The following is a 288,358-nucleotide window of genomic DNA, read 5'->3' on the forward strand; positions in this document are numbered from 1 at the left end:
AGATGTTGGTTCTCGAAACTATCTGATGGCCTAGAGCAGTTAAAGTGCTGCTCCGAATTTGCATCTTCTGCAGTAAAGCAGCCCTGGCAAAGAAGAAAAGATACACAAACATTGAGGCCAATACTGATCTTTATAATCCTACCCTGAAAAAGAGCTTGAAACAGTGCTAAAAGACCCCTCAAAAAAGTCATGGTATTAAGAGACAAATTAGTTGCCACATTCCTTAAATTTGTACACCTAAAGGTATACCGAGCTGGTGGGAAGTGTTTCCAACTGAGTGATTTCCTCTACTTCGCTATGCTCCATAGCCATCTGTGTTATAAATATGTACAATAAAGGTGCCTCCTGAATGCACAATATAGGAATAATGTAATGTATGCTACACCGTATGTGTCAATGTTCCTTGGTTTTAACCACAACATTAAAAGTCCATCAGAATGGCTACAACATTAAAATATGTATATCTAGTATGCAGAAGCAGAGGACTACAAGGATTGTCGACAAGCAGTGCTTCAGGTATAGTAAGTACATTTTGATTTTTAAATCTTTGGAATTAAACTTTTTTTATTCTTTCTTCCTCCTTCAGATTCTTAGGAACACCTATAATCTTCTTAAGTTTTGGTCTCCGGTCATATTAGACATCTTACCCCTTTATGTAAATTAATAAAATAATAAAAACTTCTAAGCATTTGGGAGTGAAAGGATTTTTTAGGCAGGGTCCACATCTCATTTTCAAGAGAAGTTTAAATATTTTTTAGAAACCAGAGGGGTTAATCAACGGAAATTCTTGAACCACTGGCATCTTTAAATATAAGCCTCAAGTGCCAAAGATAGTCTTTCATTTATTATTCTATTCCTTTTGGTGTTAAGATTCAAATTTTTAAGATTTTTTTATAATTTTTTTTTTATTATTTTTGTGATATATTTTGCTTTTGACTTTTTTTCCTTTTTTATTTTTATTTTTTTGCTTTTTATTTAATTTTTTTTTGCTTAACAGTCAAGGAGTCAAAACAAGTTAAAAAGATGCCCACCGGTTGGGGTAATAGAGCTGCGTTTATGTGGACAAATTGAGACTGAATGTGCAATTTCACTAGCTGCTTAAAGGTGGTCCCAGAATATACAAAATATACAACCTGTTCCCCACCACACCTACTTGAATTGACCACTTGGTATGGTCTGATTGGCAGTCTTTGGAGCAAAGACCAGTGACAACTGACTTGAGTAGTATGTACATAGAAATTCGGCTGACTATGCACTCATGAGATAAGTTTAGGCTTCTTTTGGATTTACCAACAAACGGCCATAAAAGACCTGTACTCTGTAACATTTGATATAACCCTGTGGATAAATTACCAATAACCTGGCTAAATGCTGTCAATGTTTACCCTTCTTGACACACTAAATTATGATTGAGTGTCCAGTCAGTGACCTCCGTAAACAAGAATGTGTCTGCATTATAAGTCAGTAGGGCAAAATCAACTCGCTTAAAGTGTCCTTCATTACCCAATGTTGTATGATATAATATATTTGGCTTTTTGTTGTTGACACTCAAAAGGTAAGATTAAGTACAAAAATGCAGCTGCTCTGGAAATAACATCAAGTTTCTAACTAGTTATATTGTTAGGAGAAGTCAATGATCAAGCACAAAGTTTGGAAAGTTCAGTAGGAGAAGGCTTGCCGCTCATTAGATGATAGGAGCCAAGTCTAGGTCGCTGGTCCAATTCAAGCAAAAACTGTCCAGATGGAGATTCAATAGTTCACCAAGATACTTGTCCATGTAGCGCACATAGTAAAAGCTTATGAAGAAGCTTCTCAAACAAAAACAAAGAGGAAAATGCAACAACAAAAAACAGTAATGGAAAGGTTTTTTAACCTTTGGAAGTGCGCTCACTGGTGGAAGGGTGATCTAATGCAACAGATAAGCTCCATTTCTTAGTCAACATCAGTGGCTTATGTAAGTTTCTAGTGCATAAGATGTGCTACAGCCAACAGAAGTAAAAAATAAATAAGGTGGGGATTCTATGAATGCTCCTCCATCCATATGTCCTTCTGAAAAATAGATCTAAGAATCACATTAATGGTTGAGTTGTTTTACCCCACCAGTCCAATGTCAGTAAGGCCTATGGCATTGAGCTAAAATGATTTTAAAAGCTCTATAACGAGGCCAAACCAGTGGAGAACACTTGATAGGATCCAAGTAGATCTAGAACTCTTACTTATCAGGAGTCTTCAGATATGAACCAACAGGCTCAAATTTGGTTTCCTAGATTGAAATCCATTTTTCATTTCCTATTAAATAACATATTATAAGAAAAAATATTAGTGCTACAACAATGGAATTCAAAGGTGGCTTCTTAGCAGCTTCTGAGTTTCAATAAGGTGAGTTCATCAGAGCCCCTTAAGATGACTGCTCTCCTGTTCTTCATTTCCATAGCAAGGCTTCAAAACGCCCGGTATGCAGTTGTTTTTTTTCCAAATCATCCAACTCTCCACCACTGTGCACCTTTTTCAATCAGGCTGGAGGGTAAGGCATAACAGACAGACAAATATATTGGAGCATGTGACTGTGTATGAAGATTTGTTATGGATTTTTTTGTGTACAGGGTATTACATGTAAAAATGTTCTCTATGTTCTGCAAATGTCATGGACAAAATGACAAGTGTCCATTGCAACCCTTGGTCCTCCCAAGGCATAAGAGCCATTGCTGCCTCAAAATGTCCTTAGATATGCCTCTTCATATGCAGGGCAAGGTGATCAGACCTGGAAAAGCACCTACAAAAAAGCAGAAAATTAAGATATTTATTAAGGACATATCAAACAACCATATCTCACAGCAGTATTGCTGTATACATTCCAAAAGAAACAAATTACAGATTGACATTTTCAGAGATAATACTGTAAAAATGTTTTCTGACATCAATAGCAAGTGCCATAAAGCCATAAACAGTCAATATAATAAAGTTTCAAATACGCTGTGATAGTTCTGTAAAAAGATATTTGTAATAATCAAAAGAATAATAAAATCTATTAAATCTATGAATATACTTTATACATAGTTCCAGTGGATCATTTGTTGATTAGTCTTCTAGGTTGGAAATGTGTTAGGTGCCACCTACTTAATTCAGGCGACATGTGGTGAAGCAGCCTTCACTTGCCGGTCACCCTCCTGGTGCAGCCTAATTGCAGGGATGGGGTGAAAGGACTTACAGAAGGCCTGGAGCTTGTACCATATGTGCTTTTTAGCATGTGGTGAGCTGCATTGTGCCCACTCTAGGGAACGTTATAGACGTTTATGGAAAATAAATAATATTGTAACAAAATGTAAAGGATGTTTTCTGACGACATTAATAATATTGATATTTTACTGTTTATTTTTTACTCCTCTAAAGGTACAGACAGCAAAAAGGGCCGTGTATGAATGTGGCAAGTATCGAGTGATGCAAAAAGCATGTAATACATATATAGCATGCACCTAATGTCAGCAGTTCTCAAGAGGAGCCAAGCTAAAAATAAAATTCATTGGTAAGACACATTAATATTGGCATTAAAAATCTATGCAGGGAACTCTTCTGTACGGCTGTTACTTGTAGGAGTTTCTGACATGGCAATAAATAAATGTAGTCCCCAAGTAGAGATCTCTAGAAGTGAGGCTACAGGAACTTCACAGATGTCTGCTAGTAACTACCAAAAATATGTTATATCAAGACTAAAAGAGAGACATCATTGGAGTAGAAGAACGAAGCTTGAAAGATACAAGAGGCCTTCATCCTGCTCTATAAAAGCTCCATGAATGTTTCATTGTGCAGCTACCTTTCCTCTCCCCCCACCGCTGCGCTGAGCCTTCTGCTCCTTCAGAACCATCTGTTGAGGATCCATTAGTCTCAGTCTGAAAGCTTCCATATCCTTAATGTCCGTCTAGATAGACTGAGTTCCTCAGGCATTGCTTTAAGGTCTCTGGATTTTCTCTTTCCTCTCCCAACTAATGCAGTTTATTTCATTAGGACAACAATTAACAGGGTGTCGACTTTTATGTCAGCTGGACAATGCGGACAATACGAGTATGTGCTTAGACTTTGAATTCCCCTCAGTACTGTTCTTAGCTGCAGCAAACACATACAAACTTGCCACTTTTTACCATCGATGGATGCGGTCGAATATCATAAACATTTAAAATATTAATTGAAAACTAATATCAATATAAATGATAAAATATACATTAAATGGGTGATCTGGCCTTTTATGACCTATGGCTTGTACTTAGAATAAGCTATCAATATTGGATTGTTAGGAACAAGTAAGGGTACCCCATGCGGTCAGCTGTTAGAAAAGGGTGCAACGTATTTTTTTACTGGCTGTAGATAAAATATTGACAAGTTTGTGGCTTGACCACACATCTGCTATATACCACATGAGTCAGGCGGGCCAAATGCCGAACGTCACCACTCCGACCCACCCAGTGTCTCCTTAGGATGCAGATACAGTTGCATACAATGGTGCAATAAGGAGTCATCGCCTCCCTGCTCCACCATTCAGAGTATGCCTCAGAGTCACTAGATTACACGGAGCCTAAGCACAAAGCGAAGAAGCACATTGGGGGAATGAGGCTAGGTGAGTAGCTTTTTGTGGGGTGCTGTTGGCCATCATTCTCTCTGTGGGGGGCCATCATATTGTGTGGGAGAGCTATGGGGACATCATAATGTTTAGGCGGGACCTGTGGGGGTATCATGCTGTGAGGTGGGGCTATGGTGGATCATACTCTGTTGTGAAGTTGTGGGGGTAATAAACTATGTTGGAATGAGGGAATTATACTGTGTGTGGGGACTTTAGGAGCATCATACTGTGGAGGGAAGATTGGGGGAATTATACTGTGGTGGCATTGGGGTGGAGTGACTGTGTGACCTCTTAATGTGTGTAGGGCACTGTGGGACATACTGTATGGGAGCATTGTAGGGTCTTCATTCTGTGCAGCGTGATGTGGCGACAATGTTCTGTGGGAAGCACATTATACTCTGTTTAGGGTACTAGAGGGGCATCATACTCTGCAAGGGACACTGAGGGGTTATCACAATAAGAGTAAATTGTGTGGAGGAATTTACAGTATCATGGTGCCTGTGGGAGGCATTTTTTAGAGCCATTATATTCTATGAATACTACAGGGCTTCAGTAGAGGCACAAATACTGTGTACATGCAGGATTACATCGTTACATGTTTCTCTTTGTCTTTAAATATTGGGACATACCCCTTCTGTGACCGTGCCTATGTACCATGACCAATTCCGCACAACATATACAGTACAGACCAAAAGTTTGGACACACCTTCTTATTTAAAGATTTTTCTGTATGTTCATGACTATGAAAATTGTAAATTCACACTGAAAGCATCAAAACTATGAATTAACACATGTGGAATTATATACTTAACAAAAAAGTGTGAAACAACTGAAAATATGTGTTATAATCTAGGTTCTTCAAAGTAGCCACCTTTTGCTTTGATGACTGCTTTGCACACTCTTGGCATTCTCTTGATGAGCTTCAAGAGGTAGTCACCGGAAATAGTTTTCACTTCACAGGTGTGCCCTGTCAGGTTTAATAAGTGGGATTTCTTGCCTTATAAATGGGGTTGGGACCATCAGTTGTGTTGAGCAGAAGTCTGGTGGATATACAGCTGATAGTCCTACTGAATAGACTGTTAGAATTTGTATTATGGCAAGAAAAAAGCAGCTAAGTAAAGAAAAACAAGTGGCCATCATTACTTTAAGAAATGAAGGTCAGTCAGTCTGAAAAATTGGGAAAACTTTGAAAGTGTCCCCAAAGGAAGACCAAGAGTCACCTCTGCTTCTGAGGATAAGTTTATCCAAGTCACCAGCCTCAGAAATCTTGGGTTAACAGCAGCTTAGATTAGAGACCAGGTCAATGCCACACAGAGTTCTAGCAGCAGACACATCTCTACAACAACTGTTAAGAGGAGACTTTGTACAGCATGCCATGATGGTAAAATAGCTGCTAGGAAACCACTGCTAAGGACAGGCAACAAGCAGAAGAGACTTGTTTGGGCTAAAGAGCACAAGGAATGGACAATAGACCAGTGGAAATTTGTGCTTTGGTCTGATGAGTCCAAATTTGAGATCTTTGGTTCCAACCACCGTGTCTTTGTGCGACGCAGAAAAGGTGAACGGATGGACTCTACATGCCTGGTTCCCACCGTGAAGCATGGAGGAGGAGGTGTGATGGTGTAGGGGTGCTTTGCTAGTGACACTGTTGGGGATTTATTCAAAACTGAAGGCATACTGAACCAGCATGGCTACCACAGCATCTTGCAGCGGCATGCTATTCCACCCGGTTTGCGTTTAGTTGGACCATCATTTATTTTTCAACAGGACAATGACCCCAAACACACCTCCAGGCTGTGTAAGAGCTTTGACCAAGAAGGAGAGTGATGGGGTGCTATGCCAGATGACCTGGCCTCCACAGCCACTAGAGCTGAACCCAATCGAGATGGTTTGGGGTGAGCTGGACCGCATAGTGAAGGCAAAAGGGCCAACAAGCGCTAAGCATCTCTGGGAACTCCTTCAAGATTGTTGGAAGACCATTCACGGTGACTACCTCTTGAAACTCATCAAGAGAATACCAAGCAGTCATCAAAGCAAAAGGTGGCTACTAGAATATAACACATATTTTCAGTTGTTTCACACTTTTTGTTAAGTATATAATGCCACATGTGTTAATTCATAGTTTTGATGCCTTCAGTGTGAATTTACAATTTTCATAGTCATGAAAATACAGAAAAATCTTTAAATGAGAAGGTGTGTCCAAACTTTTGGTCTGTACTGTATATACATATTATATACTGTATATATACAACTTTGGCCATGATTTCTCTGTATGCCTAAGGCTGCGGAACGTGCATGACTAAGAAAAAGCCATGAATTTAATAAGGCTGTATAACGCTTTTTAATTCCTCCATATTATTAGTACAGCAGCGATGGTACAGTATCACATTCTTTTGTTAGCGTCTGAGGAACATAAAGCAAAGTGAGTTACTTGGCATCTTTCTGTGTATGCAGAATGACATTTTCTAGGAAATAATAGGTCTTGCAAGGGAGAAAACTTTTCTCTTTTTGATAAAGCTGTTGTATAACTGCTGTTGCTAGCATTGTCGTCAATTTGCTCTACTTCATTTTATGAAAATGCATCTTTTCACAGCTGTAAAACATCGCAATCACAGCAAGTAAAGCATGAAGTTGATTCTACGATGTGTTTGACCCCCATTAGCCATGTTCACACAGTGAGGAAAATTTCCACAGGGGATTTGGCTACAAAAACACAATAAAATCAGTATTTGAGGGTGAGGTTGCGGAATGGGGGGGGGGGGGGGTCCTATATCCCACAAGTTCCCTTAAAGCTTATTCAGAAATAAAAAGAGAATCAGGAGTGGACACATCATTGGTGCAACCTGTGCAGTCGCACAGGGGCCCTAGACATAAGGGGGCCCATTTCTACCCCCAAAGCAGGTGCAATTTTACATTTTTAGGAATTCTTGGGCTGCAAAGGGCCCATATATTGTTCTTGCACGGGGCCCTTTTCTGTCTGTGTCCATCAGTGAAGGGAATATTCTTTTAACTGTGGAACTGGCTGCGACTAAAATGAATAGTTTGACCACTAAAAAAGGGCACCCTGTTTGTTTTAGCTGCTGCAAATGATAATAATAATCTTTACTTTTATATAGCGCTAACATATTCCGCAGCGCTTTACAGGTTGCACACATTATCATCGCTGTCCCCGATGGGGCTCACAATCTAAATTCCCTATCAGTATGTCTTTGGAATGTGGGAGGAAACCGGAGTGCCCGGAGGAAACCCACGCAAACACAGAGAGAACATACAAACTCCTTGCAGATGTTGTCCAAGGTGGGATTGGAACCCAGGACCCCAGCGCTGCAAGGCTGCAGTGCTATCCACTGCGCTACCATGCTGCCCAATACAGGCTTAAAAAAACCATTGGAAAGAACAATTAAAATATTTCTTGCGTGAGTCATCACATTTACAATATATTTAACAGGAAGATCCTTATCCTCTCATCACTGTCTGAAGAGAAAAAATGTGAAATGGTTAAAAAAAATCCAATTCAAAGATGAGGGTGGGCATTATGCACTGCAGTATCCCTAGACTACATACTACTGCCGCTGATCAGCCCCCTTCTATTAGTATCCAACTTCACCCATCTGCACTGACCCTTCTTCAGGCTGCACCTTCCATCAGTATACACCCTATGATAACGCTAGGGGATGAGACGTATTATTATCAGCACTGTAAAAACAAATAAGTGGCGTATGTCATGTCAAGGTACAAAACTGCTTAATTATGGAAAGGTTGATAAGTGGCTAATAATAATAATCTTTATTTTTATATAGCGCTAACATATTCCGCAGCACTTTACAGGTTGCACACATTATCATCACTGTCCCCGATGGGGCTCACAATCTAAATTCCCTATCAGTATGTCTTTGGAATGTGGGAGGAAACCGGAGTGCCCGGAGGAAACCCACACAAACACGGGGAGAACATACAAACTCCTTGCAGATGGTGTCCAAGGTGGGATTAGAACCCAGGACTCCTTGTACAATGTCTAAGGACTCCACTGATATTTAGGAGATGGCAGAAGCTGAATATTCAGCTAGGGTGTTTTTTGAACCAGCTTTGTTGCAGAAATGGTATTACAACTGTAATAGATGGTAACGTAAGGTAAGCTGATATACATCAGCCAAGATACATGTAAGCCAGGATACATTTGTAAAGATATACAGACATTATTATAGCTTGTTGTCAAAATGCTTTAGTATTGCCTCTAACCGCTTTGGGATTTGATCAAGACAAAGCTATTATCAACATTGAGCCAATGTAAGAAGTGTCTGTAGCCTTTATATGCACTCTTTTATGCATTTTTGGTTGGATTTTCATAAGATTTTTTATGTATTACTTTGCAGTTTTTTTCTCTTGTTGTTCTGCTTTGTCTCTTTGTGCTCAATAGAAATAAATGCTGTGAAAATTCTGTGTGAGTAATGCACGGAGGTGACAGAACATGTCAGAAGCACTGCAAGTGAACAAGGCCCATAGCAAGTGTTATGAGAAGATAACACTGTGCCATTGCTCCGGTGTTTGATATTGGCTGCAGCACTAATATCACGTCATCAGCACGGCAGCCAATCACTGACCTCGGTGCCTCCGCTCATGTAGACAAAATGCCCCGCTTAGATCCTCTGAGCTCCCTGATTGGCTGCCGTACTGTCGACATGACTATAGCACTGCAGCTAATATCAGACACCACGAGCAGTGGTGGAGACACAACAATGGACCCGGGGAGGGTGAATAAAGAACGGCTTGTTTTTTCATAACAAAATTGCCCAGAGACTGAGATCTTGTGAAAGGGGATAACCTCGTTATGAGTATATTTTATAATAATGCTGAACTTGGCATATTTGTGAATAAAGATTTTAAATGTGGGATGGCAATGAAGGATTTGGAGCCCTTAAGGTTAGGAGAGTTGGGCAGAATAACAATCACATTAGAGACTTATATTAAAATACTTTTTATCCTATAATAAAGCAGGGTAACAGGGACCTTCACAGTTTGTCTTCTTATCGCCTTCACTCCAATACAGAGACTCCAGTGAGGCCACATCTCTGAGCCACAGACAACAATGAAGACTCATCATGCATGGAATGCAAGACGTCGAACATAAGCCTAATTGACAGCCATGGTCTCCATAGTGGAAGAAATGAGCGCTAATTGTGAACGCTGGGGTGGGCAGTCTGTTTATTTTGTGAAAGGTGAAGAGTGGAGAGTGCAGGGAGGGAGATCATCTTTTACTCAAAATTTGAACGAGCACTTTGGACTGATAATATGGGCCTGATTCATCAAGGAAGTCTTGACAGAATTCTGAAACATTTTACGCCACATTATAGGAAAGTGGGCAGATCTGGGGCAGTACGAGGTGCGACTAAGCACAGCAGACTAATTCATGATAATTTATGATACTAAATTATGACAGAAATGTACTCAAGTCCCTGACCGAACTAACATTTCTGAGGTAGTACAGGCAATTGAGAGATGTGCCAAATTCTTTAAGAGGCGCATCTCACTGCAGCGGGCAGTTCATCAAAGCAAGACTGGAATAGAATCAGGCCCTAGCACTTGGTCTGTTGGTGGAATCTGGCCTTATGAAAAGCCAAGTCATTGTTTTTTTATGTAAAGAAAGATCACTAACCAAAATGTTCCAAAATTTTATTGCAAAATAACACAAAACTATATACTTGTTCCAACTGTTTTGATGTCTAGCATATTTACAAATCCAACAGTAACAAGTCATGGGAATAAAAGAAGGAAAGAGGATATACTAACCCATGGAATCTGCTTTCTGCTTAATGCTAGCGCTGTGATGGTCTCTCCTGGACCAAAAGCAAAGATATCCCGGCCACCAGCCATCTTATCCTGCAGGCAGTCAGTGGCCGCATTGGACAGTACTGGTAGTCGTGTCATCATCGCTAGCATTCCCCGGCGGAGACAGTCGGAACGCCAGCCCTGAAGCGGTACTGTGAGGAACTGGCCACAGACTTAAGACCATTGGACCAATGCCTGTAGAGTGGAGTCCACTACAGGATGCAGACTTATCCTGCATGGAGCATCGATATTGTTGTATTTTATTAGATATTTGCTTGCTGTGTTTTATTAATGATTTGAATGTTTCCATTCAGTAATAGTAAGCAGAGGAAGACATGCAGGCTAGATCGTATGCATAAATACTGCCTAACCTAAAGGCCCCTTCACATTAAGCGACGCTGCAGCGATACCGACAACGATCCGGATCGCTGCAGCGTCGCTGTTTGGTCGCTGGAGAGCTGTCACACAGACCGCTCTCCAGCGACCAACGATGCCGGTAACCAGGGTAAACATCGGGTAACTAAGCGCAGGGCCGCGCTTAGTAACCCGATGTTTACCCTGGTTACCATGCTAAAAGTAAAAAAAAACAAACACTAGATACTTACCTACCGCTGTCTGTCCTCCAGCGCTGCGCTCTGCTTCTCTGCTCTCCTCCTGTACTGTCTGTGAGCCGGAAAGCAGAGCGGTGACGTCACCGCTCTGCTTTCCGGCTCACAGACAGTACAGGAGGAGTGCAGAGCACAGCGCTGGAGGACAGACAGCGTTAGGTAAGTATCTAGTGTTTGTTTTTTTTTACTTTTAGCATGGTAACCAGGGTAAACATCGGGTTACTAAGCGCGGCCCTGCGCTTAGTTACCCGATGTTTACCCTGGTTACCAGTGAAGACATCGCTGGATCGGTGTCACACACGCCGATCCAGCGATGTCTCCAGGGAGTCCAGCGACGAAATAAAGTTCTGGACTTTATTCAGCGACCAACGATCTCCCAGCAGGGGCCTGATTGTTGGTCGCTGTCACACATAACGATTTCATTAACGATATCGTTGCTACGTCACAAATAGCAACGATATCGTTAACAATATCGTTATGTGTGAAGGTACCTTAAGAGTAGTAATCAAGGAACCCTATCATTCCATTGGTCTTATAGTCATTAGTCCCATTGTGTGGATGGGGATTGTAGACCCAGGGGAGTTGTCACTACAGGGGGTCTCACATGCAATCCCAGGTGATGGGCTGCTGGAATATTCTTCATTCTTTCAGCTAAAAGTGAATGTTTAAGGGGGGTGGTGTGTACACTTCTGTCATTCAGGGGGCTGATCCCGCTGAGCCACATGTTTAGTTATGGAATGGGGAGAGTCACTTTGGGGGGAGAGGATCCACGCTGTAGTGGATGGATGGCCCATGAAGTTTTGGAGATCTGCTGTCGGCTGTGCTAGATAACCCACAACCTCACATCTTCACATATACCTTATTTTCTTCTTTGATCCCTGTGGCTTGCAGCTGTCAATTTTTTAAACAAACTGGAAAACCCCTTTAACCAGTATTATTGGGGGAGATAGAGTAACTACACAGCAGTAACAAACAGTATTAGGGTAAGTTCAAACAGGGCGTTTTAGCTGCGTTTTTTTAATACACATTTTCAGCTGCTTTTTACAGTACCAGCAAAGCCTATGAGATTTCAGAAAATCTCATGCACACACATTGTTTTTTTGTGTGAACAGTATTTTGTGCTTTGATGCGTTTTTTGGACATAGGGCATGTCACTTCTTTCAGCGATTTTGCTGCGTTTTTCACCCACTGACTTGAATGGATGTTGAAAAAACGCAGCAAACACGCAGGTATCATTATTTATAAAATAGTGAACACACCAGCGCTTACTGGACCAGAGTGGAACCCTTTGCAGCTGGACTCAAACCGGGTAGAAGCCACCCCTGATATAAACAATGGGTAAGGAAAAAATAGAGACCGCGCATAAAGGGAAAACACTAGGAAGAAAGAAGGGAATGTATCAAATCCCAACATACAGAGTCACACAGTGGACCCAAACAAACCCCTGGATCGATGTAAACCCACTAAACAGGAGGACAGCGACCCAACAAGCACCCAGGTAAAATAACTGATGTAATGGTGCAAACACATAGACAGCAATGCGCCGGACTCAAATAAAACCAGCAAGGTCCCCGATCCTATATAGAAACAGTACCTGTAACTTTAAGGATATGCCGAGCAGCGTGGCTGTATGATGGATCGGAGTGAGGCACTGCTGTGCCCAATGCGGAGCTGAGACTGGCGCTGCAGGGATAGCTGTCCCAACGTGAGGTACGGAGATGCGGTGGGGATCTGCACATGGCGGTGGCAGTGAGGCTGCACGCAGCGGTAGCAGGGAGGCTGCGTAGAGCTAGGGAAAGCCCCGGCCGGTGGCGTCCCTGGATACGAGCACAGGAAAGATGGCCGACGGAGACCTAAGCGTGTGACGTCACAGCTGAAGAGCTACGGAGCGGCACTGAGGACAAGGTAGAAACCAACGCGTTTCAAAGGAACAGCGTCCTTCTTCGTCAGGCATCTCCGTACCTCACGTCGGACAGCTATCCCTGCAGCGCCAGGCTTAGCTCCGCATTGGGCACAGCGGCGCCTCACTCCGATCCATCATACAGCCACACTGCTTGGCATATCCTTAAAGTTACAGGTACAGGTATCATTATTTGCTGCGCTTTTGCTGCTGAAAATTCAAGGACATTAGCATGGACAAGGAGAAAAAAAACCGCACCAAATACGCAACAAAAACGCACCAAAAGTGCACCTTACCCCCTTAATCCCATATGACGTACTATCTCGTCGAGGTGACCAGGGACTTAATTCCCAGTGACGGGATAGTACGTCATATGCGATCGGCCGCGCTCACGGGGGGAGCGGGGCCTATCGCGGCTGGGTGTCAGCTGACTATCGCAGCTGACATCCGGCACTATGTGCCAGGAGCGGTCATGGACCGCCTCTGGCAGATTAACCCCCGCAACACTGCGATCAAACATGATCGCAGCGTTCCAGCGGTACAGGGAAGCATCGCGCAGGGAGGGGGCTCCCTGCGTGCTTCCCTGATACCCTCGATACAAGGCGATGTGCTCACCTTGAACCGAGCGTCTCCTCCCTGCAGGCCCCGGATCCGAAATGGCCGTGGGGCTTCATCCGGGTTCTGCAGGGAGGTGGCTTACCAGTGCCTGCTCAGAGCAAGCACTGGTAAGCCTGCTGCCCTGCATGACAGATCGCTGATCTGACACAGTGCTCTGCAAAGTAAAGTGTCAGATCAGCGATCTCACCCTATAACATGATGCCCCTTCCCCTGGGGCAATGTTATAAAGTAAAAAAATATATATGTTCACGTGTGAAAAAAAAAATACTAAATAACTAAAAAAAAATACATATTGTTCCCATAAATACATTTTTTTATCTAAATAATAATAAAAAAACAATAAAAGTACACAAATTTAGTATTGCCGCATCCGTAACGACCCCACCTATAAAACTGTATTGCTAGTTAACCCCTTCAGTGAACGCGGTGTAAAAAAAAAAAAAACGAGGCAAAAAACGCTTTATTATCATACCGCCGAACAAAAAGTGGAATAACACGCGATCAAAAAGACGGATATAAATAACCATGGTATCGCTGAAAACGTCCCGCAAAAAACGAGCCATGATACAGCATCATCAGCAAAAAAAAAAAAAGTTAGAGTCCTCAGAATAAAGTGATGCAAAAACAATTATTTTTTCTATAAATTAGTTTTTATCGTATAAAAGCGCCAAAACATAAAAAAAATATAAATGAGGTATCGCTGTAATCATACTGACCCGAAGAATAAAACTGCTTTATGAATTTTACTAAACGTGGAACAGTATAAACGCCTCCCCCAAAAGAAATTAATGAATAGCTGGTTTTTAATCATTCTGCCTCACAAAAATCGGAATAAATAGCGATCAAAAAATGTCACGTGCCCGAAAATGCTACCAATAAAAACGTCAACTCGTCCCTCAAAAAACAAGACCTCATATGACTCTGTTGACCAAAAAATGGATAAATTATAGCTCTCAAAATGTGGAGATGCAAAAACTATTTTTTGCAATAAAAAGCGTCTTTTAGTATGTGACGGCTGCCAATCATAAAAATCCGCTAAAAAAATGCCATGAATAGGAAATCAAACCCCCCTTCATCACCCCCTTAAATAGGGAAAAATAATAAAAATAAAAAATGTATTTATTTCCATTTCCCCATTAGGGTTAGGGCTAGGGTTAGGATTAGGGTTAGGGTTGGGGCTAGGGTTAGAGTTTCAGTTAGAATTGGGGGTTTCCACTCTTTAGGCACATCAGGGGCTCTCCAAACGCGACATGGCGTCCGATTTCAATTCCAGCCAATTCTGCGTTGAAAAAGTAAAACAGTGCTCCTTCCCTTCCGAGCTCTCCCGTACGCCCAAACAGGGGTTTACCCCAACATATGGGGTATCAGCGTACTCAGGACAAATTGGACAACAACTTTTGGGGTCCAATGTCTCTTGTTACCCTTGGGAAAATAAAAATTTGAGGGCTAAAAAAAATTTTGGTGGGAAAAAAAGATTTTTTATTTTCACGGCTCTGCGTTATAAACTGTAGTGAAACACTTGGGGGTTAAAAGTTCTCACAACACATCTAGATAAGTTCCTTGGGGGGTCTAGTTTCCAAAATGAGGTCACTTGTGGGGGGTTTCTACTGTTTAGGTACATTAAGGGCTCTGCAAACGCATTGTGACGCCTGCAGACCATTCCATCTAAGTCTGTATTCCAAATGGCGCTCCTTCCCTTCCGAACTCTGCCATGCACCCAAACGGTGGTTCCCCCGCACATACGGGGTATCAGCGTACTCAGTACAAATTGGACAACAACTTTTGGGGTCCAATTTCTCCTGCTACCCTTGGGAAAATACAAAACTGGGGGCTAAAAAATAATTTTTGTCGGAAAAAAAATAATTTTTATTTTCTCGGCTCTGCGTTATAAACTGTAGTGAAAGACTTGAGGGGTTCAAAGCTCTTACAACACATCTAGATAAGTTCCTTAGGGGGTCTACTTTCCAAAATTGTGTCACTTTTGGGGGGTTTCAATGTTTAGGCACATCAGTGGCTCTCCAAACGGAACATGGCGTCCCATCTCAATTCCAGTCAATTTTGCATTGAAAAGTCAAACGGCGCTCCTTCCCTTCCGAGCTCTGCCATACGCCCAAACAGTGGTTTACCCCCGCATATGGGGTATCGGTGCACTCAGGACAACTGGAACAACTACTTTTGGGGTCCATTTTCTCCTGTTACGCTTGGTAAAATAATACAAATTGGAGCTGAAGTAAATTTTGTGTGAAAAAAAGTTTTTTATGTGTTTTGGATGTATCAGAAGCCAATCGACCGTCCAACATACCTAAAATGGGACAGTTTCCATCCAAAACACATAAAAAACTCTATTGTCTACAGCCAAGCCATCAGATACAATTGTATATGTTCCAACCCAATGGATAGGGATGAACACCTTGGTCGCCTCAGAAAGACCTTTTTGAATCAGGGCTACCATCCAAGAACAATTGAAAACCAGATTACAAGAGCCACCAGAATATCAAGGAATCACCTGCTACCTTACAAAGCTAAAGAAGAAAATATCCGGGTACCTCTAGTAGTTATCTACAATCCAAATCTGGAGGTGCTAAGGGGAGCTGCACGGAAATTACAACCTTTACTACATAAAGATGCCTGCTTAGAATCCATTTTTCCAGACCACCCACTACTGTGTTTTAGGCAGCCCCCAAATCTAAGAAGCATCATTGTCAAGAGCTCCCTGTCCTCTCCAACAGCTGCAGGTACCTTTCCTTGCAATCAGAAAAAATGTAAAACTTGTCCATTTATAATGACCACTGACAAGATAAAGATCCCCAATTCACATCAGGACTACAGGATACCAGGTACTTTCAGCTGCATCACATCTAATGTGGTGTACCTAATTATTTGTACTAAATGTCCAACAGGGGTCTGTATGTGGGGGAGACAGGGCAAAATCTTAGAACAAGAATTAATTCTCACCGCCACGCAATAAGAGAAAAAAGAATGGATCTACCTGTGGCAATACATTTTTTTCTCCCAAATCATAACATTATGGACATGATATTACTTGTGTTAAAAGGTAGCTTCAAATCTCAGAGAGACAGAAGAGTCTGGGAATATAAACTGATGACGACCTTTGACAGTCTTAATGCAGGAATGAATGTGTCGCACGCATTTATGTCTTTTTACACCAACTAAGGAACTTGCCCCTCAGACTATGAGGGGTCATCACAACAGAGACCCTAATCAGAGGACAATAAAACAATCCTTATCTAAGAACTGGCCCAATATTTATGGACATAACCATAACTGTTTATCATTCATGGTAATTCTGCTTCATGTCACCTGTCTTATCCATGGTTTTTCCTTTTTTTTTTTTCTGTGCTATGTTGTGCATAAATATTTGATTCTTCAGAATTTCTTTTAGTCTTTGCCTGATGAAGAGACCTGTGTCGTCTCGAAAGCTTGCAATTTGTTACCATCTTTTCAGTTAGCCATTAAAAGGTATCAACCACTGAGGACTCTCAATTCTAAACATTTTTATTTAAACATTCAAAAAATTCCTGTGAAACACCTGAAGGGTTAATAAACTTCTTGACTGTGGTTTTGAGCACCTTGAGGGGTGCAGTTTTTAGAATGGTGTCACACTTGGTTATTTTCTACCATATAGACCCCTCAAAATGACTTCAAATGAGATGTGGTCCCTAAAAAAAAAATGGTGTTGTAAAAATGAGAAATTGCTGGTCAACTTTTAACCCTTATAACTCACTAACAAAAAAAAATTTTGGTTCCAAAATTGTGTTGATGTAAAGTAGAAATGTGGGAAATGTTACTTATTAAGTATTTTGTGTGATGTATCTCTGTGATTTAAGGGCATAAAAATTAAAAGTTGGAAAATTGCAAAATTTTCAAAATTTTCGCCAAATTTCCATTTTTTTCACAAATAAACGCAAGTCTTATCGAATAAATTTTACCACTATCATGAAGTACAATATGTAACGAGAAAACAATGTCAGAATCACAGGGATCCGTTGAAGCGTTCCAGAGTTATAACCTCATAAATGGACAGTGGTCAGAATTGTAAAAATTGGCCCGGTCATTAACATGCAAACCACACTTGGGGCTTAAGGGGTTAACCTACGTTTTTGATGCAGCATCTTTCCTGCCAAGAAGATCAGGTTTTGCTGCAGAAAAAAAAAAGCAGCAAAAACGCCCTGTGTGAATTACCCTTAGTGGGAGAAATAGAATACGGTAATTACACAACTGTAACAGTGCACTATTTTTGGTACAAATTTCTGAACATGTTTGTAAGCCATGCTATGGTACAGCATGAACACACTTAGTAGCTGTAAAGTATAGAAAACTGTATAATTTAGAGCGACAGAAATTATAGGCAAAGCCTAAAATATACTGTGCATGTAGACAGTCGGTACAGTGTATGAGCACACAGGCTAGTATATTATTTGCAGGGTCCAGGATTTTCTGCATCATTTGATATATTTGAAGCATAATTACACGGCTGGTACAGCTTATCTTGGCACGCACACTGGTAAATGAGCATAGGCTAGGATAATACGTAGGCAAGAAATTAGAGCAGTTCAGCCGAAAGGCTGCTGGGGCATAGTGCTCTGTGAAATCACTGAATAAGATATTTTCACCAAATTCCGTGTGATATAAGTGAATATAAAACAGCTTAATAAAATCTCAGTCACACTCAAAAGAATAACACAAGAATCATTCTCATAATTCACAGAAATGGCAATTATGTCAAGATACGAATCACCGTATCCAGATACATGAAATCGAGGGACCGTTATCTATTCAGGATTGTGTTGCTTAACAATACGATGGCACAGGAGGGGGAGGCCAAGTCTTGGAAAGGCAGGATGTTCATGAAAACACATTTCCTTGCAATCAAAGGCAAAAACTGTCTTCCTGTTTCCTGACCTGTTATTTCGCCAGTAGCTAAATATATAATGGTGATTGCATTACAGACATTTTCCTGGCCTTTTCCTTTAATGTTACTCCTGAGTTCTTTGGCCTGATAACTCATCTTCCTCAGCCCTTTTCTAATGCGATTAAAAGCACATCTTTATTCAATAACGTTGACAATAGCCTGAGCGAGGCTTTGCCTGGCCTGCTAGGCCTCAACTATCCAGCTTTCATAAGATGATAATGTCAGGGCTGTCACTTGTAATTACTCTAGCACTCTGTTCCTTTCACCCTTCCACTTCCCATCCGCACACAAGAATGCTTCTACCGTCTGGGAGACTTCTTGCCATTCAGATACTTGATAATAAAGATGGCATTTTAACTAGGTGATTGTATTCAAAGTGTTAAATTAAAAATCTCTTTCGGTCATCTCATACAGTCTAACATATTATAAACCATGTTTGATGGCCAATTTAGAATTAAAATCTGTAGTATTCGTACAGATATATCTGCAAATACTCTTATTAAGGAGATTTTGCACATAGTGGTTTTTGGGGAAAAATGCCACTGCATTTTGGTACACTATTTTGTGAGGTAAATCAAGATTTGGATCCAGCAGTACAAGGACATTTAAAGCATTCATCTCGTAATCATAAATGGTTAAAATTGAAAATGTACTTGTTATTAAAAATCTTAAGAACAGAGAGCATTTTTACTTTTATGGTTTACTGCTCGTTCCCCAGGTTACTGGCCACCGCTGCAGTCTATTAGTCAGTCTGGCCAGTCTCCTAGACCAAGAGCGCAGTATTTACTAGCTCTTTCTAGTTCACTGAATTTCTGCAGTGTCACCTAGGCAAAGCCGCCCCTTAGCATTGGCAGCAATGGAGAGTGCACAGTCTGGGTGAGGGGCGCAACTATGGCACTGCCCTGAACTGTTGATCGATCAGGAGTGCACTGTCCCCTCGGCAGGGGAGCTGTGTGCTCCGGAAGATTGATGTTGAGAAAACCTTTTCTTTATATTTCCCATTACTTTTTAATATACTCTTGGCCTTAACTCAAAAATACTTCACCAAAATCTGCAACCAAAACGGTGTCTTAATAAAGGATGAGAAAAAATATTACATGCTAAAGGGCTTGTTTTTTGCAGAACGAGTTATACTTTTCAATGACACCATTGATTTTTACCACATAGTGTACTGGAAAACGGGAACAAAAATTCCAAGTGTGGTGAAATTGCAAAAATCAAAGTGCAATTCCACAATTTTGGTGCTTTTTGTTTACACTATGGTAAAACTGACCTGGCAATACGATTCCCTTGCTCTGTACAAGTATGCAAATAGCAAACATGTATTTTTATTTTTATTTAAGTGGCGAAAAAAAATTCTGAAATTTGTATGAAAACAAGTTTTTGCATTTGTCGCCATTTTCAATGACCCATAGAGTTTCCATTTTTCGTGATCTGGGGCTCGGTGATGTTTTTTTTTGCAGCTTAATCTGACATTTTTATTGAGACCATTTTGGGGTAGATATGATATTTTGATTGCCTTTTAATGCATCTTACTGCAATTTTGCGGCAACAAAAAAAAAAGTAATTCTGGCATTTTGATTTTTTAATCGTTACGCCGTTTATCAATTGGGTTAATTTACTTTATATTTTAATAGAATGCAGCAATACCAAATATGTGTAATTTTTTTTATTGCTTTATTATTATTTGTAACCAAAGTGGGTGGTTTGAACTTTTGTGTTTTTTTATTTTTTTCAATATTTTTTAAAACTTTTTTTTTTGTTTTACTTTTTTCTGTGTTCAATAGTTTCCTTAGGAGACTTGAAGGTGCGTTCGTCCAATCGCCTGTGCTGCACATAGCAGTGCTTCAGCCCTGCTATGTGGAGCATAAATCACGATCTGTGAACGCTGGTCACGGGAAGAATAGTCCACAAGATGCTTGCAATATTAGCACAAGGGACATTAAAACCTGTTATCCTCGGCCGTACACGTGACATGACCATCAAGTTAGGCATGCTTAAACCGCTTTTCCCCTCACCTATGTAGCGCTGTCAGCAATTTCATGGTGTCACAACTGCTCACAATCTCCTACTAAAGTATCCATGAAAATAGCTTGATCTAAAGTTAACAATTGGGCAACCTCTGCTTCAGATTGGTATATAAAGAAGTAAGATGTGCCTGTCTACACTATCCCTGGAAAATTAGAGCAGTCATCTCATATTACATAATTTACAATTAATGCAGTCGGACATTTCAACAAATTGAATGCTCAAAATAATATTAAAATGTCAAGATTTTCATTGCGATGTTGTGCCTTACCTGTCACAGTGGTTGCACTTAAATGGCTTTGCCCCTGTGTGTTTCCTGTAGTGCCTTGTAAGTTCATCACTCCGGGCAAAACGCCAATCGCAGCCTTCCCAGGAGCACTTATATGGCTTTTCCCCTAAAAGAGAGATCACAAAGATATATACATATGTTAGGAAGTTAAACTGAAAACTCGAACTTCCAAAATCACTTTGAACAAATAATGTCAAGATATTGGATATGGATTTAGATGTCTAGATGATATTTCTCAAGAAACACCGATGTCAAACAGGAAAGTAATTTCTCAGAAAGGTTCACACTCACTAAAAGTAGCTGTTGTCCTGGTATTGTAGAGAGCTACCCAGAGAACATCAGCCCCAATGCAGGTACACGATCAATCAATTCTGAGCATGAATCAGTGAATATTTTTCAATCCAGTCCCTGGGGCCAAGGAGATACTGAGAAGTGAATTATAAAGCACAAAGCCTTATGTAGGGTCACCTTTGTATAGTTAATAGCTTCAATGGTATATTCACAAACGGACATTAGACTTTTTTCAATTGTATTAACATGTAACTACGGTATGTAACATGACGACTATCCTGAGAGATGTGTATGGCATGACCTGTGGCTATTACTGAAGGTGCGGAGTTTTGGTATTCTGCACATTGTCCCCCTCAGTACCGCTTTACAGAAAAAGATGGAAATGGTGATTATTTTCTCAACTGTTAAAAGGACTCTGACGTGCTAGAAATCCATGTGTAACACTAGACATTTATTGGTGAGTAAGCACTAATAGGCAGTTAGTACGCCATTACTTTAACAAGCCCAATTCTTTGCCAATATTGGGAACACAAAATGAGGCAGTGAGATCTGATCTGTTCTGGATTTAGTATAGTCCGAGATCCCTTAATAAGATCAATTTTAATTGTTAGTATTTCCTGAAAACGAACTGGTTCTGTAATCATTTTCTGGTAATTACTTCTGTTAAAGAAAGGTTTTGCAGGTATCACCTCCCAGTTCCTAATAACACATAAAAAATCACATTTTTAAATCTAATTTTTACAGGCCTCTCGCTAGCTTCACACATTTGCACATGCTAAAGAAAAGAGAGTAAGGTTGAACGTAAAGTAACTTTGGATGATTTAGTCAGTTCAACACCAACATCTTCTCATTTGCAATTCTGGGCATTTTTTCAGGTTTAATTTAGTGCCCTAAAGTCTCAGAGGCCCCCTCACTCAACACATTCACCGTATATTAATTAGAGGGTATTTACTGCATGACATGGTATTTAATTAAGCTTCTGGTGAAACTGTCCAGCCTTCCGCATCAAATAATGGCCCCCAATAAGCAACAAAGATCTGAGATGACTTTTCTCCTTGATAAATCCAAATAGTAAATAGATTATGGAAAAAGGAGAGAAAAGAGGCGCTCCCAATGTGCTATCCTCAGCAATAGGCACGACGAGCAAAGAGCCGTATTCGCTCACTTGCCTATGCTGTGACTCGGCACAACTCCGTACTTGTGAAAATGGAAGAGACGTACATAAACCAAAAAGGAAAAGGAGAGAAAAGAGGCACTCCCAATGTGCTATCCTCAGCAATAGGCACGACGAGCAAAGAGCCGTATTCGCTCACTTGCCTATGCTGTGACTCGGCACAACTCCGTACTTGTGAAAATGGAAGAGACGTACATAAACCAAAAAGGAAAAGGAGAGAAAAGAGGCACTCCCAATGTGCTATCCTCAGCAATAGGCACGACGAGCAAAGAGCCGTATTCGCTCACTTGCCTATGCTGTGACTCGGCACAACTCCGTACTTGTGAAAATGGAAGAGACGTACATAAACCAAACAGGAAAAGGAGAGGTGGTCCCCGGGAAAATCCAAGAAGTACTGACAATGGATGTGCAGACCTGGGATCCTTATTCAGACAACGCGTTTCAGAGTTGGGTTCATTCCTTATTCAGCTTTTATATGCTATACCTGAAGGAGCCAACCCGACTCTGAAACGCATTGTATGAATAAAGATCCAATGGCCGCACATCCATTGTCAGTACTTGGCAGTGCCTGCTTGGCTTATGCAAATAGTAAATAGTAGAAGAGGACATGTCCGCTAAATTCCTAGCTGAAAACAGGGCCAACTAACTTTAATCCTCCCAGATGCTTTTGAAACTTGAGGACCAATCTTTAAGGATCTAAGTGTCAAATTTGTGAGACAAAATTCACAGTCTTTCATAGCAGGACATCTTGTCAGTGCTACCTATTACTGTATACAGAGCACTGGCTCAGCACTGCGTATCTAGCACTCGAGAAAGTAGAGGCGGTAACAAACCCTCTCTGCCATCTCTATGAGGGGTCTGGCTGTGTCTCACAGCCGGCACCCTCTTCTACAGCTGCACTACTATGCAGTGATATATTAAAATGCAGAGTATAATAGGGTCCGCCCGGATGTTTTATAGTCTATGGGCGGTCTGGAATTAGTTATACAAAGCAAATGTTTTTGGCCACCATTTACTTCTTGCTCTATAGCTACGTTGTATGTTTTCCTTCCTAATTTCCAACATTTTCCTAATATTCAGGACTGGTTCTTTTTGTTGCAATTACCTTTTCCTTGCATTTACCTAGTTTTGTTTTTTTAATATCCGATAATTTGAAGTGGTAAGTGTAATAAAACGTATTATTCCAGATGTGACACATCTGAAAGAGTTAAAAGGACAAGAACTGCATTTAGCTTGTGACCTGTAAAGTACACAATGTCTGACATTTGATGCAATATCTCTTGTACAAACTATACATCTCCCACACATATTGAAGTCAATGGTTCTCTCTTACTAAAAGAATAACTGCCTTGCCATGGTAAAGTCAACCTTAATATTCTTAGTAGAAAAAACCTTTCTAAGTTCAAATTTAGCCGATTTGTCATCATACAACAAAAATAGTAATTGCAAAAGAATGCTTATAAATTGCATGCTGTATCTCAGACTCCGTAAAAGGAATTATTTCTGCGAGGCTTTTGGGCAATCATCATCTAAGAGAATACTTGGGATCTGATAAATTCTTTTCATTCTCATCCACCATTTATAAGGCAGCATCTGTCTTCTGGTAGACAGTGAGTCATTGCCCAGCCTGGGGCCGGAGTAAAAAGGTTAGGCTCCAATCCTTCCAGTATTACTTAAAGCTAAATGTGGAGGTGACCTATTAAACCCAGCCAAATGGGATTTTTGACCCTCAGAAGATTAGAGGTTGTTTTTGTTAATCAAGGTAGCTCGCATGAACTTCTTTGGATTTTTTTTCCACACAGCACCACGCATTAAGGTAAAGCAGGGCGCTCAGTACAATGAAATTAAAGCAGTTTATCGAGTAACATTGCACAGTCTCCTATCATAGAGATCATTTTATTGGCCTTTTCAATACATTGAACTTGAATAAATGCTGCATTTATGCCTTGAATTGTACGTTTCCTCCCTGACCATGCTTATGATTTAGGGTAGGTGCACACAGCCAGTAAACACTGCGGGTTGGACACTGTGGTACTTGTGCAGCGTCGAGATGTTACAGCATAGTGGATGTGATTTCAAGAAATTCCAAGCCCCCTTTGTGTTCAGAAACGATAGCGGCTCACGTGGAGACGGACATGCGGTACGTCTCTCCAGACCGCAGCATGTCTGTTTTATCTTGTGGAGACGCAAAGTCTCAGCAAGATAAATCTCACCCATACAATGTATAGGACGCGGTGATTCCGCCAAAATTCAGTGATCACAGAGGATTCACCTGCGTTCAATAGACGGCAGCAGACATGTGCTCTGCCGATTACTGACTGTCTGCACATATCCTTCAAGGTATAGCCACCTTCTGGGCACTAGTTTACAGTTCTTTATAGATATTATATATTTCTAGGGTAACTATACTGTATGTATCTTGTACTGGTCCACAATAATGTTGTCTTAAAAAATAAGACAAATCAGCTTAGAGGCAGACAGTCCATACATATGAATTATTAACAGGTTACCAAATTATAATTAATCTCTATCCATACTGATATTTGTGCAAACTGGCAATAAATGTTTAATGACATTGGGGAAAGACTAGGACAGGGTGTAGATTAGGGACTACGAGAAAAAAAAAATTTTTTTTCATGCAATGAAGGTCTCTCTTCGGCAGGCGTGCACCTGGGTACAGAGATTTTGGCGCCAACGATGTCTGAGCGGTTTTATATGACGTCTATGGTGCTGATTAAGGATATGACTTTGGTTTTGCCAGATTGGCTCTAGTTTCTGAGATATTTAGTAGTTAATGAACTAATGACAGAAGAGTTCTGGCTTTAAAAAGTGGCTTGTATAGCATTGTAAGCCTACAAATTGAAATACAAAAGAATCATATGGGAAATGTAATTACCTTAAGCTCTGTTAAAAAGAGACACTGTTAAAAAGTCAAAAGACAAAAGCTGTTGCATTTGTTATCACACACAAGTCGCATTGGGGAATACATTATTTACATGGATGAATTATCTCAAAAATTAGAATCAATTCAGCAAAAGTAATGGGATTTTTCAATTCAACGCCCTCAAAATACCCTAAATTTATTCCAAAAACCTTGGTACCTGAAAAAAGCTTTTTTTTGTAGACCTGTGTAAGGCTACGTTCACACTAGCGTTCGGCTAGTGTGCGTCGCGCTAGCGTCGGGCGACGCAGCGGCGACGCACGCGTCATGCGCCCCTATGTTTAACATGGGGGACGCATGCGTTTTTGCTTGTTGCGTTTTCCGACACGTGCGTCTTTTTTGACGCTAGCGTCGGACCAAGAAAACGCAACAAGTTGCATTTTTCTTGCGTCCGATTTTCATCAAAAAACGACGCATGCGTCGAAAAACGCAGCGTTTTTGCGTGCGTTTGCACGCGTTTTTTGGTGCGTTGTGCGTCGCGTCGCCGACGCAGCGGCGCACAACGCTAGTGTGAACGCAGCCTAACTTGTCTATTTTGATCACCTTTACATTAATGTATATGGCCACGATAGGTAAAGACCTGTCTATCATCACTTATCTCGGGGAAAACAATAGGACCAGATGGGCTGCAATCTAACTTGTGCGAGTTTTATCTACAGCAATAGAAGAACAATGGAGGACTGTAAAAGAACAGTGGAGGACTTTTAGGTCATTCACATCTGTAAAAATGTGTGTGAAAAGACTATTTTTTGGCGGATCATAAAATCAGTATAATATCAATGAATCATATTAATGACTATTCTCTACTATTTAGCAACTTACTTCAACCACAGGTCTGCATAGTATACTACATGTATGTTCAGTAGATTTCAGTATGTTTATTTTAAGATGTTCCTGTCTGTTTAAAGAGAATCAGGTTTTCCATCTAATCAGAGAGCAGCATAATGTAGAGACAGAGACCCTGATTTCAGCGATGTGTCACTTGCTGTAGTTTTAATAAAATCAGATTTATCAATATGAGAATATCCCCTTGAGGACTTGTAAACCTGCTGCCATGTAGTCCTCCATATTCATGAGCTTTGTATAACCCCACCCCCAGCACTGATTGGCAACTTTCTGCCTATGCACAGTGTATGCAGAAAGCTACCAGTGGTGTCAGAGGGGTTATACAGAGCTCAGGAGTCAGAGAACTGTTAGATAAAAACTGAAGCAGATAAAGCAGTGATTCGATCTAAACCACTGCAAGCCTCCCATTAAGTGATAGATTGTTGGAGTCAGGTTCTCTGTCTCTACGCCATGCTATTCTCAGATAGGGTTGGAGAAAACTGGAGACAGATTCCCTTTCAATATATTCTATACTGTTCTACTATAGCCATCAGTCAAAAATGTTCATTCATTTTTTTCATTACTACTTTGAAATATAAACCCCTGGACCATGAGTCAGGCGACAAGTTTCCTTTTTTGGGCCTGGAAGTCCTAAGGATATGTGACAATAAGTACTATCAGCTGATCTTCAACATGGATGTCAGAAGAGTGGAGATCTGGATGGGCACCAACTTGTTGCAGGGTCTGCTGCCAAGTTTGACCCAAGTATATTTGTCCCTCTGCCTAACAGTGCCAATAAACATTACTATTCATTAAAGGCTTCTTTAACATGAATTCCCATTCAGGCTATGTGCGCACGTTAGAAATTTCTTCAAGGTTTCTGCATCTCTTGGCAGCAAAAAATCTGCAGCATTTTCTCCTGTGCATTCAATGGGTCAAAAACACAGGCAAAAACGCACAAAGAATTAACATGCTGCGGACTTAAACGCACATCAAAGGAAAAAAACACTTCAGGAGTCTCACTGACTTTGCTGACATAAGGATTCCATAGCGTATTTGGGTTAAAGGGAACCTGTCACCTGAATTTGGCGGGTCCTTTTTTGGGTCATATGGGCGGTGTTTTCGGGTCTTTTATTAACCCTTTTTTTCCCGCTGGCCGCACGCTGGTCGCAAAATTGACTTGCTGTTGATTCGCTTTCCTCCCTTGTTAACGCGTGCGCAAAGCAATCTTGCCTTGCGCACGCGCAGTATGCTTTGCCCAACTGCGGGCAAAGCCGAAAACCATTAGTGCGCATGCGCCGTCGCACTATGTCCCGGAAGTATTTTACTGTGTTCCGGGACATAGTGCACCGGCGCATGCGCACTAATGGTTTTTGGCTTTGTCCGCAGTAGGGCAAAGCATACTGCGCGTGCGCAAGGCAAGATTGCTTTGCGCACGCATTAACTAGGGAGGAAAGCGAATCAACAGCAAGTCAATTTCGCGACCAGAGGGAAAAAAGGGTTAATAATAGACCCGAAAACACTGCCCATATGACCCAAAAAAGGACCCGCCAAATTCAGGTGACAGGTTCCCTTTAATTCTGCGTGGCCACAAAAATGCACCATGTACACACAGCCTAAAAATGGACCTGGATGGTTTTTTTTTTGCCTGGATTAAGATTGACTTCACATCAGTAATATAAAATCAACATATTCTGTATTCTACAGAAATCATCAGGGGCCTTTATCTCTTTCTCTTTAACTTGAAAATAAATTGGCAAAGAATCTGCATAAATAAATCTATATCTCCTGTATTCTGGAAGAGCTGTACTGATACACTTTACGAATGTCCACATTTTATACATAGCTGAGGTGTGTGGCCTGTCAAATACCGGATATAATCGTGGTAACAGAATGTGTACTGGGAAAATCCTTCTTTTTCTTGTTCTTTTATGCATTTTGCCACCATACAAAAGGTCCTTGTGCTTTAAAAGCATACTTGACCCTGAGAAATCTAAAATGTTATTTTCTTTATTTTGTCCTTTATGCTTTAAAAGAGGTAACAGCTTTTTTAATAAGACAACTGATGGAGATGGACCTTGAATGTGATTAAGGTTTCAGGCTGTAAAGACAGAGATTCTATCGTTGTATAATCCCCATAGGCAGCAATATGACAACCACAAGAGGAGCTCCAAACAACGCGTATCATCATTTTTCATTTATAAGAAGCCTAACTAATACATAGTGCAGAGAAATAAGGGGAAGCAGAAGAAAAGGTATGAACATTATATGTTATAAGTGATAGCTCTAAATTCAACTAGAATATCCAGTATCAACTTTAAAATAAAAGATTGTTAGATATTAAAAAATTAAGGTCATGCATCTGAAAAGTATTGTGTGCCTCGTCATAAATCCTACTCCAGTCAGGGATTAAAGTAAGATTTCTGGCGTAAGAAATGAATCATCATGAATTAGACAAGCTGTATCATCAGGCCCCTGTTCCGCCCCAGTCCTTCATTTTAGCATTTTTGCTGAGCTGGCCTTTGATGAATTCTTTAAAATATTCTATTTGCAGTGAATTAACGTGCCATGAATCTCAATTACCGCAAAAAACAAAATGTTCAATAGCGTGAAAAGACATATTTAACAACCTGAAGTCTTTTAGGACTGTATCCAACCCCTTCTAAAGCTTCTTATTAAAGAGAATCTGTCGACCTCATCTGAGAGCAGCATGATATAGGCAAAGAGACCGTGAATATAAAACTGTCCTACTAGTTAACCCCTTTAGTAAACACCATAAAAAAGGCAAAAAGCTATGCTTTTTCATCACATCGGCAAACAAAAAGTGGAATAAAACGCAATCAAAAAATCGAACGTAAATAAAAATAGTAAAAATGGTAATGCAAAAAACAAGCTAAAATACAGCTATGTCAGCAGAATGAAAAAATATATAGCTCTTACAAAACAGCAATGCAAAAGCAATTATTTGGTGTTATAAATTTGTTTTTATTGTGTAAAATCGGCAAAACATCAAAAAATATATGAATGTGGTATCGCTGTAATTGTACTGACTTGAAGGAAAAAGCTGTCTTATCACTTTCACCACACAGGAAACGGCATAAAAAAACTCCCCCTTCCAAAAATCGGAATCAAAGCGATCAAAAAATGTCATGTGCCTGAAAATGAAACCAATAAAAACGTCAACACGTCCAGCAAAAAAAAAAATGACTCTGTAGGCCATAATATGGAAAAATTACAGCTCGCAAAATATGGTGCAATAAAAAGTGTTTTTTAGTGAGTGACAGCAGTCTAACATAAAAAACTATATAACTCTGGTATCACAGCGTAAAAAATAACTAAAACCAATGCTTCACCTGTTGATTTGTTCATTCTGCCTCCCGAATATCGCAGTATGGCTCGGTGCACATTTATCCTGCGCCTTGCACTGAGCGCTTACACAGCTGAGAGGTTAAACTCGTTTTTGCCACACAGGAAATGGCATAAAAAAACTCCCCCCCCAAAAAATATTATTGAATTGCTGGTATTTGTTCATTCTGCCTATCAAAAATTGGAATACAAAGCGATTAAAAAGATGTTATGTGCCCGAATATGAAACCAATAAAAACGTCAACACGTCCAGCAAAAAAATAAAATATATAAATCTGGTATTGCTGTAATCGCAACGAGCCGAAGAATAAAGTTGTCTAATTATTTGTACATGAGGAACAGCATAAAAAATAAATAATACCAGTTCTTGTCCTGCTGTTGAATTATTAATTCTACCTCCCAAAGATCGCAGCTCGCCTCACATTTATCCTGAACTCTATGCTGAGCACTCACATTGAGGTTTCTGAGTAAGTCTCTGAAATATGTGATTCAGATGGAACCCCCAGCAGAAGATTCCATATAATGAGGCAGATAGGGACACTTTGGACTCCGTCTGACCTTTAATATGGTGATGTTCATGTTTTTAAGTGTGCATAAAACAGTTTTGTGAACCGCTGCACAGAGGCCAGAAAAGAAAGGCACTGCTGCACAGAGGCCAGAAGAATTCCAGAGTAACTCTGCTGCCTCTGAGCCCCACAGTGTGCCTAAACAACATTAAGCGTCTACATATTTCGTATTTCTGTAGGGATGAGAGTCGGCTTAATTTATGGGGTACATGTCTCCAGAAGCATGAGCTGGCCAGAATGCACGGGTACTATAAAGTACTGTCACTACAATGTACTGTGCACTACAATGTAAAGACAATACAATGGAAGATTTGCATTTTTCAAACAGCAACATTCACTGTTGCTTGTTTCTGGCAAGCACCCAAGGAGTCAAAATTGTCACTACACCTATAGATACATTCCCAGAAATGTGTTATTTCCAAAATGGGGTCACGTCAGGGGGATTCTGCTTTTCTAGCACTTAGGGGCTCTGTAGCCAAATATGTGGTATTGCCACGTTCATCAGAAATTGTGCGACAAATTTTGTTGCCATTTTTACCCATTTACCTGTGTGAAAATCTAAAATCTGGAACTAAAACAATTTTTTATGGTAAAAATGTAATTATTTTTTCTTCACCACCCAAAGGTATAAAATTCTGTGACAAACCTGTGGTGTCAATATGATCACTGCACCCCTAGATCAATTCAATGAGAGGTTTAGTTTGTAAACTGAGTTCAGTTATGGGGGAGTTCTGCAACCTCAGGGGCTCTGCCAATGTGACATGGCACCCTCAAACCATTCCAGGAAATCTGCACTACAATATGGTGCTTCTTCCCTTCTGAGCTTTGCACTGTACCTAAAAAGTAGTTCATGACCACACATGGGATACTGACACACTCAGGAGAAATTTCATAAGAAATTGTACAGTTCATTTTCTCCTATTATTCTTTTTGAAAATTGAAAGCTGGGGACCAAAGCAACATTTTAGTGTAAAAAATTGAAATTTTCCATTAACTCAGCCCAATGTCATACAGTTCTGTCAATCGCCTGAGGGTTATACATGCCCATTACACCCCTAGATGAGTTCCTCAAGAGGTGTAGTTTCCAAAATGGAGTCACTTGTGGAGCTTTCTGCTGTTTTGGCATGTCAGGGGCTCTTCAAATGTGACATTACATCCACAATCTATTCCAGCCACAAATGCCCAGAATTCAGTTAACACCCCTTCCATTTTGTGCTCTTATGTGTGCCCAAACAGTAGTTTTCCACTGCATAAAGGGGATAGGTGTACTCATGACAAATTGCACAAAAAATTGTATGGTCCATTTTCTCCCGTAATTCTTGTGAAAATGAAAAATTTTATGCTGAAAGAACACTTTTGCAGGAAAAATTTATTTTTTTTATTTTCACGGCTCAACTTTATAAGGTTCTGTGAAGCAACTGTGGGTTCGGTGCTCACTACACCTCTAGATAAGTTCCTTGTGGGGTGTAGTTTCCAAAATGAGTTCATTTGTGGTGAGTTTCCACTGTTTGGGCACATCAGGGGCTCTGAAAATGTGACTTGGCGTCCACTATCTATTCCAGCCAATTTTGAGCTCCAAAAGTCAAATAGCGCTCCTTCCAATCCTTGACGTGCACCCAAACAGTAGTTTTCCACTATATATGGAGTATCGGCGTACTCAGGAGAAATTTCAAAACAAATTGTGTGGTCCACTATATTCGGTTACGCTTGTGAAAATGGAAAATTTGGAGCTAAAGCAACATTTTATAAGGAAAAATATATTTTTTTCATTTTCATGGCTCAACATTATAATATTCAGTGAAACACCTGTGAGTTGCTCACCACACATCTAAATAAAGTCCTTGATGGGTGTAGCTTCCCAAATTGGGTGAATTGCGGACTGTTTCCATTGTTTAGGGACATCAGGGGATCTGCAAACATAACATGGTGTCCGCTAGCTATTCCAGGCAATTTTGCGCTCCTAAAGTCAAATAGCGCTCCTTCCCCCAGTTGTAAAATGGGCTTTTGGTTTCTACCCAGACACCATCTATGCTTTCTATGATGAGGTAACTTCAAACTTTTCACGGCAATTAGATTCTTTCCAGTATTGTGAATCCTGATGAATCGATTTGCTGCAAACAGAATTTTTGGAAAAAATTTGTCAAACTTGGCAAATTCCAATTTTAAAAGATTTCATTGTTTTGACTAACTATTCATCTCATCTAATAAATGAACTAGAAGACACTGTTGTGAAAAATCTTCCTCAGCCTCAGGAGTTATGTGGCTGAGTGCAATAAGGGTCATAATGTAAAAGAATAATTGTTTCCGCGAAGGAGGAAGACTGTTCATAACACTGACTTAAACTGACAGGGTCTCTGTCAGTGGTAACCTCATCCTGCAGCAATGTCGGTTGTGTCATGTAGTCCGCTCCCTTCACATTAATACACTTGCCTGATGCAAAGGAGGACAGTTGTGACCTGCATTTGATAGTACTACTGCTTATGGATTCTACCAGTGGTGGTGGCGCCCACCTTTACAGCTGTAGTATTGCATTTTTTTCTTTTACATTACTCAATCCATTGCTATAGGCCCTTTTTCTTTTACCAAACATTTTTAGCAACACAATAACTAACTTTTTGTCAATCATTTCAACTGAAATGATTCCCCCTTTGCCAAAAAGAACATAAAAAATTCTATGTGGAGACATATCCAAGAAGCCAGCACATTGTAACAAGCTGTTGTATTGGTTTAGTGTCTATGGGTGTCAAATTTGACTGGTAAAACAAGTGTGCAATAACAAAGTCACAGATATATATCTGGATTTTTTATCTATTTTTTACCAAATTATCCACACTTTTCTAGAATGTATGTAACAAACAATACCAGGAAGGTGGCAATCCAAATGCGGCAACAGGCAGCAGTATTGGTGTGGCATGAACAGGTGGACTAGTAAAACAGGTGTGCAAAAAAAGACAGGCACAGTTAAACATCTGCATTTTTTACATGTTTTTGTGATTTCTCAAAATAATCCATCAGTTTCTTCCCAAAAGAGAAGCAATCAAAAATACTAGGTTGATGGAGACACATCCAGAAAGCCACATAGGGAACAGGTCTCTGTATAAGGCTGTGTGCACACGCTCTGGTTTTTTTTGCTTTTTTTGCGTTTTTTCGCTATAAAAACGTGATAAAACCGTGAAAAAAGCATCCTATTAATAGAATGCAATCCGCAATTTTTGTGCACATGTTGCGTTTTTTTTTTCAGTGAAAAAACGCATTGTGGTAAAAAATGCAGCATGTTCACTAATTTTGCGGATTTTTTGCGGACTTCCCGCTATTTAACCCCTTTACCCCCAAAGGTGGTTTGACCATTAATGACCGGGACACTACAATTCTGACCACTGTCCCTTTATTAGGTTATAACTCTGGAACACTTCAACGGATCCTGATGATTCTGACACTGTTTTCTTGTGACATGTTGTACTTCATGATAGTGGTAAAATTTCTTTGATATTACCTGCGTTTATTTGTGGAAAAAAAAAGGAAATTTGGCGAAAATTTTGCAATTTTCCAACTTTTAATTTTTATGCCCTTAAATCACAGAGATATGTCACACAAAATACTTAATAAGTAACATTTCCCACATGTCTACTTTACATCAGCACAATTTTGGAACCAACATTTTTTTTGTTAGGGAGTTATAAGGGTTAAAAGTTGACCAGCAATTTCTCATTTTTACAACACCATTTTTTTATGGGGACTGCATCACATTTGAAGTCACTTTGAGGGGTCTATGTGACAGAAAATACCCACGTGTGACACCATTCTAAAAACTGCACCCCTCAAGGTGCTCAAAACCACATTCAAGAAGTTTATTAACCCTTCAGGTGTTTCACAGGAATTTTTGGAATGTTTGAATAAAAATTTACATTTAACTTTTTTTCACACAAAATTTACTTTAGCTCCAATTTGTTTTATTTTACCAAGGGTAACAGGAGAAAATGGACACCAAACATTGTTGTACAATTTGTCCTGAGTACGGCGATACCCCATATGTGGGGGTAAACCACTGTTTGGGCACATGGCAGAGCTCGGAAGTGAAGGAGCGCTATTTGACTTTTCAATGCAAAATTTACTGGAATTGAGATGGGACGCCATGTTGCGTTTGGAGCGCTCCTAATGTGCCTAAACATTGAAACCCCCCACAAGTGACACCATTTTGGAAAGTAAACCTCCTAAGGAACTTATCTAGATGTGTGATGAGCACTTTGACCCGCCAAGTGCTTCACAGAAGTTTATAATGCAGAGACGTAAAAATAAAAAATCATATTTTTTCACAAAAATGATCTTTTCGCCCTCAATTTTTAATTTTTCCAAGGGTAAGAAAAGAAATTGGAGCACAAAAGTTGTTGTGCAATTTGTCCTGAGTACGCTGATACCCTATATGTAGGGGTAAACCACTGTTTGGGTGCATGGTAGAGCTTGGAAGGGAAGGATCGCCGTTTGACTTTTCCATGCAAAATTGACAGGAATTGAGATGGGACGCCATGTTGCATTTGGAGAGCCACTGATGTGCCTAAACATTGAAATCCCTCAAAAGTGACACAATTTTGGAAAGTAGACCCCCTAAGGAACTTATCTAGATGTGTTGTGAGAGCTTTGAACCCCCAAGTGATTCATTACATTTTATAACGCAGAGCCGTGAAAATAAAAATTATTTTTTTTCCCACAAAAATTAATTTTTAGCCCCCAGTTTTGTATTTCCCAAGGGTAGCAGGAGAAATTGGACCCCAAAAGTTGTTGTCCAATTTGTCCTGAGTACGCTGATACCCCATATGTGGGGGGGAACCACCGTTTCGGCGCATGGCAGAGCTCGGAAGGGAAGGAGCGCCATTTGGAATGCATACTTAGATGGATTGGTCTGCAGGCGTCACATTGCGTTTGCAGAGCCCCTAATGTAACTAAATAGTAGAAACTCCCCACAAGTGACCCTTTATTGGAACATAGACCCCCCCAAGGAACTTATCTAGATGTGTTGTGAGAACTTTGAACCCCCAAGTGTTTCACTACAGTTTATAACGCAGAGCCGTGAAAATAAAAAATCATTTTTTTCCCACAAAAATGTTTTTTTAGCCCACCAAATTTTTATTTTCCCAAGGGTAACAAGAGAAATTGTACCCCAAAAGTTGTTGTCCAATTTGTCCTGAAAACGCTGATTCCCCATATGTTGGGGTAAACCCCTGTTTGGGCGCACGGGAGAGCTCGGAAGGGAAGGAGCACTGTTTTACTTTTTCAATGCAGAATTGGCTGGAATTGAGATCGGACGCTATGTCGCGTTTGGAGAGCCCCTGATGTGCCTAAAGAGTGGAAACCCCCAATTCTAACTGAAACCCTAACCCTTGCCCGAACCCTAACCCCAACCCTAACCCAAACCCTAACCTCAACCCAAACCCTAGCCTAAACCCTAGCCATAACCCTAGCCATAACCCTAACCTTAATCCAACCCCTAGCCCTAACCCTAATCCTAGCCCTAACCCTAATGTTAGCCCTAACCCTAGCCCTAACCCTAGTGGATAAATGGAAATAATTACATTTTTTTAATTTTATTATTTTTCCCTAACTAAGGGGGTGCTGAAGGGGGTTTGATTTACTATTTATAGCATTTTTAGCGGATTTTTATGATTGACACCCGTCACAGACTAAAAGATGGTTTTTATTGCAAAAAATGGTTTTTGCGTCTCCACATTTTGAGAGCTATAATTTTTCTATATTTTCGTCCACAGAGTCATGTGAGGTCTTGTTTTTTGCGGGACGAGTTGAAGTTTTTATTGGTAACATTTTAGGGCACGTGACATTTTTTAATCGCTTTTTTTTTTTTCGATTTTTGTGAGGCAGAATGACCAAAAACCAGCAATTCATAAATTTCTTTTTGGGAGGGCGTTTATACCGTTCCACATTTGGTAAAATTGATAAAGCAGTTTTATTCTTCAGGTCAGTAGATTACAGCGATACTTCATTTATATCATTTTTTTATGTTTTGTTGCTTTTATACGATAAAAACTATTTTATAGAAAAAATAATTACTTTTGCTTTACTTTATTCTGAGGACTATAACTTTTTTATTTTTTCGCTGATGATGCTATATGGTGGATCGTTTTTTGCGGTACCATGGTTATTTATATCTGTCTCTTTGATCGCGTGATATTCCACTTTATGCTCGGCTGTATGATAATAAAGCGTTGTTTTTTTCCTCGTTTTTTTTTTCTCCTTTTTTACGGTGTTCACTGAAGGGGTTAACTAGCAGGACAGTTTTATAGGTGGGGTCATTACGGATGCGGCGATACTAAATATGTGTACTTTTATTGTTTCTTTATTATTTAGATAATTTGCACTTTGCAGAGTACTGTGTCAGATCAGCGATCTGACATGCAGAGCAGCAGGCTTACCAGTGCTTGCTCTGAGCAGGCGCTGGTAAGCCACCTCCCTGCAGGACCCGGATGCAGCCCCGTGGCCATTTTGAATCTGGGCCTGCAGGGAGGAGACGCTCGGTACAAGGTGAGGACATTACCTTGTACCGAGGGTCTCGGGGAAGCACGCAGGGAGCCCCCTCCCTGCACGATGCTTCCCTGTACCGCCGGAACGCTGCGATCATGTTTGATCGCAGTGTAGCGGGGGTTAATGTGCCAGGGGTGGTCCCTGACCGCTCCTGGCACATAGTGCCGGATATCAACTGCGATAGTCAGCTGACACCCGGCCGCGATCGGCCACGCTCCCCCCATGAGCGCGGCCAATCGCATATGACGTACTATCCCGTCGGTGGTCATACGGGCCCACCCCACCTCGACGTGATAGTACATCATATGTCAGAAAGGGGTTAATGCATTGGGAAGCTCAGGAAAAATAACGTGAAAAATCCGCACAAAAAAAAACGCATGAGGATTTCCTGCAGAAAAAGTCGTTCAGCAAACTTCTGCAAAGAATTCTGATGTGTGCACATAACCTTAATGTAACGTGAATGTCTGTCAAAGTGGACTAGTAAAAAAACAGGCGTGCAAAAACAGATATGCAGAGTTAAAGGTCTCAATGTTTTCAACATTCATTTTTGGGATTTTTCCTTAACTCCTTCCTGACTTGGCTATTTTCCGATTTTGCCTTTTCGGTATCTCCTTTTCTTATTCCAAGAGCCATAACTTTTTTATTTTTCTGCCGATATAGGACTATGAGGACTTATTGAACTTTTAAATGGTATCATTCATTTTATTGAGTGATGTAAAGGAAAGCGTTAAAAAAACTCCAAGTGTGGAGAAATTGTGAAAAAAGTGCAACTATACAATTGTTTTTTTTTTATTTACAGTGTTTGCTATATGGTAAAAATTACCTAGCAATATAATTCCCCAGGTCAGCATCAGTACGTTGATACCCAACATGCATTGGTTTTCGCTTAAGTGGTTGATACCAATTCTGAAAATTGTAAAGAAAAAAAAACTGGATTGTGTCACCATTTTCCGAGACCTGTAACATTTCAAATTTTTGGTTTATGGGGCTTTGTGTAGGCTTATTTTTGTGCTCTGAGCCATTGTTTTGAATGTAAAGGTACCGTCACACTAAATGACGCTGCAGCGATACCGACAACGATCCGGATCGCTGCAGCGTCGCTGTTTGGTCGCTGGAGAGCTGTCACACAGACCGCTCTCCAGCGACCAACGATGCCGGTAACCAGGGTAAACATCGGGTTACTAAGCGCAGGGCCGCGCTTAGTAACCCGATGTTTACCCTGGTTACCATCGTTAAAGTAAAAAAAACAACCACTACATACTTACCTACCGCTGTCTGTCCTCCAGCGCTGTGCTTCTCTGCCCTGTGTAAGCACAGCGGCCGGAAAGCAGAGCGGTGACGTCACCGTTCTGCTTTCCGGCTGCCCGGCGCTCACAGCCAGAGCAGAGAAGCAGAGCGCCGGGGACAGACAGCGGTAGGTAAGTATATAGTGGTTGTTTTTTTTACTTTAACGATGGTAACCAGGGTAAACATCGGGTTACTAAGCGCGGCCCTGCGCTTAGTAACCCGATGTTTACCCTGGTTACCAGCGAAGACATCGCTGAATCGGTGTCACACACGCCGATTCAGCTATGTCAGCGGGAGAGCCAGCGACGAAATAAAGTCCTGGCCTTTCTGCCCCGACCAGCGACATCACAGCAGGGGCCTGATCGCTGCTGCCTGTCACACTGGACGATATCGCTAGCCAGGACGCTGCAACGTCACGGATCACTAGCGATATCATTTAGTGTGACGGTACCTTAAGCCCACAAGGGCAGGGTCTTCTCCCCTCTGTATCAGTCTGTCATTGTTAGTTTTGTTTACTGTACGTGATATTTGTATTTTGATGTAACCCCTTCTCATGTACAACACCATGGAATTAATGGTGCTATAAAAATAAATAATTATAATTATAATAATAATAATACTGTGTTTGGGTAGATATGATGTTTTGATCGCCTCTCATGGCATTTTTTGTAGTGTTGTGGCAGCCTATAAAAACTTAATTTTGGCGTTTAGATTTTTTTTCCTTAGGCTGCAGCGGTGACGTCACATTGACAGCCAAATTAATGAGCTTGTCAGCTTTAAAGGGATGTAGAGTCTACACCGGTAGAGCCACTGCGCTCACAGATTGGCTGCTGCGCCATCAAGATAACATCAGCACTTATACCAATGCCTGACACCCGGAGTATTGCCAGAGACTTTCTGGTGGACCCAGGAAGGGTGAGTACAGCTCGATTTGTAGTTTTATAACAACCTGCAGACAGGTTAGAAATCTAATTTAAAGGAGTTACTGTAAAGTTTACCACACATATAACGGGGAGCAGTGTACTATAAAGGCCCTGGCCGAATGTAACTCAGATATTCAGATTGTGCTGAAATGTTTTCGTCTGAGTGAAAGTGAAGTAGCTGCTGCAATCAATGTCTGTGCACAGGGGGCTTTACACGGCCACCTCAGGAAATACAGTTAAGAACAAACCTGAAAGTTAAGCAAAAGGCTTAAAGTGCGGTTTGTGTGGTCCGTGCTGTTCACAGGGAAATGATTAATAAAAGAATTGAGCGGGAGCGATATATGCAGCCTTTGCGTGCCCGACAGAGCAAGAAATGCTGATTGCTGTATTAATCCTGCTAGTGTTAAGGGATTCACAAACGTTAAGACTGGAAGTGAATTAGGACGATCTTTCCTTCATCAGAAGGATTAATTTCATATCCCACAGATGCTCATTAAGTATGCTGATTAGTCTAAAGGGCAACTTATGAGAGGATGTAAAAATGGCCACTAGTTTTATGCTACGTACAGCAGTGACCCCTAAAATGTGTATTTAGAAAGATTGGTGTGGAGGTAATGCCGTTGTAGGCACTTATAGCATATCCATAGTATGTGCCATAAATGTATGGGGCCTGCATCTATCTCCAGAATGCGGCCCTGTCGACAATGAGTAGGTGGAGGAGAGGTGGCTGTACACTGCCTGCTTCTCTTATTCCATGAGTCCTGAAAACCTGCAGATGCAATGAAAAACGGAGAGAAGAATGCAGGGGAGGACATAGCATTGGTGAAACAGGGCCCAAAATGTAAGGGGTTCATTTCTACCAACTGTGCATTATGATGAACAATTGGGCCATTGTTGTAGCACAGGAGCCATCTTCGATCTGTATGATCTTCACATTTCATCACAATGTGATCGAGTCACAGACAGGAGTGTAGTACAGAGGGAGATTAGTTAATCATTTAATTAGTAGATTTTTTCCATATATAACCTAAATTTACAACCATTGAAAGCTGAAAGAGGATTGAAACAAAAGCATGTTATGGCTACTATGGCCTCTGTTACTAAACCAGGAGGCTGGGAGCAAGATATGGAGGAAAGCAGAAGTAAATTGTTAATCCATTTTGCATGATCGTATTATGTAATGCCGAGCACTGGAACTATCCATTTGGATGTGTCATCTATAATGTGCATTAGTCTTCTTTTTAGAAAATGGATTTTTTTTTGCAGTGTATAATAGGCTCAGTTTTCTCTTGGGTCATTTAAGATGTCAGATTTTGATAGGCTTCCTATAGGCTTTCAAAGTCTCAGAAGAAAGGAAACAATGTAAAATATATGTAGATGGCCTTCCATTTATAAAATATGGCATCTGCGATGATATTTCAGCAAATAGAAGGTCTTAGACTTAGAGGGACCATATAATAGTCAAAAAAATATTACAGGTTTTAAAAGTATAAAGTCCATACGGCTGAAAGGACAGCCATGCCAGTACACAAAGCAGTGCATGTGGCATTATAGGTCTGTGGTCTTTCTATTATATGAATATATAAGTCGTCTTCCTTTCATACCTAAGTGCTTTTGTTACAATTTGGAATAGAAGACATAATATACTAGAATTCATAGAGCCTATTTAGATTTAAAGGGACATCATGAATCAGAGCCTTGCACTGGCATTTCAGAGAGATTACACATTAGAGATGTAGTTGAGAAGTGCAAAGCCCCCGGCCGGCTTCTCCCAGCCCCTCTCTACGGGATTGGCAGGTCTCTCTCAGGTGTATACAGAGAGACCTGTCAATCACACGCAGCAGCGCTGGGAAGAGTCGGCCGGGAGTGGTGCCAAACTAGTTTCTGTTTATAAATTTATCTTTATTCGTCAGAATTTTCCAAGAATAATACAGTTGTAAGGTACAAATGTGTCACAGTAGAACAGTAGTAACAATAACCAACAGAGGAACACATCAATAAAGATAGATACACAGGGCACAAAGAACTGCTTAAACTTAAAAAAAAAAACATGAATCCATCCTTAACAGTAAAACCAAATATGACCCTATACAACTACGACAGTAATTTGTATCCGACATCATGGAAATGAGAACAAATGGATGTTTTGAGTGTTAGTGTAAAAATGCAGCTCCATTGATCCTTTCGTGGAATATGCCCATGTCACCCTCCCACTGGGTTTGAACAGAAATGACGGGTTAGTCAGGGGTTTCAATCAATAAATAATATGAAAATTATAAGGTATGTCTTAGGGGTACCGTGCCCGCACACGCTGTTTTGAAGATCGTTTTGTCGTCATTATAGAAATGTCTGGGGGAGTAATTGAAGAAAGTGAGAAAGTTGACAAACTCTCCAGATTCCCAAGGGGGATGGTGCAGTGATGCTGAGAATGTGTTTTTTGAGGGGCAGTTTTGTCTGGCTCAAAAATTAGATTTTCTGAAATAGCCTCAATTTATCCTGGTACGAAAGACGTTGTCATGTAATCCTGGGGGAAAAAGGAGATTGCTCAGAATGGAGTTCATAGGGGAGTATTGCGGTATAATATGCAAGCTGACCATAGGATGGGTGCAGCAGGTGAGTGTAGCTCCCACTGTGGGGTGTATCTTAAGTGATTTAATCCAACCAGGGAATAGCAATTAGAAGAATATTGGTAAAACTTTGTTCAATCCCGACCCAGGCTTTTTCCCTACCAATCCTACACCAGCCCAAGAGTCTAGAAAGGAGAGAGGCAATCTAGTAAGATCTGAAATCAGGCAGGGCTATACCCTGAGGACTTCGGGTGATGTAAAATGTATCTTCTAATCCATGGCGGTTTACTGACCATATAAACATTGTACTGCTGCATGACTACTGAAGTAGGATGAGGGAACCACAACCAGGAGGGCTTGTATTACATACAACATCAAAGGGAGAATGTTCATTTTAAAAATCAAGCTTCTACCAAATCATGTAAATGCATTCCTCATCCATCTTGAGAAGTTCTCTAGCACTGATTGAATAATTTAGTAAAGTTGACTGAATATGTCACATTTACATCTTTCGGAAGCAAGATTCCCAGGTACTTCAAGGCCAAATTAGCCCATTTGAAACCTACTCCGACTTTCAAGGCCGCTATAGTAGAGGAAGGAATGCTAACGTTCATGGCCTCTGATTCGGAGAAGTTGATTTTGAAATTTAGTAAGCCGTTGTAGTGGAATTCTGTCATTAAATTTGGTAGAGAGATAGCTGGCTTGGAAATGAAAAAAAATCTGCGTAAGGCCCTTTTCACACATCAGTTTTTTCCTATCAGTCGCAATCTGTCGAATTTTGATGACTGATGCTGCCAGATCCGTTTTCTTCTCATAGACTTGTATTAGCGACGGATTGTGATGGATGGCCTCATGTGTCATCCGTCGTTCACCGGATCCGCTGAAAACTGCTTGTTCGGCGGCCGGAGACAACAAAGTAACGTTTTTTGTCTCCGTCTGTCGTTTCCTAGAATGGAAGCCTATGGCGCCGGACCCGTCAAATGATGCAATCCGGCGACGGATTCCGTTTTTTTTAACTGAGCATGCTCCTCTTTTTTCGGATCCAATTAGGTCACCCTCCTAGTCGGATCCGTCGAAAAAACTGATCCATTGCATCAGTTTTTCACAATCAGTGATGGATCCTACGATCCGTCGAGCCAACGGATTGTGACTAACAGCAAAAAACTGATGTGTGAAAGGGGCCTAAACCGCGATCTTGTACGGAGAATTACAAATACAGGGGGCTGTAATGTTAGTGTTGGACCGGATCCTACTAAGAAAGAGCACCAGTGTGGGTATAAATATTAAAGGGGATAACGGGCTACCTTGTCGTGTATCACGAGTATAGTGAAGTCGTGAGATAGAAACCCATTAACCTTGACTCTAGCAATCGGTTTTGAGTATAAGGCCGAGATCCAAGGTAACATATTATGTTTTAGTCTCAGGCTACATAATTTCTTGGTCATGAAAGACCAGTTTACGCTGTCAAACTCCTTTTCTGCATCAGTCAATAAGAGCATGAGGAGCTGAGACTTCACTCTGGCTCTATGTATGAGATTTAATGCCCTGGTTGTATTATCTCTATCCTCTCTACCTCTCATAAATCCCGCCTGATCTAGGTGAATAATATCAGTTAATAGAGGGGACAATCTGGATGAAATCATTGTTGCAAATAATTTAATGTCTTCATTAAGGAGTGAGAAGGATCTGTAATTTGCACAATATGATGGATCTTTCCCCTCTTTATGGATAACGGATATATGAGCTCTCAAGGACTCTCCCAAAAATGAGGAACCTTGAGTTATTGCATTGAAATTAGAGAAAAGGTGGAAAGCAAGAGATACCAACATTTTTCATAATAGGGTAAGGACAACCCATCTGGGCCTGGAGCGTCCCGATATGGATTCTTTTACGGTCACCCGTAATTCTTTGGTGAAAAGCAATTCAAGGGATTCCGAGTTGGATTCTGCTAAGGTGGGTAGGCCTGACTCCCTTATGTACTATTGAATGAGGAATTTGATGTCAATACCTTAGGTAGTCGGGTTCTTCAGATCTAGTGAGTATAGGGAGGAATAGAAATAGTTAAACATTTTGGCAATATTGGGTAACAGGTGCTGGCGTCACTGCGAATGGTCCAGGATGTGAGGGACATAGGTGTTATTTCTCTGTACTCTCAAGGACCATGCTAGTGACTTGCCATTTTGGTTACCATGTTCATAATAATGATTACAGGATTTGGAAAAATCATTTTTTACTTTGTGTAGGAGTAAAGAGAGGAGGGTTTAATGAATACCCCCTTACCACGCACTCATGTGCCTCCCACACAATACACAGGTCTGTTTCCCCAATGGAATTGATGCAGAAATATGTGCAAACAGCTTTCTGTAGGTCCAACTTTACAAGGGGATCATCGAGAAGAGACGAGTTTAGGCATCAGTGTGCCAGACTAGTTTGATCTCCAGCTATGGTCCCCATCCGGATCTTCTAACGATATTTTATCTGACACACTGATTGCAACAAGGCTCTAATTCATGCTGCCTGCAGTTCTGGCAGCATGAATATGATGACAGATTTCCTTTAATGGGAATCTGTCAGCAGGTTATTGTATGTAGTCTGAGGACAGTATTAGGTAGAGGTTAAAACACAGATTTCAATGATCTGTCACATGTCCGGCTGTGAGCTGTAGTTTATTTATTATGGTTTTATAACCTGGTGATTATCATTGCTGGACTACAGCAGCTACAGCAGCAGGTGCATGCAAGTCTGACTCCGCTCTCTTCTGTGATAAGCAGCGCACTGTCTATAGACTGAGCACACAGAGAGCCTCGTGATGGCGGGTTGGCTTTTCTCAGCTCTGCTGCATTGCTAAACTTAAAAATGCTGACTGTGTCAGAACAGCTACACCCAGTAATACATCCAGTGATAGATCCAATCCAGTAATACACCCAGTGATACATCGCTGGATTCAGCTTCTCTTTGCCTACATCATACTGCTCTCAGATCAGGTAAAAAATGTCTGATTACAGATTCCCTTTAAAATGCAATCAGTTAGAGTTCCTAATTGTTATGTTTTTAGCTAGCATGTTTTTTTTAGCACTAGCTGAACCATACTTGGACCACTACCTAGCAACAGAATATGCAACCAAGTGATATTCTGGGTCACTAGAGGCAGCTAGAGCAGCTCCAAAGAACATCTCTATAAGGCCGGTTTCACACGTCAGTGGCTCTGGTACGTGAGGTGACAGTTTCCTCATGAACCGGAGCCACTGACACACGTAGACACATTCAAATCAATGCATCTGTGCAGATGTCATTGATTTTTTGCAGACCGTATCTCTGTGTGCCAAACACGGAGACATGTCAGTGTTCGTGGGAGCGCACGGATTACACGGACCCATTAAAGTCAATGGGTCCATGTAAAACACGTACCGCACACGGACGTTGTCCGTGTGCAGTCCGTGTGCCGTGCAGGAGACAGGGCTACAGTAAGCGCTGTCCCCCCCCCACTGGTGCTGAAGCCACCATTCATATCTTCTCTGCAGCAGCGTTTGCTGTAGAGAAGATATGAATAATCGTGTTTAAAATAAAGATCTATGTGCCCATCCCCCTCCCACTGGAATTATCCGTGTCCGTGTGCCCGTGCGTTTCTGTGGCACATCAGTGTGGCACACGTGCGGCACACGTGTGCCGCCCGTGTGCCCACTGGGTACCACACGCACCGTGCAGGAGACAGCGCTAAAGTGCGCCCGCCCGCTGTTCTTAATATACTCACCTGGCTCCCTCGCTGGCTGGCGCTGCTTCCTGTCCTGGCCGCACCTTCTACTGTATGAGCGGTCACGTGGGGCCGCCGATTACAGTCATGAATATGCGGCTCCACCTCCCATAGGGGTGGAGCCGCATATTCATTACTGTAAATGAGCGGCCCCACGTGACCGCTCATAAAGTAGAAGCTGCGGCCAGGACAGGAAGCAGAGCCAGCCAGCCAGGGAGCCGGGTGAGTATTTTAAGAACAGCGGGCGGGTGCACAGGGGGTGGGCACATAGATCTTTATTTTAAACACGATTATTCATATCTTCTCTACAGCAAACGCTGCTGCAGGGAAGATATCAATGCCAGGTTCAGCACCAGATGCAGGGGACAGCGCTAAACTCTAGCGCTGTCTCCTGCACGGTGCGTGTGGTACCCAGTGGGCACACGGGCGGCACACTGATGTGCCACAGAAACGCACGGGCACACCGACACGGATAATTCCGGTACCGATTTTTCCGGTACCGAAACAGCTCCCTGATTTTAACTAACCACATGCAATGCTCAATTTAACCGGCGGTCATTACGGCACATTACAGCTGATCACTGAACACTCTAAAAGTGTTACCATCTGTTGTCAGCCCATTTTCATGGGGTCTCTTATCATAAAAGGATTGGTGAATTTGAAAAGTAAAGATTCTGGATCACATTGTTTTTATATATTTTTTCTTATAAATGAGTTTTCTAGAAATGATTACTGTTTTTACCCCACAGAGTCTCACTGGTTAAAAATAACAAATACAACTTTAACCCCTCTGTGACCTTAGACGTACTATCCCGTCGAGGTGCCCTGGGCTTATCTGACCCTGGACGGGATAGTACGTCATAGCCGATCGGCCGCGCTCACGGGGGGAGCGCGGCCGATCGCGGCCGGGTGTCAGCTGCTTATCGCAGCTGACATCCGGCACTATGTGCCAGGAGCGGTCACGGACCGCCCCCGGCACATTAACCCCTGGCACACCGCGATCAAAGATGATCGCGATGTGCCGGCGGTGCAGGGAAGCACCGCGCAGGGAGGGGGCTCCCTGCGGGCTTCCCTGAGCCCCCCGCAGCAACGCGATGTGATCGCGTTGCTGCGAGGGTCTCCTCACCTCCCTCCCTGCTCGAGCCCCGGATCCAAGATGGCCGCGGATCCGGGTCCTGCAGGGAGGGAGGTGGCTTCACAGAGCCTGCTCAGAGCAGGCACTGTGAAGGCTGCAGCGCTGCATGTCAGATCAGTGATCTGACAGAGTGCTGTGCAAACTGTCAGATCACTGATCTGTGATGTCCCCCCCTGGGACAAAGTAAAAAAGTAAAAAAAAAATTTTCCAAATGTGTAAAAAAAATTAAAAAAAATATTCCAAAATAATGAAAAAAAAAAAAAAATATTATTCCCATAAATACATTTCTTCATCTAAATAAAAAAAAAAAAACCAATAAAAGTACACATATTTAGTATCGCCGCGTCCGTAACGACCCGACCTATAAAACTGTCCCACTAGTTAACCCCTTCAGTAAACACCGTAAGAAAAAAAAAAAAAAAACGAGGCAAAAAACAACGCTTTATTATCATACCGCCGAACAAAAAGTGGAATAACACGCGATCAAAAGGACAGATATAAATAACCATGGTACCGCTGAAAGCGTCATATTGTCCCGCAAAAAAAGAGCCGCCATACAGCATCATCAGCAAAAAAATAAAAAAGTTATAGTCCTGAGAATAAAGCGATGCAAAAATAATTATTTTTTCTGTAAAATAGTTTTTATCGTATAAAAGCACCAAACCATAAAAAAATGATATAAATGAGGTATCGCTGTAATCGTACTGACCCGAAGAATAAAACTGATTTATCAATTTTACCAAACGCGGAACGGTATAAACGCCTCCCCCAATAGAAATTCATGAATAGCTGGCTTTTGGTCATTCTTCCTCACAAAAATCGGAATAAAAAGCGATAAAAAAATGTCACGTGCCCAAAAATGTTTTCAATAAAAACGTCAACTCGTCCCGCAAAAAACAAGACCTCACATGACTCTGTGGACCAAAATATGGAAAAATTATAGCTCTCAAAATGTGGTATTGCAAAAAATATTTTTTGCAATAAAAAGGGTCTTTCAGTGTGTGACGGCTGCCAATCATAAAAATCCGCTAAAAAACTCGCTATAAAAGTAAATCAAACCCCCCTTCATCACCCCCTTAGTTAGGGAAAAATAAAAAAAAATGTATTTATTTCCATTTTCCCATTAGGGCTAGGGTTAGGGCTAGGGTTAGGGCTAGGGCTAGGGTTAGGGCTAGGGTTAGGGCTAGGGCTAGGGTTAGGGCTAGGGTTAGGGCTAGGGTTAGGGCTAGGGCTAGGGTTAGGGCTAGGGTTAGGGCTAGGGCTAGGGTTAGGGCTAGGGTTAGGGCTAGGGTTAGGGCTAGGGTTAGGGTTAGGGCTAGGGTTAGGGCTAGGGTTAGGGCTAGGGTTAGGGTTAGGGTTGGGGCTACAGTTAGGGTTGGGGCTAAAGTTAGGGTTAGGGTTTAGATTACATTTACAGTTGGGAATAGGGTTGGGATTAGGGTTAGGGGTGTGTCAGGGTTAGAGGTGTGGTTAGGGTTACCGTTGGAATTAGGGTTAGGGGTGTGTTTAGATTAGGGTTTCAGTTATAATTGGGGGGTTTCCACTGTTTCGGCACATCAGGGGCTCTCCAAACACGACATGGCGTCCGATCTCAATTCCAGCCAATTCTGCGTTGAAAAAGTAAAACAGTGCTCCTTCCCTTCCGAGCTCTCCTGTGTGCCCAAACAGGGGTTTACCCCAACATATGGGGTATCAGCGTACTCAGGACAAATTGGACAACAACTTTTGTGGACCAATTTCTCCTGTTACCCTTGGGAAAATACAAAACTGGGGGCTAAAAAATAATTTTTGTGGGAAAACAAAAAGATTTTTTATTTTCACGGCTCTGCGTTATAAACTGTAGTGAAACACTTGGGGGTTCAAAGTTCTCACAACACATCTAGATAAGTTCATTGAGGGGTCTAGTTTCCAATATGGGGTCACTTGTGGGGGGTTTCTACTGTTTAGGTACATTAGAGGCTCTGCAAACGCAATGTGACGCCTGCAGACCAATCCATCTAAGTCTGCATTCCAAATGATGCTCCTTCCCTTCCGAGCCCTCCCATGCGCCCAAACGGTGGTTCCCCCCCACATATCGGGTATCAGCGTACTCAGGACAAATTGGACAACAACATTTAGGGTCCAATTTCTCCTGCTAACCTTGGAAAAATACAAAACTGGGGGCTAAAATATAATTTTTGTGGAAAAAAAAATATTTTTTATTTGCATGGCTCTGCGTTATAAACTGTAGTGAAATACTTGGGGGTTCAAAGCTCTCACAACACATCAAGATGAGTTCCTTAGGGGGTCTACTTTCCAAAATGGTGTCACTTGTGGGGGGTTTCTACTGTTTAGGTACATTAGGGGCTCTGCAAACGCAATGTGACGCCTGCAGACCATTCCATCTAAGTCTGCATTCCAAATGGCGCTCCTTCCCTTCCGAACCCTCCCATGCGCCCAAACGGTGGTTCCCCCCCACATATGGGGTATCAGCGTACTCAGGACAAATTGGACAACAACTTTTGGGGTCCAATTTCTCCTGTTACCCTAGGGAAAATACAAAACTGGGGGCTAAAAAATAATTTTTGTGGGAAAAAAATTTTGTTTTATTTTTATGGCTCTGCATTATAAACTTCTGTGAAGCCCTTGGTGGGTCAAAGTGCTCACCACACATCCAGATAAGTTCCTTAGGGGGTCTACTTTCCAAAATGGTGTCACTTGTGGGGGGTTTCAATGTTTAGGCACATCAGTGGCTCTCCAAACGCAACATGGCGTCCCATCTCAATTCCTGTCAATTTTGCATTGAAAAGTCAAACGGCGCTCCTTCCCTTCCGAGCTCTCCCATGCGCCCAAACAGTGGTTTACTGCCACATATGGGGTATCAGCGTACTCGGGACAAATTGGACAACAACTTTTGAGGTCCAATTTCTTCTCTTACCCTTGGAAAAATAAAAAATTGGGGGCAAAAATATAATTTTTGTGAAAAAATATGATTTTTTATTTTTACGGTTCTGCATTATAAACTTCTGTGAAGCACTTGGTGGGTCAAAGTGCTCACCACACATCCAGATAAGTTCCTTAGGGGGTCTACTTTCCAAAATGGTGTCACTTGTGGGGGGTTTCAATGTTTAGGCACATCAGTGGCTCTCCAAACGCAACATGGCGTCCCATCTCAATTTCTGTCAATTTTGCATTGAAAAGTCAAACTGCGCTCCTTCCCTTCCGAGCTCTCCCATGCGCCCAAACAGTGGTTTACTGCCACATATGAGGTATCAGCGTACTCAGGACAAATTGGACAACAACTTTTGAGCTCCAATTTCTTCTCTTACCCTTGGAAAAATAAAAAATTGGGGGCAAAAATATAATTTTTGTGAAAAAATATGATTTTTTATTTTTACGGTTCTGCATTATAAACTTCTGTGAAGCACTTGGTGGGTCAAAGTGCTCACCACACATCCAGATAAGTTCCTTAGGGGGTCTACTTTCCAAAATGGTGTCACTTGTGGGGGGTTTCAATGTTTAGGCACATCAGTGGCTCTCCAAACGCAACATGGCGTCCCATCTCAATTCCTGTCAATTTTGCATTGAAAAGTCAAATAGCGCTCCTTCCCTTCCGAGCTCTCCCATGCGCCCAAACAGTGGTTTACTGCCACATATGGGGTATCAGCGTACTCAGGACAAATTGGACAACAACTTTTTGGGTCCAATTTCTCCTGTTACCCTTGGTAAAATAAAACAAATTGGAGCTGAAGTAAATTTTTTGTGTAAAAAAGTTAAATGTTCATTTTTATTTAAACATTCCAAAAATTCCTATTAAACACCTGAAGGGTTAATAAACTTCTTGAATGTGGTTTTGAGCACCTTGAGGGGTGCAGTTTTTAGAATGGTGTCACACTTGGGCATTTTCTATCATATAGACCCCTCAAAATGACTTCAAATGAGACGTGGTCCCTAAAAAAAAATGGTGTTGTAAAAATGAGAAATTGCTGGTCAACTTTTAACCCTTATAACTCCCTAACAAAAAAAAAAATTGGTTCCAAAATTATGCTGATGTAAAGGAGACATGTGGGAAATGTTACTTATTAAGTATTTTGTGTGACATATCTCTGTGATTTAATTGCATAAAAATTCAAAGTTTGAAAATTGCGAAATTTTCAAAATTTTCGCCAAATTTCCGTTTTTTTCACAAATAAACGCAGGTACTATCAAAGAAATTTTACCACTATCATGAAGTACAATATGTCACGAGAAAACAATGTCAGAATCACCAGGATCCGTTGAAGCGTTTCGGAGTTATAACCTCATAAAGGGACAGTGGTCAGAATTGTAAAAATTGGCCTGGTCATTAACGTGCAAACCACTCTTGGGGGTAAAGGGGTTAATCACTCTCCCGTGCCCCATGGGGGGTCCTACAGACATTTATGGCTCTGCATGCGCAGCTCAACTTTAATGGGAGTTCTGGAAATAGCAGGGCTCACTTGCTTTGCTATTTATGAAACTTCCACAGATATCAATAGAGATCTGCACATGTACCTTTCCTCTGACAACATCCATGAGTCATGGATCATAAGGCCACTGTTCTCAAGATAGATGCCGAAGCCACCTCAGAGACCCAGACCTATCAGATATGTACTTTGTATTCTGTGGTTAGGCCATAAATATCTGATATAACAAAAGCTCTATAAAGGAACTAAAAAAACCCTCAACATGTCATGATGCCAAGAGCGTTGCTGTCTTTAGACCAGGTTAGCTAAGGGTGAGCTCTGAGTTTATATTGACCCAACTCCAAACGCTCAAGGAGAGTAATGCAGGAACATAAAATAATTTATTTACATGCATTGCTTCAAAATCCTTTTAGATTCTGATAGAATTTAGACAACAACTTTGGGCAGGGAGCACAACATGTGGACACAGTTGTATGGGACATATATTTATATATGAATGTTTGGACACCTGTTCATGCAGTGCTTTTCCTTTTTATTATTGAAATGTGTACATTATAGATTCAGACTGAAGGCAGCAAAACCACGAAGGAACACTTATGGAAACAAGGAGTAAAGAAATACATGTGATACAAAGCAGAGGGTGTTAAACTTTAGATTCCTTAAACTAGCCCCTGTTTACTCTGATGTCAGCGTTACACGCCCTTGGCATTCTCCCAAGCAGCTTTATCAGGTGGGCACCTGGAATGACTTCCAGTGCACAGGTAGACCTCATAAAGATTTCATTTGTGGAATCACAGTGTTTGCAGAGGCAGTGCTGGTGCACAGTTCTGTGCAGTGCTGAGCCCATGGGTATAAACGCACATTCTGGGTTGTTTCACGTGTTTCTTTCCTCCTTGTTTCCATATGTGTTACTTCGTTGTTTTGCTGCCTTCAGTCTAAGTCTGCAATGTGCACATTCCAATAAAGCAAGGAAAACCATTGTATGAACAGTTAGCTAAACTTTTGACCAATGTTGTATATTTATATATACATAGTTACTTTGCAATTCAAGACTTCATTGTAAAATATACTGATATGTCAAACCCCTTTCTAATTATTGGCTTTTCTTCATCCCTGCTGTGCACATTACTCAGATGAAATATGAGTTTCACTTTTTGGCGTTCCTGTTTATGTCACATGAGGTATTTCGGGATCTGTAAGAAATGTGAGAAGAGTATTCTCACCTCCTCTGCTCAAGCTCACTGCTTTCAGTTTCCCCTCACATAAGGTGCAATATTGCAAGATTCCTTTTACTTTTTTCTGGTGTTGAATTTACAGTTTTGTGTCCTTATTTGCCGTTGATATTTTTAACTAAACCTGTAACTTTTCTTAGTGTTTTCCCAACATCCTGAGACATCATTTATCAGCATTAAAGGTCTAAAACTCATGGGTCTGTATGCGAGTCAATAACTAAATGACTATGTACAAATATGCAATCGCCAACTGCAACTATGACATCTTGAGACTATAGAAAGGTACTGCACTGATTGATTCTGAGCATGCAATCTAATGGTAATCATTTCTGTTTAGTTTCTATTGGACAACAAGCCTCATTTTACAGACCACAAAGGGTTATTCAATAATGTGACTTTTGTTCATTCATTTTGTTTCCAATCTTAAAAGGTTATCCACAAATGAAATGTTCCACTATGTAGGGTCCACTTATTCAAAATTAATAATAAATACTAATAATAATAATTTTATTTTTATAGCACACACATATTCATCTGAACTTTCCAGTTAAGGAGGACATGTTCAGACAATAAAGACATAACATCACAGATAGTTCATCAGTTACAGTAGGAGTGAAGACCCTGCTCACAAGCTTACGATCTATAGGTAATAGGTAAAAAGTGCTTTTCATGTATGGTCCAGCCATCATTATAATAAATAGGGGTTTTCAAATAAGCTTCATGAACAGATCATCAGCCAGGATGTTAGTCTTTGTTCAGTTGCAGAACAGAGAGCACGGGCGGGATGATGGACAGAGATGAGGGATGAAATGTATGATAATGCTGAACTGTCTAGGGCTTTGTGGGTGAGAGAGATAAGTTTATATTGTACTCTGTAGTGGATGGGTAACCAGTGCAATGACTGGCACAAGGTGGAGGCATTGGTGTAGCAGCAGGAAAAAAATACAACCTTGGCTGCTGCATTCAGGAGAGCTTGGAGAATAGAAGGTTTGGTAAGAGGAAGACAGACCAGTAGAGAGTTCAAATAGTCCAGGCGATAATGAATAAGAGTGACTGCAAGTTTTTGCAGTTTCAAAGGGGAGAAAAGGCTGGATTCTTAAGATGTTTTTAAGGTGCAGATGGCATGAGCGAGTAAGTGATTCAATATAGGGAATAAAGGAAAATTCTCTGTCAAATATGAGTCCAATATAGAGGGAAAATGGTGTGCACTCAGGTCAAGGACAAGGATGTGCCGGTAAAACAGACCATGAGGTCCAAACAGTCATATATCAAAAAATCCTAGTTGGCCGTATAGAGCGGCGCTCCCGCGCCTAGCTGGAAGTGGCGTGACAACTAGGAGACTACAGGCCCACCACGCAAGCTGAGGCCATTCTACCGGACATACATCACCTAACAAGGAGTTCAATACCCCTGTTTCACGCTGCATTAAGGTCCACCACGCAAGCTGAGGTCATCCCTCCTAACAAACATTACTTATCGAGGACTTGCATACCCCTACCTCATACTGCATTAAGTTACTGCACGATAAGGGAACTTTCCTCCTGCCTATACTTCTGCCACCTTTATACTTGTAATCAGGAATCGAGTAACCCAATGAATAAGACCCAGGAGGGTTGAAATGTCGGGTTTCTATCTGCATGTAAATTCTTTTGGTGGCAACCATGCTGGTTAACATAATAAATTTATGAAATACTTTTTGCAGTCCAGGTAATTTTTTGATATATAAATATGAGTTCAAGACAGCAAGCGTGCTGCTTGGGAGTTATGGTTGAACCACTCAAGGAAATTGCAATATCGAGTATAGATAGGTTCTCCAAAATTCCGTTTTGGAGAGAATTACAAGCGGAGCTTTACTCACCCACTTCACTCAAACTCTTCACCACAGCCTTCAGGCTTGTTTACAGGCTGCAACAGTGTCGTCACGACTTCAGCCGCAACCAATTACTGGACTCACCGGTCTCGTACCAACTACCTCGTCGTCACCACTGTGCCCAGTGATTTTCTGTAGTAGTCACATTGACTGCATTAGTAAGATCACAAATGCAGCTTGTCAGCAAAGCCTAGAGGTAGTGGTAATAACTAGTCTACTGACAGTAGCAGCAGAGATAGGGAATAGGGGACCATGTTGTGGAGATAGATTGTGGGTCCCACAGGGGTGAGAATTACATTTTAAATAAAGACAGTTTCCAAGGCTGCTCCATTTTTATCTCAAGCTTTCTGTAGCAAGAACAAAAGGTTCCATACAAGCACATAGGGACGGATTCAGCAACGTGTGTTTGCCAGAATTCTGGAGTAAAACACCTTGATATGTTTGAAGACTTTTGGAAGCCAACTTTAAGAAAAAAGAATTGAGCAGAGCTGGTATAGGCCAGAGTGCACCCAAATAATGCAAAATAATTTGTGCCATTAAGGTGGTGTAGATTATGCCAGATATGTACTCCAATCCCTGACTGAAATAACATTTATGGCTGTGGCACACAGCAGTTGAAGCATGCGCCAACTTCATTAAGATGAGGACACTTCTCAACGAACTAGGCGCAAATTACTGCAGCCAACATTTCATTAAAGCGGTGGTCTGGTCTAAAACCAAAAGTCTCCAGTCACTCTATGTGGCCTCAGACTTGTGAATCCTCACATTGCACACACCGTGAACTGTGGGGACTCTCTGGTGCCGGTGTCAGGAGAGGGGGGGGCGTGACCACAAGTATGCGATTGGCATAGACGTAGTCATATGCCAACTAGACTGTAGTGCATTCAGCCAGGCTGGACACAGTCTAGTCGGAATGTGGTATGTAAATTGCATACTTGCGGTCATATGACCGCTCCCTGCTGGCACCAGACAATCCTCACAGCGTGAAGTGCCCGTGATGTGACAGAGTGATGACAGCAAAATTATAGTTTTAGACTAGAGAATTCCTTTAATGAAATGTGGGGTGCAGTACTTTGCTTCTAATTCACTGAGAGGAATTCTCCTCAACCAGACTGGACAACTCCTTCAAGACTGGTGTACAAATCCCAGTCTTCGTTAATCAGGCCCTTAGTGTTTAAACCCTTTAACTTCTGATTTTTATCCCTCCCCTTGCTTGAATTAAAGAGGATAAAAATACAGCCAGCAGAGCACATTTTACATGCTTTACATTGCAGTACAATAGCGCAGCGAGATCATTCAAACTAGAGAAAGACGATTCCTGTTTACGTTAAATAACACTGCAAAATACATCTTCTTATTACAAACAGACAATGTAATGCTTGCTTTGTAGAAGAACACATTGTTCAGAGCTAACAGGAAAACTGTAAAAATAAGAAGTTTTGTGGCCTTTCTATTTAGCATTAGATGGTTTATGTTACCAAAGCACTCTACTACATTGCAGGGAGTCAGGATCTGTATTGGGATATTCACACACTGCAGAGTTGTTGCCGAAATTAGGGTATGTGCACACGTATTCTGGTCCACTGCGGATTTTTCCGCAGCGAATTTGATAAATCCGCAGTGCAAAACCGCTGCGGATTTATCGCAGATTTACCGCGGTTTTTCTGCAGTTTTTACTGTGGTTTTACAACTGCGGTTTTCCATAGGGGCAGCTGTAAAACCGCTGCGGAATCCACAGAAAGAAGTGACATGCTATGGAATGTAAACCACTGCGTTTCCATGCGTTTTTTTTCCGCAGCATGTGCACAGCGTTTTTAGTTTCCCATAGTTTTACATTGAACTGTAAACTCATGGGAATCTGCTGCGGACCCGCAGCTGCGGAATCGTTACGGATCCGCAGCGTTTTCCGCATCGTGTGCACATACCCTTAAAGTTAACAATGCAGAGGCAACATGAAACAGCCCAACTAATACACAGAACGGCTACAGGTAAATGTACCCTGAAATATGCAAGTTGTGCCTGGTCTTTCAGGATCTGTTTTATCCCCTTTCCGACATCGGGCGTAATAGTACGCAGAGGTCAGACACCCTCCCTTTGATGTGGGCTCCGGTGCTGAACCCACATCTTTTTGAACAAAAAGATCAAGCTGTTTTGAACAAAAGATCAAAAGATCGTATCTGCACCTTAACGGTATAATTAAAAACATCAGCTCGGCGCGCAAAAATAAGCCCTCACCCAACCCGAGATCACGAAAAATGGAGACGTTACAGCTATCGGAAAATAGCTTTTTTTTTTTTATTACATTTTTTTTTTAACCACTTAGATAAAAAAGAACCTAGATATGTTTAGTGTCTATGAACTGAACTTGTAATGACCAGGAGAATCATAATGGTCAGGTCAGTTTTAGCATTTAGTGAACATAGTAAAAAATCAAAACAAAAAACAAGTGTGGAATTGCATTTTTTTGCAATTTCACGGAACTTTAGATTTTCTCGTTTTCCAGCACACGATATGTTAAAACCAATAGTGTCATTCAAATGTAAAACTCCTCCCACAAAAAACAAGCCCTCGCATGACCATTTTGACCCAAAAAATACAAAAGTTATAGCTCTCGGAAGAAGAGGAGCAAAAAACGAAAATGTAAAAACAAAAATACCTCTGGTTGTTAAGGGTATGTGCACACAATTTATTTTCAAATGGGTTCGCTCCAAAACCTGCCTGAAAAAACACATAAAAATATGCCAAAAAGAAAGAGCATATTCACAGGAAGTCATTTTGACACGGCTGTGCAGCAAGTCTAGCTATCATGGCACAGTAGCAAGACACTCCGGGGCTAGGAGCTCCTTTCCTATCCCTAAAGTTAGCGGTGCCCAAGTTATCCCTGCTCCCTAGATAACTTCTGATGTATACGCCGGGGCCCCATGCCTAACTGAGCTCCTGAATTAGCCCTTATCTGTCCCTTCCCCTACCCAGGGAAGTGGGGAGTTGTTGTGTATATGAATACACTTAACCAAGCTAACAAGAGAAAACGTACAGGGATAAATGAAAATGCTAATCATACAAACATGTAAAGCAGGTGGTGAGATCGCAACAGGGGAGACATCAGGCAGAACAACAATCTGCTTTATTTACTTAAAATGGTTACATACAGGAAAGATTATTATCACCGATAAATTGCACAAAAACAATATTCACAGTATAATTTTCAGGCAATTACATGCATAGAGATAAATTGGTTAGTATGTTACAAGAGATATTTCCTCAAGATCAGTTGAGGGTCTACAGTCCAACCATGGTGTAACCGGGAAGCGGACAAACACTGTATTTAGCGGGAACAGTTTCTAGGGCACCCTTGCAACTTTCCAAGCCCTGACAAAGTCTAATAACGCTTTCTGGGCCACTTTATCGTCAGCTAGACCCGGTCTCATCTGCAGACGCTACCCTGCCCACACACAGTACCATGATTCTTTGCTGAAAGCAACGGCCCATCCATATGTCTCTTCCTTGTCGTCCAGCCCAGGCTTGGTTCTCTGGCTGGATATTCTCAGGGCTTCTTCGGTACTTGACCGTCGACGAGTGTCTCCTTGGTCTGTATTGAGGTGGTCTACTCAGCTGCTGACCGACGTTGTCTGGGTTGGCAGCTTTCACCGGCATCGTTCAGGTCTTCGGTGCTTGACCCGGTATTGTCTAAGTCTGGGCCTTGCTGGTCCACACAGCTGCAGCCAAACTGTAACGGATTTACCTACAGAGGTAGTGATGATTTTGACACCATGGGTGTTTTCCAGACACAAGCAGCAGTGGATGTTGCCGAGTGTAAATAGTTGTAGTGACCAGTATGTTGCAGTCACCAGTACATTATGCCCAACTCATGCTTCTGGAGACACACACCTGTAAATTAGGCGGGCTCTCATTACTACAGGAATGCCAAACATGTGGGCGCTAAATGTGATTTAGGCACACTGGGGCTCAGAAGGGAGAGGGACATATGGATTTGGGAGAGGAGAATTTACTGTATTTCTCTTGGGGAGCGAGGAGCCATTTAGCTTTTCCAGAGGCTTTCTGCTAAAAGTAATGTGGAAGCCCCTTATATTTCCGTTAAGAGAAGACAGACCTGAGTAGGTACTTGCATTTTTGTGAACTGAGTTGAAGCTTTTATTGGGAACATTTTACATAACATTTGAGATCACATTTATCCAATGCTCTATGCTGAGCACTTACTCTGGGGTTTCCATCTCAATCTCTGAGTAACGTGACAGAGGAAACTCCCGAGGGATCCATTCACTATAATGAGGCAGCAGAGTTACTCTGGACTCTGTCCTTTTCAGAAGTGCATAAAACTGTGGCCGACGGCACTCTTATGCAATCCTATAAAAACGGACACCGCTGTGTCGCAGGTCCTATGGCGTCTACAGTGCCTTCATCTGCCTCATTATTGGGAATCTTCCTCCGGGGGTTCTGTCTAAATAACGTATTTTAGAGATTTACATGGAAACCCCGGTGTAAGCGATCAGTGCAGAGCACCGGATAAATGTGTGCCGATCCTTACTGCGATCTTTAGGAGGCAGAATGAAAAAATCAACAGCAGATGAAGAATTGGCTTTATTTATTTTTCACACCGTTCCTCGTGAGGAATGAGTGATTAGATCACTTTATTCTTTGAGTTGGTGCGATTACAGCGATAACAGATTTATATCGGGTTTTTATGCTTGGCTGCTGTCACAAACTAACAGACGCTTTTTATTGTGAAAACTAGTTTTGGCATCACCATATTTTGGGAGCTATAATTTTTCCATATTTCGGCCGACAAAGTCATGTTATGGCTTCGTTTTAGCAGGACGAGCTCACGTTTTTATTGGTACCATTTTCGGGCTCATGACAATTTTTGATTGCTTTTTATTCTGATTTTTGGGAGACAGAGTGAACAAAACCAGGAATTCAGGAATTGCTTTTTTTTTTTTTTTTTTTATACCGTTCTGCTTGTGGTAAAATTGGTAAGACCGCTTTATTCTTCGGGTCAGAACGATTATAGCGATACCCAATTTATATGTTTTTGTATGTTTTGGTTCTTTTACACAATAAAAACTATTTTATAGAAAAGAAATAATTATTTTTGCAATGCTTTATTCTTTTTTTATAACGTTTTTAGCGGTACTATTTTTATTTACATCACTGTTTTATTGCACTTTTTGTTCAGTGGTACAATGATAAAGCGTTGCTTTTTGCGTCGTTTTTTTTTTTTTTTTTACAGTGTTCACTGAAGGGGTTAACTAGTGGCACAGTTTTATAGAGCGAGTTGTTATGGAAGGGCGATACCAAATATATGTACTTTTATTGCTTATTTTTAGATTTACATAAATAAATGTATTTATTAGAAAAATATTTATTTCTTTTTTCTTTATTTAGGGATTTAAAAAAAAAATATTTTTACACTTTCTAATTTTTTTTTTTTTTAAACTTTTTTACAATGTCCCGTCCTTGGACATCGCTGTACAGTGTCAGATCGCAGATCTGAGACTCAGCAATGCTAATGCGCTACAAAGTATCACATCAGAATCAGACAGGCAGGGAAGGAGGCATGTCAGTGGCAGCTCTCAGCAGGCGCTCACAAGCCACCGTCCCTGCAGGATCCGGAAGGACCCCACGGCCATCTTGGGGCCGAGGGTCTCCATGGAAACCATCAGGACAACGTGATCGCATCGCGTTGTCCTGATGGAAGTGTGCAAGAAATGAGTTCTCTTCTATGCCGATGTCACTACTGACAGCAGCATCAAAGGGGTAAAATGTCCGCGATCAGTGCTAGCACCGCTGCAGGGTGTCAGCTGTCACACAGAGCTGACACCCGCATGCGATTGCCGCGCCATACATATACTGCTGTTTGCGAGAACGCAGCTACTGCAGAGCAGTATATGTACGGCGCATGATGGCAAAGGGTTAGCACATAAAGATTTCTAATTTCTATTCTGCTTTCTATTCTAGTATGTGTCACATAGAGGCCACATGGATGTCATCCATGTACTAAACGTATCTATGCAGATCCAATGACTTGTATTGGCTCTTGTCATTCATGCTGAAGGAAAAAAAAACATAACAAAAAACAATTACAATTAGTCTTGTACAAAACGAGTCACCGACTGGTACAAGAGAAGAGAGGACCCTTTCAGCGAGGGCTCACAATTTTCATATATATACAGTATATATATATATATATATATATATATATATATATACCGTATATGAATTGTGCATGCACATTTATAAACCACTGTAGTTAAATTGTATACCCGGGTCTTATTTACTAATCAGGCTGTATACCAACTTTGTTTTTCATCTATGTAGATATATCGTAGATATATTTATACCAGGCGTCCCCTATTCTTTCCTTACCTGTGCTGTCTCATCATTATTGTATGTTATTTCACCCATCCTCGCCCATCCCTTGTAAACTGTGAGCCCTCGTGGGCCGGGTCCTCTCTCCTCCTGTACCAGTCTGTGACTCGTTTTGTTCAAGATTATTGCACTTATTTTTGGTTATGTATACCCTTTTTACATGTAAAACACCATGGCTATAATAATAATAAATAATAATAATAATATTCTAATAAATATGACGCTTTAAATATATATTAGCTTGCATTTTTCAAAATTTGGGTTATTGCTGTTTATGATGCATATAAGCCTTATTACAAGGATTGTGGCCGTAGGTGTTCACAACATGTCTAATCAGAGCGTGCCCTTGGTCATACGTCTACGGAAATCTGTCAAAAGCATATGAAAAATGGAAGATGTATGATTTCAGCTTTCCAGCCATGTTTCATTCATTTTTAATTGATTTTTTGGCAACTACTAATTAAAAATGAGTTTTGACAGTCTGTCTTTTTTATCCATTTTTAAAAACTGTAGCAGGCAGATACAAAAAGGATATACCGTGAAAAACGGAAGCAAAACCGACGCCAGATGGGGGAAAATCTCTTGTCTTTGAAACTGAAGTGGATGTGTGAATTTCTGCCTTTTTTCAGCGCTTTTTGCTGCAAACTGCAGCATGAAAAGGGGCATGCATGTAAAAAATACCAGAACATTATGGGGGGGGGGGGGGGTTAAGTTAGCAAAAACTGGTTTAAAACATGATAATTTTTTTATGTACCCAACATCCAACAAATAAAAATGCTAAGTAAATTCCGAGGCCTCTGATACCCGGCTTTGATGACGGTTGTTTTGCTGCATTTGCATTTAACCCCTTTTTTGCTGTAGACTGTAAATAACCCTCGATTTATGTGCTTTTCCTAGAAATTACATAAAAAAAAGACCTACATCCATCTTTTAACAAAGTCACAAAGCTAATCCGGGAAAGACAGGCTTGTGATGTGCTCAGAGCCAGAAAGGATTTGTGTTTTTTTTTTTTGGCTGATTCAGGGGGGCCGCAGGTGGCAGACATTGTGTAGAATTTACACTTGTGCTCCATTAATTGCTGACATATCCTTCTCACTGGCTCTCCCCCTCCCCCGCCTGCCTCCAGGGATAACAGCCGAGATGCAGGCTCAGACTGGTACCCGGCAGAAACACCAAGCAGCCAGCAGCCAATTAGCTGTCAGGATGGAGTGCGAGCCGGAGAAGAGAAGCAGTAGTCTAGCAACAGAGGAAACAGCTGAGGAGAAAGCGAGGGCCGGCACCCAGCCTAAACAGGCCGGCCAATTAGCAGGCTGCATCTACTGCTGAAGGGGTTACTTAGCAACCTCATCACCATGGCGCCCCCTCCTCGCTCGGCGCCTTCTCCTTCTGTAGCACCTTGCTCTGGCGCTCTGCTCGGCCCTAATTACACTGTATTCACCTCCTCGGGTTATTACATAAGAGAGTGAAAGGAAACCTGTATGTATGATTCAGCACCATCAATCTCATGGAAAGTAATCATATGCGTCTGGTAAGAAAACAATGGTTGTAGGTGTATTGCATCAAGAGCGAGTCCTGATATGCACGCCACACGGATGGGCGGACGTAGCAGAGCTAGATTTGTCATCTCTCACACTATGCTGTCCATGTGATAGGACTGCAGACAAACCTATCCTGCTACCCAGCCATACACAAGGGGGGAGTCAGCAGAAGCCCACCATGTCTGCAGGACAGGCCAAGTGTCCAATGTGTGGGGCTCCTGATGTCAGGCACACTGAACACCGCCGGGTTCACACTGCGCTAGCAGCAGCCTATTCAGCACATACGCTAATAAGCTGCTGCTAGCGCAAGTGCCGGTGTTCAGATAGATTGTGGGCGTGCGCTAGCGATGCATCCGACATTGCAGTCAATGGCGGCCGTAACGGACTACGTTACACCACGTTTATGCTGCGGTGTAACGTAGTCCGTCTAACGGACTGCCTTGACGCAATGTGAACCTGGCATAGAGCTAGCAGATGCTCTATCTGCGCTAGCGCGATGCAAATGCCGGCACTTGCGTTACAGCAGCCCGTTAGCGTATGTGCTGAACGGGCTGCTGCTAACGCAGTGTGAACTTAGACCCCAAGACAGTTTGTTTTCATTTCTCAGTTTACCTTTCCTACCCCAGGGACAATCCTTTCCATATCAGGAGGTTGATGCTCAGTGTTTCTCACCCCATCTACTATATAATTGTCTAAGGGGTACTTCCGTCTGTCTGTCTGTCCCAGATATTCATTGGTCGCGGCCTCTGTCTGTCACGGAAATCCAACTCGCTGATTGGTCGCGGCAAAACAGCCACGACCAATCGGCCACAGTCCGGCGCCAAAATGGCCGCTCCTTCCTCCCCGCAGTCAGTGCCCGCTCCATTATCCCCTCCAGTCAGGGTTGATGGCAGCGCTAACGGATCGCATTATGCCGCGGTGTAACGCACTCCATTAACGCTGCTATTAACCCTGTGTGACCAAATTTTTACTATTGATGCTGCCTATGCAGCCTCAATAGTAAAAAGATCTAATGGTAAAAATAATAAAAAAAATAAAAAATCATTATATACTCACCTTCCGCTGTCTTTCCCGCTCCTTGCGACGCTCCGGTGACCGCTCCATACAAGCGGCAGGTTCCAGTAGCAAGGATGGTATGCGAGAAGGACCTGCCATGACGTCACGGTCATGTGACCGCGACGTCATCACAGGTCCTGCGAGAAGGACCTGCCATGGCGTCACGGTCATGTGACCGCAACGTCATCACAGGTCCTGCGCCCATACCAACCCTGGGACCGGAAGCTGCCGCGTGCATCGCACACAGGGCCAGGACTTCAACGGGCTTTCGGAGGGTGAGTATATGTTTATTTTTTATTTTAAGTCTGTATACTACGTGGCTCTGTGCTGTATACTCCGTCACTGTGTAATATACTACGTGGCTGGGCAATATACTACGTGGCTGGGCAATATACTACGAGGCAGGGCAATATACTATGTGGCTGGACAATATACTATGTGGCTGGGCAATATACTATGTGACTGGGCAATATACTACATGACTGGGCAATATACTATGTAGCTGGGCAATATACTACGTGACTGGGCAATATACTACGTGACTGGGCAATATACTATGTAGCTGGGCAATATACTACGTGGCTGGGCAATATATTCTACGTGACTGGGCAATATACTACGTGACTGGGCAATATACTACGTGACTGGGCAATATACTACGTGACTAAGCAATATACCACGTGACTGGGCAATATACTACGTGACTGGGCAATATACTACGTGACTGGGCAATATACTACGTAGCTGGGCAATATACTACGTGGCTGGGCAATATACTACGTAGCTGGGCAATATACTACGTGGCTGGGCAATATACTACGTGGCTGGGCAATATACTACGTGGCTGGGCAATATTCTACGTGGCTGGGCAATATACTACGTAGCTGGGCAATATGCTACGTGACTGGGCAATATACTACGTGGCTGGGCAATATACTACGTGGACATGCATATTCTAGAATACCCGATGCGTTAGAATCGGGCCACCATCTAGTATTTATATAAAGGAGGAAGGAGTGAGAAATGCTACCGTAAAGGCAAATAAATGAATGAAACATATCTGACAGGTGTAATTAAAGGCCTGAAAGGCCTGTCTAGCCACCAATACAGCCAGCACATGAACGTCACTAACATTCTTATCAAAAGAGAAAGAAACATGCAAATTGCAGGGATCAACATGCAAAAATTAACCAATGTATTATATAATCCATTAACCACACAGAATTAAAAAAAAAAAAAAAACATTTAAAAACACTAACACTCTTCTTCCCAGTGACCCCGTTGGTCCAAATCTCAGATCGAGTGACTGCATTATTCGGATCTTTCGCACATCCATGGATGTCACGTCTTGATTCCCCATGACAGCTGATATTGCTGGTGACATTGCATTTTAGCTATAGCAAAGGTAGAGAATCATAAAATAGAACTTTTAAGTACTAATCGTATAAAAAGCCTTCTGGCTATATAAAAAGACAAACACCTCTACATTAGTGCCCACTGGACGACGGGAAACATTCCACAATTAACTAAAGAGTTTGTGTCAAAACAATGACCTGCCAAGTGGTGTGAACAAAGCTACTCCATGAAAAATGGATGCTCTCACCAGTTACGCTGCACTCTGGGGTCCGGGGGAAGTTCCTTCTAGCTCCTCGTGTGTGTATTATCATCCACGAGGCACACATTACCTCACACACAGGAACTATGTCGCCACAGATGTTCCCAAATACTCCTGACACGTTCCCTTTATCTGATTCATCAGGGTTGTTCATACCAATGTGACGGCGCTCCCGATGTGGGTCGTCGGTGGACATTATTTCATTACTAAGGCGGCTATTACGAGGCATACCACCTTATATAGCCACGGCGTTCTCTTTTTACTGTTGAGATTGTCCCTTTCTTCATGGAGTAGCTTTGTTCTCATCACTTGGTTGTGCCCTTGTGGCAGGTTATTGTTTTGTCACAAACTCTTTAGTTACGGTAATTGTGGAATGTATCCTGTCATCCATCCAGTGGGCATTAATGTATATATGTTTGACTTTTTTATATAGCCAGAAGGCTTTCTATATGATCAGTAAATAAAAGTTATACTTTATGATTCTCCTCCTTTGCTATAGCTATTGCAGATAATTGGTGCATATATATCTATCTATAGCATTATATCTGTGATGTGGCATTTTGAGGCGACATAGACTCATGTGGCAACTGATCTTGGCATCAGAGGAAGTGAAGAGGGGGGGCTGGAGGAACGGAGTTAAGGAAAGCCCCCCATGACTGCGTTGCCAAGGGAATGCAGGGGAGCAATTTTTAAATATTAGTGCAGGGAGAAGGGATTGGTTCAGGGGATGGGGAGGAGTAGTGGGGTGGTCTGCTGGGGGGGGCGGGTCATGGGAAAAGTGCGGGAAAGGGGCCATTACTGCTGGAATAACTGACCTGAGAAGACGTGCAGGATGGCCTCCGTCAACTAAATCCTGGGGCAGCTGCGGGAGATGGCGAGGTCGCGGCGGGGAGGCTGGCTGGAGGACCAGCTTGCGTCTTTGCTGGGCAGTCCAGGAGCTCAGGGGACCAGAACCAGGAGGACCCGTCCTCCAGAGCGGCTGTCGCCAGAGATCGGAGGGCGTGGCAACCCCATCCGGCCCGTCCTCCGGCAGGAATCCACAGGCCGGCGTTGCGGTTGCTCGACGGAGGTCGGGAGCAGCGGCGTCACAGGCCCAGAGTGGAGCGCAGGCCGCACCGGAAGTGCCTGGAGGACTTCCGGTTCGCGGCTCCAATATGGCGGCGCCCAGCAGGAGCGGTACCCGGCGAGCAGCAGCGGTGTCTGCGGCGCCGGCAACGTCACCGGCGACGAGGAGCAGCACGCAGGGAGCGGTGGGACAAGCGAGCAGCAGCGGAGTGGCAGCGGGTACCTCGGGGTTTGGAACACCCCGGGTGCCTGGCAGAGGCGGCGCGGCAAGAGGCAGAGCGACGGGCAGGCGCACCTCAACCCCACAGCCTGGCCCAGCACGGCGGGGAAGAACAGTGGCAGCTGCTGGGGCTCGTGGGAGAGCCCAGCAAGAAGACAGGTCCGGAGTCGGGCTGGCGGCGGCCAGGTCCAGGTCACCCAGAAGGTCCAGGGAAAGTTCCAGTTCTCCTGCTCCGGTCCCCCCTGGTGACGTGGAGGCCAGGGGCGCGGGCCTGGAGCAACACAGCGGCGCCGAGGATTCCGGTTCCAGGAGCGACCCGCGGGAGTTCGGTGATCGCACGGCTGGCGGGGACACAGCACCCGCGCAGCTTTCTTGAGTACGAAAATGATTCTGTTGCGGGGTGGGATAGTGGTGCTCGGGTTGGGGATAGTTGGTATGGTGGGGTCGATTTGGCGGGGAGTGGGGGGCCCAGCACCGTGGGGGTCCCGGGGGTCAGAGAGCTTTTGGTGGGTATGTCCCAGATTTTGAGGAGATTGGATGGGGAGGGCCGGGATAGTGTGCGGTCATCTCCGTTAGGGGCTTGGTTGCCGGTTTCCGGTACGGGTTCGGGAGTGGGAGTCGGGTCCGGTAGGGTGAGTGGTGTTGAACAGGCGTCATCGGAGGGGGTGTCGGTGTCGGTGCAGACTGACAAGGAAAAAGGGGATAGAATCAAGTTGGATGATAGAGCTAAGGGCGAGGTTTATGTGTGTTTTGAGGGGCCGTTGGGGGCTCATTTAAAGAAAGAAGTTAAGGAAAAAATATGGAAGGACGAATATGTAGAAATTTTTTCTCTGTTGCCCCTGGAGAAGTTTAATCTGGATAAGTGTAAGAAAGAGGATAGTAAAAAGGAGGAGGAGGAGAAGAGGCGTTGACGATTGATACCGCAGACGTTTGCGAATTGGCAGCAGGCGTTTTTTATTTTGGCAGGAGTTATAGGTGAGAAGTTTCCGGAGAACTGTACAGGTTTGTTCTGCTATGTCGATGCGATAGGGGAAGCATACAGGGCGTATGGGGGCCAGGCGTGGTTACGCTATGACGAGCAGTTTCGGCAAAGGAAGGCGATTAGACCCGAGATAAAGTGGGAACAAAAAGACATAGGTTTGTGGTTGAAGGTGATGGCTCTGACGAGGTTTGGGCAGTCCTTTCATGGGGGTGGAGGGAGTAGCGGTCAGCAGTCAGGACAAGGAAGTGGAGGACAGGGGTCACAAGGGGCTAAGGACAAAACAGGGACGTGTTGGCAGTTCAATGATGGCCAATGCAAATATGGCAGCACATGCAAGTTCAAGCATGTCTGTTCCCACTGTGGAGGGGCCTCACATGGAGCGGCCAAGTGTTTTAAGAAAGCGAGGGGTAAACCAGGAGTGGGAGGCGGTCATGGGGGTGACACCGGTGAAGGTTCTAAGGATGGCCCCTTATCTAAGTAGGTATCCGGATAGGGAAAAGGCCAGCTTGTTGTGGGATGGTTTTTCTGAGGGTTTTAGAATTCCTCATCCGGCTCATGCTATCCCCTTTTCAAAAAAGAATCTGAGGTCGGCTAACCTGCAGCCGGATGTGGTTACGGCAAAATTGGCAAAGGAGGTGGAGCTGGGGCGCATGGCGGGGCAGTTTAGTGATTTACCTGTAGAAGGGGTGGTTGTTTCGCCGCTTGGGTTTGTCCCTAAAAAAGAGCCCAACAAGTTTCGCCTTATTCAGCATTTGTCTTATCCGAAGGGCCAGTCAGTGAATGACGGGATAGCGGATGATCTCTGCTCTGTGGTTTATACCTCTTTTGATGCTGTGGTGCAATGGGTGCGTAGGTATGGCACAGGTGCGCTAATGGCTAAGACAAATGTTGAATCGGCTTTTCGTCTGCTTCCGGTTCACCCCGATAGCATTCCGCTGTTAGGATGCTTTTGGAACGGGGGGTTCTATTTGGATAGGTGTTTGCCGATGGGTTGTTCGATTTCCTGCTCGTTGTTTGAAGCCTTTAGTACTTTTCTGGAGTGGGTCGTTCGGGATGTTTCTCAAGTTCCGTCGGTTATTCATTACTTAGACGATTTTTTGTTTGTTGGCCCCCCGGATTCTTTGTTGTGTGGTAATTTGTTGGCTACGATGGAGTGGGTAGCAGGTCAGTTTGGGGTCCCCTTAGCGCGTGATAAAACGGAGGGACCTGTCACAGTGTTGAGTTTTTTAGGAATTCTCATAGATTCAGAGAAGATGGAGTGTCGCTTGCCTGAGGAGAAGCTGTTGGCCCTACGGCAAGAGGTAATGAGATGCGAGAAGCTGCGCAAGGTTACGTTGAAAGAGCTTCAGTCACTGTTGGGGCGGTTGAACTTTGCGTGCCGTATTATGCCGATGGGCAGGATATTTTGTAGGAGGTTGTCGAGAGCTACGGCCGGTGTGCGGTCTGCGCATCATTTTGTACGCTTGAACAAAGAGCACAAGGAGGATTTGGCGGTTTGGACGCGTTTTTTGGACAACTACAATGGTAGGGCCCTGATCCAACAGGAGGATTTGAACGATTTTGATTGTGAAATTTTTACGGACGCGGCAGGTAGTGTCGGATACGGGGCTTATTGTGCTGGAAAGTGGAGCGTTGGGGGTTGGCCGGATTGGTGGTGCGAAGCGGGGTTTACAAAAAATTTGGCGTTGTTGGAGTTGTTTCCAATGGTGGTTTCGGTGTTCATTTGGGGCAGTACTTTTAAGGATAGGCGGATACGTTTCCATTGCGACAATTCGAGTGTGGTGTCGGTGATCAATAGTCTGTCTTCGTCATCTCCTCCGGTATCAAATTGGTTCGGGAGTTAGTTTTGCGGTGCTTAGAGTTGAATACATGGATTTCAGCTGTACATGTTCCCGGCGTGCAAAACTCTATAGCCGATGCTCTGTCTCGTTTGCAGTGGGAACGTTTTCGGGAGTTGGCTCCAGAAGCGGAAGATGCAGGAACGACATGCCCTTTTCATTTGTGGCAGATTGTTGCGGACGAGGAGGTCGGCTGATACAGTCGTCAGTGTCTGGAAGGACGTGGTCAGGTTATGAGGCGTCATGGCATTTGTGGGAAGGGTGGTTGGAACAGTTGGGTTCGGTCGAATCGGATGGTGACAGGGTGATGGCGTTGTTGCTTTTAATTGGATCGGCGGAGGAATGGGGTTGGTCCGTGTCGAAATTGAATAAATTTATAGCTGGCGTTGCTTTTGGTTTTAAGCTCCAGGGTTCCGTTGATGTTACTAAGGATTTCTTGATTCGGCAGGCATTAAAAGGTTTTAGAAGGGGTTTTTCAACTTGTGATACTCGGCGGCCCATATCTTTCGGGATGTTGGAGCGTTTGGGGGTAGCTTTGGGGGAAGTTTGTAGTTCTGATTATGAGGCTGTTCTGTTTTGACTGGCGTTTTCGCTAGCCTTTTTCAGGGCTTTGAGAATAGGGGAGCTGGTTTCCCCTAGCAGGTTCACAGCTGGGGGTTTGTTGGCGGAGGATATTGAATTTTGGTCAGGTGGGGTTGCGTTTTGGATTCGGCGGTCGAAGACTGATCAGTTGGGAAAAGGAAGGCGTGTGGTTTTAGGAAAAGTGGTTGAGGGGGCGATGTGCCCTCATAGGTGTTTGGAAGATTATTGGGGTTTGGACCCAGATAGGTCTGGCCCACTTTTGCGGCACCGTCAGGGTGAATTTTTATCGCGGTTCCAGTTCACGGCAGTATTGAGACAAGCGTTGACAATTTTAGGCCTGGATCCGTTGTCATTTGGGACGCATTCATTTCGAATTGGGGCAGCATCTGAGGCTGCTGGTTTGGGGCTGGGTCCGGAGGTGATTCGTCGTATTGGCAGGTGGTCGTCGAATCGTTATTTATCTTATGTGCGTAATTGATTTGTTACTTGATTAGTGGGGGTATTAATCATCATTGTATTTTGCAGGACGGACCCCACTTCTGGCGTGGATTTTCGGACATTCTTTCGTGCATTGGGGGGCGATTCGTGCCGATGTTAGACAAGATGGTAGGCAATTGGGATTTCAGAGGGAGGCGGTGGTGGTCCGTTGGTTGGGTTTTCGGGGCATGTCGTGGCGCGGGTTTTTGACCGAATTTTCCCGATCGGTTAGTTTGGATCGTTCCCCGGATATCGTTGTTGTACATTTGGGTGGTAATGATTTGGGGTCTAAGCCGGTGAGAGAATTAATTCGAGATATACGGTATGATCTTTTGCGATTGTGGGTATCCTTTCCAGGGATGGTTACGGTGTGGTCCGACATTGTGCCCAGAAAAACGTGGAGGGCAGCACGCTCTATGAAGGGTATCAATAGGGCCCGGGTTAAGTTAAATAGGGCTGTGGCGAGTTTTGTTTCTCGGAACAGGGGGATGGCGGTTCACCACTTTGAGTTGGAAGCCGGTGTTGGAAATTACTGGAGGAGCGATGGCGTTCATTTGAATGATATTGGTTTGGATTTGTGGATGTTGGCAATACAAGAAGGGGTGGAGAGGGCCATGGCGGTGGTGGGGCACTCGCGAGCCTGAGGTGTTCAGTGCTGCTCGTGGTTGGCGGGGGGCGGGGTTCTTGGAGTTGGTTTCAGGGGGCTGATCTGGCTTTGGTTTACTGGCTCTGGACGGGGATTTGACCTCGGGAGCTTTGGGGTTGGTTTGCCCGGTAAACGGGTTACATGGTGCCCTCGAGCTGGTGGTTACGGCTGAGGGTAAAGAAGGGGTTTTTTCCATGTTGGTTTTGGGCTTTGCCTATTAGGTGCCAGATTTATTAGCTCCAAGAACCCTCCCCTCAAGTTTTATACAAATGTATAATTGGTTGTTATGTTTGTTATTTAATAAAATGGCCGCTGTGGCCAAATTATCCAAAAGAAATTAATTGTTGTGTTTTTAATTTAAGGGGCATTAATTAGTCTGGGGGGTATAAGAATCAATGTGGTAAGAGAGGCCTGGTATCTCGGAGGTCCCATCTTGGAATACGCAGTCATGAGAAATCCAAATAGTGCAGTCACAGGACCTGTAATGTAGAGAAACAGGGCACTGGGGGGAAACAATATATTAGTAAAAACATGCTGGCTATATTGGTGCATAGAAGGGCCATTCATAGCACCCCTTTGATAAGACCACCATGAAGACTAGTACATGAGGTTCCAGGATGTCCCCACTTGTTATTTACAGAATGTGCACAAATTCCCTCATATGTGATCTGGCTCCGATAAACTAAATTATCCGTATCTTAGTTTACATTTGGGTAAATATCCTTGGCAGTATTGTTCCTTTGTGCCTGCAGAGCCCTTCTCAATCTCTGCCACAATCTCATTTGCACACAAGTGCTCAATCACCCGAAAATGTGTAAATGTAACACATAAGGTCTATTTTTGCTGCATTTTGCCATCTACAGCCCTATATTGGTCCAAGGGTACATGCATTTGAATAGAGCTGTCTGAAACTGAGGAATATAATCTTACAATGACATAAGATAAACAGCGCTATATTGATAGAAAACCGGGCAGAGGATTGTGTGGCATGCCCAGCCACAGAGCCAGACTGACAGGTAGAGCGGTGATGGAAGGTAGCGCCATCCTTTGCATCTACGGTGGATATCATTGTAATGGGGCATCACTTTTAATTACTATTAATGACAACTTTGTTTCATTTTTCTTTTCAGCATGCCTCAACATAAAGGCTATAGTAACACAATCCCTTAGAATAGCTATGTCTCTCTACTGGATATGAAGTGCTGTGGTTGGTACCTAAAAGTCAGCCAATTTCAGTGAATTGTGGATTATTTTAAATCAATTGAATTCTCCATAAAATAACAGATATACCACTTTTTTCTAAGGACATTGTGTTACTCTGGTATTCCTCCTGGAAATGTAGAAATAAATTTACATCTGAATTTTATAATTTGCCTTTTCAATAAGATAGGTCACCTGCTGCACTGATTAGACACTATCTATCAAACCATGTAGGGATGTTCCCTGTTGTGAAACTTGTTGCCAATTTGTTTCCATTAGTCTAGGTCCACAAGAGCTAGGGCTAGGGTCACATGAGCTAGGGCTAGGCTAGGGTCACAAGAACTAGAGATAGGGCTAGGCTATGGTCACACAAGCTAGAGTTAGGTTAGCGTCACACAAGCTACAGCTGGGTTAGAGTCACACGAGCTAGGGCTAGGCTAGGGTCACTCGAGCTAGGGCTAGGCTAGGGTCACCCGAGCGAGGGCCATGCTAGGGTCACATGAGCTAGGGCTAGACAAAGGTCACACAAGCTAGGGCTAGGCTAGAGTCACACGAGCTAGGGCTAGGCTAAGGTCACACGAGCTAGGGCTAGGCTAGGGTCACCCGAGCGAGGGCCAGGCTAGGGTCACATAAGCTAGGGCTAGACAAAGGTCACACAAGCTAGGGCTAGGCTAAGGTCACACGAGCTAGGGCTAGGCTATGGTCACACGAGCTAGGGCTAGGTTAGGGTCACATGAGCTAGGGCTAGACAAAGGTCACACAAGCTAGGGCTAAGCTAGAGTCACACGAGCTAGGGCTAGGCTAAGGTCACACGAGCTAGGGCTAGGCTAGGGTCACCCAAGCGAGGGCCAGGCTAGGGTCACATGAGCTAGGGCTAGACAAAGGTCACACAAGCTAGGGCTAGGCTAAGGTAACACGAGCTAGGGCTAGGCTATGGTCACACGAGCTAGGGCTAGGTTAGGGTCACACGAGCTAGGGCTAGGCTAGGGTCACATGAGCTATGGTTAGGCTAGGGTCACAAGAGCTATAGCTAGGCTAGGATCATATGAGCTAGAGCTAGGGTCACATGAGCTAGAGCTAGGGCTAGGCTAGGGTCACAAGAGCTATAGCTAGGTCTAAGCTAGGGTCACACAAGCTACGGCTAGGCTAGGGTCACACGAGCTAGTGCAAGGAAACTGTCACATGAGCTATGGTTAGGCTAGGGTCACACGAGCTAGTGTAAGAAAATGGTCACATGAGCTATGGTTAGGCTAGGGTCACAAGAGCTATAGCTAGGCTAGGGTCATATGAGCTAGAGCTAGGGTCACATGAGCTAGAGCTAGGGCTAGGCTAGGGTCACAAGAGCTATAGCTAGGTCTAAGCTAGGGTCACACAAGCTACGGCTAGGCTAGGGTCACACGAGCTAGTGTAAGGAAACGGTCACATGAGCTATGGTTAGACTAGGGTCACAAGAGCTAGGCTAGGGTCACATGAGCTAGAGCTAGGGTCACATGAGCTAGAGCTGGGGCTAGGCTAGGCTCACAAGAGCTAGAGCTAGGCCTAGGCTAGGGTCACACAAGCTGTGGCTAGGCTAGGGTCACGCGAGCTAGTGTAAGGAAACGGTCAATCGAGCTATGGTTAGGCTAGGGTCACAAGAGCTAGGCTAGGGTCACATGAGCTAGAGCTAGGGTCACATGAGCTAGAGCTAGGGCTAGGCTCACAAGAGCTAGAGCTAGGTTAGGGTCACGCGAGCTATGCCTAGACAAGTGTCACATGAGCTAGTGTAAGGAAATGGTCACATGAGCTATGGTTAGGATAGGGTCACACGAGATAGAGCTAGACTAGGGTCCCAAGAGCTAGAGCTAAGTCTAGTCTAGGGTCACATAAGCTAGAGCTAGGTCTAGGCTAGGGTCACAAGAGCTAGAGCTAGGTCTAGGCTAGGGTGACACAAGCTATGACTAGGCTAGGGTTACAGGTGCGGTCTGATTGTTTCCAAAGATTCATTGACTTGTAAGGCCCAGTGTGACCCGTATATCAGCTCAAACTCGGGCATGCTGTGATTTTATCCCCGGCCTGAAGAAATAATCGGACATGTGCACAGCCCCATAGATTAATGTTGGTGAGATCTGATGTGTGTTGAGTCACACTCATAAGGACAACATGGCTGTGTGCACCCTTATCAGGAGGAATTAGCGAGGAATGTAACCATGTGAAGTCTTAGAATAGTCATAGAATTCTTATTCTATGTAGAATAGAGGTCTTTAATGAAACAGGCATGACAGTATATTCGTAGATATACAAACTCTTAGATGAGACTGTGTACAGAATTCAGCAGATCCTCTCAGCAGCTCCTCTTTTCTTTCTCAGCCATCATACACTCTTGGCTTGTTGGCTTTGCAGATTTTCCAAAGGATATAATAACACTGCGTAAATTATCACTGATTGAGCAGAGCGTGAAAGTTTAGGAAGAGTGCATTGTGTTTACTGTAAATGCAGACCATTTTCTTTCCAGAAACCTCACCCTTCTGAACCATTAATGCAAATTGTATGTACTGTTAAATATATCTCGGGATGCTCTGAAGATTTTATGATTTCAGAAGATAATCCTTACTAATTGGCTTAAACTGTCTGCTGAAAAAACTGCAAGAGAATAGGAAAGAATCAATTTCTGGCTCATGTTCAATTTTTAAATTTATGTGATGTCTGATCTTTCCATTCCTGCCGCTCCCAATGTCTCTGCTACATTACTTGTACTTTGCTTCCCAATATGGTAACCCAGGTTATCTTGTGGGGTAAAGCAGAGTGTCCATAACAAGCAGGCATATACAACAGCTAGAAACCCAACAGTGAGATATTATCCCACAGATTCCTCGTAGTAAAGTGCCTTTGGTTCTCCTAAGCTCATGCCTACGACATAGGCATGTGTGCAGCCATACAGCCCCTCCGTGCTGCCCCACAGGCTCCGCCAGTTGCTTCAGAACACCTCCACACAAAAGACATGTGATGAAGCATGCCATGATCTAACAGTGTCCATAAAAAGCAGTATACCTCCGTATTGAAAAAACATTAATGTGTATTAAAAGTGAGGAATGTAAAAGTGGCATAACTTGAAGCTCGTGAGCCCCAGTGCAAAATCTCCTAGAGGTCTCCCAGCTATCGCAGGTTTTTAATAGAAATCGTCTTTCATATAGGCCAAAGGAATATTTTGGGCCCCATAAGCTCCAGGGCCCGAGCAGCCCCTGCACCTATCATAGTTACACCCCTGTATATAATTTAGTTGATTAGTTCACATTTGCCTGGTGCGCCAATCGTGGTCCACTCACACCGGTTTGGCAGCTTCACTTTGGGTCCTGTGCTGCATGCAGAAATGAGTTTCCTGCATAGACAGGTTTCCTGCTGGCTGACGGCCATTTCCCATAACATCATTCCCTTTCTCTGTCACAACTGATGCATAGATAGAAAAGCTCAGCTACTGAAATTAGCAGTTAGCCAGCCCCCTTCATAGACACTAGTATTGTGCCAAACCTGGGTACTCGCTGCTGTTATCAGCAAAAGAGAGAGGAGCTGCCTAAGCCGAAAATGGAGCCAACACCTAACGACTAGAGGACCTGGCATACTTCAACTACATTAGTAACTTACATAACTTATTCTTCAACTCTCATCTATGTCATTCTTTGGGCTGGACAACAGCTTTAGATTGGAGACATGGAGAGGTGCAGAAGAGACACCATGCACCTCTATGGCAGCTCCATTATGGATCCATACAAAACATAGACCTTAGCCAGGTACTTGAGTCCTGATGTTCTTTAAGGATGACTACTCAATAAAAGAGAGTAGCGAGAAGCCAGATGGTACTAGTTAGCGTGTTGTCGCCATGTGACGTGGTGGTCAGGAGACAGCCCACTCGCTTGGGGTCTACAGGGGAATCATGACAGTGTATGCATTATTGTCACGATTCTGCAGTTGCATAAAGTGACTGAAGAATTTTCATTTCAGACTGTAAAATCCCCTTAATCTTACACTAGATTTGCATCTGCATTATGCAGTGTTCTGATCTGTTATAGGAGGAGAAAATGATGGTGTGCCAGATGACTTACAGAGGTTCTCCACTACTAAGACAACCCTTTCTTGAACTAAATGTTTGGCCTCGATAAAATAAAAAGCCTATACTGATGTCCCATGCTGGCGCTGCTCCAGCAGTGTCAGGACTCGCGGCCCCTGAGCTCTGGTGCCTGATGTCCAATCATGGTGCCTGATGTCCAATCAGCGCTGGCGTCACTCTCTCCACCTTCGTATGGATCGAACATGAAGAGGACGACCGGGCTGCAGCTGATCCTTGACTTCCTCTTCATGCTCAATCCGTATGAAGGCGGGGACAGTGACGCCAGTGCTGATTGGGCGCCGGACATCACATGTCACAAGAACTGCACAAGAGCTCCTGGACCGTCAGTGCTGACACCGCTGGAACAGCGCCAGCACGGAGCGTATATGTTTTTTCATTTTTTGGGGGCCAAACATTTATTTCAAGAAGGGGCTGCCCTAGTAGCGGAGAACCCCTTTAAACTATTCTAGTTTACCAAAGATGTGAACACCCAACTGAGAAAACTTCTGCTTCTGTTACTATTATCCTGAAGCATTTTTCATCTATTTCTGATTATTGCCCTCCGGTCTGTGAGGTCACATGAATACGCAGATTTCCCTGTTTTTGTAACCCATAGATTAAAATTCTTATAACCCTCTTTGCAGACTGGAAACATCACTTTTCATTTTTACAGAGTGATGAAAATGATGGATCCATTTTGTAAGGGGTGCTTATTAATTCCTTTCAGTGAGTTTGATGTTTGTTTTCCTTAATAGACAGAATACTGCCATGGATTAGCACATCCTCATAAAAACAAGAATTCTGCTACATAACAACATCACGGCTCACAAATTCCCACTTCACAGTTACGTTAGTGAAGCGTTGAGATGGAAAGAAGGTTCCGTCACTCACCTGTATGCGTTCTCTGGTGGGCCTTCAAATGTGAGCTCTTTGTGTAGACTTTTCTGCAGCCATTAAACTGGCACCTATGAACTCTCTTCTTATTCTCCGGTGACGCCTCTCCTGCATTCCCGATCTGCTCACTGTCACTTAGGCCACACTTCGATGTTATGGCAGACTCTGTGGCCTTTCCAGAGCTGACAGAGGCTTTTTTTGCAACCAGTTTTAATGTTACCGTTCCATCCAAAGCAGACAGAGACTGTGGGGTCTTGACCAGATGCCGGCCAAGTTCCGGAGAAGATGGCGGCGTTAGTGAAGTCACTGCGTTGAGCTGTGCCTGATTTACAGAGGTATAACATTCTGTAGAGGAGCTGGCGGGCTGTAAGCTGACACATGTTTCTGAGAGCAGTTTGTCTTGTGAAAGTAGCAGGTCCATACTAGGACGCTTCTCATACGTACTGATGTCCAGAGGAATTAGAATTGGATCCAGCTTACGGGCACATCCATCGTGCGAAATAGAGCTGCTCAAGAAAGAATCTAAATCTTCTCCAAATGCCTCTGACATCATCTTTGGTTCGGTCTGCAAATACCGCTCCAACTCCAGACAGGTCTACGAAGTAACCGAAAAGAAATGTCATCAGTAAAGAATATTTGACAGAAAACGCTAAAAAACATTCAAGTAATCAAGTTACACTGATGAAATGGTAAAATTAATGCTGCTCACTAGACCAGCCACTACAACTATGGGTCTAACTTAAAGGGAATCTGTCAGTAAGATTTCACCCTACCAAACTAAATGCTCATGTAGCTTTACCTTTATCCAGTCCAATTCTCTGAATCAACTTTTGAATTGATATTGAAATGAAGCTGAAGAGCTATGGTAGATCTGAAGCCTCTGTCACTGCAGCTCTATTCCCTGCCCAGCACTGCCTTTTCCTGCCTGACTGGGAACGGCTATGCTGTGTGACTGAAGGCAAAGGAGTCGTCAATCAAGCAGGAGGAGGCGGTGCTGGGCAGAAGATAGAGCTGGTGTGACAGAGGATTCAGATCTATCATAGCTCTTTAGCTTCATTTTCAGGTCAATTTAAACACTGATTTCTCAGTAATGGAGGAACAGACTGGCGATGTAAAGGTATTGCCGGACTTGTCTTTATTACATGCACATATAAATAGTATGGGTTGTGAAATCATGTTATCAGATGTAGCAGGTTTACCTACAAGCCTATGTACAACCACCACACAGATCTGTGCAAATAGTGACCAGAGATAGATTCAAGCCGAAAACCTTCAAAGCAACAGTGCTAAACTGAGTCCTGGTGCTGCCAATGGACTGGTTTTATCTTCAACAACTCTCCGCTGAACTCTCTTCCAAAGCCAACAGTATTTGCTCTTTGCTCAAACTTTATCTCTGTGCTGCTGTGCGAGGTTTTAGCAGCAATACCGTACACCGCCAGTGCAGAAGAGTGGTGCTGTTTTTCTTACCTAATCTAATGCAACCTCTATAAAGTGAGCCTTCATTAAGGAACAGTGTAGCAATAATCCCCTTACACATATAAATCTATTAGAAGAATTGCTCCCTTTAGAAGCCAGTTATTCAATGAAGAGTGACAGCTTGCATCTGCTGTTCTATACAAAGACTACAGACTACCATAAACTACAGACTGGTTTATGAGTCTTAAAGGGCAGCCACAAGGGATTTGCCGTCCAGCAGTCCTACAAATTTACTGCAAAGGAGCCATTCCAATAATGAGTCTTTTATGGCATTGCCTAAGAAATGTATATATTCCATATTTATTAGCATTGCATAACATTTTACATTATACGATACAGTGTAAGAGAAATGACTGTAGAATCTACAACATTGCGGACGCAGATCATTAACCCATGTGTCCTCGCACTTGTTCCCATTTCCTTTGGAGTTTTGCACTGAAGCTTTACATTATATCGCCCTGTAATAGCAGAACCATTCCGTGGATATTGCCTGCTCTTCAGTAATGATCTTGGATCACGTTATAAGAAATGTGCTGCTGGCATTTTATATTAAAGGAGACTTGTCACATTCAACATGAGTCTGATCTGTCAAAAGAAGCCTATGGAGGAGGCGATGAACAGATATATAGGTTTGTTGGGAAAAGATTCAGTATACAGCTATGTTCACCTGGCTGTATAAAATACTGTCCAATTTTCATCCAGAAAAACAGAGGATTTTCATCTGTATTGTCCTCCGTGTATCATTCATTGTCATACGTCAGTAAGGAAAAATGTACAAGATTGAGAACAATTTACTATGTTAATAATAGGAATGTATCAACAAAATTCAGATGCTGCATGGTAGAGCTGTATGGGATCCATCATAGCCGTTAAAAGGCAAATCTCATCCAAAATACAGAAGAGACTAGAGCATGCTGCAATTATTTTCACAGGGATTTTTGGTTGATGTAAAATAAACAGGTATGTGAACAGCCCTATTGAATAATATTGGTCCGATTACTGAAATTTTTTTTGACAGAGGAGCATTCAGACCAAAATATGGCCGTCTGAACTAAGCCTCGCTTGTATTTTATTCATTGAATCCCAGTTCATTCTGGGCTTACGAGTCAAGGGGGTGGTCCTAATCAGTGATTGACAGCTATCTATGTATGCACATATACAAGAAAGGTGGTCAAACACTGCCTAATGCCACCCCAATGACTTCTAAACGCCAAATGAACAGGATTATCAATGAATAAAATAGAAATACAATGTTATGCTCATTATCATAAATGATTTACATTGCAAAAGTATTTGTCATAACAAGTACGGTATCTTGTCAATTAATTGTAATTTAAAATGATCTCTGTTCTCAAGAACGGAATGGTTTATAATTCTACGGATAACTGCCCATTGTCTACATTACAGGACACATTGCAGGCTATCAGCAGTGCTTACAAGCTCTGATGTTGGCTAGATTACCGGATATGGCCAGCTTTAGTGCCCCTGTACTCGTCTGATGGTGCAATGGCAAAGCTGCCTCTGCCTACAGCATCAGAGAGCACAAAGTTTGCTGCAACAAAGCTGCTGGGATGAACTGTCAATCAAACAAGAGAGTGCCACCCCATTGCAGGCTATCAGCAGTGCTTACAAGCTCTGATGTTGGCCAGATTACCGGATATGGCCAGCTTCAGTGCCCCTGTACTCGTCCGATGGTGCAATGGCAAAGCTGCCTCTGCTTACAGCATCACAGGCCACAAAGTTTGCTGCAACAAAGCTGATGGGATGAACTGTCAATCAAACAATATGGCGCCACCCCATTGCAGGCTATCAGTAGTGCTTACAAGCTCTGATGTTGGCCAGATTACCGGATATGGCCAGCTTCAGTGCCCCTGTACTCGTCCGATGGTGCAATGGCAAAGCTGCCTCTGCTTACAGCATCAGAGAGCACAAAGTTTGCTGCAACAAAGCTGCTGGGATGAACTGTCAATCAAACAATATGGCGCCACCCCATTGCAGGCTATCAGTAGTGCTTACAAGCTCTGATGTTGGCCAGATTACCGGATATGGCCAGCTTTAGTGCCCCTGTACTCGTCCGATGGTGCAATGGCAAAGCTGCCTCTGCTTACAGCATCACAGAGCACAAAGTTTTCTGCAACAAAGCTGATGGGATGAACTGTCAATCAAACAATATGGCGCCACCCCATTGCAGGCTATCAGTAGTGCTTACAAGCTCTGATGTTGGCCAGATTACCGGATATGGCCAGCTTCAGTGCCCCTGTACTCGTCCGATGGTGCAATGGCAAAGCTGCCTCTGCTTACAGCATCACAGAGCACAAAGTTTTCTGCAACAAAGCTGCTGGGATGAACTGTCAATCAAACAATATGGCGCCACCCCATTGCAGGCTATCAGCAGTGCTTATAAGCTCTGATGTTGGCTAGATTACCGGATATGGCCAGCTTTAGTGCCCCTGTACTCGTCCGAAGGTGCAATGGCAAAGCTGCCTCTGCTTACAGCATCAGAGAGCACAAAGTTTGCTGCAACAAAGCTGCTGGGATGAACTGTCAATCAAACAATATGGCGCCACCCCATTGCAGGCTATTAGCAGTGCTTATAAGCTCTGATGTTGGCTAGATTACCGGATATGGCCAGCTTTAGAGCCCCTGTACTCGTCCGATGGTGCAATGGCAAAGCTGCCCCTGCTTACAGCATCAGAGAGCACAAAGTTACTGGAGCAAACTATTAATCAAGCAGGAGCACGGCACGGAATCGGGAAGCCTGGAGACGTGCATTTCTGGTGAAGATATTGAGAAAACTGCTTTAATGTTAACTCTTTCCCACAACCAATATATCTATTTGCTGGATAATATGCCACCCATACATTGCACGGTTAGATTTTCAAGCTGACAGGTTCCCTTTAACAAAACTGTACTTCCATACGGTATAAAGCTAGGGATGCATAAAACGCAATGTGCGCCACTTCTAGGTTTATGAGAACTCCTGCCACATTGATAGCAAAAGTGATTTTGTCCTGGGTAAGAGAGCAAGAGGACTGGTGAATAAGTTTCCTAAGGTTTAGGACGCCGCTGTCATTCTGTCCTTAGCACCAAGATGTAAAGGGCTTACAGCATCTGTTTACTAGAGCACAATAAATGATAAAAAACCCTCTGCTTGGCATTCCAGGAATATCTGAAAGGCTGCGATAACATTCACTCTGCTTCCTTTTCTTTTTACTAGCCTGTAACAACTTCTCAGTGGAATTCAGGAAACAGCGCCATGAATACCAATTTATCTAAACCGCCTCCTAAATACACCATATAAAAGGGCTACTTTACGCTACTTCCATTGACAATCGGAGCTGGATTAGGAGTTATGCCGTGAGAAATTAACATGTTATTAACTTTAGGTAATGGTTAGCAGACTGACAATAACAGCTTTTATAAAACATAATGGATGCCTAGAGACAATGTGGAACATAGATAGATTTCCTCAGAGTTTAAGCGCTTTGGAAAATACGCTATTTTGTGGTTATTAAAATGGTTGCCCAGGGCCAGTCTAATATGATGGAGATTTAGAGGCTGACATCGTGAGAGAGTTGAAATTTTAATGAATTGCTATGAGAAATCTACTCCATAATATTTCATATAACTGAAATTCAGACTGAAGAAAGGTGTCAGGATAGATTACTATGACACACACACACCATTACAGAAAGCAAAGCAAACAGAAAAAAGCAGCCGCTACACAATAGCAAATCCAGTCATAAAGCACAGTCTGCCATTAGCTTTCTCCACAGCTGCTTTATTGATGTCTGAGCGCTGCATTATTATGAATAGTACTTATTTTAGGAGGAATACAGGAGGTTCGCTGCACAAATGGATTTTCTACAGCTATTGTTGCCGAGGTAGTGGAACACAAATATTGGCCATTTTCTTCAAAAGACAGGAGAGAAGGGGGAAATATGAAACGATGCCCCTCAACATATTGTAAAATGGTTTGTATTGATTTGAATGCAAGACACATTGCTATTTAAAGGGAATGTGCACCTTTAAACATTACATCTCTGGCTGCTATCATACAGAAAAGAGGAGGAAGATCGAAAATTCCACTGAAATATATTAGGTTTTTAGTGACATGTTTAAAGATGTACATACCAATTAAAATGACTGTCTAGCCAGACCAGAAAATATATACATATAGGAGCTTTAAGAGTAAGTCACGTGCTAATACAGTGCACAAATACTGAGGTAAAACACTGACCAGAAACTGAACGTGTGAATATGGCCTAAGAGTAAGTCACGTGCTAATACAGTGCACAAATACTGAGGTAAAACACTGATCAGAATCTGAACGTGTGAATATGGCCTAAGAGTAAGTCACGTGCTAATACAGTGCACAAATACTGAGGTAAAACACTGACCAGAAACTGAACATGTGAATATGGCCTAAGAGTAAGTCACGTGCTAATACAGTGCAATTATGCCAGCTGCACCATTTATCCAGTAGCCGCTCCAACCTGAATCCCTTCCAATAATGTGCCCAGGACAGTGCTTGCTACGTAGGCATGTGACCAGAACGGTGTGTAAAGAGGATCTGACTACTCACTTAGAGGGGTTGTCCACCTGTGGGCATTTGTTTTTCTTTCTTAAACACTGTACATGCTATTAGAACTAAAATAATTTTTGCAATTAGGTGTCCTAATAATTTTTTAATTGTTTCTCTCTGATTTCCTTTGTACTATACCATTTGGGGCTTCAGAATGAGATAAAGGGGTTAGCCTTTTTATGTTGATTTTATCAGATGAGATCTGGGCATTTATTGTATAAATATTACAGGTCCTCCTCCTGCTCGTTGGTCTCGCCTCCTCACAGACTGCACAGCTCGCCAGTCCATACAATGGCGGCTGATGGAGGAGCGTGACCAGACCTGTCCATCAGCCTCCTCCAATAGAGGCATATTTCCCATGTGAGGTTTTCATTCGGACACTCATACTCTTACTGACTGCTGATCACACTGGCTTGCTGTATGTCAATAAAGAACCTTTTTTTACATTGCAGACCAGCATGTGCCGTGAATTCACTTCTGAGCCTGGCATCCTCAGATTGTCATCCTGGGCGCCTCCGGCATCCACTTGCCCCCGCGAGATCATGAAATCAGCGCAATGCATGTCATGACATTGCATGAGACGCAGTGAGTAGGCCTCACACAATGTCATGATATCATGGGGCCTACTAGTATGTTCCACAGATGTCCAGGACACTGGGCCAAGGTTACAGAAGTGAAGAGTGGTGGGTATGTAAGCACTGGACTGGATGTCAGACATGGCCAAAGCAAACTCAACTGCTAATTTCTAGTCGTGAGAAAAGAGATGGAGCCCTGGATGGGGCAGTACCTGACAATCGGGGCGTTAGGTTTAAGTAAACTACATTAGCAAGTTATATAACTTGGAAACCCCATTAAGAAAAGTGCAGAAAATAACGCTGATTCCAATAAGTTAGAAGAAGTCATCTGTGAGCCACTGGAGACGTGTATCCATCAGCTACACAGTGATGCCTTTGTCATGTTCAGTTCCAACACTATTTTTAAGTAAATAGGGCACCTAACATTTGTTGTGATTTCTGAGTTACTTGTTCTCAAACAGGAGCCAACATTTTTTTTAGTGTGAAACAACAGGTGGCCACTTTTATCATGGACTGTTTTCATAGAATCATAGAAAGTTAGAGTTGGAAGGGACCTCCAGGGTCATCGTGTCCAACCCCCTGCTCAATGCCGGATTCACTAAACCATCCCAGACAGATGTCTGTCCAACCTCTGAAGACTTTAAAGGATTATTCTGAAGGAGATATCCTCCCTTTGCAGGATAGGGAATACCTTGCTAATCACTAGGCTCTGAATGTTGATACCTTTTCGAATTGTGAGACCAGGACTTAGGAACACAGAGGCCAAGACTCTGCAGCCCTATCTTGAATGGAGCAGAGGTGTGCATGCTCCACTTCTCCTCCATTCACTGGGACTGCTGAAGAAAGCAGAGCACTGTACTCAACTTTTTCTGGAGTCCCAGCAGTCCTTGAAGTCAGAGCCCCAGTGATCAGCAAGTTATTCTGTGTCCTACGGTAGTTCTTGGCCTTCACTAGTCTGGTGCCTCACGCCTCTTGATACAGCGTCTATCTCTTGGGGCGTGAAGCCTCCACTCTGCTACTATTTGTGCCTAAAATTAATCTAAGGTACATATGGCACTAATACAACAATGTATTTTATAACAACATTCTTATATATCAATCCTCAAAAGTTTAAAATAAGAAATTATTTTGAAGAAAATGGCACATTTATGTATCACACTGTGAAGATCACCATATCTTTAATTATAACGGTTGCAGATGCACTTAACGAGCGAGTCATGTAGAATAATGTGAATTACCTTCAATTCTAGGATTAATTTAGCTGTTACTGCAAAAAGTGAAAGTAGGGAACATCATGCAATAATCCCAATGTAAAAGAAGTATTGTCGTCAACAGCAAAAAGACAAACTTCCAGGTGATGCTGTGTCCTGCCCATTTGTCAACCATTTGTCCCCTCTGTACCAGTCTGTCATCGTAAACCTGTGTACTGTAAATGACATCTATAAAACTGTATGTAACCCCCTTTCTCATGTACAGCACCATGGAATTAATGGTGCTATATAAATAATAATAATAACCTATGAATGATATTACATGGCTCAGCTTTAAACATGGCATTGTAAAGAATGACTGGAAGTTCCATACGTTGCACCTCCTCCGCTGTAATTACTAGCAGAACAATGCGCTGTCCAAGGTAGGAAATCAAAGCGCACAACACAGCCTAGTGTGAAGACAGCAGATATGGTGCGGCACAATCATTAGACATGAGGACACTGCACATCAGGCCGGAAAATGCACAAGTAGTCAGTAAGGACAGCCATGAAATAAGAACGAACCTAAAGGCTAAGGAAACAGGTGCTCCGCACACTTTATCCCACCCTTACTAATACCTAACAGACAGTGCAAACAGAGTGCAGGGGTCTGAAGATGCCCCATATTACCCACAGATACACTATGGCGCATGCGGCTAGGAGATACACAGCTTTCCTTACTTATGTCAACATTCATTTGACTCCCTTTGAATAAATGTGATTGGCCAAATCCATGCCCCTTCTTCTACACTCTTCTCAATAAATGTCTACTGAAGAACACACATCTGTTCTTTTTTGCTTAAAGGGAGCATGTCACCAAGTTTTGCCACCTTATTTGAGAACAGCATAATGTAGACACAGATGAGGATTCCAGCGATGTGTGACTTACTGGGCTAAATGCTAAAAATTTCATATGATCACTGTTTTCTCAGCAGGAGATTATCACTAGAGGACTAGCAAACCTGCTGCCAGATAGTCCACCACTGATTGGCAGCTTTCTGCCTATGCACAGTATGTACAGAAAACTCCCAATCAGTGGTTTAGGTGGGGTTATAAAGAGCTCAGCATTCAGAGAACTGGTAGATCTACAGCCGATAAATCTGTAGTTTTATCAACATTTCTATAAGCAGCCTAGTAAGTCATACATCACTTGAATCAGGGTCTTTATCTACATCTCAGATGGAGTAACAAAAATCTGGTGACATATTTCTTTTAAAGAGGACCTATCAACGAATCAAAAGTAGCCATTTTTGCTCTTATATTATTCTTGCTGCACTCCTGAGAGTTTCTTTGTTTTTTTTAAATCCTTCGGTTCCAGCGATCCAGGCCTTTCATGTAGTGCAAATCTTTATGGTCTTTACCAAGGAGACATTGCTCACAGGATTCTCTTGGGAAAGTGTCTTTACGCGGCTCTACATTATTAGCCTGCGAGTAATGCTGCCTTAGAAAAGACCATGAAAGTTACCACTATATAAAAAGGTCCATATCTCTGGGACCACACAACGGGTTAAAAAAACAAAAAAACAAAAACCGATGACTCAGGCGAGCAGCAGGAATAAAATAAGAGCAAACACCGGTCACCTCTGTAAATGAATAATACATTTAAATTGATTTATGATGTGGCCACTGTTTGTTCATGTCTGTCGGAGCCACTATTGGAATTAGCATTGCACACTAGCAAACCTACAATAAGAATGCCACATTTGTAACTTTACCCTCCAAAGTCGCTTTATAACTAGTGTACATTAAAGGGGTGTCCACTACTCAGATAATCCATTGTCAATCACTATGTTCCCCCTCATAAAATAACAGCTGTACTCAGCTCCAGGGCAGGCGAACATCAGCAACATCGGCACTGGTCTCCTGGGGCTCACATGACATTATGTCACTCTAGCCCTGCTGCCCACCAGTGAATGCTTCACTCTCCCCTCCTTCAGATAAACCAGACATCAGGAGAAAGAGAGAGCAGCCAAAGCCCTCGTCTCCTCCAGATGTCTGATTTGTCAGTAGGGAGGAGAGTGAAGTGGCCACTTAATGGCAGCAGGGCTAGAGTGACATAATGTCATGTGAGCCCCAGGACACCAGTGCCGATACTGCTGCAATGGCGCCTGCATCGAAGATGAGTATAGCTGTGATTACTTTGGGGAACAGAGTGATTGAGAATGGGTTGTCCAAGTAGTGAATGACTTCTTTAATACACAGGAAACAGCTCATTCCGCTTGAAAGTATAGGAAATAGAGGTGTATAATTGGGTCAATGTCTATATAGTTGCTCACAATTAGTAGTAAAGAGTCCATGTAGTGTAGATATATAGTAACATAGTAACATAGTTAGTAAGGCCGAAAAAAGACATTTGTCCATCCAGTTCAGCCTATATTCCATCATAATAAATCCCCAGATCTACGTCCTTCTACAGAACCTAATAATTGTATGATACAATATTGTTCTGCTCCAGGAAGACATCCAGGCCTCTCTTGAACCCCTCGACTGAGTTTGCCATCACCACCTCCTCAGGCAAGCAATTCCAGATTCTCACTGCCCTAACAGTAAAGAATCCTCTTCTATGCTGACTGAAACAACTGATTTTGCCAATTATGGGAGATCAACTAATGTGTGTCCCTCAACTGAAGATGTTGGAGAAAGAAAGGTTGTTGATTTCAACATGTCTGATCCTTTTGTCCTCACAAGATGCCATCAGAGGTTCCTAACATCAGCTTATTCGTCTCTTCCCATTGGGAACATGTACTCTCGACTGACTTGAGCATGCACATGTATGGTGGGGGGAGGTAAAGAGGAATTGCCAATGCTTATAAGTTTAAGGTTATGGAAAATATCCTGGAATCCTCTGTTGAAAGTGCAAAGGGTCAGTACAGAGATGAAGGGTTATTTGCATTTAGAAAACAAATGTTTTACTCCAGAAGCAGCACAGCTCTTCTCAACCTCCGAGCCGTGCCTCATACTGCAGCCCAGTCCCATTGAAGCTGATGCTGGAATGGTAGACAGAGTCCATAGACTAGAATGGGGCACAGAGAGTCAGTGCACAGAACGCTGGACAGCAGCAGGAAACAACAACGGCTCCTGTATTCTAGATCCATTTACCTTTACCGTTATATGTAGTACATAGCTGCCATAGTGAATGGCCAAGTTTTTGTTCTGTATTACTTGGAAAAATCAGGAAAAAAAATGTACACCCCAAAAAAGCCTCACCCTGGCATATACAATAAGCAAATATCATTTTGTACTAGTAGCAAGTATACACAAGGATAACATGAAAAACCATTAGATCAGCACTGGTGAGTGCGTAAATACAACCTGTAGTATATGATAGAGCCACAAACATATCCAGCCAGTCCAACTACACAAATATTAGAGACTGCCCCATACCCCTACACATAATCACCCCTACACATAATCACCCCTGCACATAATCACCCCTACACATAACCACCTCTACACATGATCACCCCTACACATAATCACCCCTACACATAATCACCCCTACACATGATCACCCCTACACATGATCACCCCTACACATAATCACCACTACACATGATCACCCCTACACATAATCACCCCTACACATAATCACCCCTACACATAATCACCCCTGCACATAATCACCCCTACACATGATCACCCCTACACATGATCACCCCTACACATAATCACCACTACACATAATCACCCCTACACATAATCACCCCTACACATAATCACCACTACACATGATCACCCCTACACATGATCACCCGTACACATAATCACCCCTACACATAATCACCCCTACACATAATCACCCCTGCACATAATCACCCCTGCACATAATCACCCCTACACATAACCACCTCTACACATGATCACCCCTACACATAATCACCCCTACACATAATCACCCCTACACATAATCACCCCTACACATAATCACCCCTGCACATAATCACCCCTACACATAACCACCTCTACACATGATCACCCCTACACATAATCACCCCTACACATAATCACCCCTACACATAATCACCCCTACACATGATCACCCCTACACATGATCACCCCTACACATGATCACCCCTACACATGATCACCCGTACACATAATCACCCCTACACATAATCACCCCTACACATAATCACCCCTACACATAATCACCCCTGCACATAATCACCCCTACACATAACCACCTCTACACATGATCACCCCTACACATAATCACCCCTACACATAATCACCCCTGCACATAATCACCCCTACACATAACCACCTCTACACATGATCACCCCTACACATAATCACCCCTACACATGATCACCCCTACACATAACCACCTCTACACATGATCACCCCTACACATAATCACCCCTACACATAATCACCCCTACACATAATCACCCCTGCACATAATCACCCCTACACATAATCACCACTACACATAATCACCCCTACACATGATCACCCCTACACATGATCACCCCTACACATGATCACCCCTACACATGATCACCCGTACACATAATCACCCCTACACATAATCACCCCTACACATAATCACCCCTACACATAATCACCCCTGCACATAATCACCCCTACACATAACCACCTCTACACATGATCACCCCTACACATAATCACCCCTGCACATAATCACCCCTACACATAACCACCTCTACACATGATCACCCCTACACATAATCACCCCTACACATGATCACCCCTACACATAACCACCTCTACACATGATCACCCCTACACATAATCACCCCTACACATAATCACCCTACACATAATCACCCCTGCACATAATCACCCCTACACATAATCACCCCTACACATAATCACCCCTACACATGATCACCCCTACACATGATCACCCCTACACATGATCACCCCTACACATAATCACCACTACACATGATCACCCCTACACATAATCACCCCTACACATAATCACCCCTACACATAATCACCCCTACACATAATCACCACTACACATAATCACCCCTACACATGATCACCCCTACACATGATCACCCCTACACATGATCACCCGTACACATGATCACCCCTACACATAATCACCCCTACACATAATCACCCCTGCACATAATCACCCCTGCACATAATCACCCCTACACATAACCACCTCTACACATGATCACCCCTACACATAATCACCCCTACACATAATCACCCCTGCACATAATCACCCCTACACATAACCACCTCTACACATGATCACCCCTACACATAATCACCCCTACACATGATCACCCCTACACATGACCACCTCTACACATGATCACCCCTACACATGATCACCCCTACACATAATCACCCCTACACATAATCACCCCTGCACATAATCACCCCTGCACATAATCACCCCTACACATAATCACCACTACACATAATCACCCCTACACATAATCACCCCTACACATGATCACCCCTACACATGATCACCCCTACACATGATCACCCCTACACATGATCACCCCTACACATAATCACCACTACACATGATCACCCCTACACATAATCACCCCTACACATAATCACCCCTACACATAATCACCACTACACATAATCACCCCTACACATGATCACCCCTACACATGATCACCCCTACACATAATCACCACTACACATGATCACACCTACACATGATCACCCCTACACATGATCACCCCTACACATGATCACCCCTACACATGATCACCCCTACACATGATCACCCCTACACATGATCACCACTACACATGATCACCCCTACACATGATCACCCCTACACATGATCACCCCTACACATAATCACCCCTACACATAATCACCACTACACATGATCACCCCTACACATGATCACCCCTACACATAATCACCCCTACACATAATCACCCCTACACATAATCACCCCTACACATGATCACCCCTACACATAATCACCCCTACACATGATCACCCCTACACATGATCACCCCTACACATAATCACCACTACACATGATCACCCCTGTTGTGAATTCTGTGGCAGAGCTCCCTCCTGTGGTCACAAGTGGTACTTCGGCTGATTCTCTCTGTGAGCTTCTGTTGGTGGAGGGAAGTGGTACTGAGGCATTTGAGTTTCCTCCCTCAGGTGATCTGGTGAGGTTGTTAGGTGCTTCTCTACTTAACTCCACCTAATGCTTTGATCCTGGCTTCCTGTCAATGTTCCAGTGTTGGACTTGCTTTTCCCTGGATCATTCCTGTGGCCTGCTGCTCTGTATAGCTAAGTTCTTCTTTGCTATTTGTTTGCTATTTTTTCTGTCCAGCTTGTCTAATTTGTTGCTGGAAGCTCTGGGACGCAAAGGGTGTACCTCCGTGCCGTTAGTTCGGTACGGAGGGTCTTTTTGCCCCCTTTGCGTGGTTTTCTTTAGGGTTTTGTGTAGACCGCAAAGTTACCTTTTCTATCCTCGATCTGTTAAGAAAGTCGGGCCTCACTTTGCTGAATCTATTTCATCTCTACGTTTGTCTTTTCATCTAACTCACAGTCATTATATGTGGGGGCTGCCTTTTCCTTTGGGGTATTTCTCTGAGGCAAGGTAGGCTTATTTTCTATCTTCAGGCTAGTTAGTTTCTCAGGCTGTGCCGAGTTGCATAGGCAGAGTTAGGCGCAATCCACGGCTGCCTCTAGTGTTGTTTGGAGAGGATTAGGGATTGCGGTCTGCAGAGTTCCCACGTCTCAGAGCTCGTTCTATGATTTTGGGTTATTGTCAGATCACTGTATGTGCTCTGACCGCTATGTCCATTGTAGTACTGAATTGCCTTTCATAACAGTACAGGAAGCCAAAAAGTACTAATGATTCTCAATAGAGGGAAAAAAGAAGTTCTGAGACCATTTTTTTTTCTTTGCATTGTGTTTTGCCTTTTTTTTCCCCTAGACATTTGGGTGGTTCAGTACACAGGTGTAGCGATGGACATTAGAAGTCTGTCTTCATTTGTGGATCAGCTCTCGGCAAGAGTACAAAAGATTCAAGACACTATTGATCAGAAAGCTATGTTGGAACCAAGAATTCTAATTCCTGATTTGTTTTTTGGAGATAGAACTAAGTTTCTGAGTTTCAAAAATAATTGTAAATTATTTCTGGCCTTGAAACCTCGCTCCTCTGGTGATCCAGTTCAACAGGTTTTGATTGTTATTTCTTTTTTGCGCGGCGACCCTCAGGACTGGGCATTTTCTCTTGCGCCAGGAGATCCTGCATTGAGTAATATCGATGCGTTTTTCCTGGCGCTCGGATTGCTGTACGATGAACCTAATTCAGTGGATCAGGCAGAGAAAAATTTGCTGGCTCTTTGTCAGGGTCAGGATGAGATAGAGGTATATTGTCAGAAATTTAGAAAGTGCTCCGTGCTCACTCAATGGAATGAATCTGCGCTGGCAGCTATGTTCAGAAAGGGTCTCTCTGAAGCCCTTAAGGATGTCATGGTGGGATTTCCTATGCCTGCTGGTTTGAATGAGTCAATGTCTTTGGCCATTCAGATCGGTCGACGCTTGCGTGAGCGTAAATCTGTGCACCATTTGGCGGTATTACCTGAGCTTAAACCTGAGCCTATGCAGTGCGATAGGACTTTGACCAGAGTTAAACGGCAAGAACACAGATGTCTGAATGGGCTGTGTTTCTACTGTGGTGATTCCACTCATGCTATCTCTGATTGTCCTAAGCGCACTAAGCGGTTCGCTAGGTCTGCCACCATTGGTACGGTACAGTCAAAATTTCTTCTGTCCGTTACCTTGATCTGCTCTTTGTCATCGTTTTCTGTCATGGCATTTGTGGATTCAGGCACTACCCTGAATTTGATGGACTTGGAGTATGCTAAGCGTTGTGGGTTTCTCTTAGAGCCCTTGCAGTGTCCTAATCCATTGAGAGGAATTGATGCCACGCCTTTGGCCAAGAATAAGCCTCAATACTGGACCCAGCTGACCATGTGCATGGCTCCTGCACATCAGGAGGTTATTCGCTTTCTGGTGTTGCATAATCTGCATGATGTGGTCGTGTTGGGGTTGCCATGGCTACAAGCCCATAATCCAGTATTAGATTGGAAATCCATGTCGGTGTCCAGCTGGGGTTGTCAGGGGGTACATGGTGATGTTCCATTTCTGTCAATTTCGTCATCCACCCCTTCTGAGGTTCCAGAGTTCTTGTCTGATTACTGGGATGTATTTGATGAGCCCAAGTCCGATGCCCTACCTCCGCATAGGGATTGTGATTGTGCTATCAATTTGATTCCTGGTAGTAAATTCCCAAAAGGTCGACTGTTTAATTTATCCGTGCCTGAGCACGCCACTATGCGGAGTTATGTGAAGGAATCCCTGGAGAAGGGGCATATTCGCCCGTCATCGTCACCATTAGGAGCAGGGTTCTTTTTTGTAGCCAAGAAGGATGGTTCGCTGAGACCTTGTATAGATTATCGCCTTCTAAATAAGATCACGGTTAAATTTCAGTACCCCTTGCCATTGTTATCTGATTTGTTTGCTCGGATTAAGGGGGCTAGTTGGTTCACCAAGATAGATCTTCGTGGTGCGTATAATCTGGTGCGAATCAGGCGAGGAGATGAATGGAAAACTGCATTTAATATGCCCGAGGGTCATTTTGAGTATCTAGTGATGCCATTCGGACTTGCCAATGCTCCATCAGTGTTTCAGTCCTTTATGCATGACATCTTCAGAGAGTACCTGGATAAATTCCTGATTGTGTACTTGGATGACATTTTGATCTTCTCGGATGATTGGGAGTCTCATGTGAAGCAGGTCAGAACAGTTTTTCAGGTCCTGCGTGCTAATTCTTTGTTTGTGAAGGGATCAAAGTGTCTCTTTGGTGTGCAGAAGGTTTCATTTTTGGGGTTCATCTTTTCCCCTTCTACTATCGAGATGGATCCTGTTAAGGTCCAAGCCATCCATGATTGGACTCAGCCGACATCTCTGAAAAGTCTGCAAAAGTTCCTGGGCTTTGCTAATTTTTATCGTCGCTTCATCTGCAATTTTTCTAGTATTGCCAAACCATTGACCGATTTGACCAAGAAGGGTGCTGATTTGGTCAATTGGTCTTCTGCTGCTGTGGAAGCTTTTCAAGACTTGAAGCGTCGCTTTTCTTCTGCCCCTGTGTTGTGTCAACCAGATGTTTCTCTTCCGTTCCAGGTCGAGGTTGATGCTTCTGAGATTGGAGCAAGGGCTGTTTTGTCGCAGAGAGGTTCTGATTGCTCAGTGATGAAACCATGCGCTTTTTTTTCCAGGAAGTTTTCGCCTGCTGAGCGAAATTATGATGTGGGCAATCGAGAGTTGCTGGCCATGAAGTGGGCATTCGAGGAGTGGCGTCATTGGCTTGAAGGAGCTAAGCATCGCGTGGTGGTATTGACTGATCATAAGAAATAAGAACTTGACTTATCTTGAGTCTGCTAAGCGGTTGAATCCTAGACAGGCTCGTTGGTCGCTGTTTTTTGCCCGTTTTGACTTTGTGATTTCGTACCTTCCGGGCTCTAAAAATGTGAAGGCGGATGCTCTGTCTAGGAGTTTTGTGCCCGACTCTCCGGGTTTGTCTGAGCCGGCGGGTATCCTCAAGGAAGGAGTAATTGTGTCTGCCATCTCCCCTGATTTGCGGCGGGTGCTGCAAAAATTTCAGGCTAATAAACCTGATCGTTGTCCAGCGGAGAGACTGTTTGTCCCTGATAGGTGGACCAATAAAGTTATCTCTGAGGTTCATTGTTCGGTGTTGGCTGGTCATCCTGGAATCTTTGGTACCAGAGAGTTGGTGGCTAGATCCTTTTGGTGGCCGTCTCTGTCGCGGGATGTGCGTGTTTTTGTGCAGTCCTGTGGGATTTGTGCTCGGGCTAAGCCCTGCTGTTCTCGTGCCAGTGAGTTGCTTTTGCCCTTGCCGGTCCCGAAGAGGCCTTGGACACATATCTCTATGGATTTTATTTCTGATCTTCCCGTTTCTAAAAAGATGTCAGTCATTTGGGTGGTCTGTGATCGCTTTTCTAAGATGGTCCATCTGGTACCCTTGTCTAAATTGCCTTCCTCCTCTGATTTGGTGCCATTGTTCTTCCAGCATGTGGTTCGTTTACATGGCATTCCAGAGAATATCGTTTCTGACAGAGGTTCCCAGTTTGTTTCAAGGTTTTGGCGAGCCTTTTGTGGTAGGATGGGCATTGACTTGTCTTTTTCCTCGGCTTTCCATCCTCAGACTAATGGCCAGACCGAACGAACCAATCAGACCTTGGAAACATATCTGAGATGCTTTGTTTCTGCCGATCAGGATGACTGGGTGTCCTTTTTGCCTTTGGCTGAGTTCGCCCTTAATAATCGGGCCAGCTCGGCTACCTTGGTTTCGCCATTTTTCTGCAATTCTGGGTTCCATCCTCGTTTCTCTTCAGGACAGGTTGAGTCTTCGGACTGTCCTGGTGTGGATACTGTGGTGGACAGGTTGCAGCAGATGTGGACTCATGTAGTGGACAATTTGACTTTGTCCCAGGAGAAGGCTCAACGTTTCGCTAATCGCAGACGCCGTGCGGGTCCCCGACTTCGTGTTGGGGATCTGGTTTGGTTATCTTCTCGTCATATTCCTATGAAGGTTTCCTCTCCTAAGTTTAAACCTCGTTTCATTGGTCCGTATAGGATTTCTGAGGTTCTTAATCCTGTGTCTTTTCGTCTGACCCTTCCAGATTCTTTTTCCATACATAACGTATTCCATAGGTCATTGTTGCCGAGATACATGGCACCTATGGTTCCATCTGTTGATCCTCCTGCCCCGGTTTTGGTGGAGGGGGAATTGGAGTATATTGTGGAGAAGATTTTGGATTCTCGTGTTTCTAGACGGAAACTCCAGTATCTGGTTAAATGGAAGGGTTATGCTCAGGAAGATAATTCCTGGGTTTTTGCCTCTGATGTCCATGCTCCCGATCTTGTTCGTGCCTTTCATGTGGCTCATCCTGGTCGGCCTGGGGGCTCTGGTGAGGGTTCGGTGACCCCTCCTCAAGAGGGGGGTACTGTTGTGAATTCTGTGGCAGAGCTCCCTCCTGTGGTCACAAGTGGTACTTCGGCTGATTCTCTCTGTGAGCTTCTGTTGGTGGAGGGAAGTGGTACTGCGGCTTCTGAGTTTCCTCCCTCAGGTGATCTGGTGAGGTCGTTAGGTGCTTCTCTACTTAACTCCACCTAATGCTTTGATCCTGGCTTCCTGTCAATGTTCCAGTGTTGGACTTGCTTTTCCCTGGATCATTCCTGTGGCCTGCTGCTCTGTATAGCTAAGTTCTTCTTTGCTATTTGTTTGCTATTTTTTCTGTCCAGCTTGTCTAATTTGTTGCTGGAAGCTCTGGGACGCAAAGGGTGTACCTCCGTGCCGTTAGTTCGGTACGGAGGGTCTTTTTGCCCCCTTTGCGTGGTTTTCTTTAGGGTTTTGTGTAGACCGCAAAGTTACCTTTTCTATCCTCGATCTGTTAAGAAAGTCGGGCCTCACTTTGCTGAATCTATTTCATCTCTACGTTTGTCTTTTCATCTAACTCACAGTCATTATATGTGGGGGCTGCCTTTTCCTTTGGGGTATTTCTCTGAGGCAAGGTAGGCTTATTTTCTATCTTCAGGCTAGTTAGTTTCTCAGGCTGTGCCGAGTTGCATAGGCAGAGTTAGGCGCAATCCACGGCTGCCTCTAGTGTTGTTTGGAGAGGATTAGGGATTGCGGTCTGCAGAGTTCCCACGTCTCAGAGCTAGTTCTATGATTTTGGGTTATTGTCAGATCACTGTATGTGCTCTGACCGCTATGTCCATTGTAGTACTGAATTGCCTTTCATAACACACCCCTACACATAATCACCCCTACACATAATCACCCCTACACATAATCACCCCTACACATGATCACCCCTACACATGATCACCCCTACACATGATCACCCCTACACATAATCACCCCTACACATAATCACCCCTACACATAATCACCCCTACACATAATCACCCCTACACATAATCAAGGATCCCTGAGGTAAAACAATGGTGGCATCCAGAGTAAAATAACAAAAAAATTACATGAGAAACCCAAATGCAGGATTATATCTCAAAGGGCCAAACGGGCAGAAATGTTTAGTGCCTGGGACGACAAGATGACACTGAAAGTAAGTGACATATTTCGGTGCGTTCCATCAGGACCAGCGCTCCCCCCGGCTCCGCCATGGTATGATGTCCCTTAAATGAACTTAGATACTTTTCGGTGCCCTGGCGAAGTGAAGCAAAGGAAATAATGATAAAGCAGCAGCTCGCACACGTGTCCTGCTGCATTGCATAGAAGTGCAGCGGGCTGGCTTCCTTAATTCTTCTTTTTCGCTCTAATCCATTATGAATGGCCACTATTATGCTCATGGTGAACGTTTGCAGCAGATCAACAGTAACCTAAGTGCAATTAGACTGTGAATGGATGCTACTTGAGGATAACAGCAGGCCGCTAAGCTCCTGGGTTTAATGGTGTTTCCTGTAAGTGCTATTCATGTGATGATGCGACTGCCTGCGAATATCAGCGACAATTAATAACATAAGACGGCTCAGATATGGGATCCTGTCAATCAGGTCAGTGTCCACACGCGGAACGAATACAAAGTGTTAATTATGACCTTTGCACAAGCCCCAGACGGATGGCATTCACCAGGCATTGATCTGAAGATTGGGGCTGTGCAGGGCATCAGAAATAGAGCTGCAGATTACTGGAAGAAGCTCTCAGGAGACATTACATTAAAAATGCTTGTAATATAAAGCTATAAAATGCAGGTCGTGGTCAAGCTCTGTAAATCGCATAGGAAATGAGACATCAACACAGCTATATTTACAGCCATGTGCTCTGGAAGTGACTGCACCACCAATTAGCCCCATACTGCCCTTCTATGCACCATCTCCTACCCCATTAATTTTACTGCAAAACCAAAGGTTATTTCTGAAGATGAAGAAATAAACACAAGGAAAATCTGTAGATTCAGCCCATGATGGAGTGCTGTCTGATTACTGCACCGCGGCAAACGTCTGCACTGTTGTTAGAAGTCTCTGCATCAATTCATCAGTTTTCAAGATCTCGGCTTAAAGACAACCTTTCACCAAAGTTTTCATGTTGAACTAGATACACAAAGCAATGGGAAATGCAGAGCTCTTTGTTACATGTTGACTTTTCTTTGCCAAGATATTAGCAGTCAAAATATTTAGAACTTAAACAGTTTGTTTTTTAAAAAAAAGAAATTATTTGCTTCTCTGACAATCCCTTCTCAATCACTATGATTTCCCCTTGTAAAATAACTTATACTCGCGTCCGGTATCAGTACCGTTCCATGAGTATCGGCAATGGCTCTCACAGGGATTGTGTAACATTATTATGTCATGCGATCCCTGCTGCCAATCAGTGCTGGCTTCACTCTTCCTCTGGGTATATGTGATTTGTCCAAAGGAGAGAAGTCAGAGCTGATGCTTTCTCAATTCCATATCCTCCAGATGTATGTGATACATCAAAAGAAGATGAGAGTGAAGCCAGCACTGATTGGCCACAGGGATCACATGACATGACAATGTTATGCATTCCACAGGAGAGCCAGTGCCGACACCACTGGAACAGGGCCAGCACCGGAGTGGAGTATACAGTGAGGACAATAAGTATTTGATACACCGTCGATTTTGCAAGTTTTCCCACCTGCAAAGAATGGAGAGGTCTGTAATTGTTATCGTAGATACACTTCAACTGTGAGATACAGAATCAAAAAATTAAAAAAAAACTGAAAATCACATTGTATGATTTATAAATGATTAAATTGCATTTTATTGCATGAAATAAGTATTTGATCACCTACAAACCAGCAAAAATTCTGGCTCTCACAGACCTGATAGTTTTTCTTTAATCCCTTTAGGGTGGTTTGCACGTTAATGACCCGGCCAATTTTTACAATTCTGACCACTGTCCCTTTATGAGGTTATAACTCTGGAACGCTTCAACGGATCCCGGTGATTCTGACATTGTTTTCGCGTGACATATTAGGCTTCATGAAAAATCGGTCAGCGACGCATCCTGCGCTGCCTGTCATTGGCTACTATAGTAGCCTATGGGCGCAGGATGCGTCGCTGCCTGTGAAAAGCAGGAATCCAGCGACGGGTCCCGTCTTTTCAAAGAGAGCATGCGTGGAAGAATTTCCTGTCAGGGAAATTCTTTCTCGCTCGCTCTCTTTCTACTATTGATGCTGCCTATGCAGCATCAATAGTAACAAGATAGAATGTGAAAAATAATTTAAAAAAAATAAGAAATCGCAATATTCTCACCTACCGGAGTCCCGTGCAGCGATGCTCCCGGCAGCTAGCGTCCCTAGTAATACATTGCGACTTCTCGCGAGATTTCGCAATGTAGTACTAGGAACGCTAGCTGCCGGGAGCGTCGCTGCGCGGGAACGCCGGTAGGAGAGAATCCTGCGATTTTTTATTTTTTTTAACCTGGTTTGTGTTGTGTATGCGTTTTCGCAGCGGAAAACCACTGCGAAAACACATACACAACAGGTGCACATAGCCTCGACGGGTCCATCAGAAAGTCGGGCCCAGTGCACACGTCATTTCAACGTCTTGACGGGTCCTGTGCAGATTTGGAAGACGGAAGTGTGAAAGAAGCCTTAGAAAGAGGAAGAAGTACAGGCTCCTAGTAAAATCTCTCTGGTAATGCCCCAAAATAAATAACTGTTTACGTGTCAAATTATTTGATTGCTATTATTTCTGCAATGCAGCTGCAGAATAAAAAAAACCCCAAAAAACAACATTTTATTCTGCCCTACATCCACTATTACATTTTGTGTCCAGTTGGAATACAAAAAAATGGTTAAGGGTCCCATTTAAAGGGAACCTGGCACTAGGTTTGGGGTCACTAAATCACCAGGTCTGCCATGCAAACACATCTTTGTCAATACCGCCTCTTTCAGCATTGGGTACCAAAATAAGTTCAGTAGAAGAGTCAAGCAGCAGTAGGTGCCTGTGCACGGCCAAGATAAAGTCCGGGACACGGCAGCTCAATTCCATGCAGATGCTCCATAAAGCAATGAGTACCATTCTCTGCTTCATCTGACACCTGCTGCTGCTGATGATGCACAAAGGCCTTAGATCATTTTGGCATAGTTGGAAGGCTAAACCTCAGCTACATAAAGACACGCTGGTCATTTAATAGCCTCATTGGTTTAGTGATAGTAGAATCTCTGGCTCACACTTCTCCCGATTGTATACCAAAGATGTCATTACAGGACTCTTCAGAGGAGTTATATGGCGCCTGCAACTTTAGTATGGATGTTTTCATCTATGTGCTATATAAAACTCAGAGATTTTATACAGTTTTTACTTATTTGGGTTGGATTGGGTCAATAAAAATGGCTATATGTGGCCAATGCTCTGCAAATGTACCACACAACAGTAAAAATGATATCACATATTTCTGCATTATGATAACTGGTTATCTGTATATCTAGAGTATTTTCTATAAGGGTATGAGTGGTAATAGGGGCCAGATGTCTCCCTCACACCACTGATCAATGAGACATCTGTCAGTGCTCAACCCTTTCTCTCTGTAAGGATAGTGAAGCGTTGGTCATCGTCCAATATCAGAAAATCTCTGCTCCTTCTGATTATTGGAAGCACACAATATGTTTGTCTGTCGCCCATTATCAGTAGAATATTTGTTTTCTTGTTTTACTCATATGATATCGAGACCTAACGTACCAGAAGACAGATTTTCTGCGTCCTATTCCATTAAGAAGTCCATCTCCCTAAGTCCCTTCCAGACTGGTCTGGCGCACCAGCAACCAGTAATTATCCTCACTTTCCCCAGACTCTTCCCACTGTCTTTGCACCTGTGTCAGTGTGAGGAGGCAGCTGGCACAGTGTCCGTCCTCAGCACTGCTGTCTGTACAGTGTCTGGTAGAATGCCCCGTGGTGGCAGCAGGGTGCACACATTAGACAGTGTGACGACTTAACAATATGTCCCAGAAATAGAGCGGCTGCAGAACACCGGATCTTTAAAAAAAGACTAGAAAGCACACAAAATACACTTGGATAGATAGTCTCATTACATTACTGAACATAAGCTATCAATAAAGGTAATAAAAAGGTAATCCTAATCAATTATGCAACAGAATTACTTCAGCAGCAATCTAAGAAATCCCTAGTTGTTGTCAATTGACAGAAAAAAATGCAATATGACAGCCACAATTATAGAGTCCATTCATAGGAATTAGCAGCCAATACTCCGCCACAATGGAGAAGAATTTGAGATTTCATATTCCTTGTATGAGTATTATTGCAGCGCCTACTATTTTGAGAGTAAGAAGAATAACAGCATAACGAGGATTTTCCACTTATCCAACCATATACAGTATATATCTATAGATATCTATGTATATAAATTTATAGATAGATATCTATATATATATATATATATATATACAGTTAGGGCCAGAAATATTTGGACAGTGACACAATTTTCGCGAGTTGGGCTCTGCATGCCACCACATTGGATTTGAAATGAAACCTCTACAACAGAATTCAAGTGCAGATCGTAACGTTTAATTTGAAGGGTTGAACAAAAATATCTGATAGAAAATGTAGGAATTGTACACATTTCTTTACAAACACTCCACATTTTAGGAGGTCAAAAGTAATTGGACAAATAAACATAACCCAAACAAAATATTTTTATTTTCAATATTTTGTTGCAAATCCTTTGGAGGCAATCACTGCCTTAAGTCTGGAACCCATGGACATCACCAAACGCTGGGTTTCCTCCTTCTTAATGCTTTGCCAGGCCTTTACAGCCGCAGCCTTCAGGTCTTGCTTGTTTGTGGGTCTTTCCGTCTTAAGTCTGGATTTGAGCAAGTGAAATGCATGCTCAATTGGGTTTAGATCTGGAGATTGACTTGGCCATTGCAGAATGTTCCACTTTTTGGCACTCATGAACTCCTGGGTAGCTTTGGCTGTATGCTTGGGGTCATTGTCCATCTGTACTATGAAGCGCCGTCCAATCAACTTTGCAGCATTTGGCTGAATCTGGGCTGAAAGTATATCCCGGTATACTTCAGAATTCATCCGGCTACTCTTGTCTGCTCTTATGTCATCAATAAACACAAGTGACCCAGTGCCATTGAAAGCCATGCATGCCCATGCCATCACGTTGCCTCCACCATGTTTTACAGAGGATGTGGTGTGCCTTGGATCATGTGCCGTTCCCTTTCTTCTCCAAACTTTTTTCTTCCCATCATTCTGGTACAGGTTGATCTTTGTCTCATCTGTCCATAGAATACTTTTCCAGAACTGAGCTGGCTTCTTGAGGTGTTTTTCTGCAAATTTAACTCTGGCCTGTCTATTTTTGTTATTGATGAATGGTTTGCATCTAGATGTGAACCCTTTGTATTTACTGTCATGGAGTTTTCTCTTTACTGTTGACTTAGAGACAGATACACCTACTTCACTGAGAGTGTTCTGGACTTCAGTTGATGTTGTGAACGGGTTCTTCTTCACCAAATTAAGTATGCGGCGATCATCCACCACTGTTGTCATCCGTGGACGCCCAGGCCTTTTTGAGTTCCCAAGCTCACCAGTCAATTCCTTTTTTCTCAGAATGTACCCAACTGTTGATTTTGCTACTCCAAGCATGTCTGCTATCTCTCTGATGGATTTTTTCTTTTTTTTCAGCCTCAGGATGTTCTGCTTCACCTCAATTGAGAGTTCCTTTGACCGCATGTTGTCTGCTCACAGCAACAGCTTCCAAATGCAAAACCACACACCTGGAATCCACCCCTGACCTTTTAACTACTTCATTGATTACAGGTTAACGAGGGAGACGCCTTCAGAGTTAATTGCAGCCCTTAGAGTCCATTGTCCAATTACTTTTGGTCCCTTGAAAAAGAGGACGCTATGCATTACAGAGCTATGATTCCTAAACCCTTTCTCCGATTTGGATGTGGAAACTATCATATTGCAGCTGGGAGTGTGCACTTTCAGCCCATATTATATATATAATTGTATTTCTGAACATGTTTTTGTAAACAGCTAAAATAACAAAACTTGTGTCACTATCCAAATATTTCTGGCCCTAACTGTATATCTGTAGATGGATATATAGGCAGATACTGTGCATCGATTGATAGTGATGCTTGAAGATTGTGTTTTTCCATATTTCTGAAATGTCCATATTTCTGCATAAATTTGACCTAAAACTACATCAGATTTTCACACAAGTGTTAAAAGTAGATAAAGAGAACCAAGCCAAACAAACCGGTGAAAAATATTAGATTTTGTAATTCTATAAAAGATGAAAATGATCCAATATCCCATGTCCATGAGGGGCCAAAGTCTGTAAACCTTTGCATTCAGTACTTGGCGTGACCCCTTATGCAGCAACAACTGCATCTATATGTTTCTGGCTGGTGATTGGGCCTATATATTAGCGAGGAGGCATTTTAGTCCAGTCCTCCCTACAAAACAAGGTCAACTGTTAAGTTGGTGGGTTTTCTCACATGAACGGCTTGCTTCCACAATGTTTCTATAGGACTAATATCAGGACTTTGACTTGACCATTCCATCTTTTTTAGCCATTCGATCATAGTACAAGTTTTGTGCTTTAAGTCATTTACTTGCTACATGACCAACGCCCTCTTCAGATTCAGATTTTGGACAGATATCCTGTCATTTTTCTTCATAATTTGCTGGTATAATTCAGAATTCATTGCTCCACCAATGATGACAAGCTGTCCTAGCTGAGATGTAGTAAAATAGACCCAAAGCATGATACCACCACCTCTGTTTTACAGATGTATGAGGTTTTTGTGAAGTAATGCAATGTTTTTTCGTTCTAACATAATTTTTTCATTTAAAGCACTAAGTTCTGTTTTGGTCTCATCCATCCACAAGAAATTGTTCTAATAGCCCTGTAATTTGTCCAGGTGATTCTTAGTAAACTGCAGCCAGGCAGCAATGTTCTTTTTGGAGAGCATCAGCTTTCTCCTTGCCATGTACGCCATTGTTGTTATTCAGTGTCTTCCTGATGTTGAACTTATGAACAATAACATTAGCTAATATGAGAGAGGTCTTTAATTTCTTAGTGGTTATTAAACCTTCCAGACTATAATACGTTTTGCTCTTGAAGTGATCGTTGTTGGACGATCATTCCTGGGGTTGGCAATAATGGTTTTGAATTTTCTCAATTTGTACAGTCTTTCTGAGTGGGTTGATGAAGTCCAAACTCATTACAGATTTTTTTTTTTACCTTTTACAGTCAGAAGGGTAATGGTATCTACAACTCTTCTTCTAAGGTCCTCACAAATCCTCTTTGCATGTGCCATGAAATGCTTCAAAAAATGTTTTAGTATAGATTAGACATTAATAGATCCCTGTTCTTTGAATAAAACAGGTTACTGATATCGGACTATTGAAAACACAAAAATCTAATTTCACGTTCAAATTATCTGCTAATCCTAAAGGTTCACATACTTTTGCCACTCGCAGACATGTGAAATTGGATGATTTTCCCCAATAAAAAAATAACAAATCCTATTGTTTTTGACTCGTTTGATATGGTTCTCTTTATCTACTTTTAGAACTTGAATGAAAATTTAATGTAGTTTTTGCTAAAATTTATGAAAAAATATGGAAAATTCGCAATCTTTACATACCACAATAGATAGATAGATAGATAGATATGATGTAGATAGATATATAGATAGATAATAGATACATAAATATGTGATAGATAGTTAAATATGAGATAGATAGATAGATATGAGATAGATAGATAGATATGATGTAGATAGATATATAGATAATAGATACATAAATATGAGATAGATAAATATGAGATAGATAGATAGATAAGATATATATAGAAACAAAAAAAGGAACAGCACAGTATAAGGCTAAGTGCACACGGTGCGGATTCCATTGTGGAATTTTCTGCAGCGGATTTGCTTGAGAAAGGCTCATTTGTAGCCGAAACGTCGCCCAGACATGTAGGTTGATTAAAATCCTGCACATTTTTCCACTGAAAAAATGGAGTGCTGCCTCTTTTTTGGAATTCTAGATAGATAGATAGATAGATAGATAGATAGATAGATACATATGAGATAGATAGATATAAATTTTAAGAAAAGCAGTACATCTAAAATGAAGTCTCAAAAGAAGACCAGAGTCACACTACCATAGAATATGGACGAGTGCTATGCGAGAAAACATTGCACAGCACTTGGACCACTGTTCATCTATGGGGCAGCTCCCATCACTGTATTTTTTCTCAGGCGTATTTGACGTACGTGTAAAATTGAGGCATGCTGCGATTGTACGCGTATATCGCCCGAGTCTCGCCAATGCAAGCCTACGGGTGCTAGAAAAACTCGGACACCACCCAGACCATCCGTGTAGCTTGTGACAAATACGCACATATTTTCCTCATTTCAGCCCATTGAGCCATTAAATTCAATAGGGAAAAGCAGTGAGAAATGTAAAGCCATATGCAAGTCATACAGATGTCATACGGATACATAGGTGCGAGAAAATCGCATCATCGCATTGCAAACGTATTACACATGGATGACCATACGGAGAAGACTCGTGACTCTTGGCAGGGAGACTTGGACTGATTTTTCATACGTTAAATGTGACTGCAGCTGAAGACTGAAAATTCACTTTTGATGAAAACACTTCACACAAACCAATTCATCTAATTAAAAACTAAGCCATGATAAATTGGGATATTATTTGCTTGAAAAACTTGTAAAGCGTAAAAAGCGTATATCAGTATATTTCAGCAGGGTCCATTACAAGTGCAAGTTTATACTGAGAGTAACGAGCCAGGACATAAAAGGAGAAGAGTATGAAAATGTTGATTACAAACTGATTGTAACATGAACTCAATTCATTTCCAGTTTACGATAAAAATTGGCAAGGAGAAGTATGGCTCATGGTTGATGTCAGAACTCGAGCCTTTGAAAGGCTACATCAACAGAGTATGATTCTTGGAGTCTGTTCAAGGTTGTCATATCTGTGGCATGACTATGGAGAAAGGTTTAATGTCCCTGTAGGATTTTCTTTCAACCACTACAAGTGATCTTAGCCTTGTTTGTTTGGTCCTCAGGGCATTTCCATCAAATAATCTTTCCGAAGAAACGTACTGCAATGAAGTTTCAGATCTGCAGTAAGAAATGTGTGAAATCCAGAGATTGTGGGCACTGGAGGCATATCATGGAGCATGTGTAACTGATACTTTCAAGCTGATGAAGCACTTCAATACATGGTAAGTTTCAAGTTGTCTAGCATGGCCTTCAAAAATCGCTATGTCCTGGTACAACATATGCCTGTATATACGTGAATAATCTAATCAAGAGAAATCAGGTCAACCATTCACACAGTAATGCATTGAGATATTTTTAAGGGGTCCAGCCGTGGCTAATCTGCTTGCATGGACTTGGTGAGCCCGTATCACACCGAGAAGGCTTCTCCTGGGACGCTCTTCCCTTCTTAATTAGAATCAGCTAAGCCAGCCTACTTCTCGGAAATGCACTACCAAGGTAACGCGTCTAACACATCAAGCTACAGCTGGTCTACAGAGACATTCTTCTAAGCCTTCTGTACCACTTCTGTTTATTTGTTCATCACTGATAGATCTGGAATCCCATGAAAATTAAAAAGATGTTTAATTCCTGTTAAAAGAGAAAGCTGTTGTCTAAATAAAATGCTTCACTTCGGTTCTGGGACACCAAAGAAATCTCCATACATAGTAAATGCTAATTTATATAAAACAGAACTTCTTAGTTTAAGTGACTATTTCACACTTAGACTTTCTTCTTATATTCATAAGACAGAAAACGAGCTGTAAATAATAGACTATATGGACAAAAGTATTGAGACCCCTCTTAAAGGGAGTCAGACATCCCCAAAACTCCAATTAAACAGGGGGACATATTGATTGACAGTGCTCCCTTTCAAGCGCTACTTGAATTGAGTCACCCGCCCTCCACTGACAATTTAGGAGCCGAGGGCACACACACTGTTTGCTCGCTGCACATGGGATCACACATTAGTGATGCTGACATGAGAGGAGGATGAGAGTGTGTTAGCAGTGACACCATGTGCTTTCTCGGCTTCTGTAGTGTCAGTGAGTGCAGGCTAAGATTCGATTTAAGAAGTGCTCCAATGTAAGCACTGCCAATTAACATAGGGGGAGATGTAGAGGATGTCAATCGAGGGGGGCAAAATGGTGGACTGAGCCTTTAGCCACGTCAACATTGCACCGAGGATCTGTCAGTAGGATCACACTCCTAAGCCATTTATATGGACAGGAAGCTGAATAAAATGATGCCTTGATATCTGTGATCTGATGTCTTATTCCACATTTTTCTTATATGTACATGGATTGCGAAACTATTCCTTCCCCTCCCGATCTTGGCATTTTTTGTGTTTTGTTACTTCACAACTTGGAATTTCACTGTTTCTTGGAGGGTTTGCATTAGTTCATGTAAAGAAAATGCCTACAACTGTGAACATTTGGTTTTCTTTTTTTTGTGAAGCAAACAACAAATATGACAACACTACTGTAAACTTGTGTGCATAACTATTGACCCCCCCTTAAGTCAGTACTTTGTATAGCCTCCTTTTGTGGCAATTACAGCTGCAATTCACTTTAGACAGGTTTCCACATTTTGCAACTGGGATTTTTGCTCATTCCTCAAGGCAAAACTGCTCCGTTAAGTTAGATGATTTCCTCTGGTGAACAGCAATCTTCAAGTCTGACCACAGATTCTCAATTGGATTAAGGTCTGATCTTTGAAAAGGCCACTCCAAAACATTTACGTTTCCTCTTAAACCACTTGAGTGATGCATTAGCAGTATGCTTTGTGTCATTGTCTTCTGGGTAGGTAAACTTCTGTCCCAGTTTCAAATCACTGACTGACTGAAACAGGTTTTGCTGAAGAATATCCCTGTATTTCACACCATCCATCTTTCTCTCGACTTGGACCATTTTCCCTGTCCCTGCTGCATAAAAATATCTCCACAGAATAATGTTGCTACCACGTTTCACTGTGGGGATGGTGTTCTTGGGGTGATGAGCTGTGTTGGCTTGGCGCCAGACATAGCGTTTACATTGGTGACCAAAAAGTTCAATTTTGGACTCATCTGACCACAGCACCTTCCTCATTACATTTGAGGAGTCTCCCACATGTATTTTGGCAAACTCAAAATAAGCCATACAATTTTTGTGTATAAGTAAAGGTTTTTTGTGCCCACTCTTCCATAAAGGTCACCTCGATACAGTGTAAGGCTTATTGTGACAGTAAAGTCAGATACTCCAGTCTCTGCTTGGGAACTCTGCAGCTCTTCAGGGTTACCATTGGTCTCTGTCCTGCATCTCTGATTCCTGCTCTTCTGCCTGGGCTGAGTGTTTTGATGGGCAGCCCTCTCTTAGCAGGTTTGTTGTGATACCATGCTCTTTCCATGTGATGATAATGGATTTGATGGTGCTCTGAGGGATCATCAGAGATTGGGATATTTTTTTATAACCCAACCCTGACTTGTACTTCTTTACAATTTTCTCCCTGACTTGTTTGGAGATCTCCTTGGTCTTCATGGTGTTGTTAGTGGTGCCTCTTGCTTAATGGTGTTGCAGCCTCTGTGGCCTTCTAGAAAATGTGTGTATAAACTAGCAGACCATGTGACACGGACGTGTATGGCACACAGGTGGACTTCCTTTCACTAAGCATGTGAAATATGAAGGTCGTTGCTTGCACCAGAAATGTTTAGGGCCTTCAAAGCAAAAGGGGTGAATATAGATGCACATTCCAATTTTTAATTATTCGATCACATAAATTTTATGTATACATACATTTTTCTCACTTCACCAATTTACTGTAGACTATTTAGTGCTAATGCATCACACACAAAATTGATTGTAAATATTTGATTGATTGAAAATATTTAACACAGGTTGTAATTTAACAAAATATGTAAAAAAAACCAAGGGGCTGAATACTTTCACAAGCCACTGTAAATGACTTGTTCCAATCTACATAAATTACCTCTTCTAGGCTATATAGAGGACACTGCCTGGAGATAACTCTGCCTCCAGAGATTATTTTACATGAATGGGGAGTTACCAGTGAGACAAGTAACTAACACAGAACAGGACAAATGAAATTTGCCTACTTGCAAATACATTATTTGCAGCTCTCTGGGCTCTGCTGTATTGTAACAATATTACACCCTGGCTGCCTGTGAGCTGGAAGCTGGGAGGAACCTGCAGATGTGTCAGGTATAATCACACACAGCTCTGCAGTGAGATCAGCAGAGCAGAGAGCGGTCATTACACCTCACACTGGTAACTATTACACAACACACTGGTAATTATTACACCTCACACTGGTAACTCCTCCTTCATGTAAAATAATCTCTGGAGGCAGAGTTATCTACAGGCAGCGTCCTCCCGAGAGACGGGAAGAGGTCATTTACATAAAGTGATAAAAGATGATTTCTCAACAACAGGTCTGATGTGTGGCAAACAGGTATCACTCTCCACAGCAGTGTATAACCAGTATGCCCATATTGATGGTTTTTATAGGTCAGATGTGGTGACAGAATCCCTTTAAACATTTGTGATATAATGGCTTTTTCTAAAGAACTCACTAAATTCAAGTAAGCTACCGTGATAGGATGCCAGTTCGTGAAATTTCTTCCCTCCTAAATAATTAATGATCAACTGTGAATGGTACATAGAAATGTGGAAGCATTTAGGAGGCAACTCAAACACAAAGTGGTAGACTATGTTAAATCTACGAGGTCGCTAAGTGCTGAGGCACATAGTGCAAAAAAAAACACCAATTCTCTGCTGACTCAGTAACTGTAGAACCCAAACCTTCTCTGGGATTTAACATAAATATGAAAACTGTGTACTGGGAGCATCATGGCATGGGTTTCCTCTGAGCGTCATCGCATGGAGTGTTGTAGAGCACATTGTCACTGGAGCAGTACAAATGTGTTGTTTGGGGAGAAGAATCAAATGTGTTTATCTCTTCACAGCTTTTCCGATGAACAGGGCCATTCCTGGTCATTATGCAGTGTTGTTCCATTCAAATGAGGAGGGCTGGAAGCTGGATAATCAAAAGAACCAAAGAATCTTTACATGCCTCCATATCCTAGTGTTATGCCATAAATTACAAAGAGGAATGCCCCTTTAACTCTATTAATTAAACTGGATCAGTCGCCACAGCTCATCTAGGTCCCTAGAGTTTTCACACTAATCATTAAAAGATTGACATATTATGTCAATTGTGTAAGGAGGTCTTCATCCCCCCCGAAAAAGACTTTCCTCTCAGGAGCAATAATAGTGGTTGCAACTAGCACTCTTTTGTCATGGTTGAAGATATAATAAAAAAATAAATCACAATGAAAAATTGTATATGGTTCCCAATACAGAACCTGTTTAAGCAAAAAAAGGTATGATGAATATGTTCAGAACAGATTGAGAGGGTGGATAGCAACGTTGCCCAATGTCTCAAAAAATGATGGTCATCAAGAACATTTTACTGTTTTAAGGAAACCTGCTGGTGAAACATTATTCTGTCTACCCAATACCCATACATACAGTAATAGGTAGCGTAACAGGTCAGCAACAATAACCCTACACTGGCCAAGCAATGAAGCTGAGGAACTTCCGCTAACCAGAGGAATAGAAGTCTATTGCAACCTGCATCAAGTTCAATGAGTTTGGATTGTGGTTCCTGATCTGTCATGAAGAAAAACCCTGAATTATCGCTGTCACTCAAACACACTAGAAATAACCCAATTTGCCATCATTAAATCCCCAATCACACATGAGGCAAAGGTCCACTAAAAGCAAGGTGTCTGGCCTTACTGACCTCAACAAATCCGCATAGAATGAAAGCGAGAGTCTGCCAAGAAAATGTTACACAAGCTTTCAACAAAATATGCTTTAAGATTTCCCCGAGCGTTGAAGCGTTCAGTTTTTCTATTGTGGATGATTTGTTCGCGTAATAAACTTTTCTTAGTGCTGTCGAAAGCCAGCGTTGGTTTCTGAAAAGGCTCTTTCATGGTATGAAAAGGTAGTGAATTGTGCCCTAGGGTCGTAACCAGAGCTGTGTAAACAGATGAAAGCGACAAATCGTATATATTACAAACATTTCGCTTAGAACAGCCATAAGTAGTGGAGCACAAACCATTGCACGCTAAGATAGGAAATCAGCGTCAGAAGGCATTACATGTAGAAATGTACTTATTCTATCACAGATGTAAATTACAGCATTTCTTCATATTTAAAGCTTGATTGAAATGTTGTCTACCTATTACCATTGCAATGGAAAAATGCCTTGGGGTTCATATCACCTTTTGGTCTTCAGTAAGTGGAAAACCTCCCAACATAGACGCCAACCAGCTCCATAGGGATCTATTAGTCTGATGGATGCAATTTATTCTTAGCTTGATTTCTGCTTGATATAGGCCACATACAACCACAATGTTGCAGGAATGGAAAAAAAACTTAGGCTCTGATTCATCAAATATTTCATTCCCAAACAGAGGTTTAAATGATGGAAAAATTTGGTGCAACTTGGAAATGTGACCAACTTTTGCGAGTTTTGGTGTTCTAACACCTAGCTATGATGAAATGGGCAGATCTCGGGTGGGACGGAGGTGGGATGTAGGCGTGATGCCATAGCTTATTTAATTCATGACAAGCTGTTATGTTCCTCATGCCAGAAATGTCACTCCAGTCCCTGGCTGTAGTAAAATACTGGCGTGGTGCATGGAGCCACATGCCACTCAGCAGACACTCCAGATTCATGAAGAGGCATCTCTTGTAGTATCAGGAGCGTCTGACTGCACCATCATCCAGAGAGAAAATCACTTATCTTCATCAATGGGAGACACAGTATTTTCAACCAAAATGACTCAGATTTTTGGACTTTTACATATATAATTTGCTGGAAGGAAAGCCTAACCAAAAAAGCATGGATGCTGACTATTAGTGTATGGGACCTGCTAAATCCTATCAGCCTTATGTACATGTGCTATTTTGGCCCCTGTGGGCTCTGCATACTCGCCATACATATAGTATATTACACTATTTCATTCATCAGTATCCAGTAAAAAAAACTTGTACTTATGTCTTTTACAGTGTAATTTAAATCAAAGTAAAAACCCCAAACTTGCTCAGAGAGAATGTCTTGGTTTTTACTTGTCTGAAAAGGTCATGTATTGGTGTAGTGAAAATGTCTCTAAATGAAATAGCTTTACAAGAATGCCAAGATCATCAAATAATTAGTATTCCAGCCCAAGAGCCATATCAAGTGGTGTATCCAATCCTTTTTTCTGTATTCATGAATTCCAGTTATATATGCATATAACCTAGCAAAGACATTCTGCATGTATTGCCATGGTCTCGTAGTCAACACGAATTACAGCGCCAAAAGCAGCTATCAGAACCAGCCGATGCAAGAGCAGTTTAGCTTTTTATGCAAAAGTCGAAGGCCAAGAAAAGTATCTTCTTATTGTAGTTCTTATTGTTACAGTGATTTTCTCTCAACCTAATTTTTATTTCCTGGGACCCCATGATGCTAAGATTTTACGGATTCCTGTTGACCTGCACAGAGTGATGTCAGGATCCTCTCTTCCACTTGTATAAATACTTCTTGTGGCAGAAGAACAATATTGTAAGCAGACGTGACAATATTGGCCCATTTGTGCACCAACAAGCAACAGGTTATTCAGTGCGAATTTACAGTGAACAATGATGGGGACAGAACGGTCACTAACACGATCACTCTGTCCCCGTATACAGTAGTATCGGGTTATCTGTAGCATTGTTACCCAGATGTCTTTATCTAGCAGGGCTTTACGATCTTCCCCTATTGCCACTGCCCTCTGCTGTTCCCCATGTCAGGTTTTACGAGTGGTGTGCTTCCATGACATCATCTGCCTAGGTCTGTTTAAGACCCAGAAAGACCCACACTTGAGCCTTGGTATTACTCCTAGTCCTGCTTGTTTGCTGGGCTCCTCCATCAGATCCGGGTCTGAATCTCCCTGCTGACCCTGTATACCTGCTACCTCAGTTGCTTCAGACTGTCCTGTTTGCTCTTTCTCTGCATTTGTCCTCCTGTGGTCTCCAGTGTTCCTAGTCCTCGCTCCTCACATGCCTTCCTGTCTGCTACACCAACGCCCGAGGTCATTGGGCCTAACCGGATCTGAGGCTTAGTGGATCCATCTCACTAGCCTATACCATGTTTTTCTCAATCAAAGGGTGACTACTGGCATGTATACAACAACAGATAATCAGGAATAAGCATACCACGATCAATGATTATCTACTCATATGTAGGCACCGTTAAACCAGTAAGATCTGAGGTGTAACTTGGATACTTTTAGATTCCAATAGAAAAATCATAACATGACTATCTACTATTCTATGACCTTATGTCTCAATGCCTCGGTGCAACTTTAACCTCTGCACCCCCATGGCTGTATATATTTTGTTGTAAAAAATGCTATGACAGAGCTTTAATTCAATTCTTGTCTATTATTTCTGGAAAACAGTAATAATGGAATTGTGCCTTGTAATGGAAACTTTTTTTTGCCATTCAGATTTTTTTTAATTAAACATACCATTTAGATTCTTGAGTATGCCTGCAATAGTCATTACTCATGTGAAACACTCACTCCTTGAAACTCACTTCCGTGAGAATGGGCCCACTGGGATACTCATTGAAGATACAATAAACTCAATGCGGATACACACGTGCATGGAGGAAGAGGATAGGCTTCCTGCTTACATATGACGGCTTTCAAAACCTCGCATGTTACTTCAATTTATGCCAAAGAACAAGTGAAAATCTAGGACATTTCTTGGAACGATTATAAGTACATATCAATAGGCACTCACATTATAATAAATAGTATTAACCTTCATTTACACATTGCCAACATAGTCATTACTGGGGACAGGAAACTAAGAGAAGGGTACTTTATTCCAGTGAAATTCCGACAATGCTGGTAAATAATTTTGGGGAGATTTGAATTAGACCCCTGACATTAATTATTGAACTTCGGTGTTCTTCAAAGAGCTCTAAGGGGATAGTGATCATTCTTAAAAGAAATGTCCAAGAACTTGTTGTTGGAATCAGAGCACGGAACAAAGGAAATGACAAGAAAGCCGAATATCCGTCACCTAATCTAATGTCCTTCTAGTCCGTCCTCAATCAATGAATTACGGTAGTTAATGGCCATAGGAAACTGTGAGTGTACATAGGAAAATGCCAGAGGAACTGCTGAGATGAAGCATGAAAGCCTGTAAAAGAGTATCTAAGGTTTATTGAATGAGGGGCATCATATCCTCACATTAGTAATATAGCATATAGTGAATTATCCGGGGGAGCTCTGATCTCAGGATCATGGCTACAATATAGGCCTTGCTCACATTACATATACCCTGGTATGGTGATGGACCTGGACATGGCGTATATAAACATTCACTGCAGTTCCTGTGACCTTGACTCCTGAAAAAAGAGCTTGGTGAGCACATCCTCTGCGCTCTTTAACCCCCTAAGGAACATGTTTTTCCTACATAATTTATGAAACTTAAATTTAATTGCTTAAATCATACATTCAATATTCCTGTATTGCTTGTCAAACAAAGCACTGACAGGTAGACTGCTAGGCACTACATTAGGCACGGCACTACGGAGCACTGTAGGCATCTGGCCGCCATGGAAGCCCTCAGCACTGGGAGACAATGAGGATACAGAAGTCTATGTCTTCTGTAAAGTAGCGGCTGTGGCATCAAAGGGTTGAAATGGCCAAATGATTATTTCCGATGCCAGCAGGGTGGCAGCTTTATTTTACAGCTGGCATCCACTGTAGATGAGGCAGCCACAGCTCCGGAGTCCATACTAATAACTACGGTACCTCCTCACGCTGTACAATTAAAGTGCTGGGGAAAATGGTAAATGGAAATATGTCACAGGCTTGTATTAGTTTATTACATCCTTAGCATTAAAGGGGTTTTCTGGACAAAGAAGAAAAGTCTGCGGTCACTCTGTGGTGTGTTGGCTGTTACGATTCCCCAATATTCCCCTAAATGACACATGTGAGCTGGCAGTCACGTAGCCACAAGTACGTATGTGTACAACACACGGCCATCATTCGGAGATCTGAGTCACATAGAATGACCCGCCTGGAAAACCCCACAATGTGTGCACATAATTCACACGCTCAGGGAAATACAGACAATCCAGTATACATTTCCCCATATTATACAATGCACCTCCACCAATGTCTGTTTATCTTCAAAGGCTGACTGAACCCGTGTGTATGAGCTCTTAGATGTGACCATGTAACATGCAGCAGATTTCCGATAGGCAGCAGATCACAATGAACAAAGCTAACATCAAAAAGGACGCAACCACTTTATACATTGTTATTACAATACCAACAGGGCTGCTAATCCCGTGTTTGAAGATCTTAGACTACTATGACGGGTTGCTTAAATTTACAGAGAAAATAGTCTGAGAAAGTCAAATAAAATGCACTGCCGGACATCTATCCATATGCACTTGGCTTATACAAGGTCAACTTGGCTTACACACGGGAAAAATAAAATAGCTGGTATTTTCATTAGTTGCACATATTCTCTTATCATATAACCACTTAGGGATTCTTGAGTTAATAAATGTAATTAATGGCTGTTCAAGAGAAAAATCCTCATTGTGAGCTCTATGCCCTGGAAGCCAGCCTCACCTTTAGGCTATGTGCACACGTTGCAGGTTTGACTGTGGCATTTTCTGTGCAGATTCTGCATTTCTTGGCAGAAAACGCAGGTCAGAATCTGCATCTTTTTTTGGTCTGTGCACACGTTGCAGATTTTTGTGCAGATTTCTTCCTTTTCTTTACCCCTGCAGATTTCTATTATGGAATGGGTGCAGAAACGCAGCAGTTCTGCACAAAGAATGAACACGCTCCTTTTTTGAATCTGCTGCGTTTTCCGTGCAGATTTTTCCGCACCATTAGCATATTTTTTTTGCCATTGATTTACATTGTACTGTAAATCACTTGCAGATCTGCAGCGTTTCTGCGTGGAAAAAAAAGCTGCAGACCTGCAGGAAATGTGCAACGTGTGCACATACCCTACACATTACCATTTCCCTGGTGTTTATCTCCTGCTTGAGTATCATGTATTTTACGTAGTTATGTTTATTTTCTATGTTTTACAATGTCTGTTTAGCAATATAATGGTTATGCATGTATTCTCAGCCTGAAGAAGAGCTTTTCAATGCCTGAGATGTTGCATTATGTTATTCCAATTAATCCTAATTGCATGCAATCTCTCTTTACTGTGGTCATGACTTTTCATTTACTGCTTGAGAAGACCTGTGCTGGAATGCAGATAAGGGAACCTGCACCTAAAATAACAGGTTGTCACCTATTGTCTTGTGTGACATTAGGAAACCCCCACCAATTAGCAAACTATCACCTATCCTATAGACATGCTATCAATTCTAAAGATGGGAACAACCATTTAGCACGTAGCTATCAACTCTTAAATTCTGCTTTTCGGTTCTACCCTTCTTTCTGTTTCAGTAAGGGTCCCGTTTCACATGCTGGGAAGCAGATCATGCATATCCAGGCACTAACTGGATAGCAGAGTAAGCAGAGTGATTACAGCACTATTACAGCCAGGTCTTTAGGGTCTCTTTAAGGGCGACTTATTCCACTCTACTGGGTGGTATATACACACCGACTTACCACCTTTTCGAATTACTTCACAATCTCTGGGTTAAATAGTCTTGCCATGTATTAAAGACGATTGCCCAACTATGGGTTCTCCATTACAAGGTGTCCAAGAAGTATCGTTTCTCCTTGTAGAGAGTGACATGATAAGCATGTCGAGGTGAGGAGACTTAGGCTATATTCACACTTTGCGGATTTTGCTGCGGATCCGCAGCGGATTTGACCGCTGCGGATCCGCAGCAGTTTCCCATGAGTTTACATTACAATGTAAACCTATGGGAAACAAAAAACGCTGTGCACATGCTGCAGAAAAATCCGCGCGGAAACGCTGCGGATTACATTCCGCAGCATGTCACTTCTTTTCTGCGGATTTTCACCTGCTCCAATAGAAAACTGCAGTTGAAAATCCGCAGAAGAAAACGCAGTAAAAACCGCGATAAATCCGCAGTAAAAACCGCGATGGGTTTTCACTGCGGATTTTGCAATTCCACTGCGGAAAAATCCGCAGTGGAATCTGCAAAGTGTGAACATAGCCTTAAAGCCACAATGCTCCTCTGGGAAATATGCAAATTATCTCTTCAGAGAGGAAGAGGACTAGAACTCTAGTGCCACCTATTGGAAGTAGCAATCCTAACAGTCAATGTCGACCCTTTAACGAGCCTTGTCACATGACTTAGGATTGAGATTCTGGTTTGGCTATTATCCTAAGTCATGTGACAAGGCTCGTTAAAGGGTCGACATTGACTTCTAGGATTGCTACTTCCAATAGGTGGCACTAGAGATCTAGTCCTCTTCCTCTCTGAAGAGATAATTTGCCCATTACAAGGTGCAATCACTTTGTCTACTCTGCTATTCCATTGGTCACTGGATGATCTGCATTATCTGATACCCAGCATGTGAAACATGATCACAACTGAGACAGAAAGAAGGGGTGGAGCCAGGAATTTAAGAAAATGTAACTATGTGCTAAATGGTTATTCCCATCTTTAGAAGTTATAATCTATCTGTAGGACAGGAGATAACTTCCTGATCGGTGGGGGTTCAGAATGTCACACACACAGGATATACGGAATACATGACAACCTTTACCTTTGATGCAGGTTCGTTGTATGCTTTCCACCACAGGTCTTTTTAAACAGTAATCAAAATGTAATGACCGCGATCAGGAGAGATTACATGATGCAATTAGGACTTTATGGAATCACCTCTCAAACAAGGTTCCCTTTTAAATTTAACCAAATTTTACAGCACTTCAGCATTCATTTTTGTTTCGGAGTGATGGATTATTTATTTTTCATATTTTTATGTGCTTATCCCAACCAAGCAACCTTTGGAATTGAGCATATACAAGTGATCTGCAATCTGAATGTTCCCTGACCATAGACACAGTAGATTATATCAGAAATGATATAAAACTAACCTTGCCCAGTGATTTAGGACATCCTCCTTGCCTCACACACGTCTGTAGCTTTATCTTATTGAACTATAACTAACATCACTCTGTGAGCGCTGTCGCGATTTTATAATGTTCCATGTAGTACACGGGCATGTAGACGGATGTACATAGAGGCAGTGCTTGTGAGAGAGGAGGGAAGTCATGGGAGCCATCAATTTCACATTGGTAATTCTAGCAACATCATCCAAACAAGGTATGGTACAGGGCTAGGTAAAACGGAAAAATACGTTATTTTTTCAGATTATTAGGCGCATGTTTTTTCCCAAAAATCATGGAGGAAAAAGGGAGTGCGTCCTATAATCTGAAGCTATCTTACCTGAGGGTGGCAGCAGTAGAGCGGAGTCAAAGGAGCCAAGGTCGCTGATTCAGGCGGTCGGAGGCAGGATGACTGAGTCAATGCTGGGGCCCTGTCTTCTCAGAAGACGTTGGCCACAGTGAATGGAGGTCCCCTCTCCTGTACATATCCATGCGGTGGTCTTCGGTAAAATGGCCCCCGGAGATAGCACATGCGCAGATTGAGACTTGGCTCCCGAGTTCTCAATCTTAGAATGTGCCACCTCCAGCGGACATTTTCCTGAGGCCCATAGCAGGGATATGTTTGGGAGAGGGGACCTCCGTTCATCGGCGCTGATATCTTTTTAGAGGAAGAGGCCTGCAGCATTGCCCCACTCCTCCTGCTGTCGACCTCCTGAATCAGTGACCTTTCTGAGAGGACAGGGTCTGCAGCATTGCACAATTCCTGCTGCCGCTGACCTCCTGAATCAGTGACCCTGGCTCCTGTGACCACCGCTGCCGCCCCCAAGTAAGGCACACCACCATTTTATTTAAAAAACGTATTTTTCCTATTTTCCACATAATCTGGAGCATTTTATAATCCGCTAAATACGGTAACTGCTTTTGATCCATTGTAACATCAGTTGGTTAGCATACAGAAACGTAGAAGTACGGTACTTATATACTTTTTATAAGCTCAGAAAACCCCATTAATTATATTATCTGAGTGAGAACTGTAGACATTGCTTTCCTGGCTGTTGCATACTCCCACAAGCAGCTTTGCACTGTAACCCGTCACAATATCAGCTTTTGGATCTAAATATACAGTAATAATACACATAGTAGCTAAAGCTCTATTCACATCTGAAATGGAGGCCCTGCTGCAAATCTAGCCAAAACCGCCAAACAAAATAGAGCAGCATGCACTGCTACAGCGCCAGGTAACCAGGCCATGACGAAAACCCAGTATAGGTCATTATAGTCAATAGGATCAATGAGGTCACTTGTGTCTGGCATGTTGGGGTCCAGCACTGCTATAAATGTTATTGTGTTCTGCTTATAAAACAGCAGAACAATGGAATTAGAAAACACCAATGTGCACAGAGCCTTAATATGATGGTTCAGAATCTCCTAATATATAAATATACATAGCAGAAACTAACCACAATACAGCCTCCGAGGAGGAAATGGTTTTCATCACTAAAGGATCTCACCTAAAAGATACGACAATTCCAATGGGTGAATTTCTGTACATATTCTGGTTGTAATTCTTTGATTTTTCTTGTTTTTGGCACCGAATTACACAGATTTGGAGATTAAGCATCATTCAAGTCTTATGTTATGTGTAATTGACTGACATCAGCAGTGTCAGCACAGATTCACACGGATCAGAGTACATGGAATCACGTCCTTATAAAATGAAAAGGCATAAAGTCTAAAGTCAGCCAGGAAGTGTCTGGTATAGAGACTCCAGGAAAGAAAGTTCACCAATAAAGATGAGGGGAACACTTATCACAACCCCTCTCCCGGCTCAGTGCTCTCTGGCCATGGACAGGAGCTCTACGAATTTCCTTACCATTTGGGATCCCATGCTCAACTTAAGGTTAGCCTGTCTGATAAGACGTCACGTGTGCCCACGCCCAACAGACGAAGTCACACCAGGACGGGCGAATCAAACGCCACGCCGAGAACTCAGAAGGGTAGGGAATTCGAACTGCTCCTGTCCACAGCCAGAGAGCACTGAGCTGGCAGTAGACCGAGGTTGTGTGAAGCAACTCACTTATCTCTATTCACAAACTGTATCTTAAGAATGCAACCGTGCTTTGGACGTCCTAAGTACTGTGGTACCAATAAACTAAGAATAATAATGTACTGTATGTATATGACTATAACGCATTCACTGGTCGTCTCTTCTTCCTGTTCCCTTCTCCACACACTGGAAATGGCTGCCATAGCCTGTGATTGGCTGAATGGATATTTCCTGCCATTCCCAATGTGTTGTGGCAAGACCAGCTAGGACTGGATGAAAGCTCGTGTCTGAACATATATGACAATGAGATTGAGCATTACTTGTTTATTTTTTTTACACCAGTCTGAGCCCTTTCAAAAATAATTTTTAGTCACCGGATGACCTTTTTAAGAGGGAAATAACAAATCGGAGAATTTTTTGTTTAATTAATGACTGCATAATCAATCTTTTTCTGTTCAATTATATTACCTTTATACTATTTAAATGGCAATCATATTTAGATATGTTCACACATGTACATATTACACATAACTGTAGGTACAAAAACACAATATATCACTTGTCAATATACTTTTCTCAAATTTGTTAGCACTATGTATACAGCAATCAGGAAGGCAAATATGGTAATAACTTGCAAAAATGAGGAATGCAGCAGCACTCTGTGGAGACCAATATATATGCGAACACAAAGTCTATCATAATTGCTGAGTAAACTGTAATAAAAAATAATAAAAAAATTACTTACGGTACTTAAAAGTGAAGGTTCTAAGCGCATAAATTGGCCAATTCATGTGAGCCCATCAACGGCGACAAGGTGACACTTCTCTGATGGGTCCTATCATCTAATAAAAGCCTCTCTTGTGCTATAAGTCTACAGTGTGAATGGGCAAATGCCTCTCCTGGGTTACAAACTTGCACATTAAAGTAAGCTGTTAGAAACCAGAGCTGATTATAAACACCCTTGGGCTGATAGGTGGAGTCAGAAAGGAGGAGGTAAGTAATTTAAAAAAAATAAATATATTTTTTATTACAGTTTACTCAGCAATTATGATAGATTTTGTGTTCACATATATATTAGTCTTTACAGAGTGCTGCTGCGTTCCTCCTTTTAGCAAGTCATGTATTCATTGCAGTAGGCACCTGTTCATACTATATGGAGGTGCTGGTCAGGGTTTTGTTCTATGCACATACGGTAATAAACTGTCTCTGCCCTCTCTCTGGGGAGTCTGGCTGTGTCTGTATACAATCACATTCAGCTGCTCTAGCATTCAGTGATGTGGAACGAGGACCACCCATTATTACATGGGGACTACAAATCTATATATATAATTGCCTAAGGGTTTTTCCGTCTGTCTGTCTGTCTGTCTGTCTGTCCTGGAAATCCCGGCTCTCTGATTGGTCGAGGCCGCCAGGCCTCGACCAATCAGAGACCGGCACAGCATCGACGTCGAAATCCCGCGTCTCTGATTGGTCGAGGCCGCCAGGCCTCGACCAATCAGCAACGGGCACAGCGACGATGATGTCATAAAGGACGTAGAAATCCCGCGTCTGATTGGTCGAGGCCACCAGGCCTCGACCAATCAGCAACGGGCACAGCGACGATGATGTCATAAAGGACGTAGACATCTCACGTTTCTGATTCAGCGACGGGCACAGTATCGACGTAGATGTCATAATGGTTGCCATGGCGACGATGATGTCATAAATGTTGCCTCGACCAATCAGCGACGGGCACAGTGTGCCGCGAATTCTGGAATCATCATTGTCCATATACTACGGGGACATGCATATTCTAGAATACCCGATGCGTTAGAATCGGGCCACAATCTAGTATAATAATAATCTTTATTTTTTATATAGCGCTAACATATTCCGCAGCCCTTTACAGGTTGCACACATTATCATCACTGTCCCCGGTGGGGCTCACAATCTAGATTCCCTATCAGTATGTTTTCGGAATGTGGGAGGAAACTGGAGAACCCGGAGGATATCACGGGGAGAACATACAGACTCCTTGCAGATGTTGTCCGTGGTGGGATCTACATGCACACACTGGCATTTCCCTTCTATGCATTATCTGCCTTATCTTTCTTCTACATCGGACCGTACAGTTGCAGCTGCCGATGACTTTTTCTTGGCCTCAGACGTGGTCTTCAGCCCGCTGGCCCTGACCACAACATCCCTGAATTAGCAGTTATGAATGGTTTAAAATGCTGAAGGGGCAACACAGATGGAAGTGGGAACTTGGTAAATGAGTAATGTGCATTTCAACACATCTCACCGATGTCATGTGGGATTAGTCTGATTTATCTGACATCTTTTTATGGCACTACCTGCTGTAGACATATGGTAAATACATGCCTGTTATTGATTAAAGGAAACATTATACTCCTAGACAAACAACAGCTATAACAAGTCCTGCGCTGCCAGGAAGCGTGTAAAGTGATTACACTAAACAGAGAACTAGAGGTCGTGTTAATTTAGAAAGGTTTCTTAGGGTATGTGCACACGATGCGGATTTTGCTGCGGATCCGCAGCGTTTCCGCAGCACTTTCCCATAAGATTACAGTTCAATGTAAACCAAAAACGCTGTGCACATGCTGGGGAAAAAAAGCGCGGAAACGCAGCGGTTTACATTCCGCAGCATGTCACTTCTTTCTGCGGATTCCGCATCGGTTTTACAGCTGCCCCTATGGAAAACCGCAGTTGGAAAACCGCAGTGAAAACCACAGAAAAACCATGGTAAATCCGCAATAAATCTGCATAAAAAATGCAGCGTTTTCGCCCTGCAGATTTATCAAATCTGCTGCTGAAAAATCCGCAGTGGCCAAGAATACGTGTGCACATAGCCATAATGTGGCTGCCTTATTAGGACTCCCCCGATCCATATGACCTAATTCGCCGAGATGCTGGATGACTATTTCACCATCTACGTGTGGTGAGTGCCTTCATTTAATGATTCCTCAACAGCCAGGCTCATGTCGGACTGGCTGCTTGCATTGGATAACGAGTTGTCCAGATGATTATGACATACGTAGAAATGATTAGCGCTATATCATAAATGGAAGATGGCAATATTTAGTTTTTCTCATTAGTTATATGACTAATAAGATTGTGTAGCCTAACTTTAATAACTCTAAGTAGAGAGTTCGAGATGAATTTCCTGAGCGCAGTCTGATGTTTTCCACAGACTCATTGACTTGAATGGTTGAATGTGATCTAATAAAAAAAATCCAACTCGGAAATTCTGCGATTTATTCCTTGGACCGGCTTGGCCCAGGAAAAAAAAATCGGACATGTCTATGGGCTCACAGACTAACATTGGTCCGAGTACAATCTGATGTTTTGTTGGATTGCAGGAGGACTGAAGAACGACAACGACTGTGCGCTATTTCTATGTTCTCCCCATATTTCCATGGGGTCTCCCCCACACTCCGAACTCACCTTACTCAGGCTCGGGTCACACCTGAGTTCCTTTTTATTAACCGAGAAACAGAATACAATATGGAATACAGATGTGTTACATAAATGATGGAAAAACCAGGAGAATTCATACTTCTTGCTGCATTAAACATTAATAATTAATAGTTTCCGTGTTCCTATAACGGGACAGAGAAACAAAGCCGATGTAAGTGATGGAAATCGCTGTACAGCGCTGTGGAATATGCTGGTGCCATATTAAAAAAAAGTACAGTACAAATGTAGATAACCAAGTCTTGTGTCCCATTTTTCTGAAGCCTTTTGGATAGGAAATGACTTCAGCAATCTGAAGGCGGTTATGGTCGCCTCGTCCACTTTTCTTTTGACCTACTATTCAGAAAACATTTTTCTCAATATCCCTCCAGAATGTCAGGTCTTCTGAAGGAATTTTCAGGCTTCTCAGAGACTTCAGGATGTCCAGTTTTGTAACACTATGAAATATGAAGCAACATTACAGCTTCTACATGACAGGGACAGGGACCCTCTATTCTGTATACTGTCATTTACGCCTGTCCATATAATCATCCAGAGAAGAGAATTAGGAATGTTCATTTTGTAGCTTTTGTGACTATGAATTTGATCGATTTCAATGTTTATCAGTAGACTAGTTAATCAGTATAACAGAATTGATGAGCACTTACTCCGCTGGTTCAGAAACTATACAGTTAGATTCGTGTGATTTTAATAAAGGGTTATAAAAACTAAATGTCAATATAAATTCAGTGTCACACTAACAAAATGTATCTGTTATCAACCTACATTATATGTGCTAGCAATAAGCTTAGAAAGTAACACTGGATGAGATCTACTCAGTGCGATGTGCTTATGTGGCAGCATGGTGGCTCAGTGGTTAGCACTGCTGAAGCGCTGGGGTCCAGGGTTGAAATCTTACCAAAGAAAGCATATGATAGTTTGTATAATCTCCCCGCCTTTGTGTTAGTTTGCTCCCACATTCCAAAGACATGTGAATCCCAGTGGGGACCGATGATCATGTCTGGAAAGCGATGTGGAAATCAAAGGGGCTGTCTAATCAAAACCGATACGTCTGCAGTCACTCTGTGTGACTGCAGACTTATTAATCCACCCAACGTACCCACTGTGCGCTGGGGGGATTCGCTGGTGTCAGACCCCCAGAACAGAGGGTATGTATGAGCTATACATACTCCCAGAGACCAGAGATGTGCTGGCCAAAGGGCGGCCACGCTACATACACCAGTGCATCTGCTGGGGGGATTCGCTGGTGTCAGACCCCGGAACAGAGGGTATGTATGAGCTACACATACTCCCAGAGACCAGAGATGTGTTAGCCAAAGGGCGGCCACGCTCCATACAACAGTGCATGTGCTGGGGGGATTCGCTGGTGTCAGACCCCAGAACAGAGGATATGTATGAGCTATACATACTCCCAGAGACGAGAGATGTGCTGACCAATAGGCGACCACGCTCCATACACCAGTGCATGCGCTGGGGGGATTCGCTGGTGTCAGACCCCAGAACAGAGGGTATGTATGAGCTACACATACTCCCAGAGACCAGAGGTGTGCTAGCCAAAGGCCAGCCACGCTCCATACATCAGTGCATGTGCTGGGGGGATTCGCTGGTGTCAGACCCCGGAACATAGGATATGTATGAGCTATACATACTCCCAGAGACCAGAGATGTCCTGGGCAAAGGCCGGCCACGCTCCATACATCAGTGCATGTGCTGGGGGGATTCGCTGGTGTCAGACCCCAGAAAAGAGGGTATGTATGAGCTATACATACTCCCAGAGACCAGAGGTGTGCTAGCCAAAGGGCGGCCACGCTCCATACACCAGTGCATCTGCTGGGGGGATTCGCTGGTGTCAGACCTCAGAACAGAGGGTATGTATGAGCTATACATACTCCCAGAGACCAGAGATGTGCTAGCCAAAGGGCGGCCACACTACATACACCAGTGCATCTGCTGGGGGGATTCGCTGGTGTCAGACCCCAGAACAGAGGGTATGTATGAGCTATACATAATTCCAAAGACCAGAGATGCGCTGACCTATAGGCGACCACACTCCATACACCAGTGCATGCGCTGGGGGGATTCGCTGGTGTCAGACCCCGGAACAGAGGGTATGTATGAGCTATACATACTCCCAGAGACCATAGATGTGCTAGCCAAAGGGCGGCCGGGCTCCATACACCAGTGCATGTGCTGGGGGGATTCGCTGGTGTCAGACCCCGGAACAGAGGGTATGTATGAGCTATACATATTCCCAGAGACCAGAGATATGCTAGCCAAAGGGCGGCCACACTACATACACCAGTGCATCTGCTGGGGGGATTCGCTGGTGTCAGACCCCGGAACAGAGGGTATGTATGAGCTATACATACTTCCAGAGACCAGAGATGTGCTAGCCAAAGGGCGGCCGCGCTCTATACACCAGTGCATCTGCTGGGGGGATTCGCTGGTGTCAGACCCCAGAACAGAGGGTATGTATGAGCTACACATACTCCCAGAGACCAGAGGTGTGCTAGCCAAAGGCCAGCCACGCTCCATACATCAGTGCATGTGCTGGGGGGATTCGCTGGTGTCAGACCCCGGAACATAGGATATGTATGAGCTATACATACTCCCAGAGACCAGAGATGTCCTGGGCAAAGGCCGGCCACGCTCCATACATCAGTGCATGTGCTGGGGGGATTCGCTGGTGTCAGACCTCAGAACAGAGGGTATGTATGAGCTATACATACTCCCAGAGACCAGAGATGTGCTAGCCAAAGGGCGGCCACACTACATACACCAGTGCATCTGCTGGGGGGATTCGCTGGTGTCAGACCCCAGAACAAAGGGTATGTATGAGCTATACATAATTCCAAAGACCAGAGATGCGCTGACCTATAGGCGACCACACTCCATACACCAGTGCATGCGCTGGGGGGATTCGCTGGTGTCAGACCCCGGAACAGAGGGTATGTATGAGCTATACATACTCCCAGAGACCATAGATGTGCTAGCCAAAGGGCGGCCGGGCTCCATACACCAGTGCATGTGCTGGGGGGATTCGCTGGTGTCAGACCCCGGAACAGAGGGTATGTATGAGCTATACATATTCCCAGAGACCAGAGATGTGCTAGCCAAAGGGCGGCCACACTACATACACCAGTGCATCTGCTGGGGGGATTCGCTGGTGTCAGACCCCGGAACAGAGGGTATGTATGAGCTATACATACTTCCAGAGACCAGAGATGTGCTAGCCAAAGGGCGGCCGCGCTCTATACACCAGTGCATCTGCTGGGGGGATTCGCTGGTGTCAGACCCCAGAACAGAGGGTATGTATGAGCTATACATACTCCCAGAGACCAGAGATGCGACGGCCAATGGGCGACCATGCTCCATACAACAGTGCATGCGCTGGGGGGATTCGCTGGTGTCAGACCCCAGACAGAGGGTATGTATGAGCTATACATAATCCCAGAGCCCGGAGATGTGCTAGCCAAAGGGCGGCCACGCTACATACACCAGTGCATCTGCTAGGGGGATTCTCTGGTGTCAGACCCCAGAACAGAGGGTATGTATGAGCTATACATACTTCCAGAGACCAGAGATGTGCTAGCCAAAGGGCGGCCGGGCTCCATACACCAGTGCATGTGCTGGGGGGATTCGCTGGTGTCAGACCCCAGAACAGAGGGTATGTATGAGCTATACATACTCCCAGAGACCAGAGATGTGTTAGCCAAAGGGCAGCCACGCTACATACACCAGTGCATGTGCTGGGGGGATTCGCCGGTGTCAGACCCCAGAACAGAGGGTATGTATGAGCTATACATACTTCCAGAGACCAGAGACTGGACTGGGTAGCGGTTAGCAGTGGGGTACCACAGGGGTCAGTATTGGACCCTCTTCTTTTTAACATATTTATTAATGACCTTGTAGGGGGCATTCAGAGTAGAATTTCAATATTTGCAGATGACACTAAACTCTGCAGGGTAATCAATACAGAGGAGGACAATTTTATATTACAGGATGATCTATGTAAACTAGAAGCTTGGGCTGATAAATGGCAAATGAGCTTTAATGGGGATAAATGTACATAAGGTCATGCACTTGGGCAGAAGTAATAAGATGTATAATTATGTGCTTAATTCTAAAACTCTGGGCAAAACCGTCAATGAAAAAGACCTGGGTATATGGGTGGATGACAAACTCATATTCAGTGGCCAGTGTCAGTCAGCTGCTACAATGGCAAATAAAATAATGGGATGCATTAAAAGAGGCATAGATGCTCATGAGGAGAACATAATTTTACCTCTATACAAGTCACTAGTTCGACCACACTTAGAATACTGTGCACAGTTCTGGTCTCCGGTGTATAAGAAAGACATAGCTGAACTAGAGCGGGTGCAGAGAAGAGCGACCAAGGTTATTAGAGGACTGGGGGGTCTGCAATACCAAGATAGGTTATTACACTTGGGGCTATTTAGTTTGGAAAAACGAAGACTAAGGGGTGATCTTATGTTAATGTATAAATATATGAGGGGACAGTACAAAAACCTTTCTGATGCTCTTCTTAATCATAGACCTGAAACCGGGACAAGGGGGCATCCTCTGCGTTTGGAGGAAAAAAGGTTTAAGCATAATAACAGACGCGGATTCTTTACTGTAAGAGCAGTGAGACTATGGAACTCTCTGCCGTATGATGTTGTAATGAGTGATTCATTACTTAAATTTAAGAGGGGACTGGATACCTTTCTGGAAAAGTATAATGTTGCAGGGTATATACACTAGATTCCTTGATAGGGCGTTGATCCAGGGAACTAGTCTGATTGCCGTATGTGGAGTCGGGAAGGAATTTTTTTCCCCAATGTGGAGCTTACTCTTGCCACATGGGTTTTTTTTGCCTTCCTCTGGATCAACATGTTAGGGCATGTTAGGTTAGGCTATGGGTTGAACTAGATGGACTTATAGTCTTCCTTCAACCTTAATAACTATGTAACTATGTAAGATGTGCTAGCCAAAGGGCGGCCGGGCACCATACACCAGTGCATGTGCTGGGGGGATTCGCTGGTGTCAGACCCCAGAACAGAGGGTATATATGAGCTATACATATTCCCAGAGACCAGAGATGTGCTAGCCAAAGGGCGGCCACACTCCATACACCAGAGCATGTGCTGGGGGGATTCGCTGGTGTCAGACCCCAGAACAGAGGGTATGTATGAGCTATACATACTCCCAGAGACCAGAGATGCGACGGCCAATGGGCTGCCACGCTCCATACACCAGTGCATGTGCTGGGGGGATTCGCTGGTGTCAGACCCCGGAACAGAGGGTATGTATGAGCTATACATACTCCCAGAGACCAGAGATGTGCTAGCCAAAGGGCGGCCACGCTACATACATCAGTGCATGCGCTGGGGGGATTCGCTGGTGTCAGACCCCGGAACAGAGGGTATGTATGAGCTACACATAATCCCAGAGACCAGAGATGTGCTGACCAATGGGAGGCCACGCTCCATACACCAGTGCATCTGCTGGGGGGATTCGCTGGTGTCAGACCCCAGAACAGAGGGTATGTATGAGCTATACATACTCCCAGAGACCAGAGATGCGACGGCCAATGGGCAACCATGCTCCATACAACAGTGCATGCGCTGGGGGGATTTGCTGGTGTCAGACCCCGGAACAGAGGGTATGTATGAGCTACACATAATCCCAGAGACTAGAGATGTGCTGACCAATGGGAGGCCACGCTCCATACACCAGTGCATCTGCTGGGGGGATTCGCTGGTGTCAGACCCCGGAACAGAGGATATGTATGAGCTATACATACTCCCAGAGACCAGAGATGTGCTAGCCAAAGTACGGCCGCGCTCCATACACCAGTGCATGCGCTGGGGGGGATTTATAAGTCTGTAGTCACACAGAGTGAATGCAGACTTAACGGTTTTCACCAGACAACCCCTTTAAAGGTGCTACTCAAATAAATACTTATGCTGCATCAATTCCTGAGCATAAGATCTCCACAACACCCATTAACTCTTTATGTAAGAAATCTTAAAATATTTATTAAATAAAAACAAATCTATACTTAAAACTCATAATGTAAACATATAACCCAGACCCATTTCCTCACACTTGGGATAGGTAACACTCTAATAAGTATATAAACATAAATACGCCCCCAAGAGGAAGCTGTCGCGAAACGCGCATCGGGGTTTGGCAAGGTGTAGCGTGCCACGCAGCCATATACAGGGAGCATCACGCATTTAAGGTAATGTGTATTGTTGAGTTTCCGTAGCTTAATTCATATGTTTGGCAGTCTCCATTATTAACAGGATTGTATCGCATGAGCCTTGTAAAGCTCATATATTTGCTACCAAACCTGCATACCGTGATGCCGGTCTGAGTGAACAAGCATTGCGGTGGTCTGATGATTTGCTTTAGGGGATACATGTGTATTGTATGATATGTTGTTGCTACTAAACTTGCATATTTTGATGCCGGTCTGGGTCAATTAGTATCTTTTATTACAAGACATATATAGGTTAGTCAGCATTAATTTTGTTGATTGTTTTTGTGCATAAGGGCTTATAGGATTGTTTAAACAGAGATACTATCATTGTTAAAATTTGCACAACGTGTGCTGTTTTTGGTATACTCTATGGATTATCTCTAGGTACCAGCATGATTTGACACTTTTCTCTGTGGTAGCAATTAATAAACAATTGAATGCTTTTGCATGAAATCCCATAAAAGCTATTTGGGTATAATGATTAAGGTGTTTTCTTAGCACGCTTTATGATTCTTTGATAGCAATCAGCAAATATTAATAATTAAAAGTTTCTGCTTGTAACCCCCAAAAAACTAATTAGGCATAATGATGGAGGTGTTCCTTTAGCATGCTTTTTGACTTTTTGGTACAATATTGCTCCTTATCCTATATGTCCCCTTCAATGAACTAATACCATTGTGCTGCTACTTGAAATTGACAAATTTGGAATTTCCCTTAGTTTGCGTGTTGCTAGCGCTTACCTGTCACTATTGTGATTTTTGTGGTTCAGAGGCACTATTTTAATTGTGTGTATTATGTTTGTGTCAATAAAGTTATAACTTTTTAATAAAAAAGAAACAACCCTTCTTTGACTCAGCGTAGTTTAGTATCGTTGGTCAGTATGTTTATATTGAAACTCATAATGTAAAATAGTGTAATATTGTATAAATGATAAACACCGATAAACTGTTCTATGCCTCAATAATGTAACAATTGGAATCCGCCAGGAGACATAACCGCTGACACATGGGTTCTCCTGTAGTCTCGCTGCGCTCTTTCGTTCTAATGATTTGCGCTCTGCACGCGCCTGTCCATGGGTGAGTGTAGAGCCGAGGACGGAGACATTCGACCAGGCGGTATAGTGAACAGCACGTGTAGGGAGAGCTGAGGACTGACACAGTCACTGGCCAGTGCACCAAACAGCACATGGAAGGGGCAAACACAGAGCGATGGAAACCTTGGAGGGGCAGGAGGCCAGGCAATACAAATTGTCACAGAATATTGCTTGAGCAGATATTACAATCATTTACAAACAGTCCAGTTAATTATTAGTAACTGAATATATCTAGCAGTTTAAGAGTTAACTCTAATGGAAGATAACATGATACAAATAACATAACTGTCAATGAGAGCCCAATCAGACGTCAGGTTTTCACGTATGAGTTCTATTTGCGTTTTTCATACATAGAATTTGTACCTACTATGGTCTGGGTGGCTGATCATGAGTCCATCTATTTTTGCGCACCAAGTGGTTGTCACCAAGGCACGAAGACATGTCCAATTTTGATCTGAGTCATGGCATGTCAGGACCTCGGATTGGGCTCAGAAGCAGCCCGCTCCACACAGGGCAGATGAAGACTCTACTATATAGCTGACATCAGACTCTCACAGCAGCGATCTGTGGCATACCGATTGCTGCTAACGTTTTAGATGCTGCTGAGATTACGAGCAGCGATCAGAGCATAGATGATAGCTTGGGTGCCCATCAGCTCCCCAACAATGTGATCGCAGGGAGCTGATGTAATGCTATAACAGCTAGGAGCCAGCTCAGCATCCCTGTCATGCCTGTTTTGTGATCTCCCTGGTGACGTTCAGTTTGTGGCTTGGTGTCATAGGACACTGAGACCCCATGATGTTCTTACAAGATCTCAATAATCTCTGCCACAAACATGCACCGATTTCAATAGCAGCATATGGACAAGCTGCCAGACACCTTTTGGAATCCAACATGTCCTGATGTGCCAGCTCAGACCAGATGTACACTGTACAAAGGTTTTTCTAAAGAGCAAAATGGCACGGCTACTGAACTGGCTCAGTGGCTAGCACTGTAGCCTGGCAGCGCAGGGGTCCTGGGTCCATGTTCTCCACGTGTTTGGTGGGCTCCATCTGGTTTCTCTGGTTTCCTCTTAAGGTACCTTCACACATAACGATATCGTTAACTATATCGTTGCTATTTGTGACGTAGCAACGATATCGTTAATGAAATCGTTATGTGTGACAGCGACCAACGATCAGGCCCCTGCTGGGAGATCGTTGGTCGCTGAACAAAGTCCAGAACTTTATTTCGTCGCTGGACTCCTGCTGACATCGCTGGATCGGCGTGTGTGACACCGATCCAGCGATGTCTTCACTGGTAACCAGGGTAAACATCGGGTAACTAAGCGCAGGGCCGCGCTTAGTAACCCGATGTTTACCCTGGTTACCATGCTAAAAGTAAAAAAAAAAAAACAGTACATACTTACCTACCGCTGTCTGTCCTCCAGCGCTGTGCTCTGCACTCCTCCTGTACTGTCTGTGAGCCGGAAAGCAGAGCGGTGACGTCACCGCTCTGCTTTCCGGCTCCCAGACAGTACAGGAGGAGAGCAGAGAAGCAGAGGGCAGCGCTGGAGGACAGACGGCTGTAGGTAAGTATGTAGTGTTTGTTTTTTTTTACTTTTAGCATGGTAACCAGGGTAAACATCGGGTTACTAAGCGCGGCCCTGCGCTTAGTTACCCGATGTTTACCCTGGTTACCGGCATCGTTGGTCGCTGGAGAGCGGTCTGTGTGACAGCTCTCCAGCGACCAAACAGCGACGCTGCAGCGATCCGGATCGTTGTCGGTATCGCTGCAGCGTCGCTTAATGTGAAGGGGCCTTTACACTCCAAAGACATACTGATAGGAAACTTAGATTGTGAGTCCTAATGGGAACAGGAATGAGGAATGATCATGTCTGTGAAGAACTGCGGAAATTAGTAGCTCTACATAAGTGAGTAAAATAAATGATTTCTATTCTGTATTACTTGTATGGTAGTTCTGCTTCTAGTCATTGCACTCCCATGTTTGCCCATACATCTGCCTAACTTTCCTGGCAAAAGAAGAAAAGAACTGTCCTAAATAACCTTTCCCTGACTATAGGAATATAGACGCCTGCTATGAATCAGGGATGCAAAAATTCTGGGGGTTTTGCAAAGCCAACATATTTTTTTGACACAGGAAAGAGATGAAGAGTTAGGAATCTATTAGCGCTCCACCTGCATTCTGGCAGAGTCTTGGCAGCGAGCCACGCACAGCTGGCATCTAGCCGTCATAAAGAAGGAGAGAGGTAGAAAGTGTTTTTCTGTAATATAAAAGGTTAAGTAGCACACAAGGATTTTTTACAGAAAGACATCAGTGTCACCTGATATTTTCATATGCACGATTAACCATTGAACTGCCTCATGGAAGGCAAAGGTTACTTTTAAATTACCCGTGGAAAGAACTACAAGAAAAGGTCTGCGTTTTGGCTAACCCAAGATTATATGCATTGTCATCAAGGTGAAATTGACTTGTCATGTCGGCATTAGCTATAAAGACGGGGAGGGGGTGAAGGAACTCAGGGACAGATGGTCAGGATGCCAGGTGTCCGAATGGAGCAGCTTATGGCTAATTGGTAAGTAGGCGGTAGTCTAGTAAATGATGCACGGCAGATAGCCCTGGAATGGGCACATCTGCACAAATGGAATGCTCTCACTTTGTACCTGCAGAAATTAAGGGAAAATTGAGTGATTTAGCAGTTGGCATAAGCCAATCACAAAAGCAGAGTATGACGCTAATGACCTCGCACGGCCAAGCCGTAAGAAGAGCCAAGGAGTCCAAGGTCGAGAGCCGGGAGAGTACGTCATAAACAGAAGGAAAAGACAAAAGCGTGGTCAGGTAATGTTCCGAGGTCAGAATACTGGGAGGATGACGGATCAGAGCTGAAGGGGTTAAACAGGCAGATGGTCAGAACAAAGTCCAAGATCAGGCAACAGATCAAGCATACAGAACTCAAGGCACAGGAGAACAAACCACACTTGTTGAATGTGTGTATGGCCGTGGTCTGGGAGAAGCTGCTCAGCTAAGTAGCATGGCAATTACCTTGGAATAATTAACACTTGGACACAGTCGACGCCTCACAGTCTCATATTGGATAGTCAAGCTGTCACTCACACTGACAGTTCTGCACACCCCTGTACCAGACTGGGTGGCCTAGTTGTCAATCAAAGTACTGACAGCTTTAGTACAACCCTATACCAGATTGGACAGCCGGGCTGTCAGTAACTGCATCCCAGACACACTGAGGGGTGGAACTGTGACACAGAGAGCAGGAAAATACAATGTGTATAAAAACACTATACAGAGGGAAGAAACAAAAAGTACAATTGGCACAAAATGTATGGAATGAGCAAAAAAGAGAGCTATATTCACATCAGCTCACCAAATCCGAGTCAGGAGTGCACAATGGCTTCGGGGCACAGAGGAAGACAGAGGTTCCCAGGTCAACAGTGGGAATAGTAGGAAAAGATATCCAGTCCTCACCGAAAAATCAAGAAAAATATTATATTTAATATATACCTACTCTTAAACTAAAGGATTAAAAATATTAAAAAACTTTTGATACACTTTTGGAGTGATGTGCACTCTTTATTATAGTCTTAATATGATTAAAAGTGTAGATCACTCGAAACGCGTGGGCGAAGTGTTTCATATTTTTAATCGTTTATTTTAAGATCACATATAAAATATTTTTTTTTTCATAAAAATATATTTTTTTCTGTGGCAGCTGGATACCGTTTTCCTGCAATTACCAGCAGAAAATATATAGACTGGTGAACTTGTCTGGTTTGAGATTGGATTTTTGTGCATGAAAGAAAATATTAGAAGAAATGAATTCTTGTGTTGAATCTGATTGACCGGCGAATCAGGTGGTAAAACACACAAGGAATACTGGAATGAATGGTTCAGCGTGTCCTATTATCAGCCTTTATATACATTTCTATGAGCAGCTGAGTAAAGAGACTAAGAGGCTAGTATGGCATTCACGGCAAAAGAAAATACAACCATCTCTAATAGATCTAACCTGACAATGAAAAAAGGAGTATAAGCTTCATTATAACAAATGATGATTTAAATTATAACTCATTATTGCAGACTGCTTTATGGAGGGAGTGGATGATATTCCCCTGATCTCTCTCCTTCTGACAGCTAGGAGCTTTACATAGTCTGATTCCAAATCTCGGTATAGAAGCAAAAAGATCTTTTGCCTTCTAAATCATGACCAGAAATATAAATGACTACTAGAAATATTTTCCATATTGGTAACAAAAGTGTATATTTCTCTACTGAATGAAGCAACTGCTATATAGCTAATGACATGTGCGACAAAGCAAGGTGACAACACCCGAAGACGCGGTTACTGCAGCCATATTGGTTCCCAGGGTGAAGAAGAGAAAGCTGCAGAGTCTACCTTCACTGGGGTTGGAAACAGGAACACAGCTTAGTATACATTTTTTGCAAAAAACCCTGTTTTTTACATCTTTTTACTAGCACTTGCGGATTACTTTGATTTTTTGAAAACTGATTGTTTTTGGTTCTACTATGCTATTTTGTGTCTTCACTGGGGTTGATTTGTAAGTAATGAAAATAATAATCATATTTTTTTTATTCTCTTAAAAATACAAAAAGCAAAAAAAAAATTATATGGTTTCCCTTTATAGAAATGATATAATGATGGGAAATGTACGTGTGTCAGTACGATGCTGTGCTTTGTCTTGCCCTCCGTAAGTCTGGGAGGAAAACGGAAGAAGCTCGAATAATCTATTGAACATTCCATTGTTAGGATGGGGGAAGGGCAATATTTTCAGCACCGACAATATTAGTGGGAAATACTGTATCTGAATTTCTCTGGTACTCTCCACAACTATAATCAGTTTTTCTCGTACGAGGAGAAAAGTAAAAAGAAAGTTTCTCCACCTTCTCCATTCTGTCTGGCCGTGAAAATCAGACCGAACTCTGATGTCATCTGAGTGTGGTCTGATTTTTTTGGGAAGCAAAAAACAAAAGAAGATACGGTACACCCAAAGAAATCCTGGCACATCCAAATTTTCACATCCAATTTCTTTCACAGACCCATAGACCCACATTGACTATTTTGATCTGACACTATCTGTCACACTTTGGACCTCTCAGGCCAAGGAAAACATTGGCCATGTGCACAACACCACAGAATATCATAGGGACGAGCGCCATCTGTGACAACCATGGACAGCACTCATCTGACAAAATCAGTGGTGTGCACCAGACAGCTCAGGAAGTCCTGAGTGCAGGAACTGACCATGTCTGGTGCCAGATTTAACCATTATCAATCGTAATATATACATATACACACATATATATACAGTGGGGCAAAAAAGTATTTAGTCAGTCAGCAATAGTGCAAGTTCCACCACTTAAAAAGATGAGAGGCGTCTGTAATTTACATCATAGGTAGACCTCAACTATGGGAGACAAACTGAGAAAAAAAAATCCAGAAAATCACATTGTCTGTTTTTTTAACATTTTATTTGCATATTATGGTGGAAAATAAGTATTTGGTCAGAAACAAAATTTCATCTCAATACTTTTTAATATATCCTTTGTTGGCAATAACAGAGTTCAAACGTTTTCTGTAAGTCTTCACAAGGTTGCCACACACTGTTGTTGGTATGTTGGCCCATTCCTCCATGCAGATCTCCTCTAGAGCAGTGATGTTTTTGGCTTTTCGCTTGGCAACACGGACTTTCAACTCCCTCCAAAGGTTTTCTATAGGGTTGAGATCTGGAGACTGGCTAGGCCACTCCAGGACCTTGAAATGCTTCTTACGAAGCCACTCCTTCTTTGCCCTGGCGGTGTGCTTTGGATCATTGTCATGTTGAAAGACCCAGCCACGTTTCATCTTCAATGCCCTTGCTGATGGAAGGAGGTTTGCACTCAAAATCTCACAATACATGGCCCCATTCATTCTTTCATGTACCCGGATCAGTCGTCCTGGCCCCTTTGCAGAGAAACAGCCCCAAAGCATGATGTTTCCACCACCATGCTTTACAGTAGGTATGGTGTTTGATGGATGCAACTCAGTATTCTTTTTCCTCCAAACACGACAAGTTGTGTTTCTACCAAACAGTTCCAGTTTGGTTTCATCAGACCATAGGACATTCTCCCAAAACTCCTCTGGATCATCCAAATGCTCTCTAGCAAACTTCAGACGAGCCCGGACATGTACTGGCTTAAGCAGTGAGACACGTCTGGCACTGCAGGATCTGAGTCCATGGTGGCGTAGTGTGTTACTTATGGTAGGCCTTGTTACATTGGTCCCAGCTCTCTGCAGTTCATTCACTAGGTCCCCCCGCGTGGTTCTGGGATTTTTGCTCACCGTTCTTGTGATCATTCTGACCCCACGGGGTGGGATTTTGCGTGGAGCTCCAGATCGAGGGAGATTATCAGTGGTCTTGTATGTCTTCCATTTTCTAATTATTGCTCCCACTGTTGATTTCTTCACTCCAAGCTGGTTGGCTATTGCAGATTCAGTCTTCCCAGCCTGGTGCAGGGCTACAATTTTGTTTCTGTTGTCCTTTGATAGCTCTTTGGTCTTCACCATAGTGGAGTTTGGAGTCAGACTGTTTGAGGGTGTGCACAGGTGTCTTTTTATACTGATAACAAGTTTAAACAGGTGCCATTACTACAGGTAATGAGTGGAGGAAAGAGGAGACTCTTAAAGAAGAAGTTACAGGTCTGTGAGAGCCAGAAATCTTGATTGTTTGTTTCTGACCAAATACTTATTTTCCACCATAATATGCAAAAAAAATGATAAAAAAAACACAATGTGATTTTCTGGATTTTTTTTCTCAGTTTGTCTCCCATAGTTGAGGTCTACCTATGATGTAAATTACAGACGCCTCTCATCTTTTTAAGTGGTGGAACTTGCACTATTGCTGACTGACTAAATACTTTTTTGCCCCACTGTATATATATCATTTAGGCTATTAATTATAACTGGTGCAGTTTGAAGTGGTTATCTGCGGAAAGAATATTGTACAGCATGATCTAATTACATAAAATATATGTTCTTCCAGTGAGGAGCAGATTCCCAGTAGGTGACCCCGATCACGTGCCAGTGGAAGTCCAGTAGTTCTGTCTACTTCAGTGACGTGCTAACACAGGCCCCCACACCCAAGAGCTGTCTCCCCCTACTGGTATGGCATGCGGGGCTGGCGTTAGGGGCAGGCAAACTAGGCATATTTATTTTATTTACACTTTTTCTCCTTTTTTTATTAGGCTCTTTTTTAAAGGCTAGAATTAGTGATGAACGAGTATACTCGTTACTCGAGATTTCCTGAGCACGCTCGGGTGTCCCCCTAGTATTTGTTAGTGCTCGGAGATTTAGTTTTCATCGCGGCAGCTGAATTATTTACATCTGTTAGCCAGCTTGATTTCCTAGCAACCAGGCTACCCCCACATGTACTCAACCTGTCTAGTAGCTGTAAATCATGCAGCTGCGTCAAGAAAAACTAAATCTCCGAGCAGTTGCAAATACTCGGAGAGCCCCAGAGCGTGCTCAGGAAATCTCTAGCAACGAGCATACTCGCTCATCACTAGCTAGAATATGATTGTTGGGTAGATATTTGTTATATGCATAAGCTTTGTTCTTTGATGCAGTTTTTTCTTGATCTACTTTTAGATTAAAACTATTCAGATGGTAGATAGTTTAATATGTGGATATCTGTACATATATATATATATATATATATATATATATATATATATATATATATATATATATATATATGTGTGTGTACAGTACAGACCAAAAGTTTGGACACACCTTCTCATTTTAAGATTTTTCTGTATTTTCATGACTATGGAAATTGTACGTTCACACCGAAGGCATCAAAACTATGAATTAACACATGTGGAATTATATACTTAACAAAAAAGTGTGAAACAACTGAAAATATGTCTTATATTCTAGGTTCTTCAAAGTAGCCACCTTTTGTTTAATGACTGCTTTGCACACTCTTGATATTCTCTTGATGAGCTTCAAGAGTTAGTCACCGGGAATGGTCTTCCAACAATCTTGAAGGAGTTCCCAGAGATGCTTAGCACTTGTTGGCCCTTTTGCCTTCACTCTGCGGTCCAGCTCACCCCAAACCTTCTCGATTGGGTTCAGGTCTGGTGACTGTGGAAGCCAGGTCACCTGGCGTAGCACCCCATCACTCTCCTTCTTGGTCAAATAGCCATTACACAGCCTGGAGGTGTGTTTGGGGTCATTGACTTGTTGAAAAATAAATGATGGTCCAACTAAACGCACACCGGATTGAATAGCATGCTGCTGCAAGATGCTGTGGTAGCCATACTGGTTCAGTATGCCTTCAAATTTGAATAAATCCCCAACAGTGTCACCAGCAAAGCACCCCCACACCATCACACCTCCTTCTCCATGCTTCACGGTGGGAACCAGGCATGTACAATCAATCCATTCACCTTTTCTGCGTCGCACAAAGACATGGTGGTGGGAACTAAAGATCTCAAATTTGGACTCATCAGACCAAAGCACAGATTTCCACTGGTCTAATGTCCATTCCTTGCGGTATTTAGCCCAAACAAGTCTCTTCTGATTGTTGCCTGTCCTTAGCAGTGGTTTCCTAGCAGCTATTTTACCATGAAGGCCTGCTGCACAAAGTCTCCTCTCAACAGTTGTTGTAGAGATGTGTCTGCTGCTAGAACTCTGTGTGGCATTGACCTGGTCTCTAATCTTAGCTGCTGTTAACCTGCGATTTCTGAGGCTGGTGACTCGGATAAACGTATCCTCAGAAGCAGAGGTGACTCTTTGTCTTCCTTTCCTGGGGCGGTCCTCATGTGAGCCAGTTTCTTTGTAGCGCTTGATGGTTTTTGCCACTGCACTTGGGGACACTTTCAAAGTATTCCCAAATTTTTCGGACTGACTGACCTTCATCTCTTAAAGCAATGATGGCCAATCGTTATTCTTTACTTAGCTGCTTTTTTCTTGCCATAATACACATTCTAACAGTCTATTCAGTAGGACTATCAGCTGTGTATCCAGCAGACTTTTGCACAACACAACTGATGGTCCCAACCCCATTTATTAGGCAAGAAATACCACTTATTAAACCTGACAGGGCACATCTGTGAAGTGAAAACCATTCCCGGTGACTACCTCTTGAAGCTCATCAAGAGAATGCCAAGAGTGTGCAAAGCAGTCATCAAAGCAAAAGGTGGCTACTTTGAAGAACCTAGAATATAAGACATATTTTCAGTTGTTTCACACTTTTTTGTTAAGTATATAATTCCACATGTGTTAATTCATAGGTTTGATGTCTTCAGTGTGAATGTACAATTTTCATAGTCATGAAAATACAGAAAAATCTTTAAATAAGAAGGTGTGTCCAAACTTTTGGTCTGTACTGTATATTATATATATATATATATATATATATATATATATATATATATATATATATATATATATAGTGTTTCTATTAACCCTTGTTTTCCCCCCTTTTTTAGGACATTACACTTTTTTTTTTTTACATATTTTGGCTTTTTCACTTTGTCACATTGTATTTACTGCATAGTGCACACTTTTCTAATTTTATACAGCTGCACTGACCCTATTTAATCATGTTCTACCTCTCCTGCACCACACTCTCTGATGAAGCAGTAGCGAAATGGTGTTGGAGGTGTCTTTTATACAGGTAACAAGTTCAAATAGGTAATGATTACAGTCGAGTAGGAGGGCTTCTTAAAGAAAAACTAACAGAACTGTGAGAGCCAGAATTCTTGCTGGTTGGTAGGTGATCAAATACTTATTTCATGCAATGAAATGCTAATTAATTATGTAAAAATCATACAATGTGATTATCTGGATTTTTTTTTAGATTCTGTCTCTCACTGTTGAAGTGTACCTACGATATAAATTACAGACCTCTCCATTCTTTGTAGGTGGGAAATCGGCAGTGCATAAAATACTTATTTTCCCCAATGTAATATATACAGTGGGTGAAATAAGGTGAACACATCACCAATATTTTCCCCTCATTATTACACATCATCTAGGGTTTGATTTCCTTCCCTGTGTGGGATTGATGGGTTGTTAGGCTACGTTCACATTTGCGTTGTGCGGTGCTGCGTCGGCGACGCAACGCACAACGCAAACAAGAACGCATGCAAAACGCATTGTTTTTCGACGCATGCTTCCTTTTTTGGCATGATTTTGGACGCAAAAAAAATGCAACTTGCTGCGTCTTCTGCGCCCTGATGCTTGCGCCAAAAATGACGCATGCGTCACAAAACGCAATACAACGCATGTCCATGCGCCCCCATGTTAAATATAGGGGCGCATGACGCATGCGTCGCTATGCGTCGCCGAACCTGCGCCCGACGCAACGCAAATGTGAATACTTATTTCACCTGCTGTATATATATATATATATATATACTGGAATATAAGTTGCTGTGGAGGCAATGTGTAGGCTCATGTTCAGACCGGTCATTAAACAGGAACAACCTAAGATAAAAACAGAATGAGCAAATACCCTGCAGTAAATGAATAAATAAGAATAGTGCATGAAAGTAACATAGGGTACTTAGTAAACATAATTTTGATAAAAAAAAAAATTAAAAGCCATCTCACCGTGTCATGGTGACCCTATTAAGGATGGTCCTGACCTCTAGTATTAAAATCTTGCCATATGTCAAATGACATAAATGTGAATAAGGGCCGAGCAGGACCCGGTGTGATGGTTGTCACTTTTTTTTTTTAATCCAAATTATATTATCTTCTTGCACTATTGCTATCTATTTATTTACTCCAGGGTATTTGCTCATTTTGCTTTTTGTCTTAGATTTTGTATATATACACGGTAATAAACTAGGAGTCGATTTGTCTAGTGGTTGCGGAGAACCCTTTTAGGATGTGTGGAGGGTATGGAGGCACACAAGTGCTATCAGTGGAGATATTTGACTACTATCTCTCATTGCTCCTTCCATTTTGCCCTCACAGGGTCTTCTTCAGGGCTCAGGTTTTGCATTTAAACAAATTAGAGAACAAATTCAAATTATGGCTTGTTGGGTTCTGTCTCGCCGACACTGGCGCTGCCCTCTTCCTGGAGAGTAATGTCTGCCTCTCATTATGTCTACTGTATGAGAATTGAAGAGGGTTACTATTCCTAAAATCATGGTTTGGTTACATATATAATTGTATATAGCGCCATCCGTGGACAGGCAGCACTTCCCTCCATGTCTATAGGCTCTATGGCCTTGTGCCCTTGCATACATGCAGTGTGCGGTGGGTAATGGTGTGCTGGCGTTTGTACACGACGCTTTCTGAATAACAAGGCATTAGCAGATAATCACCTTCCCATAACTCATTACACAGGCCCAGGGGCACATCGCATTTTTACCACAGAACTGCACATTTCCAGACCGCCTTTATGCAGCTTTGTAATGCAGTTTTATCAAAAATGGATTACAATTGATTAACAGTCTGTTAAAAATGCATAGTAAATTGGTATGCTAATGAAAGCAATTAGACTATTAAAGCCATGAAAGGATATGCAATTTACTGTACTAGCGGAGAAGGGATTCTCTACATATGAGCCTAGGATAAAAGAACAGTCTATATAGTGATGAAAATGAAAGTGCAATTAAACGAGTACTGATAACGCAAGCATTTGACTCATCGGCCCACCTTAGCTTCAATTCACTAAAAGTTAGCCCTTAAAGGGTATTCATCAGCAGAATTTCCATCCCCCCTTCCAAAACTATGTACAATACAGACCAAAAGTTTGGACACACCTTCTCATTTATAGATTTTTCTGTATTTTCATGACTATGAAAATTGTACATTCACATTGAAGGCATCAAAACTATGAATTAACATATGTGGAATTATATACTTAACAAAAAAAGGGTGAAACAACTGAAATTATGTCTTATATTCTAGGTTCTTCAAAGTAGCCACCTTTTGCTTTGATGACTGCTTTGCACATTCTTGGCATTCTCTTGATGAGCTTCAAGTGGTAGTCACCGGAAATGGTTTTCACTTCACAGGTGTACCCTGTCAGGTTTAATAAGTGGGATTTCTTGCCTTATAAATGGGGTTGGGACCATCAGTTGTGTTGTGCAGAAGTCTGGTGGATACACAGCTGATAGTCCTACTGAATAGACTGTTAGAATTTGTATTATGGCAAGAAAAAAGCAGCTAAGTAAAGAAAAACGAGTGGCCATCATTGCTTTAAGAAATGAAGGTCATTCAGTCCGAAAAATTTGGGAATACTTTGAAAGTGTCCCCAAGTGCAGTGGCAAAAACCATCAAGCGCTACAAAGAAACTGGCTCACATGAAGACCGCCCCAGGAAAGGAAGAAAAAGAGTCACCTCTGCTTCTGAGGATAAGTTTATCTGAGTCACCAGCCTCAGAAATCGCAGGTTAACAGCAGCTCAGATTAGAGACCAGGTCATGCCACACAGAGTTCTATATATAATAAGCGTGGTGTACTTATCCAAATGAAAATTAATACCGTATTTAGCAACTGGATAAAATTTAACCTTTATTAGGTATATACTAAAATGCCTATATGGCACATAAATATGAACCACAAAAAAACATATATATACAAATGGGAACCTAACGTGAAAAGTGCCCTGTTACCTACACAGAAAGGGGAAGGACAAGACAAGACTAACAATAAGTACCAGACACTAAACAGCACCGACCAAATATGATCACTGCCAATCTACATATGTAACCTTATGATCCCAGGAACATTTGTCTCCTTGGGATCACCAAAAGTGGGCCGACGATGAGCAAGGTGTGGGTATTAGACAACGGATGTGACCTTATGTTAGGTTAAACTCCTTGCAACGGTGTCTCTACAATCCCAAAATATATTGCCCTTGCTTATTGACTATAATAGGACAAAACAGTATCTATACTATGTGTCCTAAACAATCCAAAAATACTTCATGTGTAAATACACAAATAAACGCTCCACATTTAGATTGGTGTCAGTGCAGTATAGCAGCCTATACAAGAAACACATTTACAGATACCACAGAAAATTAAATTCACTACCCATCTATCAAACTGGGATACATATAACTCATTTCACGATATACATGAGTGTTCCCTATGGGTAAACCTGTGGCACTTTACAGGGTTAAATGATGGTGGAGCACACGCTCAGAAACGCTGCATTGTATGAGACCCAAAATCAATAGACAAAACCCATATGTGTGGGTGGATCTCACCGCATTTTCAATGCTGCCGTCACAAGCCGTTTCCCTCTCACCGTCCACCTCATGCCTGACCTTGGTGTTAAAATGTATTGCTGCATGCGGCGTCTCCCGACGCGTTTCTTCCTTATAGATTCATCAGGGGAGAATGCTGCTGCCATTGCAGGTCTCCCCTCTCTGTGTATTTTATAAACTCAGCTCGGCGCCGCGCCGAAATTGGCTCCGCCCCCTGGCGTGTGACGCGCACCTCGGGCTTCTCCCTATACTTCCGGGCAGCCGGAGACTTACTCCTGCTAGAACATACACTGAAGCACCCTGCTCGGCGGCGCATGCGCCCCGCCATTATACGGACACTTACTACAATAGATGTATGAGCAGGCTCCTGCCGGACATTGAAATAAAAGGGGAATGGGACACAAATACATGTGTTCATGCTATTTTGTCCCCTACAGTGCTTCTTCTTACTGCAGCTTCAATTCAAAGCATTATTATTATGCTGCATAAGTAATAGACACCATAGAGACAGGAACAATGGTGCAATCACCCATCCTGATCACCGATTGGCATGATTCATGGATCACTCAGTATTTTATATGACTAATAATCACGGAGGACACAGGTAAGTTGCCTACTGAAAGAACCCATAAGGGCTATAATACCCAACAGGAAGAGCAAGGACGAGAGGGCAAATCCCAAAACCCATTAAAGATCTTTAACCTAAAAAATTGCCTGGGGAGAAAAATACTTTGATGCTAATTAACTGTTACAGGGAAGGAATTTGTATATGCGGGACACCACCTGCCACCACCTCCCAAAAACGTGGGAAACAGTGACCCTATAGATACCCTACCATGGTATAACTACACTCCTTTCCCTACCTACCGCGGAGGTTGGCACCCTAAGAGAACCCTGCGCAAATGGCGCCCCCACTCAATGTCGACTGTCCCAATACTCCTTACCCTATAAAACCCTCATTCCCACAAAGGATAGCTGGAAAAAAGAAGAAGAAGATGGATAATATTTAATTGCTGAGATATCTTATAAGAGGCCAGGGTGAATGAGGGTTAAAGGAGATTGTCTCTGTAAACATTGACCCAGGCAATTTTTTAGGTTAAAGATCTTTAATGGGTTTTGTGATTTGCCCTCTCGTCCTTGCTCTTCCTGTTGGGTATTATAGCCCTTATGGGTTCTTTCAGTAGGCAACTTACCTGTGTCCTCCGTGATTATTAGTCATATAAAATACTGAGTGATCCATGAATCATGCCAATCGGTGATCAGGATGGGTGATTGCACCATTGTTCCTGTCTCTATGGTGTCTATTACTTATGCAGCATAATAATAATGCTTTGAATTGAAGCTGCAGTAAGAAGAAGCACTGTAGGGGACAAAATAGCATGAACACATGTATTTGTGTCCCATTCCCCTTTTACTTCAATGTCCGGCAGGAGCCTGCTCATACATCTATTGTAGTAAGTGTCCGTATAACGGCGGGGCGCATGCGCCGCCGAGCAGGGTGCTTCAGTGTATGTTCTAGCAGGAGTAAGTCTCCGGCTGCCCGGAAGTATAGGGAGAAGCCCGAGGTGCGCGTCACACGCCAGGGGGCGGAGCCAATTTCGGCGCGGCGCCGAGCTGAGACCTGCAATGGCAGCAGCATTCTCCCCTGATGAATCTATAAGGAAGAAACGCGTCGGGAGACGCCGCATGCAGCAATACATTTTAACACCAAGGTCAGGCATGAGGTGGACGGTGAGAGGGAAACAGCTTGTGACGGCAGCATTGAAAATGCGGTGAGATCCACCCACACATATGGGTTTTGTCTATTGATTTTGGGTCTCATACAATGCAGCGTTTCTGAGCGTGTGCTCCACCATCATTTAACCCTGTAAAGTGCCACAGGTTTACCCATAGGGAACACTCATGTATATCGTGAAATGAGTTATATGTATCCCAGTTTGATAGATGGGTAGTGAATTTAATTTTCTGTGGTATCTGTAAATGTGTTTCTTGTATAGGCTGCTATACTGCACTGACACCAATCTAAATGTGGAGCGTTTATTTGTGTATTTACACATGAAGTATTTTTGGATTGTTTAGGACACATAGTATAGATACTGTTTTGTCCTATTATAGTCAATAAGCAAGGGCAATATATTTTGGGATTGTAGAGACACCGTTGCAAGGAGTTTAACCTAACATAAGGTCACATCCGTTGTCTAATACCCACACCTTGCTCATCGTCGGCCCACTTTTGGTGATCCCAAGGAGACAAATGTTCCTGGGATCATAAGGTTACATATGTAGATTAGCAGTGATCATATTTGGTCGGTGCTGTTTAGTGTCTGGTACTTATTGTTAGTCTTGTCCTTCCCCTTTCTGTGTAGGTAACAGGGCACTTTTCACGTTAGGTTCCCATTTGTATATATATGTTTTTTTGTGGTTCATATTTATGTGCCATATAGGCATTTTAGTATATACCTAATAAAGGTTAAATTTTATCCAGTTGCTAAATACGCCACACAGAATTCTAGCAGCAGACACATCTCTACACCAACTGTTAAGAGGAGACTTTGTGCAGCAGGGCTTCATGGTAAAATAGCTGCTAGGAAACCACTGCTAAGGACAGGCAACAATCAGAAGAGACTTGTTTGGGCTAAACAACACAAGGAATGGACATTAGACCAGTGGAAATCTGTGCTTTGGTCTGATGAGTCCAAATTTGAGATCTTTGGTTCCCACCACCATGTCTTTGTGCGACGCAGAAAAGGTGAACGGATTGACTGTACATGCCTGGTTCCCACTGTGAAGCATGGAGGAGGAGGTGTGATGGTGTGGGGGTGCTTTGCTGGTGACACTGTTGGGGATTTATTCAAAATTGAAGGCATACTGAACCAGCATGGCCACCACAGCATCTTGCAGCGGCATGCTATTCCACCCGGTGTGCGTTTAGGGTTAGGGTTACACCTCCAGGCTGTGTAAGGGCTATTTGACTAAGAAGAAGAGTGATGGGGTGCTACGCCAGATGACCTGGCTTCCACAGTCACCAGACCTGAACCCAATTGAGATGGTTTGGGGTGAGCTGGACCGCAGAGTGAAGGCAAAGGGGCCAACAAGTGCTAAGCATCTCTGGGAACTTCTTCAAGATAGTTGGAAGACCATTCCCGGTGACTACCTCTTCAAGCTCATCAAGAGAATGCCAAGAGTGCGCAAAGGAGTCATCAAAGCAAAAGGTGGCTACTTTGAAGAACCTAGAATATAAGACATAATTTCAGTTGTTTCACACTTTTTTGTTAAGTATATAATTCCACATGTGTTAATTCATAGTTTTGATGCCTTCAGTGTGAATGTACACGGGCCAAAACGTTGCCATGATGGGCTATTAAATTTGAATTCCTTGATAACCTTATCCACAATGGTGTGCTGCCTCTGATTTTTGGACTTCTACCCTTTCCTTTAGTTAGCCAGTCTGTTCCTACAATACCAAGAAATCTGCTTAAGAATCAACATGCCAATGAGGCTGAAGAGCTTTTGGTGTGCAGAAGCACTTCCACAGCCTCTGTCACTCTGGCTCTATTTCCTGCCCAGCAACACCTTTTCCTTCTTGAGGTCTCACAGCACAGGAGCTGTCAGTCAGTCACCAGGCAGCATTGGGCAGGGAATAGAGCTGAAGTGGCAGAGGATTGAAATCACTTTAGCCTCATTTGCATATAGACGCAAACACAGATTTCTTGGTAATGGGGGAAAGGACTGGCCAGATAAAGATATGGATTTGTCGTTGTAAGTGCTCCAGGTGCAAATAAACAGTTTTGGGGGAGAGGTGAAATCCTGCTGACAGATGCCCTTTAATGAGGGTCTACATCTGGTAGATCAGCGGCAGGTTACAATCCTCTGGCAGCAAACCTTTACATTTTAGATTTATTAACAGAGCAACACAAGAACACATTGATAATAGTCGTAGAAAAGTGAACGTCACACAGCACAGCATATAAGCGGACATAAGTAAGCTGGCTAAACTGGTGCAAGCAGATAACAGGATTACCGGAGAAACTATCCAGTTAAACTAAGCCCTATAAACAGATAGGACTAGTGCTCAGGATGAAGTGCTCATTCCCCGGCGGCATGTCTGCAGCACATTTCCATTCATGGCCAATTTGGGATCATTTGGAGCCTCAACTGCTTGTGAATGTTTATTATTCTGCATCAATCTGACATGTGGTGTTAACCATCAGCCTCTCACTTGCATCCATTTTCCTCTTTATTATCCTGACATAGCCACTGATCCATGCCTGTGCTCAGTAAGGTAATTGCACATAAATTAAAGCTGCGCTTTTGTGAATCCTCATGAAATTATACAGTAAATAGCTCTCATGCTATCCACAGTGTACACAACGGCAAGAAACAGCTGCAGCGGGCTATGTCACAGAGCTCCGCGGCCGCTATCCATCACGCTCCGCTCCTTCCTGGCAGCAGTAGGCGGTCAGCATTTTTTGCCGATGGATACACTTCTGTTGGTATCCACTTATGTAGCTTCTGCTCTTGTAAACTGTGTGGCAGCATAAGAAACAAAGGCTTTATGGTAAAATACGTGAAGTGGCCCCAAGGTGGACAGTCCCAAAATGCTGTCATTTCCACACAGAAAATCCACAGTGAAATAAAATACAGTCAATGTAAAGGGAATGAGATCTGAACAAATGCGATAGATACTCATTGCAGATATTGTCCGGTTGCACAAATTTTATAGACACGCAGCATGTCAGTTCTGGTTATGAATTTCCATAACCTCCTATGGGAGGTGGAGCCGCATATTCATCACTGTAATGTGTGGCACCACGTGACCGCTCATACAGGAAGAGCTGTGACGCTGAGAGGAAGCATCGAAGGAGCTGGGTATTTTAATGCCAGCGGGCGGGCGCACAGGGGGAGGGAGGGGGGACATTACCGGGAACTTTATTTTAACAACAAAAAAAATAAAAAATAAATGATTTTCCATTCCTGCGCTCCAGCGAACGCTGCTGGAGAGAAGAAATGAATGGGGCTTCAGCACCACAAGCTGGGGGGACAGCGCTTACTGTAGCGCTGTCTCCTTCATGGCACACGGACTGCACACGGACAGCATCCGTGTGCGGTACGTGTTTTACACAGACCCATTGACTTTAATGGGTCCGTGTGATCCGTGCGCTCCCACGAACACTGACGTGTCTCCGTGTTTTTCAAACAGACACACGGTCCGTGAAAACACGCTGACATGTGCAGAGACACATTGATTTTAATGTGTCTACGTGAGTCAGTGTCTCCGGTACGTGAGGAAACTGTCACCTCACGTACCGGAGCCACTGACGTGTGAAACCGGCCTTACTGTAGGGTTTTTAAACACACACAAACCTGTGGCCTTCAGCCACCTGGAAAACCTGGACCGGAGATCCGTGACTCTCATGCACACCTATGGGCTTCATCCGTCTGCATGCACATTCTTCGCCCCCTAGCTGTATCAGAGGCCACAGCCTCACAATATATATATATAAAGAAAACAAAAAGCAGCACCAAAATAAAACAAAGGGTGCAAAAAATCCTTCCAGGTACCGTATTTCCCGGCGTATAAGACGACTGGGCATATAAGACGACCCCCAGCTTTTCCAGTTAAAATATAAAATCTTCTCAAAAGTCGGGGGTTGTATATGCCGGGTGTCGTCTTATAGGGTGGCTGCGGAGCAATCTGCGGTCAACGTATATAGTGGGGGGAGTGGTCCCGATGACGAGGTGAGGGAGCGCCTCACCAGGAAGGTGTAAGTGAAGCAAACTGTCAGCGTCTGGGATGCCAGGGTTATGCAAATAAGAGAGAGAGCGGTGCTGTGCCTAGAAAAACACTCCTCTTTCACTCATCTGGCTCGCCCTTGTATCCTATTATCTCCTTCTCTGCCTCTGCTTCACTTACACCTTCCCGGTGAGGCGCCCCCTCACCTCGTCATTGGGACCGCTCCCCCCACAATATGCGGCGACCGCAGATTACTCCGCACCTGCCCTATAAGACGACACCTGGCATATAAGACGACACCCGACTTTTGAGAGAATTTTCAGGGGTTAAAAAGTAGTCTTATATATATGTATATATTTATATTTCAAACAGAGCTAGATAGCAGAAAAGCCGGTAATTCAATTGCCAGCTTTTCCTATCTCCTTCACAAACCCGACAGGATATGAGACATGGTTTACATACAGTAAGCCATCTCATATCCCTTCTTTTTTTGCATATTCCTCACTACTAATGTAAGAAGTGTCTGGGTGTAAAATTTTGTGGCTGTTAAAATAAATTGTTAAATCACGGAAAAAATTGACGTGGGCTCCCAGGCAATTTCCTCTGCCAGAGTGGGAAAGCCAGTGACTGAGGGCAGATATTAATAGCCTAGATTGGGACCATGGATATTGACCCCCCCCAGCTAAAACATCTGCCCCCCAACCACCCCAGAAAAGGCACATCTGTAAAATGCGCCTAATCTGGCACTTACTTATCCACTCTACTCCTCTCACTCATCTCCCTCCGCCTTCTTCAGACTGTGCGGCGTCAGCTGATCTCTAATCGCCGTGGCATGCGCTTAGGGATCAGCTGACGCCACATAGTCTGAAGAAGGCAGAAGGAGATGAGTGAGAGGTGAAGATATGCACTGCGCATGCCCAGGAATCCCAGCCCCGCAGTGAGAATAAATCAGAGACACTGCGGGGCGGGATCACGGGCAGTGCGGCCGCACAGACGCAGTCAGCTAGACTGCAAATGAGGACAGAGGACGGGCAGTGCTCACTGCGCATGCCCAAGGCATGATAAAAAAGCGCAGGCGCCGACTCATTTGAAAACAGCGCTGAGGAGGCGTCAAGAGGACATGAGTGACGGCGGTGCTGCGTTTGCAGCAGGGGGGAAAGACCTGCCTCCAGGACTGATTCAAGGTATTTGGGACAAATTATAAAATGGATTATTTCTGAAGTTACAGCACCGATAACTAAAATAGCCACCTTGTCAGAATGCAGCATTAGTGCTGCACAAGGTGGCTCTTTTAGTTACAAACGCCTGGGGGGTGACAGGTTTCCTTTAACCCCTCTCTCTCTCCTGTACAGTAGAGTGTAAGCTCTAATGGTCAGTGGGTTCCTCTCTCTCCTCTGTAGCATATAAGCTCCTATGGTCAGCGGGGCCCTCTCTCCTTTTCTCTCACACATTTAATTACAAGCTTTCCAGTATTGAAATTTGCACAAATTTATAGGCTACAAATCAATTTTTTTGGGGGGAAAATTTGTCAAAGTCTGAAAGATCCGCTCTTCTCTACTCAGGACCACTGTTCAGCCTTGTTTAGGCGAGAGTATAGACTGGTGTGTGCTATCCCATTCTAAGTCGGATAGCACATGGACAACATACTGGATCCTTGTTAGTCATTAGGGCTGTTCAGATGACCGATTTTTCTCAAGGATTGAGTGTCCACATGAAAATAAATTGCAGCGTGCTCTACTTTGCTTCAATTCAGAGACCCGAATAGTGCCTGTAAATGGCAGGCAGCTCCTGCACTTGTCCGACATGTGGATGAGAACTCGGCATTGCTCTCGAAGCTAGTCACATCCAGAATTTGCGGATGTTACTGGCTTGAGTTTTTGTACCACCACCTGATCGCAGCCTCCCAGTGAGTGATTTACTTTTTTTACCTATGCTATTTTTTGAGGGAAGGAGAGAGGAGTGTGGTGGATCTCGGGCACTGCTGCTGATAAAGGTTAATCATGGCGGTAAGTATAAAAAGCTTCCAATTTATTGCAACGCGTTTCAGGGTAGTGGAAGGCGTAGGTTCTACTTCAAAAAGTGTCGCAATAAATTGGAAGCTTTTAATACTTAGAGCCTGGAGCGCCTCTTGTTTTTTATCCCTCCATGTTTTTTGGGCAAGGGGTGGCACCCTCTAAAGGTGAACTGAGAAGTGGTTACATGAGTATCACAAAACGAAGTGATAAAAAACGGTACACAGAGTACATCGTGTCTTGTAGGACTCCCAGCCATATATATAACTCCTTATCTCTCTCACAGACTGGATTTTATTACAGGAGATATTAATGTATCATTTCACCTCCTGTAAAATATTCACTTTTTTCTGCATTTATTACAGATTTTAAGACTAAAAGTCGTTTGTTGTTGAATGCGTGCATCTCCTATCTAGACAAGCCTGGAAACTAGATGAAATTAGGTAACTAATGTAATGTGACGTTATCTTGTTTTTCCAAGTGAAGTATAAGGAATACAGAATCGAGCAGCTGAGCCAGGATGCTCTGAGACAATGCACGGCCTATGGAGCCGGATCACAGCCGGACCGGGGAATAGGTTACACTAGCGGTAATATAGTTATCAGACATAGCTGCTTCATTCAATAGCAATTTTGCCTTGACTGATATGCGCAGCCAACTAAAAACTTGTTTGCACTGATTTTCCACTCCTAAGTAAATTAGTGGTGAGGTCACAGGGTCCTGTAGTCAAGCCTCGGAGTTATGCTGCCAAAGCCGCGTACAGACGATTCATGGAGGAACAATTGGATCATTTTACCACATCAGATGTAGGAGCTCAAACAGCTGACACATAAGGAAAGGCAAGGAGTAAAATAAATACTGCACCGATACTCTCGCAGCTACGCAAACCCGAAAGTGCAGAAAATCCCAACAGTAAGCATTCAGAGGCTTGGTAGAAATGCACATTAATGGCTTCTCAGATTTGTGACCACTGGAATCCGTTCATCAGTTTAAGGTTTTAGCTTGTGAAATGAAATAAGATAAAAAAGCTGAAAGCTTAAAAATGCAGAGAAATTAAAACACAAAACGATATTAGAAAGCTGAAAAGCTTTTAATTAAATGGGTGCGTTATTCACTGAGGGGTAAAGTAACCCTTTACATTTGAGAAAGGGTGAGATAGGACTGAATAGGTTCCCTTGTGCAGTATCAAAAGCCCTTCCACACCCCCTATTTATAACTTTGTCAAAACCCGCAGGCAGCTTGTATAGGCAGTGTAAAAAGAGATATCAACCCTAAAGAGTCTTTTTAAAGTCTATTATTTAAAGGGAACCTGTCACGTCATTTCAAGCATGTAAACTGTCCCTAGTGCGCTGTTAGTGGTGCAATGTCCATCACTAACACATTTTTTTCATTAAAAACGGCGCTGTAATGATGTACAAAAATCACTTTATATAATTATACAGTACCTACTCATTTAGTCATAGGGGTGTGCTTAATTTTCTGCTCTGTCGCGGGCGTCGCCACCCATGCAATTTGATTGATTTCCCGTGCTTGCACAGTGTGGTGCTTAGAGCCACGCTTTGCGCAATGTTGAGCGGGCAGCCACTGCTTGCCCAATGTGTAGCATGGAGCTGGTGTGCTCGACACTGCGCAAGCGCAGCTGGCTCCACAATTCACACTTCGCAAGCATGGCTGCCCGCTCAACACTGTGCAAGCGCGACTCCAAATGCCACATGGGCAAGATTCCAGTGACGCCGGCGCAACCAGGGAAATCAATCAAATTGAATTGGCAGCGATGACCGTGACTGAAGAGAAAATGAAGCACACCCCTATGACTAAAAAAGCAGGTACTATATAAGTATATAAAGTGCTTTTTGAACGTCAATACAGCACCTTTTTTATGAAAAAAATGTGTTAGTGATACACATTGCATCACTAACAACGCATTAGGGACAGTTTAGATGCTTGAAATGACGTGACAGGTTCCCTTTAGAGGGGGGATCAACCCTCCTAAGCTGTCTAGATGCACATGTAGGTAATAGGAAGCTGAATAAAATCATACATTGATATCGGTGATCCTATGTCTTATTCCATAAAATCCATGTTTTGCTTATACGTAAATGAGCTGTTCAAGGTTATGGGCCGGACACTGATCTGCACGAGAATCTGCCTCCAGAGATTTTATATAGAAGGGGGAGTTACCAGTGTGAGACATGTAACTAACACAGAACAGTAGAACTGAACTTTTTCTTTTTACAAACACATCTGCTACAGCTGTTACAGCTCTGCTGTATTGTTCCACTGTCTGTCTGTGAGCCTGAAGCTGAGAGGAACCTGCAGATGTGTCGGGTATAATCACACACAGCTCTGCATTGAGAGAGCAGAGAGCGGCCATTACACATCACACTGGAAACTCCTCCTTCATGTAAAATAATCTCTGGAGGCAGATTCCTATGCAGATCAGTATCTGTCATATAGTCCTGAACAGCACATTTACATAAAAAAATGTGGATTTCTCTGGAATAAAACATCAGATTGCAGGTATCATTTTATCCAGCTTCCTATGGCCTACATGTCCATACAGACGACTTAGGAGGTTTGATCCCATTGACAGATGCCCCTTAAGTTCTCTGGAAGGGTCAGTTTCCTTCTGATCACAATGACAATGCTTCTGGTCGCTGAGTGCTCCTACCAGGTAATGTGAGAAGACTGATGTGAATCAGGTTCACCTGCCATTAGACAGTTAGGATACAGTATAGCCATCCCCTGACGGGTGGCAGCTAACAACTAGCGGCGTTGTCACAGATCTCTGGAGAGGAGTGGATCTTCAATGTAGGACTTTCAGAAAGAAATTGTAAAGCTAAGCGGGCAGACCATACTGTACGTTACTATCTGCAGAATTGCAAAAATTTAGTCCAAATTAAAAGCAGCAAGTCTCATCTGCAGAATTCCTCTCGATAACTACCAGACAAAAAACAAATAAACATTATAAATGGCTTTCTACATGTACACACCAGCAACAAATATTTGTCATGTAATTGCACAGCACAGTTAAATACGTTTATTCGATTAATTGCCTAAACATAATTGTCCTTCTTGTATCTAATTATTATCTGTTCTGTTGTAACAAAATTAATCCATTGAGCCTAAATTACCGATTAAAAGAACAAACAGCAAACTAAAGCTCCTGACAGCTGAAGAATAACTCACCTGACAGCCATGAATGAACCGCAGATTCCATCTATATGTCATAAAACACAAGTGATACCCAAGGTGACTATGTAGACACTTAATGCACTAATCATTAGGAGTGATAAATGTTCTTAGGAACTGCGCCTCCTTCATACGGCTCTGACAGGGTCCCGAGCAGCCGAAGAGTCCCAGAATAAGAGCAACATGAATGAAAAACTCTTATCTATCATCCTGCTGGCCTTTTAATAACCTCTCTATACAACCCGGGGGTCCAATCTACCGATGAGTAACATTAGTTCTTGTCCTACTTATACAGTGGGAGAAAGAAAGATGTGTATTAAATCACCGTAATCAGACATTGTGAGCCTATACTGTAGCTATCAGACATAGTCTTTTTTTAATCTCCTGGCAAAATACATCCTGGATTCTGCCAATTTCTTGCCCCTAATTTTCTTACGACTGTAATTTTAAAACCATTAGAGATGAGCAAAAAAGTTGAAATCTACTTTGGTCTAGCTTCCGGTTCAGTCCTCCAAGGTAGACGGACCAAGGCAGTGTCCACTTCTGCACCAACAGTTTTCAGCCTGATGTCCTGTGTGCCCCTGCCACTTACTAGGCCACCGTGATTACATGATGGTGTCATGGGTGTGTCAGAGATCTTCTTAACCCTTCTGACCCTTTGACCCAGTGGCAACCTTTCTCCGGCTCTAATTGACACACCTGGACCTGGGTGTTTACAGACTCCCAGCCTGCTGCTGGGAGTTGCGTAACATCACTCCCCCCGGTGGAAGAATTACATTACTGCAATGACCAGGACCCTGGGGCGCTGCACAATTATCTGCATTCATTTGGAATCAGCATTAAATGGAACCCATTTGGCATGCTTAACACATGGAAGCAGTGGTATGGCTCTACATCTCTAATAAAAAAATATATATTTTTTATAAAATGTGATATGCCATTCCTGGGAAATCTACCATTGAAGTCATATAATCCAAAGAGGCTGGAAATGCACCAATGCCACATCAATGCTCTGGGAAGGAGCCATCCACTGACTCCCACACTGCATTTCCTGTCTAATTTGCACATGGCCCATACACTAGATTTCTCATGAACGGTACATGGGATTTCTACAAAAAATATTGAATTTTCCATTGGGGACATTAACATACACAGCCATGCCACTACTTCTGTATGTATATTTTTTTCTGAGATGCATAGTAATCTGTGAACATATTTTAGTGAAATTAATATCTCTGTGTCAGGTTTTCCTATTAAATTAGTTTTACCTTGTGATAAATCAGGAGTGATCAGGAAGGAAACACGTTCCATACATAACATCGGGCAGGTTCCCTTTATCCAACAGTACAGTTACAACGTCATTAAAATATAGGAATTAAAAAGGGCACCGCTTACTGAAAGCAAATAATCGGGGGGTAGGATTTATCAATGGCTTTACACCACTTTTACGGTGCACCCCATTTTGTGCAAACATTTGCCATTTTTTTTATTTTTTTACTTCTCCTGCCATTTTTCAAAACTGTCTTTCAAAAGAAAATGGCGCAGGGTCAACCATCATCTGAAATATTTAAAGTGACTTTCTACTGTCTAAAATCACCGTCTCCCTGCCGCTGCGCGGTGCTTTGGCTGCAGCAGTAGCATCATGTCGACCGCTTGCATCACCGATCACCACTGCAGCTGATCACAGAGATCAGTGGTTGTGCCAAGGGTGATGGCATGAGCCGCCGAGCTCAGTGATAAGCTACAGTGGTGATGTAAGCTCCTCACTTGTCGTCATTGCTGGAGCCAAAACACCAAGGCCAAAGCAATGGCGGGGAACCAGCGCTGCACACGGGAAGGGTACCGGCTCTGTTCTCTATTTTCAAAACTTTCGAGTGTTAGGAGGACACTTTTCTGAAAGTGGACCACAATTTACAAAAAATGGCAAATTGTTCAATATGATGTATCCAGCCACGTTTCTGTGCGTGGCTAGATATGAAATGATGGCTCAGGACAGTAAACGCCTCTTGATAAATTGGATGCATTTCAATCTACCACATATTGGTTTTAGACTGACATATACAACTAAGCAAATCTCCCAAATTTAAAAGGATTTTGTATATTTTGGATGGATATGCCAACTTATTATCCATCACAGAGGAGAAAGACAAATACAATCCTTATGCTGCAGTAGCGGAGATTCATAATATTAGAGGAATAATCCTTCCTAGTAATATGATGGCACATTTAGCCCCAGCGGGGCATTTTTATCCCAGTTTCAAAATGAAGTGTGAATGGCTGCTCCATTCATTCCCTATGGGGCTGACAGAAATATGACAATTAGGAGACATCCTGGGATTATCCAAATATTGCCCAATGTTATACTAACCACAAACTTCCTCCGAACCCCAAAGTCAAAGTGATTAAAGGGGTATTCCCATCTCCAAGATCGTATCCCAATATGTAGTAGGTATAATAATAATAATATTAGCAAATATCTCCAATTTGAATGTAGTATAGTTCTTCGGATGCACTATGTCGCTTACCCCGTGTAGGGCATTGCAATAGCTTAGGTATCCATGGCTACGACCACTCATATAGTGACAGTTAGTTAGCTGTTCGTGTTGTAACCATGGATACTTAAGATACTGCAATGCCTGCACATAGAGTAAGTGACATAGTAAATCTGAAGAACTGTACTACATCATTTCTAATTGGAGGTATATGCTAATGTTATTATTATTACACATACTACATATTGGACACACAACCGAACAAATGCCCAAAAATAAATTAAATTCAAAATAGATTTATTTATACAAGAATATATACCAATTGGTAGGGGGAAAAAGAAACCAAAAGAGAGGCACAACAACAAGGAGACAGGGCAACATACAATACTGTACTGGTAGAATAATGGCCAAATATAAAATAGAAAAAATATATAATAAATATATATAAAGCCAACTACAGAATTGAAAGATTAAATATAAATATATATATATATATACACAATATACAATATATATATTGTGTATATATATATATATATATATTTATATTTAATCTTTCAATTCTGTAGTTGGCTTTATATATATTTATTATATATTTTTTCTATTTTATATTTGGCCATTATTCTACCAGTACAGTATTGTATGTTGCCCTGTCTCCTTGTTGTTGTGCCTCTCTTTTGGTTTCTTTTTCCCCCTACCAATTGGTATATATTCTTGTATAAATAAATCTATTTTGAATTTAATTTATTTTTGGGCATTTGTTCGGTTGTGTGTTCTCTGTTTGTTATTTATATTTTTCCGATTTGTCCTCCTTATGTCCATTTTGGGATACATATAATATACATACACATTGGGCATATTATTGAGTTATTAAAATACCTATGTATCCCTTGCTCTGAGTTTTTTCATTTAATACTACATATTGGGAATACCCCAGTAAGATCAGCGGCACTGTTGCTCTACATAAAAGAGGCAAAACTAAAACAACTGAGAAGTTTTCAAATAAATATTAAATCTGCTCCCAAATTATTATTTATATAGAAAGATTTATGCATTTGAAGAATAGAAGCTGATATTTGATTTGCGGTAACGACTAGGATGTGTCGCTGGCGGCGATATTCTCTCATTACATGCCCCATTTGCATTATAGTGACTTCGGTGTACTGCTACTCTCATCCTAAGACTTATTTGCCCGGAGCACTTTTATTTCACTACATTATCATTCCCTTGCATTTTCAATGAGATACATAGATTTATGCAGAAGTGAGCGTATATGATACAAAATTACTAATAGCGGCTCTCCTGGATGTTCTCAAGCTGTCACTTGGAACCCGATATTCCTTCCAAATGCGAAATGTGCAAGAAGATGCTCGGATATAGTAGAGCAAAATGCCTTCTGATGGATCAGTCAAGCAATTACGCAAGTTCTGCAGTTTGTAGGAAGCTATTACAGGCCGGGTTTCTGCTTCCCATGCAGCAGTAATATATACACCGCACCGTGCAGACCTATATTATATGGTGTGAAAAGAATTTCCCTGTAGCAAGCAGGCAGAGGTCATGATGAAGTCTCGGAAGGACAATAGAGTTATCCACTGCATACTGAACATTGTCATGACCGCGTACAAGTGTGAATTCATGGAACTGCTTCTAGTAGTGGAATAATGCTATTAGTACATGCCATATCCTATATATCTGCTCTGAAAAGTTTCACATTCAGATTCCATGTAGACGAGGAACCCGATACCTAATACTGAATTACAATGATCTCTGAATGTCATACACAAAGCCATCAAACCAAGATAGAAAAATATGATCCCTGAAAGCTCTCCTAACCTGCTGCAATATACTCTGCTCTAATATCACATTTGTGATGTCTACAAGTTGTGTCGTTACATGAACCCATCTGTAGAGCCACGGTGAACCAGCCGTTTAATAGCGTTCATACACAACGGTGTTCTTATTAACGGGAAAGGTCATCATTGGAATTCTTCAGCTTGTGGAGGTCTTCTAGCTTAACCTCTGGTAACCATACTGAGGTACCTCCAACACCCAATTAACGGGAAAGGTGATCATTGGAATTCTTCAGCTTGTGGAGGTCTTCTAGCTTACCTCTGGTAACCATACTGAGGTACCTCCAACACCCAATTAACGGGAAAGGTGATCATTGGAATTCTTCAGCTTGTGGAGGTCTTCTAGCTGATCCTCTGGTAACCATACTGAGGTACCTCCAACACGCAATTAACGGGAAAGGTGATCATTGGAATTCTTCAGCTTGTGGAAGTCTTCTAGCTTACCTCTGGTAACCATACTGAGGTACCTCCAACACCCAATTAACGGGAAAGGTGATCATTGGAATTCGTCAGCTTGTGGAGGTCTTCTAGCTGAACCTCTGGTAACCATACTGAGGTACCTCCAACACCCAATTAACGGGAAAGGTGATCATTGGAATTCTTCAGCTTGTGGAAGTCTTCTAGCTTACCTCTGGTAACCATACTGAGGTACCTCCAACACCCAATTAATGGGAAAGGTGATCATTGGAATTCTTCAGCTTGTAGAGGTCTTCTAGCTGAACCTCTGGTAACCATACTGAGGTACCTCCAGCACCCAATTAACGGGAAAGGTGATCATTGGAATTCTTCAGCTTGTGGAGGTCTTCTAGCTTACCTCTGGTAACCATACTGAGGTACCTCCAACACCCAATTAACGGGAAAGGTGATCATTGGAATTCTTCAGCTTGTGGAGGTCTTCTAGCTTAACCTCTGGTAACCATACTGAGGTACCTCCAACACCCAATTAACGGGAAAGGTGATCATTGGAATTCTTCAGCTTGTGGAGGTCTTCTAGCTTACCTCTGGTAACCATACTGAGGTACCTCCAACACCCAATTAACGGGAAAGGTGATCATTGGAATTCTTCAGCTTGTGGAGGTCTTCTAGCTTACCTCTGGTAACCATACTGAGGTACCTCCAACACCCAATTAACGGGAAAGGTGATCATTGGAATTCTTCAGCTTGTGGAGGTCTTCTAGCTGAACCTCTGGTAACCATACTGAGGTACCTCCAACACCCAATTAACGGGAAAGGTGATCATTGGAATTCTTCAGCTTGTGGAGGTCTTCTAGCTGAACCTCTGGTAACCATACTGAGGTACCTCCAACACCCAATTAACGGGAAAGGTGATCATTGGAATTCTTCAGCTTGTGGAGGTCTTCTAGCTTACCTCTGGTAACCATACTGAGGTACCTCCAACACCCAATTAACGGGAAAGGTGATCATTGGAATTCTTCAGCTTGTAGAGGTCTTCTAGCTGAACCTCTGGTAACCATACTGAGGTACCTCCAACACCCAATTAACGGGAAAGGTGATCATTGGAATTCTTCAGCTTGTGGAGGTCTTCTAGCTTAACCTCTGGTAACCATACTGAGGTACCTCCAACACCCTGGAGATACCAGCTGCGAGAGACACCTATAGCCATAGGACCACCAGCCTATGAACATGCAAACAATCCACCCTGCAGCCATAGATCTGGTTGAAGCATTTTAATAAAACTTGACCATAGCTACTAGAAATGCAAGCGAGCACATGAAGAATAAATGGAGGAAGACTATGTTAGCAGACAATATATTCCTCCAATGCCTGGAGATATCCTTTCTTCGCAGCATAGAGCACTTCGCTTCCTTATGCAGGGGCTTTTCATCTGTCTTCCTGGAATTGCTTTTTCCAGTGGAGACATCAGCATCTTTGGCACAGACAGAGAGAAAAGATTACTCAGCGAACGGCCACGTATGTTTCCAGTATCTGCATCCAATACTGTTGAAACCAGACACAAAAAAGACTCTGAAAGCTGAAAAATAATTGAAAACATAAAGACGTCTAGAGCGGAATAGAACTAATCACTACTTTATACTAAATATTCCATTCTCGCGCACTGTTTCTGCAGAGATGGATGTGACTAGGCAAAGAGCTCCAGAACAATTCCTGCCAAGTGATGGCCAGCTCACATAGGGCATCTTATTCTTGTTATTCACACTAAGTAACAGTTTACCATTGATTTCTTTATGTGACTATATGCAGATGTATTAAGTGGCAGCACTCGAATATTAAAGGGGTTGGTTGTCTGGGACTTGATGATGGCCTAACCTTAGGATAGGTCATCAATGTCTGATCGGTGGGGAACATCCATGCTGTTTAGATGCAGAGTAGCACAGCTCCATCCACAGACTAGTGGCTGGTGCCAGGTACTACACATCCACCTCCTAATGATTTGAACAGGGGGCAGATATGCAGTACTCGGCCCGGCCAGTATACAGTCAATGGAACTGTGCTGTGAAGCTCCACAACTGCCGCTGACACCGGGAACAGCTGATCGGCTGGGGTGCAGGGTATCTCACCACCACAGATGAGACATTGATGACCTATCCTAAGAATAGGCCCAGACAACCCCTTTAAAATCATGATATGGCTCAAGTACTTCCTATGTCTTAGGGAACTTTACTAACATTTAAAAAATAGTAGTCTTCTGATTTTCCTTTTAGGCTAAGTGCACACGTTGCAGAATTTCCGCGGAAATTCTGCAACTCCTGCTGCGGTATAACGCATGCGGAATTCCCATGTGTTTTCCCGCTAAACACTAGAGTTTTGCAAGCGTAATTAGCTTGCAGAATGCTAGCGTTTCCCAAGCGTTCTGTAGCATCGCTTGGAAAACTGATTGACAGGTTGGTCACACTTGTCAAACATAGTGTTTTACAAGTGTGACCAACTTTTTACTATTGAGGCTGCCTATGCAGCATAAACAGTAAAAAGATCTAATGTTAAAAATAATTAAAACATTTAAAAAATGGTTATTCTCGCCGTCTGACGGCCCCCGATCTCCTCAGCGGTGCACGCGGCGGCTTCCGTTCCCAGGGATGCTGTGTGCGAAGGACCTGGGATGACATCACCGTCACGTGACGGTGATGTCATCCCAGGTCCTTCGCACACAGCATCCCTGGGAACGGAAGCCGCCGCGTGCACCGCTGAGAGGTGGGAGGACTCCGGGGGCCATCGGAAGGTGAGTATATCCCTATTTTTTATTTTAATTCTTTTTTTTTTTTAACAGTGATATGGTGCCCAGTCTGTGGAGGAGAGTACCATCCACACATGATCCGCTTACTTACCGCATGGTGGGCATAGCCCCATGCGGGAAGTAAGCGGATCAGTACATTCCTATGTGTGCGGAATCCCCATGAATCCCCAAATTAATGAACATGCTGCATTTTTTTCCGGAATGCGTTTCCGCTCAGGAAAAAACACAGCATGTGCATACAAAATGCGGATTGCATTCATTTAATTGGATGCTTAATGTGAGAGTTTTTTTCACGGTTTCATCGCGTTTTTATAGTGAAAAAACTCGAAAAAAATGTGAAAAATCCAGAACGTGTGCACACAGGCTTAATGTTATGTTTTTAATCTGATGTATATTAAAAAGTACAGAATTGCAAGTAACAAAAGAGAGTAGTTTTCCAGGACTTATTCATTGATCACCTAAATTTAGGAAACATACATACAATACCATATTGGTGAGAGGCCGGCATGCGGCTGTCGGGTATGGAAAAGCTGGAGAGCGAGAATGGCATGGCTCCGTACACAGTAAAGGCCGCTCTTGGCTACTGCAACACAGCTCCTATTGCAATGTACAATATTTAGATTGTGAGCCCCAAAAGGGACAGTAATGATAATGTGTGAAAAAATGTAAAGCGCTGCGGAATATGTTAGCGCTATATAAAAATAAAGATTATTATTATTATATCTATATCTGGCCGCAGTGAATCTACAAACAGGCGGTCAGTGAGAGTATGGGGTCAGACTCACTGATCTGATATTGATGACCTATGGTAAAGGTGGTCCTGAAAAAACCTTAAAGTGACAACTACAGCCTGCTGCATCTATAGACCATTATGGTAAGTTCACACATAGCATAATTACAACTTTTTTTTCTGCACCGAAATCCAGTGTCTATAGGAAAAATGCTGCATCCAATGGGCGAGTTTTTGTTACATCTTTATTCGTGCTTTCTACCAATTCAAAAATGCAAAAACGTTGAAATAATTGACATGCTGCATCTTATCAAAAACACAGCAGCAGGAGGAGACAGAGCTGGGTGGGGAATAGAGCTGGAGTGACAGAGGCTTTAAATCTACCATAGTCATTCAGCCTCAGTTACATGATTTCTCAATAGTGGAGGGCTGGACTGGCCATGTAAAGGTAATGCTGGACTTGTCCTTGAAAGAGCTATGTGCACAAATAAATAGTTCAGGGTATGAAATCCTACCGACAGATTTCCTTTAAGGCAAAACATGCACGTTAGAAAGTTGCCTGATATCTACCTACTGTGGATATAAAAAGTCCCTGTTAAAATGCCAAGGTTTTTTTAATATAAAAAAATTATACCAAGAATAATTTCATAATTTTTTCTACCTTTAATGTCATCCATAATTTTTACAATTCAATTGATAAATAAACTGAAATATTTTTGTTTAGAAAATTAACAAATACCGTAACAAAAATAATATGGATGCAAAAAAATAGGCACACCATTAATCTAATATTTTGCTGAAGTACCCTTTCAATTTACGGTAAATCAGATTTGGTCTTTCTCAGCACGCCTCATCTAGAATTGTCAATCTTTGCAGGAGTCTTCCAATTCTGTCAGATTGCACAGCGCCCTCTTCAGGTCAACCCACATGTTTCCAATTGGATTCACGTCTGGGCTCTTGCTGGGCGATTCTAAAATGTTTATCTTCTTCTGGAAAAGCATTTCTTTGTTTGTTTTGGAGGTTTAGGTAGGGTACATGTCCTACTGAAAGAAGGTGGATCACTGATGTTTTGGGGATGTGTGAGCTACAAAGGCACAGAAAACTTGGTCAAAGTTGAAGGAAAGATGAATGCAGCACATTATCAGCAAATACTGGAGGCAAATTTGCATTTGTCAGCCTTGAAACTGCACATGGGACGTACTTGGACGTTCCAACATTACAATGATCGAAAATACAAGGCCAAGTCGACCTGTCATTGGCTACAGCAGAACAAAGTGAAGGTTCTGGAGTGGCCATCTCAGTCTCCTGACCTCAATATCATTGAGCCTCTCTGGGGAGATCTCAAACGCAGTTCATGTTAGACAGCCCAGGAATTTACAGGAACTGGAGGCTCTTTGCCAAGAAGAGTGGGCAGCTTTACCATCTGAGAAGATAAAGAACCTCATGTCATTGATGTTAGAGGGGGTAATACACGGTATTAAGAAATGGGGTATGTGAGCTTTTGATCAGAGTCATTTGGATGTTTTGGGTTGTCATTATGATTTAAAAAGAGAAAACAGAATAGTTTAATAATAAATGGCTTCACCCGACCACTAACCATAAATGGACAAAAAGTTTTGGTGTTATCATTCATATTCTCCGAAAAAAAAGGCCAAAAAAAGCAAAAATTCTACCAGGGTATGAAATCTTTTGAGCACAACTGTATTGTGGTAACATTAACCCCTTACCGGCATCGGACGTACTATACCGTCCGATGCCGGCTCCCCTGCTTTGATGCAGGGCTCCGCGGTGAGCCCGCACCAAAGCCGGGACATGTCAGCTGTTTTGAACAGCTGACATGTGCCCGTAATAGGCGCGGGCAGAATCGCGATCTGCCCGCACCTATTAACTAGTTAAATGCCGCTGTCAAACGCAGACAGCGGCATTTAACTACCGCTTCCGGCCGGGCGGCCGGAAATGACGTCATCGCCGACCCCCGTCACATGTCCGGGGGTCGGCGATGCGTCTCCATTGTAGCCATAGAGGTCCTTGAGACCTCTATGGTTACTGATTGCCCGTCGCTGTGAGCGCCACCCTGTGGTCGGCGCTCACAGCACACGTGCAATTCTGCTACATAGCAGCGATCAGCAGATCGCTGCTATGTAGCAGAGCCGATCGTGCTGTCCCTGCTTCTAGCCTCCCATGGAGGCTATTGAAGCATGGCAAAAGTTAAAAAAAAAAGTTTAAAAAAATGTGAAAAAAATAAAAAAAACATAAAAGTTTAAATCACCCCCCTTTCGCCCCAATCAAAATAAATCAATAAAAAAAATATCAAATCTACGCATATTTGGTATCGCCGCGCTCAGAATTGCCCGATCTATCAAATAAAAAAAAGTATTAACCTGATCGCTAAACAGCGTAGCGGGAAAAAAACTCGAAACGCCAGAATTACGTTTTTTTGGTTGCCGCGACATTGCATTAAAATGCAATAACGGGCGATCAAAAGAACGTATCTGCACCGAAATGCAATCATTAAAAACGTCATCTCGGCACGCAAAAAATAAGCCCTCAACCGACCCCAGATCACGAAAAATGGAGACGCTACGAGTATCGGAAAATGGCGCAATTTTTTTTTTTTTTTTTTTAGCAAAGTTTGGAATTTTTTTTCACCACTTAGATAAAAAATAACCTAGTCATGTTTGGTGTCTATGAACTCGTAATAACCTGGAGAATCATAATGGCAGGTCATTTTTAGCATTTAGTGAACCTAGCAAAAAAGCCAAACAAAAAACCAATGTGGGATTGCACTTTTTTTGCAATTTCACCGCACTTGGAATTTTTTTCCCGTTTTCTAGTACACGACATGCTAAAACCAATGATGTCGTTCAAAAGTACAACTCGTCCCGCAAAAAATAAGCCCTCACATGGCCAAATTGACGGAAAAATAAAAAAGTTATGGCTCTGGGAAGGAGGGGAGCGAAAAACGAACACGGAAAAACGAAAAATCCCCTGGTCATGAAGGGGTTAAAAGTGGAAAAATTTCTGAAATGATTCTTCTTGGTATGATTTTGTTTTACATGATAAGAACCTGCCATTTTAACCCATTACTTGCCAAATTAGACATTTTCATTTTACGGATTTTTCAGAAAAGGGCGTCCCAAAATTCAATTAAAAATGACAATGACATGATTTCCTATTTTGAAAACATTCATTTTACAAACACAACACAAAAAAATTGGACCTAATTATAAAAATTATAAAATCTTAGTTGCTAGAAGCAAAAGATTAGGCGTCCGGAAAAAAAGGACATTGGTAGATAATGGGTTAACAAGGATGTGCAAACCTTTTATACCAACTGTATGCTCTCTTCACAATAAACATGTATGCTTAGCTCATCTTAGAAGTGCACGTTTATATGAATGGGAACAGTGGTAGAGGGCTCATTTTTTTGTGGACTGAAAGATCAGGCATATACATATTTAGCATGCCTCATCCTTTTTTTCCCCTCAAAGTCTACTCTTGTTTTAAATTAATAAAAAGAAGGATAAACAGGGGTCTAACTTAGCTGGAAAGATGTGGCTTACATATTTTTTACTCTTATCCTCTGTACTAAATTTGATAGACACCTATTCTATTGACGATGGATTTGCTCCTCATAAGCTTTTATGCCACATACCCCAAGTGTGAATTTTAAACATGGTATGAACATACCCTAATTCATTGCTAAATCCATTTCCCTACCTAGTTCAGCTAATACATTTTTTATAAAAATGAGTTACCTGTTGGGTGTTTGTCAGTGATAAAAAATGGACGAAATCTAATCTTTTAGCCTTTTCATGTAACAATTGACCAAATGATAGTAGTATAGTTTGTGCTGTATGTTTTGTAGTGAAGCCCCTCTAGTTTATAGAACAACCTATGTGACACATGATCATTAGGACGTATATCGATATGGAAATGCAGGCGGCATCCCCCTCTCAGGGTATATAGACAGCCTGGACGGGGTTAATCTGACAAATGACCATGTGCTTCCAAACATCATGGCACACAAACAGAACACCCAATTCTGCTTCACCTCTCTGCCAAGAGATAAACTGGCATTAGAGGATCTCACCATTGTCAGGCAGCGAGATAAAGAAGGGGACAGGGCAGCGCAAAGGTGAAATAATAAAGGCTGCAATAAACATGGCGTTTTATCACCAGTAATCAAAAGTAATGAAGAAGGGAATTGGAGACACAGCGGCAAAGAATATTGCTCCACAAAAGAAAAGGAAAGCAGAAAGATCAATCTCAGCGGGAAATGATTTGGGGATATGGAAACGGAAAACGTCTTGTAATGGCGATTCCCGTATAGGCCACGTTTATTCTCACATAAGGGAAAGATATTCATAAAAGCGAGGAGCAATAAAAAGGTAGGAAAAGTGCAGGAAAATGAGAGCGAAGCCATAGGAACACCACAGAACAAAGGAGCACAGCACTGAGGATGGAAGGCTCTTCTCCATCACAGCACATTCCTTTGTAACAGCAACAATAACATAGAAAACAACAATAACAACATTGTAGTCATTCCCCAGAGCTGCCGCCTACACTCTTAACCCCCGAAGCAAGAATTAAAAGTGTACAGCATATGCCTGGGACAAAGCCTTTTGTAGGCTCATGAAAAAACCCTTATTGACTGCGATGAGAAAACACTCAGGTGATGTTCACAGGGAACAAGCAAAGCGCAAATTCAGACCTGACAATATCAGGCCTGACACTCTGCAAAAAGGAAATAGTATGATTTACAAAGAGTCTAATTACTGATGATGACATGGAAGGAAACACCTGATGTAAATCTACCGGATTATTGCAAGAAAAGGCCATTAGGTGCAGAGCGGCGCAGGGATGCCACAAACCGCATGGAGGGCACTCAGCCATTACTCTGAGTGGGCACCAGTCTGCGGCTGCCTGCGCTATTCCTTGGGAACACTGCTAGTGTTAGTGCTAGTCCATGTAGTGCCGTGCCCTGATGTCCTTCTAAGAATAATACTAAGGTGAGATCACTATAAGGAAGAATAAAAGGACTAAAGGGGTTTATAAAAATCAGAAAGTACTTTAAGGGTCCGTACAAATTGGTCCGCCTGCACTGCTCAGACTGGCCGCGGCTCTCCCATGGCAGCCTGGCAGCAATACATGAAGCTGTCACCCTCGGGCTGTGACAACCATTTCCAGCCAATTTGCATGATGTCTGAAGTGGTGAAAGTTAGTGAAAAGAGAACCCCCTAGTAAGGCCTCCCTCACACATCTGTGCGGTGTCACCAGTGTTTGTTCTGTGTCCGCTTTTACCGTCATTGTCATCAGTGTTTTTCATGGATGGATAAAGAAACAAATGACAAAGCTTCTCCTATACTTTACACTGTTAAATACGGACGGCGCACGGACTGTACACTGATGCCACCCGAGTGCTGGATGCGGCTTTCATAATCTTGTATTGGCCCTGGTCATTTGTGCTGCCGAAAAAAGGACATGTGCTCAGCAGCATTGGTTATAATTGGTACATGTGTATCTGTGAAAAAAACGGATCCAAAACATACGTGCCACACTGTGGTGTGAATGAGGCCTAATGGTCTCCGTCAGCCTTTGCTGTATTTGGTAGAAACACCACTATGGCCCGTGACGTCATTCGTGCACATATCAATATCACATACGGTGGCATCGTAAGTTCCCTCAGCTTCACATATCAGAACCTCAGAAAACACATCAGGCTCCATCTTCATCAGTCAGTGTGTAATAGAACATCACACATTTTTCCCAGCTCCCATTGATATTTACGGCACGCTGAGGTCTCGTCAGTCCCATGGCGGACACTGCGAGCCCCGATGCTGCTCTTCACAGGAGAATTAGGTTTAGCATATTTTCATTAGAAAAAAAAGCAGATCACAGAGGAGATGAGGTGCTTTAGGAAGTTTAAGGTACCTTCACACTGAATGATATCGCTAGCGATCCGTGACGTTGCAGCGTCCTGGATAGCGATATCGTTCAGTTTGACAGGCAGCAGCAATCAGGATCCTTCTGTGACATCGTTGGTCGCTGCAGAAAGTCCAGCACTTTATTTCGTCACTGGACTTCCTGCAGACATCGCTGAATCGGCGTGTGTGACACCGATCCAGCGATGTCTTCACTGGTAACCAGGGTAAACATCGGGTTACTAAGCGCAGGGCCGCGCTTAGTAACCCGATGTTTACCATGGTTACCAGCGTAAATGTAAAAAAAAAAAAACACTACATACTTACATTCCGGTGTCTGTCCTCTCCGGCGCTCTGCTTCTCTGCAATGTGTAAGTGCAGCGGCCGGAAAGCAGAGCGGTGACGTCACCACTGTGCTCTGCTTTCCGGCTGGCGCTTAGTGCAGAGAAGCAGAGCGCCGGAGAGGACAGATGCCGGAATGTAAGTATGTAGTGTTTTTTTTTTTTTTACATTTACGCTGGTAACCAGGGTAAACATCGGGTTACTAAGCGCGGCCCTGCGCTTAGTAACACGATGTTTACCCTGGTTACCAGGGGACTTCGCATAGTTGGTTCGCTGGAGAGCTTTCTGTGTGACAGCTCTCCAGCGACCACACAGCGACGCTGCAGCGATCCGGATCGTTGTCTGGATCGCTGCAGCGTCGCTTAATGTGAAGGTACCTTTAGTCCCTCTCCTAATATTAAGGCTTATTTACAATTTCACTTTAACACCTTCCTGTCCGGGCGATTTGCCGTTTTTTTGCATTTTCGTTTTGTCCGTCTTCCAATAGACGTACCTTTTTTCATCAATATAAACATGTGAGGGCTTGTTTTTTCTATTTAATCATGTGATGCAGTGAAAAGCATCAAATAAATTGCAAATGTTGCAAAATAGTAAAACATGTAAATTTCTACAATTGTTTTTTGGGGTTTTTATTTAGAGCGTTCATTATACAGTAAAACCGACCTGACCACATGATCCCCCCAGATCAATACGATAACGATGATGTTTTTTATTTTATTTTCAGTGCTTATTAGCATATAGTACAAATGTGCATACAGTATTAACATATACAGCAACAAGCACTTAAAAGAGCGCCCCCTTCTGGGCTGTACGCTGTAAATGTTGCTATAAACAGATTGACAGTGGCATTTGACAGGTTTACAGTAGAGGGCGGAGCTCAGCTCCATGCATCACTGTTAGAGGCAGATGATGGCTGAATAATACAGCCATCATCTACCGCCAAAGATGGCTGAATTCCTGGGCCTATCTAAAAGTCAGGGAGCTGAACTGTACGTCATGGGTGAAAAGTGTGAACAGACAAATAATACACGAGAACCTGGCTTTAGAAATGTAGATGTGTGGAAGGTAAGAGGTTACCAGTCATTCTCACTATGTTACAGGAAACACATCTTGAAACAATGGTGAATTTTTTTTTTCATAAAAATGATCAATAATTATGGCTTAATTTCAGGGAATAATATTTCACCTACTTAAATGCATGGATTTTGGGCTAAAAATGATTTTGTATTTGGGTTAAAAAAAAAACCTTTTCTAAAACCTTTGCGCTGCTCTGTCTTTTGTTGACTACAAGTTAACTGAGAATCTGTCAGTGAGCTCATCCTGATGGTCCAATGTCAGTTTCTCACTAGTTTATCGTTCTTTTTTCAGCTCCTCTCAGCTGATTTTGGACCACATCAAAGTTGAATGGGCTGGAACCAAAAAAGCCTGTTAGAGCCGATCAGGGCAACATTTTTTTTATTAAACCCAATTGCAAAAATACTTTTTCGTACCAGATACATGCATTTATGGTAAGTAACATGTCCCCAGTGGTGGACAACCTCTTTAAGCCAAAAAAGTGTTGCTAAGAAGAGTAATAAAATATTCCAGCCTGACTATTGGTGTGCACCATGACTTGTAATTAGAGGTGACTGGGGCATAGTGAGCCACCCAAGAGTTGGCATAGGAAAGAGAAAAAAGCAAGACGCAGCGAATCTATCACACAGCCTGCGCCGCGCTGATAACTTTGGGCGTCTTCTGCTTTCGGGCCCAGGGTATAGTCTTGCTTGTAGAGACTATCAGCCCTAACATTGCCATTTCTCTGTATCCCATCACAGTCCTGGTTCTCGGATTCTTCCCCGTGAAGAGGTGCCCCAGTTACTCTATAGCCCATCGTCTGTTTTTCTCAGATACAAGGCACTTGAGACTGATGGGTTTTTAGTGAATTTTAGTAATTGCAGAAGACATGGTCTAATTCTGAGCTATTTCTTTCCAAATTGAATGTCAAATAGCATGGAAAATAAGAATGGGCTTGAGGAGATGATGTTAATTGTGTTAAAACCCTTAGGGAAATGGCATTCTCAGCCAACAAGATAAGCCTTGGCAGGAACACTTCTGTGAGCTTCAGGCCCTGGCAGAGCGTCCAGGCCTTAGTCATGATGTCTTGTCTGGAACAAGCTGAGCATTATGTATTTCTAGTGCGAAGACATGAACAGCTCAGATTAATGTATGAATATTACATATATTAATTGGAACGTCACAATCCGCTCCTAAACAATTTCCATATGTGGCGGGATCGCTAGAGAGCAGATTCGCCAGGAATTGTTCTTTATGGTGTCTTCATAGACAGCAAAGTATGCTCAGATTGGGCAGCACGTCTCCATGCCTGAAAGCTCAGGCCTATATAAACGTCTGTAGACAAGGAGAGCTCAAAAAGCACCAAAATAATAACACTAAAGGACATTTAATAATTTATTTTCAAAAATATTACTACGGGACCAGGCATACTTTGCTTTACGGCTCATACAACCTACTAAACAGTAAAAGACTTCTATGGAGCTCTATTGCACCTTGTATGCCCTTGTTTTCTTTATGCTTGGGCTTCATTCAGACGTCCATGTACGCAAAAAAATGGTAAGAATGTAATCAGGGTTTAAATCCAATTTTCATCAGTATTTGGTCCATGTGTAATTTTTAGCATCAACGTTTCATCAATGATTTTCATGTATGGATAAATAAATAAATTACAATGATAAAGGGGTGGTCCGAAACCAACAATCATTTAATTTTAAATCTCTATCTACAGGTACTTCTCACTAAATTAGAATATCATCAAAAAGATAATTTATTTCAATTCTTTAATACAAAAAGTGAATCTCATATATTATATAGAGTCATTACAAACAGAGAGATCTATTTCAAGTGTTTATTTCTGTTAATGTTGATGATTATGGCTTACAGCCAATGAAAACCCAAAAGTCATTATCTCAGTAAATTAGAATACTTAACAAAAACACCTGCAGAGGCTTCCTAAGCATTTAAAAAGGTCCCTTAGTCTGTTTCAGTAGGCTCCACAATCATGGGGAAGACTGCTCATTTCACAGATGTCCAGAAAGAAGTCACTGACACACTCCACAAGGAGGGTAAGCCAGAAAAGGTGATTGCTAAAGAAGCTGGCTGTTCAGAGTGCTGTATCCAAGCATATTTATGGAAAGTTGAGTGCAAGGAAAAAATGTGGTAGAAAAATGTGCACAAGCAACCGGGATAACCACAGCCTTGAAAGGATTGCTAAGAAAATCCTATTCAAAAATTTGGGGGAGATTCACGAGGAGTGGACTGCTGGAGTCATTGCTTCAAGAGCCACCACACACAGACATATCTAGGACATGGGCTACAAGTGTCGCATTCCTTGTGTCAAGCCACTCATGACCAATAGACAATACTAGGAGCGTCTTACCTGGGCCAAGGAGAAAAAGAACTGGACTGTTGCTCGGTCGTCTAAGGTGTGGTTTTCAGAATAAAGTAATTTTTGCTTTCATTTGGAAATTATGGTTACTGAGTCTGGAGGAAGAGTGGAGAGGCACACAAACCAAGGTGCTTGAGGTCTAGTGTTAAGTTTCCACAATCTTTGAAGGTTTGGGGAGCCATGTCATCTGCTGGTGTAGGTCCACTGTGTTTTATCAAAACCAAAGTCAGCACAGAGGCCAACCTGGAAATTTTAGAGCACTTCATGCTTCCCTCTGCCGACAAGCTTATTGGAGATGAAAATTTCATTCTCCAGCAGGACTTGGTACCTGTCCACACTGTCAAAAGTACCAATACCTAGTTTACAAACAACAGTATCTGTGCTTGATTGAACAGCAAACTTGCCTGACATTAACCTCATAGAGAATCTAAGGAATATTGTCAAGAGGAAGATGAGAGACACCAGACCCAACAATGCAAATGAGCTGAAGGCTGCTATCAAAGCAACCTGGGCTTCCATAACACCTCAGTAGTGCCACAGACTGATCACCTTCACGCCACGCCGCATTGATGCAGTAATTGATGCAAAAGGAGGCCAACATTTTGGATTTTATAATCATTTTTCAAGCTGGTGTTATAAAGTATTCTAATTTACGGAGATAATGACTTTTGGGTTTTCATTGACTGAAATCCATAATCATCAACATTAACAGAAATAAAAACTCTTGAAATAGATCACTCTGTTTGTAATGACTCTATATAATATATGAGTTCCACTTTTTGTATTGAAGAACTGAAATAAATTAACTTTTTGATAATATTCTAATTTTGTGAGACAAACTTGTATTTAATGTAATAATGTACGGCAATTGCTTTTTTTAACATACCTTAATTAAAAAGTCCCTAACATTCCCTCTCTACTACTGTCTCTTTTTTTTTTACGAAGTTCCTGTTTGATGACACTTCGTGTGAGAATCGCTAGTGGGATAATCAAATGGGATGTTATAGGGGGGCAGAGGCTGCAATCTCTGCTGCAGCCTCCGTCCCCACTCTGAAATGAAGCGTCATCAGTGACAGTGCACTGCCTTTCTGGCTCTGATGAGAAGTGAAAAACCAGCAAAAGAGCACACTGTCAGTGTACATTGTAAAGAGATAACCAGGCAAGCAGTGAAACAAGGACCACCCTGCCTCCAAAAGTGACAATGGTTTCGGGACGGGGCTGATCTCAGATTTTACTGCTCACCCGGTTATCTCCTTACAATGCGCACTGACACTGCGTGGTCTTGCCAACTCATCACTTCTCATCAGAGCTAGCAAGGGAGTGCACTGTCACTGTGCATTACGAAGAATATTGCTCTGTGACAAGATCCTACTGAGTATACTTCAGAATTGTTGATGTCCCATTTGAGTATCCCAGCTTTCACTGGAGATTATTAAACAAAATGTATTCAAATGGGATGTAGGTAAAAAATACAAAGTAAAGTAGTTAGGTAGAGTAGGGAGGAAACAGTAGGGAACTTGTATTTAAAGTATATTAGAAAAGCAATTAGACTACTTCCTTAAGCAGAGAGAGATTTAGGATTAAATGAGTGTTAGTTTCGGACCACCCCTGTAATCCTGGACAGCACACGGACTGCATACTGATGCCATCTGTCGGCTGTCTGTGATTTTCACGGACTCATAGATTTGCATTCATACTGTTTATTTGTGATGCCGGTAAAACAGACTTATTTCTGTGATTTTAGCGAGGACACACGCGGTCCATAAAGAACCCAGACATGTGAACTGCGCCATATACTGTAACGGGTACATGTTCTATCTGGGAAAAGCAGAGCTAGAACATGTACATGAAATACGGACATCGGAGTGAGGCCTTACTGGGAGCTTGCCATACAGTGATGAACAAAGCGCCATAAGGCAGCACATGAATGACTTCCCGTATACAAAAGCATTGGAGGTATATTTCAGGACCAAAAGCGTCCTATGTGCCTATAGTACAGTTCATGCACCTCATTGTTGGTCTATGAAGTAGGGGCGGACATGGTGCAACCTGTGCAGTCACACACGGGTCCAGTACGTAACGGGGCACTTCTGCCGCCAAAGGAGGTGCAACTGGGCATGAGGATGGTGTACTGGACTGCAAAGGGCTCGTATACTGTTCCTGCACTAAATGTTACTATACATCCAATAATATAACTATATATCTGAGCGACTAACATCTCGCCTTATCATGTATGAAGCGTTCCTACATTCCTACCAAATAGGCACACGGATGAACGGCCGCACACATGAAGCTGGAGAAGCTCCAGACACTCACACATCTCTTTCCAGGTGTTTAGGCAAAAGGACGGACTTCCCATTTAACAAATGAGATAAACACTTACTTCCACTCCGGAACAGCATTTTCATATATCGGCTCCTGTAGCGGCAGCACGGCCACGCTGCTCACAGATAACGTCCACTGTAAAGCTGTAGCTTTACTACTTGAAAGCCTTGGTGCCCTGAAAACGAAGCTCCAGTGTTCTGCTGCCAAACAGAAGCGTTCCCACTGGCCACAGTCTGCATGCTGGTCACTGGTTACATGCTATAGCAGTGACTTACTGTGCACGGTTGGGCAATATCAGCAAAATGAGCCAGCGATCAAACACAAGAGAATCATATGACAAAATAGGGGTGTATCTCTAATAGTGTGAAACTGGCCAATCTGTGCTGATTTGCAGGGCCCCGGTCCAGTGACCATATCAGTAGGCCATGGCAGCCAGACTACAGCTTTGTGTTCTACTTGTGGAATCCCCAGCGCCTCTTCTGATTGGCATCCCTGGCACAACCTCATCATTTCGGTGTGAAGCGAGCATAACGTCGTTCCGGGCCCATTATTCAGAGGAGGGGAATCCGTCAGGTAGGAGGTGCTTCACAGGGCAATGGTCGGCAACCACAAACTACCGACGCCCAGGGTCCTGCAAATCTAGATCATCTCTAATGCTAACTGTATAGAGTCATACCCCTTTCACAAGGGAATGGTAACACCTACCTGTCAATTTATTCATGTATTTCTAGGAAGAATAACAGAGGAATTGAGCAATGTAAAGTTCTTAAAAATAATCTGTGCAGGTGTTTGCTATGCAATCTGAGGGCAGCATGAAGTAGGGGCTGAGACACAGATTTCAGGGATGTGTCACTTATTAGGCTCTGTGCTGTTGCTTCTATGCAATGAATGCTTTATCACCAGGAGATTATCACTGCCTGGACTACATGGCACGTGAGCACTGGTCCAACCACGCCCCTTTCTGTGATAGGCAGCTCACTGTTAATATACAACGTACACAGAAAGCTGTGCTGTGGGGATTGTACACAGATCAACAACTGAGCTCTGCTAGATCTGCAGCAGCGAAAACTACTTTGATTCTATAACTCTGCACACAGAAAACTGCTGGTAAGTGATACATCGCTGGAATCAGGGTCTCTGTCCTACCTCATGCTGCTCTCACATCAAATATTAAAAACCTCAAATTAAAGATATGAAAATTACCTCTCCTTCTGAAGAAAGAAGGCCACCTCTAGCGCCATCTATAGGAGGTAGCTACTCAAAATCAAGGTCTGACTCTTTAACGAGTCTTACAACAGGACTAAGGATATTGTATCAAACTAGTCTCCTCCAAATCATTGTAAGACTCTGGTGGATGGTTTTACCAGGAGCAGCCCCCTCAAACCAAGTGAAAGCCAACGAGAGGGGAACGTTCGGCAAATATCGTAATCCCTGACTCATTGCTTGTGCAAGCGCTAACTCATCTGCTCCCAATCATCAAGCACTGAGCTGATGGCGTTGGAAGAAGAGATACTATAGGATGAAAATGATAAGGTACGGCAATGTTATCTGTCATTGCTCCACTCTACTCTCCTAGGGTAAAGAACAAGGAGCAGGACCACGTCTACCAGTACGGCGGAAGAAAGGTGGGTTACTGCCAATGTAGGTCTTAGAAGACAAACGGAGCACTTACTTCTATATATATCACACAGAGACGATACATTCTACTCTAGGTATAAAACACACTAAAAGTAACATTGGATGAAAGCCTCGGCTCTGGCTAGAACAGCAATAGAACGAAAACAAAAATCAGCTGGGTAAGATAAGAGGGATGAGGAGCCACCAGACAGCCATGACAGCCTGACACATGGCCGGACAGGAGAAGGCATGCTGGACAGCCATGACAGCCTGACACATGGCCGGACAGGAGAAGGCATGCTGGACAGCCATGACAGCCTGACACATGGCCGGACAGGAGAAGGCATGCTGGACAGTCATGACAGCCTGACACATGGCCGGACAGGATAAGGCATGCTGGACAGCCATGACAGCCTGACACATGGCCGGACAGGAGAAGGCATGCTGGACAGCCATGACAGCGTGACACATGGCCGGACAGGAGAAGGCATGCTGGACAGCCATGACAGCCTGACACATGGCCGGACAGGAGAAGGCATGCTGGACAGCCATGACAGCCTGACACATGGCCGGACAGGAGAAGGCATGCTGGACAGCCTTGACAGCCTGACACATGGCCGGACAGGAGAAGGCATGCTGGACAGCCATGACAGCCTGACACATGGCCGGACAGGAGAAGGCATGCTGGACAGCCATGACAGCCTGACACATGGCCGGACAGGAGAAGGCATGCTGGACAGCCATGACAGCCTGACACATGGCCGGACAGGAGAAGGCATGCTGGACAGCCATGACAGCCTGACACATGGCCGGACAGGAGAAGGCATGCTGGACAGCCATGACAGCCTGACACATGGCCGGACAGGAGAAGGCATGCTGGACAGCCATGACAGCTTGACACATGGCCGGACAGGAGAAGGCATGCTGGACAGCCATGACAGCCTGACACATGGCCGGACAGGAGAAGGGATGCTGGACAGCCATGACAGCCTGACACATGGCCGGACAGGAGAAGGCATGCTGGACAGCCATGACAGCCTGACACATGGCCGGACAGGAGAAGGGATGCTGGACAGCCATGACAGCCTGACACATGACCGAACAGGAGAAGGCATGCTGGACAGCCATGACAGCCTGACACATGGCCGGACAGGAGAAGGCATGCTGGACAGCCATGACAGCCTGCCACATGGCCGGACAGGAGAAGGCATGCTGGACAGCCAGCACCGCACTCACTTTATTACTATCTTTCTTGCTCGGTGGAATTTTCCGAGCTCTAGAGAGGAGAATCCATTAGAAAATCACACAGCAGCGTTGACAATATTTCCAGCACGTTAATCTTTACAAGCTGAAGATTTCACAATAAGAAATATATTTATTCCATCCCAGATGTTAAACTGCTAGTCACACTGGAAACATATACCGCCAAATATTTCACAGTCTGTAACAAAAGCTGTGCAAACATCATAAAGACATCACATAGGGAAAGAATATATTCACATGTCTGTCAGGTATGAGAAACCTAGAATATCAATGTGCCAAATATTCATCTAGAGAGGAGCCATTGTTGTATTTGTTTCTGTAGATCATTAGTACACCTGAAAATACGAAAATTTATTATCACGTCATTCTCCCCCAGGACTGATTATTCATTCACTAAAGTCTCAGTTCATGGGTACAATGTGTTTTTAGTGAATACAGACTTTCCCATTAGTGAGGTGGAGATGGCAGCTGGTGCTCATGAAGTTCTATGGAGAAGTGTCACTATGGTCACTTGCAGCAGAATGTCTGTGTCTGCCTCCAGCTCCTCCTCTTCTCCCTCCATAGAATTCTCAAAGCACCAATTCTCAGTTCCATTCTCAGTAATGGAACAACTGTAATGCAAATTTCACAAATCTTACCTCTTAATTGGGAGTGAAAGACAAAACCAGCAGCAGAAAGAAGCAGATCTGTCTGATAAGATATATTACAAAGTTATTTATTTTCATGTGTACTATTGATTTGTGAAATAAAAATCTCCACAATAGTCACTCTTTGAAAGGGTTACCCACTTCTGATCTTCTTCACCTCCCGTGCTGGCACCATTCCAGCGGTGACGGCACTCACGGTCCTGTATGACACATGGTGCCCGGTGCCCAACCAGCACTGGCGTCACTGTCTCCGCCTTCATACAAATTGAAGATGAAGAGGAAGCGAGGGCTGCAGCTGATCCTGGACTTCCTGCTCAATTCGACAGAAGGCGGAGACAGTGATGCCATGGCTGATTGGATGCCGGGGTCACATGTCACAGCACCGTACGAGAGTCCCAGTACCGCGAGTGCTGACACTGCTGGAACAGCCCCAGCACGGGAGGGGAGTATAAGATGTTTTATTTTACTGGGGCCAAACATTTAGATGAAGAAGGGGTTGTCCTAGTAGTGGAGAACCCTTTATTGTATTGAGAACAAACCCATTTACTCCAATCACAATAATGGCACATCTGCAGGTTAAATCCTTAAAGGGGTTATCTGGCACCACTCACTTCTGCGTCTGAGATTACACCCCACACACCTCCCGATACCTGTGATGATTGACGTGTGTTCTGTTCATTAGAGTAGGACATGTGCACAAGACCTGCAGATCGGCAGGTGAGTGGGGCCATAATGTCATCGGCAGCATTCACCCGATAGAGAAATGAGCAGTGCCGAATAAAAGCCTTTAAATGAGCTCAAAGCCGCATTTCCCTGTATGCCTATTATAAATGTATAAAGTTTATTATTAAGGTGAGGTAATGTCACACGAGAATCCTGATCAGTCATGCTTTCTAGGAATTCAATGATACTATCCGAGTGACATATTCATCCACTCCAATCCGGAGCTCTGTGCCGCTGTCAGCCACAGACGGTAATTACCGCAAGTATGAAGGTCGGATCCCTGCATGTGAGCGCGCTCGGCTACGTTCCCATCATGAGGATTTGGGGCGTTTCTGATGCTGTAGAATTTCTGCACCAATCGGGAGGTGCACATGAGTATTTCCAGGAAAATTGCTGAGTAACACATGCGATTTTATGACACATTTTTGGGTGCATCTTTCATGAGTTTTTAATAGCATTTTTTTTCCTTATTCAATTGAATGTGCAAAAAATGCTGCAAAAATGCTGAAGGACTTGACAAGCTGCAGGTTTGAAAAACGCTTTCATGGTTCAAATTTGTGCAGAACAAATACGCAGCGCGAGCAGGAGACTTCAGAAATCTTATTCACTTGGCCTGGATAGTAAAACACAGTTTTCTTAGGACAAGAGAAAGTAACATGCGGCTTTCAGACGCACAGCAGGTCGGGCTCCACAAGGCACAGAGAGCACAGTGGCACGAGGTTACAGAAAGCTCATTCACTTTCCTTTTGCTTATGAGTGCTAGCTGTGATTTTCAAGGATAACACCTGTACCTGTGATAGTCTATGGGGCCAATCACGGAGAGGTCCACCGAACATTACAGAAACATGTTTGATTTTGATCCAACAGTTGGATCAAAACTGGCAATGAAAGTGAATAACTTTGTGAAATAACAGGACTCACAGAGTGTCAGAAACGAGAAGCTGGAGAATTTTTTTTATTTCTCCACGTACGATAAAATCTGATCACACTCATCTCACTCTCTGATCCGAATTATTGGCCCATTATTCTCCTACGTGGTAAAATGAGTAATTTGCACCTATAATTTTTCTGTCATGTATTATCTATCTATATAAATTAGCTGTTCAACTGAGGAAAGAGCTCATATTTACCTAATGATCTTTCTAGCGATCTATCTCATATATATCTATCATCTATATCTACTTGTGAAGAGCAGAACAAAAATGATTACCTCAATGAACAAAAATAAAAAAAAAGAATTTGTGATAAATATTGACCTGTCCATTCAAGGACATTTTAGCTATAGTATGAAATCCTGTTTTTCTTGTCTGTGGAATTGCCTTTGTACTGTTTGTTGTGAAACTGCCGCCCACGAAACTGTTTTCTTTTCTTTTCTTTCTTTCCTGTTTTGTCTCTTTGTTTAAACATGCAAAACTTGTATAACCACTAAACCTACTGAAACAACTATATAAAGAAGGGATAGCACCTTGAAGGCAGGCGTGCTTCAGAGACTTCCCAGTGATACACTATACAAGACGTGTCTTGTGTATTATTTCTGGTGATTCCCCACTTCCAAAGGCTGCTCCGACTGAGTGTGATCCCGACATTTCCTGGCGCCTGAACAGGGACCCGAGGTCTGTGTATTCCTTCAAGAACACCGGCAGAATACGAACGAAAAGAGAATCTGGGATAATGGACGGCAGATGAACAAAAACCTGGCCAGGTAAGAGACACTGTTAGATCTCTTATATCTGCCCTGCACTGTCCGTAAGATTTTCTGTGTCGTGTTCTTTAGCGGGTAGTTCTAGTAGAGGAGGATACCTATAGCTCGGGTTCTTGAACTATTTAGGAATTGATCACCTCACGGAGTACGGCATTGAATGAGAGTGAATGTGAATAGAAGGTGTGTGGAAGTTGGGAATAGCCCTATAAGCCGCCCAGGGGGTTGAAACAGAAGAAGTGACTGTCCCACTGGGCAACGTGGTTGCGTCCTTTCGGGGAGACCTCCGCGCCTATGTTCAATCTCTGATCCTGTCTTTGACAAAAACCTGGTGACGGATAAGTGTATGATAGTATGAGCCCAGGACAGATAAATTAGCCTGGGACAAGAATACGTTGTATGTGATAGTATAAGCCCAGGACAGATAAATTAGCCTGGGACAAGATACGTTGTATGTTCTTTTTCTTTTTCTGTCTGGTTGCATTTGTGTTGTTTGCTATAGGTGTAGGAATCAGGATTTTCTTACATCAACACAGTTTAAACATCCTAGCTCCTTAGGAAGAAGGTAACGAGGTATTCTCATACCCAAACGCCACCTAGGGCAAGAAAAAGACATCCTAGCTCCTTAGGAAGAAGGTAACGAGGTATTCTCATACCCAAACGCCACCTAGGGCAAGAAAGCTCAGGATAAGAAAATGGGGAATAAGCAAACAAAGTCGGAACCAGAAGAATTAGATATCTATACTATCATAAAGGAGAGAAGTGGTGAAGATGCCACTAAGGGGCTGAAAAAGATTTTTAGTAAGTTTGGAGTTACTAGGGCAGAAGCTTTTAGTAGAAAACTATGGGAAGGAATTCAGGAAAGGAAAAAAGGCATAATCAGAGACAAGAAATGGATAGATCAGATCCAAGCATTGATTGATGTCTCTAGGGTAGCAGAAAATGAGGGATGGACATATAATCAACAGAGTAAAAAGTGGTGTATTAGACCCACAGGCTGTGGAGAAAAACAAAATGTGGAATCTAAAAATACCCCACCCCCATACCTTAACCCACATGCCCCATCTTTTCTCCAAACACCACCTCAAAGTTTAGCCGGACCAGGAGGATGGGTATGTCCGCACTGTGGACAACAAAATCCAGACTGGAGAAATGATTGCCTAGCCTGTGGTACACCTAGACATGGCGCTGTACTTGCCCCTGTTAGGGTAGTACCAAGACCCTTTAGGGAACCTGGTGCTGACGGAGTAATGGGAACTAGATATCACCAAACTCGACAATATTTCCCTTGGTCCCCCGCTGAAGGCATGTCTCTCTTGCATAACGCACCAGATCCCACCCAGTGTCCAGTTAGATTTGCACAATATATACAGCAAATTATGCAGACTCACGCTGGAGTTTGGGCAGATGGAGAAGAATTATGTAGAATGAAAATGACTCCTGGACTCTTCCAGGAGCTATTAGCAAATCTACAGGTACATAGGCCCCAAGCAGGAGATGGTGCCTTACAAACGATAGAATCAGGTACACAATTTGTAGATCACTTAATGGTTTTCATGAGGGAGAGACAGAGGCAGAGAGGAACAACGGGAGTGGTGGCTCAGAAATCTGGACAATCAGTAGACGAATATTATCTAAGTGTAGAAAATAATTTCAGAGATGAAGGCATGGCTCTAACCGCTCCAGGAATGATGAGGTTAGTTACAAAAACCTTTATAGATGGATTGTCTCCAAAAGTGAAGGAAAAGCTTAAGGCCGCAACCCCTGATTGGAGAACCTTGGAAGACCCACACCTGGCTAGACAGAAAGCTGTAGGGATAGAAATGGACTTAAGAGAAAATTCTAAGCCAGTAAGAATTGCACAGGCTAATACTGGCTCTGCTAATCAAAAGTTTACTTGTCATTACTGTAAGAAGCCAGGACATTTCCAAAGGGAATGTAGGAAGAGAAAAACAGATATAGATTCAGGAACCTTTGTACCCAAAAATAGGATAAATAACCCAGTGCCTGATCAAACAGACAGCTCAGAATGACTGAAAGTTATGCAGGTCTCTCTTCCTTCTAGAAGACCAATAATACAAGTTGAAGTTGAGGGTAAAAATGTACCTTTTCTGATAGATACGGGAGCAACATCCTCCATTTTAAATCAGGACTTTTTACCATATCCTGACAATATATCCTCAAAGGTTACATATGCAGAAGGGTATGATGGTAAAATTCAGGCGTTGCCCTTTACAAAACCTTTAAATGTGAGCTTTGGCCCTAAAACTTTTGTATCCAAATTTTTATTTGCTAAAGGTGCACCTACCTGCTTGTTGGGTACTGATGTCTTAAGTAAAATGCATGCAAACATCCATTTTAGAGAAGATGGCACAGTTATGCTGACCATCCCTGAAGATGCAGAAACTCTGGAACCATATGTTAGAATACAGGCAATGGAGGATTTTCCCGAAATTTACACTCAACAAGCAAAAATTGACTTGTCTCGGGTTCCTGACAGCCTATGGGCAAAAGGAGACACTGATGTAGGATTTTTATCAGTAGCTCCTATACTGTTAGAAACTGCCCCGGGAACCATATTACCTCAGCTTAGGCTATACCCCATCAGCGCCCAGCAAGAACAGGCGATTTCTCAACAAATTCAGGATTATGTGTTACAAGGTGTTTTGGTAGAAATCAGGTCACCCGCCAATACACCCTTATATCCTGTTAAAAAGAAAGTGTCCTCCAAAGAAACTATGGTGAAATATCGCATGGTGCACGACTTACGGGAAATCAATAAGGTTTTGGCACCGGTCACCCCTGTGGTACCGAATCCTCATACCTTACTGTCTCAAATTCCCAGCACTGCTGCATATTTTACGGTAATTGACTTATCAAACGCATTTTTTTCTGTGCCACTACATAAGAACTGTTGGCATTTGTTTGCCTTTACATTCAAGGGTAAACAATTAGCATGGACAAGATTGCCACAAGGTATGGTACACTCACCAACTTTGTACTCTGAAGCAATGCAGACCGTGCTAAAAAATTTCATCCCAGAACGAGGAGTAGTCATTCTACAGTATGTAGATGACTTACTTATTTGTTGCCCTGATGAGCAGACGGCAGTTACCTCAACTGTTAATTTCTTAATTTTCCTAGCGCAAGAAGGCTGTAAAGTAAATAGACAGAAACTCCAGGCTTGTCAACAAACAGTCGTGTTTTTAGGTCACTGCATATCACAGGGCATCAGACACCTCACACCTCAACGTACGGAAGCCATACGTAACATGCTTGAACCCAGGAATCACAAACAGCTGCGTGCTTTCCTAGGTATTGTTTCACACTGTAGACAGTGGATCATACATGCAAGTCAACTCATGCAGCCTTTATATGACTGTATTGCCAACACACCATATTCACTCAGTGAAGAGTGAATTTTCCTATTTGAAAACAGCACTGGTATCAGCTCCGGCTTTGGGACTCCCAGACTACACTAAACCTTTTCAATTGATGGCAGCTGAGATATCCTCACATGCTACAGGGGTGCTCACACAAAAACATGGAAACAAACAGAGACCTGTGGCATACATATCAGCTCATCTGGACCCTGTAGCTAGAGCCGCACCTTCTTGTGTAAGAGTAGTAGCCGCAATTTCACTGTTATTAGATAAAGCTTCTGAGATTGTTCTTGATCACCCACTTCTAGTTCAGACCACTCATGATGTACATGGCATTCTTAACCAGGTCCAACCTAAACATATTTCAATGGCCAGACACCTCCGTCTCCAATGTTCCCTACTACTGCCGCCCAACATTTCCTTTGCCAGGATTCAGACTCTTAATCTCGCGTCTTTGCTCCCTTTAGAGTCTGAGGGGGGTACCATACCTGAGGAAACTGCACTCTCCAACTCCTTTGAAACTGCACTCTCCAACTCCTTTGACCCATCAAAGTCAATGCATGATTGTGTACAATTAATGGAACAAGAGACTCAGGGCTTATGTAATGTACGTGACAAGCCACTCTGTAATGCTACATTTGAACTTTTCATAGATGGCAGTAGATATGCAGATATGAATGGACAATTTCATACAGGTTATGCGGTAGTAACTCAGCATGAAGTGCTGAAAGCAGAACCTCTCCCTGCTAATCAGTCTGCACAAGAAGCAGAACTTACGGCATTAGTTGAAGCTCTAAAAATAGCCAAAGATCAGACAGCAAACATATACACTGATTCTAGATATGCACATGGCATTATTTTCGATTTTGGCGTAATATGGAGAGCCAGAGGTTATATGACTGCTTCAGGCCAACCTGTTAAACATGCCTCCCTCATTAGACAGATTCTGGAGGCAGCACAAGAAACTAAAGAAATAGCGGTGATAAAGGTAGCTGCACATGTGAGACTCGACACCGAGGAAGCCAGGGGTAACGATAAAGCCGATAAGGCAGCAAAACAGGCAGCACGTAAACCCTTACATCATGCCCACACACTAGATAGCTCTGAAGATGATGAGGAAAGATTGAAGGAAGCTCAGAAACAGGTAGACGACGAAGAACGAGGGCAGTGGCAGAAAAAAGGGGCAGAAGATCAGCAAGGATTATGGAAAAAAGGAACTTTGTTGTGTTTACCCAGAGCCTGGTACCCCGCAGTGGCAAGTGACCTCCACCTACCCACGCATGTGTCGGCAAATGGTATGACGCTCAAGGTAAAAGAAAGGTGGTTGGCTCCAGGCTTTGGTAATTTTGCTCGGAACATGTGTGCTGCATGCGCTATATGCCTGGCACACAATCCAGGTCAGGCCATTAAAACCCCAACCAAGCATCATGTAAGACCACTGTATCCCTTTCAAAGACTCCAGATCGACTACATCCAACTTCCTAGGTACAATGGATACGAATATGTGCTTGTGTGTGTGGACATGTTCTCAGGGTGGCCAGAGGCTTATCCAGTTCGTAAAGCCTCAGCAAAAACTACTGCCATTAAAATAGCACATGAACTGATACCCCGTTACGGCATGCCTGAGGTGATCGAGTCAGATAGAGGTACCCATTTTACTGGGGAAATATTCCAGAATGTTATGAAAATGTTGGGAGTAGAAAACCAGTTTCACACTCCATATCATCCACAGAGTTCAGGTAAAGTGGAAAGATTAAATGGGACAATAAAATTAAAAATCCAGAAGGCCATGGCAGAAACAGGAAAGCCTTGGACCGAGTGTCTACCACTTGCCCTGTATTCCATCCGAAACACCCCAAGGGGGAAGGCTAAGCTGTCACCACATGAGATTCTTTTTGGTAGAGCAGCAAATTTGGGTTGTTATTTTCCACAACAACTGATGTTGAATACTGAGACTTTAACTGCTTATGTACAAGAATTACAAAAACGTTTATGCTTCCTTTCCAGATCCAGAAAATCTCGAAGGAGGCCACAAGTTGGAACCTGGTGATCAAGTCTACGTGAAAAGACACACCAGAAAGACTCTGGAACCGAGATTTGACGGACCTTTCCAAGTCCTGTTAACAACTCCAACAGCAGTCAAGCTTGAAGGAAAGGCATCATGGATACATGCAAGCCATTGCAAAAAAGCAGTATAAGACTCATGATATTGATGTTAATAATGTTAACCTCAACGGAGGCATGGGAAAGACTGAATTCTCTAGCCCCTTTGAACAATAGATTCGTACAACATCATAGAAAAATAGTGCATGACTTGTTAAATAATACGCAACCCCTGGCAGATTGTTGGATCTGTACCCATTCACCAGTATCAGCCACAAGTATACCTTTTCTAGCAGTTCCCGTGTCAGCTGAAGAAATATTCGCTTGGCCTAATTGTTCAGACAACCTGGCCAACAACCAACCTGGCAATACTAGGCTATGGAATACTACAATCGCCATACCAATTGTGGGATGGGTAGAATTTCCTTGGTGGCAGGGCAATCTTACAGGAAAAATAGACAACTTACAATATTTAGCATTCAAGGGAGGAAAATGGGTACCTAGGAATAAGACTGGATTAACTGATTTAGGACAGGTCCCCACTGAAAATCTACAGCTCAGTTTCAGTACAACCACCCCTTCCTCTGATGCTTTCAAACCTACAGTATTGGAAAGATACATACATAATAGAAAATGGGAACATTCTGAGTTGTTCCCCCAAGGTGATGCAAACAGTTGTACAAGTAAGCCGGGGAACCTGGTTTGTAATGACTCCAATGAGTATGTCAACGGAATGCATGTATGTGGGAATCCCGCAGCCGGGTACTGTAGCCCCTTGGGACAAAAACCCTCTTGGTGTATGCTTCAGAATGTATCTAGTTTTGTGGATTTGGCTCACAGATTGGTATTGCAGCACTCAGCTTTGTGGGATCTGCCTGAGGGTACATTTTGGATATGCGGAGAAGGAGCATATAAATGGCTTCCCGTAGGTATAAAGGGTACTTGTACATTAGGACGCCTAACCCCGGCTACTTTCATAATTTCAAATAAACAAGTGAATATGCAAGCCGTGCCCAAGCACACACTGTATAAAAGAGCTGCAGATAACTCACCACGTCCCTCGGGGAGGCCGCATATAGTACAAATGGGAATTCCCAACAAAATTGCTAGTACCATTTTTATTTATCCTATGTTAACACAAATGTGGGATAAATTAGTTAGAGCCACGGATTATCTAGATGATCAGATTTGGGATATATTGGACATATTAAATACTAGTATAGCTGTACAGAATCAGCTTATAATAGTCACTAACCAACATACCCTGGTATTGGATTACCTAACTGCCTCACAAGGGGGTATGTGTCAAATCATCGGACCCACCTGCTGTCATTATATAGACCCGAATAGTACTATGAGTATGAGATTTAAATTAAAAGATGTACAACGACTCAGGGATCAGTATGACAAAGACAATGACCAAAATAAGGATAGCTGGTGGTCAGATACCTTTTCTTTTCTTAACCCGGCCAATTGGTTCAGAGGGATCGGTGGGTGGGTTACCGGGATTATGCAAAGCCTAATACATACAGTTATGGTTATTGTAATTATATATGTATTATTCAAGGTTGTACTCAAGGGTATCTCGGTATGCACAAATAAATTTTGTGTAATGGATGCGAGAATATAAAGTTTTTTTTTGTAATATCACAAAAAGAATGACTAAAATGATCGACAAGGTTTTGAATGGAATATGTCAAAGGGGGGATTGTGAAGAGCAGAACAAAAATGATTACCTCAATGAACAAAAATAAAAAAAAAGAATTTGTGATAAATATTGACCTGTCCATTCAAGGACATTTTAGCTATAGTATGAAATCCTGTTTTTCTTGTCTGTGGAATTGCCTTTGTACTGTTTGTTGTGAAACTGCCGCCCACGAAACTGTTTTCTTTTCTTTTCTTTCTTTCCTGTTTTGTCTCTTTGTTTAAACATGCAAAACTTGTATAACCACTAAACCTACTGAAACAACTATATAAAGAAGGGATAGCACCTTGAAGGCAGGCGTGCTTCAGAGACTTCCCAGTGATACACTATACAAGACGTGTCTTGTGTATTATTTCTGGTGATTCCCCACTTCCAAAGGCTGCTCCGACTGAGTGTGATCCCGACATACTATATACGGTAATTGTCTAAGGGTCACTTCCGTCTTTCTGTCTGTCTGTCACGGATATTCATTGGTCGCGGCCTCTATCTGTCATGGAAATACAAGTCGCTGATTGGTCGTGGCAAAATGCCCACGACCATTGCCACGACCAATCAGCGACGGGCACAGTCCGGCGGCAACATGGCCGCTCCTTACTCCTCGCAGTCAGTGCCCGCTCCATGCTCCCCTCCAGTCAGAGCTCACACAGAGTTAATAGCAGCGCTAATGGACCGCGTTATGCCGCGGTGTAATGCACTCCATTAACGCTGCTATTAACCCTGTGTGTACCCAACTTTTTTACTATTGATGCTGCCTATGCAGCATTAATAGTAAAAAGATCGAATGTTAAAAATAAAAAAATCATCATATACTCACCTTCCGGCGCCTTTCCCGCTCCTCGCGACGCTCCGGTGACTGGTCCGTGCATCGTGATCTCGCTAGATGATGACGTAGCGGTCTCGCGAGACCACTACATCATCATCTCGCGAGACCGCAATGCACTCTTGAGACAGGAGTGCGCGAGGAGCATCAGTAAACGCTTCCTGGATCCAGGGGCCAACTGAAGGTGAGTATATACTGTAACTATTTTTTATTTTAATTCTTTTTTTAACAGGGATATGATGCCCACATTGCTATATACTACGTGGGCTGTGCAATATACTACATGGGCTGTGCAATATACTACGCGGGCTGTGCAATGTACTACGCGGGCTGTGCAATATACTACGCGGGCTGGGCAATATACTACGCGGGCTGTGCAATATACTACGCAGGCTGGGCAATATACTACGCGGGCTGTGCAATATACTACGCAGGCTGGGCAATATACTACATGGGCTGTGCAATATACTACGCGGGCTGTGCAATAAACTACGCGGGCTGGGCAATATACTACACGGGCTGTGCAATATACTACGAGGGCTGGGCAATATCCTACGCGGGCTGTGCGATATACTACGCGGGCTGGGCAATATACTACGCGGGCTGTGCAATATACTACGCAGGCTGGGCAATATACTACGCGGGCTGGGCAATATACTACACGGGCTGTGCGATATACTACGCGGGCTGGGCAATATACTACGCGGGCTGTGCGATATACTACGCGGGCTGTGCAATATACTATGTGACTGGGCAATATACTACGTGACTGGGCAATATACTATGTGGCTGGGCAATATACTACGTGGCTGGGCAGTATACTACGTCATCATCTTGCGAGACCACAACGCACTCTTGAGACAGGAGCGCGCGAGGAGCGTCGGTAAAGGTAGGTGAGTATATACTGTAACTATTTTTTATTTTAATTCTTTTTTTAACAGGGATATGATGCCCACATTGCTATATACTACTTGGGTTGTGTAATATACTACATGGGCTGTGCAATATACTACGCGGGCTGTGCAATATACTACACGGGCTGGGAAATATACTACGCGGGCTGTGCAATATACTACGTGGGCTGTGCAATATAGTGGCCACTCATTTTTCTTTACTTAGCTGCTTTTTTCTTTCCATAATACAAATTCTAACAGTCTATTCAGTAGGACTATCAGCTGCGTATCCACCAGACTTCTGCCCAACACAACTGATGGTGCCAACCCCATTTATAAGGCAAGAAATCCCACTTATTAAACCTGACAGGGCACACCTGTGAAGTGAAAACCAATTCCAGTGACTACCTCTTGAAGCTCATCAAGAGAATGCCAAGAGTGTGCAAAGCAGTCATCAAAGCAAACGGTGACTACTTTGAAGAACCTAGAATATAAGACATACTTTTAGTTGTTTCATACTTTTTTGTTAAGTATATAATTCCACATGTGTTAATTCATAGTTTTGATGCCTTCAGTGTGAATGTACAATTTTCATAGTCATGAAAATACAGAAAAATCTTTAAATGAGAAGGTGTGTCCAAACTTTTGGTCTGTACTGTATATAATTAAAGGGAACCTGTCACCCCGTTTTTTCAGTAGGAGATAAAAATACCGTTAAATAGGGCCTGAGCTGTGCTTTACAATAGGGTATTTTTTGTCCCCTGATTCCCCACCTATGCTGCCGAAATACCTTACAAAAGTGTCCTTTTTCGCCTGTCAATCAGGCTGGTCAGATCAGATGGGCGTGGTCACAGCGCTGTTTCTCCCCCACATCTCGCTTATGTTCCCGTTGGTGGCGTAGTGCTTCTCGCATGCGCAAGTGCCGAATGCACTGCGCAGCTGTAGAAAAAGAGCGCGCTCGCCGCTATTCAGTGGTTTCTCGGTGGGCGCGGCCATCTTCCTGAGGCCGCGCGTGCGCAGATGGAGTCTCCTGCTTCCCGGGGCTTCAGGAAAATGGCCACGGGATGCAGATGGACATCGCGGCGGCCATTTTCTTGAAGCCGAGTTCGAATCTCGGCTTCAAGAAAATGGCCGCCGCGATGTCCATCTGCATCACGCGGCCATTTTCCTGAAGCCCCGGGAAGCAGGAGACTCCATCTGCGCACGCGCGGCCTCAGGAAGATGGCCGCGCCCACCAAGAAACCGCTGAATAGCGGCGAGCGCGCTCTTTTTCTACAGCTGCGCAGTGCATTCGGCACTTGCGCATGCGAGAAGCACTACGCCACCAACGGGAACATAAGCGAGATGTGGGGGAGAAACAGCGCTGTGACCACGCCCATCTGACCTGACCAGCCTGATTGACAGGCGAAAAAGGACACTTTTGTAAGGTATTTCGGCAGCATAGGTGGGGAATCAGGGGACAAAAAAATACCCTATTGTAAAGCACAGCTCAGGCCCTATTTAACGGTATTTTTATCTCCTACTGATAAAACGGGGTGACAGGTTCCCTTTAAATGTATAAATAGTCCATTGTGTATAGGAGCAAAAATAAAATGAAAAAGTAATAAAAATGTCCAAAAAGATAATTGATCAAATATAAACAGGTTCTAAACGTAAACGTATAAAAATGCATAAAAAAAGCATACACATGCATCCTATCATTTAGAATGCATTCCGCATTTTTTGTGCACATGATGCGTTTTTTTCCGCAAAAAAAACGCATTCCGGAAAAAGAAGCATCATGTTCATTATTTTTGCGGATTTTTTGCGGATTTCCCATTATATTGGAGTGTCCGGAAAAAAACGCAAAAAATCCACATAAAATCCGCGGAAAAAAACGTGCAAAAAATGCACAAAATACGCGAAAAAAAGCATGCAGAATTCCTGCGGAAAACCTCAGGTTTATCTCAGGAAAATTCTGCATGCATTCCGGACGTGTGCACATACTCTTAATGTGGGTTAATTTAGTGATCTCTCAAAATTAAAGGGAACCTGTCACCCCGTTTTTGAAAGATGAGATATAAATAGTGTGAAATAGGGGCAGAGCTGGGCTTTACATTAGTGTCCTTTTGGTGCCTTTATTCCCCCGGGATGCTGCTGAAATACCTTTGTGAAGTGTCCGTTTTGTCCTGTCAGTCAAGTTGGTCAGGTCGAATGGGCGTTGTAAAATAGCGGTTCCTCCCCCACCTCATGCGATTCCCTGCGAAGTTTAGTTCCGCCGTTGGCGTTATGTTTAGCGCTTGCGCAGTGAATTTGCCTCCGGCGCCTGCGCATTATGTTTTGCCCATCTGTGGGCAAAGCATAATTGACATCATTGCGCATGCGCGGGCCTTCACTTTAGCCGGGGTGCCCCGGAAGTTGTCATATCGGCAAAGTGTTATTCTGGATGCCGTATCTCATCCCACACTGCGAAACATAATGCGCAGGCGCCGGAGGCAAATTCACTGCGCAGGCGCTAAGAAAAAGCGCGATCTGTGCTATTCACAGATCGCGTTTACGAAAGACAAGCCGAGAATCAGGGGGAGGAACCGCTATTTTACAACGCCCATTCGACCTGACCAACTTGACTGACAGGACAAAACGGACACTTCACAAAGGTATTTCAGCAGCATCCCGGGGGAATAAAGGCACCAAAAGGACACTAATGTAAAGCCCAGCTCTGCCCCTATTTCACACTATTTATATCTCATCTTTCAAAAACGGGGTGACAGGTTCCCTTTAAATAATTAAATCACAAGAACTAACGTAGATAATGAAATGGACGGAAGGAAGGTAAGGCCATGTGCACACATTGCGTTTTTTCTAAGCGTATTTATTAACAAAACCCCTTGCGACTCACTGCTGCCCCCTGCCTGTCACCAGCCTGACATGGGTCATTGTTTGAACAGTTTTAAATGAAAAACTATGCAAACCCATAATAAACATAACACTCGTCATCCACCATTCCTGCTTGCTTTCAATGAATGGAAAAAGCTTTCTTTTTCAAGTAACTTACATTTTTGTCTAAAAACACAGGTATTAAAAACATACAAAAAACGCACCAAAACTGCATGAAAAAAACACCAAAAATGAACGTTTTTGAGGCTGCATTATACTGAAATAGTGCAGAAATTTCTGCACACAAAATATTCAATGGAAGGAAAACATTGGGGCAGATTTATGAAATTGTCCAATTGAAAAGCTGAATGCTAATTTTTACAGTGCTTTTGAAATTGAAAGCTGGGCTGTGATTGGCTGCTAGTATCAGGATTTTCTAATCTGCTGCAAGGATTGTGCGGATTTTATTGAATCCTTTATCATATGTAATGCGGTGTCTCCAAGGCGACATAAAGATGGTATAAATCACTGATAATTGATAGTAACTACGCAGCTTTCGCTATTTCCTATGGTGAAGTCACATGTGCTGCTAGTTGCTTGCAATCTCCTCGAGTGCTGGACCGTAAATGTGCAAAGCAGGTCACAAAACGAAGCAATTTGCTACTCAGTAGCTTAAGAAAGCTGGGTGATGCCTGGGTGATGGGAGCGATGCCCCGGCTATAACACAAAATGGCCGACTACAATTTGCAACCACGTGACAGGTGAGGACAATTCAGGACGTAAGATGTGGACTGTTTCCTATATTAGGGGAAATGCTCTTTAAAAATAAAACTACCAATAATCAATTATTTCCTATGAAAAAAGCGGGTATATTTAGCAAACGAAGCATGGAGAAAATGAGCGGGTGATTAATTAGCTCCTGTCACGGACTGTAAATAATTCACCTTTATCATTACTGGTCTATTAGACACTGGGCACGGCCATTCATACATAAATAGGGGTATTTAGCAAATTTAAGGTTTAGATTTACTATAAAAATCTATGTTAATTAAATCGATGAGAGGACACATTCTTTGTGATCCATTTTACTTTCACGAGACCCGACCATAAAAAATGCATTTACTAATTGTCTCTGCAGTTTCACTAGATAATAAAAGTGAGGCGTACAAGTCCCGAGCCTTATGCCGCGCTTCTGGCTTCTGCTGATAAAACACAATTATTTGGAGCCAGCAAAGATTCAAATGTAATAATAATGTCGGCAATTTCTTTGCAAAACGAAAATCCCCTTTTTTTGACATAGAAAAACCATTTCAGTGATCCTCCTGACATATGGGACTTTATAATGAGCCTTTGTGGGCTCCATTTACTAAAGAGCAATTTGGGGGCAATTACCATAAATCTCTCCTTTTCACAATTCCGCAAGATGGATAGAAAATCATATAAGCGATTTGCCAAAACTGCTTTACATTCAACTTATTCTGTGATGATTTAGAGATACACATCTCGCCCCACAACGCATCCTGCGAAATGTCACATAGGGGTGCTGGAGCCTAATGCATAGAGGCGATCGTCAGCACACGGGCCTCCTCCGAGGACGGTCGGACGAATGCAACCTGCAAGGAGGCTTTACTTACTGGGTTGTAGAAAGGCAACAAAGTGGTAAATCAGATATGCATTTGGTGTCCGGTCTCTGAAAACTTACATGTAATTTGTTAATGTTCCTTTTTTAAGAAAAATAAAATTAACTTTTTCCAATTAAAATGTATGTATGGCGGCACACATACCCATAAAGCACACACAGGTGCCATCGCATCTAGCGTTACTTCCGGGGAAAAAACAGTGAGGGGGAAAACATGTAGAGGGGGTCCTATAACATACAAAGAATGGGGAGGTGAAAGAGAATTGACAATAATTCATCATTTACAGGTGACAACTGGCTGCTGCTATATTTCACATTAGTGCCTTCATAGAATGTAAGTTTCCCCCCCCCCCCCCCGCTAAAACACACAGAATTATTGCGGGGGTCTCATGTCCACATACACCCTAACCTTCACTTTTATGTCATTATGTTAATATGGAGAATTTTATGAGGTAACTGCAACCCTGTGAGCTAAAATTAGATTATCTGGTTCTGACCAGTTATGTGCGCCCTTTTTTGCCGCATTTTGATTGGTTTATAGCGCTTTTGGCGGGCTTTTTACGGACATATAATGCTGTGTCAGGCTGTTTTTGCCTCATTCTGCGGGCGCACGAAGAAAGAAGAGCCCACTTTCCCTCCCTTTATTTATTTGTTATTAGTTGTCGTTCGGCTTTATTTGTGGGGTAAAATCACTCAGTTATGGGTGGATTTGGTTTTACTGGAAGTTTGGAATTTGTTGGATATTTAATATATGGAACATTATTTATGGGATATTTATTAATTATTTATGTAACCCAAAATAAAACCTCACGGCCATTTTTATTTCATCATTAACTTGTCTTTGTGTATTTGGGAATTGGTTTTATGGGGACATGGACTAGTTTTAAAAAAAAGACCTTAAAGGGAACCTGTCACCCCTCCAGGTGCTTGTAACTAAAAGAGCCACCTTGTGCAGCACTAATGCTGCATTCTGACAAGGTGGCTCTTTTAGTTCTTGGTGCTGTGTTAGTTAGCGCTGCCCGAGATCCCGCCCCGCAGTGTCTTCTGATTTATTCACATTGCGGGGCAGGATCTCGGGCAGCGCGGCCGCACAGGCGCAGTCAGCAAGACATCAAATGATGTCAGAAGGGGGGCAGCGCTCACTGCGCATGCCCAAGGCATAAGATAACAGCGCCGGCGCCGGGACAGTTGAAAACAATGCTGAGGAGGCGGCGCCAGGCGCCAAGAGGACATGAGTGACGGCGGTGCTGCGTCTGCATTAGGGGGGAAAGACCTGCCCCCAGGACTGTTTCAAGATATTTTGGACAAATTGCAAAATCGATTATTTCTGCAGTTACAGCACCAAGACCTAAAAGAGCCACCTTGTCAGAATGCAGCATTAGTGCTGCACAAGATGGCTCTTTTAGTAACAAACTCCTGGGGGGTGACAGGTTCCCTTTAATTATTATTTTATTTAAACAGAAAGAGCACCAAAAATCTTATTAAGTTTTTTTTTCACTTTTTGCTCCAGTAATAAAAGCACCTGCCTACGAGCACTATCACATGGCTGTCGTTTAGTCTGTATCCACGTGAGGGTATGTGCAGACGACATCTATTTCAGGCAGATTCTGGTGCGAAACCTACTTGAAAAAACGCAAACTAAACCATAAACAAATAATGGCTTGCTGTTCTTATCTTTAATCTTTGAAGCATCTTTCAACCATTTCAGGCTTCCAAAGATGCCAAGCGGTTAAAAGAAGTCAGCTGACCACTCCTCAGGTGTTCTCCAAATAGGCTCAGCTGAACTCAGTGACTGGCTGCAGCACTGTCGATAAGTCAACACTGCAGAGTATCAACAAAGTGTGGGTAGCGATAGCAACACAGCGATCAACCAGGGAGGAGTAAGTTTGTTATACAGAACAGAGTGTCTGAGCCATTGGCATCGCTAGTGTTATAGATATGGGGCTCCAGCCCTGAACATCTTGCCCCGGATCTCTGCCCGGAGCCACTTTGAACTGTGCCAGTGTCAGCATGATGCCAATACAGTAAAATACTGAGGTAAAGCGAGACACCACAAGCTACTTGCTCCATCACTCTCCATCTTGCAGCTTACAAGACGTTACTGTCCCAGCACAGGTGGTGCGATACCGTCACAGCATTGAGAGACCACCTATTTCTAAAAGTCAAAGGAGAACATAGCGGTTGGGTAGACGAGAATCAGAATGAGTGTTAGGATAAGCTTTCATTTGCTATATTATAACATTATTAATTCTGATGAGGGCACTGAAGGGACCTTACTAATTTTAAATGGGGGCATTATTAGCTTTGATTTGAGCACTCAGGGGGCATTATTATATTTTAAGGTGGGGACTCAGTGTATTATAACTTTTTAAGGAGGCAATTGAATCATGTCCCCATAAGGCCTATAACTTATAACTATAATAAGCACAAGACACCTTTATTGGTTGGAATAAAATGGCCGTGAGGTTTTATTTTGGGTTACAAAATTCCAATTAATTAAATAAATAACCAATAAATAATATCCATAAGTTCATAAGTCCAAATGTCCATAAAACTTCCAGAAACCAAATCCACCCAAAGTTGAGTGATTTTTACCCACAAATAAAACCAAACGACAGGTGAATGATAACATAAAGGGAGGGAGGGCGGGCTCTTCTTTTCTTCAAGCGCCGGCGATCTGAGTATCCAACGCCGGCGCCCAGGCATATATAACAACCAATTCTGCCCAGCAACTGATTGACAACCAATCAACTGTCAAAAATTTAGGCGGGCAAAAAGCCAGTCAAAACCAGATCTGACTGCTTTTACATACATTAACCATAAATAGCCTGACCTCAAATTGACCCCCAGTGAATATAATATTAATGAAGGTGCCAGGCCTATGTGGACATGGGACCCCCGCTATATTTCTGCTGTCTGAGCGGGGGGGCTTACATGTCCCCATAAGGCCTATAACTTATAACTATAATAAGCACAAGACACCTTTATTGGTTGGAATAAAATGGCAGTGAGGTTTTATTTTGGGTTACAAAATTCCAATTAATTAAATAAATAACCAATAAATAATATCCATAAGTTCATAAGTCCAAATGTCCATAAAACTTCCAGAAACCAAATCCACCCAAAGTTGAGTGATTTTTACCCAGAAGGCCAAGGTTCAAAGAGCCGAGGCCCCCCCCCCCAAACCGCACAGCCATTTCTCAATTATGTTGCCCATGTTAAGATTAAATATATCAAGTCCGATATCGGACAAATGAACCAAATCAGTTCTAAACATTCCAGGTAAAAAACCTTCTAAATCCGTGTGTCTAAAAGAAAACCCAGAAATAAGAGGTAAAAACTTCTTCATGGAGAAATTAACCCTCTTCCGGATCTTATCCAAAAATGAAAGTTGACTACAGTGCCAAGCACGCCTGGGAATGATTTCTGAAAAAACGACACCAGACAACGGAAAAGTCTGTCTTAAATAAGTAAGATCTGACCGCATAATGGCCAGCAAATTCAAAGTGTTGATTCTTCCTAAATCATTCCCAGCGAGATGCACTACTATTAAATCCGGATAAGGGAACTTCTCCAAACAACTCTTTACCTCGTACACCAAAGAAGGCCAATTCAGGCCGCGAATGCCGTGCCAAAAAACTTGAACTTTAGAGGAATGGAACGACAGATTTTCAGAATATGATCGAAGGCCGGCCCTCTTCTGAGCCCAGAAGACAAATGAATGCCCAACGATCCAAATAACTGCGGGGTATAAGAGAAATGAAAATTAATCGGGATATAAATCAGGACGAACATAAATTTTGAATCTTTTCGACTCCCATCTTCCCATTTTTTTAATTCTATCATCAGACAAGCCGGCTCTTGAGGCTTCTGTAGCCGCACCTATTCTGAAAGAATGGGAAGTAATTTTGAGATGACCTTTACCCAAAAATGCCAAACATTTCTTTAAAATAAAATTGAATTGAAATACCGTCACCGGGGATGAATCCCTATGAATAAATAGGGAGCCATCAGCTGGAGGCCTAAACGTAATCCATTTGGACAGAATAGCCACAGGACAAATTTTAGAGACAGGAAACGAATTCAATCTTAGTTCAGATCCCCTCCCCAGCTGATCCGTTTTAGACTTTCTAATAAACAAAAGAAGAAACGATTCAAAAATTCTGACGTCCGAGAGCATGAGCCCAGACGGGACAGATTTCTTGGCTGACACTACCTCACTAACCCTCAGTGCCCCAAAAAAGGAGATAGAAAATATGGAATTAAACAAAAGCGCTTCCTCAAAATTCTTACAAACATGCGCAAGGGCAGAACAAATGTCAATTAACAAAGAAATGGAAATAGGGCACCTTGAATCCGGAAAAAACCTTTCCCTTTTCAGGCCCTTCAAAAATTGCTTAACTAAGAAAAATTCTGTTAACGCGGTACCGCCATGCAATTTCAAAAAGAAAGAGACTCCCGCAAGGCATTTGGCTACTGCGGAGTAAGATAAGCCCTGCTTAACCAGAGACTCAGCAAATTTCAAAGCCGAAGTCGGGTCAGAAACAGAGGCGTCAAAACCGAAAAGTACAGAAAAATCAACCCATTTCTTCCATGCAGCTGAGTAATCAGCCCATGATCTGCTTGATAACGAATTCTGAATAAAATAGGGGATTAAATCGGAATCAGGTCTTGAATTGAAAGGGGGCAATCGTACGCCTCTTTGTCTGCCATTGGGACCTGTAGATAAAAATCATGCCACTGACGATGCAATATAAGATCAGCTAAATAACTAACTTTACCACCCCCTGAGACTGCCTTTAACCAAATATTGCAATTTAAACATTCCAAAACTAATTTTCTCAAAATTTTTGCTGCATATGCATTTTTGGATGAAAGGGTATTGAAAGAAAAAATTACTGCCTAATTCATTGAATGTAGTAGAACCCTGGAGTTTCGCAATTCACGGCCCCATAAGCAAATACATAGCAGGATTGACAAAAGCTCAGTAATAAAAGGGGTTTTGTTCAATCTCCTAGCAACCCAATTGACAGGCCAGTCCAGGGATACCCAGTGAGATTGGAACAAACAAGCTACTCCTAGAGTAGCGTCTGTAGAAAAAACGAGGGGAATAGAATCCGAAGAGATAAAAGGAGATTGGATTATTGATCTGCCATTAAAACCTGCTAAAAATGATAGCCAGATTCTGGCATCCTCTTTTACCTCGGAACGCAATCTGATATGAGAATTAGGGGAAGAATGCCCTTTAGTAGCTTCGTAAAGCGACCTGGAAAAAACCCTGCCAATCGGAATGACCCTCAAGGAAAAGTTCAGCAGCCCCAGCAGGGACTGAAGCTCCTTAAGGGTGATTTTGTCTTTTGATAACAAGGTTTCCAGAGAGCTACGAAGCTTGTCAATTTTCTCCTTAGGCAGGACAGTCTCCATTTTTTCCGAAGCGATCGTGATGCCCAAAAATTCAATGCGACAAGAAGGGCCTACTGTTTTCTCATGGGCAATTGGGACTCCGAAAAATGCGCACAATTCAAGAAACCTAGAAAGAGTATTTTCACACAACATAGAATGGGATGGGCCAACAAAAAGGAAGTCATCTAGATAGTGTAGAATACCTGCCTCACAACCGCTAGACTCTAAAACCCAATGCAAAAAACGGGAAAAATTCTCAAAATAAAAACAGGACAGGGAAAAACCCATAGGGAGGCATTTGTCAAAAAAGAAGCAGTTATCAAAGTGAAAACCCAATGAATTAAACCCCTCCGGATGCACTGGGAGAAGTCTGAAGGCAGATTTAATGTCTGATTTGGACATAAGGGCATTAGGGCCAAATTTTCTAAGCATATCCAGAGCGCCATCAAAGGAGGAGTAGGAGACAGAACACATTGTCTTGTCCACCTCATCATTCAGTGATTGGCCGACTGGATAAGATAAGTGGTGAATCATCCGGAAAGACCCCGGCTCCTTTTTGGGAACGATACCCAGGGGAGATAAACGAAAATTTAAAAATGGGGGGGACAAAAAGGGGCCGGCGACTCTGCCTAACTCGATCTCAGAACAAATTTTCTCCCTAGCGACGTCAGGGGAGTCGGCAATGGACGGGAGATTTTTAACTAAAAAACAACCAGAACCCTTGAATTGAGGAACACGAAAACCTAACGAGAAACCGTCATATAGTAAATTACTGATCTCCCTGTCTGGGTATTGGCTTAGCCAGTGGACCATTTTTCCCAGCCTCACTGGCGATTGAGCCCTTTGAAATTGATTCCTTAGAGGATTGCTGGGCAGCCTGCTTTTTAAAGCACTTGGACATAGAGTGGGAATTCCCACAGAAAGAACATTCGTGCCGAAAACGGCAATTATTGTTCCACTTACAGAAAGAATCATTGTAAGCAAAACACACACCTTTTTTGCTGACAGAAACAGCAGGCTGCCTAGCAACAGCATTCCTCATAGGAAGCATTAGATTAATCCATAGCCCAATATCTTTGGAGCCCCATTTTACCTCCGGGTGAACTGACAGTTTATGTCTAAATGCCTCATCATAACTGAGCCATGCGGAGCCACCGAAATTCCTATAAGCCTCCAAAATAATGTCGACGTGTTGACAGAGACTACTACAAAGGTTAGGTGATTTCTCTCCCAACACGGCAGCATAGATGGCAAACGCCTGGACCCAGTTAGTAAAGGACCTAATACTACGTTTAGGGTCATCGTGCTCAGATTTGTCATCTTTTTTCTCAGGCTTAGGGGGGTGATCCCTACTAGGTAGCAATGAAAACAGATCGACAAATTGATTATTCCAAATGAGCTCCTTCACAGACGGGCTCAGATGGAATCCAAGAGGGGAAAGCTCACAAGTTAAAGCCTCCTTGAACGGGTTCATAGGAGGCATGCTAAGGGCAGGAGCTTCTGAGCGAAAATTAGCAGGAGAAGCTGCTGCCCGAGATGAGCTATTAGCCTCGCTTAACGCTTCAGCTACTACGGACTTAATTAAGTCTCTTAACTGGTTCTGAGGGACAGACATGGGGATATTACAAGCCTCACCCCTCGCAGGTCGGTCGTCCGGTCTTCCTCCTTTTTCACAGCCCGCGCTCCAGCCCGCAGAGTGGGGCGAGCGCAGCTGCCTTGCGATTCTCGGATCATGGTCCTCCTCTTCGTCAGATGACAGGGGGGGCGGAGCGGACCTCGAGCCCCGTGCAGCAGCCGCAGGAGCCGACCGAGCGCCAGCGGAGAGGGGCACCGCAGCGCTTTTACGGCCGGTGCCCTTTCTGGCTCTTCCGGCCGCTCCTTATGACGTGGACGGCTCACCCAGCTGATGGCCGCCGAAATCTCGCAGAGGGCTGCGAGACTTCGACGCGCAGCGGCGACGTGACTTCTGGCTTTCCTCTGACAGGCCGGGCCTGGACGCTGCAGGAGGCGGAGCAGGGGAGGAAGCTGCCTTCTGTCTTCTGGTCCTCACTGGAGGGCTCACGGCGGCCGGAGTTCCCGTCTCAATCCCCGCAGCTGGCACCGCTGGTTCCGGAACAGGAGGAGGAGAGACGGCTTCGGAGGCTGCTAGTGGAGGTTTCATAGCTAAGCAGCTCCTCAGCCAATCCTCTCCGTCCTCCCCGCCGGCTCTTGATAGGAGTTCCTGAAGGAGCTTCTCCATCACTCGGTGAGGTCTCTTCTTTTCTTCAAGCGCCGGCGATCTGAGTATCCAACGCCGGCGCCCAGGCATATATAACAACCAATTCTGCCCAGCAACTGATTGACAACCAATCAACTGTCAAAAATTTAGGCGGGCAAAAAGCCAGTCAAAACCAGATCTGACTGCTTTTACATACATTAACCATAAATAGCCTGACCTCAAATTGACCCCCAGTGAATATAATATTAATGAAGGTGCCAGGCCTATGTGGACATGGGACCCCCGCTATATTTCTGCTGTCTGAGCGGGGGGGCTTACATTATTGCATTTATGGGGGCCTCTGGGGCATTATTAGCTGAAGGTGACACTCAGGGCTCATTATTACATGAAGGGGGCACATAGGGCATTATAACCTTCAAAGGAGCACATTACTGTTTGGGGTAAAAAAATATGTGACCTTATTACTTTCTAGGTAGCATAGTAAGAGTATTATACTCTTACATATACTTTGAGGCTCGGGCCCCTGATCTTTTAAGACCCTAATCTGGGCTAAAAAAAAAATAGTTGAAAGGGGGCAATGCCTTGAAGGTAACTTAAAAAATTCAAAATATGATGCAAAATAATGACCAAACCTGTGCACTGTGCTTACTTTTCAGTGTCCTCGCCATGTTTTTGAGTCAATTAGAATCAATGTTTCTGTGTCTCCTTCAAAAAGTTCCATTAATTCTGATCACGTAGATATCTGTAAATTGTTGTCTTTGATCAAGAGCCAAGCAATGCCCATTGTGGTGCCCTGTTAGAAACATCTGATTTAGCAGTATGGTAAGCAGAGCAAATCAATGATCTCTATTAGCGTACCTGCAAAGCCACCGCCTGACGTGGATGTGGTAGGAGAGTCAGTGATCAATTTCTCCTTCAATCTTATTCTTTGATCTTAATAGAAAAAGGCAGGTTTTATTTTCTCTGTTTTACCTCATTTAAATTTTACGCTTACAGGCAAGTGCGCGGGGACTGGAGACAAGATTTATAAGCATTATCTTTTCTTATAGTGTGCTTATCACGCTCTTTGGCCACAGACCTAGCTATAGAGAAAACTCAACTTCTCATTTAAAAAACCTATTAAAAAAAGATTAATGAGCCGGGCAAAAAAGTTAGATTGAATGGCAGAAGAGGTGGGTGGACATAGTGAAATACATAAAATAGCAAACAGCTGACACACAAGGATATATGATGTTACTCTTTATTCCGCAGGTTATACATAGAAATTCACACATTTGTCATATGGTCAAGAGCAGCTGACAGAAGAAGGCAATGATGGCAGGAAACTAAAGCATTTCTGAAAACTATTTGGATTCAATAATTATTTTCAGATACATGCGCAAAACTTTATTAGTGAAACTTCATAAAGGATCGAAATTCTTATTTGGTCAATTTCAAGAGCCATGCAGTCAATGCACCTCTACATTAGATGACTGGTGATTTCTTTTTAGTTAATGCAGTTATTTGTATAATTGTCCGGCTGTTAAAGAAATAATGTACTATATAATTGTCTAAGGGTCACTTCTGTCTTTCTGTCTGTCCTTCTGTCTGTCATGGATATTCATTGGTCGCGGCCTCTGTCTGTCATGGAATCCAAGTCGCTGATTGGGCGTGGCAAAACACCCACGACCATTGCCACGACCAATCAGCGACGGGCACAGTCTGGCTGCAGCAACAGTGCCCGCTCCATACTCCCCTCCAGTCAGCCCTCACACAGGGTTAATGCCAGCGTTACCGGAGCGTGGTGTAACGCACTCCGGTTACGCAGCTGTGTATGCAGCATCAATAGTAAAAAGATCTAATGTTACAAATAAGAATTAAAAAAAAAAAGGTTATTCTCACCCTCCGGAGTCCTCGGCAGTGCAAGCGGCAGGTTCCGGTGCTAAGGATGCTATGCGAGAAGGACCTGCCATGACGTCACAGTCATGTGACCGCAATGTCATCACAGGTCCTGCGCTCATACCAACCCTGGGACCGGAAGCTGCCGCGTGCACCGCAAACAGGCAACAGGACTACAAGGGGCCCTCGGAAGGTGAGTATATGTTTATTTTTTAACCTGTTACATACGTAGCTGGGCAATATACTACGTAGCTGGGCAATATACTACGTGACTGGCCAATATACTACGTGACTGGGCAGTATACTACGTGTCTGTGCTGTATACAACATCGCTGGGCAATATACTATGTGGCTGGGCAATATACTACATCACTGGGCAATATACTACTTAGCTGGGCAATATACTACGTCACTGGGCAATATACTATGTAACTGGGCAATATGCTAAATGACTGGGCAATATACGTGACTTGGCAATATACTACGTGGCTGGGCAATATACTACGTGGCTGGGCAATATACTACGTCACTGGGCAATACACTACATAGCTGGGCAATATACTACGCAGCTGGGCAATATACTACGTGGCTGGGCAATATACTACGTGGTTGGGCAATATACTACATGGCTGGCCAATATACTACGTGGGCTATGCAATATACTACGTGGACAAGCATATTCTAGAATACCTGATGCGTTAGAATCGGGCCACCATCTAGTAAATGTTATATAATGCCATTATATGGGATAGCGCTTTACAAATAACAACTATAAGGCTGTTTTCATACATCATTTTTTTGCCGTCAGAAACAATCTGGTGAATTTTTAAAAAAAAACGAAATCCGGCAAAATTTGCCGCCTGATCCGTTTTTTTCTCATAGACTTGATTGCAACGGATGGCCTCACGTTTCATCCATTTTTTGCCGAATCCGTCGAAAATTTGTTTTCCGGCGTCCGGAGAAAACGGACATAGGAACATTTTTTCTGTCCGTCGAAAAAACGCACAGCAACGGATCTGGCAAAAAACGGATGAAACGTGAGGTCAAAAGATGGAATCCGATGACGGATTCTGCTTTCCGGCCGCTGTGCTCACAGCCAGTACAGAGAAGCACAGCGCCGGGGACAGACAGCGGAAGGTAAGTATGAAGCGTTTGTTTTTTTTTCTTTTAGGATGGTATCCAGGGTAAACATCGGGTTACTAAGCGCGGCCCTGCGCTTAGTAACCCGATGTTTACCCTGGTTACCGGCATCGTTGGTCGCTGGAGAGCTGTCTGTGTGACAGCTCTCCAGCGACCAAACAGCGACGCTGCAGCGATCCGGATCGTTGTCTTGATCGCTGCAGCGTCGTTTAGTGTGAAGGTACCTTTATACATGGTTATTAGGTCGCCCCTCAGTCGTCTTTTTCTAGAGTAAAAAATCCTAATTTTGTTAAACTTTCTGGGTATTGTAGTTCCCCCACCCCATTAATTAATTTTGTTGCCCTCCATCGTACTCATTCTAGTTCCATAATAGCCTTCCTGAGCACTGGTGCCCAAAACTATACACAGTACTCCATGTGCGGTCTAATCAGGGATTTGTACTTTATCAACACAGATAAAATTAGAGAATGATTCTACACATGTATCTAGTAAACGGGAACCTGTCAAGTCCTTTTTAGCATGTAAACTGTCCCCAGTGCATTGATAGTAATGCAATGTGCACCACTAACACTTTTTTTCATTAAACAAGGGTGTCTAATCATATGTAAAAAGCATTTTATATAGTTAGAATGTACCTTTCCATTTTAGTCATCGGGGTGCACTTAATTTCATTCAGTCACGGCTGTCGCAACCCACGCAATTTCAATGGCGTTCCCGCAGTTGCACCGACGTCACTCAATTCCACTTTCAAAAATCCTGTGCTTGCACAGTGATGATCGGGGAGCCACGCATGCGCATTGAAGCTGTGTGTAGTACCCAACTTCACTGACTGTGTGCGGCCAGAGCCGCTCGTCACGGCGCATGCGTGGCTCCCCGATCAACACTGTGCAAGCATGGCTCCACGATACACTGAGCAAGCGAGGGATTTTTCAAAACAGATTTGAGTGATGTAGGCGCAACCCCGAGAACATCATTCCAATCGCAATAGTCGCGACAGCCGTGACTGAATGAAATGAAGCACACCCCTATGACAAAATGAGCAGGTACGATCTGACTATATAAAGTGCTTTTTTTGCTCATGACTAGACAGCTGTTTTTAATTTAAAAAAAGTGTCAATTGTGCACATCGCATCACTAACAACGCACTGGGGACAGTTAATACATGCTAAAAGGGACATGACAAGTCCCCTTTAAAGACAGTGTGGAGTTGAGACATCTGCAACTATGTGATACTGTGTATTGGCAATGGACTATGTTGAGGAGACAGGAGCCTCCTTGAAGAAATCAGTTTTTAAGGCACGTATGTGATTGGTAAAGTTAGATGACATCTGACATTTTGTCTCCGTGACTTCCACAGAATGGGTGAAGCCTGAGAGAAGTCCTGTACTTGGAAATGAGAGAAATTGATAAGGGAAATTGATAGTCCTAAATAATAACTGTTTTGGCTGATTAAGCAGCACTCACAATGGAGCCTAGCGTGCCCTCACTGGCTCATAAATGGCAGCAATCTGTCCAACCCTGGTTAAATATTATATTTACATCCTTCGAGTGGATCCAACAATCACATTACTATTTAATATTGCAATGCAAACATGTTAGTAAGCTGTACTTCTCTAGCGGGTCCAGAGTCAGATCTAAGGTGTATGAGGTTACTGTTGGAGGATACTGGACATTACACGTAATAATCTACTCTCCAGCGAGCCAGGAATTATTGACGCAGATTTATAAGGAAGAGAATAAAGCCAGGGATTACAGAAGGAATCCCCTTTACAGATATTAGTGGAATATGCAGACCAAAGCCCCCATTTCACATTCGGTGCACTGCAAATAGGATCATTTATGGTAACCATGAAATGACAGTAACAGCAGAAACTAGGTTACTATAATCTCTTTAAGCATTATAACACAAAATATGATACATCCACAAATATTACAGTAAAAATTAATAAAAAATCTACAACAGAAAAGCAGTATATTGTAGAAAACACAATTCAGAGCCATTTCACAAACAAAAAACCAGTGATGAACTCTGTAAATAGCCACCATAGACATTAGATATCTGAGCGGTATGTCCTCTGACTCCCCGACACACCAGAAATGTGGGGTCAGCCGAGCGCTCCGGCATTCTATAGGGGGTGTTGCAGAGCTGGTGAGCTTTATCTTGGCTGGTTATCAAAAATGAAGGGGGACCTCAGCTCATTTTATTTTAATTATTTATTTAAATAATTGAAAAAAATGGAGTGGGGAAACCTCTTTTTTGATAACAAGCCAAGATAAAGCTCACTCCTGGGGGCTAACGCCTGCAGCTGTCTGTTTTGCCTGCACTGGTTATTTTTTTTTTACACAGAGTGTGCTGGCCAATCACAACCATGCCAATACTTGCCATGGCTGTGACTGAGCCAGAAGTGCCAACACAGTAAGTCTTTTTGATTGGCAGTAGCCTTTGATTAGAGAAGTTGTATGCTGTTTGTTACGGACCCCAAACTTTACAGTGGGGTTCGCCCATCCCTAGCTGTGACCTTTTTCGTATACATGGACTACTTACACTGTTGGTCAAAAAAGACAGACCATCCAAGCTATCAGTCACTAGCAATCATCACCTTCATTGGGGTAACAGTTATGTATTGTGTCTATAGAGTTTGGTAAAAACATACAAGATGCTTTTTTCTTTGAGTAGAAGTTTTTGGACATACCATACATTGCATTTAGTATACAGCAATCAAACCTTTTGGTACATTTGTTACATTCCCATAGGCTTGAGGGACAAACTTCCTTCTAGAAGCATGACGTAATTTACAAAGTTTAGAAGCTAATTTTACCTGTCAACATCACACCGCAGAAAAAAAATTATTTGATTTAATGCTGGAGGAAATGTAAAAAAATAACGGAGCCAGAAAATCCCTCGTTCAAATAGTTCTGTAATGAGAATATTACATCCTATTTTTGTGTTTGGGTGATACAAAGAAACATGGCCACGAAGGGCTTCCTCCTATTTCATGGTAGAGCAATGCTAAGGAATTAGTAAGGGTCACATATGCAAGGGCAGTGCAGAAAAGCAGAAAATTGCAATTAAGCGATAAGTGTGCCAGATGGAAATCCCATGCCTTTAATAAAGATAGGACATCTTGTTTTCCATCATAATAGGGACATATTGCTTAAAGCACTGCAGCAATTTGGAGTGAGGGGCAACCACTGGCTACACGTTGGCTCCAAGAGTCTGACATGATCCAACCGGCTTTTTGCATTTGATCTATCAGGAAACTAGTGGAGAATTCAGACTACAAATGTCATTATTAGCGCTGCAGTCTGATGGAGAATATACAGTTCCTTTATCAGCTCTACTGTAGTTAACCCTATGGTACAATGAGAGTTCTGCCATAGGAAATGCAGTTTACAAATAATCATAAATGACTTACAATTTACCCTGACAGTGGCCACATACATAGTAAGCATTATATCAATATTCCACAGGGCTTCACATACATCACTGTCCCCATTGGGGCTAAATTTCCTATCAGTGTGTCTTTGGAGTGTGGAAGGAAACTGGACTAGCTGGAAAAAAGCCCATTCAGACATGGGGAGAACATACAGTGGGGCAAAAAAGTATTTAGTCAGTCAGCAATAGTGCAAGTTCCACCACTTAAAAAGATGAGAGGCGTCTGTAATTTACATCATAGGTAGACCTCAACTATGGGAGACAAACTGAGAAAAAAAAATCCAGAAAATCACATTGTCTGTTTTTTTAACATTTTATTTGCATATTATGGTGGAAAATAAGTATTTGGTCAGAAACAAAATTTCATCTCAATACTTTGTAATATATCCTTTGTTGGCAATGACAGAGGTCAAACGTTTTCTGTAAGTCTTCACAAGATTGCCACACACTGTTGTTGGTATGTTGGCCCATTCCTCCATGCAGATCTCCTCTAGAGCAGTGATGTTTTTGGCTTTTCGCTTGGCAACACGGACTTTCAACTCCCTCCAAAGGTTTTCTATAGGGTTGAGATCTGGAGACTGGCTAGGCCACTCCAGGACCTTGAAATGCTTCTTACGAAGCCACTCCTTCGTTGCCCTGGCGGTGTGCTTTGGATCATTGTCATGTTGAAAGACCCAGCCACGTTTCATCTTCAATGCCCTTGCTGATGGAAGGAGGTTTGCACTCAAAATCTCACGATACATGGCCCCATTCATTCTTTCATGTACCCGGATCAGTCGTCCTGGCCCCTTTGCAGAGAAACAGCCCCAAAGCATGATGTTTCCACCACCTTGCTTTACAGTAGGTATGGTGTTTGATGGATGCAACTCAGTATTCTTTTTCCTCCAAACACGACAAGTTGTGTTTCTACCAAACAGTTCCAGTTTGGTTTCATCAGACCATAGGACATTCTCCCAAAACTCCTCTGGATCATCCAAATGCTCTCTAGCAAACTTCAGACGGGCCCGGACATGTACTGGTTTAAGCATTGGGACACGTCTGGCACTGCAGGATCTGAGTCCATGGTGGCGTAGTGTGTTACTTATGGTAGGCCTTGTTACATTGGTCCCAGCTCTCTGCAGTTCATTCAATAGGTCCCCCCGCGTGGTTCTGGGATTTTTGCTCACCGTTCTTGTGATCATTCTGACCCCACGGGGTGGGATTTTGCGTGGAGCCCCAGATCGAGGGAGATTATCAGTGGTCTTGTATGTCTTCCATTTTCTAATGATTGCTCCCACTGTTGATTTCTTCACTCCAAGCTGGTTGGCTATTGCAGATTCAGTCTTCCCAGCCTGGTGCAGGGCTACAATTTTGTTTCTGGTGTCCTTTGACAGCTCTTTGGTCTTCACCATAGTGGAGTTTGGAGTCAGACTGTTTGAGGGTGTGCACAGGTGTCTTTTTATACTGATAACAAGTTTAAACAGGTGCCATTACTACAGGTAATGAGTGGAGGAAAGAGGAGACTCTTAAAGAAGAAATTACAGGTCTGTGAGAGCCAGAAATCTTGATTGTTTGTTTCTGACCAAATACTTATTTTCCACCATAATATGCAAATAAATTGTTAAAAAAACAGACAATGTGATTTTCTGGATTTTTATTTCTCAGTTTGTCTCCCATAGTTGAGGTCTACCTATGATGTAAATTACAGACGCCTCTCATCTTTTTAAGTGGTGGAACTTGCACTATTGCTGACTGACTAAATACTTTTTTGCCCCACTGTATATGTGATCCCAGGACTCCAGTGTTAACCACTGAGCCACCACGCTGTCCATTAAATGCTTCCTAGAAATGTTCATAAATGCCATGCTGAATACAAATAGTATGCAATGTGGGACAAAACTTCACCTCTCGTTAAAACCCAACATGGCTTCTAACTCCAGTAGGAGACAAGCTCGTATTATCCACGTGCTGCAGGACCATGGAGTCACGATTTATACTGTACAGTATACAGAAATCAGCAGTGATTATAGGGGTCTGCCCAGAAGAACATTACATTCATTAGACATGTCATGAGGATCACATTTTAGGAGGTCTTTGTCTCCCAGATGTCCGGAAAAAAGGTTTTCACAGTGAAAAGTAGCTGACCCTGCCAAAATGTATATTAGTTCATATAATGTGATAAATTCATTCAATATTTAGGCTTTGATCCCACAAAACAAAATACTTGAAATTTCTGATGTTTTTTTTTTTTACTTGAGACCAGGACTGGACACAACATAGCTGAGACGTATTTTTCTAGAATCACATACCGGTAATTACATTTTTAACCCTATTTAGTCAGTAGTAGATCAGAAAGATAAGTAGAAAGAACAGACCATTACATCTGCTCTTTTCTATCCCTGTAATATTTGCACTAAACACCATCTTTAAAACTGGACTCTTTATAAATTGCAGCTAAATGGTTGTTAAAATCTTCATTCTTCAGGAGAGCGCTGATCTCCATTCATCAGCGAGTGGACAGTGCACTCCTAAAGACTGACACTTCGGACACGCGGCATGGTCTCACCGCCGGTCTGAGCTCTGCGCTCTGCCATGCTGATAGCAGAATTAAATTTGCCTCTGCACCATCGGTGGAGCACAGGGTCCCTGAAGCTGGCCAGATACAGCAATCATGGCAGCTTCAGAACCGTGCTTGCCAGCGGATTAGTAAACATGTTGTAAGTGTTGTCTCCTTGTCTAGGAAACCAGCCTCCTCTGAAATACTGCAGCGGTGGACAATAATCTAGGATTAACCCTCCTAAGCCGTCTATATGGGCATGGAGGTCATAGGAAGCTGAATAAAATGACACCTTGATATCAGTGATCTGATGTCTTATTCTGGAGAAATCCATGTTTCACTTATATGTAAAGGAGCTGTTCAGGACTATGGGCCGGACATAGATCTGCATGAGAATCTCCTCCAGAGATTATATTAAATAAAAGGAGGAGTTACCAGTGTGAGGTGTAATGGCCGCTCTCTGCTCTCCTGATCAACAGCAGGTTCCTACCTACCCACAAATGCAGACTTTACTGAGAGAGGTGTCCACATTCACCCAGGAATTCATACATCAGCCTAAGAGAGGTATTCATACACATAGGAACCCATCAGATATTTGAGACCACCTTGACGTTGATTGATGGGCAGTCATGATTTGGCCAAATTATGTGCAAAGCATCTCATTTTTTTCCTAATATTAAGAAGCCATGTTGCTATTCATATTTCATATATTTCACATTGACATGCTTTAGCACGATAGAGTGCAACCTTTTTTTGTATACTGCTCTCCTGATCTGACTGCAGGGCTGTGTGTCATTATACTTTACACATCTGTGGGTTCCTCTCAGCTTCAGCTTCCATCTCACAGGCCAACAGGGTTGCAATAATGTTGCCCTACAGCAGAGCTGTGAGAGCTGCAGCTGTTAACATTTTTGTAAGCAGACAAAGTTCAGTTCTACTGTTCGGTGCTATCACTTGGCTCTTACTGGTTACTCCTCTTTCATTTATAATAATCTCTGAAGGCAGAATCTTATGCAAATCAGTGTGCACCCCACAGCCTGGAACAGGTCATGTAAATATAAGAAGAATGTGGATTTCTCTGGAATAAGATATCAGATCATAGATAACAAGGTATCACTTTATTCAGCTTCACATGACCTGCATGCTCATATTTGCGGCTTAGGAGGGCTAATCCTACTGACATATTCTCTATAATATGGCGCCCATCTAACAGGCCCTACTGTATGCCAGCCTCATACATCTTAACTTCTAACACTTTACAACTGAATCCAACTGTATACCCCATTTTACAGTCCTGTACACAGCACTACACAGCAGAACACAAAGTGCTGAGCCACGAGGTTCCCATGTGCCTTACTACAGCATCCCACTTACAGCTCTACTTTGTGGACGAGGCCCAACTCTGCGATCAATAGTGGTTCCTCCAGCAATACCTCAATCACTGCATTACCTCGAAGGGTACAGATCCAAACACAGTCTTAGAGGTAATGCCTAGCTTTATTGTAACTTTAGTAATAAGACCTGTACTCAGTTTGTCCATGTCTTAATACAACAGAAACATAATAGCCTTCCTACTTGTTGAATTCTAACCATAGAAGATGTTATTCATGGAGACCTCGGGATGAGAGGACATGGCCAGAGGTTTGGACAGGGTCCAATGAGGAGTGACCTGTGCTCATTTCCTATTGTTATGTGAGTGACGTCCAACACTCCTATCACTAGGCACATCACAACACAAAGCCACCAGCAGTTACAAAAGCAATCTCCGGCATGTCTGCAGACCAGTTGGCAGGAATTGGCACGGCATTCGATAAGTGTGCCATGTAGCCATATTCTTACACACTTACTGTTACTGTTATAGAAATAGTCTACATTGTATTAATAATTTTAATATGAATTGCTATCAGTTATTTATTGGATGTCCTCACGTCGGTCCTTTATACAGTCTTGCACTCTTTCCACCAAAATGAGACGAGCAACCTCCTTCAGACAATGTCAATAGGTATTCATTTCGGCCACCATGTGCGCCTGGTATGAGAATATCAGCCATGAGTTCAGAGGCAGAGCTAACCAGTCTTACGAATACACCATGTGCTCATCCTCATTTTCAAGTCGCCATTTCTTTAATCTTATTTTTTCAATAGGTAATAGAAGGAAACGAGGCTAATGATGAAACAATGCTTCTCTCCAATCCATACACAGGCTTCAAAAACTAATGGTTCTGCAAATGATTTTGCGTTGAATTATTAAACATTAGGGCAATGCTCTTTGAGCCTTACTTTAATTATTCATCCTGGCGTTCAGAGGCAGAATGGAAGGTTATCGTAACGGATCATTTTTTTAAGTGTAAATAATAGAGAACATCAGACATGGTTCAAAAAGGAAAAAGATCCATAAACAATAACCAGCTCCTTATGGATCATAACTGGTTAAACGGAGGTAAGAGAGAAGCTTCATAGACTATGGATGGAGGCAATAAAACTCGGGAATCTTTGTTTTGTCCTGGAATTCCAAGAATTTCCTCTATTTAGTGAGGACACAGTCAATGCAAGGCTCCATGGAGCACATCCAAACTCCACATTCACAGCCAGGTCTCCATGAAGAACAACCACATATGACCCACAACACACGTAAAAGTAACATCTCATCTGCAAGAGGGAACATGGCTCTTGCTCTAGTATGGCTGCATGGCCACCATTGCTGTGGAGATGCCAGTGGAAAGCAGCGCCGTGAGAACAGCAGCAAACGCTGCAGCTGGCACCTTCAGGTTCAGGCTTATTTTCTCATATTCAGGAGCACCATGCATAGGAGGAGGCATCTCCCCAGCTTCCTTCTCTGATAGTACCAGCTGGGGCAGATAACCAGACACACACACATGCATAGGAGGAGGCATCTCTCCAGCTTCCTTCTCTGGTATTACCAGCTGGGGCAGATAACCAGACACACACACATGCATAGGAGGAGGCATCTCCCCAGCTTCCTTCTCTGGTATTACCAGCTGGGGCAGATGACCTGACACACATTCATGCATAGGAGGAGGCATCTCCCCAGCTTCCTTCTCTGGTATTACCAGCTGGGGCAGATGACCAGATACACATACATGCATAGGAGGCATCTCCCCAGCTTCCTCCTCTGATATTACCAACTGGGGCAGATAACCAGACACACACACATGCATAGGGGGAGGCATCTCCCCAGCTTCCTTCTGAGGTATTACCAGCTGGGGCAGATGACCAGACACACATACATGCATAGGAGGAGGCATCTCCCCAGCTTCCTTCTCTGGTATTACCAGCTGGGGCAGATGACCGGACACACACATACATGCATAGGAGGAGGCATCTCCCCAGCTTCCTCCTCTGATATTACCAACTGGGGCAGATAACCAGACACACACACATGCATATAAGGAGGCATCTCCCCAGCTTCCTTCTCTGATATTACCAGCTGGGGCAGATGACTGGACACACACATACATGAATAGGAGGAGGCATCTCCCCAGCTTCCTTCTGAGGTATTACCAGCTGGGGCAGATGACCAGACACACAGACATGCATAGGAAGAGGCATCTCCCCAGCTTCCTTCTCTGGTATTACCAGCTGGGGCAGATGACTGGACACACAGACACATGCATTTCCAGTTATTATGACTCTTCAGACTTACATGGGGATTCTACTGTACTTTGATCTATTGTTCTAAAGTGCACACGCGGCTCTGGTTTCGTACTGGGGCTGGACAGCTGCAGCCAAGTATCACATACAGTGTGCCCTGGGCTAGCTGGCTATGGCAACAGATGAGCCTGCACCAAGCTGTCTAGACTGTCATTAATATGCCACTGATTCACAGCACTGACCTACTAACTTGTGGCTTGTGTCTTACTAGGGAAAGTGAGAACCTGTCAGAATGAGTCCACATGTGAGCATATGTCATGGCATTGTGCACACAGACACCAGAAATGAGGGCAATGACAAGCCATGTTAATGTCACCACCACATCCAGGCTACAATGTCTCCAGCATCAGAGTCACCCAACATGCCATCCTACAGCCAGAAGCATGGCAGCACAAAGTTTCCTCCGGAGCACCGGTACCAGCCATGTAAAGCTCCATGTGTCAGGGCTGCCGGCATTATTAACATGCTACCATTTGTCAGCAATGTCTATGGGATCACACGTTATTAGCGCTGTCCAGCACCACAGACTGCCCAATATCAAGGGCATTTCATGAATCCATCCCCAATACAGGGAGAAGCATGGGCAGCCATCACCCAGAACACTGGGGACAGGACAATATCCATTCAGGCAACTCTATTGTCTATTACTGGAAGTGACTTCCCAGCTCCCATTGTGCTACAGTATAAGAGGGCAGCACATGGAAGGAGACAATCAGCGCAAGACACAGTGTGTACATCATACATAGCATACATAGCGAGTGCATGGGATCTATTCATCTATACAGGGTATATTTATATAGTGTACAAATATATATAGTGAGCATATGTATATACACACATCTCATACACTCACTATATATATATATATAATGTGTGTGTATATATAGAGTGTGTATGATGTGTGTATATAAAGTGTGTGTATTGTATGTGTATGTATAGTGTGTATGATGTGTGTATATAGAATGTGTGTATGATGTGTGTATATATAGACTGTGTGTATGATGTGTATACATAGTGTGTATGATGTGTGTATATAGGATGTATGTATATATAGACTGTGTGTATGATGTGTATATATAGACTGTGTGTATGATGTGTATAGTGTGTGTATGAGGTGTGTATAGTGTGTGTATGATGTGTATAGTGTGTGTATGAGGTGTGTATAGAGTGTGTATGATGTGTGTATATAAAGTGTGTGTATTGTATGTGTATGTATAGTGTGTATGATGTGTGTATATAGAATGTGTGTATGATGTGTGTATATATAGACTGTGTGTATGATGTGTATATATAGACTGTGTGCATGGTGTGTACATATAGACTGTGTGTATGATGTGTATATATAGACTGTGTGTATGATGTGTATATATAGACTGTGTGTATGATGTGTATATATAGACTGTGTGTATGATGTGTGTATAGTGTGTGTATGATGTGTATATATAGTGTGTATGATGTGTGTATAGTGTGTATGATGTGTATAGTGTGTGTATCATGTGTGTATATATAGTGTGTGTGTATGATGTGTGTATAGTGTATGTGTGTATAGTGTGTGTATGGTGTGTATATAGAGTGTGTGTGTATGATGTGTGTATAGTGTGTGTATGATGTGTATAGTGTGTATGTGTATAGTGTGTGTATATATAGTGTGTATGATGTGTATAGTGTGTGTATGATGTGTATAGTGTGTGTGATGTGTGCATAGTGTGTATCATGTGTGTATATGATGTGTATATAGTGTGTATGATGTGTGTATAGTGTGTATGATGTGTGTATAGTGTGTGTATATATAGTGTGTGTATGATGTGTATAGTGTGTGTATATGTGTATATAGTGTGCATAGTGTGTGTATAGTGTGTATGATGTGTATAGTGTGTGTATGATGTGTATAGTGTGTGTATGATGTGTATAGTGTGTGTATGATGTGTATAGTGTGTGTATGATGTGTGTATATATAGTGTGTGTATGATGTGTGTATATATAGTGTGTGTATGATGTGTATAGTGTGTGTATGGTGTGTGTATGATGTGTGTGTATATAGTGTGTGTATGATGTGTGTGTATATATAGTGTGTATGTAGTGTATGATGTGTATATATAGTGTGTATATATAGTGTGTGTCTGATGTGTGTATATAGTGTGTATGATGTGTGTATAATGTGTGTATATAGTGTGTGTACAGTGTGTGTATGATGTGTGTATATATAGTGTGTATGATGTGTATATATAGTGTGTATGATGTGTGTATGATGTGTGTATATATAGTGTGTGTATAGTGTGTGTATATATAGTGTGTATATATAGTGTGTGTATGATGTGTATATATAGTGTGTATAGTGTATGTATGATGTGTGTATGATGTGTATAGTGTGTGTATAGTGTGTATATAGTGTGTGTATTGTGTGTATATATAGTGTGTGTATAGTGTGTGTATGATGTGTATATATAGTGTGTATAGTGTATGTATGATGTGTGTATGATGTGTATAGTGTGTGTATATATAGTGTGTGTATATATAGTGTGTATATATAGTGTGTATATAGTGTGTGTATAGTGTGTGTATGATGTGTGTATATATAGTGTGTGTATGATGTGTGTATATATAGTGTGTGTGTATATATAGTGTGTATGATGTGTATGATATGTGTATGATGTGTGTATGATGTGTATATATGGTGTGTGTATGATGTGTATGATGTGTGTATGATGTGTGCTTGTACAGTCTGCCAGTCAGCAGTGTTGGGGAGTTGATCACATGTGTGTATAGTGTCTGTATATATAGTGTGTATGATGTGTGTATATATAGTGTGTGTATGATGTGTGCTTGTACAGTATGCCAGTCAGCAGTGTCAGGGAGTTGATCACATGTGTGTATAGTGTGTATGATGTGTATAGTGTGTGTATAGTGTGTGTACATGTGTGTATGATGTGTATGATGTGTGCTTGTACAGTATGCCAGTCAGCAGTGTCAGGGAGTTGATCACATGTGTGTATAGTGTGTATGATGTGTGTATATATAGTGTGTATGATGTGTATAGTGTGTGTATATATAGTGTGTGTATGATGTGTGTACAGTGTGTGTATGATGTGTATGATGTGTGCTTGTACAGTATGCCAGTCAGCAGTGTCAGGTCACATGTGTGTATAGTGTGTGTATAGTGTGTATGATGTGTATAGTATGTGTACAGTGTGTGTACAGTGTGTGTATGATGTGTATGATGTGTGTATGATGTGTGTATAGTGTGTATGATGTGTGTATAGTGTGTATGATGTGTACAGTGTGTGTATGATGTGTATGATGTGTGCTTGTACAGTGTGCCAGTCAGCAGTGTCGGGTCACATGTGTGTATAGTGTGTGTGTATATATAGTGTGTATGATGTGTATAGTGTGTGTACAGTGTGTGTATGATGTGTATGATGTGTGTATGATGTGTGTATAGTGTGTATGATGTGTACAGTGTGTGTATGATGTGTATGATGTGTGCTTGTACAGTGTGCCAGTCAGCAGTGTCAGGTCACATGTGTGTATAGTGTGTGTATATATAGTGTGTATGATGTGTATAGTGTGTGTATAGTGTGTGTACAGTGTGTGTACAGTGTGTGTATGATGTGTATGATGTGTGCTTGTACAGTCTGCCAGTCAGCAATGTCGGGTCGCATGTGTGTATAGTGTGTGTATAGTGTGTGTACAGTGTGTGTATGATGTGTGCTTGTACAGTATGCCAGTCAGCAGTGTTGGGTCACATGTGTGTATAGTGTGTGTACAGTGTGTGTATAGTGTGTGTATGATGTGTATGATGTGTGCTTGTACAGTCTGCCAGTCAGTAGTGTCGGGTCACATGTGTGTATAGTGTGTGTATAGTGTGTGTACAGTGTGTGTATGATGTGTGCTTGTACAGTCTGCCAGTCAGCAGTGTTGGGTCACATGTGTGTATAGTGTGTGTATAGTGTGTGTACAGTGTGTGTACAGTGTGTGTATGATGTGTATGATGTGTGCTTGTACAGTCTGCCAGTCAGCAGTGTTGGGTCACATGTGTGTATAGTGTGTGTATAGTGTGTGTACAGTGTGTGTATAGTGTGTGTACAGTGTGTGTATGATGTGTATGATGTGTGCTTGTACAGTCTGCCAGTCAGCAGTGTCGGGTCACATGTGTGTACAGTGTGTGTATAGTGTGTGTACAGTGTGTGTATGATGTGTATGATGTGTGCTTGTACAGTCTGCCAGTCAGCAGTGTTGGGTCACATGTGTGTATAGTGTGTGTATAGTGTGTGTACAGTGTGTGTATAGTGTGTGTACAGTGTGTGTATGATGTGTATGATGTGTGCTTGTACAGTCTGCCAGTCAGCAGTGTCGGGTCACATGTGTGTACAGTGTGTGTATAGTGTGTGTACAGTGTGTGTATGATGTGTATGATGTGTGCTTGTACAGTCTGCCAGTCAGCAGTGTTGGGTCACATGTGTGTATAGTGTGTGTATAGTGTGTGTACAGTGTGTGTACAGTGTGTGTACAGTGTGTGTATAGTGTGTGTATGATGTGTATGATGTGTGCTTGTACAGTCTGCCAGTCAGCAGTGTCGGGTCACATGTGTGTACAGTGTGTGTATAGTGTGTGTACAGTGTGTGTACAGTGTGTGTACAGTGTGTGTACAGTGTGTGTATGATGTGTATGATGTGTGCTTGTACAGTCTGCCAGTCAGCAGTGTCGGGTCACATGTGTGGTGAGCTCACGCCATTGTAAGGAACCATCTGATGTAGTGTCCCGGGATGGCGCTGCCCAGCAGGCACCGTGTCCGCGATCTGCAGACTGGAGACCCCCGGGCCGCCCCCGGGCCAGCAGTGTGCGGGGGGAGTGTGACCATCACCTGCTGCCAGTTCTCCTCCAGGGACGGCATTGCTGAGAAGTAGCCCGTGTCGTGCACAATCTGCAGCTCCTGGAAGATGCTGTAACTCGCCAAAACATCCATGGCTGCAGGCGGGGAGGCTGAGCGGGTAATCCTGTGCCGGCTCCGGCTAGATCCACTGTCCGATCACCGCTGCGCACAGTCAGGGGAAGCAGCGGTACACGAGGGTGCTGCTCAGTCACTGGCCGGCAGCGGAGTGTGCGGAGCCAGTGTGCGGCTGGACCAGGAGGAGGGATGCGCCTCACTGACACGGGCTTGTCATCTCCGTGCTGTGCTCTCTGCTTAGGAGGTGGGGAAGAAGCGCTCCAGCTTTTCCTCCTCTCTTCTAGCCCCCTCTCCCCCCCTTTGCTGCTTAAGACACTTTCTTCCTCCTCCTCCAGATCTGGCAGATGAGTAAACTCCTCCCCTCTACCTTACTCATCCTCCTCCCTTGTATAGTCAAGATACGCATGCGCGAAAAATTTCTTGGAAAAATCTGCCACTTAGTAGAGCATGTGACCATGTAAGGAAAACAGGGAGGGAGGAGGCGTGTCTTAGTGAAGCAGAGGGATGTGACAGTGCTATGGACCAATTAGACACCAGAGATTTCTGTAGTGGGCGGGGTGTATGACAAACAAGCGTTTTGATTGGCTGGCGGGAAAACTTCTAGGCTGCCTTACAAGGCAGTGTAAGGAGAGCTATTTTTAGAGGTCTATATAAGCAGCGGCCGGAGCGTCCAAGCAGCAGAAGTGTGCAGAGTACGGGCGCAAATGGATGGATGCGGAGCCGGAGCTATTCGTCCTGTACAGCTCGGCTTGTGTGACTCCACTATCGTCTCCGGCATCCTCACAAACGCACTGTGCTTCCCTAGAATGCTGTGTGAATGCGTGCATGGAAGTGGATGTTACGTAGGAAGTGATGGAGCAGGACTGTTATGTGGCAAGCGGTGTCTCCATAAGCTGCTGTATAACGCGCAGCGGTCTCCACTGGCTGCGCTGAGGAAGGGACTAGTGTGCTATCATGTGCCTCACTCTGCCCCCGTACTACCACCATCTGCCCGGGTGACTCCACCATCTGCCCCTGTAATACCATCTGCCCCTGTAATACCACCATCTGCCCCGGTGACTCCACCATCTGCCCCGGTGACTCCACCATCTGCCCCAGTGACTCCACCATCTGCCCCTGTAATACCACCATCTGCCCCTGTAATACCACCATCTGCCCCTGTAATACCACCATCTGCCCCTGTAATACCACCATCTGCCCCTGTAATACCACCATCTGCCCCTGTAATACCACCATCTGCCCCTGTAATACCACCATCTGCCCCTGTAATACCACCATCTGCCCCTGTAATACCACCATCTGCCCCTGTAATACCACCATCTGCCCCTGTAATACCACCATCTGCCCCTGTAATACCACCATCTGCCCCGGTGACTCCACCATCTGCCCCAGTGACTCCACCATCTGCCCCTGTAATACCACCATCTGCCCCTGTAATACCACCATCTGCCCCTGTAATACTACCATCTGCCCCTGTAATACCACCATCTGCCCCGGTGACTCCACCATCTGCCCCAGTGACTCCACCATCTGCCCCGGTGACTCCACCATCTGCCCCGGTGACTCCACCATCTGCCCCTATAATACCACCATCTGCCCCAGTGACTCCACCATCTGCCCCAGTGACTCCACCATCTGCCCCTGTAATACCACCATCTGCCCCGGTGACTCCACCATCTGCCCCTGTAATACCACCATCTGCCCCGGTGACTCCACCATCTGCCCCTGTAATACCACCATCTGCCCCGGTGACTCCACCATCTGCCCCTGTAATACCACCATCTGCCCCGGTGACTCCACCATCTGCCCCTGTAATACCACCATCTGCCCCGGTGACTCCACCATCTGCCCCTGTAATACCACCATCTGCCCCGGTGACTTCACCATCTGCCCCGGTGACTCCACCATCTGCCCCTGTAACACCACCATCTATCTGCCCCTGGAATACCACCATCTGCCCCAGTGACTCCACCATCTGCCCCTGTAATACCACCATCTGCCCTGGTGACTTCACCATCTGCCCCGGTGACTCCACCATCTGCCCCTGTAATACCACCATCTATCTGCCCCTGTAATACCACCATCTGCCCCGGTAACTCCACAATCTTCCCCAGTGACACCACCATCTGCCCCTGTAATTCCACCATCTGCCCCTGTAATACCACCATCTGCCCCGGTGACTCCACCATCTGCCCCTGTAATACCACCATCTGCCCCGGTGACTCTACCATCTGCCCCTGTAATACCACCATCTGCCCCGGTGACTCCACCATCTGCCCCTGTAATACTACCATCTGCCCCGGTGACTTCACCATCTGCCCCGGTGACTCCACCATCTGCCCCTGTAATACCACCATCTATCTGCCCCTGTAATACCACCATCTGCCCCGGTGACTCCACCATCTGCCCCTGTAATACCACCATCTGCCCCGGTGACTTCACCATCTGCCCCGGTGACTCCACCATCTGCCCCTGTAATACCACCATCTATCTGCCCCTGTAATACCACCATCTGCCCCGGTAACTCCACAATCTTCCCCAGTGACACCACCATCTGCCCCTGTAATACCACCATCTGCCCCGGTGACTCCACAATCTTCCCCAGTGACTCCATCTGCCCCTGTGACACCACCATCTGCCCCTGTAATACCACCATCTGCCCCAGTAACTCCATCATCTGCCCCGGTGACTCCACCATCTGCCCCAGTGACCACCATCTATCTGCCCCTGTAATACCACCATCTGCCCCAGTGACTCCACCATCTGCCCCGATGACTCCACCATCTGCCCCTGTAATACCACCATCTGCCCCAGTGACTCCACCATCTGCCCCGGTGACTCCATCTGCTCCCCATGACTCTGCAGTTTGCTCCCGTGACTCGACCATCTGCCCCAGTGACTTCACCATCTGCCCCAGTAAATCCACCATCTGCCCCAGTGACTCCACAATCTTCCCCAGTGACTCAATCTGCCCCGTGACTCCACCATCTGCCCCCTATGACTCTTCAATCTGCCCCTGTGAGACCGCAATCTGCCCCTGTGACTCCACTATCTGCCCCTGTAATACCACCATCTGCCTCATTGACTCCACCATCTGCCCCAGTGACTCCACCATCTGCCCCTGTAATACCACCATCTGCCCCAGTGACTCCACCATCTGCCACGGTGACATCACCATCTGCCCCGGTGACTCCATCTGCTCTCCATGACTCTGCAATTTGCTCCCGTGACTCGACCATCTGCCCCAGTGACTTCACCATCTGCCACAGTAACTCCACCATCTGCCCCGGTGACTCCACCATCTGCCCCAGTGACTTCACCATCTGCCACAGTAACTCCACCATCTGCCACAGTAACTCCACCATCTGCCCCTGTGACTCCATCTGCTCCCTATGACTCTGCAATCTGCTCCTGTGACTCCACCATCTGCCCCGGTTACTCCACCATCTGCCCCTGTAATACCACCATCTGCCCTGCTGACTCCACAATCTTCCCCAGTGACTCCACCATCTGCCCCTGTGACACCACCATCTGCCCCGTGACTCAACCATCTGCCCCCTATGCCTCTTCAATCTGCCCCTGACACCACAATCTGCCGCTGTGACTCCACTATCTGCCCCCCATGACTCTGCAATCTGCCCCTGTGACACCGCAATCTGCCCCTGTGACTCCACAATCTGTCCCTGACTCCACAATCTGCCCCTGTGTCTCCAAAATCTGCCCCTGTGACTCCACAATCTGCTCATGTGACTCCACAATCTACCCGTGTCTCAACAATGTGCCACTGTGACTCCACAGTCTGCCCCTGTGTCTCCACAATCTGCTCCTGACTCCACAATCTGCCCCTGTGACTCCACAATCTGCCTGTGTCTCCACAATCTGCCCCTGTGTCTCCACAATCTGCTCCTGACTCCACAATCTGCCCCTGTGTCTCCACAATCTGCCTGTGTCTCCACAATCTGCCCCGTGACTCCACAATCTGCCCCTGTGACTCCACAATCTGCTCCTGACTCCACAATCTGCCCCTGTGTCTCCACAATCTGCCTGTGTCTCCACAATCTGCCCCTGTGTCTCCACAATCTGCTCCTGACTCCACAATCTGCCCCTGTGTCTCCACAATCTGCCTGTGTCTCCACAATCTGCCCCGTGACTCCACAATCTGCCCCTGTGACTCCACAATCTGCTCCTGACTCCACAATCTGCCCGTGTCTCCACAATCTGCCCCTGTGACTCCACAATCTGCCCCTGTGACTCCACAATCTGCTCCTGACTCCACAATCTGCCCCTGTGACTCCACAATCTGCCCCTGTGTTTCCACAATCTGCCCCTGTGACTCCACAATCTGCCCCTGTGACTCCACAATCTGCTCCTGACTCCACAATGTGCCTCTGTGTCTCCACAATCTGCCCGTGTCGCCACCATCTGCCCCTGTGACTCCACAGTCTGCCCCTGTGACTCCACAATCTGCTCCTGACTCCACAATGTGCCCCTGTGTCTCCACAATCTGCCCCTGTGACTCCACAATCTGCTCCTGACTCCACAATCTGCCCCTGTGACTCCACAATCTGCTCTTGACAGGAAGCGCTGGGCAGGATGCAGGACGGAATCAAATCCCTGCAGCTCCGCTCCCCTGCCATTTTTTCCTGTAGGCAGCAGAGCTGCAGCGATCGCTCCTTGCCCACCGATTGCCCTCAGTGTTAGCTGCCGTGCAGGGGCCCACCTCTGGGGCCCCGATGTAGCTGCATCGGCTTTACTGTAGACCTGATGACGCTATGCGGCCAGTCAATCACAGTAATGCCGCAGCCGAGATGGCTGTGGCATTACAGTGACGGACAAGCAAACCCCAGATGTTCATTGGCTGTCTAAAAAGCACCAGACATGCGGGACGGGGACTTGAGCTCCTGCGCAAACATTAAAAAGAATACTCGCTGAGTAACGAGCATCCCGAGTACTCTGATACTCGCTCATCACTAAAAGGCATAAAACAAAACAAAACACAGTTCCTGAATTGCTGGTCTTTGTTCATTCTGCCTCCCAAAAATCTGAATACAATGCGATAAAAAAATGTCATGTGCAATGAAAATAGAACCAATAAAAAAAATCAACTTGTCAAAAACAAGCCCTCACATGACCCATTGGATAGAATTATTGAAAAATTTTAGCTTCCAAAATATGGCAACGTAAAAACTTGTTTTGCAAAAGAAAAAAAAGAAAAAAAACTGCAATTAAAAATTGATTTCAATTTGATATCACTGTAATCACACTGACCCGAATAATAAAGTCGTCTAATCACTTATACCAAACGAGGAACAGCGTAAAAAATAAAAGCAATTCTTGACCTGTTAGTGATTGGTTTATTCTGCCTCCCAAAGATTGCAGTAAGGCTCGGCTCACATTTGTCTTGCTCTACGCAATCTCTGAAATACGTGATTCAGATGGAACCTCTGACGGAAGATTCCCTATAATGAGACAGATGGAGGCACTGTGCTGTCTGACCTGTCATCCGGCGGTGTACGTCTTTTTAACCCCTTTACCCCCAAGGGTGGTTTGCACGTTATGGACCGGGCCAATTTTTACAATTCTGACCACTGTCCCTTTATGAGGTTATAACTCTGGAACGCTTCAACGGATCCCGGTGATTCTGACATTGTTTTCTCGTGACATATTGTACTTCATGATAGTGGTAAAATTTCTTTGATATTACCTGCGTTTATTTGTGAAAAAAACGGAAATATGGCGAAAATTTTGAAAATTTCGCAATTTTCTAACTTTGAATTTTTATGCAATTAAATCACAGAGATATGTCACACAAAATACTTAATAAGTAACATTTCCCACATGTCTACTTTACATCAGCACAATTTTGGAACCAAAATTTTTTTCTGTTAGGGAGTTATAAGGGTTAAAAGTTGACCAGCAATTTCTCATTTTTACAACAAAATTTAGAAAACCATTTTTTTAGGGACCACCTCACATTTGAAGTCATTTTGAGGGGTCTATATGGCAGAAAATACCCAAAAGTGACACCATTCTAAAAACTGCACCCCTCAAGGTGCGCAAAACCATATTCAAGAAGTTGATTAACCCTTCAGGTGTTTCACAGCAGCAGAAGCAACATGTAAGGAAAAAATTAACATTTTACTTTTTAGTCACAAAAATGATCTTTCAGCAATAATTCTTTTAATTTCCCAAGGGTAAAAAGATTAAATGGACCTCAAAAGTTGTTGTCCAATTTGTCCTGAGTACGCTGATACCCCACATGTGAGGGGGAACCACTTTTTGGGCGCACGGCAGGGCTCAGAAGGAAAGGAGCGCCGTTTGACATTTTCAATCTAAAATCGGCTGGAATTGAGATCGGACGCCATGTCGCGTTTGGCGAGCCCCTGATGTGCCTAAACAGTGGAAAACCACCACAAGTGACCCCATTTTGGAAACTAGACCCCCTAAGGAACTTATCTAGATGTGTCGTGAGAACTTTTATCCCCCAAGTGCTTTACGAAAGTCTATAATGCCCGGGCGTGAAAATAAAAAATCCTATTTTTTCCACAAACATGATCGTTTAGTCCCCAATTTTTTATTTTCTCAAGGGTAAAAGGAGAAATTGGACCCCAAAAGTTGTTGTCCACTTTGTCCTGAGTACGCTGATACCCCATATGTAGGGGGGAACCACTGTTTGGGCGCATGGCAGGGCTCAGAAGGAAAGGAGCGCTGTTTGGCATTTTCAAGCTAAAATTGGCTGGAATTGAGATCAGACGCCATGTTGCGTTTGGCAAGCCCCTGATGTGCCTAAACAGTGGAAAACCCCCACAAGTGACCCCATTTTGGAAACTAGACCCCCTAAGGAACTTATCTAGATGTGTCGTGAGCACTTTTATCCCCCAAGTGCTTCACGAAAGTTTATAATGCCCGGGCGTGAAAATAAAAAATCCTATTTTTTCCACAAACATGATCGTTTAGTCCCCAATTTTTTATTTTCTCAAGGGTAAAAGGAGAAATTGGACCCCAAAAGTTGTTGTCCACTTTGTCCTGAGTATGCTGATACCCCATATGTAGGGGGGAACCACTGTTTGGGCGCATGGCAGGGCTCAGAAGGAAAGGAGCGCTGTTTGGCATTTTCAAGCTAAAATTGGCTGGAATTGAGATCAGACGCCATGTTGCGTTTGGCAAGCCCCTGATGTGCCTAAACAGTGGAAAACCCCCACAAGTGACCCCATTTTGGAAACTAGACCCCCTAAGGAACTTATCTAGATGTGTCGTGAGCACTTTTATCCCCCAAGTACTTCACGAAAGTTTATAATGCCCGGGCGTGAAAATAAAAAATCCTATTTTTTCCACAAACATGATCGTTTAGTCCCCAATTTTTTATTTTCTCAAGGGTAAAAGGAGAAATTGGACCCCAAAAGTTGTTGTCCAATTTGTCCTGAGTACGCTGATACCCCATATGTAGGGGGGAACCACTGTTTGGGCGCATGGCAGGGCTCAGAAGGAAAGGAGAGCCGTTTGACATTTTCAAGCTAAAATTGGCTGGAATTGAGATCGGACGCCATGTCGCTTTGGCAAGCCCCTGATGTGCCTAAACAGTGGAAAACCCCCACAAGTGACCCCATTTTGGAAACTAGACCCTTTAAGCAACTTATCTAGATGTGTCGTGAGCACTTTTATCCCCCAAGTGCTTCACGAAAGTCTATAATGCCCGGGCGTGAAAATAAAAAATCCTATTTTTTCCACAAACATGATCGTTCAATCCCCAATTTTTTATTTTCTCAAGGGTAAAAGGAGAAATTGGACCCCAAAAGTTGTTGTCCACTTTGTCCTGAGTACGCTTATACCCCATATGTAGGGGGGAACCACTGTTTGGGCGCATGGCAGGGCTCAGAAGGAAAGGAGCGCCGTTTGGCATTTTCAAGCTAAAATTGGCTGGAATTGAGATCAGACGCCATGTTGCGTTTGGCGAGCCCCTGATGTGCCTAAACAGTGGAAAACCCCCACAAGTGACCCCATTTTGGAAACTAGACCCCCTAAGGAACTTATCTAGATGTGTCGTGAGCACTTTTATCCCCCAAGTGCTTCACGAAAGTTTATAATGCCCGGGCGTGAAAATAAAAAATCCTATTTTTTCCACAAACATGATCGTTTAGTCCCCAATTTTTTATTTTCTCAAGGGTAAAAGGAGAAATTGGACCCCAAAAGTTGTTGTCCACTTTGTCCTGAGTACGCTTATACCCCATATGTAGGGGGGAACCACTGTTTGGGCGCATGGCAGGGCTCAGAAGGAAAGGAGCGCCGTTTGGCATTTTCAAGCTAAAATTGTCTGGAATTGAGATCAGACGCCATGTTGCGTTTGGCAAGGCTCTGATGTGCCTAAACAGTGGAAAACCCCCACAAGTGACCCCATTTTGGAAACAAGACCCTTTAAGGAACTTATCTAGATGTGTCGTGAGCACTTTTGTCCCCCAAGTGCTTCACAAAAGTTTATAATGCCCGGGCGTGAAAAAAAAAACCCCTATTTTTTCCCACAAAAATGATCATTTAGTCCCCAATTTTTAATTTTCCCAAGTGTAACAGGAGAAATTGGACCCCAAAAGTTGTTGTCCAATTTGTCCTGAGTACGCTGATACCCCACATGTGGGAGAAAACTACTGTTTGGGTACACTTCGGGGCTCGGAAGGGAAGTAGTGACGTTTTGAAAAGCAGACTTTGATGGAATGGTACGCGGACATCATGTTCTGTTTGCAGAGCCCCTGATGTGCCTGAACAGTAGAAATCCCCTACAAGTGACCCCATTTTGGAAACTAGACCTAATTTGGAACTTATCTAGGTGTGTGGTGACAATTTTGAACCCCCAAGTGTTTCACTTAAATTTATAACGCCCGGGCGTGAAAATAAAATATCCTATTTTTTCCTACAAAAATGATCATTTAGTCCCCAATTTTTAATTTTCCCAAGTGTAACAGGAGAAATTGGACGCCAAAAGTTGTTGTCCAATTTGTCCTGAATACGGTGATACCCCACATGTGGGAAAAAATACTGTTTGGGCACACGTCGGGGCTCGGAAGGGATGTGGTGACGTTTTGGAAAGCAGACTTTGATGGAATGGTCTGCAGGCGTCATGTTCCGTTTGCAGAGCCCCTGATGTGCCCAAACAGTAAAAAAAAAACCACAAGTGACATTTTGTAAACTAGATCCCCAATGAACTTACATAGATGTGCCCCCTTTTTGGAACTAATCTACTGTAAAGTAAATTAGTAGTGCATGGAGGTGTGGTACACTCTGAAGCAATCCTTCATACACAGGCCAGGTTTTTCGGGGCAGGTGTCGCATTGATAAATGGTGTCCTTGCGTATTCCCCTTTTGTAACACACTCGGCACCTTTTTTGCGACTTACCTCTTTTTGCAGTTTGCGGGACCTCCCCCGGGAAATGCTGACCTGGTACGATACGAGCACCTTCAGTTCCGGAAGTACTGGGGCCAGCTCCTTCCCTCGTGCCAAATAACAGGGCCTTAACCACTACCTCCTGGAACTGAAGGTACGACGTATCGCTGTGGCGTGCACATCGTGACAGCAGGAAAGCGTTGAGCATTGCCATTTGTACGATGTGCACGGACAGCTTTTTGTACCACACCTTGGCCTTCCTCAAAGCACTGTATGGTTGGAGGAGTTGATCGGAGAGATCAACGCCCCCCATGTTTTTGTTGTACCCCAGTACACAGTCCGGTTTGCAGACCTGTGTAGAGGTACCCCGTACAGTGCTGAGGGCACTGCCATCACCGTGTATGGTGGTCAAGAGAAGGACATCCCTCTTGTCCTTGTACTTGACCACCAGCAGGTGGTCGCTACATTGGGCTCTGCTCTCACCTTTTCTGAGCATCTGCCCAAGTAGCGTCTTTGGGAGGCCTCTCTGATTTTTGCGGACAGTACCGCAGGCTGCGGTACCTCGCGCAGAGAGGGATTTGTAGAGTGGGATGCTGGAATAAAAGTTATCAGTGTAGAGGTGATAACCTTTATCCAGCAGTGGGTGCACCAAATCCCACACTATTTTCCCACTCACTCCCAGGACAGGGGGACACTCAGGCGGTTCAATCCTGCTGTCCTTCCCCTCGTAGACTCTAAAGCTGTGGGTGTACCCTGAGGTACTCTCACACAGCTTGTAGAGTTTGATTCCATACCTGGCCCTCTTGCTGGGCAGGTATTGACGGAATCCGAGCCGCCCCTTAAAATGAACCAAGGACTCATCCACGCAGATGTCCCTTTTGGGCACGTACACTTCACCGAACTTTTTGTTGAAGTGTTCGATGACAGGCCGAACTTTGAACAGACGGTCAAAGTTGGGGTCATCTCATGCGGGACACTGTGCATTATCGGAATAATGCAGGAACTTGTGGATGGCCTCAAAACGCGTTCGGACCATGACCATTCGGAACACTGGAGTGTTGAATAAAATATCAACACTCCAATATTGCCGAACTTCTGGCTTCTTCAGGAGCCCCATATGAAGCATCAGGCCCCAAAACTGCATCATCTCAACTGCGTCTACAGGAGACCAGTTGGAATATGATGAACCGGTGTTTTGCTCCAAAAATTGACGAGCGTACAAATTAGTTTGCTCCACCATGAGGTTAACAAAATCCTCAGAGAAAAAGACTTTGAAAAAGTCTATTTCTGTGAGACCGGTGGTGTCAAACCTGATTCCTGATTCTGCCACAAAATCAGGAATCAGTGGCTCGTAATTTTCGGGGGGCGAGGTCCATACGGGGTCCGAAGAGGGGCGCGCTGGTTCATCTTCAGGAGTGGGCCCTGCCTCATCTTCATCTTCATGAATGATGGGCACTTCTTCTGTCCTGCGGCGTCTGCGTGGCGGTTCCGCAGGGCCGGAGGAGGAAGATGAGGAGGGGGAAGAGGATGAGGAAGAGGATGAGGAAGAATCAGAAAAATAAAGAAAAGTGGGATCCTCTCCCTCGCTATCAGTGTCGGAGGCAAGGAAAGCATATGCCTCCTCCGCTGAATAGCGCTGTTGGGACGAACGGGACGAACGGGACATTTTTTTGTCAGTATGGTGCTTTTGTGTACTTTATTGGTAACTGTGTACGTGTGGGGGGATAGTGTTTGGTGCAAACTATTCTAAAAAGAAAAAGCTAAAGGAAAAAAAAAGCAAAGGGGAGAAAAAAATACCTGTGAAAGGAAAAGTCTAAAACAGCAGGCCCTAGCTCTGATAAGTGAACCGCGTCACTTATCAAATTTCGGCGCCTGCTGGGTGTACGAACGGGGATGTGGAAAAAACGCCAGGCACGAGAGCTCTGATAAGTGACACGGTTCACTTATCAGAGTTCGGCGGCTGCTGGGTGTGCGAACGGGGATGTGAAAAGGGAAGGCACAGATTAGACGCGGCGGCAGGGGGAGCGCAAGGGGATGGGGGGAAAAAAAAAAAAGAAAAGGCACAGATTAGACGCAGCGGCTGGGGGAGCGCACGGAGATGGGAAAAAGAAAAGAAAAGGGAAGGCACAAATTAAACGCGGCGGCTGGGGGAGCGCAAGGGGATGGGGGAAAAAAAAAAAGGAAAGGCACGGATTAGACGCAGCGGCTGGGGGAGCGCACGGAGATGGGAAAAAAGAAAAGAAAAGGGAAGGCACAAGTTAAACGCGGCGGCTGGGGGAGCGCAAGGGGATGGGGGGAAAAAAAAAAGGAAAGGCACGGATTAGACGCAGCGGCTGGGGGAGCGCACAGAGATGGGAAAAAAAAAAAAAAGAAAGAAAAGGGAAGGCACAGATTACACGCGGCGGCTGGGGTAGCGCAAGGGGATGGGGGAAAAAAAAAAAGAAAAGGCACGGATTAGACGCAGCGGCTGGGGGAGCGCACGGAGATGGGAAAAAAGAAAAGAAAAGGGAAGGCACAAATTAAACGCGGCGGCTGGGGGAGCGCAAGGGGATGGGGGAAAAAAAAAAAAAGGAAAGACACGGATTAGACGCAGCGGCTGGGGGAGCGCACGGGGATGGGGAAAAAAAAAAAGAAAAGGCACGGATTAGACGCAGCGGCTGGGGGAGCGCACGGGGATGGTGAAAAAAAAAAAGAAAAGGCACGGATTAGACGCAGCGGCTGGGGGAGCGCACGGAGATGGGAAAAAAGAAAAGAAAAGGGAAGGCACAAATTAAACGCGGCGGCTGGGGGAGCGCAAGGGGATGGGGGAAAAAAAAAAAAAGGAAAGACACGGATTAGACGCAGCGGCTGGGGGAGCGCACGGGGATGGGGAAAAAAAAAAAGAAAAGGCACGGATTAGACGCAGCGGCTGGGGGAGCGCACGGGGATGGTGAAAAAAAAAAAGAAAAGGCACGGATTAGACGCGGCGGCTGGGGGAGCGCACGGGGATGGGGAAAAAAAAGTAAGCACGAGTGTTGATAGGGGAACTGCGTCACCAATCAACGCTCGGCGGCGCTAAGGGGGTGAAAAAAAAGCGAGCACGAGTGTTGATAGGTGAACTGCGTCACCAATCAACGCTCGGCGGCTGCTAAATTTGGGCACGGATACGGCGCAAGGAGGGGGATGGGAGAAGGGGGGATGGGAGAAGGGGGGATGGGAGAAGGGGGGATGGGAGAATGAATAGAGATCGGGCCGGGACCGGGGTATCAACACTTACGGTTTGTAGTCTCTCTTCTTTCTTCTCTCTTCTCTCTTCTTTCTTTAGCAAGAATTGTGGTGTCACAGGCTACTGTGGCACCACAAGTCTCAGCACAGGAGGGGATCTCGCAGCGTGACCGCTCTGAAGGAATCCTCACCAAGTGTGAGGATTCCTTCAGAGCAGTTACACAGGTCAGGGGCAGGTGAGACAGGTCACAGAGCGGTCACACCGCTGCTGTGACCTGTGATTGGTGGGATCGATGATCACATCGATCCCACCAATCAAAGAAGGCCCTGGTGACGCTGGTGTTGCTATGCACCAGCCTATGATCGGAGCTCACAGCTCCGATCATAGGCAGGTCACCAGCAGGTCACCAGCAGGTGACAGGCAGGTGACAGGCAGGTCACCGGCAGGTCACCATCAGGGCACAGCGCGGTCACACCGCTGCTGTGCCCTGTGATTGGCGCGATCGACGATCACATCGATCGCGCCAATCAGACTAGAAGGATGCCGGTCCAGAGGCAGGGAACAGGGGGCTGCAGAGCGCGCAGGTAGGCAGGACACAGCGGCGGTAACAGCGGCGGTAACACCGCCGCTGTGTCCTGCGATTGGCGCGATCGATGTGATCGTCGATCGCGCCAATCAGCGTTGAATGCTCCGGAGCCATGGCAGGGGATCCGGAGCCATGGTCCGGGGCTGCAGAGCGCGCAGGGACAGGCAGGGCACAGAGCGGTAACACCGCCGCTGTGCCCTGCGATCGGCGCGATCGATCGATCTCGATTGCGCCAATCCTGGGGGGGTGTGGGCCCATGCCTGGCACTGCCAGGCACTGGCCTAGGATCGAGTACATCGGTACTCGATCCTAGGCTGGGACCTCACTGTTTCAGCCAAATTGATTGGCTGAAACAATGAGAAAGGCTGCGATTGGCTGCTCAGAATTGAGCAGCCAATCACAGCGATCGGGAGGCCGGGGGGGGCGGCGACAGGCCCTAGGATGCCGACACCATCTTCCTGCAGGTAAGATGGCGTCGGAATTTTAATGCGATCACTGCGACTTAAGTCGCAGTGTCGCATTAAAGGGCATGACGTACTATTCCGTCCTTGGGAAGTAAAGCCCACCCCACATGGACGGAATAGTACGTCTGATGGCAGAAAGGGGTTAAGCATGGATAAAAGTGCGCTCGACCACAGTTTTGTGCACTTCTGAAAAGAAGGATACCACTGAACAGAGGAAAAATGGAGTCCAGAGTAACGCTGCTGCCACATTATAGTGAATGGATCCTTCAGGGGTTTCATCTGAATCAAATCCATCAGAGATTTAGATGGAAACCTTGATGTAAGTGCTCAGCGCAGAATAAATGTGATCCAAAATGCTATGTAAAATGCTCCTAATAAAAGCTTCATTTAACCCTCCGTCACATACAATATTCGGACTAACGAGTTCACATACAATGTGCCTGTCAGGCACCTGCTGGAAAAATACCTATAATATCTAATGTTTGCAATTTCAGTGCTCTAAAAGTGATCATTGACCTTCATAGGGATGTAATAAAAGAGACTACACATAATCAGTTGCAAAAAAAACCATTTACTTAACATAAAACTAATAACTATGAAATACAAACTTTTCAAAACTCCCGCCAAATTGTCCCCAGTTCGACTCTCTCAAAAAAATGTACAAAGAAAATTTTTGAACACAAACTTAATTTTAAGGTACCTTAAGTACTATTAAAAAACATATTCAATCAGAAGTAGATGCTGAGGTTTCCCCAGAAAAGTCACACTTGCAGAGCAAATAGCAAGAATTACACACCATTTTTGCATGTGTCAGGCAAATTGCTTTATGACATTTGAGACATTCATAATTTGAAAGCCTTCTGGTTCCGCTTTCCGTTTGGCAGGTGGTGCATCTCCTTCTTTTGTGAGGTGGTGCAGATGGTGACTTTTCACCATCATCTTCTGGGCAGAACCTTTTGAGCTGAACTTGAAGGCGAGAGGGGATACCGATTGTTTTCACGTTTCTCCTGCGTAGCTCTCCAAGTACTAGTTCATGGGCCAATTTTTTCAGATACAATCGTCTACGGAGTGGTTCAAGCTTGTTTTCAAGATAAATTACTTGTGAATTTATACCACCCAAATTCAACATAGCAAAAAATATGACCATTGGCCAGCTTTTGATGTTTCTGCTGACGTTGAAAGTGGAGCACATCTGATCTGCTGTATCCACACCCCCTTTGGTGGCATTGTAAAATGTAATTATCTCCGGTTTTTTTTCTGCCCCAGTCCCAGGATCGATGGCAGCATCATCATGAAGTGTTGATAGAAGAAGTACGATTCTTTTGGCATGTGGTACATAGGAAACTAAAGCCTTTCCATTATGGAATGCAAACATACTGCTGTACTGTTGTCTCTCTTTCACACTTACAAACTGTGGCGGCAATTCCCTTTTGTTTTTTCTTACAGTTCCCACATATGACAGCTTCTGAATTTTCAGATAATCAATCAGATCACAACTTGTAAACCAATTGTCAGCTGTAATATTGCGACCCGATCCAAATAAGGGTTCAGCCAGTCTTTTTACAACATCAATGGGTTTGTTGCTCACACAGTAAGGACCTTCTGGTTGTTTTCCTGCATAAACTTCCAGGTTGTAAGTGTAGGTCTTACTGGCATCAACAAGGGCATACATTTTTATTCCATATTTGTTTGGCTTTGATGGAATATATTGACGAAAGGCACATCTACCACGAAAACTAGGGAGCATTTCGTCAATAGTGAGATTCTCTCCAGGGTAATAACTTTGTTTACAGTTTACAACAAATCTTTGAAATATATCACGAATTGGAGCAAGTCGGTCATGTGTTTTGCGTTCGGTTCGGGTAGTTCTGTCGTCAAACCGAAGGCAACGAATTAGAATCTTGAATCTGTTTATGGACATAACAAGGCTAAATGTTTCAACTCCATCCCCATCTTTACCTGTTGTGAGTTCTGTTTTTGGGCTCCCTCTGGTGGTTACTGATGGTACTGGGTGACTTGTCTTTCCTGGGTTTCTGGGTTCCACCTGTTCCATCAGCATATGGGAGTTTCCTATTTAACCTGGCTTTGCTGGCATTTCCTCGCCGGTTATCAATGTATCCAGTGTGTCTTGTTACCTCTGCTCCCTGTTCCTAGATCCTTCTGGACAAGCTAAGTTTGGATTTTCCTGTTTTGTGTTTTGCTTAATTTGGTTTTTAGTCCAGCCTGCAGATATGTGATTCTCTGCTGCTGGTTGCTCTAGTGGGCTGAAATTGCTTTTCATGTACCATGAGTTGGCACATGAGTTCAAGTAATTTCAGGATGGTTTTTTGAAGGGTTTTTCGCTGACCGCGCAGTTCACTTTTGTATCCTCTGCTATCTGGCTTTAGCGGGCCTCATTTTGCTGAAACTGTTTTCATACTACGTATGTGCTTTCCTCTCATTTCACCGTCATTATATGTGGGGGGCTGCTATTTGCTGTGGGGTATTTCTCTGGAGGCAAGAGAGGTCTGTGTTTCTTCTGATAGGGGAAGTTAGATCTTCGGCTGGAGCGAGACGTCTAGGATCATCGTAGGCACGTTCCCCGGCTACTTTTATTTGTGTGTTAGGTTTAGGGTCGCGGTCAGCTCAGGTTCCATCGCCCTAGAGCTTGTTTGTATCTGTGCTTGTCATTTTTGTGATCCCCTGCCATTGGGATCATGACATTTACCCCAAAGTTCCTCCAAACTTTGTCTATTTGCCCTATAAGCTCCTGCAAGGTACAGTAATCCAAAAAAGCACGCAGTTCTATTTCATCTGTGGGCTTGATGGTTCTGTTGCAGATGTACTTGTCCTTTATAATGTCTATATATTGGTTGGTATATGTGACAATAGAGTCCAGAATGTCATCTGTAAATATACTGTTCCAGCATTCAACTGCAGTTTTTGCATTACGTGCAGTTCCTATTACTGCAGGAAGGTGAGTAATAATGTTTAAAGGTTCCCTACGTTTTTTCTGGAATGGCTTCTTGTTCCATTTAGTATTTTTATCTTTTCCAATATAATATGATCCAACTTCTTCATCCTCACCACTGTCACCATCTTGCTCTGTTTCAGAATCCAGGACACATTCTTCCACCTCATCATGAGAATCAATCTCACTTTCCTCTCCTAAATCCTCATTCAGTGTGAGGTCTCTATCATCTAACAGCATGTTTGTTACTTCCTCAACATCAAGTTGTTTGGATAAATTGTACATTTTCGTCTCCATTTCAGCAGATAATCTGAAGCAAGAGAAGGAATATGTTAGGGAACTACTGTATATGCCTGAGCAGCACACTTTCTTTTATAAAATCTCCCTTATTTCTATGAAATATCCTCACATTTTGTGCTATACATTCATAAAACAAGCTAAATAAACTATTGTGATGAATAAAAACATAAAATACCAACCTTACTGAATGTGACGTATTCACATACAATGAGCCTGAGAGATCTGTGCAGCTATATCCTCTCCCCTGAAGCTCTGAAATCCAACTGTGATATCAGGTTTCACAGACCTTCAAGAGACAGGAGACTACCTGGAGGGAGGGGGTTTCCTCACAATCTGGTGAGGAAGGAGAAATGAAAGTAAAAGAGAAGCGCCTGTCAGATCAGTTGTATGTGACGGAGGGTTAAACCCACAAAATAAGTAAGTCCTCACTCAGGTCCGTCATATGTCAGTGGAAATATAGGCGGCTTCGTTACAGGTTGCACAAAAGTGTTGGAAAAGCGCTATGGCTCCCCCTAAAAGAAAGTCAGATAATTTTAGGCTCCCAAATCCAAATGTCTCCCTCCCTTCTGAGCCACAGATTCTCATTGGCTTCATCCATATAATTATTAATATAATCAGTTTTTTTATGACCATCTTTATGGAAGGTTGGAACTCCTCTGGACTCACAAAGACCTTTTTCTACAGTTACTTTCTTCCCCTCCCCCTCCTTTCTCCTTTCCTTTCTTCACTTTTTCACCTTGTAATTTGTCATTTATAATTGTGGTGGTATATTTATTACGATTTCTGTCTATATATGGATATGTACCATGTTGGTTCTTCCGCTATCCATTCTCTATTGCTCACTACCTTGTCAACATTGATATAGACACACATGTATACATTTTATTCATTATTATATTTATATCATTATTACTTTTTTTCTCTTTCAACATCATTTCTTCCCCATTCTTTACACTAATACTTTCACGTATATATTAGTCATATAATTCTTGTTATTAACCCCTTCATGACCAGAGCTTTTTTCGGTTTTCGCTCCCTTCCCAGAGCCATAACTTTTTTATTTTTCCGTCAATATTGCCATGTGAGGGCTTGTTGTTTGCAGGACGAGATGTACTTTTGAATGACACCATTGGTTTTACCATGACATGTACAAAAAAACGAGAAAAAAAATTCCAAGTGCGGTGCAAAAAAAGTGCAATCCCACACTTGTTTTTTTGCATGCCTTTTTTGCTAGGTGCAATGAATGCTAAAACTAACCTGCCATTATGATTCTCCAGGACATTACGAGTTCATATGCATGTAAAGAAGCTGCGGAGACACCATCACGTGTTTCTCGACGCAAGCAGTGAATAGCCAGGCCTTTCCCCGGGAAGGAACAACCACGGGAAGGGCAGCATCCTATGAAGGAAAGCCACCTATGCCAAGCATGGTATCCATCCACAGACAGCTGTTTCGGGTTTTTGCCCCTCATCAGTGTGGAGTAGGAATCTGGCTATTAGGAGCAGTGCCTAGTAAAAAGGCTATAAAGGCACAGATGATTGGCCTAGGGGAGACCAAAACATCCAACACCGCGGAGACACCATCACGTGTTTCTCAACGCAGTGATTCCAGAACACTGCCCCCATCCCTTATGGGAAATATGCAGATGCATGTAAAGAAGCTGCGGAGACACCATCACGTGTTTCTTGACGCAAGCAGTGAATAGCCAGGCCTTTCCCCGGGAAGGAACAACCACGGGAAGGGCAGCATCCTATGAAGGAAAGCCACCTATGCCAAGCATGGTATCCATCCACAGACAGCTGTTTCGGGGTTTTTGCCCCTCATCAGTGTGGAGTAGGAATCTGGCTATTAGGAGCAGTGCCTAGTAAAAAGGCTATAAAGGCACAGATGATTGGCTTCGGGGAGACCAAAACATCCAACACCGCGGAGACACCATCACGTGTTTCTCAACGCAGTGATTCCAGAACACTGCCCCCATCCCTTATGGGAAATATGCAAATGCATGTAAAGAAGCTGCGGAGACACTTGTTGTGAATTCTGTGGCAGAGCTCCCTCCTGTGGTCACAAGTGGTACTTCGGCTGATTCTCTCTGGGAGCTTCCGTTTGTGGAGGAAAGTGGTACTGCGGCTTCTGAGTTTCCTCCCTCAGGTGATCTGGTGAGGTCGTTAGGTGCTTCTCTACTTAACTCCACCTAATGCTTTGATCCTGGCTTCCTGTCAATGTTCCAGTGTTGGACTTGTTTTTCCCTGGATCATTCCTGTGGCCTGCTGCTCTGCATAGCTAAGTTCTTCTTTGCTATTTGTTTGCTATTTTTTCTGTCCAGCTTGTCTAATTGTTTTGCTGGAAGCTCTGGGACGCAAAGGGTGTACCTCCGTGCCGTTAGTTCGGTACGGAGGGTCTTTTTGCCCCCTTTGCGTGGTTTTCTTTAGGGTTTTGTGTAGACCGCAAAGTTATCTTTCCTATCCTCGCTCTGTTAAGAAAGTCGGGCCTCACTTTGCTGAATCTATTTCATCCCTACGTTTGTCTTTTCATCTTTACTCACAGTCATTATATGTGGGGGGCTGCCTTTTCCTTTGGGGTATTTCTCTGAGGTAAGGTAGGCTTATTTTCTATCTTCAGGCTAGTTAGTTTCTCAGGCTGTGCCGAGTTGCATAGGCAGAGTTAGGAGCAATCCACGGCTGCCTCTAGTGTTGTTTGGAGAGGATTAGGGATTGCGGTCTGCAGAGTTCCCACGTCTCAGAGCTCGTTCTATGATTTTGGGTTATTGTCAGATCACTGTATGTGCTCTGACCTCAATGTCCATTGTGATACTGAATTGCCTTTCATAACAGTACAGGAAGCCCAAAGTGCTAATGATTCTCAATAGAGGGAAAAAAGAAGTCCTGAGACCATTTTTTTTTCTTTGCACTGTGTTTTGCCTTTTTTTTCCCCTAGACATTTGGGTGGTTCAGGACACAGGTGTAGCAATGAGGAAAAAGAAGACTGACAGCACTCACTTATTGGGGCGCCAGGTCCACATCCAGGGAACCTTCCTGGATTGTCCACATAGTCCAAAGAAAAACAGAAGACCAGCGCTCCATCCGGATGTATTGTTCCAAAGTGCAAACTTTATTGAGCCATGTAGCAGCAACGTTTCGACCCAGAGGTCTTTGTCAAGCATACCTAAACCTGCAGCGGAGCGGCCTTAAATAGCGTGGATGTTACACAAAACACCAATCACCACCAGGTCCGCCCCCTGTCACATAATATCACATTTAAATAACAAAACACACATCAATTACATATCAACTAAAAATCCACCACCGCAGATATAAACACCATAGAGGAAGCATGGAAAAGATACACACACAATATAATATGTATGTTGTTTATCTTTACATCCACCAATACAATCGATGCATCTAACGTTACTATGGAGATATAAACCAATCGTAGATAAAGCAAACTCCACCAATACCTAACTGTTGTGAACGGCGCCTAAAAATACACATAGCCTATCAGATAGTCCCAATCATACAAGCGTATATTCAACCAACCGGCCACCCTGTTGTAAGCTAAACCGCTCACGTCATATCCTGTCCTGGTCTCCACACCGATCACCGGACCCGGCGATATCAGCGTCATCAGAGCCACACGCATGCGCACACCACGCCGCAAGGGCACCTCCCAAGGACCAGGGAGACCAATCGGCAGATGTAACCGCCCACCACTACAGTCACATGACATGAAGGGAGCTTGTATCCAAGGCAATATAAACAAAAGCAACGCTCCCAGGCTGCCTAATCCAGCGCAGCCCAAATACGAGTCCTTTATGCAGCCCCCGCATACGGGAGTATACCCGCAGCCGACACTATACGTGCACCGCCACCCGACAATGCAACCCACAGATCGGCGCGCGTACCCCCACATATAACCGAGGCGCAACAAGAGCACAGTCAGGAGCCTAAATTCAAAGATATTACTATACTAAAGGGCCAAATGTCAAATATAAAGGACAAAGACGCCCATCCACCCATATATGCTATAAAGCCCCACCGCAAAATACACAATCAAGTGGAATTAAATGATATAAAATATAGCGGAATCTGATCATCTAAGCCATAGCTTCAATCCCGTCCTCCATTATTCAAACTGCATCCACTCTCCAATGCCTATACTTAGATAACCACCTATGGGAAAATGAAAAAGAAAAAAGAAGAAAAAAAACATAAAATATAAAAACCACGGAGTGGAACATGTAAAAGAGACTAATATAAAATTACACCGACGCGAGCTGCCCGCATCTCATCAATACCGTAAAACTATACCACACAGTTATGTAAGTTGTAATCCAGGTTCAAACCACCCGGTTGTAAAGATCCCAGCAAGAATATCCACTTCAACTCTTTCTGCTTTAATAACTGCAGTCTGTCCCCACCCCTCCTCAGGGTCGGCACACTATCAATAACCCTGAAACGCAGTTGATTGACAGAATGTTTATGTTCCAAGAAGTGTTTCGGGACAGGTAACTCAGTCAAGCCAGTTCTCACAGTGCTCTTGTGTTTGATTATTCGAGCTCTGACCTCCATGGTTGTCTCACCAACATAGGTGAGCCCACACGGACAAACAATCATGTATACCACCCAACTGGACGTACAAGTGTACCTCTCTTTCAAGAAAATCCTTCTGCCAGTATGGGGATGGCAGAAGAATTCACCTTTTAAAATGTTGTTGCAACACGAGCAACCCAAACATGGAAAATTACCATGCTTGGCCACCCTGAGGGTACTCTGAATCGAGGATTTAGAAGTCCCCACATCAGAGCAAACCAACCTGTCCTTGAGATTGCGCCCCCTTCTATAGGACATCAGAGGATACGTCATAAAGCTAGGGATCGATGGAAAACCCCGTTGTAGAAGTGACCAGTGTTTCCTAATCACTCTACCAATCTGATTACTTGCTGGATTATAGGTGGTCACAAATGGGATTCGATCACATACCCGTTTTTCCCGTGTCTTTTTACGAACACTTTCACGAGAGCAATTCAGGGTTCTCTCCTTGAACCTCACAACCTCCTTACCAGGATACCCCCTCTGTAAAAACTTCGAGCACATCTCATCAAGACGTAGATTGACCCTATCCTCATCTGACACAATCCTCCGAACCCGCAACAACTGACTCCACGGCAATGAATTAACCATCCGTCTCGGGTGGTTGCTATCGAACATCAACAAACTATTCCTGTCAGTTTCTTTAACAAAAATATCAGTTCGCAACCTACCCATATCCTTATATACCAAAGTATCCAGGAATTGAATCTGAGTCATAGAGTGTGTAAGGGTAAATTGCAGCTCAGAGTGTATCTGATTCAGATAAATCTGGAACTCCAGCAGTTCTTGTACACTACCTTCCCAAATGACAAAAATATCGTCAATGTAACGCCACCAGGCTCTGACGTGACGCCAGAGGATGAAACCGTACACAAACCTGTCCTCAAGCACCGCCATAAAGATGTTAGCATACGTGGGGGCCACATAAGACCCCATGGCGGTGCCCCTCAACTGCAGGAAAAAATCGTCCCCAAAGAGGAAAAAATTCCTCCTGAGGACGAACTCCAACAGTGTGAGGACAAGCTGTGCACACTCCGGGGCCACGTCAGAGCCTGATAGCATACATGAGACCGCATCCAAACCCTTTTCATGTTCAATAGACGTGTATAGCGATACAACATCAAAGGATGCCAAAACCGTCATCTCAGTAACATTAACCTTCTCAATCTTATCCAAAAAGTCGTTGGTATCCTTCACATATGACCTCGCTGAAACTGCAAAGGGACGTAATATACGATCCAGAAAAATGGCAGCTCGCGTCGGTGTAATTTTATATTAGTCTCTTTTACATGTTCCACTCCGTGGTTTTTATATTTTATGTTTTTTTTCTTCTTTTTTCTTTTTCATTTTCCCATAGGTGGTTATCTAAGTATAGGCATTGGAGAGTGGATGCAGTTTGAATAATGGAGGACGGGATTGAAGCTATGGCTTAGATGATCAGATTCCGCTATATTTTATATCATTTAATTCCACTTGATTGTGTATTTTGCGGTGGGGCTTTATAGCATATATGGGTGGATGGGCGTCTTTGTCCTTTATATTTGACATTTGGCCCTTTAGTATAGTAATATCTTTGAATTTAGGCTCCTGACTGTGCTCTTGTTGCGCCTCGGTTATATGTGGGGGTACGCGCGCCGATCTGTGGGTTGCATTGTCGGGTGGCGGTGCACGTATAGTGTCGGCTGCGGGTATACTCCCGTATGCGGGGGCTGCATAAAGGACTCGTATTTGGGCTGCGCTGGATTAGGCAGCCTGGGAGCGTTGCTTTTGTTTATATTGCCTTGGATACAAGCTCCCTTCATGTCATGTGACTGTAGTGGTGGGCGGTTACATCTGCCGATTGGTCTCCCTGGTCCTTGGGAGGTGCCCTTGCGGCGTGGTGTGCGCATGCGTGTGGCTCTGATGACGCTGATATCGCCGGGTCCGGTGATCGGTGTGGAGACCAGGACAGGATATGACGTGAGCGGTTTAGCTTACAACAGGGTGGCCGGTTGGTTGAATATACGCTTGTATGATTGGGACTATCTGATAGGCTATGTGTATTTTTAGGCGCCGTTCACAACAGTTAGGTATTGGTGGAGTTTGCTTTATCTACGATTGGTTTATATCTCCATAGTAACGTTAGATGCATCGATTGTATTGGTGGATGTAAAGATAAACAACATACATATTATATTGTGTGTGTATCTTTTCCATGCTTCCTCTATGGTGTTTATATCTGCGGTGGTGGATTTTTAGTTGATATGTAATTGATGTGTGTTTTGTTATTTAAATGTGATATTATGTGACAGGGGGCGGACCTGGTGGTGATTGGTGTTTTGTGTAACATCCACGCTATTTAAGGCCGCTCCGCTGCAGGTTTAGGTATGCTTGACAAAGACCTCTGGGTCGAAACGTTGCTGCTACATGGCTCAATAAAGTTTGCACTTTGGAACAATACATCCGGATGGAGCGCTGGTCTTCTGTTTTTCTTTGGACAGGTGTAGCAATGGACATTAAAGGTCTGTCTTCATGTGTGGATCAGCTCACGGCAAGAGTTCAAAATATTCAAGATTTTGTGGTTCAGAATTCTTTGCTAGAACCGAGAATTCCTATTCCAGATTTGTTTTTTGGAGATAGAACTAAATTTCTGAGTTTCAAAAATAATTGTAAACTATTTCTGGCTTTGAAACCTCGCTCCTCTGGTGACCGAGTTCAACAGGTTAGGATCGTCATTTCTTTTTTGCGTGGCGACCCTCAGGACTGTGCGTTTTCTCTTGCGTCAGGAGATCCTGCATTGAGTAATATTGATGCGTTTTTCCTGGCGCTTGGGTTGCTGTACGATGAGCCTAATTCAGTGGATCAGGCAGAAAAAAATTTGCTGGCTCTTTGTCAGGCTCAGGATGAGATAGAGGTATATTGTCAGAAATTTAGAAAGTGGTCTGTACTCACTCAATGGAATGAATCTGCGCTTGCAGCTATATTCAGAAAGGGTCTCTCTGAAGCCCTTAAGGATGTAATGGTGGGATTTCCTATGCCTGCTGGTTTGAATGAGTCTATGTCTTTGGCCATTCAGATCAGTCGACGCTTGCGTGAGCGTAAATCTGTGCACCATTTGGCGGTATTACCTGAGCTTAAACCTGAGCCTATGCAGTGTGATAGGACTTTGACCAGAGTTGAACGGCAAGAACACAGATGTCTGAATGGTCTGTGTTTCTACTGTGGTGATTCCACTCATGCTATCTCTGATTGTCCTAAGCGCACTAAGCGGTTCGCTAGGTCTGCCACCATTGGTACAGTACAGTCAAAATTTCTTCTGTCCGTTACCTTGATCTGCTCTTTGTCATCGTATTCTGTCATGGCATTTGTGGATTCAGGCGCTGCCCTGAATTTGATGGACTTGGAATATGCTAAGCGTTGTGGGTTTTTCTTGGAGCCCTTGCAGTGTCCTATTCCCTTGAGAGGAATTGATGCTACGCCTTTGGCCAAGAATAAGCCTCAATACTGGACCCAGCTGACCATGTGCATGGCTCCTGCACATCAGGAGGTTATTCGCTTTCTGGTATTGCATAATCTGCATGATGTGGTCGTGTTGGGGTTGCCATGGCTACAAGCCCATAATCCAGTATTAGATTGGAAATCCATGTCGGTGTCCAGCTGGGGTTGTCAGGGGGTACATGGTGATGTTCCATTTCTGTCAATTTCGTCATCCACCCCTTCTGAGGTTCCAGAGTTCTTGTCTGATTACCGGGATGTATTTGATGAGCCCAAGTCCGATACCCTACCTCCGCATAGGGATTGTGATTGTGCTATCAATTTGATTCCTGGTAGTAAATTCCCAAAAGGTCGACTGTTTAATTTATCCGTGCCTGAGCACGCCGCTATGCGCAGTTATGTGAAGGAATCCCTGGAGAAGGGGCATATTCGCCCGTCATCGTCGCCATTAGGAGCAGGGTTCTTTTTTGTAGCCAAGAAGGATGGTTCGCTGAGACCTTGTATAGATTACCGCCTTCTAAATAAGATCACGGTTAAATTTCAGTACCCCTTGCCATTGTTATCTGATTTGTTTGCTCGGATTAAGGGGGCTAGTTGGTTCACCAAGATAGATCTTCGTGGTGCGTATAATCTGGTGCGAATCAGGCGAGGCGATGAATGGAAAACTGCATTTAATACGCCCGAGGGCCATTTTGAGTATCTAGTGATGCCATTCGGACTTGCCAATGCTCCATCAGTGTTTCAGTCCTTTATGCATGACATCTTCCGAGAGTACCTGGATAAATTCCTGATTGTGTACTTGGATGACATTTTGATCTTCTCGGATGATTGGGAGTCTCATGTGAAGCAGGTCAGAACGGTTTTTCAGGTCCTGCGTGCTAATTCTTTGTTTGTGAAGGGATCAAAGTGTCTCTTTGGTGTGCAGAAGGTTTCATTTTTGGGGCTCATCTTTTCCCCTTCTACTATCGAGATGGATCCTGTTAAGGTCCAAGCCATCCATGATTGGACTCAGCCGACATCTCTGAAAAGTCTGCAAAAGTTCCTGGGCTTTGCTAATTTTTATCGTCGCTTCATCTGCAATTTTTCTAGTATTGCCAAACCATTGACCGATTTGACCAAGAAGGGTGCTGATGTGGTCAATTGGTCTTCTGCTGCTTTGGAGGCTTTTCAGGAGTTGAAGCGTCGTTTTTCTTCTGCCCCTGTATTGTGTCAACCAGATGTTTCTCTTCCGTTCCAGGTCGAGGTTGATGCTTCTGAGATTGGAGCAGGGGCTGTTTTGTCGCAGAGAGGTTCTGATTGCTCAGTGATGAAACCATGCGCTTTCTTTTCCAGGAAGTTTTCGCCTGCTGAGCGAAATTATGATATGGGCAACCGAGAGTTGCTGGCCATGAAGTGGGCATTCGAGGAGTGGCGTCATTGGCTTGAAGGAGCTAAGCATCGCGTGGTGGTATTGACTGATCATAAGAACTTGACTTATCTCGAGTCTGCTAAGCGTTTGAATCCTAGACAGGCTCGTTGGTCGCTGTTTTTTGCCCGTTTTGACTTTGTGATTTCGTACCTTCCGGGCTCTAAAAATGTGAAGGCGGATGCTCTGTCTAGGAGTTTTGTGCCCGACTCTCCGGGTTTGTCTGAGCCGGCGGGTATCCTCAAGGAAGGAGTAATTGTGTCTGCCATCTCCCCTGATTTGCGGCGATTTCCCACTAGTAAAACACTATATACATACACATATATGGCAATCTATAATGGTATAGTAATACACAGCGGCCTCAAGATATTAAACACAGTGTAGATACACTTAAAGATAGATGCATAGTAATTCACAGCGGCCTCAAAATATTAAACACAGTGTAAATACACTTAAGGATAAATGCAGCCGGAACCTCTAGGCATATCAAAATACTGTATTCTCATGAGCTGACATTTCTATAGATGTGGGTGAAGATCATACTAGCCAAAATTGGCTCAATGTCATGCATGGGTAGTATCTCTGCTACCTCACTCCAGAATCCCACACTATTTAGACAATGCTAACAATAGCCCATGCATAGCCCCAAGACAAGGCTATGAATACTCATCTGAGCCGCTGTGTGCCACCGAACGCCATATGAACAGCACGCCTCAACGCGTTTCGCCTCTGCAGGCTCATCAGGAGGCCTGATAACCCGATATGTTGTGTCACATCAAAATTGTGGATAGCTGCAGCTATCAGGCCTCCTGATGAGCCTGCAGAGGCGAAACGCGTTGAGGCGTGCTGTTCATATGGCGTTCGGTGGCACACAGCGGCTCAGATGAGTATTCATAGCCTTGTCTTGGGGCTATGCATGGGCTATTGTTAGCATTGTCTAAATAGTGTGGGTTTCTGGAGTGAGGTAGCAGAGATACTACCCATGCATGACATTGAGCCAATTTTGGCTAGTATGATCTTCACCCACATCTATAGAAATGTCAGCTCATGAGAATACAGTATTTTGATATGCCTAGAGGTTCCGGCTGCATTTATCCTTAAGTGTATCTACACTGTGTTTAATATCTTGAGGCCGCTGTGTATTACTATACCATTATAGATTGCCATATATGTGTATGTATATAGTGTTTTACTAGTGGGAACTAGGTCATCCCTAGAAGAGGATCTCTCTGTCTAGCGCTAGAGGACCCTTTAGTGTGTGGGTAGTGGCGTACACTAGTGGCCGTAGGGTCTTATAGGGCTCCTAGGGACAGTCATCGAGGAGCGGGGGCGCCATAACGCTCTCCCCTAGGGTGCCTACCTCCGCAGATAGGCAGGGGCATGCTAGTGGCATAGGTAGGGTGATCTAGATTTCCCATTAGTTTTTTATTTATTTGTTGCACTTTTGTTCACGTTTTTTGGTTATATTTTTGTGTTGGGTTTTGTAGGCGTGTCTGTCTGCCTTGTTTTTACTAATAAAATTATACCTTTTTAGACTGAGGTTTTTTTTCATATGATTTTGAGTATTTCTACCTCGAGCTTTTTGGATCATTTTTTGAGAATAAGGTGGACGAATATAGTTATCTCTGAGGTTCATTGTTCGGTGTTGGCTGGTCATCCTGGAATCTTTGGTACCAGAGAGTTAGTGGCTAGATCCTTTTGGTGGCCATCTCTGTCGCGGGATGTGCGTACTTTTGTGCAGTCCTGTGGGATTTGTGCTCGGGCTAAGCCCTGCTGTTCTCGTGCCAGTGGGTTGCTTTTGCCCTTGCCGGTCCCGAAGAGGCCTTGGACACATATCTCTATGGATTTTATTTCAGATCTTCCCGTTTCTCAAAAGATGTCAGTCATTTGGGTGGTCTGTGATCGCTTTTCTAAGATGGTCCATCTGGTACCCTTGTCTAAATTGCCTTCCTCCTCTGATTTGGTGCCATTGTTCTTCCAGCATGTGGTTCGTTTACATGGCATTCCAGAGAATATCGTTTCTGACAGAGGTTCCCAGTTTGTTTCGAGGTTTTGGCGAGCCTTTTGTGGTAGGATGGGCATTGACTTGTCTTTTTCCTCGGCTTTCCATCCTCAGACTAATGGCCAGACCGAACGAACCAGTCAGACCTTGGAAACTTATCTGAGATGCTTTGTTTCTGCCGATCAGGATGACTGGGTGTCCTTTTTGCCTTTGGCTGAGTTCGCCCTTAATAATCGGGCCAGCTCGGCTACCTTGGTTTCGCCATTTTTCTGCAATTCTGGGTTCCATCCTCGTTTCTCTTCAGGACAGGTTGAGTCTTCGGACTGTCCTGGTGTGGACACTGTGGTGGACAGGTTGCAGCAGATTTGGACTCATGTAGTGGACAATTTGATCTTGTCCCAGGAGAAGGCTCAACGTTTCGCTAATCGCAGACGCCGTGTGGGTCTCCGACTTCGTGTTGGGGATCTGGTTTGGTTATCTTCTCGTCATATTCCTATGAAGGTTTCCTCTCCTAAGTTTAAACCTCGTTTCATTGGTCCGTATAGGATTTCTGAGGTTCTTAATCCTGTGTCTTTTCGTCTGACCCTCCCAGATTCTTTTTCCATACATAACGTATTCCATAGGTCATTGTTGCGGAGATACGTGGCACCTATGGTTCCATCTGTTGACCCTCCTGCCCCGGTTTTGGTGGAGGGGGAATTGGAGTATATTGTGTAGAAGATTTTGGATTCTCGTGTTTCAAGACGGAAACTCCAGTATCTGGTTAAATGGAAGGGTTATGCTCAGGAAGATAATTCCTGGGTTTTTGCCTCTAATGTCCATGCTCCCGATCTTGTTCGTGCCTTTCATGTGGCTCATCCTGGTCGGCCTGGGGGCTCTGGTGGGGGTTCGGTGACCCCTCCTCAAGGGGGGGTACTGTTGTGAATTCTGTGGCAGAGCTCCCTCCTGTGGTCACAAGTGGTACTTCGGCTGATTCTCTCTGGGAGCTTCCGTTTGTGGAGGAAAGTGGTACTGCGGCTTCTGAGTTTCCTCCCTCAGGTGATCTGGTGAGGTCGTTAGGTGCTTCTCTACTTAACTCCACCTAATGCTTTGATCCTGGCTTCCTGTCAATGTTCCAGTGTTGGACTTGTTTTTCCCTGGATCATTCCTGTGGCCTGCTGCTCTGCATAGCTAAGTTCTTCTTTGCTATTTGTTTGCTATTTTTTCTGTCCAGCTTGTCTAATTGTTTTGCTGGAAGCTCTGGGACGCAAAGGGTGTACCTCTGTGCCGTTAGTTCGGTACGGAGGGTCTTTTTGCCCCCTTTGCGTGGTTTTCTTTAGGGTTTTGTGTAGACCGCAAAGTTATCTTTCCTATCCTCGCTCTGTTAAGAAAGTCGGGCCTCACTTTGTTGAATCTATTTCATCCCTACGTTTGTCTTTTCATCTTTACTCACAGTCATTATATGTGGGGGGCTGCCTTTTCCTTTGGGGTATTTCTCTGAGGCAAGGTAGGCTTATTTTCTATCTTCAGGCTAGTTAGTTTCTCAGGCTGTGCCGAGTTGCATAGGCAGAGTTAGGCGCAATCCACGGCTGCCTCTAGTGTTGTTTGGAGAGGATTAGGGATTGCGGTCTGCAGAGTTCCCACGTCTCAGAGCTCGTTCTATGATTTTGGGTTATTGTCAGATCACTGTATGTGCTCTGACCTCCATGTCCATTGTGATACTGAATTGCCTTTCATAACAGACACCATCACGTGTTTCTCGACGCAAGCAGTGAATAGCCAGGCCTTTCCCCGGGAAGGAACAACCACGGGAAGGGCAGCATCCTATGATGGAAAGTCACCTATGCCAAGCACGGTATCCATCCACAGACAGCTGTTTCGGGGTTTTTGCCCCTCATCAGTGTGGAGTAGGAATCTGGCTACTAGGAGCAGTGCCTAGTAAAAAGGCTATAAAGGCACAGATGATTGGCCTCGGGGAGACCAAAACATCCAACACCGCGGAGACACCATCACGTGTTTCTCAACGCAGTGATTCCAGAACACTGCCCCCATCCCTTATGGGAAATATGCAGATGCATGTAAAGAAGTTGCTGAGACACCATCACGTGTTTCTTGACGCAAGCAGTGAATAGCCAGGCCTTTCCCCGGGAAGGAACAACCACGGGAAGGGCAGCATCCTATGAAGGAAAGCCACCTATGCCAAGCATGGTATCCATCCACAGACAGCTGTTTCGGGGTTTTTGCCCCTCATCAGTGTGGAGTAGGAATCTGGGTATTAGGAGCAGTGCCTAGTAAAAAGGCTATAAAGGCACAGATGATTGGCCTCGGGGAGACCAAAACATCCAACACCGCGGAGACACCATCACGTGTTTCTCAACGCAGTGATTCCAGAACACTGCCCCCATCCCTTATGGGAAATATGCAGATGCATGTAAAGAAGCTGCGGAGACACCATCACGTGTTTCTCGACGCAAGCAGTGAATAGCCAGGCCTTTCCCCGGGAAGGAACAACCACGGGAAGGGCAGCATGCTATGAAGGAAAGCCACCTATGGCAAGCATGGTATCCATCCACAGGCAGCTGTTTCGGGGTTTTTGCCCCTCATCAGTGTGGAGTAGGAATTTGGCTATTAGGAGCAGTGCCTAGTAAAAAGGCTATAAAGGCACAGATGATTGGCCTCGGGGTGACCAAAACATCCAACACCGCGGAAACACCATCACGTGTTTCTCAACGCAGTGATTCCAGAACACTGCCCCCATCCCTTATGGGAAATATGCAGATGCATGTAAAGAAGCTGCGGAGACACCATCACGTGTTTCTCGACGCAAGCAGTGAATAGCCAGGCCTTTCCCCGGGATGGAACAACCACGGGAAGGGCAGCATCCTATGAAGGAAAACCACCTATGCCAAGCATGGTATCCATCCACAGACAGCTGTTTCGGGGGTTTTGCCCCTCATCAGTGTGGAGTAGGAATCTGGCTATTAGGAGCAGTGCCTAGTAAAAAGGCTATAAAGGCACACATTGTGCCTTTATATATTACGAGTTCATAGACACCAAACATGTATAGGTTCTTTTTCATCTAAGTAGTGAAAAAAAATTCCAAAGTTTGCTAAAAAAAAAAAATTTCGCCATATTCCGGGACCCGTAGCGTCTCCATGTTCCGTGATCTTGGGTTGGGTGAGGGCTTATTTTTGCGTGCCAAGGTGACATTTTCAATGATACTATTTTGGTGCAGTTACATTCTTTTGATCGTCCATTTTTGCATTTTAATTCAGTGTCATAGCTACAAAAAAAACCTTAATTCTGGCGGTTTTATTTCTCTTCTTGCTACGCTGTGTACCGATGAGATTAATCCTTTTTTTATTGATAGATCAAGCGATTCTGAATGTGGTGATACCAAATATGTGTAGGTTTATTCATTTTTATTGTTTTATTTTTAACCCGGAGCGCCGTTTGATTTTTCAATGCAAAATTGACAAGAATTGAGATGGGATGCCATGTTGGGTTTGGAGAGCCACTGATGTGCCTAAACATTGAAACCCCCCACAAGTGACACCATTTTGGAAAGTAGACCCCCTAAGGAACTTATCTAGATGTGTGGTGAGCACTTTGACCCACCAAGGGCTTCACAGAAGTTTATAATGCAGAGCCGTAAAAATAAAACAAAAATTTTTTCCCACAAAAATTATTTTTTAGCCCCCAGTTCTATATTTTCCTGAGGGTAACAGGAGAAACTGGACCCTAAATATTGTTCTCTAATTTGTCCTGAGTACGCTGATATGTATGGAATGGTCTGCAGGCGTCACATTGCGCTTGCAGAGCCCCTAATGTACCTAAACAGTAGAAACCCCCAACAAGTGACATTTTTTGGAAAGTAGACCCCCTAAGGAACTCATCTAGATGTGTTGTGAGAGCTTTGAACCCCCAAGTGTTTCACTACAGTTTATAACGCAGAGCCGTGCAAATAAAAAAAATTTTTTCCACAAAAATTATTTTTCAGCCCCCAGTTTTATATTTTTCCAAGGGTAACAGGAGAAATTGGACCCTAAATATTGTTCTCCAATTTGTCCTGAGTACGCTGATACCCGATATGTGGGGGGGAACCACCATTTGAGCGCATGGCAGAGCTCGGAAGTGAAGGAGCATCATTTGGAATGCAGACTTAGATGGATTGGTATGCAGGCATCACATTGCGTTTGCAGAGCCCCTAATGTACCTAAACAGTAGAAACCTTCCACAAGTGACCACATATTGGAAACTAGACCCCCAAGGAACTTATCTAGATGTGTTGTGAGAACTTTGAACCCCCAAGTGTTTCACTACAGTTTATAACGCAGAGCCGTGAAAATAATAAGAAAAAAATTTTCCCCCAAAAAAAATTTTTTAGCCCGCAGTTTTGTATTTTCCCAAGGGTAACAGGAGAAATTGGACCGCCAAAGTTGTTGTCCAATTTGTCCTGAGTACGCTGATACCCCATATGTGGGGGGAAACCACCGTTTGGGCTCATGGGAAGGCTTGGAAGGGAATGAGCGCCATTTGGAATGCAGACATAGATGGAATGGTCTGCAGGTCTCACATTGCGTTTGCAGAGCCCCTAATGTACATAAACAGTAGAAACCCCCCAGAAGTGACCCCATATTGAAAACTAGACCCCCCAAGGGTGGTTTGCACGTTAATGACCGGGCCAATTTTTACAATTCTGACCACTGTCCCTTTATGAGGTTATAACTCTGGAACGCTTCAACCGATCCCGGTGATTGTGACATTGTTTTCTCATGACATATTGTACTTCATGATAGTGGTAAAATTTCTTTGATATTACCTGTGTTTATTTGTGAAAAAAAACTGAAATTTGGCAAAATTTTTGAAAATTTCGCAATATTCCAACTTTGAATTTTTATGCAATTAAATCACAGAGATATGTCACACAAAATACTTAATAAGTAACATTTCCCACATGTCTACTTTACATCAGCACAATTTTGGAACCAAAATTTTTTTTTGTTAGGGAGTTATAAGGGTTAAAACTTGACCAGCAATTTCCCATCTTTACAACACCATTTTTTTTAGAGACCACATCTCATTTGAAGTCATTTTGAGGGGTCTATATGATAGAAAATACCCAAGTGTGACACCATTCTAAAAACTGCACCCCCCAAGGTACTCATAACCACATTCAAGAAGTTTATTAACCCTTCAGGTGTTTCACAGGAATTTTTGGAATGTTTAAATAAAAATGAACATTTAACTTTTTTTCACAAAAAATTTACTTCAGCTCCAATTTGTTTTATTTTACCAAGGGTAACAGGAGAAAATGGACCCGAAAAGTTGTTGTACAATTTGTCCTAAGTATGCAGATACCTCATATGTGGGGGTAAACCACTGTTTGGGCGCATGACAGAGCTCGGAAGCGAAGGAGAGCCAATTGACTTTTCAATGCAAAATTGACTGGAATTGAGATGGGACGCCATGTTGCGTTTGGATAGCCACTGATGTGCCTAAATATTGAACCCCCCCCCCAAGTGACACCATTTTGGAAAGTAGACCCCCTAAGGAACTTAACTAGAGGTGTAATGAGCACTTTGATCCACCAAGTGCTTCACAGAAGTTTATAATGCAGAACCATAAAAATAAAAAATCATATTTTTTCACAAAAATTATCTTTTCGCCCCCAATTTTTTATTTTCCCAAGGGTAAGAGAAGAAATTGGACCACAAAAGTTGTTGTACAATTTGTCCTGAGTATGCTGATACCCCATATGTGGGGTTAAACCACTGTGTGGGCACATGGGAGAGCTCGGAAGGGAAGTAGCGCCGTTTGACTTTTCAATGCAAAATTGACAGGAATTGAGATGGGACGCCATGTTGCATTTGGAGAGCCGCTGATGTGCCTAAACATCGAAACCCCCCACAAGTGACACCATTTTGGAAAGTAGACTCCTAAGGAACTTATCTAAAGGTGGGTTGAGCACTTTGACCCACCAAGTGCTTCACAGAAGATTATAATGCAGAACTGTAAAAATAAAAAATCATATTTTCTCACAAAAATTATCTTTTCGCCCCCAATTTTTTATTTTCCCAAGGGTAAGAGAAAAAAATTGGACCGCAAAATTTGTTGTACAATTTGTCCTGAGTACGGTGATACCCCATATGTGGGGGTAAACCACTGTTTGGGCGCATGGGAGAGCTAGGAAGGGAAGGAGCGCCGTTTGATTTTTCAATGCAAAATTGACAAGAATTGAGATGGGATGCCATGTTGCGTTTGGAGAGCCACTGATGTGCCTAAACATTGAAACCCCCTACAAGTGACACCATTTTGGAAAGTAGACCCCGTAAGGAACTTATCTAGATGTGTGGTGAGCACTTTGACCCACCAAGGGCTTCACAGAAGTTTATAATGCAGAGCCGTAAAAATAAAACAAAAATTTTTTCCCACAAAAATTATTTTTTAGCCCCCAGTTCTATATTTTTCCAAGGGTAACAGGAGAAATTGGACCCTAAATATTGTTCTCCAATTTGTCCTGAGTACGCTGATATGTGTGGAATGGTCTGCAGGTGTCACATTGTGTTTGCAGAGCCCCTAATGTACCTAAACAGTAGAAACCCCCAACAAGTGACACCATTTTGGAAAGTAGACCCCCTAAGGAACTCATCTAGATGTGTTGTGAGAGCTTTGAACCCCCAAGTGTTTCACTACAGTTTATATCGCAGAGCCGTGCAAATAAAAAATATTTTTGTTTCCACAAAAATTATTTTTTAGCCCCCAGTTTTATATTTTTCCAAGGGTAACAGGAGAAATTGGACCCTAAATATTGTTCTCCAATTTGTCCTGAGTACGCTATACCCGATATGTGGGGGGGAACCACCGTTTGAGCGCATGGCAGAGCTCGGAAGTGAAGGAGCATCATTTGGAATGCAGACTTAGATGGATTGGTCTGCAGGCGTCACATTGCATTTGCAGAGCCCCTAATGTACCTAAACAGTAGAAACCCCCCACAAGTGACCACATATTGGAAACTAGACCCCCCAAGGAACTTATCTAGATGTGTTGTGAGAAATTTGAACCCCCAAATGTTTCACTACAGTTTATAACGCAGAGCCGTGAAAATAATAAGAAAAAAATTTTCCCCAAAAAATTATTTTTTAGCCCGCAGTTTTGTATTTTCCCAAGGGTAACAGGAGAAATTGGACCGCCAAAGTTGTTGTCCAATTTGTCCTGAGTACGCTGATACCCCATATGTGGGGGGAAACCACCGTTTGGGCTCATGGGAAGGCTTGGAAGGGAAGGAGCGCCATTTGGAATGCAGACATAGATGGAATGGTCTGCAGGTGTCACATTGCGTTTGCAGAGCCCCTTATGTACCTAAACAGTAGAAACCCCCCAGAAGTGACCCCATATTGGAAACTAGACCCCCCCACGGAACTTATATAGATGTGTTGTGAGAACTTTGAGCCCCCAAGTGTTTCACTACAGTTTATAACGCAGAGCCGTGAAAATAATAAAATCTTATTTTTCCCACAAAAATTATTTTTTAACCCCCAGTATTGTATTTTCCCAAGGGTCACAGGAGAAATTGGACCCCAAAAGTTGTTGTCCAATTTGTCCTGAGTACGCTGATACCCCATATGTTGGGATAAACCTCTGATTGGGCACACGGGAGAGCTCGGAAGGGAAGGAGCACTGTTTTACTTTTTCAATGCAGAATTGGCTGGAATTGAGATCGGACGCCATGTCGCGTTTGGAGAGCCCCTGATTTGCCTAAACAGTGTAAACCCCCCAATTATAACTGAAACCCTAATCCAAACACACCCCTAACCCCAATCCCAACGGTAACCCTAACCACACCTCTAACCCAGACACACCCCTAACCCTAATCCCAACCCTATTCCCAACCGTAAATGTAATCCTAACCCTAACTTTAGCCCCAACCCTAACCCTAACTTTAGCCCCAACCCTAACTGTAGCCCTAACCCTAGCCCTAACCCTAGTCCTAACCCTAGCCCTAACCCTAGCCCTAACCCTAGCCCTAACCCTAGCCCTAATGGGAAAATGGAAATAAATACATTTTTTTAATTTTTCCCTAACTAAGGGGGTGATGAAGGGGGGTTTGATTTACTTTTATAGCGGGTTTTTTAGCGGATTTTTATGATTGGCAGCCGTCATACACTGAAAGATGCTTTTTATTGCAAAAAATATTTTTTGCGTTACCACATTTTGAGAGCTATAATTTTTCCATATTTGAGTCCACAGAGTCATGTGAGGTCTTGTTTTTTGCGGGATGTGTTGACGTTTTTATTGGTAACATTTTCGGGCACGGGACATTTTTTGATCGCTTTTTATTCCGACTTTTGTGAGGCAGAATGACCGAAAACCAGCTATTCATGAATTTCTTTTGGGGGAGGCGTTTATACCATTCCGCGTTTGGTAAAACTGATAAAGCAGTTTTATTCTTTGGGTCAGTACGATTACAGCGATACCTCATTTATATTTTTTTTATGTTTTGGCGCTTTTATACGATAAAAACTTTTATAGAAAAAAGAATTATTTTTGCATCGCTTTATTCTGAGGACTATAACTTTTTTATTTTTTTGCTGATGATGCTGTATGGCAGCTCGTTTTTTGCAGGACAAGATGATGTTTTCAGCGGTACCATGGTTATTTATATCTGTCTTTTTGATCGCGCGTTATTCCACTTTTTGTTCGGCAGTATGATAATAAAGCGTTTTTTGCCTCGTTTTTTTTTTTTCTTACGGTGTTTACTGAAGGAGTTAACTAGTGGGACAGTTTTATAGGTTGGGTAGTTACGGACGCGGCGATACTAAATATGTGTATTTTTATTGTTTTTTTTTATTTAGATAAATGTATTTATGGGAATAATATTTTTTTTTTCTTAATTTAGGAATTATTTTTTTATTTTATTTTTTTACACATGTGGAAAATTTTTTTTTAACTTTTTTACTTTGTCCCGGGGGGGGACATCACAGATCGCTGATCTGACAGTTTGCACAGCACTCTGTCAGATCAGCGATCTGACTTGCAGCAGTGCAGGGTTACCAAGCGCCTGCTCTGAGCAGGCACTTGGTAAGCCACCTCCCTCCCTGCAGGACTCGGATGCCGCGGCCATATTGGATCCGGGGCTGCTGCAGGGAGGAAGGTAAGAGATCCTCGCAGCAATGCGATCACATCGCGTTGCTGCGGGGGTCTCAGGGAAGCCCGCAGGGAGCCCCCTCCCTGCGCGATGCTTCCCTATACCGCCGGCACACCGCGATCATGTTTGATCGCAGTGTGCCGGGGGTTAATGTGCCGGGGGCGGTCCGTGACCGCTCCTGGCACATAGTGCCGGATGTCAGCTGCGATAGGCAGCTGACACCCGGCCGCGATCGGCCGTGCTCCCCCCGTGAGCGCGTCTGATCGCTCTGGACGTACTATTCCGTCCTTGGGAATTAAGGCCCACCCCACATGGACGGAATAGTACGTCCAATGACATAAAGGGGTTAAGGGGGGCAAAGGGGGGGTGACTTAAACTTTTATATTTTTTAAATATTTTTAAAAACATTTTATTTTAGGCATGCTTCAATAGCCTCCATGGGAGGTGTGAGGGGCTGTGCTGGCCGCTGATTTGAGCCCTGCATTCCTGTGCATGCCTACCTAATGAAGCTGGGTATGTTTTGTGTTTGCTGTGTGCCCTGTGTAGTTTATGATAGCTGACACTGTTTAACATGATAATGGCTGACACTGTTCTGATATCTGTGTGTTAGGGACAGGAATAGGTACAGTCAGTGGCAGTGGTAGGTCAGCATTGGTAAGGGTTATGGCAGTGTAATTGTGGGTTAGTGTTAAGGGGGCAATGCAGAGTAGGAGAATAGATTGTGTTGAGAACTGGTTTCAGTCAGAGTAGTGACAGTTAAGAAAGGGGCGGAGCCAGTGTAGTGGCAGGGAGAGTGCCTTCCTGAGGTAATTTTCAGGTAGTGGGAGGAGCTAGAGCAGAGTGAGAGTGAGAAGAATTGTTCTAGAAGGAGTGGTAGTATTTGGGTATGTGCACACGTTCAGGATTTTTTTAATTTTTTTCGCGTTTTTTCGCTATAAAAACGCATATGCGTCCCATTATTTTCAATGTATTCCACATATCTTGTGCAAATGTAAAAAAGCGCATCGTAGAAAAAATGCAGCATGTTCATTCTTTGTGCGGAATCGCGGGGATTCCGTACACATAAAAAGGCATTGATCCGCATACTTCCCTCATGGGGCTATGCCCACCATGCGGGAAGTAAGCGGATCATGTGCGGATGGTACCCAGGGTGGAGGAGAGGAGACTCTCCTCCAGGCCCTGGGCACCATATTTTGATTAAAAAAAAGAATTAAAATAAAAAATATTGATATACTCACCTTCCGAAGGCCCCTGGAGTCCTCCCGCATTTCAGTGGTGCATGCGGCGGCTTCTGGTCCCAGGGTTGCTATGTGCTCAGGACCTGGGATGACGTCACGGTCACATGACCATGACGTCACCGCAGGTCCTTCACACACAGCTTCCATGGGAACGGAAGCCGCCGCTTGCACCACTGAGGAGATCGGGACGTCGGAAGGTGAGAATAACAATTTGTTAATTTTTTTTATTATTTTTAACATTAGATCTTTTTACTATTGATGTTGCATAGGCAGCATGAATAGTAAAAAGTTGGTCACACTTGTCAAACAAGTAGTAGGAGTATATAAAACAAGAAAATGATAAGGGTGCCCATACTTATGCACCTGTCAAATTTTGTTTGAATGCAGATTGCACATTTTCTGTTAGTACAATAAACCTCAATTCAAGGCAGAAACATTACTGTGTCCAACAGTTATTAGATATATAAAACTAAAATGGCTGCTGTAAAAACAACAATTTTTATAAAACATTAAGCTTAAGATTAATAGGTGTGCCCAAACTTTTTCATATAACTGTATGTAGGTAAAGTACCAGCTTTTCTTGGTACTGCAACTAAAAGCAATAAATGGGGGCTGAGCTGTAATGCTGGATACAGCTGTAATTATATGCTATATTGTCGTGTTACTCTCCCCTCACTTCTTGTAACCTACAAGTGTACAAATATACCGTCACCATGTGACAAGTGTGCCTGTGTAACTTCAAATGCCAGGGCTGAATTTTAGTCCCAGTCCGGCCCTGCCTGTTATAATACTCTCCTCATTGGCTTCAATTCACTATGTAAACTACGAGACAGGTCCCTGAGGGATCAGTGACCTGTCAGCAGTCTGCATTATGATTAGCTAATCAGAGCACCACATGAAGACCCCCCCCCTTCACAGGCCGCCCTGGAGCACGAGCATATCATTAACTCAAAACTGAAAATAAAGATTAAACAACAACCACAAGACGGATTTCATCAACCCAGGTATCATTTTAATCAGTATAACAGCGTCAACCTGACACTGGTGATACTGAGCACAATCCTGCTGACAGGTTCCCTTTAAGGTTGTGCATAGAAAAAAATCCATTCCATCAATAACATCTGTTTCTGCTCTGCTACTCAGTTCCCTAACTAACAGCACCCCTCCGACCATGCTTCACAACAACAATTTCATCTTGTTGACATATTGGAAGAGAAGAACATTCTGACTTTATACTCATGTGACAAGGGGCTGAAGAAGATGGACAGAATTGTAATATGCCAATCTGTGTTGCTAGCTCTGCAAGCCGTTGTGGTAGGTGCGCTCTAAACCAGAGCGAATCTTGAGGTGTATATCAGGTGTGTGTGGGAGGGTGGCCATACTCTTTGTGGAGTTGTCTGCCTTTTAAGAAATGATGGCGTATGCTCAGCTTCAATAGAAGCTGGTTACTTATACTCCTTGCATGGTACATATCGAACTTGATTGCGGAAAGTTTATTTTAGAAATATACCCACTTGAGGAAAGTAATGTCTGTAACCAGGAAAGTGTTCTCATTTCAGAAGTTCTTATGTGGAGAAAAACGCACTCTTTGTTGTTCAAAAACATAACGACCTGCCGGAGGGTCGCCTAATTTGCAACATTGCACCCTTCTGGAATTTTATACTGCATATTGAGACAGCTTAGGAGGGTTAGCTCTCTGGATTTCTGTCTCATGCACCAGACTGGTACTTTCGGGCACTTCAAACACGATCCACATAAAAAGCAAAATGCAAATAATACAAAAGAAAATTCTAGGCTGGCTAGCCGATAACTGTTCAAGTAAATCCTGACTCAAGAAAGCTAGGCGAATTGTAGAGGTTTCCACACAAACCATTGGTTCAATCACTTAAGATTTTCGAGGAGCCCAAAGTACTTTGAGTTTGGGAACTCTCTGCCTCTTATACCATACCTAAGCATTTCAGGTGATTGGCCACAACTATCCTGGAAATCTGGAGTGGCTAAGTGGATCAGAGTTGGCTTATTTACACAGTAAACCTCAGAAACCTAGGGAAATGTACACACCATGACACACTTTTCCCCTGGTCCTTATATGTTATATAATCCCTATGAGCAGTGTAAAGCGGTGACAGAATAATCATGCAGCAACCTAACTGGAGAGTGGGTTACTTTCAGACTCGTCAATGGCAGCTGATGAAGGGTGCGTAGCCTACTGAAGCCCATGGAAGAGGTTCAGTAGCGTAGCTACCGGGGGAGCAGAGGGTGCAGGCACCCCGGGCCCGGTGCTCTGAGGGGGCCCTGTCATGATCCCAATGGCAGGGGATCACAAAAGGACAAGCACAAAAAACAAAACAAGCTCTAGGGTGATGGAAACTGAGCTGACCGCGATCCTGAACCTCAACACACAACTAGCTGTAGCCGGGGAACGTGCCTACGATGATTCCTAGACGTCTCGCGCCAGCCGAAGAACTAACTTTCCCTATTAGAAGAAACACAGACCTCTCTTGCCTCCAGAGAAACACCCCACAGAAATAGCAGCCCCCCACATGTAATGACGGTGAAATGAGAGGAAAGCACATACGTAGTTATGAAAACAGATTCAGCAAAATGAGGCCCGCTAAAGCTAGATAGCAGAGGATACAAAAGTGAACTGCGCGGTCAGCGAAAAACCCTACAAAAAACCATCCTGAAATTACTTGAACTCATGTTCCAACTCATGGAACATGAGGAGTAATATCAGCCCACTAGAGCAACCAGCAAAAAGGAATCACATATCTGCAAGCTGGACTAAGACAAAAATTAAGCAAAACGTGGAACAGGAAAATCAAAAACTTAGCTAGTCCAGAAGAATACAGAAGCGGGAAGCAGAGGTAACAAGACACACTGATTACATTGATAGCCGGCGAGGAAATGACAAGAAAGCCAGGTTAAATAGGAAACTCCCATATCCTGATAGAACAGGTGGACACCAGAGACCGCAGAGAACACAAGTCACCCAGTACCATCCGTAACCACCAGAGGGAGCCCAAAAACAGAATTCACAACAGTACCCCCCCCTTGAGGAGGGGTCACCGAACCCTCACGAGAACCGCCAGGGCGACCAGGATGAGCCCTATGAAATGCACGGACCAAATCAGCAGCATGAACATCAGAGGCAACCACCCAAGAATTATCCTCCTGACCATAACCCTTCCACTTGACCAAATACTGGAGTTTCTGTCTGGAAACACGAGAATCCAAGATCTTCTCCACAACATACTCCAATTCTCCCTCCACCAGCACCGGAGCAGGAGGCTCAAGCGAAGGAACAACAGGTACCTCATACTTCCGCAACAACGACCGATGGAACACATTATGAATAGCAAACGATGCCGGGAGATCCAAACGAAACGACACAGGGTTAAGAATTTCCAAGATCCTATAGGGACCGATGAACCGAGGCTTGAACTTAGGAGAAGAGACCTTCATAGGAACAAAACGAGAAGACAACCACACCAAGTCCCCAACACGAAGTCGAGGACCCACGCGGCGACGGCGATTAGCAAACTGCTGAGCCCTCTCCTGGGACAACTTCAAATTGTCCACCACATGACTCCAAATCTGATGCAACCTATCCACCACCATGTCCACTCCAGGACAATCAGAAGGCTCCACCTGACCAGAGGAAAAACGAGGATGAAACCCCGAATTACAAAAGAAAGGAGAAACCAAGGTAGCAGAACTAGCCCGATTATTAAGGGCAAATTCGGCAAGCGGCAAAAAGGTAACCCAGTCATCTTGATCAGCAGAAACAAAACACCTTGAATAAGTTTCCAAGGTCTGATTAGTTCGTTCCGTCTGGCCATTCGTCTGAGGATGGAATGCAGACGAAAAGTACAAATCAATGCCCATCTTAGCACAGAACGTCCGCCAAAATCTAGACACAAACTGGGATCCCCTGTCAGAAATGATGTTCTCCGGAATCCCATGCAAACGAACCACGTTCTGAAAAAACAAAGGGACCAACTCAGAGGAGGAAGGCAACTTAGGCAAGGGTACCAGATGAACCATCTTAGAAAAGCGGTCACACACAACCCAGATGACGGACATTTTTTGAGAGACAGGGAGATCCGAAATAAAGTCCATGGAAATGTGCGTCCAAGGCCTCTTCGGGATAGGCAAAGGTGACAACAATCCACTGGCCCGAGAACAGCAAGGCTTAGCCCGAGCGCAAATTTCACAAGACTGCACAAAAGAACGCACATCCCTCGACAAGGAAGGCCACCAAAAAGACCTGGCCACCAAGTCTCTAGTACCAAATATTCCAGGATGACCTGCCAACGCAGAAGAATGGACCTCGGAGATGACTCTACTGGTCCAATTATCCGGAACAAACAGTCTTTCAGGCGGACAACGATCAGGTTTATCCGCCTGAAACTCCTGCAAAGCACGTCGCAAGTCTGGGGAGACAGCCGACAAAATCACCCCATCCCTAAGGATACCAGTGGGCTCAGAATTTCCAGGGGAGTCAGGCACAAAACTCCTAGAAAGAGCATCCGCCTTCACATTCTTTGAACCTGGCAGGTATGAAACCACAAAATCGAAACGGGAGAAAAACAGTGACCAACGAGCCTGTCTAGGATTCAGACGCTTGGCAGACTCAAGGTAAATCAGATTTTTGTGATCAGTCAAGACCACCACACGATGTCTAGCACCCTCAAGCCAATGACGCCACTCCTCAAATGCCCACTTCATGGCCAAAAGCTCCCGATTATCAGACAAAAATACCGGAACCTCAGAAGGAGTAGATGAAGCGATAGAAATCGGAGGTGCATCATCATGAACCCCCTGACATCCCCAGCTTAACACAGACATCGTTTTCCAGTCCAAGACTGGGTTATGAGTTTGTAACCATGGCAGACCAAGCACTAAGACATCATGTAAATTATACAGTACCAGGAAGCGAATCACCTCCTGATGAACGGGAGTCATACGCATGGTCACTTGTGTCCAGTACTGAGGTTTATTCATAGCCAAAGGTGTAGAGTCAATTCCTTTCAAAGGAATAGGGACTTCCAGAGGCTCCAGACTAAACCCACAGCGGTTGGCAAATGACCAATCCATAAGACTCAGGGCAGCGCCTGAATCCACATAGGCATCGACGGAAATGGCTGATAATGAACAAATCAGAGTCACAGACAGAATGAACTTAGACTGTAAAGTACTAATGGCAACAGACTTATCAACCTTTTTTGTGCGTTTAGAGCATGCTGATATAACATGAGCTGAATCACCACAATAAAAGCACAACCCATTTTTCCGCCTATAGTTTTGCCGTTCACTTCTGGACTGAATTCTATCACATTGCATTCTCTCAGGTGCCTGTTCAGAAGACACAGCCAAATGGTGCACAGGTTTGCGCTCCCGTAAACGCCGATCAATCTGAATAGCCATAGTCATAGACTCATTCAGACCTGTAGGCGCAGGGAACCCCACCATGACATCTTTAATGGCCTCAGAAAGGCCATCTCTGAATCTTGCAGCCAGGGCGCACTCATTCCACTGAGTAAGCACCGACCATTTCCGAAATTTCTGACAATATATTTCTGCTTCATCTTGCCCCTGAGAGAGAGCCAATAAAGCTTTTTCAGCCTGAATCTCTAGGTTAGGTTCCTCATAGAGCAAACCCAATGCCAGAAAAAATGCATCCACATTGAGCAACGCAGGATCCCCTGGTGCCAATGCAAATGCCCAATTCTGAGGGTCACCCCGCAGGAAAGATATAACAATCTTGACTTGCTGAGCAGGGTCTCCAGAAGAGCGAAATTTCAAAGAAAGAAACAACTTGCAATTGTTCCTAAAATTCAGAAAACTAGATCTATCTCCAGAAAAAAACTCTGGGATAGGAATTCTAGGTTCAGACATAGGAGCATGTACAACAAAATCTTGTATATTTTGAACCTTAGCAGCAAGATTATTCAGGCTGGAAGCCAAACTCTGGACGTCCATGATAAACAGCTGAAGTCAGAGCCATTCAAGGATTAAGAGGAGGTAAGACGCAGCCAGGCTGCAATTAAGGCTATCCTGACGCCTCCTGACGAAGAAGCGAAACGTGCGTTGGGGCGGCAGGGACGCCACACAAAGATAGGATTACATGTAAGTGCCTACTTATGTTATGCGTGTTATGTCTATGTCAATGCTATTAGTTGGTTACTAGGGCCATATATGGTGCCCCTACACTGGATAGTTTGTAGCATTGCGGACACAAGTCTTGTGTAAACTATTAGTATTGTAGGCTCTTTACTAGACCTGGTATTGGTTATACACCAAGAGTGGCTTGATCCCTGCTTTCGTTGTAGTTACCTTGCTTTGTAATTGTGATTTTAATTTGTATTTATGTTTAATAAAATTTCAGGTTTTTTGATACTGGCATTGTATACTGGTCTTTTTCAGTGTTGTGATAGTAATTCTAGTTCAGATGCCCCGGATTTATGTGGGTTTTTGTGGTATGGTCTGCAATTAAGGCTATGCAGCAAACTCTGAGGGGGGGGAAAAAAAAAAAAACTTCCTCAGACTACTTTTCCTCCTACTTCAGCCAATACGATTACCACTTTTAGGCCGGCTATACTGTCATGATCCCAATGGCAGGGGATCACAAAAGGACAAGCACAAAATACAAAACAAGCTCTAGGGTGATGGAAACTGAGCTGACCGCGATCCTGAACCTCAACACACAACTAGCTGTAGCCGGGGAACGTGCCTACGATGATTCCTAGACGTCTCGCGCCAGCCGAAGAACTAACTTTCCCTATTAGAAGAAACACAGACCTCTCTTGCCTCCAGAGAAACACCCCACAGAAATAGCAGCCCCCCACATGTAATGACGGTGAAATGAGAGGAAAGCACATACGTAGTTATGAAAACAGATTCAGCAAAATGAGGCCCGCTAAAGCTAGATAGCAGAGGATACAAAAGTGAACTGCGCGGTCAGCGAAAAACCCTACAAAAAACCATCCTGAAATTACTTGAACTCATGTTCCAACTCATGGAACATGAGGAGTAATATCAGCCCACTAGAGCAACCAGCAAAAAGGAATCACATATCTGCAAGCTGGACTAAGACAAAAATTAAGCAAAACGTGGAACAGGAAAATCAAAAACTTAGCTAGTCCAGAAGAATACAGAAGCGGGAAGCAGAGGTAACAAGACACACTGATTACATTGATAGCCGGCGAAGAAATGACAAGAAAGCCAGGTTAAATAGGAAACTCCCATATCCTGATAGAACAGGTGGACACCAGAGACCGCAGAGAACACAAGTCACCCAGTACCATCCGTAACCACCAGAGGGAGCCCAAAAACAGAATCCACAACAGGGCCCACCCGGAGCTACGCTACTGTAACTGTATCGGCCAGCAGTGGCCCTCCCCCCCCCGCCATCATCGGAAAATCAGCTGTACCGGCATTTAGCCGAAACAGCTGATTGCAATGATGGGAGGAGCGCTGCGCTCCTTCTCCAATCATCCCCCTGTCAGTCGCTGACGTCGCCGACACTGACAGCGGGCGCGATGACGTCACTGCCCGGTGCCCGCTGTCAGTAGATCAGCGGGAGCAGCGCAGGAACCAGGAAGAAGAGAGGTGAGTATTTTTTTTTTTTAATGGGATCTGCCGCCTTATTACAGGGTCTGCCTATGGGGGGCTGCCTTATTACAGGGTCTGCCTATGGGATGGCTGCCTTATTGCAGGGTCTGACTATGGGGGGCTGCCTTATTACAGGGTCTGCCTATGGGGGGCTGCTTTATTACAGGGTCTGACAATAGGGGCTACCTTATTACAGGGTCTGCCTATGGGGGCTGCCTTATTACATGGTCTGACAATGGGGGGCTGCCTTATTACAGGGTCTGCCTATGGGGTGCTGCCTTATTACATGGTCTGACTATGGGGGGCTGCCTTATTACAGGGTCTGCCTATGGGGGGCTGCCTTATAACAGGGTCTGCCTATGGGGGGCTGCCTTATTACATGGTCTGACAATGGGAGGCTGCCTTATTACAGGGTCTGCCTATGGGGGGCTGCCTTATTACAGGGTCTGACTATGGGGGGCTGCCTTATTACAGGGTCTGACTATGGGGGGCTGCCTTATTAGAGGGTCTGCCTATAGAGGGCTGCTTTATTACAGGGTCTGACTATGGGGGCTGCCTTATTACAGGGTCTGACTATGGGGTGCTGCCCTATTACAGGGTCTGCCTATGGGGGGCTGCTTTATTACAGGGTCTGATAATGGGGGCTGCCTTATTACAGAGTCTGACTATAGGGGTTGCCTAATTACAGGGTCTGACTATGGGGGTGCTGCCTTATTACAGGGTCTGCCTATAGGGGTGCTGCCTTATTACAGGGTCTAACTATAGGGGTGCTGCCTTATTACAGAGTCTGCCTATGGGGGTGCTGCCTTATTAGTGTGCCTATGGGGGCTGCCTTATTACAGAGTCTGCCTATGGGGGTACTGCCTTATTACAGGGTCTGCCTATATGGGGGTGCTGCCTTATTACAGGGTCTGACTATGGGGGCTGTCGTATGCTATAGAGTCTGCCTATGGGGATTGCATAATACTAAATTGTGGACTATTTGGTGCATTATGCTACTGTACATGGAGGCTATCTAGGGGGCAATCATACAGTGGAGATTACAGTGTGGGGGTCATTATACATTGTTGGAGCCATCAAACAGTTTGGAGGCTACTAAGGAGTCAGTATACTGTGTGGGTGGTACTATACAGTGAGGGGGCATTATACTGTGTATAAGAGAGCATCATGCTGTGTAAAGGGGAGCTGTATGGGGGGAGACTCGGGACATTATTCAATGTAAAGTGGGCACTTGTTATAGGGGAACTCAGGTTACTGTGGCTATCCAAAGCGGCCCCCAGGGCAATATTACTTTCTAGGGGGGCAAAATATAGGCACTGTTTTCTAGGGCACTTGCACCTGGCATTACTATATTGTAGAGAGTTGCTTTAGAATTAAGAGGGCACAGAGAACCACACAGCAGGTGAAGTAATAGGGACACATACGGCAGCAGCGGCTCAGTATTGGGGTATTAGGGGCAGTAATAGGGACACATAGGGCAGCAGATGCTCAGTATTGGGGTATCAGGGGCAGTAATAGGGTCACATATGGCAGCAGCGGCTCAGTATTGGGGTATCAGGTGCAGCAATAGAGACACATAGGGCAGCAGCGGCTCAGTATTGGGGTATCAGGGGCAGTAATAGGGACACATATGGCAGCAGCGGCTCAGTATTGTGGTATCAGGGGCAGTAATAAGGACACATATGGCAGCAGCGGCTCAGTATTGAGGTATCAGGCGCAGTAATAGGGACACATACAGCAGTAGCAGCTCAGTATTGGGGTATCAGGTGCAGTAATAGGGACACATACGGCAGCAGCGGCTCAGTATTGGGGTATCAGGGGCAGTAATAGGGACACATACGGCAGCAGCGGCTCAGTATTGGGGTATCAGGGGCAGTAATAGGGACACATACGGCAGCAGCGGCTCAGTATTGGGGTATCAGGTGCAGTAATAGGGACACATATGGCAGCAGCGGCTCAGTATTGGGGTATCAGGTGCAGTAATAGGGACACATACGGCAGCAGCGGCTCAATATTGGGGTATCAGGGGCAGTAATAGGGTCACATACGGCAGCAGCGGCTCAGTATTGGGGTATCGGGCAGTAATAGGGACACATACGGCAGCAGCGGCTCAGTATTGGGGTATCAGGGGCAGTAATAGGGACACATATGGCAGCAGCGGATCAGTATTGGGGTATCAGGTGCAGTAATAGGGATACATACGGCAGCAGCGGCTCAGTATTGGGGTATCAGGGGCAGTAATAGGGTCACATACGGCAGCAGCGGCTCAGTATTGGGGTATCGGGCAGTAATAGGGACACATACGGCAGCAGCGGCTCAGTATTGGGGTATCAGGGGCAGTAATAAGGACACATATGTCAGCAGCGGCTCAGTATTGGGGTATCAGGTGCAGTAATAGGGACACATACGGCAGCGGTGGCTCAGTATTGGGATATCAGCAGGACAAGGAGTTTGTGCAGGTGGGGAATAGATGGTGATGGCTGGAATATAAGAAGTGAAATGTGTCTTTGCTGTATTCTCTGCAGACGAGTTGTAGCTGGAAGAAGTTGTCATGTCAGTCTGGGCCAGATGGAAAAGACGGGAAAAATGAACGACTCCATCAGAAAGGACGTCAGCGGTAAGTCATTATCTGTAACTGTGCTATGATCTCTTACATGTTCTGTAGGGCTGGTATTTACCACTGACCTTATGGCGGTAATATCCATATTGGTCTTTATATAGAGATTATCTTCAGTAACAGCGCGGTCATCTGCTGAGGTTCTCCAGTATTAGGGCGCATCACCGAGTTGTAATCAAGGTTAATACGGGGGCCAAAAGGCCCAGTCAGTTCACCAACAGACCACAGGAGCACGTGAACCCGTCCTGACCCAGACGTAGCAACAGCTGAAGACGTAAGGTATGTGAAGATTGTTCCAGCTCCTTTCCTATTAAAAGTCCTTTATTGATCCATATCCTTAAAAAATCATCCCTGCACAAAAGGGAATGTGAACAAGCAACAGAAACCTGCTAAAAGCAACAAGTTTCGATCTAAAAGATCTTCATCATGGCTATCTACACACAAATGCAGAGGGAGTATATATACAAAGCTTTGACAAATCACAGTGAAAACTTCAGATCACATGACCTGATCGCAGGTCCTGCAAGCAATACAAACATACAGAAACCGTGTAATAACATTAAAAGAAACAAATAGATAAAATTAACATTTTAACAATAGTGGTACATAATTTAGTTCCTTTTATTGAGTCCCAAAGGCAATCTAGTTTGTAAATTATATATCCAGTACGCCTCCCTTGTGAGGAGGCGTCTCTTAATATCTCCTCCACGGACAGACTTCTTTATTAGCTCAATCCCCTGAATAGACATAGCTGAAATATTACCTTTATGGTACGTTGCAAGATGTTTTGAAACCATGGATATGTTTCTATTCATGAAATTAAAATTTGTAATATCTCTCAGGTCATTTTTCAAAAAACTCAAGAGAAGAGGTGGGAGGAAACATAAAAAATCAACCATACATGGCTACACGCCAGAAGAAGAAGAGACATCAGTAACTAAAGAATTTAGTGTGGTAAACCTTTCCTCGCAGACATTGACACAAGATCAATTAAATGTACCTGCGTTAGGTCTAAATTTTGTGCCTGATACAAATTTTAATTTATTCATGACAATCTTGGACATTAACAAATTTATCCGGAATTTGACTGTAAAAAAACATTTTTTGAAAGATGAAAATGAAATGTGTACGGATGAAACCAATGTAACCATCAACAAATATGAAGAGCTGGACTTCAGGGACCAAGTAGCACTTGTATGCCTACATGATTTATCTATGGAATGGGAAGAGAGTGGAGATAAAATAAATCAATCTAAAACCTTCAAGTCAAAAAATCCTTATTTCTACCCTATACAAACTAGTGTTGACAGTATGGACAGGTTTCAGGAGCTTATAGAAAAAGATTTGTTGAAATTAAAGGATGAATTAAGCTCCGAACCTGAAAAAAGAAAAAATAATAATCTCACAACGAAACAAAGAAAGGCTTTACGTGATTTAAAAGAGATGAAAAATATTGTTTTTAAAAAAAACTGACAAAGGAGGTATGATAGTTGTCATGAATGCAGATGATTATGGAGACAAAATACAAGAAATGCTAGCGGACACAGAGACTTATGAAAAGGTAGTGAAAAATCCTACTAAAGAATATAATGATGAAATAAGAAAAATAATGGGAGAAGGTCTCACTCTGGGAGTATTATCTAAGAAACAAGCTGACTATCTTTTTGTCTCCTCTCCTGTATTACCCATATTGTATGGTTTACCGAAAGTGCACAAAGAGGGACCACTGACCATGAGACCCATAGTCTCTGGTATGGGCTCTATGACGGAACATCTGTGCGAATGGGTAGATTCGCTTTTGCAACCCATAGTAATCAGATCTCCAGGCCATATTAAAGACTCCCGTGAGGTTCTAAGAATTTTCTCTAAAAAGATATGGCAGGACAGTTTTTCATGGTTATGTTGTGATGTTGTATCCCTTTATACCTGCATCCCTCATGATTTAGCCATGAGGGCGTTACAGTTTCATCTTATCAATTCAAATTTATATTCACATGATCTAATTGAATTTGCATTACAAGTTACTTTTTTCTTTTAAAACACAATATTTTTTCATTTGATAATGCTATCTTTGTACAGAAGACAGGAGTGCCTATGGGAGCGAGATACTCCCCGTCCCTTGCTAATTTGACTATGTCATTCTGGGAGAAAAAATACATCTATTCAGTGGACAATCCCCACTTGGCAGATCTTGTATGGTATGGCAGATACATCGACGATTTACTCATTATTTGGGGCGGCGATGTATCTGCCATACCTAGGTTTATGGAATATATCAATAATAATGAGCTTGCCATCAGATTTACTCACAGATGCGATAAAAATCAGATATCGTTTTTGGATTTGGAATTGAGTGGGATTGGTGGGGAAATAATTAATAGTAGAACATTTGTCAAACCAATTAGCGGCAACACAGTGCTGCACGCTAAAAACAGCCATCCTATGCATACAATAAAGTCTATACCAATTGGGGAATTTACAAGACTTAAAAGAAATTTCTTCAAGGAGGAGGATAGGATTAAAGAATTTGATGCCCTTGAAAATATATTAATAAGACATAAATATCCCAAGTGGTGCCTTGATAGGGCTCGTAAAATAGTGGATAAAAAAGAGTAGGCTGATTTATTAAAACAGAAAAATAAGAACAAAATTAATATAGACAAAAGAAAAGAAAAATCATTTGTGTGCCTTCAATTTAGCCCTCAATTTTCAGATATTAAGTCTATCATTTATAAGCGCTTGCCTATACTATTGGAAGACGAGGAAACTGCTAAAATTTTAAGCAAGGGAATCAATATTGTTTCACGTAGAGCCCCCACAATTGGTAACATAATTTCACCAGGATTGTTTCTATCCAGACCGAGATCCCAAACCTGGCTTGATTGCAAGGGATTTTACAAGTGCGGCACTACGTCTTGCACCACTTGCGCTCACAGCCTGACTGGCAAAACTTATACTAATCATGACAATACAAAGGAGTTTAATGTAAAAGAATTTATTAATTGTCACTCTGAGAATGTAGTGTATAAAATTGGGTGTAAAGAATAATGTTGCATATGTTGGGTGTACAACCAGAAAATTAAAAATGAGGATATCGGAACACCTGAGAGATATTACAAATTTTAATGTCATCAATAGAAATATATCCATGGTTTCAAAACATTTTTCAACGTACCATGAAGGTAATATTTCAGCTATGTCTATTCAGGGGATTGAGCTAATAAAGAAGTCTGTCCGTGGAAGAGATATTAAGAGACGCCTCCTCACAAGGGAGGCGTACTGGATATATAATTTACAAACTAGATTGCCTTTGGGACTCAATAAAAGGAAAAAAATCATGTACTACTATTGTTAAAATGTTAATTTTATCTATTTGTTTCTTTTAATGTTATTACACGGTTTCTGTATGTTTGTATTGCTTGCAGGACCTGCGATCAGGTCATGTGATCTGAAGTTTTCACTGTGATTTGTCAAAGCATTGTATGTATACTCCCTTTGCATTTGTGTGTAGATAGCCATGATGAAGATCTTTTAGATCGAAACGCGTTGCTATTAGCAGGTTTCTGTCGCTTGTTCACATTCCCTTTTGTGCAGGGATGATTTTTTAAGGATATGGATCAATAAAGGACTTTTAATCGGAAAGGAGCTGGAACAATCTTCACATTTCTTACGTCTTCAGCTGTAATCAAGGTTACCTGGTTAGGGGCCCACTCAGAAGCTTCGCCCCCCCTGAACCAAAACCCTAGCTACACCTCTGAAGAGGTTACAAGATTTGTCAGTATATTGACAGTTTTGAATCAACAATGTCATCCCCTCATATATTGATCTTGGCAAAAATATTCTACCAGAATGAAAGTGGCATTTGAAGAAAAACAGCAACTTATCCACGCTCATTGCTGCTCCGGTCTCTGTTGGAGACCCTCAAGATCCATATTACATGCTGCTGGATGTGAAGGAGGATGTGATGAAGGAGGAAGAGTAGCAGCAGATGGATGTGGAGGTAGACAATGAGTTGGCCCAGGCAGTGGACGAGGCTTACACGAGTGAAAATGGCAATAACGCTAATCATAACAACCAATCATCACATCAAGCAAAGCAATGACTCATGAATAGCCATTGTTTTAAAACCTCACAATTATAGGAAAATGGGGGAATATTTTCTGGTTATTACCTGCCCTATGAATCTTACACCAGATGAACGCCTGCTGACTGCACTAATGACCAGGAGAACCCTTTCCATTTCTCTCAGACCCAATTCTACCATACAAATGCCAGAGTGTTATGGCTACAATAGTAGCTGCGAAAGCAGCAACAGTTACAGGATATTTGACATGATGGACCATATGTTTTATCTACCATTGCACCAACCTGATGCACCTTGTGACAATTTTAATTCTCTTACAACTGTTGCCAATCATTTTATCAACCTCACCATCTGTTTATTGGCTTCACAGTTCTGCTGCTGGCCCACACTGAGCTCAGCATTGAGTCCTTGTCCATCAAGTCATCTATATTATAGTGTTACTGCTGCCAGGGCTGCCACTGCCAGACATCTCACTGTATCATCATCGCCTACCTCTGCTTCTTCCTCTGCACTAGAGTGTTCTGCTGTTGCTGGGCCAATACTGCCAGACATCTCTTTGACTGACCCATTATATTTTTGTACTGTGTGGCTTATATCACTGCTTCTAGACGCCCACACATTTGTCCAGTGTGTTGTATAGCTGTATTGTACTGCTGCTGGGAAGAGTACTTTCTTGAGGTTACACAAAGATGAAGCAGTTCCCAATTTAGGGCTAATTTATATCACAGCTTGTTGACAAGCCATTGCATCTTCATTTTGAAAACAGCTAGCCCGTTCCTGCTCCCTAAAAAATGGGCACATTTTTGGACAGCTTGATTAAAAGCCTTTGTAAATGTTTAATCATTTCGAGAATAGCAAACCTGTTGCAGATTACAAGCCCCCTGATGAAGGACGGACCGAAACGCGCGTTGGGGCGGGCACTCACCCCCCCTGGTTCCCCACTTTTGCTGTGCACCTTACAATTATGTAAGTGTAAGAGAGTTTTTATTCCCGGTTGAGAGGCCTGTTAGGAAGAAATCTCTCACATTTGTGACCGGACCTCATTCCCTGTGGGGGATACTCCCCGGGGATTCTAATATGACCGTGCGATTTGCAGCGGTATGGATATGATATTATATGTTTTAGGCCGGAATTAGGAGTCATATGAGTAGTTTATACAGGTTCTCTTAGAGGGATTGTGCGCAGTGGATCACATTTGTGATAGGCAATAGATATAGGGACACTGTTAATTATATTAATACTCTGGTTAGAGGGTGTAATAGTTTAGTTCCTTTATGGTGGGGTACCGGTGGGGGTGGGGCCCTTGGTGGTTATTGTTTCGAGTTGTAAACTGACACGCACCTGGTTCATGTCTTTTTTCATGCATTTTAATGTGTTAAATAAAGATTTATTGTATTTTAATGGACTAGTACATCATTTTTCCCTATGGGAATTAGGCTTTAGATTACAAGACAGGAATATTTTTCTGAAAAGCTATGTTGTTATTTAGTTTTTTCGCAACTTAATGACACTTTGTATTTTTTCCCATTTTGCAGCACATCATCAGTATACTGTAGGATGCCGGAGCCAGGGCTGCTGTCATGGCCGACAGAAACCCCTGTATCGCTACCTGGCCCTCTCCCAGTATACAATCATGTTTTCTGCTCTGAGTACCCTGGTGCTGCTAATCTGCATCATCTGGGATCTCTCGGTACAAGAGTGTACAGACGGTTCTGCAATTAAAGAGTCACAATCCGGCTTCACTTTAACTTCAACTTTTTTACTTAACACAGCATTATCCAGGGCACAGTCAATCATAACAATTGGCAATGCTTTCCCTTGCCTCTCCTCTCTGCCGATAAGCCTGTCCCCAGGACAGTTCGTTTCCTCCGGGCACACAATGCCTCAATGCCCAGAATTTCTGGGGGTATTCTCTGCCGTTTCGCCCCGGTCCTTAGAATAGTGGCTTATACAAAAATTTGCCACATCTTGGATACCTTGCTCCCATTCTGCTTAGCCTTCTTCCCGTAGCACTGCAGTCCCACTTATACTGCACCATTATCTCTAGTGTTGCTGTGCTTCATTCTGTACTCTGTCCCCCTGGATACTGACTGCTGGGCCCACTCTTCTATCAAACGCTGCGGGGCACGGTGTTGCCCTGGGCTAGCCAGTCCTGTGTTCTACACAGGCGCCCCAGCCCCAACTAACTAATACTTGGAAGACCTTATTAACTTATCCCACCGTGCCCCTCCTACAATTAACTAATTGCTATCTTAACCACAATATGGATTCCCCCATTAAATAGTGCCTCATCTAGTGACCAACCCGGGGTACTTCACTTTCCCTAACAATAATATAACAAGTATGTGCAAATAGTGGCATAAACATATTATACATAAAAGCAGAAAATGGTAATACACGTTACTGTGTAGCAGTGCCATTAATACATAGTGATAATACGCCGAATAGTGTAGCAGTATCACATAATATGCAAGAGATATTAAAGGGAACCTGTCACTCCCAAATTTGAGGGTGAGGTAAGTCCACTGGCATCAGGGGCTTATCTACAGCATTCTGTAATTCTGTAGATAAGCCCCCGATGTATCCTAAAAGATGAGAAAAAGAGGTTAGATTATACTCACCCAGGGGCGTTCCCACTGCTATCTTCATCAGATGATGTAATCTTCTTGTATTCACGCTGCGGCTCCGGTGCAGGTGTACTTTGTCTGCCCTGTTGAGGGCAGAGCAAAGTACTGCAGTGCGCAGGCTCCGGGCCTCTCTGCCCTTTCCTAGTGCCTGCGCACTGTAGTACTTTGGTCTGTCCTCAACAGGGCAGACAAAATATACCTGTGCGGGAGCTGCGTCGTGAAGACAAGAAGAGGACGTCTTCGTAAGAAGATGGGAGGCCCCAGACCCGGACCGCGACGCCCATCAGATCGGATCAGGTGAGTATAATCTAACCTTTTTTTCATCTTTTAAGATACATCGGGGGCTTATCTACAGCATTACAAAATGCTGTAGTTAAGCCCCTGATGCCGGTGGGCTTAGCTCACCGTTGATTTTGGGGGTGATAGATTCCCTTTAAAGACATAATGTCACATTCCCTACAATACATCAATGTGAACTGAAAAATAAAACATTTGGCTCTTGAAAGAATGAAAAGAAAAAATTAAGATGCAAAAGCAAAAATTAGTTGCAGTGGGAAGGGGTTAAAAATAGAAGCTGTATCTTTCCTGGTTTTAGGCAATGCAGTCATCTAATTTACTGCCTTTAACAAATGCATTGCTAATTCGCAATGAAAATGTTTAGAAATCAGGAAATTCAATGATGTGATTCTGAGAACTAGAGACTTCAAGAGCCTGAAGAGACCCCGAAATTAGCATGCCATTATACGTGGACAAAAAATGATTGTGCTAGTCCAGGAGTGCATGTGTGGTGAACAGTCAGGAATACTTGTACTACTGCTACAATTGCAGTTGGTGGCAAGAAGATCCTTGTAGTTTAACTTCTTAGGCTTGGTTCCCATTGCGTTAATGGGAACACGCTAACGGACAGCGTTGCAACGCGTCCGTTAGCACGCCCATTCACGGCAATGGGAACGCGCAGCACTAGCGCGTGCCATGTTCGGCACGCGCTAGCGACGCGCCGGTGTTTCCTGGCGCGCCGCGGACGCTGCTTGCAGCGTCCGAGGCGCGCCCGCGGTCCGTTCCCCGCTCTCGCAGATCGGGGATCTGCGAGAGCGGGGACGTTACTGCGACCCCGGGACGCGGCCACATTAAAAACATTGCGTTAGCGCAACCCGCTAGCGCTAGCGCTAAACGGGTTGCACTAACGCAATGTGACCCTAGCCTTAGATCTTGAGGCATCCAGTTTGTTAGACAGGGGGAGTTCTCTCTTCCCATCATTCCAACTCTGCAACCTGATTTTGGAAACACCAAAGTATTGTAATTGCAGCCTGGGGTCTAATGGTGACCCCCATGATTGCCACCTTGGTCCTTCCAGCCAAGGGACTGTGTCTAAAGAAGAAGTAGGTCAGCATTACAGAACTATTACTTTTAGGATTGCTATTTCTTATAGGTGGCACTAGAGTTCTAGTCCTCTTCCTCTCTGAAAAAACAATTTCCAGAACTATTACAGTGATATATAAGAGAAATAAGGATCATTCCAGTTTAAGTCCCCTATCGGGACTAGCATAATAAGAAAATGTAACCCTCCACCCCTCAATCCTTATTTGTTACTTTATTATGTAAAGAAATCAGATAATCAGAAATGTATAATTCATATAACCACGTTTGTAACAATCCCAACTTTCAAAATGTCATAATATTTAATATGTTCAGTAAATGCTATTTTAAAAAATACTTAAATGGTACCTCGAAAGAAATTAAATTAAAAGATAACATGTACCCTAAACCGATACCCTTGACCAACTATTGCCACAAAAAAAGAAGCCCTCATACATATTATGGTGCCCAAAAAGTGATACATCTTGTCTCACAATAAACAAGCTCTAATATGGCTATATTAATTAAAAATTCTATTTCCTCTGGATTTTGGAAAACAGCAATAAAGAGTAAAAAACATTGCTTTGTCTTCAAAGGCCCAAAATAGCTACCATACATTTTTAATGGTTAGAGCAAAACTATGCTAGAGAATAATGTGCAAGGGTGAGTCAATGAGCCGTGATATCTGTCCTTGTGAACCATAATTAAAACTCCATATTTAGCCCTGTCTTATCATTAAATCAGAAGGGACATTTTTAATCCATTCATGTAACCTCCTCTATGATTGTAGTACAGTAGTTGTAAAGTAATAATTACATTGAATCTTATTGCATCAGAACTTACTGCCATCCATCAAATTAAAATTACAACTTTATATTATCCTAAATTAGCTGGATAAATAAGCCAGTTACAATTCTTTGTAAGACAAATAGGCAGTTTAATTTAAATATTGCTGGACATGCTGTGTTTACTACATTTTATGATTGTACATGTGTCTTATTAGCTTTACAAACGGCACAAGAAATGAAATTAAAGTAATAACAATAATGACTTCTTCAAAGAATCAGGTATTAACACTTTCTTGCCAGAGCGTGTTTTCACCTTCCTGACTAGCCCAATTTTTTCAATTCTAACCAATGTCATTTTATGTGGTAATAACTCTGGAACACTGCAATGTATTCCAGTGATTCTGAGAATGTTTTTTCATGACATATTGAACTTCATCATAGTGGTAAATTTAGGTCAATATTTTTTGCGTTTATTTATCAAAATAACAGAATTTTGGTGAAAATTTCTCAGTGTTCAAACTTTTAATTTTATACCCTCAAACAAGATAGTTATGTTGCACAAAATAGTGACTAAATAACATTTACCAAATATCTACTTTACATCAGCATCATTTTTAGAACACTATTGTTTGGAAATGGTAAAATTTGTTGTACAAATTCTCCTGAGTACGCTGATATCCCATATGTTGAGGGAAACTACTGTTTGAGAGCACGGCAGGGCTCGGAAGGGAAGGATCACCATTTGACTTTTGGAACCCCAAATTGTCTGGAATAGATAGTGAATGCCATTGTCATAATCCGTTCCAGGGTTTAATCCTGTCTGCCCTTTTTCCGGGCGGATCATGTCAAGGGTTAACTTTGCTCTGCCGCATTCTGGGTTCAGGTGTGCTATTTAGCTCTGATGCATCCTGCTGGCAGTGTCAGCTATAGTTTTGCCTTCGGCGTGTGAACCTGACTTTGGTAGCCCTTGATCTGTCCTGCTGTGATCCCTGACTTGCCACTTGTCGGTTGACTCCCTCTGTTTGTCCTTTTCCCAGTGTTTCCCTGTTTGTTGGCTTGATTCTCTGGTTTTTGACTTGGCTCGTATTCGGACTCGCTTCTGCCTTCTGTTTTTGTCTTATCCACTTCTGACAATTGATGAACCCTCCGGCTTGTTCCTGACCTCGTATACTGCTGCTACTATTGGTGCTTCTGCTTCTAATGGTTTTTTGATTCGGCTTGTCTTACCACTCTCTCGCCACTTGGTGGCATCTGTGCTGCTGCTCTGTGTGTGCAGTCTTACTTCCCTCTCAAGCTTCCCCCGGTGGAGGTTGCGCTATACTGCACTGCAGCAGCATGACATTATAGCTGACCAATACATTTAAAGGGATTTCTGCATTTTTTTCCCTGCTCTGTTTGCTATGGATTCTCTCCATACCTTGGCGGATCAAATGGAAAGTTTGACAGTGTTGATACAAGGCCTGTTTGTGGAACACTGTTGATGTATCATTGCATACCTTCTCTGGGGAGAGGGAGATATTCCATACTTTTAAGGAGAGTTGCAAGCTATTTTTTCTTCTTAGACCCCAATCTTCTGGAGATGACAGTCAGCGGGTGGCGATAATCATTTCCTTACTGCGGGAGGGACCTCAGTCATGGGCTTTCTCTTTACCTGCTTCTGCCCCTGAATGTGTGTCTGTGGACAAATTCTTTGAGGCTTTGGGACTGATTTATGATGAATCAGACCGGGTCAGGGTAGCAGAGGACATGATCATGGGTCTCTCCCAGAATGAACTCACTGCTGAACAGTATTGTTCTGAGTTTAGGCGGTGGTCTGTTGAGGTGTCTTGGGGTAACTCTTCTCTGAGATGCCTGTTTGAGAGAGGACTTTCTGATCATCTCAAAGACGTGCTGGCCCTTCATACGCCACCCAGTTCCCTGGAGGAGGCCATGACCCAGGTTATTCGTATGGACCGGAGGTTTCGGGAGAGAGGAATTATCCAGCATGAGATTCCTGTATTATCTGCCAAATCTGAGGTGATGTCATTCAAGGAGACTATGGAAGTTAGGGTACCGTCACACAGTGGCATTTTGATCGCTACGACGGCACGATTTGTGACGTTCCAGCGATATATCCGTGACGTTCCAGCGATCTCGCTGTGTCTGACACGCTCCTGCGATCAGGGACCCCGCTGAGAATCGTACGTCGTAGCAGATCGTTTGAAACTTTCTTTCGTCGTCTAGTGTCCCGCTGTGGCGGCATGATCGCATGGTATAACAAAGGTGTGCACGATATTGTATACGATGTGCGCATAGTAACCAACGGCTTCTACATCGCACATACGTCATGAAATTATCGTTCCAGCGTCGTACATTGCAAAGTGTGACAGCAGTCTACGACGCTGGAGCGATATTGTTACGATGCTGGAGCGTCACGGATCGTGCCGTCGTAGCGATCAAAATGCCACTGTGTGATGGTACCCTTAGTGCCACCAACTTTAAGGAGAAAGAAAGAAAATAACGATGTGATGGAAAATGATGTTTTTATTGTGGAGATCCAGGACATTAGAAGAAGGACTGCCCCTCTTGTCCATCGAGTAACAAGCTGTCGAGTCTGGGTGATGCTCTAGGACGTCATCCAAACTCTCAGGTACCATTTTCATCATTTCAAAAAGCTTTGTTAGAGGTTGAACTGTATTATGGAGGTGGTTTTGCATCCACTTCAGCGTTTGTGGACTGTGGATCTTCCATGAACTTCAATGGCTCTAGTCTGGTGTCCAAGTTAAAGTTAGGGACAGTTAGGCCAGAGTGTTACGATCTGGTAATTCAGTACCACAATGGACATAGAAGTCAGAGCACATACAGTGACCTGACAATAACCCAAAAATATAGAACGAGCTCTGAGACGTGGAAACTCTGCTGACCGCAATCCCTAATCCTCTCCAACCACACACTAGAGGCAGCCGTGGATTGCGCCTAACGCTCCCTATGCAACTCGGCACAGCCTGAGAAACTAGCTAGCCTGAAGATAGAAAATAAGCCTACCTTGCCTCAGAGAAATACCCCAAAGGAAAAGGCAGCCCCCACATATAATGACTGTGAGTTAAGATGAAAAGACAAACGTAGAGATGAAATAGATTTAGCAAAGTGAGGCCCGACTTTCTGAACAGAGCGAGGATAGGAAAGGTAACTTTGCGGTCAACACAAAACCCTACAAACAACCACGCAAAGGGGGCAAAAAGACCCTCCGTACCGAACTAACGGCACGGAGGTACACCCTCAGCAAACAAAATAGCAAAAGCGGAACTTAGCTATGCAGAGCAGCAGGCCATAGGAACGATCCAGGAGGAGACAGGTCCAATACTAGAACATTGACTGGAAGCCAGGATCAAAGCACTAGGTGGAGTTAAATAGAGCAGCACCTAACGACTTCACCACATCACCTGAGGAAGGAAACTCAGAAGCCGCAGTACCACTCTCCTCCACCAACGGAAGCTCACAGAGAGAATCAGCCGAAGTACCACTTGTGACCACAGGAGGGAGCTCTGCCACAGAATTCACAACACCAGAGTCTCCCATCCATATCATTGCTATTGATAAGACACCGTTGGCTCAAAATGTCCTTAAGTTTGTCTCTGAGGAGTTCCTCCTCAAGGTGGGTTCCTTGCACCAGGAACGAATTCCATGTTATGTTATGAATAATCTTCCTGCGTGACTGGTGTTGGGGTTCACATGGTTGCAGAGGCATTATCCTGTTATAGACTGGGGATCTTGTGATATTGGTAAATGGGGTCCTATTTGTTCCAATGGTTGTCTTTGTGCTGTTTTTTTGTCTGCCAGTAGTCCGGAAGGTATTCCGGAGTACCTAAAGGACTTTGGGGACGTTTTCCCCGAAAAAGAGGCTGAGGTCTTACCACCCCATCGTCCTTATGATTGCACCATTAATCTTAGTCCGGGTTCTAAATTGCCCAAAGCCCATTTGTACAATCTTTCTGGCCCTGAACGTAGTGCTATGAAAATTTTTATCTCTGATAGTCTACGCAAAGGTCACATCCACCCCTCTGTCTCACCTGTGGCCACGGGATTCTTTTTTGTCAAGAAAAAAGATGGTGGTTTACGCCCGATTTCTGGGAATTAAATAAAATTACAGTGAGAAATCCCTACTCTCTCCCACTCATTCCTGATCTCTATAACCAATTGTCTGGGACTAAGTGGTTTTCCAAACTTGATCTCAGGGGAGCATACAGTATAACCTTAGCCGCATTCAAGAAGGGGATGAGTGGAAAACAGCATTTCTCACCTCCAAGGATCTGTTTGAAAATTCGATCATGCCCTTCAGTCTCACGAACGTGCCCACGGTGTTTCAGAACTTCAAGAATGATTTTTTTTCTGATTTTATTGGGTGCTTTATGGTTGTATACTCGGATGATATCCTTGTTTTCTCGCCTGACAAGGAATCCCACATTGCTGTTTTTCACAGGTTACGGGGAAATTCTCTGGTCGCTAAACCCGAGAAATGTTTGTTTTGTGTCCAGGAGCTTTACTTTCTGGGGATCATGCTTTCTGCCAATGGGTTTCGGATGGATCCCGGAAAGGTACAGGCCATTGTTGATTGGGTGCAACCCAGAGACCTCAAGGGGTTGCAACGTTTTCTGGGTTTTGCCAATTATTATTGAAAATTCATCAAGGGGTTCTCTCAGGTGGTCAAGCCAATCACTGATCTCACTCGCAAGGGGGCTGGTCTCAAAGTTTGGTCACCCTTGGCAGTTGAAGCATTTCTTACTTTAAAGAAGTGTTTTATGTCAGCTCCTGTATTTGATCCATCTGAACCGTTCATTGTAGAGGTGGACGCATCAGAGGTGTGAGTAGGGGCGGTGTTGTCTAAGGGACCCATTACTTTGACCAATTTAAGACCATGTGCCTTTTTCTCACAGAAGTTTTCTTCTGCAGAGAGGAACTATGACGTTGGTAACCGGGAGTTATTGGCCATAAAATTGGCTTTTGAAGAATTGGAAGCATTTTTTGGAGGGGGCGGTTCTTCAGATTACAGTGATTATGGACCACAAGAACTTGTCTTATATTGAATCTGCCAAACGGTTAACTCCTAGACAGGCTAGGTGGTCGTTTTTTTTTCTCGCTTTAATTTTTCAATCACTTTTCGGCATGGTTCCAAGAATGTTAAGGCAGATGCCTTATCTCGCAGTTTTGATCAGATATCACCCCCCGAACCTCCTTTCTCCATTCTTCAGCACGGGGTGGTTGTTGCGGGGGTATCCTCTGAATTGGAGCTGGAGATTCAGTCTCTTGCTCCTCCCTCTTTGCCTGACAATAAGCTCTTTGTCCCGGTTGAGGGTCTTCCGGGAGTTCCACGATTCTGCTCTCAGTGGACACCCGGGGATCTCAGCCACCAGGAAAGCTATTGCTAGGCTGTTTTGGTGGCCCTCCATGACCTCTGATATCACTGTTTTTGTGTCTGCTTGTGATACTTGTGCCCGTGCTAAGAGCTCCCATAATCAGCCGGCGGGGGAATTGGTGCAATTGCCAGCTCCGGATAGACCTTGGACTCATTTGTCCATGGATTTGATCACTGATCTCCCTCCTTCTAATGGCAAAACTGTAATCTGTGTAGTGGTTGACAGATCCATAAAACTAGCGCATTTTGTTCCTCTGGCAGGATTGCCTAATGCTGAAACATTATCTAAGCTGTTTGTTGAGCAAGTTGTAAGGCTGCATGGCGTGTATTTGAATGTGGTTTCTGATAGAGGGGTACAATTTGTGTCCAAATTTTGGAGGACATTTTGTAAAAGATTGGGTATTTGCTTGACCTTCTCCTCTGCTTACCATCCTGAGACCAACGGTCAGACGGAGAGGACCAATGAGTCTCTTGAACAGATTTTGCTGTGTCTTGCTACGTCTCAGCAGGATGATTGGTGTTCTTTGCTGCCCGTGGCTGAGTTTGCATTTAACAATCGGATTAACCAGTCCATGGGCACCTCTCCATTCTTCTGTAACTATGGTTTTCACCCCCATTTTGGCAAATTTTCTAGGCTGGATTTAGGATGTCCAGGGGCTGATACAACAGTGCAATGATTGGGGGAGGTGTGGAGGGAGGTCCAGAAGAACATTGGGGAGGCTCAGAGCAAACAAACTTTTTGTGGGTAAGCGACGGTCTGTAGGACCTATATTCCTGGTAGAAGATAAAGTGTGGTTGTCTACCAAGAACATTCATCTTAAGGTTCCTTCTGTTAAGCTAGGTCCCAGGCTAATTGGTCCTTACGAGATCATTGAGGTGGTCAATCCAGTTGCCTTTCGCTTACGGCTTCCTCCGTCTCTTCGGATCCCCAATGTGTTCCATAAGTCCCTTCTTAAAGGGAACCTGTCACCCCAAAATCAAAGGTGAGCTAAGCCCACCAGCATCAGGGGCTTATCCTAAAAGATGAGAAATAGAGGTTAGATTATACTCACCCAGGGGCAGTCCCGGTCCTGGTCCGGTCCAATGGGTGTCGCGGTCCGGTCCCGCACCTCCTATCTTCATCAGATGATGTCATCTTCTTGTATTCACACTATGGCTCCGGTGCAGGCGTACTCTGTCTGCCTTGTTGAGGGCAGAGCAAAGTACTGCAATGCGCAGGTGCCGGACCTCTCTGACCTTTCCCGCTGCCTGCGCACTGCAGTACTTTGCTCTGCCCTCAACAGGGCAGACAAAGTACGCCTGCACCGGAGCCGCAGCGTGAAGACAAGAAGAAGATGTCATCATAAGAAGATGGGAGGCCCCGGACTGCGACGCCCATCGTACCGGGACCGCCCCTGGGTGAGTATAATCTAACCTCTTTTTCTCATCTTTTAGGATACATCGGGGGCTTATCTTTAGCATTCCAGAATGCTGTAGATAAGCCCCTGATGAAGGTGGGCTTAGCTCACCTTCGATTTTGGGGTGACAGGTTTCCTTTAAGTAATTTGTACCATCCTCTGCTGTGCCCCATCCCCTCCGCCTCCTGTCTCTGTGGATGGTCAGACCGAGTATGAAGTGGAACGTATTGTGGATTCTTGCATGGTCCGTAGTTCACTTCAGTATTTGGTCCATTGGAGGGGTTACAGTCCTGAGGATCGATCTTGGGTCCCAGTGCCATCTGTCCATGCTGATCGATTGGTTCGGGCATTTCACGCATGTCATCCTGGGAAACCTTGGGGTCCGGTGGCCCCCCTTGAGAGGAGGGTTCTGTCATGATCCGTTCCAGGGTTTAAGCCTGTCTGCTCTTTTTCCGGGTGGATCATGTCAAGGGTTAACTTTGCTCTGGCTCATTCTGAGTTCAGGTGTGCTATTTAGCTCTGATGCATCCTGCTGGCGGTGTCATCTATAGTTCTGCCTTCGGCGTGTGAACCTGACTCTGGTAGCTCTTAATCTGTCCTGCTGTGATCCCTGACTTGCCCCGTGTCTGTTGACTCTCTCTGTCTGCCCTTTTCCCAATGTTTCCCTGTTTGATGGCTTGATTCTCTGGTTTTTGACTTGGCTCGTATTCGGACTCGTTTCTGCCTTCTGTCTTTTTCTTATCCGCTTCTGACCGTTGCTGAACCCCCCTGGCTTGTTCCTGACCACGTATACTGCTGCTACTATTGGCACTTCTGCTTCTAATGTTTTTTTTTACTCGGCCTGTCTGACCACTCTCTTACTACTTGGTGGCATCTGTGCTGCTGCTCTGTGTGTGCATTCTTACTTCCCTCTCAAGCTCCCCCTGGTGGAGGTTGCGCTATACTGCACTGCAGCAGCATGACAGCCATGTTGTGTTTGCAGAGCTCCCAATGTGCCTAAACAGTGGAAACCCCCCAACAAGTGCAATATTTTGTTAACTACACCCCTCAAGGAATTCATAAAAATATGTGGTTAGTACCTTGAATTTGTAATTGCTTCACAGAATTTTAGAATGTTTAGCCATGAAAATAAAAAATAAGTCAAATTTTTTCTACAAAAAATGTTGCTTTAGCCAGATTGTTTTTATTTTTACAAGGGTGGAGGGAGAAAATGGACCATTCAAATGGTTGTGCAATTTCTCCTGAGTATGCCAATACCCCATGTGTGGTAGAAAACTACTGTTTGGGTGCAAGGTAGGGCGCACACTCTCTCTCCTAAAGTGTCCCCAGCCAATAGCTGGGAGACACTTACTACTTAAGACACCTCCTTCTGTTGGGAGGTACTTGATCAACATTTCTGCTAGTTAGTTATTTGCCTGCCTGTTAGGTCTTCTTGCCCACATTGTCTAATCTGGATCCTGAATATATATAATTTGGCCTGCACTCTAAATTTAGATCGGGGTGCTGGTGAGACAGACCGTAGGTCTAATATCAGTATTACTGAAATCCACCGCAATCCCTGTGTGGAATATCTTAGAAACAAAAGGATTTTTTGAAACTTGCTAATTTATTCAAGTGAAAAACAGAAATCAATCAAATGTGACAGATCAAATAGTAGTTACAAGCGACTCAATCTGATGTGACGTTTCGACCCTCCCGGGTCTTACTCTAAAGTCGCACTTAATCCAGGATTTATGAGTGGCTCTTATGGTAAAGAGGATGTTGTCCCTGTAGTGTCAGGGGGCAGGTACAGTCCCTTTGATACCAAGTATGGCCTAATAGTTGATTTTTCTCTTAGTGTGACGTTGTTGAGGAATAGCAGTGGTGCATCAGCGTCTTGCTGCTGTTTGCATATGCGATTTATATAGAGAGTTGGTATGTCACTGGAGACAACCTTTTTTGCAGGTGCCAGCGTATCAGCCTTAAATTGCTGGTAAGTTGTATGTGGTTTAATGGATTTGCTTTCAGGACGCAGGAGTGCTATCCCCATCCACTAAGGGTATTAAGCCTACATGTCCACCAGCAAGACGCAGATGCGCCGCTGTTACCCCTCTACAAGTCTTTATCCAGAACTGGCAAATCCATTAAACCACATACAACTTACCAGCAATTTAAGGCTGATACGCTGGCACCTGCAAAAAAGGTTGTCTCCAGTGACATACCAACTCTCTATATAAATCGCATATGCAAACAGCAGCAAGACGCTGGTGCACCACTGCTATTCCTCGCATCTGGTACTCGTTTGTTTGCTCCACCTCGATACGGCTTGGATCCCAAGCAATGCCGAGGTTTCATCAATCAGTGCATTCTGCACTTCGAGCTATTGGCTCACAAGCTTACTTCTGACTGGGCCAAAGCGGCTTTTCTTATGTCCCATCTAGGAGGTTTAGCACTCGCTTGGCTCAAACTCTATGGGAGAGAGGGGGTACAGTGATCTCAGACCTGCAGGGCTTCCTAAGAGAAAATCATACAGCAGAAAAAAGAAAAAAAAATTATATACCAGCTCACCTGTCGGCATGTGTTGTGGGGAAGCACGGATATCGTGTAGTCATCACGTGAGCAAGTAATCCAAAAAAGAGAAAAAAATCCAGCTTACTAAAACTTACAAATTTATTAAGGATAAAAGGCAAAGTCCAGTCCAATCCAATAAATTACATAGTGAAGAGTAGCAAGCAACGCGTTTCGAACAATGGTATGTTCTTTCTCAAAGAAACCTGCAAAGAAATGGTGTCACTTGTGGGGGATTTCTACTGTTTAGGCACATCAGGGGCTCTGCAAATGCACCATAACGCCCGCAGACCATTCTATCAAAGTCTGCATTCCAAAACTGCGCTCCTTCCCTTCCGAACTCTACCATGCACCCAAACATTGGTCCCCCCACATATGGGGTATCAGCGTACTCAAGATAAATTGCACAATACATTTTTGGATTCAATTTCTCTTGTTACCCTTGTGAAAATAAAAATTGAGGGGTGAAAAGATAATTTTTGTGGAAAAAATATGATTTTTTATTTTCACGGCTCTACATTATAAACTTCTGTGAAGCAGTTGGGGGTCCATAGTGCTCACCACACATCTAGATAAGCTCGTTGGGGGGTCTAGTTTCCAAAATGTGGTCACTTGTGGGGGGTTTCTACTGTTAGTACATCGGGAGCTCTGCAAATGCAACATGACGCCCGCAGACCATTCTATCAAAGTCTGCATTTTAAAATGTCACTGCTTCCCTTCCGAGCCCCAATGTGTGCCCAAACAGTGGTCCCGCCTCACATATGGGGTATCAGCATATTCAGGACAAACTGGACAACAAATTTGGGGGTTTAATTTCTCTTGTCACACTTAGGAAAATAAAAAATTGCGGGCTAAAAAATCATTTTTGAGGAAAAAAAGGATTTTTTATTTTCACGGCTCTACGTTATACATTTTTGTGAAGCACTTGGGGGTTCAAAGTGCTCACCACACATCTAGGTAAGTTCCTTAAAGGGTCTAGTATCCAAAATGGTGTCACTTGTGGGCGGTTTCCACGGTTTGGCACATCAGGGGCTCTCCAAACGCGACATGGCGTCCGATCTCAATTCCAGCCAATTCTTCATTGAAAAAGTCAAACGATGCTCCTTCTCTTCCAAGCTCTGCATTGCAGCCAAACAGTGGTTTACCACCACATATGGAGTATTGGCGTATTCAGGAGAAATTGCACAACACAGACGTAGGTTCAGTTAAACTCTATTGTCGTGCGGGCCCGCACGGTAATAGTTAAAAGCTGCCGGCCAATCGGAGGCTGGCAGCTGAAGTCAGTGTTCACGTCGCCGGCATATGACATTATTGTCATTTACTGGCAAGTCCGCGCTGGAGATGCCTGAAGGAAACATCACCACAGGAGCGCGGCCAGGCAAGGAGAAAGTTTATGTCTTTATTGAAAGCGGCAAGCCCGGGGCAAAATGAAGACAAGGGGCAGAATGGAGACACCGGGGCAGGATGGGAGACACGGCGGGCAGGATGGGAGACATGGGGCAGGATGTAAACACAAGAAGCAGGATGGAGACATGGGGCAGAATGTATACATGGAGCATTATGGAGACATGGGCAAGAATGGAGACACGGGGACACGATGGGAGACACGGGGGCAGGATGTAAACACATAGTGCAGAATGGAGATGGGGCAGAATGGAGATACAGGGCCAGGATGGAGACACGGGGGCAGGATGGGAGACACGGGGCAGGATGGGAGACATGGGGGCAGGAAGTAAACATATGGTGCAGAATGGACAGGCGGGAACAGGATGGAGACATGGGGGCAGAATGGAGACACGAGACATGATGGAGACAAATGGGGCAGGAATGTGGGGCAGAATGGAGACAGATGGGGTAGGATTATCCGGCA

The 288,358-nt window shown here is 43.5% G+C and overlaps 2 protein-coding genes across 2 annotated transcripts; both read right to left on the minus strand.

Annotated features, from left to right (window-relative positions):
- Positions 1 to 988: 988 nt before the first annotated feature.
- KLF7 (KLF transcription factor 7) lies at positions 989 to 219,760 on the minus strand. The gene is made up of 4 exons (XM_069733701.1): positions 219,267 to 219,760; positions 76,276 to 76,873; positions 20,797 to 20,920; positions 989 to 2,773 (listed from the first exon to the last, which is right to left on the minus strand). Exons 1-4 carry the CDS (start codon positions 219,366 to 219,368, stop codon positions 2,722 to 2,724), a joined length of 876 nt encoding a protein of 291 aa, XP_069589802.1. The 5' UTR covers positions 219,369 to 219,760; the 3' UTR covers positions 989 to 2,721.
- A 551-nt stretch (positions 219,761 to 220,311) lies between these two features.
- Positions 220,312 to 221,409, minus strand: LOC138646103 (uncharacterized). The gene has a single exon (XM_069735568.1). The coding sequence runs from the start codon at positions 221,407 to 221,409 to the stop codon at positions 220,312 to 220,314; it is 1,098 nt and encodes a 365-aa protein (XP_069591669.1).
- Between the last annotated feature and the right edge of the window lie 66,949 nt (positions 221,410 to 288,358).

Source organism: Ranitomeya imitator, chromosome 7, assembly GCF_032444005.1.
Source record: "Ranitomeya imitator isolate aRanImi1 chromosome 7, aRanImi1.pri, whole genome shotgun sequence".
NCBI classification, from domain to species: Eukaryota; Metazoa; Chordata; class Amphibia; order Anura; family Dendrobatidae; genus Ranitomeya; species Ranitomeya imitator.

Excerpts from the sequence above, each read along its gene's own strand:
- KLF7 (XM_069733701.1), bottom strand. The coding sequence starts at position 219,368 with ATGGATGTTTTGGCGAGTTACAGCATCTTCCAGGAGCTGCAGATTGTG. Across the intron at positions 76,874-219,266 it reads TGGAGGAGAACTGGCAGCAG|ACCTGTCTGGAGTTGGAGCG; the intron begins GTGATGGTCACA and ends GTTACTTCGTAG. Across the intron at positions 20,921-76,275 it reads CCACCAGAGAACGCATACAG|GGGAAAAGCCATATAAGTGC; the intron begins GTGAGTGACGGA and ends TCTCTCTTTTAG.
- LOC138646103 (XM_069735568.1), bottom strand. The coding sequence starts at position 221,409 with ATGGTGGTATTACAGGGGCAGATGGTGGAGTCACCGGGGCAGATGGTG.